Here is a 238,947-nt window from a genome sequence, read left to right as displayed (position 1 = left end):
TTTTATCCTCCCCATTCCATCAGCTTATGTATTTACATCATTCATTAGTCACTTGCTCTCTGATCTGTTGCTTGTAAGTTCTAGCTATTACTTGTTTAACATGTCCCTGAAATTATGTAATCTGATTCTTAGCTGAGATGTCTTATATGCTACTGTAATTGAATAATAATTATGATAACGGTGGTTAAGTGTCAAGTCTCTTGATAAGTCTGGGAGCTTAGAAAAAGCATTTGTTTCCTGCATTGTTCATGTAACTGTCAAGTAAATAGGATTATTTGAAGGGGTATTGTGCCATGATCTGTGGCTAGATACACCACATTATGCATATACGTGTGTTTGAGTGTATATACATTATACTATACCTTGACACCAATACCTTGAACGCTGGCTGTAGAGAGGTCCAGAAGGGTTCTCTGGTAATAATTTGAAGGGAAGACCCTTTCAAAGACCTTTTGTGGTGAGGAAAGTTAAGTTAGCTGGTAAGCATCAGAGCTTCTTTGGGACCTCTTTTGTGGGAATGACAGGAGCATCGACATCACTTCTTAGTTGTTGCTATTATGTTTTCTCTATTTCCGCAGTGATAGCAGGTTTGTGCTACAAAAACTGTGAATGCTACGGAAGGGGATAGTAAGCAAATTTAAAAGTTGTGCACTTTCTGGATCCTCATACTCACAATTCTTCACATAGAAAACTTTCCTTGGTATTTTCCCTTCTGAGTCTTGTGTTGATAATAATTGCACCTCAGTCAAAATAGGCTTTATTACAAAATGGTTTCTCTGGGATGAAGGCTCAAACTGTAGCACTCATGGAGCCGGGGATGCTTTTTTGCCTGCCTTACAAAGCACGATATGAAGACTCTTCATCAACAGAGTACAGCGAGTAGGGCGACAGCGCCAGTGACTAGAGCACTGTATGAAGTTCTGGTTGCCCAACTCATCTTGTGAATGATTAGAGAAAGTATTTCCTTTGAAGGTTTACTCTGTTCATAATCTTGCAAAGCAAATAAGGATAGTACTGAGCTGCAATGCCAACAAGGTAATCACAATTCTGAGTGCTGTTGAAGACAAAAGCCATCGATGACAGGGTCTGTATTATTATATTTTTTTTAGCCGTGAAACAACTAACTTCAACAAAGCACCTCTATGCTGTATCAGTCATCTCTGATTATTTAGTCACTGCAGTTTTATATTCTGCTTCTAGTCATGTGTTTTTTAAAGCTTAAAGACCCAAATGAATCTTCACTGAAGTTGTAGTTTACGTGTTTGAAGACTTCTTGCCACTGTTAAGTATTGAGAGACACAAGGAATAAGATGAAATTTTGACCGTAGATATCTGACAGGGAGAAGATGCACCTACTGGCTGGAGCAAAGGATCTGGGAGACTGGAATAGCTCTTTACCTATCTGACAGAAAATTTATTACTTTTAATTTATTCATGTGGATGCCTTCAGGGTAGGTAGCCTACCTTGATAAACTTAGGGTTCAACTTGGAGAAGAGCACTGAACATAAGGAGCCACTGTCAGAAGTTATCGAGTGAAAAAGTTATTGTAAAAGTCATAAAAGAGGACTTCAGAAAGTTATCTTCTACACATGATGGGCAGCTCTTGTGCTGAAGACAGGAAGCGCAGCATCCAGCAGTGACGAGACCACTGTCTTTGCGTGCTTGTGTCCTTCCAGAGCCGTCCCAGGACGGGTTCAGTTCTGGGCAGGGTTTGGAGGAGCCTCAAGGGTAGCCTCTCCTGGCTCCCAGTGTCTCCCTTCCACACTACTGTCGCAGAGCAGAGCACATACTGCTCTGCTGGCTCAGGCAGATGGGGGCTTCTGTGCTCTTGGGTTTCTGGGCCTGCCATTCACCCTTAAAATGAAAGGACGCAGTACGCTTTAAGGGTGGCATGGGGCTTAATCCATAGCTACAAAGCGTCAGAGATTCTTGGCTGAAAAATCTGCATAAATGGGAGCTGTTCTGGACAGGTGGAAACGCCAAAGGTATTTAGGCAGTTGGGACTTGCTGATTCATTTCCTCGTGCCTGGCAGGTGTTTGCCAGACCTGTGATCCCTAGGCAAAATGGTGTTACTGCAAAAGGAGGCTTGGGTCAAAAGCATGCCAGGGTCCTCAGGTACAACACACAGTCAGAGGCCTGTCTGATGGGCTTGTATACTAGAGAGTCATAGAAACTTCTGCAGTTTAATGATGCTTTCCAAGAATAAGCTACCTCCAAGTTTTAGGTTTGATGCATTAGAATTTCTTCCACAGAGTTTTCCAAATATGCAGTGCAGCTTTGCGAAACCCAGAGGATTTGCTTTGTGAATATGAAAAATGAGACTTCTCAAGATATCTTTCAAGGGAAACGATGACCGTTTCCTCAGGGTTCTGCTGGCTTTTTTCCAAGAACAAACTGAGGGAGGGTTGACCAAATCAGTCTGTTTCTGGTCCTGCACTTCTTCAGAGTCCACACAGTCTGTGACTGGTGCCGTTCACGTGCTCTTGAGCTCTTGTTGTTTTGGGATCTGTCCTGTTTGACCAGCCACAGGCATAATTAGCTTAAAATAGGGAGCTGAAACTAATGTTATTACTTCTCTCTAACTGGAACTGAAGTGCTGGGGAGGAACCTGCCCTGGCTTTCTTAGCCCAGTGGAAATGAGTTGGAAGTGAGAATTTGAATTAAAGTGAACTTTCACCTTTTCTGCATGGCTTCTAGAGTTATGCATGAAATAAAGCGTCAGAGTTCTCTGAATGTTGTTGGGTTTTTGGTTTTTGTTTTATTGTATTTTAAAAGCTTTCTCATGAGGCACTTCTTTACAGGCAGTTTGCAGACTAACCTACTTCGTAGTATCAGCCTTTGTTTCTGGTAGGGACAAGGGCTGAAATAATCAACATAGGACATGTAAGAACGGTTTGTGTTTCTATGATTTGTGTTTCATCTCTGTTAAACTTCACATGCCTAGTCGTATTTAAAGGTAGGTGATTGCTTTCGTACGCTTTGAGCCATTTTTGTTACTTCTACCCTTCCTTTTATTTTGGATGACCTTTTGTTACAGTTAATTCCCTGCAAACCTTTAAGAAAGAACTGCCTTAGAAGCAGTTATTCTCAGTGATCTGTTTTAGTGCTTTTTCCATTGGCTCATGAGGAAAACCAAGTAAGCCTTGAAAAACAAACAAAAGCTGAATGTTCAGGGTGAAAATAGTTCTTTGAATTAGTTGTAAAAGTCAGGATTAAATTCTGGCTCCCTATAAGTCCAGGGAACTTCACTGTTGACCTTGTACTGAATTTCTAATAATGTTCCAGCAGCATATTATGCAAAAACAGGGGTTAATTATAGTGTTTTGATCAAAATCCTTGCCCATTTTGCCATAGCCATTCAGTTTGTAAGGGCTGAAATACTTGTTTTTAATTTCTTCCTGAGCAGATGTGCTGTATTTCATTGGTGTCAGATTCCAAATGAGAAATGACTTTTTTCAAAGCTCATAGGAAGTGATTTCCATAAATCCCCACCTCAGGGGAAGTATATACCTTCATTAGTTAATTAAAGGCAGTGATATGATTAGAGATCACCAGATAAGAAAGCACTAAACATGGTAAAGGCAATTGCTGAAACATGGTAAATGCAAATGCTGTCTAACATTTGAAAACCACCAGTTGTACTGGTACTGATACTGTATTGGTATTAAAGGGGCTGATAAGAAGCCGGGGATGCAATGCAAGCAATCCTCTCATGATATGCAAAAGTTCAGATTGGATATTCTAGTTTTGATCTATGTGATTAAAATCTGCCACAACCTCTTTTCTGTGTAGTATTGAAATCTGAGGAGAAGTAGAGAGAAAATGAGCAGAAAGATGAATACACTCAAAGCTTGGCTCATTCCCCTAAGTCTTTTGATTTCAGTTTATTTGGAGGGTGCTCAGCTTAACGTCAAAGAATGACTGCAGAAATTATACCCTCAAGAAAATATTGCTTTAATTATTGTTCTATAGATAGGTTTGTGGTCACCAGAAAATCTGCCAGCTTCAAATACTTACTTTTAAATTATTTGTTCTGTACAGAGGAGATTATTTAGTTTATTTTCCTTTCTCCATACAATACAGGTTGAAAGAACAAACTAAATTAATGAACGCATAAGCCAGACTGACTTTTCATGACTATTAGTGTTGCTCTGCTGTGTATAAATCAGGATGCATGTGCTTTCTATACCAAAGTTAATTTTCTTTGCACCATTGCACCGTCTCTTATTAAACCATAAGTCTGAAAACACTTTCTTTTGCTGGAGTCACACTCTTTAAAATAAGCCTTCATTTAAAAAGTGGCTGTTCATAGATTTTTTTCCTCTGTGAGAACTTAAATTTTATTTGCATCTTCTTTGAAATGTTACAAAAAATGCATTTAGTTCCGTGTTAAGATTGCTTTAGGACATATGCTGTTAGCAGTGCAGCCCATAAAAAGAAAGTGAGGAAAGAATCCATCCCAGATCTCTACCTTTCTTCCTTGCGTGGCACCCTCAGCCCATGTATTTTTGTTTTAACTCTGAAACTCATTAGCAGAGTTAAATATATGATGTACCCCCATCTGCAGATTTTTACTGCCATTGTTCCAATTTTAGACAACAAAAATTGCATAAATAACAATTCACATTTCTGTAATTTTTGAGAGAATTTATCTCATTTTACTTGTATCACCACCTGGCTCCAGGAGAGAAGCTGAGATGCCTTGTGAGGCTCTTTGTGCTTGAGAATATTCTGCACTTGCAGAAACATTTAGTAATTTCTTTAGTTATTGTAAACTGATTATTATAATTACACTGATAATTGGACAACTAATTGTCAGTTAACAGCATGTCCTCAATCTATTTCCGTCCAACTAAGCAAGCTCAGTTCATTGGATCTTTCCCAAGGGCCATATTTTATAGATTTCTATCACTCTCATTGTTTTCTGGATTCTCTAGTAGCGTATAGCTTACCAACGGAGACCTTGCCAGTTCTGAGTGTGGCAAAAGGACTGCTTCTGGTATTGTGCAGATTTTAGACCATTTATACCTTCCCAAATGCTTTCTGACTCATATTCAGCTTGTTGGGGTTTTTTCTGCAGAGCTGAACTTATGTTTCCTGTAATTGTGTAACTGATTATTCCTACCTATGTTCAAAATTTTACATTTATCCTTTTGTATTCTGTCTCAAACTTTAAGACCGTTTCCCCAGTTGTCCAAGGTCATTTTGATTTTCAGTCTTGTCTTCCAGCAGATTCCAGCTTGGATGACTGATGCAGTCAGTCTTGATACAGTCTTTTGAGTACAGTTTTTCAATTGGTTTTGCATCTTTCCTACTGTTCTTTTCTCTAGACCTTGTTTTCTAAGCTCACTTATGAGAAAGTCATTTATAATAGTATCAAAAGCCTTAGTAAAGTCAATATATATGATATTAAGTTAATATATACTGTTTTTCTTCTGCCCACAAGGTCTGTTTTTCTGTATTGGAAAAAAAATATGGCTCTTTGAATGTGATTTTTTTTCTTGACAAATCCATGCAGAGTAACTCTTTTTACTGTCTAGATGGTTTCAGATATCTCAATTATTTCCTGTGGGGATTTTTTTGGAAATTGAAGCGAAGCTGACTGGTTTGTAAGTCTTTGGCTCATCTTCCGTCTCTTTTTTTTAAGCTAGCTTTGCTGGCGCAATCTTGAAATGTGGACTTAAATGTTTTCCTTAAGGTACTTTCCTAGACTATTACAAAAACTCACTGAGTTGTTTGTAAATGCTCACTGGGGCAGAGTAGATAATGTGCGCTGTTTGGTACTCTTGATATATAGTAGCCCCGCGGTTTTGTCTTTCCTTCTTCTGCCCCTTTTTCTTAAGTGTTTGGAGCCCTATGGAGTTCCCTACACCCATGTATACCCAGGCCTTCCCTCCCCTATGTCATTTGGTTTTACAGGCTGAGTAATTTCCGTGACAGCGTTTTTACAAGCTAAATGAGCGTGCTGTGGGCATAGGCTACGGAGCGGTGTGGATTTTAAAGCTCTGTGCGTCATCCATAAGTAGCAGATGTGGGTGTGTGGGAGAATGTAAAAGCACTGGTGTACTGATGGACAAGCAGCTGAAGGAAGTTGAAAGCTACCTGCTTCCAATTTTGGCAACAGAACATTTACCCATTTCTTGTATACACTAAGCAGGTTAAGTTGCCCCTTTTTCTGTATACCGTTAGCCATCTGTATAAAAGACTTTGCTGTGTAGGTGAAGCATGGAGAATGACTCTCTGCTTGAGCCGAGAGGGGCTTCCTAGGAAGAGAAGGGAGTTGAAACGTATGATTCTATGATGGTGGCTTTGTTCATGGGATTATTTCAGTTAGCAGCATTTTTTAATATGAGGATTTGCAGAACCCATCACTAGCTTTAAAACTTCTCTCAAAACGTAGTACGAAGTTATCGTAAAGTTTGAGATTGTGCCCCTTCTTTGGGTGTGCACCAGGAGAGTGTGCCGCTCCGCCTTTGCCAGCCTTATGAGGCACAGGCTGAAACGGGAAACATGGAAATGGTCGAGTAGCGCCTGGCAGAGCAACTTCCTTCGCAGCGCTCTGCAGGGGGATGTTCTAATTACTACCTTCTCTCGCTCGTTTATATGCTTTCCTATACTGATGGCATGTGCAAGTTCTCAGTTAATGTCTCTTTCCACAGGATAACAGTGTTCTGGAATTTGATTTTGATGATTAAACTGTAAATTGACCAGCCAGGGAATTAATATTTAGCTTGTCAGAGTGATGTTATTAAATGTTACCTATGTTTTTCAGAAGTTGAATGTTGTAATAAGAGTCTTTCTGTGCATATGTTTTATGAAATTGTCGATTAAAGTGATTTCCTGATAAACAAGAATAATGGAGCATGGAAACAATATCATTTTATTTTAGAATAAAACAATACAATGCATAAACTTCTCCTAATATTGTTGACTGTTTCATACTTATCCTATATAAATACTACCATGAGCAAGTGTTCATTCAGGGGAATGTGCGTGGCAAGAGGAAGTACAATGAATATTTATGTAAGTGTATTAGGTGCAACGGAAGCAGAGTGTTCGAGGTGTTACCTTTCTGTGCTTTGGTGTTCTGGGCAGACTCTAGGGAAGGAGAAGCAGGCAGCTGGGGAGGGCAGCAGGTTGGATGGTAGCAGCAAAATTCTCATGATTCAATGCTTTCTTTGCCTTGAAAAGCTGGTCTGTTAGCTACCAGATGGTGATGGACGGAAGTATGTGTAGTTGCGTGGCAGAAGCAACAGCCGCTGGCAGCATTTCTCCTCCCATTTTTCCAAGACATTGCAGCAGTAAGCCTGGCCCATCAGCACTATCTTCCCAGTTGTCCTGGCTCTAGCTCTTCTTCTGCTCTCTGTACCTCCGCTGTAACATCCTCCCTTCCTGAGGGTCTGGCTGTCTGTGCCCCAGGCATCCACGGACCAACTCTGCTACGGCCCAGTGGGCGTAGAGTTTGTAGAATGGAGCCACACAAGAGAGGAAATGAAAAATTACAGATGGGGTAGGACCGTTGAAAGAGGGACCATTAGTAGCTCAGAGGTTCAAGAGGAAACCAAAAAACTTGAAAGGCGTAAAATCCTCAAGGGAAAAGCAGGGGGGGCTGCTGGTTTGTTGGAAGAGGTGTGCTGAGGCTCTGCCCTGGAGAGCAGCGCAGGCTGACCTGTCTGCCCTGGCTGATGCTACCTTCCCAGCCAGCTCGCCGGCTGCCTTCTCGGGGTGCTGAGCATACACGTGCCTACCCTCCTACCTCATAAAATCCTATCATTTGTGTGTTTCAGCCCATAAATAATTACTTTATCCTTTCAAGCTGTTTTATATCCTGCTTACAGAGCCTTTTTGCACGTGGCTAAAGATGCCTGAACAAAATGACTTGAAAAGACAGTGGTAACCCTGAGGAAGGGGCGACAAGGCCCCAGCCACTCATCTCATACTACTTGGAAGCCTTGAGCTGGCTTTTTTGGTTGTGGCATGAGTGGGAAGCGAGTGACGAAAATTTATCAACATCAGTGCTTTAGGAGTTCAACCTCTGGATATAAATAAAAATTTCTGAATATCATAATCATAAACATGAGCAAAACTGTTATTTGGCCCAATTTTTGTCTGCCTTGATGAAATTGTTGCAAACTTTTAGTTGTTTTTTATGATTGTATATAATTTAATTATAACCATTCTAAACTACATTTGGCAATTAAAAATGGGAGCAGCTGGGAGAATGGCTGTCATTTGTCGTTCACTGAGCTCACATTGAACATTTTGATTTTCAGAGGCAAGAACTAGGTAAGATCAAGAAACAAACCTCAGGCCGTATTCTTCAGCCCTTGATCACCTGAAACACCTGTTGGCTGAAGTGCGATTCCTGAGGAAACCACAGAGTTTTGGGTGAATAAGGTGACAGAGGATTGTCAGAGATGCTTTAGATTACGTTCTCTTTTTACTCGAGTGTAAACCAGAAGTCAGTTTTTTGACTGCCAGTGGAACTGCACAGCTCTATGGAGTAGGCAGGGATAATGAAGGAGGATGAGTTCATTTTTCAAGTTACTTAATTTTGCTAAAATTGTCATGCTAGGACTATGCAAAGTTGTACAGAAGAAATGCCTATTGGTATATCGTGCTGCGTTATCTGTGTAGATGCCGCTGGCTAATATTTACATGGCAGTGTAGGTAATATTCTGTATGAATTAATACAAGCTCCTCAGTGTGTTTTTCAGTGCTCATCAATCATCATTAGTTTTGCAGGATAAATAGTTGACACTTGTTTCTATACTTTGCATAGATTCATTTCTTCTTTCTAGTTTTATGATACGAAAAAAGATATTTCTTCTGCTTCTTCTGGAAAAAAACTTGCTGTTTTTGGTTTTAGTTTTTTATCTTGACCTTGCACATAAATATAATATTGTTCAAATATTATTGAAATGCAATCATAGAATAATTTAGGATAGAAGGTGTTCACATAGTCTGACCCGCTGTTCAGAGCAGAGCTAACTTTAAAGCTATATTGGGTTGTACAAGATGTCGTTTGGTCAAGTTTTGAAAATCTCAAGGAAGACCATCGCCCTACTTCTCTGGGCAAACTTTTCCAGTGGTTAACCATGACTGATGTACTGCAGACAGTATGGTAGGTTTGTATTTGTTGCCTCAAGTTATATTAATTAGTATGTAATTATTTTTACAAATTAAGTGATATGCTTCCAGTTCCTAGTTGCGTATTAGCAGTATGGAATGCCTTCAATCTCAATAGATTTCTTAAAATCCCAAGCTTCCAGACAAATAATTGTCTGTCTTTCCTAATAGTCGGTGGACAGAACACTTATGTTCCCCGTTCCTCTGGGTGGATAGGGAAGGAAACATTTGAATATAGCGACAATAGCAAGAGAATGTATCCAAATGCATTTTAAAATGGAGCTAGGAGTGAGGATATTTGCAATGGCAAAATTGAGTGAGTAAGGTGCCACTGAGCTGTTATCTGCTGAAGACATTAGCCCATTTCCTCATGCTATTATGTGGAACACTGCAGGGCTGTAAATTGTTTTTCCTGAGACAGCATCAGCCTGAAGGCTTTCTCTAACAATGCATTAAAATTATTTCCCTTCAAATATGGAAACTCTCAAGGGAGGAGATGCAGTATTTCCTTTGCATTTTCGCTCTTTTTCCATTTTCTTGGTGCTCCTCACTCCTTGCTGTGCCCCTGCCAGAACACAGCATTTCATCCTGCCTTCCAGGTCTGCCGCTGCTCCTTCTTGCACTGCGCCTCCTGAGCTCCTCTGGCAAGGCGCAGCAGTTTCCATCTCGGATACCCTGTGCTAGCGGTGTTTGCCTAGAAGTAGAAAGCCCACCTAGAGCCTTCGAGTAGTCACACTTTCCCTCTGACCTTCCTCGGTCTGTCTACCTGTAGTTAGTACCAAAGCAAGCACCTCGATCAGGAATGAACGCCCTCAGCTGCAGTGGTTGTAGATCTGGAGCAGCTCACTTGAGGCTAAGGCTGACTTTTCCGTGGACTGCGATACTGGCTCACACAGTTGTCAGGGGTCTCCAAGTTATCTCCTGCAGGCTTTGTCTCAGCCTCAACACAGGTAATCTGGCGATGGCAGCCAGAGAAGCCTGTTTCGCACTTAGGATAGAAGATGGTCCGTGCAATGGGCGCTATGGACAAACTGTGAATTTGGGTTCATAGCCAAGATAATGGACGATGTTATCAGAAAAAACTAAAGGCTCAGGGACATACTGGAAGTGTATCAGGGTAAGGACTTGGTCTCTCAAGTCTTTTGCTCTTGCTCTAATCATAGTACTGTGCTTCCTCTCAGGTCACGGGGACAATGGTTGACAGCATGCCATGACTCTTTGTGAAGCCAAATCCAAACTTCAGCATGGAGTGACAAGGAGAAGGATAACACTAGTGAACATGTAAGTGGATGTGTTTTTGCTGCTGGAGCTCCTGGTTAAATCCCATAAATTAGCGCTTATGCCTTGGCTTTCTCTTTCAAATTCAATTAAAACAAATGGAGTGCATGAAATTGAAAACTGCTCTGCCATTTATTGAATGTTTATGGACATAAAAGCCTCCGCTTGTGAAAAATCATGAATTAATCATAACACAGTGCTGGGATGTGATGACTTCATCACCTGTTGGTTTTGTACTCTGTATTTTTTGTGTCCTCTGTACGTAGATGTGTATTCTGTAGTTGTTCTGATACACCTAGCCAATGGCTTGGTCTACCCTGTCTCCAGGTAAACCATAATGATGTGATATCAAATAAAAAGGCTAAATCTTCCATTGAGTGCTGGCAGTTAAAAAGAATAGTTAGGTTTCATTTGCCTATAAAGAGTTCATAGAAGACACTGGATTACATGGTAACGACTCTTCATAGTAGACCATGGTGCCACTTGTGACTTCACTGCTGTTCCTTCTTTGGGAAATATTAGCTGCTTCATGGCTGAAATAGTTTTAAGACAGTTATTCCTATCCTTTTAGTATAGAAAGGGAAAAATAAGCAGTGGTAACGCTTATCATTTTTAGATCTTATAAAAATCTCACAGGATTTTTAGATGTATTATTTCTAAATAGGAGCCTTGTTTTATTTTTATGTAGTGAGCTTCATTCTACCCTCCAGTGCTTGTGTGTGAGAAGAGTCTGGCTCTGTCTTCTTTACACTCTCTCATCAGAGCCTTCTCTTCATGAAACTGAACAATTCCGGCTCTTTCAGCCTCTCCTCGTATGACAGATGCTCTAGTCCTTTAAATCATCTTAGTGGCCCCTTTGCTGGACGTACTCCAGTACGTCCACGTCCTCCTTGCACTGGGAAGCCCAGAACCGGACACAGTACTCCAGATATGTCTCACTAGGGCTGAGTAGAGGGGAATAACCCTTGAGCTTCTGGCAACGCTGCTCTTAATGCAGCCCAAAATGCCCTCAGCCTTCTTTGCCACAAGGGTGCATTGCTAGCTCATGTTTAACCTGGTGTCCGCTAGGACCCCCAGGTCCTTTTCTGACAAGCTGCTCTGCAGCTTGTACTGGTGCGTGGGGTTATTTCTTCCCAGGTGCAGGACTTGGCATTTCCCTTTGTTGAACTTAAGGAGGTCCCTATTTGGTCATTTCTCCAGCCTGTTGAGGTCCCTCCTAATGGCAGCACAGCCGTCTGGTCTGTCAGTCACTCCCAGTTTTGGATCATCTGCAGATTTGCTGAGGGTGCATATTGTCCCATCAGCAAGGTCATTAATGAAGATGTTAAACAGTCTTGGCCCCTGGGGAATACCACTAGCAACTGATGTCCAGCTGGACTTTGGGCCGCTGATCACAACCCTTTGAGGCAAGCATTTATGCCAGTTTTCAGTCCACCTCAGTGTCCACTTATCTAGTCCATACTTCATCAGCTTGTCAGTGAGGTTGTTATGGGAGATGGTGTCAAAGGCTTACTAAAGTCAAGTCATCCAGTAACATCCATGGCTCATCCCTCATCCACCAAGCCAGTGATCTCATAGCAGCAGGCTATCAGGTTGGTCAGGCTTGATTTTTCTCTTCATAAATCTATGCTGACTACTCCCAATCACCTTTTTGTCAGCTGAATATTTGGAAATGATTTCCGTGATTATTTGCTCTTGACCTTCCCAGAGATAAAGGTGAGGCTGGCGGGCTTTGGATCCTCCAGGGAATGCAGTCAGCAAAGGGACTAATAATTAAAACCCAAAGTGCTCACTACTGTGATGCAAATTTCGGTCTGCCAGGTGTTAGACCACAGATCAGGTGTTTTGATGCTGGCCAACATGTGGAGATACATCATGTGCAACTTGCAGCTTGGGGGAATCCAAACTGTAGCTTGTGGGGGCAGCTGTGTGCTAAGGTACATGGAATTTCAACAGAGAAAAGTATCTTCAGTCCGTGATGCTCTGTGTATTGGAATGAAGAGCTGAACTTGTCCCCTCACTAACAGGTGGAGATAGTGTGGAAGTGAGAGAATTCTCGCTACTACTTCCTCTGGTGCCTTTGGCAAGTTTTATCGTCAGCAGGGGGTTTCTCTCACTTCCCTGAGTCCACTTTACCTTGGGCTGTGCCTGCCCCACGGCCTTAGACTGGCACCCTGCAACCGCTGCTGCTGTCATCCACAAGAGCGGCCTGCGGGTCTAGTGCCCACACCTGGAGAAAAGGCAGAATAATGTGCATCCCACAAGAAGTGAGATAATTTGTAGGGACCCTCCGTCTGCCATTTGGAGGTATAATTTTGCGTTTTATTCACCACACTTAGGACCAATGGAGTCTCTTTTCTGCTACCTCTGTGAATGCAATTACCCAGCACTTAGTAGCCAGCCTCATTTGCTCTCTTCTTCTGTGATGCAGCATGTGGTGGGCAGAAAAGCCTGTGGAGGAGCAGAAGCAGCAAAGGGAATCGTGTTGCCACAGGAGGTGACACAAGGTGGAATCCAGAGCTCTGCATGGGAGTGGTTTCCACAGACCTGCCGGTGGGCTATTCTGCAGGCCCAGATCTCCATTTTTACAGGGACACTATGGAGGCATTCCCCTTGATCTTTTTAATAGCTGGCGTTTACCTCCCCTATGCTGGGTTTTGTGTGTTCTATTTATGGCTGCCTGAGCTGTGGCTCCTCTGAGTGAAGTCACCCTTGGCCTCTGGCTGTCTAGTTCAGTGCCCTCTGTGCTGCTGGAGTAATACAGGAACAGGGAGGAAAAAGAGGCAAATGAGAACTGAGTTTTTTCATTGTTAGTAGCACATTGTGTCTGGCGTTTACTGCAGTAGCATCAAATGAGCACCTGCATCCTAGAAATGATCTTACCATTTGTAACACAGATGAATCTACTTATCTTTCTCTGTATGGTGATGTTATGCCCCTATTCAAAGGGTGATGATATCATATCAAATGAGTCATCTCTTTTCTTGAATAAATTTAATATCTCATTCCTTAACCTGTGCCTGCCATGTTTCAGAGTAGTAGCAATAGTCCTGCAAGGCTGTAATAGGTAGTGCAATGAAAAAAAATGCATTAAAAAAACCTTCCACGGAAACAAGCAACTTTGCCTCCTGTGTACTTATATTATGAAATTAGTGAGGGTATTGTTTTAACTTAGAAAATGGCAATAGGAAAGGATTTTGTTTGCTAAATAGAAAGGCAGATGGAACGTTAGCAGCAACCCTGGTGCCATTCATAGAATTTATGAAAATGCTGCCTCCCCAGGAGGCTAGCTAGGCATAAAACGCTGAACAGCAAACAGTGAGTTCCCCACTGCAGTTGAAAGCAAATCTATAAATAGCGCAGCGAAGGAATAACCCTCTAGCTAGTGAACAAGAGAACAAGAAATTCCCTCCTTTGACTTGCTTTGCATACCAATGAAGACATAGGGTGGGGGTGAGAGAGGAGGAGGGAAGGAAGAAAAAAAGAAACATGGCTGCAGATTGCTCGTTTACCAGATTGTAGAGATGCCATGTGCTTGCTAGTTCATTTAAGTGTATTTTTCTCAGCACTGAAGGAGAGGGAAATAGTAGAATCTGTTTTTCAGAAGATGACTTATTTGTGGAACTGTGTGACAAAGAGAATGACTTGTGGCATTTTCCTCCCAAAGTATGCCTTTTATTGTGACTAATGCAAGCAGCCTGTAGGATATATAAAGCAGAAAAGGGTCTGTGAAAGAAGAATTTCATTATAGAGAAGCATGTTTGGTCTTTTGTGGTGAAATCAGATGCTTCCTGTCATTCTAGCACTGGAGGTTGTGAATAGCTCATTGTTCCTACTGTCTGTGCTACTGCAGTGATCCTTTGTCATCTTTTGTTCCCGTTCTGTCTGCTAACAATTATTTACCCAGCTGTCAAAGTAAAAACCTTTTCATTTGCTATCTAGCATGAATTATATCACAGCTACCAATACTTGTAGAGGATTGACAATAGATAGATGAAAGGACGCATGGTGTAGTTTATCATTTTGGTAGCTCAGTGTAAGGGAGGAATCAGTATGCAGAAAGGAGCCATGCGGTATTCTTCGCTATGAAATACACTTTTCTGTCTTTTTACCTAGCTATAAAAGCTTGTTATGTTACATGTTAAAGCATGTTCTTATGTAGACAGCAAAATTCAACTCTGTATCTAAGAGAAGACAGCAGAATTGAGGCAATAGTGTGTGTTTGTGTAAAAGAAATGAGCACCAGTAGCATTGCTCGCAGTATTCCACTGATCAAAATCTTACTCTTCAGTTTTTATTGTTTATTGTTTGTTCTTTATATATTGTGGCCCTATTTCTATAGCACGTATACTTTCTTGTTTGCATGCTTAGGTCATCTGCCTTCTGATAAACCGAAGTAAAGGGGTTAAATTAGGGTGAACAACGTTCCTCTTTTACAAATCCAGTACCGAAATCTCCGTGTGACTGAGAGTCTGTCTTAAAACAATAACTCTATACCTGTGAAAGCAAGGGAAAGCTGCAGGAATATAAGGATGAGTGATGACAGTATCTTCTCAAAGGTCCCACAGCTTGATCTTGAGGCGGGGTTAGCTGAGGCCTGCTGTTAGATTTTGAGGTATCTTTGCTGTATGAGCTTTAGCAGCTTTGGGAATTCAGATCACCCAGCTACCAGCAAAGCCTTGCCCTTAGCCATATGATATAATCTCAGCACAGAGTCTCAGTTTAATGAGTAACTAATGAGCTAGAGGTTTTCATCTATAGCTTAAATGCAAAAATTGATGAAGAAAAGCCTGTAGGACAGACTTTACCTCTTCATTGCAGCCAAAACCTGCTGCACTGGGATCGCGGCGGACTGTAATCCCAACGCCGGGGAGAGCTTGGGGCTCCCTCAGATGAAGCAAGTACTCGTGGATGCACTGAGCAGCTCTTCCTCAGCCTGTTTCCTGGCAGATAATCCTTATTATCTGGAGAATATGTAATCTTTTTCCACGCACGTTCGTTCAGTATCCACTACCCACAGCTTCACAGTGCCTGTTGGGATTTTTGCTGCAGCAGGGGTTCTGGTCCCAGCTGGAAAATTTACCCTATCCAAACTTAGGATCCGACTTTGTGCAGTTGCAGTAACTGAGGATCTGTTATTGTTTTCTTGCAATGAGATGATTTAGTCTTGAAGATGTTCACTGATGTACACCGAGAGACCTATCCTAAGTTTGTGGTCAAATGCTAGAGGAAATGTCAGAGCATCCATATTTTCCAAGATGATTCCTTATTTCTATACCACTGGTCAGGAAGGGGGTTAATTCATCAGTATTGCTGATCCTAGAGAAAAAAAATCTGGTTTAGTTAAGTTAAATGAAAAACTATTTTGAAAGAATGAAGCTTCCAATCTCCTGTGCCTGTGAGAATGTCTAATACAGTAAATAGAAATATTATTTTGCTTAATTTTGTGCATCACGATTTTTGTTGTGAAACAGATAAAACATTAAAGAAAGAACAAAGCAGGTATGAGTAGTAGTAAAAAACTTAAAGGCTTGGAGCTATAGCTTACTTTTGCTGCATACCTTGCCTACCTTGTACATTTGAGACATCCATTAGTATTCAGGGAAAGCAGGACTGAGCAGTTATACATGCTGAAGTCAAGCTATTTCTCAGATGGTCAGGTACTAATATTTTTAAGGTGAGTGTTTTTTAGTGTTGGAAAAACAAATAGAACTACAGGCTACTTCATGTGATTTTTAGCTCTTTCTTTGGACCTTATCCTATAACCCATGTAAACTGAATAGACCTAAGAAATAAAGGAGATTTGCTTTTTGCCTGCCTGAGGTTTTGGGTATAGCTTTTGAGTACAGTGAAAATGAATACGAGGAGTACGAAATTTCACCACTTTAAAATAGAAACCTGCAGAAGACTACCAGTTAGGAGGTGGCTGTAACGTTAACAAGTGGTCTTTCCTCATTTAGTGGCTGAATTATTTCCTTTGTGCTCCTGAAGCCTGTGCTCTGATTCTTATTGACAGCTGTGACATCTTCTGAGGGACGCTGCGTCTGCCAACTGCACGCTGCTGTGCTCAGCAAGCAGATCACTCCCTAGTGCAGCTCATCTTTTTCCTGTTTTCCCCCAGGTTTTGAATACAGTTCCAGTATACACAATCAGCAGAACCTCTGGGCAAAATGTTTATTTGAAGTGGCTGGCTATACATGATCACAGCGCTCTTTGGTTATTAAACTGATTGAATTTTTACATTATAAATTATTCAGTCATCAAAAAGAAGTACTGTAGTGACGGAGGTGTATGCTACTGGATTAAAAAGTGAAAATAATAATATTAAGTGTATAAACAAGGAAAAGCTGTAGTAACTGGGCTTTTCTGATATTTATGTTCACCTTGTTTCAGTGGTGGTGGCAACTGGAAAATAGAGACAGCACTGGTCTGCAGGATCAGTGATGGTTCTGCTTTTCAAATGCCGGCTTCCGTCATTGCATATGTGTGCACGTGAATAGACACTTACTTAGGAGCGTCCCCAAAAGTGGCCAAAAAAGAAGCTATTTGTGAAGTCTGCAAGTGCTCAGGCATGAACTTGCATTTTATTCAGCTGCCCGCTCTGAAAAATACCTATCACCAGAATGTAGTTTAGACCCATCTCTTTTTCAGAGATTAAAAAAAAAAAAAATCTACATTGTGTTGTTAAATTGTGATCCATGTTATTTTTCAGACTGCCATATCTGCTAAAACCTGATTATTCTGAACTCTTAAGAAATAGCTATAATTAGCACTCATAAAATCAAGATTTGTGTCATTGAATTCTTTTGGTCATTGTATATGGCATTAAAATAGAAGCAAAACTTCATCACTTTAATATACAGTGAAATTACTAATTGCTTACATTTTGCCCACTGAAGGTTAAGATAGGTATCAAAGATCAAGAAGGCTGCTATTTCTGTATAGAAATTAATAAAGATCTCCCTCGTTAACTGAGACAATAGCTGACTCTATACTGATAAGAGTGGAGAGAGTGTGTTGTAATGTGTTACAACAATACACTGTCAAATTCTCCATTGGAAAAATCAAAGTGGTACATTGACGAGGGACCCTGAGGCTGGGAATTCCTCATGCAGTCAAGTATTGCTGGAATATATTTTTTGAGTGAATGCATTCATCCTTATGGTGAAAGATTTTTACAAAGCTGGCTATAGTTATAGCCATAGTTGTGTTCCTCCAGTCTTTTTCTGTGCGTTGCCAGGGCACTACTTATCCTTCACTACGTACGAATACCTCGTCTGTGTGGGAGCACGGTCTAGAGAGAGAATCGAAAGCAAGCGAGCATGATTCAGAACGTAAGGTAGAAATAAGAAAGGTAGAAATAAGAAGTGGCTCAGCTGTCGTCTTCTGTTCTTCTTTTTTGATTCGTTGATTGATGTTTATTTCACTTGTCTTCTAATTTGTTGTTAAGTACACAAGACCAGTCTTAATTATTGGGAAGTGAAGGAAAGGGGGTAATGTATTGGGTGGGAAGACTGATGATTTCTACAGAAAATTTCCTGTGTGACTTAAGGATTTCCATGGCCTTTTCTGCCTCGTCACTTGGGAGTCTTTTAAAATCCCACCACGCTTTTTCTCTCTGCTTTAGTATCCACAGTAGCGGAATAGTCCGTCTAAAGGAGGAGTTTGAGAGACTTAATGGATTGGCATTTGAGATCTTTGGGTAGGAGTTGCTAGATAATGGAAAACCGGCCTTTGTTTGTGCCATTAGGAGTGGAGAGAAGTAAGAGGGTTGAAGATTGCTGTTCTAGGTGGTGTCCTGCCCAGGAATATGATTTACTGCTCTTGCAGGTAGGAGGCTGGCGGTGGACCTTCCTGATGAGGGAGGGAGCTGATATTTGGGGACAAAGGGGAAGGGAGGAGAGAAGGTGCCAGTCTTTCATATTTGTTCAGTGATTGTAGAAAGACTTAATGACCTTGAACAAGAAAACGAGAGTTGAAACAAGCTGCTCCAGTGCTTCTATATTCCTGGCTGGCAAGCGTGCGAAATATTTTTGCCCTGTTCCCCATCTGTGCAATACTTAGGAAGCAATAAAGATGACTGCCAGCTTTCTCTGGGGCAGGCCCCTGTGGTAGTGCCTTAATTCCCCACTGCGGGAAAGTGGTAGCAGTGTGTCTGTGTTGATTTCTTCCTAAAATCTAAGGCCAGGGAATACAAGAGTATGCAGTGTATAAGTGAGCGTATGTGAGGGCTGCTGGGGTTATTGCCTGGAGAGGTCATGCCGAGGAATGAGGCACTGTGGTGACAGCAGGCCTAGTCCTCTCTTCATAAAGGCTCCTTGTCTGTCTTGGCTTGTCAGCTGGGTCCCTTTCAGTTTTGAAGACAGCAGAGAGGACCTGGCCCTTCTTCTCAGCTCCCCTGCTCAGACACAGTCACAGGGGAAGTGCTAATGGAGATTTTTGTTTAATTCAAACTGTAGGCAGCAGTATTTGGGAACAGCAAGCCCTGGGTTTTATTCCCAGTAATGATCCTGAAGTCGGTGCAGAACAGATGGTGGCTGTAAAGTCTTGCACAGTCACAGCATAATTAACTACTCTTTTAAGTTAATTATTTCTATATACTCAACAGGACAATACAGCATCCTTGTGTATATATCTAATCAAAGCTTTTCTTCCGTGTAGCAAAGTCTGTTTGTGTCTACTTGAAAGCTTTGAGTCCAAATGCATGCAATAGGTCTGATTCTTAAGTTTTGTTCTAGAGAACAGAATATTCAAGGGGGCTGAAACGGTCAAAGACTTGTTAGGTCCGCTGCATAACTTTGGAGGACAGTTTTATCAGCAGTGTAGTACAAAATGGCCTTAGCTTTGGCTGGAGAGTGGTCCCCCGTATCCTGTGTGCCTCATTCATTACTTTAAAGTCCTTCCCAAGCGTGATTTAGAAGAAAAACTCTTTAGTTTTTTCCTACCCTCAGCAGTGATCAGTGTTTTGTACCTCTTCTCCCAGGACAGACAAATCAGAGAACGATCGGAGGAATATCTGAGATTTTGGCAGAAGCAGTCTGACCGTCTCAGACTTGATTTAATTACCTGCTGAATGAATATGATGGTTGGGCAATTTGGGCATATTGTTTCAATTCTGAATGCCTCATACATTTTCAGAGTGCACAGTTGAACCTGTTAAAGGTTCCCTTTAGTTTTTTCCCTTCCCTCTTCATATTGATAATCTGCAATATAGCTTCTTCACAAGTCTCTTTTCCCTAAGATGAGATGTCTACAGTTCATTCTAAAAATAGCAATGCTTCCAGAAGTCAGTAAACCTGTGCAAATATAAAATAAAGGCCAGGGAAAACCTAATAGACAAACATGATCCATAGAGGGGCTTGTCAGGTTTTTTTTAGTTCTATCAGCTTAGTCTGACACAGATAAGACCTCTTTCTGCAAACCTTGACTTGTTTATATCCTTGTTTATATCCTTATCATAACTGCAACAGCATTACTACCATATTGATAAGTTTCCCTTAACAACTGATTTTCCTTGCCTTACCTATGGTAAGGAAGAATTGAGTGTGTGGGTTTTTTTTTTTTTTCCCGCTTAAGACTACTAAAGTGTTTTCCCTCATTCAACTTGAATTATATGAGGAAAGCTGCCTTCCTTGTCAAAATAAGAATTAATTGGAGTATTTATAATGTATATCTTGACAATATCATAAAGGCAATGTAATTCTTTGTCTGTCCAAAAGTAATAATCATTGCAAAAATCAGACAAACAAAAACAATTAATAGGTATCTTAAAGTATTGCAGCTAGTAATAGGTATCTGAAAAGAAGACCCAAAATATATAATGTGTGCTGTTTAATTTGCATTTATGAAGACCTGGCTATGAATTAGGGTAAAAATTTTATCTATATTTCACCCTGATCATGTTACAGGACTATCTTTAGGTTAATTCTGAGCATCTTTTCTAGACAAAAATAGTGGAGCCTTTCTGCAGCATACTTAATATCTGCATCAATAATTGACATCAGTCAGCAACTGTTTCATTTATTGGATAAGGTATCTGTCAAATTTGAGCAGCTGGCAAAATGCTTAATGCCTGTGGTTATATGCTGTTTATTCTGACTCTATCTGGAAAACGGAAGGCAGAAAATGTAGTTTCCTGTTTTTCATTAAATTCATAGGACATGCTGTCTTCTGTGTTAATTTTTCTGAGTTAAGGGTTCACCCTAGTTACTCAATCTTTGCACTGTTTCTCAGGATATGAAAAATAAGGCATGTGGATATTGTTCCTAATATTGCTTTAAATTTACTAATGATCAATCTGTAATTTAGCTAGGTATTGATCTCCTGTATGTATACGTGAAAATATTTTGCTGTGTAGGACTCTGTGATGCTCAAATCATACTTCGTGACTTAGATTTTTTTGGTGAAAAAAATCTCATGAAAATTCATTTGCTGTAAAATTTCAAGAAGTAGAAATGATCTTGCAGTTGGGGCCTAACTTCTGTGGGAAGCTGTGGTTGTGCGTGAGAGAGAGTGGGAAAGAGAGTAAGAAAATGTGTTTCTATTTACACATTGCGTCTTGTTACAAGAAGGATGCAGGAGCGGTTTGCCATCCATCTGAGAGGAAGAGAGAATATCCCCATTTGGAGGTAATTTGCTTTAGGTTAGAGACACTGTGCCAAGTGTGCAGAGTGCAGGGAGGATCTTGCTTTTAGCTCTCAGCCTGCCAAAGGCAGTACTGGAAACTTTACAGGATTTTCAGATCCAGTGTTTTTCATCAGTAGTGATAGGTACACGCACGTACCTTTTCAGTGGCCCAAATGACCTGAGCTAGCGTTGGGAGTGCTGTCCTGTGAAGGGCTGGCCCAAAGGTTCTTGTAGATGAGAGCAAGAAGGCCCTGCCCTGCCGTGTCTCTGGTCCCAGACACAGCTGCACCAAGGAGTCTTTAAGGAGTTTCTTCCCTAATGGAAGCAGCTGCCTGCAACACCACAAATACGGGTGATGTTGTCCGTGTTCCTGTGTGGGAATTACATTCAGCATGGGAACAAAAGTACAGATTTCCTCTTGGTCAAAGCAAGTCAGCTGGACATCAGGAATTGATTTATTCTGCACTTCACTGGGTTGTAGTTTGTCATTCACACGGAAGTCAAGTAACGGTTTCTCCACTGATGAATCGCTGTACTGATTTTAGCAACCTGGAGTAATCTACTTAGAAATGAGTTGTATGTATGACCGGTAATGGGAAGGTCCTCCAGTTCTTTAGTCATTTCTGAGAAAACAATCTCTTTTAATAGCCTTTTTCATGCATCTAGAAACATCAAAGTGGAATTCAATTTAATGCTGAAGGCCTACGGCCTGCCCTTATGGTGTATTTGCTCTTCAGTTTGTTTGCCTTCCTCTTTGCTTTGAGCTGTATGTGCTGCTATTTCGTTAATAATTTCTAGTGATGACAAAGCAAATGGATGAGGTGGGAGCTCCTGAAAACAGTGTAGAAACCCCTGCACTGATGTTAATGGAAAGACTTGAGGCTGTGAAAATGCCTGCAATTAGGCTTAGACCAGCACTGGGGGTGAGTGGGATACTTGGATTTGCTGAGGACCCACAGCGATTCCTCTGTTATTCTTCCTCCCCGTAGGCACACTGTGGTAAGTGGCTGATGTAACTGTTAAATGCGGAGTGGCTTCAGATCTCAGACGGGTGCTAATTTATGCACCTTGTGTTTTTCTTCAGCAGAACGTGTTTGAGCCTTTGGATCTGGACCAAAACTGCTAGTTTTTAAGGAAGTCATCAGTAAAGTCAGCCTGGTGTGCTTGGTACTAACCCACTGTAGCCAGACAGGAGGGCAGAGAAATGCCTTTGCCTGGTTCTGGAGTTCGTATGTGTTTTGAGGGCAAAACACCCATTAGATGCTCTGCAGAAGCAGAGTTGTTAAAGCAAACAGCAGTGGAGCATGAGTAATCTTGGGATACACTGCTCCTTGGCTTTGTGCTGCTTCTCCTTAGGTGAACAGGGTAAATCTGGTGGGATACCTTCCCCTCTCTTCCTGCAGCTGTAAGGACAGCCAGAATAGTAAATACCTGAGTGAAGCTGGACTTCTTGTACCTAAGAAGTCTGGGAATTTCACGAGCAAACTTTGATGAAAGAATCTTTTGTGACAAAAAAAAACAGGATAAATTTGGGTATGGCAGTAGGTCCAGTTTTATTGTGAATTCCACTGTTCTCTGGAGGATTAAAGGAATAGGTGAGGCTCGTGCTGTGTCACAGTTGCAAAGTGCCTGTAGAGGCTGATGAACGATACATTTCAGCCTCTGAGAAAGTGTTGTCAGCTCAAGTGGATATCTGTTGAAGATACCAGAATTTTTTTTCTAAATAATTGTAAACTCTGCACATCCAGACTAGCTTTGCGCCAGGCAAACATAAACAAAAAGCTCCATGCAACAAAGTTAGAACTGAAAAAATTATTTTGCCTTTTTCTGTTTTTTTTTTGTTTTTTTTCAATCAATGCAGGATACGTAAAGGAGAGTGAAGGAAGCCCAATCATTATGGTGTCTGTGAAGACCAATGGTTACATCAGTAGCTTGTCATTCAGTTAGAGCTCAACTTGCATGAGAGAGAATGACTTTTAAAAACACTACTGTCTCAAAATAGAAGAGTGCACTGATACCTGATACATTTTGAAATCTCATTAAATTTCATTGAAAGTTCATTTTTTATCATAGTAAATGAGCTGGAAGTTTCACTTTGATAAATAGGCTCCTTCCATTTGGCAGAAACAGGGAGATTAATTTAACAGCAGAGGTAGTTTGGATTGTGTCCTGTGTTTTATTTTTAGCTTTTTGTGTTGATCCAATATAATTAATCATGCTGTCTTGTAACTTACAGTCAGGCCTACAGCAAGTTGGGGTGGACACTACTATCCTTGTTTTATTCCTTATCAGCCCTATCAAGGAAGTCCTATTCTTCAGCTATTGTGAACAAGCTGTGAGTGAAATATAAGCCATTAATTCATATACCAAAGACAGTAGAGAAAATAATGTCTCATTGATTTCTTTGTCATGTATTGAACACCCACTCTACCTTTTGCTCTGTACAAGGGAACCCAGCAATATGGCTACTAGCTGAAGCCATATTTTTGGCACTCCAAGTGAATAATCGTTTCCTGTTCCTGTGAATATACCCCAGGTTTCTCCTAATTCAGGCTGAATCTTTGCAGCCTGCCACATTTTTCTTGCTCCTTTTTCAGAGATACAGCGTAAACACCTTCTTTAACCCTCTTGATTCATGTGCTTCAATGAGTATTCATGTCCATATCTGCCGTCTGTTTGGCTTTGGAGGTGTGAAGGTGGACCAAAGTCTAGGCTGGGGCAAAAGTGTGAACGCCTCAGGGTTCCTAGCTGAAGTGGAGGGGAAATACAACTTGTGAAGGAGGCCAAAGAGGTGATGTGACCCATTAGAAAGCTGAAAAATGCAGAAATGCTTTCCCTTAATGGAACTGTTTTGGTTTTGCAGGCAGTTCCTGCAGCCTGAATTACATAGATTGATTTGTTTTCTAGCTGAGTGTTGATGTATATACTAGATGCATGGTGATGTTATATACATTAAAAACAACCGTGCCTTCCCATCTACTTTTTCCTAATCTAGATTTCTTGGGTTCATTCCAGTGCCAAAACACTTAAAAGTAGCCACCATCTTGGTTTAAAAAAGAAAAAAAAAAACTCCGCCACAGAAAGATTTCCTCCTTACCCTCTGAGTGAAACTTTAAAACCACCTGGGACAGGCAGGAGAGGAGGCAGGAAGTAGTAAAAGAGACCTTCAATTTTCCAATTCAATTTCTTTCACTAAAAAGAGTATGAATTTAACTACAGTTGCCTGAAGTTCTAAAATTAGTGTAAAATTTAGCAATTATTTCAGTTGATCTGTGCCTTTCAGAAAGAAACTTTTTAAAGTTATAATTTGATTTTTTCATTTCAAAATATTCTTCAATTTTATTAGAGAATAAAATCTAAAGAAAAGGATTAATTTGGAGAAAATGTGTTTTTAAAAATCATTCTAACATTTTTCCTTATAGAAATCCATAAAAAATCCATCATCATAAAAGCTGAATGCTTTTAAACAGGTTGTGTGAACAAAACAATAATTTTTTAAAAGGTCAGGTCCTGGGCCAGCATTACTTTTCTGTACCTCAGACTAAATTCTTTAAGAGATTTCACAGTAGGGCATAGTCTTCTGCATCACTACTGGCTTTCTTTCAGGTCAGCTGCTGATCTACAAAATTAAAAAATGGTCTATTTATAAAAATGATTTAAAAAATCTGCTTATGGGCACTTTCTCAAGCATGAGAGCTGTGATCCAAAAAAGTATTTTGACTTTCAGTTCCTAGTTAGGGTTCTAATTACTCTATTTTTAACGAAGCTGGGCTTTGAGCCATGAGGGAACTTCAGAGTCTTTCACAAAACCGGGGAGGAAGAGAAAGTGGTGCCAGCATCATTATAAGCTGGCAAGCAGAATATTTGCCTGGGTGCTGGAAAATTAAAGAGTCTGGTTTTGAATGAAACAGAGGAGTCTTGAACTGAGATTCATTATGCTGGAGACATATCAACCCATGGGCTAAAAGGATAACATTTGTTTTGTGTCTCCTTCTTCCATTTAATGAACGATATCTAAATCCCTTCTTCATTTAGCCTGAATTAGTTTACATTTCAAAAATGTTAAAACAAGGTGCTTTTATACTTTTCATTTTAACATCAGTTCTAAACTATTTTCTGACTTTGACTCGAAGCTAAATGTCCAACCTCTTTTCCTTTGGACAGAACATAGCCCCTATGGGTGGTTTTATGTGTTCTGAGAACAGTCATCTTGCAAACAGATTTTATACTCCCTTTTGCGTTACGTGTCCCAGGTAATGGCACTAGGACCACAGGAACAACGCCCAGTGCCGTCAGTAGTTAGCCATAAAAGATGGAGTTACGGCTTTGGCCACGTTCTGGGGTAGACAAATTCCAGACTACAATATCCCGAAAGAGGTAAGTTCCTCGGGGTCTTCCAGCACATTGCTTGCAGTACCATGACTAGAAGTGAAGTCTGTTGAGCCTCCGTCCAGTGCTTTGTCTGGCTAGTCACACTGCCTTTTCTGGATAAAGAAAGGAAAAAGAGCAGTCTCTGTCCAGTACTTCCCACTCTATCATAGAGTAGTATCTTACTACAGCTTCTTACTTTCTTCTCTTCCATTTTCCTAATTTAAATCTCTTTGCATGTGCCGCTGTTTCATCTAGACATAAGGAATTTTTTATATGGCTCCATTGTACTTTTCATTAATGGCATATAGTTTTTGACAGTTGAACTCAACTCTAGCAGTAACAGAGGTGGAGCAGAACATAGCTGCAACAATTCTTGATTTTTATAAAAGGGCTTATTTTTCAAATTAGTAAGTGATTTTGGAGGTCTCAGTTCCTAGAGCTCAGTTTGAAATATTTAAGTGTCCTATTTTTTATAGAAATGTTGGTCATCTTTTTTAAGGAGTCTCTAACTTGGGGCATGTAATTTTGAGGAATACCATATTAGTTTCTTCTGAAAAAAAGGAAACAAATATCTAATCTCATTTTTTCAATCTAATTTTTTGTTTCTTTAATGTCTTGTGGCACTGAGTTCCAGATGTGAATTATGTACTGTAAACAGAAAATTACAGCTCCAGTTGTTCATCATGTTACAGTTTTGAGCTCATAACTCACATCTATTCATACCGTTGCACAGAAAGCAGGTCTTCTGTAGCCGCCCATGGCAAAGAAAAATGAAAATGTGACTCATCCTATTTCTGTTAAAATAATAATGCCACTTAGCATTTTTATGACTCCATGCTTAAAGCCTTTTACAGACATTAACCAATTAATCCTCAAAACAGCACTCTGCTATGTTTAGCCTACAATTAGGGGTTGTATTGAAAACTGTCTACTGTCCTCATTAATTACCTTCTGAAAGTGGAGCTATCAAGTGTCAGCTCTGGATTTTCTCATTTGCAGCGATGCACTGCAGCATTCCCCGGCCTCCCATCCTCTGCTAGGAAGCTTTCATAAACATTGCTGCTGCCTGTGTCTTGACCTGATAATTAGAAACACTACATCTTTGCGGTCACTTTGGAGAATAAGACACAAGTAAACAAATGCATAAGTCACACTGATACTCTGTTGTCCTTGCGTCTTTTAAGCTGGTTAAATTACTCATAAATAAGAAATGGTAAAGGCATTTGTCAAGCAAGCAGACTGGTAGCAAGTTTTTTTTGAACATGGAATTTCTGATTAGGTGCTTGTAAAATCTGAATATCTTCTTAATTTTTGCAATAAGGAGCATCAGGAAAAAAAAAAAAGGGACAAATAATCCTTGTCTACAAACTCATCTGAGATTGCTAAAAGTTCTCAAATCATGAATGATTTTTTATTAGCAGTAGTATCAGTAAATAAATGAATCTTCATTACACATCTGAAAGATAAACCAGTGCTGTAAACTAGGTAAACTGAGGCATGAAAATGAAATGGTAATATCTCAAAATAGTTGTTAAAAGACTCTACAGCTTGTACCTCCCAGCTCTCTGCTTTAACCTTGTTTCATATTTGACATTCTGTGCTTAAGCCTTCTTAACCTTCTTCTCATGTCAAATGCCAAGAGCAGCCATAACATGCTGTCCTTAGAATTATAAATATCCCAGCCTTGATCTGTAAACTTCTAGATAGGCATTCCAATTACTTTGGCTTCTGCATCATTTATTTCAGTTCACATCACTGTCGGTGAAAAAGTCACCTGAAACTCGCACGTTAGCTTTTGGGATTCTTTGAGGTGTTTCATTAGAAAGTGAAGAAAATCAAGGCTGAAATTTAAACCACAATAACTAGTGTGAAAATGTTTTATTTAACCCCACTTTTTCTATTTTAAGTGATATCTTTCCAACAAGATGAAGCTTTTTGACGTTACAAACGATCACATTTAGTAGTGAATCTGCTCCTTATTTGAAAGGAACAGCATTGGTGCACCTTAACGTCATCTAAAATAGATATAATCTCAAACTGCGTAAAAGTCAGGATACAGGTTTAGGTTAAATTCTCTATGTTGGAGCACACTTTGACATTTGTCACACGCAACAAGGACTCTTTCAAACCCAGGGGAGAGCTTAATCTTTAATCATTCTAATGCAGAGAGAGTTAATTTTGCTCAGGACTCAGATACATTGTCATGACATAATCAGGAGCCACTGCTATATTGCAGGAGTTGCTGGAAAAGATTATTATTCCTTTAGGTAAAATTAGTTTATAATTGGTTACACTTTATTCTGTTGCAAAAAACAGGCCTGCAGACTGCTTTAAATGACTTGCGTTTACAGCAGCAAACAGTTTCTGTTTTTACATCTCAAAACTGATCTGGTACAAGAACAAGAAGAGTAGGAAGCACAATTATATAGAAACCACTGAGACCGTAGAAACCGTATTTTGAACAGCAAATTCTTGCCTTAGTTTACCCACATGCAGAGAGCTTGCCAAGAGTGAGTGTGGAGTCCCTGCTGTAGCGCGCTGGGCGCTGTTGTGCAGCACGGTCTGCGCTGCTCTGGCTCTGCGTCCTGCACAACCAGCTACCGCAGCAGTGCTTGGGCCTCGGTTCCTCTCTGTGACAAAGAGGAAGAAATACAGTAACAGCTTTTCTTCTCTCGTATTTGCTGTAGGCAGTTCTGCCAGAATTTCTGCTGATCTTGAAGTCCTACGCTTCCAGGGATGCGGTACAGCAAATGGAAACTTACTGTTCTGAAATGTCAACAGAAAGCCTGATGTTACCCTATTTCCATTCTATATAATGGCAGCAGGTGTTGGAAAATAGGTAGATGTCTCTGCTACCCTTTATGGAACCGTAAGCAAACATGTGAGAAAAGGGGCCAGTATTTAAGAGGGAGATGCGTGGTAAATGACAGACTTGGAGAAAATAACCATACTTTAATTGAAGCAACAACTGGTGTAATTCCAGTTTTCTGCTTGGATGCAGAGGGCACTGTGCCTTTGATCGAGGGTTATTAAATAGTGCAAATGAAGAAATTAATATGAGGGGTATCTTACTCAACGAGGGTAGCCTTTTTTAATTAGCAGGGGATGCTCATTCCTATGCAACAGTGAGCAGCTTGAAAGTTTGTCTCCAGATTTGTGGGAATGAAACAGTAGATTGCTCATATGAATAGAGGCATAAAGTGAAGTGCAAATTAAGGTAGCCTGTGTTCCTTAATTGCAGGTGCATTTGGCATTGCACAACATCATTTTCTTTGGCAGGCTGTTGATCTGTGTACTGTCTTCACAGTGTGTCCTTTCTGGTGCTGCAATCAGAAAAGGAGTCATGTGAAGTGTTGCAGTATCACCTGATTACCAAGCTGATGTGGGAAATATTCACGAGGTTCCATGTCAGAGATGAAGTGGTCATTAAAATCTCCTACAAGTTAACGTTTATTCATCACCGTCCTCCTCTTTATGAACAGACTGTGTAAGGCAAAAGGATATCCAACAGCAAAATAAAAGTCTATCACTTTAAGGCAGACCTTACTGAAAATTTTGCTACTGCAATTGCAAAGGCCTGACAATAAATTTCATAGATGCACTGTGGTTCCTTCTGCATGGACTGGGGCCATTCTTTGGAAGGACATTTGCCTTCCAGGCTTCTCTTGTGAAGGGAGAACTACAAAGCGATAATGTTGGAGCAGATTCTTGTTTTTCATTTATATTTGAGAAGTTTAGATTAGTTTAGGCTCCAGCCTAGCTGCCTGCGTGCGGGAATGAATGCTGGAGTAGAAAGCTTTCTCCTGGTGTTGCAGGAACAAAATATTGATAAGACCACGAAAACATCCTGCAAACTGTGATATGGAAGTATAAGCACTTTAATGTTGCTCTGCTTGCTTTTTGATACTGGCCATTTTAATCCAGTTTCTTATCTGATTGCCATGGTGGGAGAAAGCTCGTGGTGTTGAGACAGATCTTCCGCTGAGGTTAAGAGGCTTAGCCTTGGGATCCCATGGGATGACAAACTGCATGATACGTTAACCTCACCATTGCAGAGATTCAACAGTACCCGGCTAAAAAAATAGCTGTCTTGCTATTACTCTGGTGCATTGAAATGGAATAGATATTCCAAGATGAACAGAAATAGAAAATGAAGGAACTTGTAAGATGAGATCTTTGCTAGTGCTCATTTGCAGGGATCAGCCTTCCATGCCTGAATGCAGGTGGCTCACTGCTGAGGGCCTCTGCCTTTAGAGCTTGGTGTCTTTATATAGGATCAGACTTTTGTTTTCTTCTCAGTCTCTTTGTAGATTTTTTAAATTTAACTGTTGTTTCAAGCAATTGATAATCATCTACCATCAGCAGGACTGGGAAGATTGAAAATGGGCTTTTTTTTTTTTTTTCCTAAATCATGTTTGAATAATGGAATGCTTGTTCTAACAGCATTATACTAGCAACAAGCACAAGGAGCTACATAATATTGTGCACAAATACATAAAATAAGAGTAGTGTTTGGTAGTTACCTGTAGTAAGGAAACAAAGGACTGTGGAAGAAAGGGGAAGGAAGGCGCATCACTCTAATTCACAAAACTATGTAGAGATTCAAGGTCACAGAGAGATTTTATTGGAGATTAGCTTTGCTACAGAAGAGGAAGGGACTATCTGGTTAAACTGTTAGGACAATGTCATGGTTTATGCTTCATTTCACTGTAACATTTGATTTTTTTTTTTTCTTTTCAACAACAAGTTTTGACAGTAAGAATAATTTTTAAAGTACCAAGGAGGATGAGATGCTGTCCAGTCATGATACAAGCAAGAAGGTCGCAGCTGTACAGAAGCAGCTGGTATGCCTGTCTTTGGGAGGGGACAGACCTGAAATCACTGAACACTTGAAATCCTATGATACTTCTGAAACAATTAAGGAGTTAGATTTGTAAATGGAAAACCATTGGAGCCTAATTGAGCAGTGACCTGCAAATGTGCAGTGACATTTAGAAGAATATGCAGTGAGTTCTAGGAGTCGAGACACTTAAATATCCGCTGACCAAGGGAAAATTATAAAAACATACAAAGACTGCCAGGAATTTAATTACAGAGGCCTGCCAGCTGCCTCTCTGCTTGAGATCAACACTTTCTGTTGCCTCTTTTGACTCTCTGTATATTCAACTACAGTGAAGCAGCTGCTGTTGCTGGAGCTGATTTGGCCCTGACAGATACGTAAAAGCCTCGGAGAGAGTGAGAAGTTTAAATGTCTTTTGACCTGCTACCTGGATCAGAGAAACAAAGTTTTTCTGTTATGGGAGAATTTAAAGAGTCATCAGCCTAACTCAGGAGTTATACTAGCAAAGCAAAGAGGAAAATTTGATTGAAATACTTCCAATGGACCTGGGAAGAAGACTATCAAGTTACTCTGTGTATTGTATGCAATAACGTTATCTTAAAAACCCAGGAAGAAGTAGAGAGCGCTAAATTCCACTGTCAAGTAGATCTGCAATCTTCTGCAAATCTGGAGTAATGGTTTGGATTTCATGGGTGTCACTGCTTGTATATGCCTGGTGTAAATAGCGGTTGGGCTGTATGAGTGAACGCTCTGTGGGCTGTGGCTGTTCTGCAGTCAGAAAATGGGCACATGGTATTTCATTTGCCTTAGGAGTCATTCCAAGAGATCTCTGAGGGCAGCATAAACACGGACATTACTGATTTACTTATCTCTTGGCTGCCACTGAGTGGCAGCATGAACACAGCTGTGTAGTGAAATAATTCCTGACAAATGGAGCCCTGGAAAAATCTGATGGAAGTAGTACTCTATAATAGAATAAATAAATCCTTTCAACGTCTATACTCAGAATTTGAAAGAAATGAAGTCTACAGCATTAGCAATGAAGGAGGAATTAGCTATTTTTTTCAAACAAAGAAAGGAAGCATTCAACAGTAAAGTTAAAATTACTCCTTAATTGTATAGCACAAAGAGACAGTGGAATACGAACGCTCACGAGCTAATGCCTGGATACCTCTGAAATGAGTAAGCTCGAAATGCCTCTGTACTTAGGAAAAGAGCATCATGGAGGCAGAAAGTGGTACATGTGGAAGGATCACTTGCAATCTTTTAATCAGTCAATTGATTTTCTGTTTGATCCTGTAAAATAACGCTCTCTCCTCCTACTTCACCCCCAAATATATGCGGTTTACATTTGTTACGTTTGATGAGCTGAGAGGAATTGAAATCATCTCAGTTCTGTGTGAATGAGGAGTGGGAAAATCTGCGTTGGACCTTCTGCACAGGAGTCCCTCATCTCCTGTCCCAGGCCACTTGTACAACACCAAAAAGGAAGGTAAAGCAGAAAATATCCATTGTGCTCACCATTCAAGTTCCTACTCTCCCAGTCTGACACAAGACGTGAATAGGCTGAGTCGGACTTCAGCAGAATAGACAGTATTTGCTTTAAAGACCACTAAAAAAATAGAAGGTTAATATGCTTGTTTTTCCCCCTGCCATGGCTATCCTAAAACAGGGAACAACGTAGTCATAGTGGAGGTGACTGTCTCTACTTGTTATTAACTGAAAATTAGGAAAGTAAACAAGATTTGAAAAAGTCAGGGAGGAATTATAGATAGTAGGGGATTGTGGGAGGAGTGGGGAAAGGCTCTTACTGAGCTCCCAAGGAAGTGCAGGACAGATTCCACGTGCCCAAAATGGAAAAATGACCCTAAGAACATGTGCTGCTGGACCTTGTCCAGTGACTGCGGGATATGCAGGGCAGTAGCTGGCATTACCTAAATTCTTCGAACCCTTGAGGATTATTTCAATTTGAGGATTAGGATTCAGTCCTGCGACTCTTGGGGAATTTCCTGAGAGGACAGTCCTTCTGGCAATACCTTGCATTGTACACACTGCATTTTTTCTGGGTATGTTTCCTTTCTAGATATTGAAGTGCTGATACCTTCTGAAAGGGCACTGTACGATTCAATGATTTTATCCTAAATTAGTGGTATAGCACTTGCTGAATTTATAATAAGAAAAAATGCTTTCTTTTCCCTTACCCTTAATGATTGGCTTTTCAGTCCCAGCCTGAACACTGAGCTCCTGCTGAGTTCCGTCTGGTTTCTGAACCTTCCTCACCATTGCAAATTTTCCCTGTGGCAAGTTCTGTTCGCACCTATATTTGTGCAGCCTAACTGTTGCTCCACAGGACAGAATAGGATCTAGCTCACTCTGCCCCGAACTATGCAGATGGTAGGGGAACAGCAAAGCTATGTGTATTTCTGCTACCTGTATGCATTTTCCAGCCCTGCAAATAAATGCAAGGTAGTTTGAATGATCTTAGCTATGCTGACGTTTTTGTAGGGGGAAGGCTTGCAGTAGGGCAGGCGTTTCAAACTTGGATCAGATTATGAAAAAGTGGTATGTGGTGTGATTGCTTCTGGATAGCTGGAGGCTGACTCAGCCACCCAGAAGGTCTCTTCTGGAACTATGTTCAAGTCAAACCCTTTAAAATACTTAAATGAGAATGGCGATGTTGTGTAGTTGTACAAGAAGCATAGGAGCATACATACTGAAAAGTTACTAGCCTGTGTAAAATGATATAATGTGCCTTTTCTATATTACTTTAAAATCATGCCATTATATACCCTCTTGAATAACTGTAAAATCTCTGCAGATATTGTGGTTTATTTTCAGTGCTACATTCTTTTAAATAGCTTTCTGCACATCGCTTTTTCAACTCTAGTCTGTCACAAGAATCATGAGTTAGCACTCTCATTTCCTATCTTGTGTATACGCTTTAAGGGAATTCTCTTTGCGTCAGATAGTTATTTCTGTAATTTCAAGGTTTTACTGCCTAGTAAATATGTTTAGAACCAGAGTTTTCAGCTGTGTGTGCTGAGAACAATGTACCTGTATCCGTGCATAGATATCTAAACAATACAAATTTTTACAAAGAAATTGTTTTAGGCAGTTTTCTTAGTGGCCAGTTTAGGTGCCTGTTGGTGTCCATTTATTATTCCTTCTATATGCCAATACGTAGGGAATTTAAGTATTTGTGGCTGAATTTCTCACCTCCTATCTCTGAGGAAGGCTTCAATGGAGACTTCCATATTCTGATCCTCTCTGCTGTGGTTCCCCACGTAGAAGGAGGAATCTCTAGCTGCCAAGAGCTAATCTGACCCCTTTTGCGGGAATGATCAGGGAATCTGGTTCACTCTTTTGGGGAACTTCTTCTGGTGAGTATCTTATTATTAGAGTTCGTTGTGCAGGGAGTTTCAGTTGTGCAGTACTGATGGTAACAGTATGGCAGTTAAAATTTTTTTTTTTTTTAGCTAAAGTACTTATTCTTAAAACATTTTTTTGTGTATGTAAGTAGATGGTCTGCAGGATAATGCAAGAGAGAGAAAAGGTTTTGTACTGAAGTTGAGTCAGTATAAGTCGTTTAGTAGTTGTCATATCATCCTATAGTACGTGGATGTTTGTTTTGAGAGCTGTTATTTAGGCGACAAGAGCTAGGAGAAGACTTTCCAGCACTTAGGTCTCAAGGCAGACGTTTACATACAGAAGTATCTTTGTAACCGGGTGAGTGTTGCTACTGAAGCAGTGATGGTACATTTACATCATTTGAAATAAATATGGAAGACCTCCTGAAATCCCCGTGTCACTTTAAAAATAAGCCAAAGAGCGTCTTAAAAATGTATCTCCCAGCACTTGGTTTACAGATTTACAGCTGACTAGAAGACAGTTCTTTTACTTTGAGCAGAATGGTTACTGATGGAACGGGAATATAGTAGGATTTTACTGTTGTTCTTCCTGCACAGCATGTGTGCTATCCAATATAGCACTATCCCTGCTGTTTTTAGGACTGTCTTGGCCGAAAAGAGCTAATGCGCAAATCTAACTGGCTTGGTCTTGCTCCTGTGAGGCTCCAGGGCTGAACGTGTGCTTGAGAGCATTCAGTATTTTACAAGGTGGAGTACAGAGAATGTTATTTTATGGGAAAGAGTTATTTGTCAGCACACTAACAGGTGTTGTTTCAAACAGTGATAACGTCAGGCTAAATACGTTTTAGTCTTCATCTACATTAGTCTCTATGATTAGAACTTTGTTCTTCATGCTTCTAGGGTCTTTTTTATTGAAGAAGTGTAACTTGATGATAAGGCCATAGTGGAACAGTGAGAATCATCTAGCCTGACCTCTTAGATAACATAAGACATTGGACTTTCTTAAATTATCTGAGTTTTGATATCTTGTGTAGAAAAGAAAGCATCCAGTCTTAATTCAAAAACTTCCAACTCATCAAAATACTTGGTAAGATCTTGCACTTAATTTTTTTTATCCAAGTGTGTCTCACTTCAGTTTCCATCATTGGCTCTTGTTATATTTTTGTTCCTAAAGCTTGCCTAGTACCAGACTATCTGAGAATTTGACTGGGGAATTATATTGTGCTGGTGGCAACACTTCCTGGCGGCCTGTGCTTTTTGTGCTTGTGGGAACAATGTGAACTGAGTTACAGCTGACAGTAGTTATGCTTCACAAGTTTATGCATGGAGAGGGCAGAAGACGGCACACTCTTGAAACTTCCCTGGGGCGCAGACTTCAGGAGAGGGCCTGGCAAAGTGGTGTAGTAGGCAGGAGAGAGGCTGAGAATGGGAAACCTCGGGAAGGGGTGAGCTTGACTGCCGTAGACACTGCTGATAAGCACAAGGAACCAGCACAGACTCTTTAGGGAACCAGGGGGGTAGGACGGTGTCTGCAACAACCTTAAAAATCACTGCACTAGGCTGAAAGTAAATCTGAAAGAAAGGACCTTCTCTGTAAGACACTGGTGTGTGTGTGTGTACAGCATGAGGAAAGGGGAGAGCAGTTTTTTTTTGCAAATCCTTTTCGTTTTTGTTCTGCCTCATTTGAGTTGTTCCGTTAAAAAAAAAAGTTATATGTTCAAGCTTCTGTCTATATAAAACTTGGCTTTTCAGTTTAAAAAGCCGTTCTGGTCTCTTTGGGGTGTTCCTTATAAGCAAAGGTTTATGCAAATACATCCTGAAAGTCTCATATGGGATCTTGTTACGGTGAGTGTGATGGCGTTGAATGGTGCTGTCAGATAATGAAGGACAAGGCAGAGCGCTGCACAGAGGGCACCAAATTCTCCATAATTTCCTCTGCACTACAAAGAGCAAGTCTTTGGCTGCCAGGCAGAAGACAGGTCAGGCAGCAATGGCCAGCAGAAGACCAGAATAAATGTGCTTTTTAGGCCATCTTTAATGGCATGGTGAGGAAACCAAAGCTGGGCATGGCTTCATTCTGGATGTGCCTCTTGGTTATATGAGTTGTGAGGGAGCTGGTGCATGGCGTGCTGGGCGCTCTTCCCTCTTTCTGCACAGCCAGCCAGTGTGTTCAGGACTGGTATGAATTCAGTTTTCAGGATGTGTGTGCCACCACGTTTTTGTTTTAAATTCTAGGCAGTTGGATTCTTTTTTCAAGCACGTCATTTGCAATAAAAACATGTCAGTTTTAATGTATAGCTCTTAAGCTTTTCAGACAATTTGAAGACAATTTGCTAGAGCAGTAATGGCAGAAGAGAAATGGCATTCAATAAAACCAAAGCAACTAGGGGATATTATTCTGTAATATAACTTATTAGAAGCAATGATGGCTTCGCACAGAACATGGTATATATCTTGCGCATCCTTGGTTGTCCCTCAAATGAGTTTAGAAAATAATATTTCCTCAATATCTTCATACACCCTAAGTCTGTTTCTTACCCGTGCCTCATCACAGATATGTTCACAGCACCTAAACACTAGCTCTTTATTATTAGTGACAGAGGAGTTCTATTAACTTACCAGCAAAAGCATCACGGTTATTATTTTAGTTTATTTTTTTGTAGAGCTAAAAGCTACGATTCTTTAAGAGAGAGCAAAAGTGAATCCGACTTGTATGGAAAACCATCATATTGGACCTGCAAAAAAAGTTGCCTTTCTTAGAAAAAAATGAGAGTATCACAAAATGTGTCCTCTGAGAATGCAGCAGGGTTAAACACTAATACATCGGCATACCGGTTGGATTTAATAACTTTTTTCCTTGAAAGGGCTTACCCTCCTCTGCCTCCCTGACTATCTGTTCCCTGAGGCCTCAAGCACTGGTAGCTTCCTGATCTTGCCTGTTCTCTGCTTTTGTTATAAGAGCAAAGATTTTGCTGTGAGGGCTTGATAGAAGATGTTATGGTGAAACATATGTTCTCTCTGGTGACTTTACGCTCCAGAATGCTGCAAAGGACCATCAGAGGTTATGAACTCAGTTCCTTGGTCTGGCCCCAGTTGTAACTGGTTAGGAGTCTGGATGGGAAGGACAGGGAAGAGAGAGAGTTTTGTTGCCACTAAGTTGGCTGTGTGGTTTACAGTATAAATTAAAGTAGCCTAAAGACTATGTTGCCCAGAGATATCTGTCCATTCACCCCACTGGCCTCTTCTTCCTGAAGTGAGGAGCTGGGTATTTTAATTGCCAATAGCAACTTTGTAGCTGTGGATATTTCATTTCTCTGGCAGGTGAAAATCCCAGTTGCCCATTGACAACGCTCTCCCTTCCAGTACAGCTAAGAAGGTCTGGGGGCCAGTATTTTCATTCTCTTTAAATTAGTAGATAATCTATTTCATTTTTTGAAAGGTGAGACAAATGGCTTGTAAGCTGGATGTTCAAGGGCCATAATACAAAGAAAATAAAAAGGAGTGATACAAATAGAAACAATGTATGGCACTACATCTCTCTTCATGGAATTAGATATTCCTAATACAGTTTACTGAGAACATGCTAAAATGAATGCCACCTGCTTGTCAGTCTCGAAAGATGTACAATACTGTTAGAGTATCCGTGTTAATGCAATTCTGCAAGCATAACAGTTATCAAAAAGCTGTTCTCCATCACCTTGTTTCTTTGTTGTGGGTGCTTTCATCACTTTCTCCTAACCCTTACTGCTGCTGCTTTTTTGTTTTAAGTTTCTTCCTACTCCCTTTAGGCTAAGGTGTTCCCAGATTTTTGAGGAAAATAATTTATAGATAAAAACCTGCCTCCATTTAACTCTGAGCATGCTGTTAACTGTGATCCCAAATAGATGCTATTGTTTACTTTGATGCAGTTTTTTATTTTGTTCTTTTAAGTTTTATAAAGCAACATACCTAAGCAGCATTATTTTAATGCCCTTTAAATTTAGTAGAGGATCTGTTAAGCTTTTTTCTTTTATTTGTTTGAAGTGATTTTGTTATGTCTGTTACTCAGTGGTGGAATCGTTATGTCAATTCCTGAGAAATAGGAAAGGAAATAGTCATTTTCATTGTTGTACCAAAGACCACATTTTACCAAGGTCATCAAAGTGATTGGAGCAAGGACCACTGAACACGTTTATCAACACTAAACTTTTACAGAGCCCTGTTGGACCAGCCAAGAGCAGATGCTCAGTAGCAGATCTCAGCATCTGGTCTTCAGAGACCAAGAGAATGGTAAGAAATAGAGGACATCTTGTAAGGATGTGAGAGGTGTGACGTTTGGTAATTTCTGTGCAAAATCTATCTGTGATCTGCGTCTAGACCAAACACTGTCATTTAAGTAACTCGCATCTAGAGACTGCAAATATAAACAAACAGCAAAATGCTATTTCAGCACTCCAGCTTTTATTAATAATGTAACACAACACATAATACGTATGAAAATATAATAGGCTGGGTCACCCTTTCCTATGGTCGAATCCATAATGTGACAAGAGAAGCAATGAACCCGCAGGTCTCCTCTTAGACTTATTTTGAAACTTGTCCCCGGAAGGCGGTAGGCTTGAGAGTTGTAAGGCAGCAGATAACACCTGAGAGCTCATAGGCAGGAAAACTCAGCTCCACAGACAGGCAGCGCGTCCTTCAGGGAATGTTTCCTCCGGGTTGTTTTGTGCCCCTTCCTTGCACTTCTGAGGCACAGAAGTCTGAGTAGGTATCACAGTGTGTGTCCACCTATCTATTAAAAATCAGAGTTGAGCCTCTTTTACTCCTGTGGCTTTTAGTCTTCTTCAACATTATCTTTTTCCCACAGTTAGCTGGTGTATTACAGTGTTTATTTTCCAGCTTAGTGATCAGCTGAGAGACTGCTGAATAACAGCAGCACTATTTCTTTTCAGACTGCTATCTACTAGTTCTGCCTGGAGCACTAGGCAGCTGGGTAGCCCTTCATTTTCCCAGGAAGGGCTAAATTCTAGCTTCAAGTCACTGTTTTGATAAAGACAAACTCAGAAAGTAAGGACATTTGTCTCTCTTTTCCCTTAAGAAATTGCATTTAGTCTCTAGGTAATTGTTAGATTATTTCCCCTTCCCTTTCTTATTAAGTAAGACCGTGCTAAAAGTGGGAGCTGTGCCAGCTGAAATTTATAGAAGGCTTCCAAGCTTCAGAGATTTGAGACTGGTGTTTTAAATCTTCACTCACTACCTCTTAATGGCAAACTGTATGATGAACGTAACCTCCGTTCTTTGTTCGCGTGTTATCATTGAGCTTACTCTGAGTTTACTAATGTGTTTGCTCCTTGAAGTGTTAGTGTGAAAACATGTCTCCGCTTACGGATTGTTTGCTCTTTGCTGTTTGAGATCCCCCTTTGCCAAGGGCCAAAAAAAGATGTAAGTGGTATTCAACTCGCTCTTACAACAGCAATGACGACGTTTTTATTTATTATTTATAATGAGATTAACATCAAAGGGACCTGTTCGACTGGGTACTTCAGATTCACAGAAAACACATTCTCAGGTTTGTGTTTGAAGGGCTCAAGCAGATAAATGTAAATAATTTTGTGGAATTTTTTTACTTTTGGCATTTGGACAGAAATAGGAAGAAGGGGGGGAAGAGAAGGGGGAATGTCTTATATAATCAGGTATTTAGACCTTTCTTTATTCCTCTAAACAAGAGTAATATTGGCCCTGAACTATAATTTTGAATGTGTCTGGTCAGGAAACAATGCTTGCTCTTCATGTGAAATTTCAACCGGAATTTTAAAATCGGATCTATTGACTTAGTTGCTATTCTACACTCTGGTAAGTCATCTAGGGCGCATATGGCTATGTATTTAGAAGTGTTTAGGTGCCTGGCACAAACTAGCTTTTAGGAAACTTCTAAGAATCCCAGCCTTAGCATTTCTGTTTTTCTTGAGGGGGCAGAATACTACTGCTAGAGGAGTGTTCAAGTGGAGTCGAAAGATATTCCTGCCACAACTAACAATGTAAATATCTTTTATGGGACTTTTGCTTCCTGCTGACAAACTTTCCATGTTCAAACATTTTTCAGAGTACGGAATAAGGAATCTGAGAAAGCTAGCGATACCAAAATATTGTGAATACTTTGCCTAATTCCTTATTTCCAGTGTTATGCCTTGTTCACTGCGTTTGTTCTGAGCACTAAGGACACCTATCACTTTTGTGTAAATACTCAGGTATGTGTTGGAGAGCTTCCTCCTCCTCCTATTTATCCTGTCCTCCTGTGGAAAGAGGTTGGGAGGTCTATCAGCATAACTGCCATTATGCTTTCTGAATCGGTTTCTTAAGGTTAAAATTCTTCAGGGCATTAACTGAAAATCTGCTTCCCATTGGCCTTACTCAGTGATTTGATAAGGAGGGAAATAACTATTGAGGGACAATGTTGGATATTTTCAATGGCTTACAATTTTTACATAGTTCTATATAATGTACTCTTCCTGTTAGAAACTTCAAAACAAATTATTTTCTGCTGATTTTGACGTTAATGCTGACATGGTTTGTCAGGCAGAGTTTATCCTGTATAAAAGAAAGGTAAAATTAATGATTGATGAGTAATGGGATGAAAATGATCAGGCATTTATTTGATGTGTACAGTATTTTATTAGGTCAGAACATTTTTATTTATTTGTTAGTATAATTAATGATGACAGCACACAACTTGGAAAGTGTTAATTGAGAGGCAGAGATCACAAAGTATATTGTAGTGCATATTTCAGTCTGTTAATATCAGATACAAGTATTGCAACTCAGCTCTCAGATTCATTAATTGGGCGTCAAAATGAAACTCGCCCCTGTTGCTGTGAAAATACTAAATATAAACAAGATGTAGAAAAAAACAGTAATCCAGTTCAGCGTGTAAAATTACAGTTCTGAAGGTTATCTTCAGAGTAGACATGGTTGACAAATTACTCTCTCTGAGTAATTAGGGTACAACATATATGAGTCTTTGGGGCTCACTGACTCTTTCACTGTCTTCTGATAATAGCTTTTATGTTCCTACTGCCTCCCCACGCTCCTCATTGCACCCAAAGAATGGCTTGTTTTTCCCTAAAATCAGTGGTAAAAGACGGTCCAAAGAATAGGGAGGGAAAAAAAAATGGCACCAAGCTGTGAAAAAGTCAAGTGCAAAACAGAATAAATCATTGCGACACCGTAAAAACAGAGTGATGTATATTTTAACTTATTATTAGAGGGATGATAATAACTATTGTAGCTATTAAAGATTCTAACCATTAGCTTAAAATATCTAGGAGAATTTCTAAGGTAATATCTAGATAGATTTCTAAGATTCTAAAAAGATACAGCATGTGAAGGGTCCCTTAATTGGAATGATGGGAAAATAAGTTTAAAAGAAGGCCATAGTCAAGGTTTTGAGTTGCTTAATTTTGACAGCTTTTACAAAATTATGTAAAACTGATGCTTTTTCACGTTGTGCGTTCTTATTTTGAGTTTGAGAATGAATACAACCTCCGCTATACTCCTCCTTTCCCCTATACCGTGGCAATATTTCCTGCCTAATCTAAAACTTTAAATCCAGAGATGTAAGGAAGCATGACAGTGTTTCTGGCGGTAATGTCAAAGCAGGTACACAGGCTTCTGAAAGGAAATGTGTGTACTGTTGTCTAAGCGACACAGAGTACATGACTCAGACATTTGCATGTGTCTGATAATCCTTTGTGGAAAGCTCTTATAATAGTCCCTACTGCAAAGACCCGTGTTTCTGAAAAGGCGCTCCTGTTGAGCGAGAATCACTTACAGTCCACTTTGCAACGGCCGCGTATGCTTCGTTCGGCTCCAGCTTGAATCTTCTTCTCTAAAGCAAATGACACTGTGCAATGGTATCTGATTCCTGTTTTCCATGTGAAGTAAACACCGGGAAAAATTAACCTGCTCTCTAAACAGATGCGTGAGATGAATACAACATTTGATACATGTCAGAGCATAACTATTTCAGGTAATAGAGTCCTATAAACAATCCTCTGTGGGAGACAGAGACATTCTAAATGAATGCATTTGTCTGACTAACAAGGTTATACATTTAGCAGGATTCTACTATAGCACCAATGTAAATCTTCAGGTAATGAATACAAGCCTGGGCTGTGCAAGGAGGAGGTAAATTGTCACAGCAATTCATCACAGGCTGGTTTTGATTAGGTTCCAAGAGGCTCAAGAAGTTTTGAATGTCTATAGAAATAAATTGGCTTCTCCTAAACAGTTTTTTTTAAACACATATAGCCTCTGCTAAAATGGTATAATGATTTTGCTGTGCTCTACATGAGTTCATTTTTCTTCAGTGAACATGCCCCGGGAAGAGGCAAATGGATCAGAAATGGAAATTGGCTGTCAGAATGCGAATTGTTTCTGAAGCTGTCTGTTTCTGCTTAGCATGTTATGAGATTTTTCTGATTCACAGACAAACAAGAGCCTGTTGAGCAAAAATCAGCACAACAGCATTGGGGAAAGCCTTTGTCGTATCTTGTGTTTCATAGTGTGCTGAATACCTTTCTCCTTAAAGACAGCCTTTAGAAGCGTCCTGCTGCCTCCCTTTCTGCGTGCAGGTCTTGAGCGTGCCCTTGGTTGGAAATGGAGCCAGTCCCCTCCTCATACCCTTCTCCCACAAAGAGGAAGCTCTGGGGAGCATACACTGAATTCAGCCTTCACAATGTGAGGAAGACAAGGCCAACAGTCTCTCAGTTCCAGCAGGTTATAATAGGGAAACTCTGAGACCCTTAAACACAGGATATCGTTGTAAGTGCAAACAGTATTTAATTTATAACGACAGACGATTCTCAGATAGTCCTGGAAATGATTCTGCCGTTCTTGGTAAGAATTTGTTCGTATTGTCCCAGGCTATAAGAAGTATCTCATTTCTAATAAGTGACCTGCTAGGTGCTGGTTTAAGAGTGGCGCTGATAGACCCTTGATAGAAAGAAATATTTCTGTCTTGTTCAGTTTGCTGCAGCTGCAGTTTCATGAGCATCTGTCGTGTGTTAATATGAAGATTACTTTATTGAGGTAATGTTTTTAATATTAGAGAAGCATGATATTGGTAAATACATACAAAGAATCAAACTCATGTTAGCCTCAACCTGTCTGTTGAGGTTAATAAAGACAATGACCAGCAGTGACCCAAGTAAGTTAATTAAGAGGAATCGCTGGCATATCTTTAGCGTGCAATTATGCTAGTATAACTTTGACAGTGTAACTACTAATGTAGACATTTTTAATTTGGGGTGAGAGTTCACATGAATAGATAGCTGTGCCAGTATTCCTCTAGCAATATAGTTTTTCAGTTACAATTTTTCCAGTACATTTTCTTGTATAAGCAACTTCTTGATGTTTCTCCGGTAATGAATTGTAGTGCCACTGTAGATGGGAAAATGAGAATTATACAAAGAGTCTTACATTTGCTAGAGGTTGCTGGAGATGATAATAGGAGAAAGTAAATCGATAATTACTAAGCCAAATGTGTTCTTTTGATGGCAAAATAGTGGTCCTAGGAATGGAGGTCATGTGATTTTGGAAATTTCACAAAATTTAAAGGGAGATAGTATTTAGAGTAAGTAGTGGACAGAGGTCAAGAAGCTTAAATAGCAGAACTAAAACCTGACCACTAGAGAAGATACTTCAGAGCATTTTATAATGATTTGTACCAAAAATAAGCATTCTCGACAGAAATACCTTATCAAAATAAAAGAAATATACTGGTGAGTGTAGTCCCAGAATAAGTAATATCTGTCTGTTATTAGCGGAGAGGAGCCGCATCCTGAATCTTTGGCAATTGGATTTTGCATAGCCCTCAGGGATAGGCATTGTCCAATTCGACACTTAAGTGTGTGAGGAATCCTTCCAAGTCAAGGTGTTTCCTGACACTTTGTGAAAACTGTTAATCATTATCCTGTGGAAAATGCCCAGAGCTCCAATAATTATCCCCCTTTCATTTATTAAGGCAAAAAATGAAGCATTGGCTAGAATCCCAGCAAAAAACTTGAATCTTTTTACCACAAGCATAAAATTATCCCAAAAAAGGGAATAGGGGTCCTAAATACTGCAGTTTCTCTTTTTGTAAGATAATGCTGTCTGTTGAATTACAAATTAATACAAATTAACTCAATCTGCTGTGCAAAACGCGATCACTTTTACAACAACCATTACTTAGAAGGAGATAAAAGCTTTTGATGGAAGTTTCTGCTTCAAACGTGAACGAATTCAGATTCCAAGAGAATTTTTCCCCGGCAGTTACCCTAAGTGCAGCATGCAACTGTTCATGTAGTAGAGTAAAATGTTTGCTTCTTGGTGTTCTCAGAAGGATTGGCTAGTATGCACAACTGAAACAGGTAGTCGATCCTGTTAGGGTAAAGCTGAAAAGGGAGCAGCAGTATTTCTAGTTTCCTGATGGCTTTTATGCCAATAGCATAAAATTGCTTGCAAAATGTATCACGGAGAATTTCCATCTGAAATTGCTGTGTGCCGCATTTGAAGCTGCAAGAAAGGTTTGAGTCTGGGGAGCTGAGTTTTGTCATGTGAGTCAACAGCATGTGCACAGAAAAGCTTAGCTGGGTTAGCTTATCATTCCTTCCTTCCTTTATCCTTTCTCAAGGAACTGAAAGACTTCAGTCTTTTGAGACTGAAAAGAGTTGGCTTTGAACCGTCCTTCCCCACACCAGTTTTCAAGTCTTTTGTGTTCTCACTGTGCGACTCCTTTTCCTCTTTATGTGTCACAACCAGTGGAAGACATTGCAGGAGATTCTTCTCTTGACTCTTCTCTTTCAGCAGTGTACATCAGCAGTAATATGCTTGAAATAGATGAAACTGACCACTGACGTAAAACTGGTGCAAGCCAGAAGTCAGTGGAGACAGAAGAATAACGTCAACTTATGTCCTTATCTTCCAGAGGACAAGTGATGAGGTTGAAGTTGTGCTGCAGAGCGACCTGGTACCACCCCTATGCTCTATCAGTTTGTTACCAGCTTCATTTCTCTTGCTGATTTATGTAATCTGCGTTTGAATACTTCCAGCAGTGGAGGCAAGCCACAGTTCTAACTCAAACGCTTGTCTTTCCTGAATTCACATTGCTCCGGATATATTATTTTATGTGGAGAGAAAATAGAGACAGTACTAAATGATGTTACAGCCTGTCTAGCAAAAGATTTGAAAAACAGAATATTTGTTTAACCTAAGATTACTTTATCAGATGCAAGGTGTTAACCTGCCTGAGAGAGATTGCAGGTTTTTGATTTGCAAAATCTGAGCACATTTAGCATCCACGTTATCTCCAATTTTTTCCTGTTATTCTTCATTCTGTCTCAATTTTTGCTAAGAGTCATTCACAAGTAATGAGTCTGGGATGCCTCAGAGCAAACAGATGGCTTTGTATGGCGTAATGCATGTAGAAAGAAATGTTCAGTTCTGTTGAGTCAAAATGGGGGGAGGCTATGAAACGGAGTTCAGGTCATCAGCATAAGGAGTGAAACCTGGAAGCACAACGTGCTTATATTTTGAGTAGAGATTGGGGATTTTGAGAATTCAGAGCATGATGAGAAAGTTTTGCAGAATGATGCCATATAACCTTTTACAACCATTTGAAAGAAAAATCAGGCAAATGACTTCCTTGGAAGGGTTAGGAAGAAGAGTCAGAGCTTAACACCAAGCAAACTAGATAATCATAGCTCTTCAAGGGTATGCTTTTGAAGTCCTGCATAAAAGCAAGGCTTCGCTGAGATACTCTAATTAGGGTGAGGAGCAAGTGCGTTTGTCCTGTGTACACTTTGGTACTGAGAACCTGACATGCATTCTCGAGTGTCATATAATGCACGTTCAGTGGTTTCCTGGCTTTGTGGCTCTGTAGATACATACAGGCAAGCTACTGAATTGGGAACTCTGATGTGATGAGCTTGTCATGCATTCAGGACATGTCCTTCCCCACTATTTCATTCCCTTGGTTTGTGAACAGCTTGAAGTGACTGTTTCATTGTGTTCCCTCCCTTTTCTTTTCCTCTGCCGCCTGCTGCCCTACTCCATGAGGAGACCTCAGGATTAGCAAAATGAACGGTCGTTGAAAGTCCTGATCTTGAATGCTCATAAAGCTCTGGAATTCACAGGCTGAACTTTATTTCACTGGAGGCAGACAAAATAACCAGATGTGTCATATCATATGCAGACAGGGGGATTGAGAAGGAAACAAGTGGATGCTGCTTGCTCTTCTTCTGGGAGAAGTGAGCAGCACACTTCTGTTTGAGGTGTATCACAAATAATAAGGCTAAACCACCTCATTCATTTCAGTCAGTACTACTTCTGTTTCCTGCTAAAGAAAAATATGCCAAACTGCAGAGAGCTCTAAGCTTTATAGTGCCACTCTCTTAGAGGGTATTACTTGCTCTACAGGTTGAAAAACATGGCATGGTTTAAGGATGCGTCAGTAGGATGCTGCCTTCAAGTAGAAGAGGGCTGTTGAAACCTGTGATGAGGGAGAAAGAAAGGAATCCTCAGGCAGATTCACAAACAAAAACCTGTGCTGTGATTGATTCATGGATGGAGCAGATACAATTTCTGGTTTTCTTTCGTCACTTGGCAGGGTAGGGGCTTGCAGAGTGGAGACTGCAGAGGCCAAATTTACTTAGATCTCTCCCTGCCCCCAGCTCTGTGTGTTTGCCAATCTGCTCTAGCTTCTATCTTTAAGTTTATATTCATTTACATTTACAGTACTGATAGAGAGAACCTCAAGTAGTTCCTGAAGATGTTTGAAGATCAGGTGGAAAATGAAGTCTTGATTGTCCTGTATCTGTTGGGTACTCATAGGCGAGACATTCAGAAACATATCTTGTCCATAAGCACTTAGAGATAGTAATGCCAAAATGTTCTGCTTTACAGTGACGCTTGTAGTTTGTGGCACTTTTGATTCACCCTAATAATAAAGGAACGGTCAGCTCTATTTGTTTACTCAATTCGTAATTCCAGAGCTTCTTTGCAGTTTCTGAGTTCCACCCTCTGGCCTTTGAGAGGATCTTTTGTCATAGTGTGTGGGTTCAGCATCTCACTCTTCATGTTGTTCTCCTAAACATGTGCATAGAAAGTGTCCTTAAGTAAAAACAGTACTGCCCTGAATAAACGCAGATTTCTGTGAATCAGTCAGACTGCTGCTGGATCTGCTAGGACTTGGGAGACAACGGAAGTAGTAGAATTACTCACTGCTTTGCCTTTTTATCTGATTTACAGAAAGAAGATTAACTTTAGGGTGTTACTATTTGAACACAAATGTTTAGAACTCGCACAAGAGAGATCTATTTCAAATGCAGAACAAGAGTAATCCTGAAATTGTACCTGGCTGTAGTATTTTGCAAAGTATATCCCCCACATAGTCCTCAGGCCTCTTGCTATCTGTCCTGGGACACCTTTGTTCTACAGTATACATCTTTCCGCGACGGCCAGTGTAGGCAAAGCAGCTCCTTTCCTTCTTCTCCTGCTCACAGGCGGCCAGATTCTCATTTGGCATCTTTGGAAACCTGTTTCAAGTTGTCTCCCTTATGGTTCTCCATTTGACACTAATTGCGCTGACGTATAAGGCATCCAGCCCTTCCAGTTCAAGAAGTTTTTTATAGTTTATGGAAGTAAAGGTTATTCTACAGCGTCCAGATGACCAGCATCTGAATTTACATGTGCAGTGGGAAGCAGAGGACATGGATTACTCTCTCTCTGTGAATAAGTAAAAATTTGAATATTACCTCAGCAAATCTGGCATATATGCAGCATTGAGCGTCGTGCAACTGAACTGTGGAGTATGCAGTGCTTTTCTTGGGGGGCACAGAGGTTGTACAAGGATGGTTTGGTAGCAGTAAATGTGGATGCTGGTGACCCAGCTTTGCCTTGTTTCTGATGGTGGTCAGAGCAGGATAGTTGAGAGAGCTGCATCCTCATAGCACTGCTAATGGGTTTGGGTTCGAAATGCTAGCTTGGTGTGCGCACACAAGGTCTCAGGCTCACAGCTCTCCTTGCGTAATTATTCCACAGTAAGCAGGGCTGATTCCAGCTCTAGGCAAAGTAGGCAGCTGCCAATTTCAACAAACTGTTGAGGACGATGAGAGATGAGTGGCCCCAAAGCCCAACTCCTGGAAGGCCTGGCCTGCGGCTCCTGCAGGATCAGATCAGGCTGTGCAGTGATGGTAACTGCTGGGGAGATCCCTCCAGCAGCAACGGTGCCTGCCCCAGCTCCTCCTTTCCTTTGGCAAGCTTTGCACTTGGAGCCCTTCTTTTAGCATCTTGAGCCTGGCCCTACAGGAGGAGAAGTTCAGTTCTGTTTCCGCTGTTAAGGAGACTGGAACTGGCTGTGAAAATAGGCTTTGTTATGTGGCACAATTTAAGATTCAGTACTCATTAATATCAACTTAAATCAGACAAACTAGAGTAGAGGGGGTCCGATAATTATTGTTGCCGTTAAAAATAGAAGTGTGTTTAACAAGAGGAAAAGATAACTTTGTAGTGTCCTAAATTTTTATATAGTATACATCTTTGTATAAAACATTCTAAATCAAATTAAGAAGATTAATTAAGTTTTCTTATTTAACTGCCCTAATAAATTTAATTATAGCATTAGAAAGAGAAGATCTTCAATCTTATCTACAGTCTACAGATTATCAGAAAAAAAAAAGATCAGGTGCCTTTTTCTGTATCCTGTGTATGTTGTCTGTGTATTAATATGGACAAAAAGTTCTTCTGTTTACCGCTCTTCTGCCCCATAAAAATGATCATGTTGACCCCAGACTGCTTTCAGACAGTTTCAGGCAAATTATGCATGAAACATTGTATTAGAGGAAAGTACACACATCAGACATGCTTAGAAATCCAGATATGCCCGTACCAAATTATTATCAGGAAAATATGTTTGGTAGCCAAAACCAAAGTGCCGTAATGCTCTTTCCTCAATCTTTTGTTCTTATTCCTTCATAGGCATTGCTGGTAAATCCTTTTAAAAGTGAATTCTCCTGCTCAGAATTTTCTTGTGATCAAAAGGAAGTTTTGAAGCAGCAGTGCTCTGATGGAGTGAAACCTTTCCATGTCTTCCCTTCTTTAGAGTAAACGGTTTTATGAAGCTTGTATTTTTTCTTGATGATACTGCAGGAGCCAGCCGTTTATATATCTGACCCTTATTTCCCTACATAAGCTTTAGGTGAATGAACATGTAAGGTATTTGTATTAAAAAATGATGTATTAGCAATTTCAGTCTGTATTATTCACTAAACGAAGAAGTTCGTAATACAGATTTTTTTCCTAACCAGTATGAATGTTAAATATACATTTAGATATTTGTCATACACAATTTTTTTTGATGATTTGATTACCTTATGACAACGTAACTTTCCCTCATTTGCTCATCATTTTCTCCACGATGTTTCCTACCTTGTTAATAAATGAATCTTCCTGGGTGTCTTCTAACCATTGAAAGTACTTGCCTATCTCTGGAGTATCTGCAAATCTTTTCTTGTAAATAGCGTTTATGTTTCACTTGTCAGCAAAGTAACATTCAAAGTGTGACAGGGGTTCCCAGAGATGAGCTTATTAGATGTCAAATATTTGAGAATGTGACAAAAATATTAGTAGTTCTAAAAGGAAATGTAAGACATCCTTTAGCATAACTTAGTTTAGTTGCTTTACAAAGGGATTTTGCTAATTTCCCTTCATCTAACTTATTTTTAGAATGATGCACAGAATTTAATCACAAAGATAAGGGCGAGAGCAGGTTTGCTAAATGCCAACTTTCTGCTGCATTTGTCAGAAACTTCCTGAATTTTGAAACCACTCTTTTTTGTTGATGGGGAGTCATGTATCGGTCATGTCCTGCCTCGAGTCCTCTCGAGTTTCCAGAGTTCTGTTAGGACTCGTATGACGTTTCCAAATGAACTTGCCATTCCTTGGGAGTCCTACTGTCAGGTATAGCAGCAGCCTTGAAGGAAGGCGATGGATGTTACGTTAGACAATCGAAGGAAGTTCAAGGTCGCTATAAAAAATGATAACCACTCAATAATAACCTAAAACACTTGGGTTACATGCTCATTCTACAGTCTTTACATGAGTAAATAATTCTACTGGGAGTGCACAAATTCTATTTAGGATAAATAAATGTATTTTTGTAATGAGGAAAGGATTTTTCCATGCCAAGATCAGTGCTTTTAATACTGCATGCCTTCTTGGCAAGTTGGTGCTGATACAGTCGCCTGCCTTCAGGAAGAGAGTTGCATTTATTATACTGATTCAAATCCTCAGGGATATGGGAGGAATAAATATTTTTGAATTCAGGTCTTAGCAGGTGAGTTAGACTTAACAGAACTTTCAGATTTTTTTTTTTTAACACACTACTTTGTAACATTTTAATTCTATCTGTTTATTCAGTCAATGAGTTCCAATTCTAGATTCAAACTGTGCAAGTGCTTACACATCCGCTGTACTTGTCTACTGTGAAATCAAGGAGGCCACTCACAGTTGATAAGTTAAATATGTGCATAAGCATTTGCAGTGTCTGTTTCTCCTTTGGTTTTTATTTCAAAATCACTTTAGTTCACAGTTAACTAAAACTGGTTTGATATCCCTATGATTACTTTGTGATTATAGCCCAAATCTTATAATCACTGTTTTGATGTGCTTGTGTTAAGGCATACAAGTAAGCTAAAGGAAGAAAATTGGGGCTGTTCCTGTGCTTACAGTTCAACAAGTGAGTTTCTCTGTGACGCATCTAACCTCCAAATTCGCTTATTTTACCCTGAAGTTTATCAGCAGTGGAGAACGAAACAATGCTTAGCGTAGGAAGACAGATAAATGTTTTTCTCCAAGCCCTCTTCTGATGTGAAGTTTTCAGGACCTCTACAGATACTTCTAGAGCAATGAGGAATTTGAAAAATGAAAATTACTGCTGCAATATTTTAGTCAATTTTGTATGAGGAATCAAAGGTTAAAGGTAGAACGGATGGTATGTCAAAAACTTTTCTCCAGCAAAATTGGTTAGGGAAGGAAATAATAGAAGGGAATGAAAATAATTCATATTTGGACTCACAGAATTTTTATGGCCTTGACCTTGTAGTTTATCTAATAGGAGAAGATTAAATATCTGCAGTGATTAGTGGTGCATACAGATACTTTGGCTTTCTTGCCAACACAGGCCATGATCTTCTTAAAGTGATGCGTTTTTTAACAGAATCTTTCTTTGGTAAGGTCATTAATTTGTTTCCCCAAAAGCCAACAGTCTGGTTGCTGGATCAAATTGTACTGACATTCCCTTTTGAGTCTTCAGTTTGTATATTATGCAAACTTAATTAGATATCGACAGTAATAGACTTCTTGGGGATTATTTCTGCTGTATTTACTGGAGGGATTTTGCATCTGTTTGGAGTAATTAATCTCTTTTATTACTGTGGCTTGCTTGTGTATATCTGTGCAGGCAAGCTGTATATGCAGTCACATTTGATTGACTGATCATATTATGCAGTAGGTGGGACTTAACAAGTCTCTGCTAAAGCACTAGACAGTCTGATGAATTACTCTGCTCATTCCTATGTTCCTATATTTTTCGGAGCTCTGTGGAAAATCTTTTGCGACTGCTAGGATTGGAGGGAAAGATAGCCTGTCTTTCTCTTTCCCATCTGTGCTTGCATCTTGCTGTGTCTTCTGAATTTCTTTAATTGTTGCTGGATGTGTCACTGCTGTTTGGTGTTGAAAATAATGCTGCTGGCTCGTTGCCCTAGCTTGGCGTATCCTGCCTGTTTTAGAGGTTTCTGGATGGTATGTGTGTATGGATTTAACAGCTTCACTATTGCATAAACCTGTTAAGGCGTCATTATTTGTATACGTGCAAACACCACTGAGGGTTAGATTCTGCAAAGTTCTGGATGCTCTGGCCTCGATTCAGGAAAGAAGCTGATTTAATATTCTGGATTAGTTGGATTCAGATCTCAACATAACCTGTAAATATGTGGATCTATATAATGCTCAGACAGGGATTTACGCAGAAAGCAGAGCAAAGAGTTCCTCTGCTGCCCTGAAGTGGCTCGTACTTGCTAGGAGCTAGGGCCGGTATAGGGTGAGGCAGCAGCGCTCCCTTGGAGTCAGTAGCACTTCCTTGGCTTTCAGTACTGTAACTCAGCAGGTGCTGAGTGTGGTCTCAGGTTAGTGAAAGCTGGAGCATGTCCAAACTAATCCTACGATACTCTTACATTTGTCCTGCTCCTGTATTTGTCCATTTATCTTGGCAGATTACCCTCTGGTCCTCTGAAGGAAGGGGCAAGAGTATTCTTTTCCAGGCAATTGGTTGAGCTTTCTCTGTCCGTTGATTTGAACTGTGGGAAGTGTGTTGGAAGAATGTCAGCAGTGGAGTGAGCTCGCCAGTGTCCTTGCTTGCACAATGGCTGAGTTCTTTGCTAAGATAAAGCTCGGCTCAGGCTTTAACCCACAGTTGCAGTCTGCCAGCAAACAAGATGCTAGGGTGTACCAGAGTCTTGATTTTCTCTCGAAATGCACATATCTAGTCTAGGCATACTGATGTCAGTCTGACACTCTTGTTCAGTGAGAGGATTTTTCATTTTTCAGAAACAAATGAAAAGCTGATGTGCCTATAATATGCAAATGAAAAGGGTGAATCTCAGAAAATAAGTAATACTGCATTTTATTTTAGGTATAAAATATAAGAAATGATGCTATGAATGAAATGCTTATTTTGTTTTTGTGATGCCAATTTGTACTCTGTCTAGTGTATGATGGGATAGGGAATATGGACACAAGGTTGTCCAGTAGTGGTCAGGATGTAAAATAGTACGGTTGTTAAATTTAGCCAGTGAAACAGCTGAGCCCCACTGCAGCACCCCTGGGGTTCACGTTCCTACAGCATGTTGCTTTGATGAGTGTGTGCTGCTCACTGAAAGGACTGAATGACAAATGACCTTAAGGAAGTAGTCCTATTTATTTATTTATTCATTTAGCTATCTATCTATCTAGTCAGTTAGTTATTGTGGTCTTAAATTTGCATCTTTGCCTTAGACAAGTATTGGCTTTTCTGTAGATATTTTAAATGAGTGCATTTTAAATGAGTGCAGTGATGCTCTTAAATAGGGAGCTATGCAGAAAAATGAGTGGATGTTTAGATTTTTGTTTGATTTTTGGTTCTAGATTGCATTTGTCTGGAATTTATTATATTTTATTTTTAAGAGGTGGAATACTCTTGTAAGAGCAGAAGATAAGTCTAGGAGATAAGATAGCGTTGTAGTAGATTTTGCTATTCTATTCTCTTGACAGTACTTAAGACCTGTATTTTCTGTTTTCTGGCCCTCATACTTTCATTCAGTGAAAGATACACCTTAAACTTCTAAACAGAAGTCAGAAAATTCTGGATAAGAACAGCTGATTACGCTGTTTGCTGAGACAAAACTGGAAGTGCTACCAGGAGGTACACAAATGTATGTGCAATTACATGCCTAATTTTAATTGTACAAGAGTTTATTAGTTTGACTAGTGCCTGTCCAGGACTAGCTTGTTACCCTCATATTTTTCAAATGAATGTGATTCCAGACGTCTGTCATAGCGCTCTCAGCTCGCCTTCTGCCGCTTTTCTAATATTTCTGCCTAGCTATCCTGAGGGCGGGGCTCCTAACAGAAAAATTAGTGTATTCCTAGAATTTATGAGAACCGTCATTGCTACACGTAAGAGGCCAATCTCTTGCTAAAATCATCTTTGCACCCTCCACTTTCTAATTATAATACCAGTCAGATATCTTGTAAGAGCTGAGATATATTTATTTGAAAGCATTATGTCAGCAGGAGGCTTTAGCTATAGCAACTTTAACCATGTTTAGGTGGGATAGGACCCTGTATTTCCCGAGCTGTTAACATGTTTGCTTAGGTTCCTGTTACGAACAAATGTCTCCAGTGATTGTGGTGACAGGTGAATAAGTTTGGTTTCAATATTGTGAGTCCTTCAGAATTCTTAAATCATAACTTTCTACACATGTATTTTAAACTAAAATATCTTTTAGCCATCCTGTGGTTTCTTTCTGAATCTATTGCAGATTCAGGTCTAGGATAGAGAAAGCTGAGTAGCTCGACATAGAAGAGGCTTCCAAGGTGCTGACATAGACATTGTCAGTTAAGTACTGGTGACTGGAGCTTGCTGTCCTGGGAATGCTGGGGAGCTGGAGCCCAGGGAAGAAGGAGCAGAATAAGCAGTGCTATCCCTAGTAACCGTAGAAGTAATGTAGGCATATAACCCAGTGCTTCACAGTTACTGAATGTGAAGCTGATGATTAACAATGAATAATATATTAAAATAATACTGCTCTCTTCTTCTGTTTCCGTGTTCTTCTAAGGAATAGGTTTATAATGGTTATGTTCAGGTAAGGTTTTGTATTAAGAGTATCACCAATGCATAAGAACATTTAACCTGAATGACTCAGATTTCTTCTGCAGTGTTTGGACTTTTGACTGTTTGTGATAGGTTTATTGCAAATATTTGCCAGTCACACTGTAACATTGAATTATCTCAATATCTCTTGAAATACTTTTTAAAATATACAGTTGCATATTTGAAGAAATACACTTTAAGTTTAATATTATGTTAACTCTTCCTATTAAAATAGCTCAAGTGTTCTAAACCGTGGGAAACAAATACAAAATTATCATGAGAAAGGCAGCTAAAATTTGCTTCTGCGTTAGAAGGAATAGGAGCAGAAAATATTCTCTTCTTCTGCACTGTAATCAAAGGTAAGAGGGACAGCAACAACCATTCTTGGACCTGTGGAGATACAGATTCAGCTACTTTGTTTATAAATCAATTAGAAGCTTAAAGCTTTTTTTTTTATTATTTTTTTAACTGAATTTTCATTTTCTTCTAGGCTTTGATTTAAGCCGTTTACTTATTGAATAGGTAAACTTAAGTTTTATTCATTATATTTTTTTAGTTTTATTTACAAGTTTCTCAGTAAGAAATTCAGAATGAATGAAAGTCCTAACGATTTCAAAAGGGATGAATTTAAGTTTTGATAGAAAAGTTCATTTTCGTATAGTGATTAATAAGAGTATGTAGCCCCTGTTTGACCTTTCCTTGTTTTTTCATTGGAAACGTGATGGAGAGAAAGGGAGAGGGCATGTAAGGATCTTGAGATTTCTTATTTCCCACAGCATGGACCAGAGTCCTGATCTGTGAGATACTTAAGCCTTTACTTTAGCTATGCAAAAGATGTGGATGGGATGACTCATGTGCTTCAAGTAAAGCCTGAGTTCAAGCATGGGCGTAGATTTAATTAGCTGCTTAAATGATTGTTTAAGTGCCGTAACTTCTCCCCTTGTCCATTGTCTCTCTCCAATCATATGTTTGCGTCAATCGTTTTTTGCCTTATACCTAGATTGAAAGCATTTTGAAGAAAAGGCTGTGCAAACACAGGAGTAAAAGGCTGTGGGGTTAGTAAAGTGGGGTCAAGGTCCCTCTAAGCATTGTAGTAATTTGAATAATGAGGCCTGACTTATTGCTGTGTAAAGAGATCCTCGAGGAAGACTCTCAAGCTCTCTCTTTACTGGTATTGTCCTTTAGTCTTATTCTTTTTAATTTTCCATGTCTTCAATAGGTGAACCCTGCCCTGAAGTTGTAATCCCATCTTTGTGTCAAAGGGCTGGAATTGTTCTTCTGTGTGTCAGTGGAGAGATGAAGGTCTATTCAAATATCATGTGTGATTTCTTTTTCTGGAACTGTTCCTGGGAGGTGTGTAGGAACAAACTTAATGTTCCTTGAAAGTCATACCGATACGATTGCACAGAAGCTGGAACATTTATCTCCCTCCCCCATCCTCTGTCCCTTCATGGACAAGAGGAGTCTCCTGAGGTGAATCAGCTAAGACTAATGTTTATACTAGCAATTGTTTGGCAAGATTTTGTATGTGATTAAAGATAGTAATAACGAAACAGATGAAACAGGTCCCTTTTGGCAAGGGACCCTGCAAAACAATCAATAAATTAACAAATTCACTTACAAGCAAAGTAATTTTTTTTTTGTTTGTTTTTAACCTAAACTGGCTGATGTTTTATAGTGCTGATTCCATACTAAAGCTTCTGTCAAGGTCTCTATTTCTCATGCCACTTTCTACCTAAGGCTATAATTATTTTTCCTTCAAAAAGTTTCAGAAAATAATAATCCAGTCAGTTTCCAGAGTTAAAATGGGCAGAAAATGTTCTATACTGCCTGTAGCAACCTTTTGTGCTTAGACCTCATTCCATTAAAATGTTCTTGCTTCTCAAGGTTTGAGCAGACCTTTCAAATGTGTGACTGGAGGGGTCCCAGTATCAGGACTTTAGAAAGTGCATCCTACCTATTCCCTTTAGTGTCTTTTATGGCACTGTTGTCCGTGAATTTGTCCAGTCCCTCTTTGAACCTGCTGATACTGTCTGCTTCTGCAGTCTCCCGTGGCAGCGTGCTTTCTGGAGAGTTTTGTTTAGTTTTTACATATGTGTGCAGCCGACACTCTGCTCTCTGGCAGCCTCCAGCCCTTCTCTATGGGGAGCTTTGGTGCTGGCTCAGCTGTCCCGTAAGCTTTACCCTTCTCCTCTTTGTTTGACCTGCAGCTCCAATTCAGTTCTCCTGTTAACCTGACGGGCTTTTCATTTAAGTCAATCTTCATGAAGCAGCGTTCTATTTCTGAACTATTACGCTGAGTCCTCCCGCTTTAACCAGAACTAGCTCTCTACTGGCATTGTGAGTTGAGGACCGTCACTGTGCCTGTCACATGGTCTTTCCAAGACTTCTAGACCAGCAGTCTTGGTACTTTCTCATCTCCTCTCAGCTCTCTGTATGCTGTCTTTTCTTCCATGAATATTCTTGCTGATACTCTCTATTTCTTGCTCTGATTTATGTTTCGCGGTCTTTGTCCTCATCCCAAAAGTTCCACTCTGCCGAATTGCAGCCGTGGCTTCCCTCATGTATTTTGTTTCTGTGCAGCTATACCTGCTGTATTGTCAGCCTTGCAGTGTCGTTGGTTTGCTGCACCAGGCGTTTATTCTGCCATCTCCCAGTCTTCTGTCTTCCTTGCTAACTAGCTGTGTTTTTCCCTTTCTGCTTTGCCACTTTTGACTCACTCATCAAATTGTCACCTGCTTCTGCCCTCTTTACAGTGCATTGCTGAGATATCATGCTGATGAAGTACAACATAACTGCCCTCTTTTCAGCTCATCTTTTCTTCCTCTCTTTAGAGTTATCTTTCTTTTACCCTTCCTGAGGTTCTGACACCCAAGATCCAAGTCATGAAGATTTTTTCTGCAGAATATATTCTCCTGTCCAGCCACACAATCGAAATCCTTATCCAGGACATTGTTTCCTTGCCACTTGAGTACAGCAGTAGCCTTTTCTCTGGCCTTCAGAAATACTCTTCATAGCTGTGCCAAATGCACAAAGATCATTTTTGACCATATCAGCGTTCCCTCTTCATCAGCGTGGGGTACTTCTCTCTAATGTCAGTCATAAATAAGTTATCTTCACTTCCAGAAGCAGGGCTCAGTTTCTTCTCATATTCTTCTTGCTTACCTTTTGTTTATGATGCAGCGTTGAGAAACTGAGCCCTGCTTCTGAGTAGACCATGATATGAGTTCTCCTAATTTATGAGCTTGATTTCTAGGCAAGAACTGCACTTTCTCTCATGTTTTCTTACATTTGGGAGGCATTCTCTGCAAGTATCTGTGACTCTGTTTCATTGTCATCCTTCAGACATTCCTTTTCATTCAGGTGTTTCTGAATGTTGTGGCAACAGGCAGGTTGCTACTGTGTTCAAGCCACAGCCCATCTGCTGACTATGTGTTCTCATTTCTTAGTATTTTCTTGCCTGTTTCTCTGATTCTCTCTGTTGTCCTTTGCTTTAGATTGTGGAGTTTTTGAGGCAGGAACGGTCTTGACTGTGTTTTTGCATGGTGCTGAGAAGGTCTCTTCTTTGCACCTGATGTGGAGGCACTTAAATAATTTCAAACATTTCAAATAGCAAAGTGGTAAGTGCCATAGAAATCTCGAAGAGGAACTTACTCAGTGTAGAGTTTGGATGCTCGATGGATTAAATATCAGTTTTTCATCTCTGGGGCCATGAATGCCAGTTCACCCATGAACATCAACTTTGCAAATGCACCCAAAGGAATCTTACAAATAGAAGTTGCTTATTTTTCACAGCAGTGTTATATCGTGAAGTCATTCAGTTATAACCGAAACCTTGTTAAATGACTTGCTCTTTCTGGTGCAAACAGGAGTTTAGAAGATCAGGCGTAAGTATGCCTACTTCTGTTTGACAGAAGTATTTAGCTTAACTGAAAGCACAGTTTCAACATACTTAAAAGGACATTCTCATTTTCAGAAATCACCTGTTCACAAATCTGGCTTTTCACTGAGAGACAGCAAACATGACAGCAGTAATTTGATATGAGAGCAGTTATATTCCTATTAGAATGCAGAACTGTTGGACATAAATGTGGGTGCCGTTCGCTGGACAGAAATTGTAGCTGCGTCTGTCTGCTTCAGTGAAAACAAAAGCTCCAAGGAGCCATTTTTGGAAGGGAGTGAAGGTGGGTAGGAATTTTTTTGATTATTTCTTTTCTCTTCATTACGTGCATAAGATGGAATGGGAGTCATAGTGAGAAAAAGCTGAGCTGGATTTCCTGTGCTTTCTTCCATACGCAAAAGCATTATGTGTCTTTCCATTGTGAATGCCTGTAGAGAAGAGAAATGACAAAACAAATAAATGAAAACAACAACCATACTGATCTATTATGTGGTGAGCAAGATCTTGGGCAATTTTCTGTATTTTCTTAAAAGAGATACACATCCTAGTTCAGGTCTAGCTTTTATTTTAATTCTGATTTACCGAAGACTCCCCAAAATGATGACTTGTTGAGCAAAACAAAGATAGGGAGGATAAAAAGGAAGAGTAGGGTTCTTACCATCCATGGCATGTAAAAGGCATGTAAAAGCATGGGTTCAAAACTCCTTTTGTGGTCAGTGGAGTACAATATGTACTTACTGAGGAGGAGTCAGGTTGTGGAATAGGATAAGACGATGAATCTTATCCGTAGCCTCTAACCAGCCAGTCATTTGCTCTAACGCACATTTTATGGTCACAGTTGTCCCGGCTGCATATGCAAGTGCTGAAGTGAAAAGAGAGACTATTTTAAAGAAGGCTTACAGCTGTTCTTCTGAGATGCATCATTAGGCTAGAAGCAGTTTCGTTTGCAGTTTTTCTGAGAAAAGGGAAGCAGTGGAATCATCACTGGATTGCGGTTCTGCTGTGTGTTTGACACGTAGGTGGCTTCGGATGGAAGGAGCTGGCTGCTTCAAATCTTTTTTTTTTTTTTTTTTTTTTTTGTGGTGATAGCAGGACTTGGTTTCAAAGTGTTCCATGGTAAAGAGCAGTTTGCATGCTATTTAAAAAAAAAAAAACAGAAGCAGGTGAGGAATCCAGACAAGCTAATTTTTAGAAGTGCTTCACAAAAACTGATATAAAAACAGAGAGAAGTACAGAGGCCTTGTAATTAGTAGAAATTAACTTTTAACAAGATTATTCATGTAGAAGTAGTTCTGGATAGGAAATGCTTTCCAGTCTAAAAAAATATTTTAAGAGTGATGCAGTGTTCTTGTTCTGCAGTGAATGAGAGAGGTGCAGGGTAGAGAAGGGCCCAGTCTGCTGTTTTCACTCAGCCCAGACAAACGAGTTATTTGGGAAGAAACATACTGAACTCTTCCTCTGCCTGAGGAACCTGCCTACTTATTTGGGTCTGACACCTCCAAGGTAATCCTCTTCACTGCCTGGTTGTGGCGGCTCCGGGATTCATCTTGTGCACCATCATTTTAATCAGAAATTCTGTCACACAGTTGTTACATGTTTCTCAACAAATAATTTAATTGAAAGAAAACGGTCGTCTTCTGAGAAGTGTCAGGTTTAATGAGGAATTCCTCCCCGCTTCTTCATATCAAACTGATTTGCTAGGAATTCTTAAAAAGGTTGACGGCATATTTTCAAGTGTCTTAATTATTAACGGTCTCTTCTAAAATGTAGCAACCTGCTGGGCAGTCTGTGCCATAGGCCCAAGTTTTTTTTATGTAATTTGATGATTAATGTATTTTCCCTTTTAAGCTACTTCTCCTTCCTGTGACTTGCTATCTTCTTTCAAGTTTTGACTTCAAAGCAATGGTAAAGACGTCGTTCTTCAACTTATCACATCTTCCTGTGTTGGACAGAGATTAGTTGAGTCAACCAGATGCTATTGTTGAAAAGTGACTTTGAGAAAACCTGTCCAGATTTGCCCTACCAAGAGTCCTCATTTTCACAGTAACACCGTTTGTTAAAAAATGAAATCCCTTTTGGGGACTGATTGCTGACCCATATGGGTGCTGGAAACTGGCAAATATACTTCAATAGAAAGACCACCTGAGTCAGGTTCTTTTGATTGTGGTTGATAATGCTGACTACAATTTCTAGTGAGTGATTTGTGTTTTTATTGGGAGTATTTTTTGACTTCTAGCAGATTTTGTGTATATATACGAACATATACGTATATATGTACACATAAGGGTATGTATTCCACACACATATATTTTATATGTAAGCTCAGGAAGCTATAAGCCGTTTGTGAGAGAAAGCAATTTAAACAATCACTTGCCTAATGCTATTATATGAAATACAAGAAAAATTAACAATATCTAACATGAAAATATGGTGAAGTGCAGCTCTTTAAATTTAGTCAGGCACTGTTACATGGGTGTTTTTCAAAAACAAAGCATCTAATGCTTGCTGTAATAAGTGAGAATAATGTCCTGTATTGTCTGAATACCTTTTCACTTCTGCCAGGAAGAAATATTTTTCCTAACCAGATTACTGAATAATGTTGAGCTTTAGCTTGTATATTTTTTAAAGAGGTTCCAAATGCTGATGAATTTTCCATTATTCAAGAGAAGATACTCTAATGATTAATCAACAAGATTATTAATGTTGAATATTATGTCTAATTTGAGTTATCCCTGTTTTAACCATAAATTCAGCCCAAATAATACAAGATTGCTCAAACTAGGAGTCATTTCTAGCAGTAGTCCCAATTACAACTTTCTCTTCCAGTAAAAAAACAAAATAAAAAGGAAGACAAACAATCCCTCACAGATTAAATTCACAGGTTAGTCTGGGTTGAGACAAAAATTGAAATATTAAATTTTTCCCTGCTTCTTGCATAAACTTCTGCAGGTGCACTGAATGAAGTGCCACTGCTTAGGCGTAAGAATATGCATGCTCAATATAATTTTTGCCCTTCTGAAATAAATCAACATCTTTTCCCAACACTCGACTAATCTCATCTTCTGCCTTTTTCTTGGTCTTGAGGAACGGACGTCCATAGATCTCCATAATGACTGTAAAATTTCAGAAGTAATGGCAGTAGCTGTATTAAAATTGCTTGCATAGTCTGTTATAGTGCTCCTATTTCCTCTCAAAGCTTTATTATGTCATTTTCAATTATGCTTTAAAGTGCACTTTGATACACCTGGATGCAGGATTGTGACACTGCATATTTAAAAATGGGCTGGCATAATAAGTCATATTTCTTCCCCTTGCACCAAGCATTAAATAAGAACAGAAATATAACTTGCTCACTTAACATTTCCGCTCTCAAACAATCTTAGAATCTTTCACTGGAAAGCAATTCTTGTCCACCCCTGCCATAACAAAAGGAAAAATCTTCCACTTCAAATAGGCAGATGATTATTAGTCTAGTCGCAAGGGAGTACTCGAATGGCTCCACTATCCAATCACAGTCTTTTTTTTTTTTTTTACTTTTTGGTGCTACCTTTTATAAATGGGACAAATAAGTTGAAAAATGTAGCACTTTTTTTAGAAATACATCTTGACCATCTTAAGATTCCCTTCTTCTTTAATGCCTCTAAATAACAAAAAATCACGTCTTTCCAGACAGCCATGGAAAGTCAAGTGAAAAGCCAAGAAGTTTGCATCAATTATGTCTTATGAGAATGTTACAGTGTAAAACATTTGCTGTAGAAATTGCCTTCTGTTGTCATTTTCACACCCTGCCTGGCAGGATAGTGGCTCCAAAGAGTTTTTTTAGCTGCTACAATAACCTCATTTTACAATAACCTAATATTGTAAAAATAGGCATGTGCTCTACCACCTTCACGCACAGATCTTTAGTCTCTTAATTACGAACTTAAACTGCAGTCAACTTGGCATGGACTAGAAAGGACAGGTATGGAACATGGACATTCCTGTACTGAACTGCCAGTCCTCTGCCAAGAACAGGATAGACTAGCTAGGAATCAACTCTGATTGAAAGTGGGGAGGATACATTTGAGGCCAATTGTGCCAGCCTATAGGTTGCCTAATATGATGGATTTCTGTTTAGACTAGAGAGCTATCAATCATTTTTACTTAAAAAAAAAAAATCAAATTCAAGGTCATTAAAAATGGTGGCTTACATGGGCTCAATTATTTGAGAGCTTTTAAAGTTATTAAATGCTTTAGGTGAGTGCATTTTTGTGTGTATTCAAATAGACACTATGCATGGCAATTGGCTATATAACCCTGGCTGCTGCTGCAGCGACAACGGAGGGTTTTTTGAGCATTCGTAACCGTAATTGTACCAGAGTGTATTTAGAGACATAAAACAGATACTTTTAGGAGGAAGCACTTAGAGTATGTACTGTGAAGAAGGATTCTTTTCATTTCTCTCAGGGCCCATTATGTGTGGCAGTATGTTCCTACTACTGCTGATTTGGAATATTTCATCAGCATTCTTACGAGTGGTTTTGTGATTCTCACGCTGGGTATCACGCAATGCGCAGATATAAGCATTATGCATGGAGACTAGCTTGTACAGCAGGTGACACTGAATTTCTTTCTGCATAGGGATGCTATGCCTAATTTTTCTGAAAGTCCCGTAGGCTGTTATTGGACTTTGCTATGGTCATTTTCTTCCTCTGCTTTTCCCTAACTTTGACAGAATAGATGTATCCAAAGTGATTCCCTGGAAATAAGCTTGCGTTTCTGAGAAGTCCACTGGTGGTGTTGTATGGCTGCAGATTTATCTAGGTGTGCGTTTTGGATGGAAGACAGATGATATGGGCTCTAGTTCTATCTAGAGGCTCATCAAGGAAAAGAATGGATGGCCACCAGCAGAAACATACTGGGGTAAATCTGGGTCTCAAGATGCTTCAGACTAATATAATCCAAATTCTCAGTACAGCACCTACCTCTGCAGTAAAATTCCTCCTAGAGGTTAAAACAAGAAGACAGAAGATCTAAATCTAGTTTTCCTTTCTATTTTCTACAAAAGGCTGTTCTTTCAAGTTTTCATTCATGTGTGTTTTGTAAAAGCCTGCTGATTTTCTTTTCATTCCATACACTGGAAGGCTGGAAGTGTCTTGCCATGTCCACTTAGGGGTCTGTGCAGTGTTTTAGGGGCAAATGGGACTTTCCTGCTTCCTCAGAGCGCACGACACTTGCCATAAGCTCAAGTGCCAGAGTCCTTCCAGTTCTGAGAAGGTTGCTAATTCCCGTGGGGCAGTGCCTGGGACTGTAACTAGGGAGAACTGGCTTTGTCTGCCCAGGGCGGAAGGATGGGATTGGGGCGTCTTTCTGCTGATCTTCGTGAACGCTGACTACGCGCAAGGTATGGACCTTCCTCTCCTTGTGCCACTCAGCATGTGTGCTCCTTGTCATGTAGTGCCCTCATGGCATGGGAGTGCCAAACCCCCAGTCCGCATGATGGGACCCAGCAGCCTTGGTGCAGGACTAGGACAGGGGAGTCTAGGGGTGCTGATGAAGGTATTTGACTAGACAGGAGGTCTGACTTCATTAGTTCTGCGTTACAATTTGTGTGTGCAAGGTCTTCTCAGGTTATGTATGTTGTGTGTGAAGGACACAACAGCTTGTGTCTTGAGCAGTGTGAATAACTGCCTTATATTTTTGATATCCTGAAAGTTCCAAAACATTGGGAGAAAGAAGAGAAAAAAAGATCTGCCTTTTGTAATATTGCATTTTTAAAATAATATTGAAGTGAATTTCACAATGAAGTTTAATAAATTTCTACTTTGAAATTTTTTCCAGGCTTATTTCCAAAGCTGACTAATTTGGTGCAACTGGCATAAATCCACTAATTATCTTATTGGACCTGACTCTGTTTTTTTTCCACAGGGGTTGGCTGAAAACCCAGCCCTATTTCTATCCTACCTGAGCTGGTCCTTTGCTATTGAAAATTAGTGGGCCTTTACATGGCATGGTAGGACAGAGTGTTTTAGGTCTGTTTAAAGAAGCCAATTAGTATACTAAAAAGTTATATATGGTAGCAGGAGCGTATATTGAATTTGAGAGTTTATCAATGCTGGTAATAAAAGCCATGATTTTATAAATTATTGTATGTATCCACATTACCGAAAGAGAGAATTCAGATACTTGGAGGCTCTTTATTATTCATGACTATGTTCCAGCAGTCGTGTATTGTTCAGCCATTGCTATTACTAGGGTGACTTTTTGATAATATTAGTTAGATATAGTGGAAAACTGCTGACATAAAAACTTAGGCAGATAATTTATTGCCCAGAGCTCTACTTTTGAAAGGACTTACCACGTCATGATGTCTATGGGACACGCAAGAAATTTCCAAATGGCAAGCATCCTATTCAGAAAAATGTCTGCTCTCAGTGAATGTCTCTCCATCAAAGTCTTTTTATTTGCTCCTCTGGGAAGCTGCAACATTTTCTTGACAGGGCCTACAAATAAAATGTTTGGACAATTATGAGGCTTCTCTTTTTAATGGCATTCTGCACAAAAGGGATTTGTGGGCCAGAGAAAATCCCAGTAGAAGATTTTATTGGAGGTTATTAGGAAGACAGCTGCGCTATGTTGGCATTTCTCCCTTTTAAACCTCGCCTATTTGCCTGTGGATCTGTTCTAAGCTACAAAATACAACCTGTGTAATACAAAGAAAAACCCAACTTTTTTTTCAGCCTGTAAGCAACTGTGAAACAGTAAGAGGTTCAAAAGCTGCTGATTGTAGGAGCACAAGGATGAGGGTTATGTATTTATACTGGAGAGTCCCAAGGAGAGGCAGTGGAAGCCAGAGGGGGGTGCTCAGGCTGGGTCTCCTCTGACCATCTATCTCCTGAGGACAGATGTTGTGAGGGTTTTGTCTGTGCATCGCAAATCAGGAATAGCAAAAGCAATACAAAGATTGTCATGTTTTAGTTCCACATGAGGAACTAATGGTTCCACGTGGGGTGAACCTCTGTTTAACTTCCTCTTTTATCTCAAGAGCTTTTAGGGATGTCTTTTCTTGGGGAAAAGGGTGGTATTTCTGTTGTCGTGGGAACCACTGCTAGAGCTCTTCATCATGCTCCAGCAAATATCTCAAAGATTTAAGTAGCTGGACTGAAAGGTCTATGGGACAGGGGCTGTCGTCTTCTTTCAGTGGCTGCCTGGTCAGTGACTAGGACTTCGTCACGCTACTGCTAGTATGTGGAGCCAAATGTTCAGAAACTTCTGAATTTCCTATGTTGGTTATGTGGTAGCAAGCCATGGGAGGTTACTAACTGTTACACTGACGTGTAACTGGTTTGTTTAGATTTCTGTTTTTGTTGTTATGGTGGCCAGAGCTAAATAACTCTTAACAGTTATCAAAAAAAATTTTAGTTGCTTTGAAATATAACAGTACTCTTTGAAGAAATCATTTCCTTGATAATAATATTCCTTGATAGTGTTATGCATTTGCTTGTAACCAATTCTTCCTAGACCTATAGGTTATTTTAGAGTTTACTACGTAAAACTATCCCTTTACTTTTCTTTTATATGGGTGATGGCTGAGGTTGAAGAAATTTGCGAAGAGTTAATTCTTTTTATTATAGCATATTTGTGCCGTAATGGTTGGCATACTGTAGTAGTTATTAAATTTATGTAATGGTTGCCATCCTATAGTAGTATAGTACGGCAAATTTATGTAATGGATTCCCAAAGTCTAAATGAGAACCTAATGTTTTTATTAAAATAAATGCATGCATGAAAAATATTCTACTTGAGAACCGGATTTTACTACTTCTAGGCATGCTGAATAATATTTTACTTAATAAAAGGTGCACTTGCAACATGCAGATAGCTTGTTGAGTAGGAAATCATTCAACTGAGAAGGTTATACGAGTTTGGTTCATTAAACTGTGTGTTCATTATGAGCGTGTTTGTCTTGCTTCATGGTACATTTGGCTATGCATTAAACATAACTTTGATGAATTGATAAATTGTCCTTGTTTTGCCGCTATTTAAAAACACAGTTAGCTGACTGGAGCACTGAATAAATATTATTTATATTACTACCATGATAAAGTTCAGAGGCTTCAGTTTGATATTAGTCCTAGGTGCTACACAGATTGCCGTGGTTGTCTTTGTTGAATCTTGTATTTATGACAAATGAAAAGGAGCTGCGAAAGGCAAGGATAACATGGCAGCTGATAGTGAAAATTGTGCCGTAGCTTAGCCGTGGTCTTGAAGCCTGTTGATGTGCCTGGGCCCTTCCACAGCCATTGTCAGGGCAGTGTGATAAATATTCATGTGATAAGTACATTGACCACAACCTGCCACTTGCTTTGTGCATGTAAAATGGCAATTTTCTCTATGTATTCTGGACTGTGAGGAAAGTGTGAGAGGCGATCTAGTACAGAGTGAGGTAGCGGCTCAGCAATATCTATGTTCTCGTTTATCAAGTTTATTCACTGGGAGCAATACAGAAGAAAATGCAGAGGTGCTCTCCTGCATCTCCCCAGAATTAGAAGTGCAGTTGAGTACTGTTGTGAGCCGATATAGGTTGTTTGGATGGGGCTTCCTGTGGGCACATCTAAATATCGCGAATTCTGAACTGCAGCACTGATGGGTGATGTTTTTAACAAAGACTGTATCTGCTTTGTTTTGAAGTAAAACTGAAATAGCTGTGCCATATGCAGATTTTTTTTCCAATTGTGTTAATGTACCCCCTCTTCTCATCTCCCAGATGACATTGCTTTCGCGGGCGCTCCCTAGCCCTGCTGTTGTACTGCCGTTGCAGATGTGCTGCTCTTGCTGTAAGAGGCCTGCTTGACTTGTGTAAGAGCATTTCTGTTGGCCCCTGTGCTATTTGAACTCTGCTCATATGTCTTGGGGACTTAGCCACCTGATATACCACCTCTCTGGAGAAAGTCCTCCCTCCTACTCCTGGGAGACTATGCTGAGTTTGGGAGATAGAATATAGAATAGGCCATAAATTAAGATAATTGCAGATATAAATTATTCAGCTTTTTGAATATGCATTTCTAACTATTTAAGCTTAAGTCATGTTTTTAAACTAATACTTCTGTAGCTGTCAAAAGAAAAACTTGATAATTTAGCAGGCTCCACTGGAAACAGAGAAGTTCCCTTTCTTCCATTAGGTTAAGTCATACATCAGACCTAATACGAACTAAAGCAACCCCACAATGTTTATTAGGCTCTGGCTTCCTCTTTATATCCAGTCACTAGAGGGAAGCAGGTTATCTGCAAGCATTTCATCTCAATGCAGCACGCCTTATAGCAGCCATAGAATTCAAAGCTTTGTATTGTCAGCTCCCAAAGGTTTTGCATGCATCCTGGGCCCATAGGGAAACACTGTTAGCCCAAGTAGGTATAGATGTCAAGCAGCTGATCACAAGTAACTAAACCTAATGGCGTCCGAGAAAACTGTTCAGGTGCAGGAGCAAGGTCTATGTTCCAAGAGATTGACATTTGAATGGCAGATTAAAAAACTCCAGGCTTTAAAAGAAGTTGCCTATCGTCTCTTCATGTCCTGTTACTTTGACATTGATAAGAAATCAATGCATCTTTGAACACTGCAGAATAAGAGTGTGCTTCATTTAGTTTTCCACAAATTAGTTTGTATCGAGTAGACTATACTTTTGTTTCTTGCCAGGGCTTGTGATGGTTCTCTGGTGATGAAGATACTACTTACAGCAAAATATGGTTTCTTGCTTCAGTAAGACTTATTCTGTATTCGTATTTGTAATGAATGTCCTGGCTGCTGAAATATTTTATGGAAGCTTACATATTTCATATAAATAGTTGTACGCCATAATAAGGAAATTACTCTTCAAGCTTGTTGGATTTATAAGGATAGGCCACAAGCATCAGTCTACGTGAGCATAATAATATGTGTTAGAGTCAGCTGTATCTGCATTTGGAAAGGAATCCTTTTGTAAGGAAAAGAAAATCATATCCCGCTGGCCTCTTGTTGATAGGATATTCTTGGAATATTTTGAAATACAGAATAAAATCAGGTTGGCAAAAATACATTTCTAAATTATAATATTTTAATTTCCAGTCTGTGAAAGCCATCAGTTCTCCTGTCTTTATCATTGATCTCTGAAATTTGTAAAGTTAAAGGATATTGCAAAATCTGCTCAGACCAATCAATTTACTTCCCTACAAAGGCAATTCAGGTCCTTCTTGGGCTTAGTTAAGAGCAATTGTAGATGGAAGGGGATGATTTTACTTTGAAGGCTGATATTTGAAGAACATAAGTGAAAGAGCATCTTTTGCTTTTAGTACACAATCAATAATCAGGCTGCAGTCAACATTCTTAATGCTTTACTTTGGGATGAATTAGTGTGACTGTCACCTGAAGAAGTTTCAGTTTTATATGGATGGAAAGGATATGGTGGAAGGTCCTGCTTGCTGGCATGGGCCATGGTGCTTCTGCAAGGCTGGGGAAGAAATCACAACAGCCTTTGCTTGCACCTGTTATAACGTGAGTGACTCTTACGCTGCTGCTAGCAGTCGTCCTGGCCCACATCATATCTCTATCCATCTTCTATAGAGGCAATATATAAGGAACAAGTGGTGTTAAGAGTAGGCTTTCTGAATGTACATGACTTTTGCCCTTTCAGAAATGCTTGGCTTACGAAGGGGTTGCCTGGCAAAACAGAAGTGGTAGTGAAAATCTTAGGAGACAGCTGGTGTTATGCAGTTGTCATATGCATACGTAAACCAAAGATATTTGGCTAAGGTGAAGATAAACATTGGAAAAATTCAAAGATTTGTCAAAACAGCTGTCAAACCTTCTGATTTTCCCTGATGATTCCTTCTGATTTTGCCCTGTGAGGCAGTGGATCTCTTGCGATCTGATACTTTTTGGCTTACAACGGAGATACTGTTTTGCATGACTGAAACTTTTAGGCTAAACTGGAAAAGAATCAGGATCTAGCCAAATTCAGGAGAAAGGAGAGGAGGAATCAGAGATGTCCAAACAAAATAAAGTCTTGAAGGAAGAGTTATGAATGAGTATAACTTATTTGTAAGTGGAAAAATGCTTCGTTGCTGCTATAGTGTAAAACTGAAGATAAAATGAGATGAAGGATTGGTGTACGGCCAGCAATCAAGTGTTCTTCATTCAGCGGCAGAGCAAGAAAAATACACCTTCTGCATGCAGGAGTTAGTTGTACGGTTGCTTTGTTTTTCACTAATTTTGTGTATTGCTACAGAAACAACACTTTACAGTCGGAGGTAGTAGAGAAAGCTGATGTTTTTTTTTTTTTACTTCAATCTACACTTTCAGAAAAAAATAAAAATGATAGGCATCAAAGAGGACTAATAACAAGAAACTATGGCCCTCTTTCAGCTGAATTTTGGAAACATAAGAAGGTCTTTCCTCAGCTAGTCCAGACAGTCTTTAAATGATATTGGATTTCATACTTAATTGTAATGTTACACACATCCTTCCTGCTTTCTCCTGGGGAGGTATGCAATGAATGTTCTGCTAATTTCAGTGCCCAAATTCTGAGGAGGGCAATGAACAAAAAGTATAAAGCCTGAAATAAAAATGAAGGTAATTTTCTTTGGGAGGAATGTTCAACTAGTAACAGAGTCATCAGCTTCTCCAGGCACCTGAATTCTCTCCCTTGAAGTAATGTGTATACATGAGAAGAATAATTTACAACAGTGTAGCTTTTATTACTGGTATTGATAAATTCTCAAATTCAATATATGTTCCTGCTGCGTTATAGCTTTCTGATAACCTAACTGCCTTCTTTAAACAGACTTAGAACACTCTTCCATCATTCCATGCAAAGGCCCAGTAATTTTTAAGAAGCAAGGACCAGCTCATCTGCAGATGGTGGGGAAAAAACATCACACTGCTGGGTTGAAGCTTCCTGTGAAGCAGATTTGATAGTATGTATTGACTGTATGTGTTCCCATCAAATGATGGTTTCTTCATGATTTTTCTTTGACTGTATAAGAAAATCTTGACCTAATTAGGGATCGCATATAACAAATTTCTTGAAAAATAGGAGTTCCACAAATTGCAGGTTTGATTCTCTTGCTTATCTACTAATACGTAATAAAGTTATGCAAAAGAATAAGGACCTCTGAAAGTAGTGAAGTTGAGCAAGTCCGTGTCATAGCAGAATTGAGCTTGGCTGTTGTTTATAGTGTGTTGACAAATGCTCATGAATGTTGTATTCTATTCTTCTGACTCTGCTTATGAGGAGACTACCAGGGGTCAGAGTATAAGTCCTTTACCTGTGTTTAATAGTAGTTCTTCACATAAGTAGTCCCACTGAAATCCTAATAAAGATTGAGCTGATAAACCAAGACTCGTTTTATGCATGGGCCTTAGTTTGAAACGATCTATATGTGCACGAACAAATGACTGGGAGTCTCGTCTTAAGACAACGTAGTTATGTGATGTTGATGCAGATTGGTTTGCACTGGGCATTTTGCAAACTGCCCTCTGTTGTCCCTCTCTGCTGCACCATGGGATGGTGACAGGGGTGCGCTGTGGGGCTTGAAAAAGGCTGTTACCACAAAGGATGCTACTTACCTTCTTGCTACTTCCCTTCCTCACCCAGGGTTTACAAAAGTTTTGTGGCTGTTGTCATTTCTGACATCCTCCATCTCCTTGATTACAGTTCTGAGTAATAGCACTCTCATATTTTCTGTCCATTAATTTATACTGTTCTGAGGATAGCATTCTCTGTAATGTGTAAATGAAAAAAATGAAGGCCTTTGGGATCTCTCTTAATATTTATTATTATTTCATGCACACCCTGCTAAGAATTTGCTCTGTTGCATGAATGCAAAATATTGGCTAAAATTCCTATGTGGATAATGCCTAACTTCACCAAATCTTTCATGATGTCAGCACAAATACTGCTGCAATTACACATTCTCGTATACAAATCAGTCACTTTTATTTTCTTGGACTATTTTTCTGAAAAAAGACATTGTGTTCGGCATTGAAGTGAACTAGAAATGTTATTTCTCTTATCAAAATGGACCTGTGCTCACAGCATGGGCAGCCAGGCAAAAGTATTGTCTGAAGATATTTGCCTTGTTTGCTGCAGGGATAGAACCCCCGGCATGTGAATAGTTACTTTGCAAAGCGTGTTTGCGTTTCAAAGATGACCTGTATGCCTCCTGCTAGCCAGAGGCAGCAGTTAGATCTTACCTCGCAACAGAAGCTCTAGTAAAAGGGTCAGTGCTCATGGGTGCTTCCTGTGGGATAACTAAGAGAAGGTAAACACAAGATCCAACAATAGTTGAAATCTTTCTGTGGTAAATGTGTAGTTTATCTGTAGTATCTAAAAGACAAAAGCACAGCTATCAAAATTGCAGACTTTTCTTATGGCGATGCCAACAAGAAACTGAACTGATAAACTGAAATTAAAGTAACATCATTTGATGCAATGCTAAGAAGTGATGCGTTAGGAGAAAATAGCTCAGTAAGCACGTTATAAAGCTAACTGATAAAACAACACTATTATTCTCTTTCTCTGCATGTTTATAAAAACAATGTAAATGAGTGGTTTATAAATAATGCTCTTTATTCTTGTCATTTCATAAAATATCACACAGCACAAAAAAGGCATACTTGATTATATTGTGAAAGTTAAAAAATTATTTCATTTTAGAATTTATTTTTAATGGCAGCAAAACATGAGAACAAAAGTGTAAAAAAAAAAAATCCATAATTGCCATAACAGAGGGCTGAACAGAGGAGAGCTATTGCTGCAAACTAGATATATTTACAAACGGGGAATATATTTTTTTATTTTTACGAAGCACAGTACAAAGAGCAGTTGGGTCAGAGTTGTTTTTTTTTTTTGCTCACCAAGACCTCCCACAGCTTTGTTAACACGGTCACTTGGACAGGAAGTAGTGGAGGAAGCAGATTTGCTAACTTGCGGATGTTTTCTTTGTAATTAGTTAAATCTTCTATACTTGGTCTGTTTGCTAACAATTTGTGTGTGTTCATATGTGCTTCTCTAATGTAGCAAATTTTCACGTCAAATTTCCATTTAATATATACTAATATTTCCCGTATGGGCATAGTGCTCAGAATTTGCGCAAATGAAAGCTGGATGCACAAACAGTTTTGTACTAACCTGATACTGGCTTACAGTGAGCCATGCACTGGGCCACAGAATGAATTAAATTCATGAAATTTCATAAAAAATGAATTTAATTCATGAAAATCTAATTTTAGATTTCTCTACACAGTCTAAGATGATGTCAGGTTTGTCATAGGTTTCCTAGGAACTTGTACAAATGCACCGCAGTTCTTTTTTGTGCTGTGTCAGACTGATTTGTGGTCTTGCACCAAAACCCAAGAAATTAATAATTTGAACTTCTGTAGTTTAAGGGAGGGAGAGATCTGAGATTTGATTATTTTAACTTTTCTGTGCTACTTCAACAGTAGCTCAAATTGAGTGCAAAATTCAGCAGTGAAAACACTGGATGAAACCCAGGGGAAAGCTATTACTATTATTCCTACTTATTTGCAAGAAAGTATGTGCCCCAGTATCACAAAATCAGAGTGTTCTCATAATGTTGTGTTTTAATTCTCTTATATTCCTCAGACAGAGATGAAAACTTAGTGAAGTGCATATGAAATCCTAAATCTTGTTAATCGTTCATATTGGAAACTTTCCAGAAATATTGCAATTTCTCTTTCTGTTATCCCATAATTCTCACCGATTTTTACCGTTTCATTAAACAGAGCAGCAGAAGTAATGTCATTTACACAACTGAGTTACAATAGAGATACACATAAGCGTGCATGTAAAGGACAAGGCAACTCAGACATTATTCCGAGAGATCCAAAGTGCTTATACGCTCTTAAATACCCTTAAATATTTGATCTCAGAGCCTCAATTGAGTGAAAGATGCAAATGTGTTCTGTAGGTGCCTGATTATCTATCTCATTTAAAACTTATATGCTTAAAATTACAAGGCCCCAAGGCATGCTGTTGCATTATGTATAGGCTTTTGCGTATAAAAGTGTCCCAGAGTTTCAAAACAAGCAGTTGTCCAGAGGGTTTCTTTTCAATACAAAGCTAAGGAGTAGGAAACCCTAAAATGGTGGGAATTGGAGAAGAAAGCACAATTGCTTTTTAGCAGTCTAGGTTTCATGATACCTTTGTACAAGGAGAGTTTTTCAATCAACATACTTAAAAGAGTTAAGGAGAGGATGCAAAGTATTTCTTGAGTTGACTTCACAGATGTTCTTTAAGTACGGGGTTAAACTCTGTAGAAATTTTATGCAGTGGATAGGATAGGATGGAACTGAAGATATTTGTGGTTTTGTTGTAGGAAATGATCATTTCCTTTAGTAGCAACCCTTATTTTTCATTAAAGTTTAAACTCTTCAAAAAGCATCCCCAGGAGTTCATGCACAGCAATGTGTATGCAAGTATCTTCTACAATACATAATTCATGAGAAGTTGCAAAAGTTATTCTTCCGCAAGTTTTCTAAAAATGGATGCCCTTTCAGTGTTGCTTTTCGTTCCTCCCCAATCAAGACTGGATAGCAGCAGTGAATGAATGATTTTCTGAATTTACAATCTAAGACAGAATTTGGACCTTGTAGGGTTGATAGGCACTACAAATGTAAATGATTGTTTTTAATGATTAAGAATGTTTTGTTATGAAAATATAACATGGTAACTAACTTGCAACTTATGAGATTCTTAGAAGCTACTAATCTGTCAGTAAGATACTTAAGAAACATTGCAATCTATCAGATGGTACATTAATTTACAGCATCTTCAGCCTTTGCTATTTCTTTTTACAGGTCAAGATTCAAAGGACTTACAAGTGAAAAAAGACAGGGAAGAAGAGAGGGTTTTTTGATACTCTGGAACAAGGCAATGAAAACAGAAGGTATAAACAACCTCTTTTAAAGGGTTGTTTGATGTCTTACTAATTAGGTCAGGATTTTCTGATCAGAGTTCTTCGGTACCCACTGAATTCATTATTACTTAAATTTGAATAGCACAGGACAAATACTGATGAGGTGGCTTGGGTTCAGGGTGTCCGGGACCCTTTATGCAGGCAAAATATTGCTGACATTGGGGATGTAAGATTTGGCTCATTGTTTTTATTATGAATTAGAAGTTCATTTATTTAGCAGTGAAAGTAGTAAGCTCAAATGTTCAACTGTGCAGATTGTGCATACAGTAAAGAAAGAGCTACAGTTTCTTCTGTTCTATTTTTGTTCTAAGCAGTTCAGTATATTCCTATTTATTTCTATTTTAGAAATCACTGGTTAATTTGAATACCTTTCTTGGAGAACGACCCATTTGGTTGCCTTGCTTGTGAAGCAGGAATGGAAAATTGCAATTACTTTTATCTGCCAGTTCAGTTCTTTGTCCTTGATTTGCAGCAATAGATGTGAATCAGTCATGCAGCAGCTTCTGTAAGGTTATTGATATGCTGCAGCTGCAAAACTCCTTGAGGCAAATGTACAGAGAAGGGGCATAAAAGAGCAAAGAATAATACTGTCATGAGGGAGGAGAGGTGGGAAATAAATACTGGTCAGAGTGAAAGCCTATATTAAGAAATAGTGCTGCAGCAGCAGGACAAAATACATTTAAGATCCTATCCCCAGATACTATTTGTGGATTAAATAGTGAGGATAATACATGAAAAACATAAGTGAGGCTTTGGGTGGTAGTGGGGCACTTGTGTCAATGCCTAATTCTTCATTCCTTGGCCATGGCCAAGAGCCCGGACTTGTCTGTCCTAAAGCTATCTGAGGATATGCAGCACGCACAAAAATCCCTCTGGTGTGCAGCTCTGGCATCGCTTCCCTACTGTGCTCAAGGTACAGGAGACATCTCCTGTCACCTTTTATAGGAGACAGCGTTTGCCTGGCTCCTCTGGATTGGCTGCTAATTGTGGCAGCTGTTCTTAGGGAGCTGTAGGAAAGAGGTAGTTCTCTGAACATACTGTGGGGCTGTAGGTTGTGGTGCCGTTTGTGGCAATATGATAGGTGCTGTGGTCCCCCCTCTGCTGCTTTCCTGCTCGCTGAACAGTGAGGCTAGGCAGCTGGAGGAGGGCACTGCTTTTCCCTGCCAGGGGACTGTGCTGGGGTAGTGTTACTCAGCCACAGAAAGGGCAGTGAGTGAAACCTCATGCCCGGCGCTGCTGTTGCGATTGGTGGTGTAAAGTGAAAAGCCCATTTACAGCCTGCTCTTTCATTTCATGCATATGATAGATTTTTTAAAATGTAAACCTATTAACATAAAATGTCATGTCAATACATTGTTATATGTGTTTAAGTGTTTGCAATATTGGATGCTTAGCTTATAACCATGCCAGAGGATGGATGAATAAATATGATTGATTGTGCAGATAATGTAGTATAATACATCTCTGGATGGAATACCACAGCCAAATGGCCCTTAATAATTGCCTTCAGTCATACTAAAGGTACCACACTTCACTGCTATTCTAATTCTGCTCCCTGAAGCTCTGCTCTCTTGGTCATATTTCAAAGCTTTTAAAACTGGGCAGCCGCTAAAATAATTTAGCAGAAGAAGTTATTAAAATCTTCTGAACAAGGAAAATTTATGGTAGTAGAAAACAAATACAAATTCTAATCAACAAAATACTGTTATTTCAAATATCTGCATTTAAACTGAAGGTAGGTACTCTATACTCTCAAGAAAACACACACAATGGAATAATGTCTATTCCATATTATCAATCTTCTTGAAGAGTCCCCAGCAAATTGCTTAAAAAAGAATGGATGCTGGTCATTAACGGTCCATTCCATATAAATCTCAGAGCCTTAAATAGCACATGTGTAATGCTTGATGAGTATGAATATATATTTTAGGGGCTTTCTGAGCTCTCATTGTAACAATGATGTGATTCTTTATTAAATTTTGTAACGTGATTCAGATTCTGCTATCCTCTACTCAATTGTATGCATATGTAACACAATATTTCATGAAGGTTCTGGAGAAATTACTGAGAAGCTTACTGTTTCATTTCTATTTCCAGAATGCCAAAAGCCTAGAAGGCCAGAACTTTTGAACTTCTGTGTTTCAAATTTGGATAGTCATTACAGACCGTCTTCCAGCTTGCTAGTAAAAGGCTAGTAGGACTGGTTCTGGGTCCCACTGAGAAAGACGGAACCTAAATATCGCTGCTACTGTTGTCTGTTATTGAGATGTCAAATCAAGGTCACAAATGCTAACGAAATATATGGAGCAGTAATATTGGCTGCGTTTTCAAATTAAATTGAGAAGCGATGTCTGTGTTACGCTCGGTCAAATTCTATGGGGATTTTGTTTACACCAGGAAACTGATTGATGGAGGTGTTTAAAATAACTTTGGTGTCTTGGGTTGTCAAAGTGTTTTTTCAGTTTCAGAGCACAAGGCTCACAGAAAGGCATTACACGTGGATATCAGCATCTCGCTAGTTACTCCAGAATGGCTTTGCCATTCATTTTTCCTGTGCAGACAAATTCTTTAGGGCTGCTGACTCTCAGAGCTGCTTTAGCTTGTCGCTGTGCAAACTGTACCAGTCTAGAAGTCTAAGGCATTGCCGGGAGAAGAATATTAATGTTTGAGGCCCTCTTTCTCACCGTATTCTCCTTTTTATCCATTCTAACCACTGTTACTTATTTTTCCTTAAATTGTAACTCTTTGAGTCAGCCATTGTGTTTTCCCACAAATAAAGTATTGGTAACACTGAGACTCTCAAGAGGTGAAGAGAAGCTATGGAGAATGAGCGTCTCACTTGGCTGAATCTCAAGGACATTTCTTTTAAGGGCATTTAAATTGTTGTAGATATAACCTATCCAGCACTTCTAGCATTTGTTTTGTGAAGTCAGAGAAACCTTGAAGGAGTCATGCGGTGTAGCATGTGCACTGAGAAGACCAAAAGGAAGAGCAGAGGACTCGGTCCAAAATTCTGCCCAGACTGGTGCTTTTCAGTGTTCTTCAACGTGCGGATCACCAGATTGTTTTCACTGAAGGTGCAGACTCTACGTATGAATTCAAGCTTGCGAATAATCAGCTTATTTTCAAAATTTTCCTGCACAGACCTTTCAAAAGTAGTTCTAGCACCTTCTTCACCCTGTGTTTCCATGACCATGGTGTCAGGGGCCTGAGGGCCTCAGTAACTTCTGTCCTGCTCTCGGGCGTTTGGCTGGGCAGAGGGCTGGCTTTGACCGGGCGACCATGCAGCCAGGTGTCAGGGAGCCTGAGAAGCCCTAGCTGGGGAGCTCGTCCCGCTTTCCTCAGCAGCGGCTTTTGAGCTGGGCTCTTGCCCTCAGCCTCTGCCTGAGCTGCGTTGCAGGGACGCCTCTGCCTGGTCCTGCACTGCCCTGACCCAGACTCGCAGGCTTGGCCCCTCGGCACGACCTCGGCGCACTTCAGCGCCAGGGCTGGCGTGGCGGCCGCAGCCCCCTCGGCCAACGCTGGTCACCATCAGTGTGCTGTCCTTGTCCGGGGATGGTGGGCCTGCGCCCTCATCGGTGGGGCCGCTGCCTCCGCCTGCGTGCGCCCGGCTCCCAGCTCACCTGCCCTCGCCGCTTCCCGACGCACGGGTAGGACGCTGCCAGTGAGGGCGGTCCAAAGCGGTGAGCAAGGTCTGAGAGAAGCAGAAGTGCTAGTTCATACATTCAGCCCCAGCGTGCAGTTGGAGACAACCAAGGGGCGGAAGAAGGGTATATATTCTGTTGTTTTTCTGACAGTTCTCAGAAGCACCTGGCAAGCGAAACATGCCGGTTTTGAAAGATTTTAGTTTTATTTCTAATATTTTTGTCGTGTAGTTTGTTTTGCCTCTAGGAAGATGATTTGGAGACTTTAGTTCCTGTATAACAAACTGCAGTGCGCTTTTTTTGTGTGTTTGGACTTTTTCTTTAAATATTGTGTTTCTCTGCCACTGAAGAGTCTGGAAGGTAGAGAAGAACCATTATTCAGGGAATAGGCAGACTGAAATGTCATCCTTCATTTGAATTTAATCTTTGACATTTCCCTTTGAAAGAGACTGTGATTGGGTATTAACACGTGTTGGCAGAGGTCTGCAGTAATTAATATGTACGAGAGAAAATGCTAACAAAACAAAAAAGGGAATGGCTTGCAAATATTAAACTCAAAAGGGTCTTTGATGTAACTCTGGATGACAACACCTGCTTACAGGCAGGAAAACTGCATAACCACTGCAGAAGGAAAGAGGAGAACTAGATTTATCTTAACATGTTAATTCAGATGCTCTTAAAATGTAAGGAGCCTTGAGTTCCACCCGTGCTAAATTCTGATTTTACTAACCAAAATTGATGCCTAGAGATACTAAGCCAGAGGGTAAAGGACGCTAACTGCTATCCAATGTTCTAACGGTCCCTTGGCTTTCAGCGTTACTGCTGTTTTGGTGAGATGGCACAGAGGGGTTATTACATGTCCTTGCCTCAACATGTGCCTGCAGCATCAGCTTACCAGGCTGCTGGGATGCCAGCAGAAGGGCAGCCTGCTGCACCCATCAGTACTGCACGGTGTACGCTTTTGGTAGGGGAAATCTGCTGGCAAGGTGGGGGGGGGGGGTGAAACAGTGCTGCATGTTCATACATACATGCATGGTATTAGAAACGCTCTTTTTCTGGTCGTTATTAAAATGCATGCCAGAGTGTTCTCCAAATCTGCTTTGCACAGATACTAAGGCTCACAGGGCCCTTTCGTAAAGTCTTTTCATGCCCACCTCTCTATTTTTCCAACTCATATTGTATGCACACGCACACATACTGCTTTGAAAATCTGATGGAAGGAAGATATTCCTGTATCTGAGTTTGTCGGCAGATCACATGGCTAAAGTTTCACTTAGCCTCAATGCAATGTTGGCTTTTCTGCATCCTTCTAAACTTCGGAATGCTAATGTTAGGTGAGAATCACAGGAACAAATTAGCACAGACTATATAGACACAAAGTCCAGTAAACTTTTGAGTTTTTTCTTGATTTTCAGTGGCTCTGGATTTGAAAAATTATTTTCCACTTTACATCTAAGGAACAAACTGAAAAACCCAGCCAAAATGCAGAACCATTGTGACAGGGTCTTTGCTGCAGAACTATGTATGGCAGCTGAGGTTGCTGTGGCTGAAGAGCTGAAGAGGTCTGCAGTCCCTGTGAGTCCTTGGCAAAGCAATGGCGCGGGGCAAAGGCTGATCCTCCTCTCAACCCACCTTTGCTCCTTCCCCTTCCACGTAGCCTCCTTGTGGTTAGCTTTGCTTTACGTACGTAGCCCCTCCGTAACCCTTATGTCTGACTCTGACCTTCCTCAGAGTTACCTAAGACGAGGTGAAATTCACATATACAGATAGCCGCAGTGGAATGAGTGGAAATAAGACAATATTTTTTTGCCTGTTCATTGGATAACATTAGCCATTAGAACTATCTGGGAATAAAATGAATGTCTGATTTTAGGCTGGGACTGCAACGGTGCACAGTGACAGCAAATGTTTAATTGTCTGAATATATCTTTAGTTTAGATAGAGAGTAACTTTTTGGCAGCCCCAAAGTGATCTCAAAAGCACATTGTTTTCTGACCTTCAAGCAAATTATACGATACTAATAAAACTATGTATAATCTATAATAAGTGCTCTTGTTATCAAAAGTAATTTAAAGTTCATTTCTAAGCTCTTTATCCATTTTGGAATTTGTAATTATTATGCATGCTCTAAGTTGATAAGGGATCTATATTTCTCTGTTTTAAAACTGTTTTGTACTTGGTAAATTTCTGTAATGTACAACCCCATCCCTGTGGAAATAGAAATATAGCAAGCAAATACTGTGTATAGATTAAAGTTCTACTGATCAGCTTATCCAGTCTGGTGAGAATAAGGGGAATCACATATGTAAACTGAGCAACAAAACACAGAGGTGTCCTGACCTGTTCTGAAATGACTGATGCTATGTTGATGAGGCTATTTGAAATATTTAGATCTGCAGTCTTCACTAGGGAATATGAGTAATGATGACTTGCTTTAAGAGGAGTCCAGGTACTTACGATTTTAAAACTCATCACAGCTCAATATAAAATGTGCACGTTCTGTACTGAGCACTGAAGCACACCTTTTGCTTCAGATATGTTTCATTAATTTAGGTCTGTAATCTTTTGACTTAAGGTTGAATTTTATTAGTTACAATATATGTTGCTATTGACCTAAAGGAAGAGGGTTTTCAGATTATACTAGCTATTTTATAGGATGATCTTGTTATATTGAAAATCTGTTTATTATTATTCTATCCTTTGCCACTTCTTTTCTGTTGAAATCTGTGAAGAATCACAGGCAGATTAGAGATAACCATTGCATCAAGTGATTTAGACTCCCTCTGTGTCTTTACAGGCTTTGTAATAGTACTCCACAAGGTCAGAGTGTAGGCATGGGAATGTGCTCTTGTGTGTCATTCCTCCAGGGAAATAACTGCTCAGTGGGACAAGAACTATATCTGCTAAGTAACGATGTTGTAAGGAACAGAGCAAAACAAGTGCACGTTTTGCAAATAGACTGCAGTGGAATTACCTCCTTTTTTCATTTTTTGTTGCCTGTTCAAAGACTGTTTCCTTTTCCTTTTCTCAGAGTATGAGCCTCACCTTTATTTTACTTTCCACTTCTGACTCAGCTAAAGTAGGATTATGTGGAGTAAGTAAAACAATGAACAATGCAGACTGGATCAGTGCAGGAATAATTTTCTTTTTTAAATACAAAGCAAATTTTTAATTATTATTTTTAGGTCAGATATTTGGCAATACGAACACTTGCAGAACGCAATCTGCTAGGCTGAGGCGCTGCTAGGGAGGGGTAGGTGAAGAAGAGATCTCTGTGTGCCTATACTATACAGCTTGTAGTTTTTTAATTCTTCCTTTCTTTTCATGAGTGCAAATTTACCCCTTCCCAGGCAGTTAGAAGAGGTTAAAAGTTAGAGACATCAATCCAGAACAGAAGCCTCATACTTAGAATTTTAGAAGAAGAAAAAAATCCTCACGAAGCTAAAGGACTAAATTAAACTGTTAGGAGAAGTGAAAAATTCATAGTGGAGTGAAGACTGAGCTGTCCCTGCTTAGTCTTAGCCTCCAACATAAATTATAACCCTTTAATATAGATTATAAGGAAACCTGTTACATTCCTGGCTGACATTTGGTTGGTCCCAAGTAGTATCTGGTTATCCCAAATTTGTGGTGGAGTCTTAATGGGCATGTCCTTAACTTTCTGAATGGTGCAGAAAACTCAGAGCTCAGTCCATCTAAGTGCTTAAGTAAGCAATTGGCTTAAATAATAGCTTAGATTGAGTGCATGCATAGATCCTTTGCTGGACTGGCGGTAACAGTGTTATGCAAACCACAAAAAGTGCTATTTGAAGGTGCTAACGATTCAGTGAAACCTAAGTTGTAACGCTGGCAGCCAGCAAAGGGCTGGAACTGGGAAGTGGTGATGGAGGGAGGACAGCTGCTGCTGAGTGAAGCAGCTGGTGCAATCTGGGTGTTTTTCCCTGGTTGTTGCTATTGCAGTTTCAAGTGCCTTATTGATGATCACTTCCGTGGCATGTAACTAAAGCCATATGGGAGTGTTTCATCATTTAAAAAAGTTCATTGACGTAATGTCTTAGAGCCTCATTGAAAATTCATTCGTTGTTTTTCTTATCCTCCTACTGAGAAGAAAGCAGAGAGAAGGTATAAATAAGACGTGTTTATTTTCGGATTCCTTTCTTGGCTTCAGGGTTTGAGCAGAGGCTCATACCAGGTGCAAAGCATTGGCTGATATCACAGGCACTTTTCTTGTACCGCTTTTTGTCTTGAAGATAGGCGTTTGTTCAACAGCTGGCGGATATAGTGGGGATTTCCATCTGATGCCACAGGTCACTTCCACTTGATATGCTGGGATTTGTGCTCCTGTCTGCCCACCCTTCATTTCTCAATTAGCCCCTGGGCAGCAGACAGTACAGGTGGCCCAGAATATAGTTGTTAAATGAACGTGAAAAAATCCTGTCAGGTTGATGGCTTTCTTGGCACTGTGCCTCATGGTAGCAGCACCTCAGGAGGGCAGGGCCAGAGCACGGCTGCGTCCTGCTGGGCCACGTTCTGGGTCAGTGCAGTACTTGCAGGAGTGCCCTGGGGGTCTGTACGGCCGTCAAGACGTTTCAGACTCTTTCTCGCTTCCATCTCTTCACGCTCTGCTAGTTGGCCCTGATGGTTGCTTTCAGACAAATTACCTCGGTCACTGCTTTGTTCTCATACTTTTTATTTCCTACCAGTAAAGTTCAGAGATCAGGATCTGACCACAAGTTTTCCCTCTTCGCTTTTGCCGCCTTAGCTGCAGTGCAGGGGGGTTAGTCTAGGAAAAAATGATTAATGGGACACAAATCCTGTAGGACCCTTCTGCCGCATAGGTCCCTTAAGGTGATGGAGAAACTGCACTAGGATGCGCAATAAGTCCTGGTACCATGGAACCCTGGAAAGGCATCCCTGTCACTGCTATGTCCTGTTTTAGGTACTGTACTTCAAAAAAGGTGTTGACGGTTTGGAACGGACATAGGAAGATGAGATCCAGACTGGAAGAGGGCAGTAAGAATGACCTCCTGTCCAGTGAACATGAGCTCCAGGGAGCAGCTAGATGAACTGCAGGAGCTGAGAGGATACACACAGTCTTTCAGTATGTACAGACTGCTGCAAAAGCAGGGGGGCTAATCTGTTCTCCGTGCTAGAGTAAGATATAACGGGCTAAAATTTGTGGCAAGGAGGATTCAGATTATGTGGTAAGAAAAGTTGTCTAGTAGCAAAATAGGGGAGCACCAGACTAGGTTGGCTAGGTTGGCCAGGGAGCCTCTTTTCAGGAACCTCTCAGAAGAGATGAGTAGGTGTCTATAAAGACTGATGTAGTGATAATCTTGGAGGAGAGCAACAGAGGGGACCTCAGGAGGTCACCCTATTCCAGCCTATGGTTCCCTGATAAGGCACAAGAGAAAGTGCTTTGGTAGGTAAATTGTGACAGTAGCTCCTTTTCACAAGGTACTGGCTGGAAGCCAGTTGAATAAATAATTAGTCATGGGATATGAAGGCATACATTCATGTTTTATGCTCACAGTTGGAGACTACCTGATTCTTCTATGTATTTTTGAATTTGAAAGAGAGTGTCTGAGACCAGCTTTTTCTTTAACCCTGGTTCAGGCATACCTCAGGGATACTGAAGACTTCCCGTCTTGAGCTACTGTGCAAATGGAATATTTACTTACAGAGAGGAACTGCCTCAATAAGCAATGTCAAGAGTGACCTAACCCCCAACAGCTCTAGCAGAGAAAGTGTTTCTGTGGGAGCTGTGTGGATGACAGCGCCCTGAGCTGAATGCACACGAAGCAACGTCATGGGTAAGTGTTGTAACTAACCAGCAATTAGCTATGCTGATCTCGTTTACTCTCTGTTGTTATTGTTGTTCTTGTTTGCATGTTTGCTTTGGCTATTCGTCTTTTTTTTTTCCCAAAAAACATTGACATCTTGCTAATGCAGAATAGAGAATGTTTTAGGTTTTCTGGGACCAAAAAGCATCTTTCCCACTCATCTGCTGTCACAGTCTATGACTTGTATATAGAGTATTTTTTCAATTGTGTCTATGCTGTCCTTTCTTTTTTTTCCTTTTTTTTTTTAATTGCTGACTTTAGTACATTTCAACTTTGAAGACATTCAATGGACAGAGATGCTGCAACACCTTTGGCTTTGTTACGTCACTGCGTGTTTGTGGATACTGCTTTTTTGAACTTAGAACACCATTTACCAGCTGTTGTCTCTTTTCAAAGTACCTCGAGACACCAAAACTAATAAAAATAAGGTGGCAATAGAAGAAACAGCTGTGACTTGTGAGTTCCAGAAACACGCCAGAGTAGCATGCAGGGAACGGTAGGTCATAAGTAAGATTATAGTCACAACAGAATACGTGAACAGCAATTGCCATTCTAGATTATATGAATAATTCATCCAATCTGGTACTGTCGTTGATACCAGCTACTGTGACTGTTTCAGGGAATAGTGCCAGAAATTAGCCAGTGGGCAGTTACTGGAATAACCAACCTGTTGTCCTGAAACATAGGGCTTCAAATCTGCTCCATTTTGTTTTTAAATAGCCCATACAGATGTTCTCATTAGCTACATTTTAATGGTTTATTGAATCTTACTAACTTTGGCTTTTGCTATCTTTTGGCTTGTAGTTCCAAAGATTGGCTAAGTTATAGGAAAAAGTTCCTTTTTTATCTGTTTTGAAATTGTCTTTCAGATTCACTATGTATACTTTTATCTTTTCCCAGCCATTCACTGTTTTTCCACCCTTTCTTTTCCCTTCTTTAATTAAACAATTCCAACTTATTCCAGTCTGTTCAGTTATACGTCTGCCCATGCCTCCAAGTGGAAGAAGCCTAGTAGTGCCTCCTGGCGTCTGTGGCTTATCTGTATTTTCCTGTCTCTTTGTTTGTCCTTTTGAAAGATGTTTTGCTAATTTTGGACAGTCACATTAAATTGCTTTTTATCAGACTATCCCTAGTAATATTTTCAGTATTTTACCTCTCTTTGTTTAGTCGAATGTTTTGTCTGCTTTTTTTCATTTCTGTTTATCACTGAACAGAGATGTTTTCACTCATTGGTCCACAGTCCTTTACTGTATTCCTTGATAGGCTAATTTAGGACACAGCAATATGTATAGGTCTTACCTCTTCCTATATTACTTTTCTCTGAAATAAATTTCTTTCTGCATTCTGACAGCTACTTGCCTGGATTTATAACATTCATCAGTATTTTCTCAAAGCCTTCTCTAATCCTGAACAATACTTTAAATTGAGAGTGTTATCCTCTCACTGGCTGTGTCATACTCTCTCGTTATGCCACTGCCAGCAGTTGCCCTGCTAAGGCTACCCAGCCTGGAGTACCATTTTGTGTCGATAACCATGGGACCACCTCCAGCCCGGATGCTCCTCAGCAAGGGGCTGCTGCTCTCAGGTCTGTTGTAGCTGCTGCTGGTCCTTTTCCAGGACCTGACCTCTGCATGCTGTGATGACACCATGCTCTCTGCTGTGTGGTCTCATGCCGGAGGGGCTGTGGGAGTTGTTGAGGTTTTCTAGTTGAATATAATCTGACTCTTGCTCTTCACGTGAGCGTTTTTTGATCATACTAAATTCCAGCCTCCAGTGGGTGACCGAGAAAAGTTTGCCAATGTGCAGCCTAAGGAGACTCCCGCAATAGGAATTGCTGTGGAGGCAGGATGCTGTTGAGAGCCAGGTCCTTCCCCCTCTGCACTGGAACAGAGATTGGTGGCTAGAGGCAGATGTTTATCAAAACACCCATTACCAAAAGAAAACTGGCTCTTAGTCTGCATGTGTTTCTAGCTAATGAGGAACTACGTGCTTGTATCTTTTCCCCAGGTATTGCCAGGTTGATTTATTTTCCCCAATTAACACACATTTTTTGGATTAAAAGCAGGCTACTCTGTATACTACCTCTGCCAAGTACTTAAAATCCTAATTAACTAGGCCTCTTAGGATTTGATTCCTTTCTATCTACAGTGTTGTTCTGCTAAAATGTGTAGTGTGGTGGAGAATAGCCCATGCTCTTGGCTCCAGACTTCCAGGAACACTTTGTTCATGGAACAAGATTCATTTTTGCCAGCTTTATCTTGAGCATTTATTCGCATAATTTGACTAGCTGATGGCCCTTTCAACTTATCCACTTTGGTCCATCAGTAGTCTGTTATCTGCATATTCCCCAGCTGGCCCATCCCAACACTGATGCATTTCAGGTGTTGTCAGAATTGCAGCTCTGTGCGTACTCTAACCACATGCAGACGAGGGAATGATGCTTCACTCTGCACAGCTGACATGAATTACTGCAATAGCAAGTTGTCTGTTATCAAAGAGAAGCTGTGCTAGGGCAGGGGGTGGGGAGAGGAGGGGATGGTTAGAATAAAACCCTAAAGAAATCAAGTACAGCATGAGAGGGTGGTGATTTGGGCTATGCAGGATGATGTTTTGGCCTGTGTTCCAAGGTAGCGTTGGAGGGGCTCTGGGAATGCAGGTTAGCCAGCTTGCTGCTTTGAGGTGGTTGTGTGGGGGGAATAACTGGGGGTACTGCAGGGATGGGATGCCTTCCTGAGTTTCGTTCCTCAGGGATTGACAGGGCTTCCTGGAAGGCACTCCAGCAGCTTGACAGTGTGGGCCAGCAGGGTCTTTGGCAAGGAACAGGACAAATTAATTGCCTGTCAGTTGAGTGGTGTGATGAACCAACCTTTTCCATAAAGCAAGGTTTCATAAAGAAGGCTTTCAATTTCTATCGCTAAGTTTCATTAAAACACAAATGAGAACAAAGTGGCTTTTGAAATAAAAGAAATTCAGGTGTGCTGGATGAGACGTAAGAGTTTTGAGACAAATCTCCCCTCTCTCTCCCAGCAGTGTCTTTGCAGGGTAGGTGCTTTCCACTTCCTGCTCAGCAAGTTTCAGCGGACAAACTGTGCGTAAGCCCCAGCGAGTCCCTAGGGACCATGGCCCTGCCCTGATGCTGATTGCCCAACTGCAGGGCAGCTGCGGCTCGTCCCCGGGGCCCCAGGGGAGCTGCTGGTGGTGCTTGCCCTCCGCACCTGCCTGCCTGGTGCCCCGTTGCTGCCGGGGTGCTCCCCGCTCCCCATCCTCCTGGTGCCCAAGAGGGCTGGTCTTGCCTGCCGTGCCACCGCTGCCGGGACAGGGTGAACACTGCAGCAGCGAGCGTATTAAATGCTGCAGATTTGGGTAAGGAGCTTTCCTGACACAGGGAGCTAGCAGCAACGTAGCTCAAAACCTGACCCGTTCCCCTTCTTTTGGCTTGTTGTCTTAAATATTTGCTGATACTTTGCAGTTTTAAAAGCTTAGTTTTTCAAACAGCTGCTTGTGGAAGGCTTTGTCAGCAGATTTTGGGAACTGCTTTCTCAGGGCAAGGGCTGTCTTTTCACTTGTATTGTTGTGCGTACTGAAGCCCTGAGTTCTGCTGCTGTTAACTGCCATTAACCTAAGCTCAGCCAATCTGTTTTTGTCTCATTCTGTATTGCTATGTTTTGTTGGTTTTTCATGATGCTTAGCCTTCATGGAGTGTGGCTTTCTCTGTTGCGTTGAATTTTCTTGGTGAAGTGCTTCCTTTTCACCCTTTGCTGCTTTGCATTTGGCTTTCCGTTTATTTGCATTTATTTGTTTTGCTTCTAAAAAGGCTGCTCTGTTGTTCAGTTGTTTGCATTTTGGTTGACAGCCAGAAATGGCTTTTTTTTTTTTTTTTTTTTACTTAATTCAGGGATATCTTTGTGTTACTAAAAATTTACCAAGGAACTGTTTGACTTGTCATTTCTATGAAACCATGTGCAGCTGGAAACTGTAAATTAATTAATAATGCATTTGACCAATATTTTGCAGATATATTAGCTAAGTAAAGCTATATAAAAGTTGCCAAATACATGAAGGAAAAAGGAAGCTTATGAAAATATGCTTTGTACTGAAACTCATTGATTAACAGTGGAAATAATATCTGTAGTTAATGAATGAAACTGGCTGTTCTTAGGCACAGCATTTCCTAATAGAGCTAGGAGAACTTCTCATGAACTGGCTAAATAACCTGAAATGAAAAAATTGCTCTTCTTGCACCTGTTGAAGAGATTATACTTAAAAAGGTGGCATAGTGCTCTAACAAACTGTTCTTTGCACTTAACCTTTGAGGTTGATCAGTTCTTTCCTTTAATGTTCAGCAAACGTGTTGTGCTTGAATAATATTGAAATCAAATGAAGGTAGTTGTAAATCTTGCCAAAAAGCTGTACTTTAAACTTCTACATCTTTAAAAGTTTTCTCAAGAAGTAAATAAAAATAAATCACCTTGCTTTTCAGCTAACCTGCCAGTGCAAAGCTATCTCTTCATTCTGGCCTATTGATTAGGCTTATCAAGGAAAGAAACAGAAAAGGTTGCACAAATAGTACATGTTTAGTAAGCTCCATGGTAGGAGTACATGATTGACTGCATTGAAAATCAAAGTAATGTGCTCCTCAGTCCTCTTATTAATACAGTTTGGGGTTTTTTTCCTGACAAAATAATTATGGTATAGTGCATCCCCCCCCCCCCCCCCCCCCTTCATGCTCCCTAGGGAATTGCCAGGAGCCCATACGGAAGCTGCTTTTAGTGTCTAAGAGAATATTGACTTGGGTTTGTGAAGGAGTTCCCGTTTATTCATTCACCTGTCTGTGGCAGGAGTAGGGTTATGGGCAAGGGTGAATGAACTAACCTGGGCCTCAGTGTAGCTTTGTTTCCGCTCTAGCCAAAAGTCTGCCTTACGATTTAAGGGGGAGAGCGTTTTCCTGTTGGCGTACGTGGTGTTAATCGTCACCAAAGTGAGTGCTGGCGTCCTACAGGTTGGCATAAAAAATTCTTTGCGATGAAAGGCACAATGAATAGAGGAAAAAGAATTAGAGTGAAATGGATTTTTTTGATGCAAGGGTGTGAGGCAGGACCGATTGCCCTGTCTGGTACGAAGTGTTCTTTATCTGATGGAAAACCGTAGTTCATCAGCTTGGTATCTTCTGTTTAGCTATCCTCTGTGTGTGTATATTTATATAGAGATGATGATGAGCTTATTTCTTGTTTTAGGAGTTTGTATACTTTCTTAAAGTATAATAGCTTGTGATAGGCCAGGTGCACGAGTGGTCCACTATATTAACTATCTAGTGCCAAGAACCAGGCACCCATAAGAGTTGTGAACCTGCAGCTTGCTTTTCTTTTTGCCCCCGCTGCTCACTGAAGGTAATGTAAACTCACTGACCTGCCTATTGTATTGTTTTCTTTCACTGGTTAGGTAACTGGATGCATTAGGTACTCAGGTTACCTAATAATTTCTAGGACAATGATGGTGAAATATATATATATATATATATTTATTTATTTATTTATTTTTAAAGGAAGGGCACTTGGAGAAGTATTGATTGGTCAGCCTGATCCTTGGAAAGTTTCTAGGCAGAAAGTGGACGTGGCTGTTCAGGGGCGCCCCAGCCGTGGGTGGAGCGGGATGTCCAGCGCAGGGCAGCGCCCCTGTCTGCAGAGCCGGGTGGAGGGGGAGGAACATAAAGCAACTAACATAATCTAGAAGAAAAGAGACTTATTTTGTAAAGGGAGCTGCTTTCTAGCTCTGGCCGTTGTTGACTTTGTAGCAACGGGCAGGTCGGACAAACCGCTCTCCGCAGCAGTCAGCCTGCGAGCGTGCGGTTTGGGTAGAAGCCCAGACAGTCCTTGGAGCCTTCGGTTCCTTTCTCTGACCGTTTCTTTCCCTTATCTTGATCAAATTCTCTGTTGTGCAGTGGCTGTTCCTGTGGGCCTGCCGCTTGAGTTTCCATTCTTTTGCTTTATCTTCTGTGCACCGCTCATCAGGTAAAATGGAAAAAGCAGAATGTACTTGAGAATCTTTTTAAAATTAAGCTATTTGCCTAGAAAGAATTGTGAAGTCAAAAGCATTTGAAATAAATAGCAAGCTATGGAAAATAAGCATGCGTTATTTGGCAGTGTGGTTCTGAGGGAGTTAACACATGTACCGTATTATCTCTAAAATAATTTGGCCACCTTCTTTAGGTATGAAGTTCATGAGCTTGCTTTGGTCTTGCATGTTTCTGTGAGTAACCAGCGCGTCTGTTAAGTCGCAGGTAATAAGTGATTTTTGGAACTTACAAAGAGTATCCTCTCATTAACGTTTTCTCTTGTAATCCTCTCAGTCCTGTTGTAGTAGAGGTTTTGGACTACAGTGCCAAGCTGTTCTTTGCCGATGTTTGTACCTGGAGAATTACATATGCCTAATGTCTGCCCCAAACTATACTTGCATTACAAAATTTAACTCTTTAAATTGCGTCATGAGATACAAAAACAATTATTTGTTCCTTGTTATTTGCACTTTCAACTTCTATTCCCCACCTATGGTGTCCACTCCCCTCCTCCAAAATTATGTAAAGCTATTAATTCTTTAACAGCAGCAGGCCGTTATCCCACTAGATATTAAAAGCTGTGTGCAGAGACATGAAATTGAGCATGTTTTGGATGTCCAGTACTCTTTCGGAAAGCAGTAATTGGATGCAATTAAGAAAAAAGCAATGAAATATGTTATGTTATATGAACCGAATATGAAATGTTAAGGCAATGCTGATCTTACAACATCCGTGATTGATTCTTATACTGGAAAGGCTGTACCCATAGAGGTTAAACACAATTTGTTGCTCTCAAAAAGGTAGAGAAAGTTGAGTGGGTCAAGGAGAAATGACTCTATCAATTAGTCTGCAAAATAAAACCTATGATCATTAAAAATAAAAAAGCCTATGCAACCTATTGAAATAGTCTGGTAAGAGTTGTTTCCACCGGGAAACGGGTCAGCGTCCCATCTGAGAGGTAAAGGCAGCCTTGGTATCATGTCTACCTCACGCCATACTGTCAGGATTTGGCAGAAAGGACTTCATCCAAAGCACTTGAGAGGGAATGGAGGCATTGTCTAGGGTTTCAGTGATTTTTGTCATCTGTCTTGTTAACTTGATGAGGAAGTCAAGAACTAACTGATTCTTTTTTTTTTTAAGAGAAAAAACTAATTTGTTTTTCATGTCCGTTCTGCCTAGTTCTTATAGCTGATGAACGCTGCTTGTTCTGCCGAATTTTAGGTAGATGACAGACTGGTCTCCCGAACTGTCAAGCTGACGTTTCCTCTTTAGCTTTACATCAGGACTTAGGGCCAGATGCTGCTACCACACTGCTCACTCACTGACAATTTCCATTGAGTAAGCATCCCTACTAAAATCAGTGAGGAGAAGAGGGACAAAGAATGGTAAAATCTGGCCCTTAATAAACAGTACTGACATTCAGGGTCACTGGGCCTTTCTAGGTGACTTTCCTTCAATTAAAGGGACAGAAATGCAGGGCTACCCAAGTTTTGAGTATTTAAATGATCCGTTCTTTTGGAGAAGTGAAACCATTTAAAAACTCAGGGTATTTTACGGCACGTGCTATAAAAGAGCAATCCTTAAATACAAAAGCAGGGAGCATAGCAAAACTATACATAGTAATGCGTATTTGTTGGAGATGGGTTAAAAAACAAACAGCCCTCGTTTTGTGAGGGTAGGAGAACAACTAGCGCTGTGTTGTTTTTGTATCCACGTGTGCCTCTGTGCAGGAGAAAGAAAAGCAAACAAAAGGAAGATGGTGCTCTAGGCTGTCAGTCATGCAAATATTTCTATAGCTTGTCCCCTCCTCTTCAGTAAGCTGCTTTCCTGTCAGAGAGCTCTCCGGTAAGCATTTTTCCCCCCCTTTTCCTCCCAGCAAGAGAAGTTGACTGACCCTGAAACAGGTTGTTTTTGGGCTTGGAAGGTTTTATTAGTACTTCTTTTTGAACTTTAAGCCTTGTTTACAAATGGTCACTTTCTTCTTCACCTGCAGTGGTCTAGCTGTTTTATCTGCCGTACGGGTGTGCAATTCAAAATGGTAAGATAATGCTTCAGGTGGAAATGGGGAGTGACTGAAATAAACCTATCGGTTTTGCCCCTCTTTTACTCACTCCTCAAGGAGCCCTTGAATTGACACATACGCAGAGGCAAGCAAGAAGACTGTGCGTGGTAGAAGAGATTGCAGCCCACGGTTAGGCGCCACATCCTAGGAAAAACAGCCTGTAGGGGGACAGTCTGGCTGATCCCAAAAGCTGAAAGGCAAAGCTGTCAGAGCAGGACACCTCTGAGCTGATAGTGAGACGCAGCAGGTAAGCTGAGAGATGGTTTCGTGCGTGGGTGATCACAGCGCTTGCCACTCAGGTATCTTTTAACAGCTGGGAAGTCTTTTGAGGTGAACACTTTAAACAAGGGAGAACTGCATTGTATAATTCTTACTCATCTCTTTCTTTACCCTTTTTTACTGTTTTGTCATCTGTTTTTCTTTAAACTTCTCCAGCGCCTCAGTTGACTGATAGCTGTTTGATTTGAATGTGCTTTACTTGAGAATACGAGTTTTTCCTTTTCCAGATTTGTATTTCTGCTGCGCATTAAGGTTAGCACCCCATAATCTAGGTAGCCCCGCTCAGCAATATAAGTAAAACAGCTGGTTTAGAGCCTTACTGGATCAACAGCACCTCTCAAGTGTCAGAGATTCATTGCTTACGTTTCAAATAATGAACAGAGTACATTTATACTGTAACACTCTACTTGGGAACAATGTCACCTTTGAATGCATGGTATAATTTGGTCATAAGGAAATACAAGGGGAAGATGGGCAATGTTTCCTTTAGCTTCTATTCCTCTATGTAGTTTGTTTTACTCAAATGAGCAAAGATAGGGTTTTTGGAACTGGAACTGTTAGGCGTAAAAAACAGTAACTTGCAGTCTCTTCCCAGAGATATTCAGGCAATTAATAATTTTATTTTAAACTCGGAAGCACATATGATTGTCATCACTGGATTACTTACAAAATGCAGTGTCAATGTACCTTTTATTAAATTTTTACAGTGCTCATCATTCATCCATAAAACCTTTATCACTGTTGATCTTAGATCTTTTCCAAGTCCTTAGCATATACTCCAGTTTTATTCTCTTCTCTAATCCTTGGCTATGCACTCTATCTTGTAGACTCAGCACAAACTTATCATGACCAAATTCATATTTTCATTGTTATCACTTTTCTATGACCTCTTCTAGTTCACGGCTATTGTACACTTCAGTATAAAATCAAAGACATTTTGTTGCCTGAGGAGTCAAACAAGATCAAAACTTTCACGTTATATTTATGTTTATCAGTCTGCTGAAAATACATCTTAGACTATTTAATTTAAAAGAGATCATCTCTCTGATTACATGTCCCAGGGTGCATATCCATAGAAATACATTAATGTAATCTAATTTTCACTGGTGTAGTACAGTGTGGTAAAAAGCTCGGCATACTTCTAGGATACTAACATGATCAAGAGTATTGTTAATAACCCTGCTTTATGGGTGATTCTATTATGTAAGTACCTCTGTGGAAAGTTAATTATCCGGGGGGGGAAGGAAAGTTTTGCGAAATTCGTTTTATATATTACAAACGTTGTAACACTTTGTATTATTTCATTTGGCACACTAGAAAACACTGAAATACATCCACAGATGCACGAGATGAAAGTACTGACATAATAAATTGTTTCAGTTTTGTCTCATGAATGAGCAATTTTGTTCCAAGAAAATGTTTTTTTTAACCTCTTCTTATGCTGTGGGGTAAGTTGCTGCCACTTGTGCAACTTGAGAAAATGTTCAAGCATTTGTGCCCTACTAATAGGACACAACACAAGTACTAAACCAAGCAGAACCTGAGATTTTGGGACATTCGGAATAAGCACCTGGCAAGGTGCTTAGCAGAAACCTGGCTTTGTCCCTATTTGCAGGAAAATGTAAAAACAATGAAACAATATTGTAATAACATCCTATACAAATATGAGGGCTTCTACCACAAAAGCATGTAGCTAATGCAAATATATTAGTGAACTTCCACCCTGGTGAACATTCCTTTAAATTGCATTACTTTAAATATGCTTATTATTTTGTAAGATTTATATTCTTATTCTGGTCCAGGTAGATACTGTTCTTCAGTTGCACATCATAAAAGTTAAAAATTATAGTATCTTACCTTAGATATAGTTGCATGTTGGTGATTTAGAAGGTATGTAGAATTTTATTAGAACATAATTTTGTCCCTCCCACTCTCCTTACTGTCTTGTGTAAGGTTTGCACCTTGACTTCTACAACAATTAGGTCTTTAGTGTGGACTGCAGCTAAATCTGAGTGTAAAAATAATGTAATGATATTCTGAAATGCCTTCTCAAGACTGTGCTCATGCTGTTTGTATGAGATGTTCCTGAAGTCCTAGCACGCCAAAAACGCATCCTGACGTCAACTGTAAGGACTCTTGAGCCCTAGCCCTGAGGTGCTGATGCAGGGCTTCCTGTGATGCTTTCTGGGCTGTCCAGGGTCCTTGGTTAGATGCAACGACCGGACTCTTTTGGCTGCTTTTCCCACTTTGTACCTCGTTGCTGATTACTGGGCAAGTCTGTATGAATTGTTGGTCTTCCTCCTGCAGCTATATCTAGCAGGAGTTTAGAGAGTTGGACAGTGGTGAGATCCGTTGGACCAGGAAGCAGGGGAGCTGTTTTCTTCTCTTGACTTTGCTACAGGGAATTGTTACGTGACCTTCAGTAAGTCACATACTTTCTTTTGCTTTGCCTCATCCAGTTATTCTTCCATTGCTTAGTGAAGTGTTTGGAAAGCAGGTGATGGGAAGCCCTGTGTCAATGGTTAGTGTTGTTTTATTCTGACTGTAAATACAATCGAAAGCTTTTTTTTTTTTTTTTTTTTTTTGGAGAGCCAAGGGTACTTGATCTAAAGCAGAAATCTTCTAATTTTAGACAGAAGCTGTTGAAAGTTACAAACTCCCCCTTCAGTCAGAATGGAAAGTCAGGAAGACAGGTAGATGATTTTTAAAAACAATGTTGGATGTGCTATGCAATAGAGTTTGTCAGACAATACTTGAAGCTACAGCTTCATGTTGAGCAGAGCCAACAAGAATGTAGTATCTTCAGTTGCTTTTTTTCCAGTTTTAATAAATACCTAAATTGCTGTGAATTATAAAGTAACGTCCAAAGGAGATTTGGCTTCAACACCCAGTTCTGGCTAAGTGTCCTAGAACAAATTGCTTGAAGTCATAGGAAAATTCTTTGGACTTTGATGGTGTAGGATGATGACCTTGAGGAGTGTGGCCGCTTACTTCAGTGGAGCTAGGATTTTGCCATCTCTGGTTCAGCTTTGTGTCTGTAAAACAGAGCAATGTTTTCTTTTCCCCCCATGCGCTGTCCCTTTTTGTTGCCTCCCAGAGCACGGGCAATCTCTGAGCATGTGCGACTCTACTGAGGTGCAGTTGATCGGGTCTTTAGGCCCAAATGAGGCTTCTGGATACCCCCGGTATGTGCAAAATGTGCATGTGTGTGTGCATGTGTGAGCATAGGCCTATTTACTCTCCTGCATCCCTGCTTGTTGGCTGGAAACAGTGTTGGTCTTTGGGCTCCTAACCCATGTTACCCCTATAGGAAGGTATTGAACGTGAGCAGTTGAAACCTGACTGCCTCAAGCTGAAAAACTAGTTTAGCATGGGAAACACTATTATGTATAACGTTATGGCCAAGTGTGTGGCTCTGCTGAGTCTTTCTCTTCTGGTTCACAGTACAGCCAGTGGGTTCAAATTGTACTTGTGTCTTGCTCTGTTCAAACCTTATGCCCTGTGATAATGCCCTGATAGTAAAGCTGTAGCAGATCTGCCATGCTGCAGTTGCCCACGTCATTTACAGGTTGTCTTGTGGCAAATGTTGAAGAACTCTATCACTGCAGATAGATAGGAAAGTTTCTGTATTGACTACACAGAGAAATGAGGAATAAGAAAATATTTCGAAAGATTTTTTTGCTCTTCTTAAAGCAAATGCCTGAGAGCGCTCTCTGCGTAATTAGATGTGTCTGCAATCAGTTTGTTGGCATCCTGTGTAATAGGCATCTCATCAAAATACAACTTGTTTTAAAATCTTGCAGCTTTTAGTATGTGTTTGGGACTTTTACACTGAAATTGTGCTGCTGCTTGAGTTTGAGTCAGTGAGAGTCTAACTTCTTATCTTGACAGAGATCCTTAAAACTGGAAAGAGCTGAGACAGTAAAAGCCTTTAGGTACTATAGATTTGCTTGGCATTGTTAAAAATCATCTAGAATTTGAAAACTATTATTCATTACAGCAACAGCTTGATGGGTGTTTCTCCCAGTGGAGAGATGAGGACTTCTCCCAGGCCTGCTGAGTAAAGGTGGGCTGGAAACTAATGTTCTTCCTCCTATTCCAATCCTTGGCAATTTTTTAAAACCTTTAAAATGTGCTTTAGAATGATGTGTTGGCTCACTGAGGGACATAAATGACCATTAAGTGTTAGAGCTGATGTAAACTAAAGTTAGAGTGGAATTTTAAGAATAAACACCTGCCGCCTCAAAATACTTCCAACATATTTTTTATTTCTGATACACTAATGTAGTATTTCGCTTTCTCCAGAGACATGCTTGCTGCTGCTGGCGCAGATAAATGCAAGAGTCCAATCTTTGCTCTGACAAGGAGATACCCACACTGTAAAAATAGCCGCTTTTGAAAGGAATACTGAGCCTCTAGGCATGAAACTTCAGATCACACTGATCTCAGTGGCCAAACTGTCACTGACCGGGAATCCCGAGTGTCCTTGTTGGAAGCCATTGAGTTTACTACAGTTCTCTTTTCGGAGGAATTATTCCCTGTGCTTCTTGTCCACTGAGTGACCCTCGTGTTCTCTTTATATATAGTTTCCTAGCTTTCATGTCTGTCCTCTGAATTTTGAATCCCTCACTCCTTGTACCTCTTTTTTCTAACTCACTCAGTTACTTACTCAGTTTCCAGATCTCCTTCTGTCAGAACATCCTGCTTCTGTAGTAAGCATGATTCCTCTGTTTCTTATGCTTAGCAATGCCTAAAGCTTTCACATAGGCTCAGAATGCTGTTTTAGGAGCATATTGGCTGAATGGAGCATCAGATTTGGCAGAACTGTTGAAAAGATGCCTATGGTATTTAATGTTGAGGTAAGAAACAGGCGCGGTTGGAAGGGAAACAATCTGAAGGACTCGATGAGAAGCACGACGTTGGGGGAAGGAATAACTTGAAACTTCTCTGAGACACCTGGCCAGTCTTTTGACTTGAGGGCTTAGGATGTAGAGGGCACTAATGTCACAGAGTAAAAACCTCAGATCTGATGACTTTAACATTTCTTTACTGTATCAGCTCTAAAAAACAAAACAAACAGAAAACCAAAAAACCCTTACCCAAACAAACAAAAAACCCCCCAATATTTCTTGTCATGCTGGTGAGCATTGCATAAAACAATCATCATCAGGGTTGACAGATGCTTTACAGAATGCAGTATCACCACTAATTTTTCTGACCTGTCTCTGTACTTGCAGAATGTTTTTAATCTCAGTTTTTAAAAATTCATTAGGGCGCTAGGCTGTTGATTTCAATTAATCTTCTGCAGCAGCTTGCAGAATTCCAATGCCGCATGTGCGGTGTAAAGTATCCAACTGCAGAAAAGGAGGAAGGTTGACAGCTCTGTCCCTGTCCTCAAGCACGCAAAGCTTTATTTGAGGGAACGCTATCAGAGAGCCAGGTTTCTAATAACTGATTTCTGAAAGGTTAAGTAAAAGGTAAATCTGGAACTATATTTGATAGAGTCGTCTTGATAATGAGAGACTTGAATAAAAATGGGAAGTTTTATTCACTCTTTAGAGCTATGTTCCTAAAACACTTCACATCTAAAAGAAATAAGGTGATTATTTGCATCCTTTTTAGTATTCACTTGCTTTCCCTGGAAAGAGAGAGGACTGGTTCTGTGGCAGTCCTAGACCGTGTGAACATGGCATAGTAGAATCCAAGGCCATCCTGAAACCAAAATGACTTGTTATTCTTCTGGAGTTATACTGACAGATAAAAAAGATGAAATTTTGTTTTGAGTTTTATTTTTGCAGCTTATCTTCGCTGCTTACTTCCAGGTATAAATGATGAATATGGTGCCAGGGTATCCAGTCTGTAAACTAGCTTCAACTAAATGAATGGTGTCAATAGCAGAAGCTAGCGTTGGTTAGAATCGCTCTTATTTATTTAAGTTAGAAGAGAAGATGTTGTCTGGTGGTGGTGGTTGTTTTGTGTGTGTGTGTGCGTGCATGTGCATGATGGCCAGGTATGTTTGTCAGTAAGAGGTTCTTTTCCAAAGTGCCTGCAGTCTGAATACGAAATGTGGTCAGCATTTATACAATTGAGTTGGCTTCTTGTCACCTTCATGGAGTGTTAATATAAACTTATTCTTTTACTTTAAGAACACCCTCCTCCATGAAAAAGGAGAGATGTCCTTGAGGAAATTAAAAGTAAGAGAAACTGATACTTCAGGATGAACCTAAGTTGGTTTCATATCACTAGAGCCTGCAGAACAAAGATGATAGCAGGGTACAAGTTGATCTTAAATGCATCTCGTTCAGGAGTCTCTGTGCTGCTGCATCCAACTTTTCTCTCCTAGTGATCATAAGCCTGAAGCCTTTTGGTTTTTGTTACGCTTAGCAATGGTGCAGCTGTGCTACATGTCCTCCTTAATAGCACAGGGAGCTATTTTCTGTGGAGTGCTAGCTGAACTGAGTGTCAGACATTGCTAAAGGAAAACCTGTGATAAAGACTTGATGGCAAGTAATAAGAGATGTACTAAAAAGGAAGCAAATACAGGGAAGCAGAAAGCGTGTGGAAAGCTGTCCTGCTTGAGGATAGCAATGAGAGGTTCCTGACTTCACCAGTTTGTTTGGTGACTTTGGGCAGGTCAGAGTTGGGGCCCTCTGTACCCCAGTAGAATAATACTGCTGTGTGCAGAGTAAGATTCCACTAGTTCTTAGTAACTAGAATAAATAACTTAAGAATTAATTAAGGGTGGGTGAGCACGCTCCTCATATTTGTTTCTACGTTTGTAACATGGAAATAGTGTAGGCTTTCCTTTCTGTGAAGCATTTTCAGCTCTCTCAATAAAATGGAAGTAATGAATTGCAAAACAACTTTGTCCGTCTTTGTAATCCTGCAGACGCGCACATCTGTACCTGTGTGTACAGCAGCATTGCTTTGCTCCTTGCCATGTTTACTAGCCATTGCTATTAGCTAAAAGATAGAATCTCTTATCGGGTCAATATCTGTACAATCTTCTTTATATACGTGATTTTAGAATAACATGATTTGGGTTGAAATTCTTTCATAAAAACTAGAGGAGCTTTGAAGATGAAGGTGTTAATATTTCTTGGGGAAAGGATGACCATGGCATGCTGTCATTTTGCTTAGGCTGTCTTGTCCTACCTCGCTTCCAGACTTTAAACTCGTGTTTGAAGAAAAGGAATGACCGTGCTGGTCCTCATCTGTTAAGACAAGGCAGAGGTAGCATAGGATCTATGCGCTAATAAGTACTTATCGCTGCTCATGCTCTCGCTTACTCTTGCCCACAGTATATCTCTGTCTGGGGATCTTAGGAGAAAATAAGGGTGAAAGAGATTTACTGGGTCACAGAGACTAATTTACTGCATGCACAGCCAGATATGTCATATAATACTTTTCAAAATGTGATCAGGCTGCATCTTTAAAGTAGCTAGGCGTAATGATAACAGAAAGCTCAGGGATGCTTTCAGCTTCTGGCTCCTTTATTGGTTTCAAGCTTTTTTCTAATCTCTAGTCTTAACTGCAGCTGTGGTTACCTCCTCCTGCCTCACCTTGTGGTTCAGGCAAAACAGTGGTCTGAAATGTTTTAGAGATTAACGTTAGCTTCTTGTGACCTCTCCGTCCTTCAGTGCTATTGCTAACTGGCTAGCTGCAAAGCCTACTTTTCACTCTGTTAGGAAACTCTGCTAATGAGGCAGTTCTAAAATTTTCTGAGTACTTTTGAGAGGAATGGATGATTGTCTGAGGTCAAGGAACGGGTTCATGATGTGATGTGGTTACAGCCTCAGAGTTGCAGTTGTGTTGTGTCACGTTGCACCAGCCGCGTCTGTGCAGGTAAGCGGTGTGGCCTACAAGGAGCCGCTCTGTAGAGCGGCAAGGTCGGTGCCACGGGCCTACTGTCAGCACCCTGCCATTTTTCGGAGGTGAGGTGGGGTTGTTTTGAACAAGTGCTAATCTGGTCCTGTGGCTTAAATGCCCGTTATCGGTTGGAGCGCGTTAGGGAAGTTTTTGAGAGTACTTGCCTGTTCAGTTTCATCCAAAAGAAATCCAGCTGTTATGGTCTGAGATTGCTCCATGACATGATGCGATGGCATGTGGAGGTGACTGGGAAATTCTCTTCAAAAGCACATTCCCAGTCTGGCTAAAAATACTGATGTGTCTACGTCCTTGTTCCTCCTTACTGTGGAAAATTGGCAGGGATGTTCCTAACATTGGCACTTCTCCACAGCAGACTTGCAGTGCTGCCCCGGACTACTTGAGATAGATGGCCAGTATTACTGCAGGTGAAACCCCCAGACTTAAGAGGTTTAAATTTGATCAGTTTGGGGATGTGTAATTATTTCTTCCAGTATAAAAAGACACAGTACAACCATGTTCACTGATTGCCCTCTCTGCCCAAAGTTTGTACTTGATATTTTTAATGGGACTATTGATAGGTTTGGTTTTCTGTGGGTTTTTGCTTTCTTTTTTTCTTTTCCCTTCCCCCCACCTCCCCAGGCTGTGCTGTGACCTACTGAGTTTATAATTGGAGACAAACTGAAATAGCACCACTGGAGACTGCAGCAATGATCTCATTACAAAGTCAACATTTGCTAATAGAGAAAAACTGGTGTTGTAAATGCCTTTAGGCAGAAATTCCTAACAAATCAGGACTTCTCTGTAATGATCATTTATATACCTGTTAGGACTGCATTTCCTTTTAGAATTCATTGGTTTATTGTAGAAATAATGAATGAAAATGTCATTTCTTTTTTGACATGTCACTTAGAAGTGGACTAAGATGCCATTATTTGCCATGGAAAGAGAAGAATTAAAGACTCCTGGAGTCTTGCACTTTTTACATACCTCAGTTGTTGTTGCTGCAATTTAACTGCCCAATATCTACTTTATGTTGTTTAATTTGAAGTCTACTTTGGTTTAATGAAAAAAAAATTATTGAAAGCAAGGAAATATAAACACCTGGCAAGCTGGAGGGCTTAATGAAGACTGATTATATTTCAGATATTGGCAAAAACAGGAGGAAAGAAGTCTTTTTTAGCTTCATTTAGAACTGCAGATTTGAAAGCACTTGTAAGTGTCTAGGTGATGGTTATTAACTCTAGTGACTAGCTTACTCAGGCAGTTGGTTGGAAGGGTTGTTCTTAGCTGCTAGTCCGTAATGCCCTAAATGGTTGATGAACTAACTTTAAAACCAGCTCGGAGTTTCTTGTTAGATTAATGCAGAGTGGAAAAACTCCACCAAGCCGTTTGTGGTTTCAGTGAAAGAGGGGCATAAGTCTCGCTGGAACTGGTTGTGCTTGTCAGACCCGGCAAGGCATTGCACTTTGGGCATGTGAGCAATGTATAAGTCCATATAAACTGAACTGCATTGGATTTTTCGTGCCCCAAGCCAGACATGTTAGTTCAGAGCTTTGTGGGACTGAGATTTAATGGAACATGGAGGAGGTATCGCAAGTGGCCAGGCTTACCGGGGGAAAAGCTGTGAAGTCAGGCCTGGAATGAAAGACCAGTAGAAGGTTGGGGTTGCAGAGAATAAATGACATTTGGCAGAGCCTTGGAAGAGAACGTCTTTGGAGACAGCGGAGAAGGAATGGAAATAGGGGAGAGGAGGTTTGGGATCAGGGAGCAAAAGAATCTGGAATGAGATGCGCAAAGCTGGCTGTTACTGCTTTGCCTCTTCATGCAGTGTTGTCTGTGTAGGAAAACAATATCCATTTGTATAAATTAAATCTGTTAGTGAGAAGTCATAATGAAAGATAATGCATTGGAATCGTCTTTCTTGGTTCGAACATGCACTTTCCTGTTATTGGCTTCCGTATCGGAATATGACTAAACAAATAGATTGCGTGAGATGTTAGGGGGAAGAGGGGCCATCACTGACAAAGGCAAACTGCTTGAGATAAGTAGTGTTTCTTGCAGGTAGGTAAATGAATCTCCGAAAATACATTTCCAAAATAGATTAAAAGAAAAATATTGACTGTGAGCAAAAAAGCAGCAATGAAACAGCATTCAAGTGGGGTAGTATTTAGCTTTTGGAATTATTTTGCAAAGGTGGAATTTGATTTTGGTAACAGCAAAAACATTTAAGACCTTGTAGCAGTAGTTTGGCTGGGTATTCAAATGTGAATTGCTGAATGATGGTGTATGAAAACCTCTCTGCACTGTTGTACCTGCCAAAATCCTCACTTGCTTCAGTAGGTCCTGGATATGTCTCCTGGTTAGTTTGCTTCTGTGCTCCCTTTTGGGCATTCAGCTGGAAATAAACAAGGGAATAACTTCAGCCTTTCTTCCTGTGTGTGAAAGTGAAAGTCTCAAGTGCTTTCTCACATGCGAATGGATTTTTCTGTTCTGTGTGGCGCCCGTGGCAGTTTCAGAAGAAGCTAAATATAGTCATTAATAGTCCATTTTAAATCTGCTAAACTGATGTTCCCAAGAGATCAAGGGTGAGGCCAGACTTCCCATGTGGGAAAGAGAAGACGAAAACCTTCAGTTACTCTTCCGTTGCTCCTGAGTGAATGGAACAAAGCAAGGTGAAGTTATGGGCGTTTAAAAACAAACGGAAAACTTTCTGTAACAGAAATGCTATGAAGGTGTCTGTCATAAGGTAGTAGAAGAAAGCAAGTGAAAAGCTCAGGTAAAGCTGTTGTGTATGCAAACGGGATCATTCATTGCATATGTTGAAGAATAGCCTCTATAATTCATTTAATGCAAATAAAAGGAATTTTAGGCTTTTCTTTTTAATTAACGAAATGCTCATGGCACAGTGGATAAATGACTCAAACAGCTGGGAAGATGATCTTGAAAATACAGAGGGAGAGAATGAGATGAGAGAAAAAGTGACAGTGACGTTGAATCAAATATCTTCTGGTAGCTTATCCAAAGCCCACTGGTTTCTATAGGTTTTTATATTTAGCCTTTTAGAGGATTAAATATTTTGACTTTTGGAAAAATGATGATCAGGATTATAAAAGCCAGCTCTCTCCTGTTGTAGATAGCCCCAGTTTCATAAAATGTAATAGCTGCCTCTCGAAATCAGTTAAATTTCTTGTCATCACAATTGCTATTGTAGGGCTTCTCTAAAAATTATTCCTGAAGTACTTTGAAAATATACCCCCCCACACCCTCTCTTCTACCTGTTTCCTAACTGAGAATACTATTTGTATTAAATACAAAAGAAACTAATGTGCCGAAATGTGTGACTCCTCCATTGAATTATTCTAACTAAAATCTTCAGGTGAAACTTTCGCAAATTCTGAAGTCCAATTTGAATGCAAGCTGATCACCTCTCTGTTAGTCAAATATATAACGAACACAGAGTTGTAATTGGGTTTAGAAAAACTAAATGTTTGTTTAAGCTGTCGTTACACTTTACGCAGACATAGGAGTTATTTGAAGTGTCAAGTATACGTGGTACCTATCCAAAAAAGTCATTGTTTTTTTCTTTTCTTTTTTCTGTTTTGTTTTCTTTTGTGTGTAACATGAGGAGTTGGGGTTTTCTGGGCTACCTGCATAAACTGCTGATAAGATTTGAAATAACAGTGGGTAATTGGTGGCCCTAGAAGCTAGCATTTTCTCTGGGTTAGCCACAGATGGGACCCCTCTAGCGGGCTAACCAGGAGGTTACACATTTCTTTGGGTTAAGGATTCCCTGACCCGAGCGTGTGATGTGCACCGTAGCTCTTTCAGCTTCACGTTAAAAAGGAGCTCTTTCAGTTGCCTCCTCAGAAGCTGCATTGTGGGGTTCGGTACAAACTGCTGCAGCTAGCACTAAGGAGCTAAGGCTTTCATAGGAGGGGACTGGTGTAAATGCGGATTGCTGTGTATCAACTGCATATTTCCGTTCGAGCTGAAAAAGTGAGGCAGCTGGGGTTCATATATCATATGGGGATCCTGTTCTCCCTTCTTCTGCAGGTGGGTAACGGCGATAACTGGTGTCGACTTTAACGTCTCTGTCAAGGCCACGCTTGCTGAGTCTCGGTACCGCAAACCCTTGCGGTTGATGTGTGCTCTCGAGGCGCAGAAGGGTTGCAAGCCTGGAATCTGCAGTCGAGGGCAGCTCTATTTCCACTTGCTTCATAGTCCCCTCTTTCTCTTGTGCCTGGCCCATCCCTGCAGCGGTACCAGGGGCCAGGGCTGCCCTGCCGGCAGTCCCTGACGCTGGGAGCCAATGGCCACGTAGTGCCCTGGCACTTCTAATTGGTCTCATCCAGACTTCATTTTGCTCTGTCGCAATTAGAGAGGCAGCACACTGGTGTAATTGGAAGCACAAATTAAACTAGTCTAGGCAAACATGGAAAGGAGCGTAATCCCGAAGACGTAACTAATGTGCATGACTGGGCAATACAGGTGGGTAAGATAAATTCCAAACGCATAAAACGTTTAATAAACTAGAAACCTAAACTGCCTTTCTGTTGCTAAGATTTCTTCTCCTGTACTTTTCCTTGACAGGCACTTTCTTAATAAAAATGTTACATTGGTAACATTCAAATAGGAATAAGACTGTAGTGGTCTGACAAACAAAGTCTGACAGTGATCAGAAATGAAAACAATTACTTCCAACCCCCCTCTCTGTTTTTTTTTTCCCCACTTAATCCTTTTTTCTACAGTTTGTGATTGATCTGTAGGCATCTGAAACCTTAAAGTCCCAGAATAACTGGATACCTGCAAAATTTTATAGGCATTTTAGAGATCTTGTTTTGCTGCTTAAAATTTTTCCTCATCAAAGTCCAGAGACTGATAGCAGCAGCTTCTTCTGTTTTCTGCAGAAGTCATGCCTGCTGCATCACTGTGTTCTTTCAAAAACATGAGTTTTTCTTGAATACACCAAGCAGTTGCCAACTTTAGCGTGCGTACACATACTTGAAAAGTACAGCAAGTGAACACAAGATTTTTCTGACATGCCATAGAAAATCTACTTTAGAGGTTTGTGTGCATCAGCATTTCAAAAGCCATTTCCTTGATGTATTATCGCTTTCTACAAATCCTCTCTTATCACTGATAGTCTTTTGTTAGGTGATTTCCATTTCAAAGAGTTGGTGTTAATTTTACAGCTTCTCCTTATCCCACCCTTGTATTCTTCTTAGAAAAAAGTTTAAGGATATTTATTTTGATACAAAAGATCAAGTGATCTAGTGCTGCCTTTAATAATGCACTTTTGTATATGAGAATCAAGTAGAGTGAAAATTTATTCAGCGTAATTGTTAAAAATCACAACTTCATCTCTTTTAAAAGTAATCTTATTTTCATTTCTGTTTAAAACTCTTCAAGCAAGTGAATATTTTACTGCAAAATGTTGCATAACACCTCAAAGAACACCCAATCTTTACAGGCATCGCTGGTCGTGGGGCAAGTTTTTATCTCGTTTAACAATTTGTACCCCAGTACATTCCACTTTTCTCAGTGGCATTACTTCAGACTTAAATTTTGTATCACAGATCAGAAGGAAACGCTCAAAGAATCCTCATGGCATCCTATAGAGGCACCTTTCCTCAAAAAGTGGGCTACATTTACAAAACGATTTATGTATTTAGCTTTCTTTGCAAGTGTCTAAATCCAAAATTTAGATCTTCAAAGCCCTCCGCTCAGTTACCTCCTAGCCTGCAGGTAAAAAAAAAAAAAAAAAAAAAGCCTGAAGCTTTTAACATGCTTCAGCAACCAAAACCTCCATGTGGATACCGTTCAGCAGTGTGGGTCCTACCTTTGCTTTAAGCTATTGTGGTCATTTCTTGCATCAGCCTCTGCAAAAAAAAAAAAAAAAAAAAAAAAAAAAACCACCAGAGAGACGCCAGTGGGCTGCTCTCCTTTATCAAGTAGCTCAGTGTGGACAGTCTTGTCTTTTCCTGCAGAAGTGATACAACCCCACATTTCCTGCTATATTGTTTTAACTGCTGAGTTATAATATACTCTCTGATGGAAATACTCTTGTTCAGTCCTATTGAAACTGTTCCTTGCAGTCCTCACCCTGTACCAGTAATTCCCTTCACTCTGGAATCTCTCTTGAATAGCTCTTGGGTCAGCAATGTAATATATGTGAATGCACAAGCGCAGATTCATAGGTCTTGGAGTTCTCTGAGGTTCTTATTTAAAGGGTATGTTCAAATATCCTGTAATCATTCAGAAACCTGCTTTTCCTTTAGCTGATATTCCTTCTGGTTAGAGGACTGTAATTTCTGCCCCTCATACTAAGGTAGCATCAGTGACTCATTCTGTACAACCTATGCTAGCTTTCACCTAGATGAGATATTTGGCAATGAAGTTCTTTGTTTTTCCTGTTGCTGTTAGTCATGTCTGTGGGCACCTGAGAATGAGGCTTTGTTATGCTGAGCAATAAGCAATCTAAATATCCAAATCCCACGAAAGGTGGGGGAAGAGAGAGAGCTCACAAGCAGAGCCTGTCTGTGGTGTGGTCACAGCATGGGTAGCTTTTGCAGTGGTTTCTCTTGGCTGGATTTGCCATCTGGCATCTCTCTCCATGTTTTTTTTTTCCCTGAGGCACTGTGGGTGTTTGTGCATTCGCGCAAGAAGGTACCATCTCATCTTGGCTCTGACTGGATGGGAGACCCATGCAGACAAGCACTCTGGCTTACCGTAATGACCCTTATCTGTGATGCTTCCAGGGCAGCAGTTGCTGCTGTGGCTGCTTCTGTCATTTTCTTACCTGCTGGACTGCATGGTGCCACCTGGCAATGGGATGCGTGTTTCTCCTTGAACAATACTGGCGTGTTGTGAAGAGGCTGGGTAACAACCTGCTGCCAGGGCAGCAGTGCTGGAGAACCGAATTATTTCCTAGTCTATTCATAGAATAGTGATGCAACAGAAAGTACCTAGACAGATACAGGACAAAAAACACTTATTTATTCAGCAATTTAAGGAGAGTTTACATTTGAAATGACAGCCCAGAAATAGAACTTTTCTTTAAGGAGAAGGTCCAAATGGAACAATTGATCCCTAGAACTGCCATTCACCATGATGGTGTTGTGTAGGTGCATTCACTGGACAGAAGGAAACAAGGATCTACAGATTGAGGGGTCCATTTGACTATGATCAGCATAGTGCAAATGCTGATCAAAGTCAATTTTTTTTCTTAGCAAATGGATTGAATTAAGCCTAATCAAAAGGGAGTAGTTGTTGTTCCTCCATATACTAATTCTAAAAGGGTGTTGAAAAATAGCAGTAAAACAGGGACATTCTTAAAAGTCTTAGCTTGTTTTTTCAGGAATAATTTGCTTAGAAGAAAAGTGTTTAAAAAAATAGATGTTCTTGTTTATGCTGGCTAGAAATTAAACTGCAGTGTTATTATCTTGTCTCTTGTGGGTGGGTCACTTTAAATCAAAATATTCCTTGCAGCCAAAGATTTGTGTTGCCTCCAGTTAGCTGACTGAAGTGAGTTTCTCAGTTCATTTGAGTCGACTTTTAGAGTAAGTCAGAGTATTATCATTAGAACAAGAGACATGAGGATTAACGGGTATCTGTGGATATGTATGGATATATATGGATTTGTAGAGACTCGAATGCTGAAAAGCGCATGCATGGTTCCTCAGTATCGCTTACTGCTGCTTGTAGCACTGATAGGACTGTGAGCAATTTTCCTCACTTTGCCCCTGTCTTTTCACATTTTTTTCCCCTGAGGAAAGCTGAGTGGACCATCTTTCAGACTATTCCTGCTGCTTCTTAGACACCTTCTCTTCCCTGCAATCCACCAAGTGAAGTGTGCTTTTTTGTCTACCGCATCTCTTAATTAGGCAAAAATTACAATGGTGAAAATATTGAAGTGTAATGCCTTAAGTGACTCGAGGTAGCACAGGGCACCAGAAGATTGTTTAGTGCCTAACTTTTGCCCTCAGAGGCCTGCATTAGGGGCAAGGCCATCCTGCATTAGGCACTGTCCACTCAAACATCACAGAAACGGCCCTTGCTCCAGGAGAATTACTCAAGCCTGAAGATGTGAGCAGGTGCAATAAATGGAGGAAGGATAAGCAACAACAGTGGAATAAAAATTGCTTGGTAAAATAAGCAGTGGTCAAAGCACACCATCTGCTTTTCTGCAGAGCCTACAAATCACTGAACAATGGCTGAAGTGAGTTTGAAAGCACTGGAGGAAAAGTAATTACTGTTGCTGTGGTTTCTGAGCATTTAGGAAAGAATGGCTTCCAATTGTGTCCACATCCTTTTCAATAACTCACAGGCTATTATAGTCCAAGGCTATTTTGTTCAAAAGTGTTTATATTTTTGAGCTGGATTTCTGACGGCCCAAGCAGCAGCTATGTTTATAGTTCAGCGGCGCACAGCTCTGCTGTCAGAACTCCAGAAAAAGCAGCTGTGTTGGAAAACTTTCTATGAGCCAATGGTAATTTCTTTCTCTTCTGAAGAAGCATTACTCAAAACTGCAGTGACTTGTGGTTTTGCTTTTCTTCCTCAAAGCACATGGAAAAATTACTGCCTTCAAGCAGGTGGTCATGTGTCAAGTGAAAATAATTTTCAATGAGATGCCCCTCAGTGGAGATTTACCTCCATGAGAATAACGTGCTTGTGCTTCTTCTGGCGGTTTCAGTGCGAGTTGGATTTAGATCAGATAAAGAACAGTGTTGCCCTTCACTTGTGGAAAATAGTTGCTTCGATAGCTAGAGGTACGATAACATGACAGGCACTGTGAAGTGCTCCTTCCTTCCCAAATTTGTTAGTGGCCCAGAACCTGGATGAAAAATAATTCTTGAATTCTGTCAGATACTTCTATGAAATTGTCACCATGGTTATCGAGATCTGCCACAACATTAATAGGATGATGCCACAATCTGCTGTATAATGTACCTATTTGTTGTAATCCGTTCTCTGTCAGCTGTGCAGCTAGTGCCAGATACATTTTTTTTTCCCCACTAGATTTTATACTATGCACATTAGAGGAATTTGCAATTCTGCCAATCTATTGTTGTCATGGAGGGCAGGCTACTTCTGCTGGTCTCAGATTCTTAAAATAGTATTGCTTTTAACTAGTAAACTGCCTTAGCTGCGGTATGATTTTAAAGTCATAAACAGTAGAAATCAGAACTAGAAGTAAAATTATGATTTCCTGCTGTTTCCCTCCTGACACTGCATGTTCAGGTATTGCCACGCTTTAATGGTCCTATGCTTTATCTGCCTCCCTTCCCTCTAGCCCTCTTGTAGGTACAGTTCTTCAGTTAACTGGAAATAAAAGCTTACTTATTTTCTTTTTTTTAATGGAAGATTCTTAAAATATTAGAAAGCTGAATTTTTTTTTTTTCTCAGAAAGCATTACTCAAAACTGCTGCAACTTGTGATTTTGCTTTTCTTCCTCAAAGCACGTGGAAAAATTGCTACCTTCAAGCAGGTGGTCATATGTCAAGTGAAAACAATCTTCACTGAGAGGCATCTCATCGAAAATTGCATATATATTATACAAAAATCTGTGTGTGTATATATATCCCACAGAGAGAACTGCAGTGGAGGAAAGTGAGAGCGTGAGAAGCACCCAGGATTTAGGGCTCTCAGCCCTGGAAACTTTTTTCTGTAACCCCTGTCAAGCTGTACATCTTCAAGCCAGATTATGGTAGGTATTGCAGTTAATCATCAGGAGACCAGTTTAAATTCTGCCCACCTGCTTTCGCAGTGTACAAACAAATATTTTGAGGCTTCAGCAGTCTTCTCTGGGTTTCCTTGTTGTTAGTTTGGTCGTTGAATTAGATCCCAAGGGATCGTTTGCTTATTAGCTCCTAGTAGCTAGCAGGTATGGTATGTGGATGATCTGCTGTTATGCCATTAGCTCTGTAAGAACCTCATATTTTGTCTCCCACAATGTAGCCTAATGAGATACAAGACTCTTGCTTTTCTGTTACAAGAATTTATCACTGTCTTCAAAGAGTGTGCTGTTGAAACAAAAACTTTGGTTTTTTACTCACACGTGCACACCTCACAAGAGCCACATTCCCACCCTTTACTTGCATCTTTTATTGCAGTACATTCAGATGATATTTCAACATTTGTAGAGCTCGCTACAAAAGATAATTTGTATGGAGGGTGTTATCGCTATTATATTTCATAACAATTTAAAAGCAGTAAGAATTGAATAGAATTTCCAGAGTGTTTTTTTTCTAGGTTGCCTAAAATCTTTAGCATATGTGAAGTTTAAACATAGTAAGTATTGTTCATAGTTCTCATATAGGCAGTCTGAATCACTGATTTATGTGTATTTATTCTAATTTTTAGAGTTAGACAAAAGTGTTTGAGGAGGGGGGAGGGGTAGCTTCTGCAAAAATATTGGACTTTGGCAATCTCTTACTGAATTGGAAAAGTACACAAATGTTGCCTAGTCCTGGCTCATTTTTTGCCTTGGATCCACAAACGTTTAACCTAGTTAGTTATAAAAGAAGAATACAGCAGTGTCCTAAGTGAGCACTTTCTTGGTTTATACTTCTACCCCAGCTGTGTGGCCTAACTGAGGAGGGTGCCTAAGGTGAGAGGAGAAACAGGCAGAGAGAAAGAGAAACCCCAACTGCTTGGAGCGCTCCCTGGGAGTATAAGCAGCTCTTGTTCAAGTGCACAGCCCCCACCAAGTACAACAGTGACCTGCACGCACCTCAGTTTCCCATGTTGCAGGCAAAAGCCGTAACTTCTTGAGATGAACAGATATGTTTTTTGTTGTGAAATTCATCCTGGACCTAAGGGACTTTTCATTATTATTGTTTAAAATCATTTTAATGTGAAATGATATCGATATACCCTAGCTATGCAGTTTATTCCCAGCAGATATTGGCATGGATTTGATTTAATGTAACTCTGGGGCCAAAGTTGTTTATTGCTCAGTTATAGAAAGGAAACTGAAAATGCAATTGAATGGGAATTCCTGGTAAGCAGAGAAAAAATTGGTCCTTTCTATAGGAAATGATGTCCCGTGTGGAATTTTGCAGAAAGGTTGGTTAGTTGGGCATGAGTCCAGCCACTACAGTTGCTGCAGCCTTGCAAGGGCTGCCCCAATTTGGAAGCTTAATTGCTCTATCCTTCCTTAAAGCTGTTGGAATCACGAGCGCATCCGACTTTCATCAGAAAATATTGCAGCCTCATTGAATTTAATGTGTTACTATAGGAAAAGCATTTTATTTACTGCAGTGGATTTATTTCTAACAAACCGAACGCTTCCTTCCATGCAGCTCTCAGGTAGCCCTAGAACAAAATCACGAACAGTTTTTGTGTGAAGTGTAGAGATAAGTACATTGAATGTGTGACTAACCAAGAAGCCAGTTCCCATAGTAACACGAATGGCTTGCCAGTCCTTAAACTTAGCATCCTGCAGGATCTGTACAAAATATCAGAATTACTGAGGTTTTGGTGGTGGTGTTGCGCTGAACTGTCCTAGCTCGAGATAGGAGCTCTACTGTGCTAACAATGTAGAAACACATGTGAAAATATATGTGGTTCTTTGGGGCCTGTTAGCTGAAGAGAGGAAAAGGCAGTAGCGAGTATGATAAGCAACAGGAGGGCAGTTACAGTGTGGGGGTGTTTTCACAGCTAAGAACATGCACAATGTGATGAGCATTAATCATAGCTCAGGTTTCTTTCTCCTCTCTGTCAAATCATAACACCCTGGCCGCTCTTAGCATTTCTTTCAACTCCCACTGTGGCTGCAAGGGAGCCAGGTACCCCACCTATAAATTGTGAGTCTCTCTCTTCTCACTTCTTCTCCTACTTAAGTTCGAGGATCCTTTAAAGCAGACAAAAATCCAAGAACTTGTCCTGACAATTCCCTTGGAAAAGGACTTTTTTTTCAAAAGGGTTTTCTCAGGCACCCTTGTGTTCATGGCAGCTGAGAAATCAGTGTGGCAAAACATGTCAGGCTTTGGGCTTCGCCATATCCTTACTGCTCTAGAAATAAAACTCTAACTAATGAAAGCACTCTGTATTTAAAAAAAGAAAAAAAAAGCCTTTTTACATAAGCTAGACTTAAATTTGTATGTCTCCTGTATATTAATATCCCTGGTTTGGAGTTGTGCAGGTCTGTCTTTGGACCTACTTCTTCTGCTCTTACCCATGGATTGCTTCCCAAAAGATCTGTAAACGAATTCAGAGCCAACTTTAAACAACCCTAGGTCCGGTCTTCAATCAAACCAAGACAGATGTCAAATCAGCTTGAACGCTTCTTCTGTTTGCAGGTGAAAATCAGATTAAATTCAACAGCTTCACAGCTTTTACTGGTTAGTGGGATGTACACATTTACTTATTATTTTTAATTGACTAATCATTACTGGAAGGATCTTTTTGAATCACTTAAACCTCACAGGTAAATAAGTCTATGTTTTAAGACCCTACTGTATTTAAAACCATAATGCAAATAAGCACAGAAGGTGGCTAAATGGCTTATTAACTAAGCTGGCAAAGACTGCTGTTGCTTGATTAGTTTTCAAGTCCTGATCTTTGGCTAGTTTAAATTCCCTGTTTCATGTTTAGTAAATAATGGACTTTGCGTGCTAGAAAATTTGGTCCATTAAGTCATATTAATGCAACTCCTTTCAGTGTTAGTGAGCCCATAAGTTAAGTTTCAGCTGGGTTCCCAAAACTAAAGGGAGCCCACAACCTGTGTGCAAATGTATGGTTTTGCAACAGTCTGTGGAGAGCAGGAGACGGCTCATGAAATAAAAAGCGTTTGTATCAGTCCACAGCACGTTTCAATGGCGTGCTGCTGAGCCTTCCTTTAACTGGTTGCGTTTTCATCATTTGGCAAGTAGAGTTAAAACACTGTTGAAAATGTATCAAGCCACAGCTAGAGGTCCCCTCTATAAAAGGGGTGGGTTGAAAAGCTATTTTCCTGGGATTGTTTGCTGCTATCTCTTTGCCAGAACTTAAAGGAAATGAGTGGAAAGGATCTTTTGAGTATTCATCCTCAGTTTTGGGATAAAGAAAGCAGCATTAGTCTAACCAAGTTGCTAACTTCACACTAAAAGGAAGAGCATGATTTGTCCCACTGGCTCTGGCGTAGAAAGTGAGCTCTGACATGAGGCAGTAACATCTTAAACCGCTGCAGCCATTTCTTCAGTGAACAACTGTCTCTAGCTCCCAGCCTGTCTTGGTGGAAGTATATGAGGAAAAGCTGAAAGAGGTTGTTTTCACGCTGTTGTTCTGATACTGGCTTTGAAAACTGGGAAATGATTTTTGAAGTCTACATGCTTAATTTTGACTACAGTTGCAATAACAGCAGAAAAAATTTCTGTGCATTTTGTTTGCACTACAAAGATGTGAGCAGTCATTAATATTTGAAATATTTTGGGTATTTCCCCTCTGAAATTTTTATGGGAGCTTTCCACTCTGTGGGAAACATCACCGTTTTATCATCCAATTTGGAACAAAAATTAATTTTGAAATGTCATTTTCCTGTGAAGTAGGTTGGGTTCCAGCTAGCTCTGCTGAAAGTGTGGGTTTCATGAAAGGCAGCATATATTAATAACTAAAGCTTTGAACTCTAGGCTCAAAATGCTATACATTTTCCCACTCATCGTAGCGGAGGTATAGCTAGGTTATTTCTCACGAGTCGTGTTCAAATTGAACAAAATTTACATTTATCTTGTGATTTTAATGTCCCTATACATACTAAAATTAACGCTTTCATTGTCCTGTTAGTAGAGAGAGGTCTTTTGGGTTTGTCTTTTGGTCACACTATCATTTTTCCCTTTCTTCCAACTTTTTTGAATTAGGTGCAGTTATTTGTCAGTGCAGATTTTGAACACAAATACCTATGATACATAAGTAGATCTTTGCTCATAAGATTCAGATTTTGTTCTTTGTTTTTGATGCACGAAGAGAACTTTCCTATTTTAAAAAGCCATAAAAGGGGGGAAAAAACCAAAACACAAAATCTCTAAATACATTCTTTCTCCCTAGCCTCTAAAAATACTAACCTACTCTTTTGACTTTTTTTCCTGCTCCCATTTCTTTTTCATCATGCCTCATTTAGTCACTACTGTGACTCTCTCCATTTTGCAGGAGGCATTTACCTTATTTTAGATGCTTACAGTGCACTGTGCTTTGATCGCCTGGTGACCATGATACTATATAATGTTCACATTTTACATTAAAATGTAAAGTGATGGAAAAGTACCATCTGACTATTTCCAACAAGCAAGATGCACTGTTTTATAGGCTTTGGGATCAAAGGCTACCTGGCCCAAACTTTGAGTTGGATCTGCTTAGATCTTTGTCTGTAGTGAACTCCCCCCTGAAGACCAAAAGACTTTTAAATGTGGAAAAATCCTATTTTTTATTGAGCAAAACACTAGAAGCTTACCTCTTTTGAAGTAAAGAAAACACAAAACAACATGTTAAGACAGAACAGAAATAAAAAGGAGGTTGAGTAAGGCTCCTTGTTCTGCCATTCTCTTGCTAACCCCTGTTGTTACTGTGACCTAAGGTGGCTTGTCTGCTTTGAGAGATGGGTGCGCTGAGGAGGCTGTGAAGGGAGATGATTCTTCACCACGCAGTAAAAGGTGAAGCAAGTAGCTCTCGTGCAGCAAAGCTACAACTTTTAATTGTTTTATATTTTCATTCCATAAGATATGAAGATATATTAGCATTTTAATTTTTACTTTGGTTGCTGGCTGACTGCGTACAAATAATTAATTAAAATATCTTACTGACTGAAATGAAAATATGGTCAAAAAACGGGAAGAGAAGCGTTTTGATCCCAAAGCAACAGTGCCTCCTGCTCGTCACAAAGAGGACATGTTTTCAAGGCAGCGGAAACATCAGTTGGGGGTGTAGGAAATAAATGAAGAAGACAACTTTGTGCAGAGTGATTTCAATTCTTGCTTTTAACTGTTCAGATGAGACATCAGTATACAGAAACCCCAACTGCGAGCAAAATTAATGCTTTGCAGCTATACAAATTTTAAACATGCATAGAAGAATAATAACACGATAACTTAAAGTAGTTACCGTGCATTGAAATGTTGCCAGAGACTGCTGGATCAAAGAAAATGTAAAAATTTGATGGTGTGCATCCTGTAGTGATAATGAATCTATTAACTAGTGCACACTTCTGTGTGCCAACGTATTTGTAGATTATGCAGCTTGCAGTAGAGTTGCAAGAGGCCTCGAACGCTGATGCCTGCTCAGGGTTTGGTTCAGAATTACTGAATAAATGTTTGCCCAGAGCATCAATTTGTGTTAGGAAATGTCTAAAGCAACTGTCACCTAGGCAATACCTTAACAAGCTGGATTTTCAAGGCAAGAATGAGTGGTGGTTTGCAAGGAGCTTTGTTCTTCCATTCTTGTACAGAACAATGTACATGAGGGAGATCTGCACAGAGCATGTCTCTCTTTCTTGTCCCCTTCCCTCGTTATAGTGAGGAAAACTTCTACAGAGAAAATTTTGCAATGTGGCAAGAACAAACCGAGCTCTTCTAGGAATTCAATCCATAAGGACCTCAGAAAGAAATGTATTTCTCTCTGATTGTCACTTGCTTTTGCCTTTTCTCAAAAGAATGAAGTGGTCTCGGAAGACTTAAGGAGAGGACGTTTCTCTGGAGTAACAGTGTCTTTGAAAATTTGCAGTGAAAATAAACTATGAATCTTTGAGCTTCACATTGACAAACTTAGCTGAATTTTAGCAGGTTACAAAATAACCAAACTGTTTCTCCATTTCTATTAACTTCTACCTGTATGTATTTTTCATAAACAAGGCTTACGCCTCCCCAGGATGGGGGTGATGCATAGTAAGATCACTGCAGCATGCTCTCCTCTTTGAGGATTAGTACTTTCTGTTTAGTTGGAGATATAAAATGGCAGCTGTACCATTAGTATCACCCCATCATCTAGATTTAGTGATCCATAAAGTTTCATGCCTCTTTGGCAAGCAGAGACAATTTGGGATGCATAGGAAGGATAATGTTACAGTTAAGGTTTTGAGGTAATCTGTCCTCTGACATGGATTACTCTGGGCCCGCCTGGCATCTCCATGCTGAAGGTTAATTTCAAATGTTTGAATTTAGCTTTCATTACTTTTCTCAGTGTTTTTTCTGAAGAAGTGAGGGTGAGGATGGTGTGACGATGGGACAGTAACTGGAGAATTTTCTGTAGTCACTATTGCTATGAAAATTGGAGAGGATGGCAAGCTTGAGACTTGAAAGAAGTTTATTGGAGTGGGCACCATTCATCCCCGACTTCCAGCCAAGGTAGGGATCATTCTTGTAAATTAGGAATAGGACCTGTTCTCAGCAGTGTTGCCCAATTTCCGGTGAAAAAAGGTTTAGTGGAGATAATTCTGTGGTGATTTGAAAGAGAGAGCGGGGAGAGATTATCCGCACCCTAGTTAAAGTAGCCGTGTCTTATAGCTGTTTTTTCTGCAGCAATATCAGGGAGGAAAGGGTGAACACACACTTTGTTTTCTATGGATATCAGTCCAACTTTATTACCGGAGCTATAGTTGAAAGAAAACAAAAACCATTTGTCACTCTAAATTAGCAATAGAAAAAAAAATCTGTTGCTGTTCTGATACCTTTGACTCGAGGGGTTATTGCCATCAGCCTGCAGTAGACAAAAGCTGACACATGGCATTGCACAGCATAGCATATTGTACTCCAAGAGACTTGCTAATTCAGTGTTGCTCACATTTGCATCACATGGCATCGGCACAGCAGCAGTGACCCAAAATGATGAATAAGGAGAGTTCTTCGTATGCTGATAAGATGGAACTTTATATAGTGCCACTATATAGTAGTGGAACTGCTGATGAAAAAATCACGGCTGGAGCATAACCAGAAGTTTTTAAAAGAAAACTTAGTGAATAGCAAAACAATGACAGGTTTGGAACGGGAATCTGCCCTCCAGCAATGTGTCATGGAGACAAACGCAAGATAGGTCAGGAAACATAGGCTTTCAGTGGTGGTGCTGGAGAGGTCAGTAAAAGACTGCGGTACTGACTATGGTAAGAGTGGCATGCACTGTGCGGGTGAAGTCTGCTGCCAGAAATTAATGATCCGAGCTGGTGAGCTGTTACATATGTTGTGCCAAGAATGTGTCATGAGCTTTTATAAAGCTAGGTGAGAGAACAGGAGCTAGATGCTCAGCTCTTACAGACAGAACAACAGAGAATACTGCTAGAAGATACCTTTTTAGATTATCTAGTTCATCCCCAACCACAGGAACTCTACCTGAAAGTTTCCTAACAACAGATTTTCCAGCTTGTTTTTAAAAATTGTATGCTAGGAAGGAGATGTTGTAATCTTTCGTACATAATCAACTCTTGTCCTTCACCATCCACGTAATCAAAAAGATCTGATCTATATGTGATTTAGACCTGTTGCTTCTCATCCTACATCCAGGGGGGCACAAGGAAATATTTATTAATTTTTCTCATTGTAATGTAGTCCCTAGACTAAATAAATTTCATTGTGAACTTCTTTTTTCTTTGGGTTTCCATTTGTTGTTGATGTTCTCTTCTGGAAGCTTTGCACTAAAACGATATTTTCTAAACTATGGTGCTTAGAACAGAGTACTCCATTAGCAAGGCTGTTTAGTCATGTGGATTCCTTAGTGTGTCTTGAGTTTTGACGTTCCTATTAGCACCTTATAGAGTACCTTTTTGCAAAAGAATGAATTCTGAAGCTTCTTTGGTTTGTGGTTAATTCCATCCCCAGCTCCTTTCCTGCAAAGCTGCTGCATAGATGTTCTTCATGTTGAATTCCTATAATTGATTATCCCCACAGAAACATAATATTGTGCAATTTGTCAAGATCATTTTAAATGCTATCTGTCTGCCAAAGTGAGTGCAATCTTTTCTACTTCATGCACATACACAAACTTAATAAGTGCACTGTCTACTCAAAGATCTGAATCATTACTGTGGAACCCCATTTGAAATATTTTTACGGTTTGATGGTGTACCATCGTGAGCTACTCTGAGTATGGTTTTCCTTAAGCACTTTTATATCTGCTTCATTGTAGCTCCCTCCTAGGCTATATTTCTCCAGCATACTTACAGAAAGGTCATCAGAGACAGTCACAGCCTTCATTTAAAAAAAAAAAAAAAAAAAAAAAGACATGTTGCGTATCCTGTCTTTTCTCCATCTATAATGCTTGTTACCCCGTCATAGAAGCAAATTAGCTTGATGTGATATTATTTGTCTCAACGAATCCTTGCTGACTGTTGTTTATTTCATGGCATATCTGCACTGGCTTTAACAGAGCTAAGTTATACCAGCGGAGACCTGTAGCATGCGTTTTATGGGAATTTTGAGTCAATTTTATCCCTGCCTACTTTTCTTTCTTTGAAATCCATATTCAAGACTCTTTTTGAGTAGGTGATAAATAGAAGTTAGAAGTTCTAAAAATGGCTTCTGGGCACCTACTTGCGTTTCCCAGACTGCATCTTAGCATCCAAAACATGTTTGTCTCCCTATTATGTACACGTTTGTTGCTCCTTAACCACATATGTCTTGGTGCATATGGGAAAGGGATTCAAAAGCTAAGAAGCATATGTCATGTTTATACAGAGCCAGAAGTTTATGGGAGAAGGATATCTGTAAGATGCACAAAGCATCAGATTTCATTACTGATACGGTCTCAAGTGGAAAACTGCATGTCTGGTTTGGGTCACTGCACTTGAAGAAATACATGGACCAATGAATGAAAGTCCGGAAGAAAACGGCGAAAGCAGTCACAAGTTTAAAAAATTTTATCTATGAGGAAATGATGAGAGGATTGGGTTGTTTAGAGTAGACTGAAGGGAATTCTTCAAATACATAAGAAGTAGCTACAAAGAAATAGCTACAGAAATTGCTTTCCAAGCACACTGAAGCAGTACAAGAAGCAATGGGCTAAAACTGCAGCAGGAAACGTCTGTGTTGTGTAAGGAAACACTTTCTAATAGTACAAATTCTTTGGCCTTGGAGAAGATTGTCTTGGAGGGCAATGGATTTTCTCACTTGTGATTTTTAGGTTAGACAAACTTGTGTTAGGAATGCCAGAAGGGAATTGGTGAAGGGAATTGGCTGGATGACATCTTGAGGCCTATTGCATCCCTGCCTTCTGTGATACAAAGCCAATGCTGGCTAGATTGCTTTTTGGCACTCTGCTAATTTTATGTGAGCCCGATGAATCCAGCCTACAGAGATTTGTTCCGTAAAACTCAGTTATAAGCGCTCCAGGAAAGAGCTGGAACAAGGAGACATACTGGGGTATTAGTGAAAAGAATCTTTTGGAAATGGAAAGAGGTTATTTCAGGAACATCTCTCATGCTTAAGCAAAGATTGATCCTGTAGTGAAATCTTCGTGGAGTCTCTGCTTTCACATGTTCTTAGTTGGAGATTTTATGCTCCAGAAAGGGGTGTAACTTGTCAGTTTTTACTGGATGCTCTGAGTTCCCTTCTACTCTTCTGTCCTTTTATATCTGCAAATTCACCAACAAGTTTCAGGTGATTTGACGCTGGAGTTCTGAACCCCATGTGCATTAAACTGGAGTCCGTGGAGTTGCAGGAGTTCACTTGCACGTCCTTGATTCAGCCTGGGGCTTGATTCAAGGGTTTATGTCCAGCTCTGTGTTTGCAGAGTTGAGGTGTGACACAATTCTGCGTATAATTTCAGAACATATGGTGGGCTGAAAGGGTGGTCTGTGAACCATGTTTTAAACAGATGCCTTGAGATGTGTTGAATAGAGATGTAATAGCTGTTCCTGCTCCCTGCTGTCAGAGTAGGGAGCTGGGGGGAAAGGAGCACAGGGGGGATGTACAGCTTTTAGCTTCTGTTGCACCTGCATATGATAACTTTCTGCTGATGTCAGAGTTGCCTGCAGCCTAAGCCAGTGTTTGTGCCCATCTAGCCCCGTGGTGATTACTGTTCCGGCAATAGAAGAGCTTAGTATTGTTTAGTAAATGCAGTTTAGAAGTTGGACTTAGGTCTCTACCAAAATTCAGCTTTTCATTAAGCAGTAGTTACATAACAATGCATTTTTCAATCTGGCCTTTTCTTAATGTCTTTTTTTATAGTTGGTATTTAAAATATAATAGTAGAGGCAGTAATGCCTAACACTTTGTTTCTATGTTTCCTATTGCATGAACACATTAAACAGTTGCATATAAAAACCATATGATGGTTATTTTAATATTTCTGTAAGACCTGAGCTAGCAAGACTGAATTGCAGAGGGTGAGCAGAGACAGAAGCCTGGATATGCCAGTTCTGGAAGCTGACTGTTCTCTTAAGCGTGTATGCGTCAGCCCTGTTTTCTTCTCTTTCAGTGAGAAACGTAAGTTACCTCTCTCTTTTATGGGGAGAATGTCAATTCTTATGTTTCAGTAATTGTGAACTGTAGAATTTGCTATGCTATTTCTTGTTGTAATCATCAGCCAAATAACCTGTTCTGTTTTGACTGCATGAATATTCTAGAATAATCTTAAGAAGTTGCCTTTTTGTGATTCTCTTGTTTCTTTGTTGTCCACGTGGTCTGCTAAGTTTGTCTAACTGCCTCAAAAACTTTGATCTTGCCTAGGTAAAGCTATTCTGGTTTCTGTCCAGAATATTAAAATAGACTGACATTTGTTGTGTAAAACAATTTGTTTTGTAAGCTCTCATCCTTTATTCTGTAGAGGTGAATGCATGTATGGAAGTTGTTCCTTAGCCTGAATCTTTTCCATCTTTGACCTCAGTCAAATCACAGTACATTAAGAAGTGGTTAAGTCCAGAGCTCCTGCTCACTGAAATATTTCTGCTATGTTCCATACCTGAGCTTACATATTAAGAGGCACAGTCTATTTTCTAGTCTTTTGCTCGTTTTAACTAGGATGACATATCTCTTAGAGGAATGCTACAGCTTTCTATGTGCCTTTTGTTCACTGAGTTACAGGTGTTACAGGTACACAACTCCTTGTGTACGTAAAGCATAGCTGTGCTCTGAGTTGCCATCTGTGGAACGATTGCATTGTCTGAATGCAACAACACTGCTTTAACAAAGACCAGAACCTGCCCCAGGCTTTTATTTGCTTTCTAAAATATTTCTTAGCCATTGCAAAATTTTCAAAACTGAGTAACTGTGTTTTGGAATCTTTTTCTCTTCTTCAGTTTGTATTAAATGTTTCTGCATCTTCTATGAAATTAGCTCACATGTGAATCAATGCATTGTGGTAGGCTCTTTAGCTTGTAGTTGCATGAATGCAAGACTACTCAAGGAATATTTCAGATCTCCTGTAGAACATAAGGCAAAACTAATAGCGTCAGAAGCAAGCTTCAAGTGTCAAGTGCAGCACAAACTGGGACTAGCTTCTTTAAAAGAGGTGGAGGAGAAAGAGCGGTAAGTGTGTGTGGGCAGACACGAAGATCCAGCCTGGCCCAATATTCAATGCAAATCCCAATCTGCTTTCATAGTCACGTGGCGGGGCAGGTGGTTGCTTCTCAGAACATGACAGTGGCAAGTGTGCAGTATGCTCTTCTGTCCAGATCAGGGCATCCAGTATTGACATGTCAAGTTTGACTTTGATGTATGACAGTTGTTGTGAGATTTTTTTTTTTTTTTAATGAAAGGGATCAAGTTCAATACCTGTATGTTGTACTAGACTTTGTTTTAGTCTTCAGCTGCTGGAGAAATTTCTCGGAATAGCATTGAAGGGCAGTGAATATATAATAAATTACAGCTTCCTGCTAGCATCGCTACCATGCTGTTGTATAGCGAGGCTGTGGATTATGTTAATACTTCCATCATATGTTAATACTTGCATCACTTATTTATCAACGCATATGAAGATTTCCCTAGGTTCAACTATGCCAGCATTCACTGCTTTGTGTGGCTGCATATGAGGTTACAAGGTGAATGACAACAGGAGTAATAAATAAGGAAAGACAGGGACCCTGTGCTATGTAAGTTCAGGATCATTGCCACAGAAGTCTTGAATGTTCCTGAGAAAATGGAAAGCTGCCTCTTAAAAATAAACTTTTTAATAGTAAAAAAAAACAAACAAAAAAAACCCACGCATCATGAACGTTCTGGACCCTTGGTAAACTACTTGCAGAATAGACTTTTTTATGTGAAAGGATTGCTGGGTTTTTTGCTTCTCAGTGGATACAGATCGATTATGTTGAATAGAAAACGAATGGCAGTCGTTGAGCACCGTGTTGTTTATTCGGAAATATTTATTCTTTTCACTTTGTTATCCAATGAATTCCAAACCACTTTAATTTCCCTTGTAGAGAAGGACGCCAAAAAGCCACTGAGGGGCAAGAGTGTTCTGTTCTCATCACTTCAAAATGGTTTAGGGGGATGATAGACCGCAATTACAGATCACATCTTTAAACGTTTAACTGTCTTGGGGAACTATAGCTTGGATGATGCTGAGCTTAATCTGTTTACAATTGATTTTATTTTTAGAGGCAAACATTTAGGGTCAAATCCCGCCTTAGTCGTGAAATGTTCAGAATTCAATAGCTTAAATCAATGAGAACTATGAATACTTATTATATCAAGATGTTATGAATGATGCTTGCAGGTGTTTAGCCCTTCTAAAAGTGTATCTCATAATGTGATTAATCACATAGGTATGACAGGAAGGATTTCAACCATAGCATTCTGGCTGGCATGTCTAAGTATCTGCAGGTGGTGATGAGAGGAGTAACAGGATCTTTTCAGGCTGCTCAGTGGCTTCATGCCCTGCAATAACTTTGTTATTCCAGTGTCTGTACTGCGGATGGAGAAGAAGGAGCGGACTTTCTGCATACCAGCGCAGCCAAGCTCTGCTTTCCAATATGCTAAGACTCACTATTGTGCTAGAAACAAGTCTCTCAAATCTTGAGACCTGAGCAACATGACTGCACTGCTTTCACCGCTTACAGACTTACCATGTCACTGGAATGTGAGTTAGGAGCTGGCCCACGTGTGGAAAGATCCCTGGCTATGCTAAGGTAGCAAAGAGAAAATGGAAATTAGAGTACACTTAAAGCGTGATGTAAAAACACTTCAGTTTTCATAAAGGTAGGGGAAACATAGCTGAGAATAAAGGAGCATTTCAGTGTGAATACCAAGTGAAGATCCCCGGTCAAGGCACGCACGACGCGCATCTCGGTTGTTCTGGCTGTGTGCTGGGACAAGAGTTTGACTAAGAGGCTCTGGGAGCAGAGGGTAGCTCTGACTAATCATAGGGTAAGGAAGCACAGCAGCGCATAAAGGAAGAATGACAGTTAATGTTCTGAATAAATGCAGTTCTTCCCTTTGAGCTTTAATATGCTTTTTTGAAAATATTTTTAAAAAAAACCTCATAAAACGGTTACTTTGTAGCTTCCTTATTACACAGTCAACACTCAAGTCTCAAATGCTAGCCAATTAACCTTTGAAGATAGGAATATTTGGTATGGCTTTTATGCCTTCCTCTAGGGCATGCCAGCAAATGCAAAAGGTATAAACAGAAAGATATGAAATGTCCCTTACTCAGTCAAAGATATATACAGGAAAGAGAAATTTCACCTCATCGATGCCTGTTCTAATGTCCAGCAAAATTTCTTTTGCTGAATCATTCCACAGCCTTGCAGAAGTTTCTGTTGTAACAGCTGTCACACAAACATCTTGCATGCGTTGTAAATGCCTGCATTTCTAGCCCTTGGTATGCAGCTGTATTTGCCTGCATCATCCTTGTTTCTTGCAAAGAACTGCACAAACAAAAGACTCAGCTGATGCTCTAACTTTTTACATACTTCTGTCTGTTTGTTAAACTTTATCCAAGTAAATAGTTTCTGTGCCTTCCATGCAGTTCTATTTACAAATACCTGCTTGTGGTAGTGGCACCCCTGTGACTACACAGTAGAAGTCATGAAAACTGTACAGAAAAGAAAACTGGAAATGTACTTTCTTTCTAATGAGTTTGGTAGTAATGATTGGGTTAAATTTTTGTATCAAAGGAAAGTCATCAGTGATTTCTACAGCTGATAACATATGGTATGTGTACAGTCAGCTAGTTTTAGTAACTGCTAGTATGTGTATCAGAGCTGATACCCTTCAGTTATTGAAAACTTCAAATGCATTTGTTGTAATTACTTGTAAAAGAAACAGATACAGATTTAAAAAAGCAAAGCTCATTCTTGTCCAGTGAATCTTGCTTTCTTTGTACATAGCCTAGCTTCAGCAGGAAAGCCTGCGGGTGCCATCTGTCCCCAAGCTAAGCATAAGTGCAGGGTGACAGGCTCTCCCTGATGTGTGTTTGAATTGCCTCAAGCAGCAGAGGCATTGAGTCCAAGCCCTGGAAAAATGTTCTTAACTGCATTTTAAAGACTGTTCTAGTCAGCCTTTTTTTTAAAAAAAAATAAAAAAAAAAAAAAAAAAAAGGAGAGAGAGGCTCCTACCTCAGAAAGGCAGTTCCAGACCATGAATCGTAAGTGAATGGAAGAGGCTGCTTGATTAAAGCCGCTTGGGAGAGAAAGGAGTCTTTAGGACGTTTCTACGCTAATGTGGTCAGACTTGAGCTTGCTTTCTTATATTGCTCACCTTGAGATGGTGAGTGCAGGGAACAAGGATGTGGGACTTACCTAAGCTGGCTGGGTAAGCAATTTGTGCTTCCTAGCTCAAGGTAATGTGCTTTGAACAATTTGGTTTATTCGGTTTCTGTCTGTTGCCTTAGCAGGTCTAGAACTCATGTAGAGGGGGGAAAAAATAGTTACTGAATGCAGTCTGAAGGATGAATATAGTCAAACATACATAATTCTTTAACATTTAGCTCTGTGGAGATATTACATCATCAAAGACAGAATCATTGTTGCTGTTTGCCATCTCAGCTGAGTTCAGAAAATGTTTTTACAAAACCCTGAAGCTTTTGCTGATGAATCATAAATAAGAGAACTCAAATGAACCACTGGTATTTTATCTTTTCTTTCTTATTAAGGACCAGTCATGTGGGAGATGTGGGCACTCTGAATTACTGGAGCAATCTAGGCACTCCAAGAAACTGTAACACAAGGGAGCACAAGACTGCAGCTGTTCTTTGCTGCTGTGTAGATAGATATGCAAGATGGGATGGCTTTTTGTACCCACCCTTCTCCTTGGCCGCCTGGAAGCAACTAGCAAAATAGAGACGTATTCACAAAGGCTAACTTTCACCTGGGAGCTTTTCTGGGGGACGGTTCAGAGCAGAAGCTTCGGTTTCTCTTTCTGCATTGATGGCACACGGAATTTAGTCCTGCTGCTGCCCCATCCTTCCTAAGGCTAATCATAATGTTGTGTCCATCAAAAGAGGACTGAAGTGTATAAAATGGGGGAGGCAGGCACGTAAAGACTCTCTAGTAAGTGAGGTTGTGCAGCCTCTGTCTAATCTTTGTGGGATGTACTCCACAGTCACCTGAGCTTTTGTCTCCAAAGGTCTCATAAACCTGGGAACGTTGTCTTGTCGTTGCTGAAGAATTAACACAAAATCTCACTTGGATAGAGAAACTAGATGTTACTCCATCAGTCTCTCTGAGGCAGCGGTCTGGTAGGCTTTTGTACAGCACACGTTATGCAAAATCTAGAGGGACTGGGCTTTTCATCAAATGTAGGTGCAGCCGTTGCTTTCTTCGAAACACAGCTGGGAAAGGAGATGGAGGAGATGCTTCTGGACTTGTACAGGATAAATATCAGAGCCTTAAACATCAGGAAGCTCTGTCTCACTGAATGTTATATAGAGCCATTTGGCTGAACAGTCACGCTCCCTCCCTCCTCCTCTCCTTCCTCAGAAACTTTTTTGAACGCTGTGGCAGAGGAGAGACAGACAGTAAAATTTGGGAGGTTTTCCAAAAAGTAGATGAACTTCTAATCCCAAGACTATGATGTAGAAGGGAAGACGCCATTCCTGTTTCTGGCTCTCTTTTACACATACGTGTGTCTGTGTTCAAGAGAGGTTTCAGGCTTTGAATCCAAAGTGGAGAGAGATGCAGCCTCTGATGCTTACTAATATTGGGGATAAGCCGCATATAAGGTACCTTCGTATGCTTGTGTTTCCCTATCAGCTAGTTCTTGTGGATCCTCTTTGGAAATATCTTTCTTTCTCCTGCACAGGGAGCCTAGATGCCTAGGGCTGGATTCTACTACGTGCAAGCTAGATTTTTGCAACGCTCACCACTGTGGCACCAAGTTGTTTTATGATGTAGTGTGCTATATGTAGCAGTTACAGAGAAGGTAGAGCAGCTAATATTACTGTAAATAGAGGTTTGATTCGACATCCATTGAAATTAATATCTTTTCATTTACTCCAGTAGGCACTTGATCCTACTGAATATTTGATGTTGAGGTGAGGAATTTGACTTGTATTCTTCAGAAAACAGAAGGCTAAAAGGTAGGCTCAAACACAATTCTGATAGGGATTGTTGATAACAGAAAGGCACTAGAACTGCTATTTCAGCTTGCAACAACTGCAGTTTTATGGGACAGGAAGTAAGACAAGGTTTTCATAAGCCTGCAAAGATTTTGGAAGCCCTGCTTTTAGAGTGTTCAACCTCAGTATTTAAAGGGCCTAATATTTGGGTCTGAATTCTCAGCACTTTCTGAAGTTCAGGCCTTCCTAAGAGGCGAGTATATCTATCAGAAAATAAGGCAGCCAAATTTAAAGCCATTTCTGAAAAACCTTGCTTAAAAGATTTAGAAAGATTAGGTTCTTGAAGCAAATTTTCTTCATATATGAGATCTGCACATGTCAAGATGCAGACTGATGAATTAAGAATGAACGTAAGGTATGGTTAGACATATAATTGAATAGAAAACATACTGTCATGCAGCTCTTGACTCAACATATGAAGAAGAGATCTAGAAGAATTATGTAGTTCTCTCATGCCTCAGTAATTTCCAATTCCTCTCCCTCAAATTAAAATCAAAGCTTTTGTACAGAATTCATCTGCAAAGCACAAATATTATGCGAAGTAGTACTAAAGTTGAAAGCTGTCTTTTCAGCAATACTGAGTGCTGCAAAAGCTGTAACTAAAACTAAAATAGCTCCTTTTTTGTCTTTGGCTTAGCCATGTGAGGGAGTACAATAAAACAAAGGGAGTATGAACCAATGTCCTATATATTTATAGACTGGATATAAATAGTCCAGCTGCAAATGTTGGTGAAGTTCAGCTTCTTCATTTCTTCCTTATTTTCCTTAGACTCGCATGGTTACAAGGTAAGCACAATTATTTTTGTGTAGATTGCTACTGCCACTCCTGTTAGATGAAAGAGAGAGAATTCAAAGGAGAAATGAATATATAAAGTGGATTTGGCTTATCTTTCATTAATGGAATATCTCCACTACAGAGGTGCTTCTCTTTTGGTATGATCAGCATTTCTCAACGCTGTTCCTTTTTTTTTTTTTTTGTTCTTTCTCTTTCAATAATCCTTCATATCTTCCCTGTTCATATGATTGAAATCAATACTATGGCCTAAAACTACCTCCCAAATCCACTTTACTGAGGGAGTAAAGGAGTACAGTGGAAAAGGAAAAAAATCCTAAAATCTGAAACTTCTTTTTTTTTCCTCAGCAGAAGAAAATGATAGGGTAAGAGTCCTTTTTGAAAGGTGAAGGAAGATGTTGCATGACAAATACTGACCAGCTGTCAATTGAAAAGTGACTCAAGGACCATATTTCCTTTTTTTTTTTAATTCAGTCAGCTCACAATTGCATATAGTTAAATAAGCATAAAATTCAAGCTATTGCTGCCATATGCACATAGGATGACAGGGAAACTATTCCTTTTGAAAAGAGCCTATTTATTTTTCACCTTCACATCTGGTTGCTCTGGTTATTCAGCCAGCTTAGTCATGTGAATAGTCTTTCTCTAAAATCAGAGCAAAGAAAGCTCTTTCAGGATTGATTGAAGTCTCCTGAGTAGTTTACTGGAGGAGTCTCTCTGTTTGTCCCCTGACTGTAGTCACTGAACTGAGTTGCTGTGACTGTGCAGCTGCTTAGCCACCTTCAAACCAGCACTCCTGCTACGGGAGTATCTGCATTTGGCAGAATAAAGGTACACTACTTTTTATTGCAAAGTTTGTTCATATTCAGCTACCATTGTCCTTTATTTCATTTACTGACAGTAAGGCCTTGCTAGAAGAGCAGATAACATTACCCGGGCTGCTGTGCGTTATCTTAGGACTTACAAATATAATCTTAAAGCCCATATGGAAAGAGAAGAAAATTAAATATTCTATTAAAAAATAAGGAGTTTGAAATGTTTTGATAAAGTAACTCTCTCATTCTGTATCAGTGAACAAAATGTTGTAGTATATTTTAGTGCCTTGGCCCTGCCACATAATAATCTATTTTTGTCCTTAAGAAAAATTATACAGGAGAAAAAGAAAAGTAATGATTCCTTACTGCAAAGAGAAGTTGATTTCAGGGTCCTAGTTAAATGTCTTTTTAAAATCCAAGTAAAGTGTATCAAATGATTCTCCCTTGTTAACATGCTTGTGTTGATTCCTTCAAGGAGATCCATCAGATTTTTAAAGATGGCCCCTCTGTAAGGGGAAGAAAAAAGATGTTGATTCTTCCCCAAAATCATGTTCATTCATGTGTGTATTCTTTTTTTATTACAGTTTTTACTCATTTTCACAGTCCAGAGATCAGGTTTACTGGTCTGTAGTATCACATATCTTCCCAGGAACCTCAGCCACTTTCCAGTTGTCTGGTGTTGATGCAGTTTTAAGCAAGAGGTTATATATTCTGCAATTAGTAATTCAGCTATTTCATCTTGAATCACCAAATGCCTGGGTAAATCCTGACCTATTTTCCCCCCCTTTAGCTGTTTGTCCCATATCCCCTTTTACTGAGAAATCGATATGAGATAAGTATTCAAAATGTCAGTCTGGATCCCTTCTTTATAGTGGACTTGTTAGAAAATATAAGGTCGGGATTTGAGGCTTCAAGGCCTCCATCACATCTGCTACTTGATCATGCAGATGCTCTCTCTCCTATCAGTTCAGTCCTTGAGGCACTTCATTTTGGGGGTGCCTAGGACTGAAATCTTGCATGTGGTGAGCAGTTAGGCACCGCGTTTGTGTCTGCTCAGAACGAAGCGATGGATCCTGACTGTTTCTTTTACATCTCTCACCATCCGGGGCCCGCTCCTGTACGCATCTCTGTAGCTCACTAACTATAGAGTTGCTCTTCTGCCCTCACTCCCTCTTCAAAAAGAGAGATGCTGCTACCTGTTCCCCCAGGTTCACTTATTTAATAACTTAAGTTTTTGGCCTGTCCCTTAGGTTTGGCTGTGAGACCATGCTGCAGGTCTCGCCTATGTGATAACGTCTTAAATCTGTCTCTCCTCCCTCTGAGCTGAATTCTCTAATTGCCAGAATATAGGATAAGGTTTTCTGAATTACTCTTACGGTGAACAGAATAATTAAATAGCCGTTGCAAAGCTCTGCAGACTAATGGCTGAGGGAGTGATTTGGGACTTGGAAACCTGGTTTCCAGCCCCTGTCCCAGTGAGTATTTAAAGTATGGTCTGTTAAGAGTCCGCTAGGTGAGTGGCTTGAGCATTGCGCTAAAAGTCGTGCATTAAAGCTCCTCAAGCAGAGGAAGATATTCAGCCTGTTTGTTCTGCATCTTGGATGTGTGCGTTGACCTGGCAAAGCTTGCCACAGGCCTCTCTGCATCCTTGTCCTCCTTTTCCCATCCCGACCGTGTTTGGTGAGGAGTGAGGGTGCCTGCTGTGCCTCAAGCAGAGGTGTGGAGCTGGGTGTCCGCCTTGTGTACTGGCTGGTGGCATTTTCTTTCATGAATGCCTCAGTCCCTCCGATGGCAGTTGTCTATTGGCTAGGTCAGGTCCCCATGCAGTGGCGTTGCTTCTGCAATTTCATGGTTAGATAACTAACTCTTCCCATGTATTGTATGAAGTCTCTAGTTGTAACCCCTAACTGAAGGTTACGGATCACATTAGGTGGCTAGATAGCCGAAAACTGTTACAGTGCTGAGCAATAGAGCATTTAATTCTATTGCTGATGTGGTGCAGAGTTGTTAACCTCTGTGGAAAGAACTAGAGATTTAAGTGATGCTCTGTGGAGCCAAGCGGGTACTTAACAGGGAGAAATTTCACTGGATAAACATTTTAGATTTAAAACATTTATGTTCTAGTGTAATAGACTTTATCGTTTTACACAATTACTGTATAGATGTACTCAGCTGAAAGATAATTAATGTAAATCATGATTAAGAAATCGTTCTACTAGTAGGAAATAGTCTGAGACCTTTAATTTATTCTGTACAAGCTACTGAGCAGCTATTCAAAACAGACGAATCTTGAAATGAGAGAGGGTATTCTGGGATACATAGCATGTATTTTCCTACCCTAAGTGAGCATCTTTTCAAATTCATTTCTAAACCTGGGTAAATACAGATCCAAAGATAAGATTGTGAGGTATTGTCGAGGCCCTAATCTGGACTGTCTTCTAGCAGTTTCTTTTGCCAGTGGTGCTCAGCGCTTCACTTGTCATTGCACAAGTACCAGGACTCTGACACCTCTTCAGCCTAGCTCAGACATGTACCTTGTGTTAAACTGGCTCACTGGAAGAAGCTGGCTGGAGACTGGCAATTTGGTGGCCAAAAATGACCCCTAACGGGTTCACTCTTGAGAGAGGCAGAGAGACAGCCTTCAGAGGAAATGAGAACAGTGAAGAGGGATGTTGTGACAGAAGTTATACTGATATACTCCTTGCCAATGGAGAATAGCTTTACCTAGTTGATTGTAAAAAGCAGAAGTTTAGAACCATGATGGACTGGAAATGGTGTTGCCGTCAATATAATGTCGGTATGCAGGAGCCGTGGAAAAGAGAAGTAAGCAGTCGATTTGTGATTTGAGTTTACTTATACTTATGCAGAGTTAAATGATGAATCTTAAAATCCATCCGTGACCTTATTCTTTCATTGTGCTTCAGTTAAGTAAAATGAGAGGGGTTCTCTCTAGTGAAATAGATGCACGGGGATAACTGCTTAGCATGGATAATTTTTGGAATTGCACAAAATTTGTTATCAAATAATTCTTCTGTTTCTGGAGAGCCTAAGATGCTACGCTGTGCCAATCAGCTATATAAACCTAAATTAAGGAGGTGCTTTCTGTGAGGAGTATAGGAGTCTTTTTCTGCTTTGAATCGCCTTGCCTGTTTCATTCCTGAAAAGAACATGCATTCATGTATAATTAAGAGCACGCTCAGGAACGTGCTCATGCAATAAGCACATGTTCATGCAATCCCTTTATGCAGCAATTCAAGTGGGGTGTCACAGTTGGACAAAACTAATACCATTGGGCATGGTTCTTTCACTTTTAGATGCAAATCTCTTGGGCTTCTCCTTAAAAGTTCTTCTCGTTCTCATGTCTTATTTGTGTCCACCCTCGTAATGTGATTGAGAAAGTACTTTCCAGTTCTCTAATAGCTCTGCCTTCAGGCACTTACAAAGTCTTTTCATATATTCATCGCTCTTCCCTGAATTAGCATAATTCCAGTAATCTATTTTTAATATGATGCTTATATTCATTTAATACTCTTACGTACTTTAATGCTACAAGAGAACAAATACCAGCATGAGAAACAGCAGTTCTAAACCAAAACTACTGATCAAAGCTACTAAGACTTCTCAGATTTTTCACTGAACACGTGTTCAGTATCCGTTTTCTCCATAATCGTATGAAAGATACTGTCATATCTATACTGTTTTTAGGAAAAGGCTTTACATCCAGGGAAGTAACCTGTGTTAGCCTGCGCTGTCACTGTTCCACTACTTCCTTCAGATCTGGAATACTTGCACCCTTCTGCCTAGTACCGAAAGATAAAACCTTGGTCTTGAACTAAGGAACAGTTCTAAATCTTTGTGTTGCTATCATAGCAATTCTCTTAATTTTCAGAGCTGCTGAGCACCTGCACATCTGTCTGTCCGTTTGACAGAATGGATCAACTAAGCAGTTCCAAAAGATTTGGCTCACAGCCTTTACGGGTTTGATGTAACTTGCTGAGTGCTTGAGCCATGTTCTTCAGAGATGAGAGAAATAAATCCCTCCCCTTGACTGCACCGCTCTGTTACGCATACATTAAGAAAAACCTGAACATTCAAAAGCCTCCTGAAAAGTACACTGGGTTAATCTTCCGCACGTGCCTTAACAGGATAAACTATGTTACCCTGAGCTGTTACCTACTTATTAGGAGTTCTTTGCTTGGACATTCTAGATAAGCTTGGCTTAAACAAATGATTATGGAGAAGAGTTAGGAATCATGGGGAAACTACTGCTGTAATATAGCAGGAAATGAATAATTTTTAACCTGAGACAGAAATATTACCTGCCACTGCAGGTAGCTCAGTGAAAAACCTCAGGATGTGGTTAAAGCCAAAGATGCGTAAATAATAGGATAAATACTAAAAAGGGGGATATTTTTATACGTTTTAATTAAAGACAATGCTGTACCTTCTTTGAAGTGTTGCACTGGACATTTCATTTCAAGAAGGGTATTTCAGTGCTAAAGGAGGCTGAGAAAGGAATAATTTGCATCGGCAAGACATAGAAAAAACTTGCGGAAAACATACTGCATGACCTCCTAACTTCTTAGCTTTTTTGAGTAAACTTCTATATATTTGCACCTCCTAACGTTATAAGAATAGTGGTTTAAATAAAAGGGACTGAAAAATAAAAGACATGATATAGAAAAAACAGAACAGAACCTGTGTCCTTTCTCTTGCCAGAAAAGTTAGTGGCAAATAAATGAAACTTTAGAAATGGGAACATTCAAAATTTATAACGGGATTCTTTTCCATAAAGTTGAGAACCTTTGCAAATTATTGTCTTTATAAGCCTGAGCTTTTAGCTCGAAGAGATTAAAAGGCAGCTCAGGTATCAACTTAGTTTTATAGCTGGCGTTTCAAATAAGAAACTTTAGAAGGGAGATCAAACCTCATATCCTCTGCTCTCAAAGCTGTGAGGAGCTGAGCTGAGCTGGGTGCATCCTTGCTGATGGGCTGTTGCACAGTGGAGAAGTGCTTTCGAGGGGCCTCCCACCAGCAGCAGAGCTCTGCTCCTCGCAGCTCCACATCAACTCGTCTTTCTTAACTGATTACCGGGCTACTGTTATCCTAGTCACTTAAAGCCAAGCTTGAATGTGTCCGCGTTATCCTGCTGTCACCATGTAAACACCAAAGGGGACAGGCTGTCCCCGCATCTGTCACCAAGCCCTTGCACAATCCCTGCTTAGCCCCTGTAGAAGGCAGGGGACCAGGGTTAAAAGTGAGCCTGGGCGCTGTCTCGCCCCAGAGGTTTCGAAGAGGGGCAGGACCGGTGCTCAGCGGGCCGTATCTGATTTTCTAGCACAGAGCACCAGAGTAGGCACTTTGCAGACACGGATCAAGTTTGTAACAATAAAAAAAAAAAAAAAAAAAAAAGACAAGCTTGCTGGTAGGATTGTTCTTGAAAAGAGCAAGCGCCTTGCATCAGCAGGTCAACTTTTGCTGTTCAGGACTTATGCCAGAAATGATATTTGTATTCTGCATGGATAACAGCTGTTCCCCGAGTTTCTCATTGGCATTTAATAAGTGACATTCTTGCTTTTTAAGAAATTCAGTGCTGGTGGCACATCGAATTCAGACAAATCCTTTTGTATGCATATTATATTTCTGGCCAAAACATCACCTCTCATTCTTGTAATTACACTTTTCAATTCCCCTGTCTCCAATTTTTTTAAACATCTGCTGTCACATCTATTTTGGAATTGTGGCTTTTTTTATCCCTCATTATCATTCTTTCCACCTCACATAGTTCATCTCTGTAGTTCCAGTATTCTTTCATAGTGACTGCAGTCTTATTTTCCTTTCTAGCTCTACTGTCATATATTACTTTCATATCGCAAGTCAGAGACCAGCGAGCATACCGATCCACTTGAGTGGCTTTTATCCGGTTAAAGAGATTGTTTATGAGTATACGAGGGGGCATTTTCATATAAAGTCAGGCTTTGCCTCGTAGTAGGCGTGAGTCCCCTCCACACCCCTCTGCCAGTGTAAGACATGCGTATTCATTTTTAGTGCTTTGGTACCTCTAACTTCCCAGGCCGCTTGCAGTCCTGAAGCTTCAGGTGCAAAGGCAGTCAGAAATATATTGGCAGAGCTCGTGCCTACCATACAGCAGCCACCTTTCTGCAAATATAAGCCGCTATGTTTCATCAGAAAATGACCCTGAGAATTGTTAAGCCTTTTTACTATTGCTTCACATATTTCACTTGCTGTAGATTTATGAACCTGAGCTAGATTCTGCATTTACATCTGCCACTGTCTTTCAGGTCAGTTTTCGAAAGCAAACATTCAAACTGCGTCTACCAAATAGACGTTCACATCTGCAAAGAGATGCTTGCGTAGAAAGACATGAATGGTTGTCCCCCGAGACGTGCATTTGGTCTGTGTAAATAGCTGCCTGTAGAAATGAAAGCTTTGCACTTGAAATAGAGTCAAGCAAAGTTGGAAGGAGTAAAACTGTGTGAATAATTTATTTTTCAGCAGGAGAATTCGGAAGTTTAGGTTCAGATCAAACCAGATTTAAGCGCCCTTTTTCATGTATGATTAAACTAGAAGCTCTCAACATGTAATGTTATTCAATTAAAAAAAAAAAAGCTTTTAGGTGTTGTAAGAAAAGGAAAAGATATGAGCAAATAATTTGAAGGTAGGTGGCATTATTCTCGCCCTTATGCAGTAGTCCTGTTGTTAAACTAGTCACCGAGGGCGCTGCAAAGCCCGAATCCCTGTGCTGCTCTGCCTGGGGGATCCTGCCCAACAGCGCATCACAAAACGGTCCGAGCAGCGGCATTCTTGCGCCACCCTTCCGGTACCGTTCTGTAGAGGCTCGACAGTTATTCACTGGTGCAGGAGTGGAAATTATAGTGTTCACCTTCAAATCCGAGCTGCCAGATTGCAGAGGCATGACCACTCTTGGAGCCTTTTTTTTTGTTTAACGCTAAACGTTACAGCCTCAGAAGGAGAAACTGAAAAACTTCTGTTCTAATCTGCTCGTGCCCGGAAGGGAACCTGTGTCTCCTATAGCCTGAAAACTGTTGGAACGGGGATTACTGAATGAATAAGCTAGTTATTTGAAAAAACGGTGCTGGGCTTTATTTATTTAGTTTTACCAACGTGATTTGAGAAAAATTATCTCAGTCATGAAACGGCTTGGGAGCAGTCACTGATTCTTTGAAAAATGTAGTATCTGTCAGGGAAAAAATGTCCTACGTGGTTGTCCCGCTTTGGAGGAATTGCAGTTTTAACCAGGTATTTGAAAAAGTGACTTTCCTCTAACTTGCATTGCGAACATATTTGGCAATGTTACTTTTACTCCTCCTCATAGCTATTTGCAAGCTTTATGAAATTGCCGCAACACATACCTTTCCAGTCTTGCCTATTTTGGTTGATAGGGCTTTTGTTTATGCAATAGCACTGATTAATCTAATAGGCAATGAAGTGTAGTTTCTGCAAAGTCATACTGTTTAATAGTAAATTAGCTGTCCTGTTTGTGGCTATCAAAAAATAAAGTAGAACCAAATAGCTAACTTCTGTAGAACAGCCTCTGGGTAGAGAAAATAAGAAAATTTAACCCGGACAATTGTGATATTTCCTTCTTGTCACTATGGAATACTGCTTTGGGAATTTTGTGCAGGAGTTTAAGTAGTAAATTTCTGGTAAATCAGAGAAAAAATAGTCTAGGCATTGAGTCTAGGCACTTTTCATGAAAAAACATAGCCAAACCTCTTATAATATGGCATTTACTTTTTTCTGAATCACTGCCACACTTTATACATTATAAATAAAATTATGTACATATTTTATTTCAAATAGCATTTTTGTTTTGTCTGTTATGCAAAAACATTGTCATAAAGCACAAATCATAAAAAAAAAAAAAAAAAAAAGCTTGATGAAGTTGAAAAAGAACTTGCTGAGTGGTACTGAGCATCATTCTCGCAGAGGGTCTGTGACTGGGTCTCTTCATTTCCTAAGAGAGGATTCCAGTTCCTATTCCGAAGAGAGCGGCAGGTTCTTGGCTAGGTTTGTGTTGTGTCTGGCGTACTTTTGTTCTGTCTGACTCAGCAAATCATCACATATTTCACGGCTAAACAACAGTAAGGGGAGGGATTGGCTGTCCCTTCCCCCAGCTAGATTGCAGCTTGATTTTTTTAGGTCCTGCTCTCCGCGATGGAGTGAGTGTCTAAGCCTGTGCAAGCTGGCGGAAAGGAAAAATCACATTTTCTTACCTGCTGTGTTTAGGTGGAGCAGAAATACTGATACCTTTATACCCAAACACGTTACGTTTTAAGAGGAGAACACAACTGTTGATAATGCTTAAAAGAAAATGCTTACGCACCTACCCTATCAGGAGGTAGTTCAAGGCTCTGAAAGCTGAATAGGAGAATCATCAGTTAAATGTTGGTCTTGAGGAAGCATCCCTATCCTCAGTTCATACTCTTGAATAGCTCAAGCTTTGCATACTAGCTTTTGTAACCCCGCTAATTCATGGTCTTGAATTCTGCAGTAGAGGTCAGGTGCCCAGAAGCGAGGTGTGCAGAGGTACGTGTAGATGTTACAACATCTTCATCCTTCTGAGAGTACCGAGTGTAATTATTTGTGAATACCGGTGTGGACAACTGTGTGCATCACTGAGTGGTATGTGACATTTTGACAACTTGTCACTCTCAACATTGCTGACATCCATATAATTTCCCCAGATGGTACAGGGAGGTATCTTACCTATTTACCGTATTTCTTCTGTGATAACAATCATGAAAGAGAAAATGGTTTCCTACCATGCCTATGGGTGGCTTTCTTAACCAGAGGATATCTAATTCAGTTTCTGTGAGACAGACAAACTAGTTTTATTCAGACCAGCCTGATCACTGTTACATTTTTAATACTAGGAAAATTAGTCTGAGAAGGAACTTCTAGGACATATTTTATAATAGTTACAGCAGAGACTTCATAATTAAAGCTAGAAGACCTTTTCCATTTTAAACTTGATTTTGACCTTCCAAAAAGATACAGAAGCCAAAATGCTTGTCAGAAGTGAAGAAACCACACTTTCCTTATATTTCCTGTTTCTGCATCAGGCTTCTCTAATGTAGTCCCTCTAGCAGAGTATGTATTTTGAATGTGTAAAGTTGTAGACAGAATGAAAAAAGCGGTAGTTTTTCCTTTGAGGAATGGTCTGGTCGTCCTACCTTTTTAAAAGCAGCCTACAGCGTTACGTGTATTTTAAAATGTCACTCTGTTAATACAAGAGCTACTTAGTCTAACGTATTGTGTTTCAGAGATGATTTTTGCCCAGCTGGAATGCAGGAGATTTAGCTCTATGGCAGTGTTTTTTGAATGGGTTAAGATTTTATAGGCTATGTGAAGAATGTTAATCCCCTTCTCCTTAAACTTAGTTTTTGTTAAAACCATCTAGTCTTTTTCTCAATAGCACAGTTAATTTTTGCTTGGGTAATATGGAAGTATAGGCTATACAGGAGAGAAGCAAGAAGAATTATACTTCAGGGAACACAAATTTCCATAAAGCCTTCTGGCACGTACAGTTCCTCCTGCTGGATCTCTCAAGTGCAATTAAAACCTACAGGAGTCAGTAGGTACTTCAGAAGGGACTGGATGAGATCCTTTGCCCTGATCTGGTAGATGATCTAGCAGGGAAGACGGGCAGCTTGGTCCCATTTCCTCAGTAGTCTTTCTTACACAGAGGCTAGGCAAGAGATTATCTATAGCCTTCTGAGACTTTCCTCTCTTCCATATATAAGTGGAAGTCTAGCCAAATCACTTGTGGGGAAATACCTCATTTTTTCCCCCTTACTTGCCCACCTTTTGTATCCATTAGTTACATAAGAAAGGACTATCCCCCTGAAGAGTTGTTAGGTTGCTGGGCTTTTCAAACCAGAGCCAGCTTGTAGCACAGATTGCTTTTATAATAGCCTACAACAGCTGAAGAGCAGCATAAGTCTTCCCTGTCTTCCATCATTTGAACTGGAGGTGCTGTCAGTCACCATAAAAATAAATGCCCTATCACCTCTGCAGTAGGGAGGATGGTAAAGAAGACCCTGTTATGTGCAGGACAACAAGTCGAAAGAGATAAGGTGGAGGGCAGTGGAAAGAACGAGGTGATGCAGACCTGCCTAACTAGGAAGGCAGAAGTGAGATGCTCTTCTGTCAGTCGTAGCCCCATTCCGCTGCCCCAAACTCATTCCCCGAGTCAGCCATATCAGAAATTAAAAATCCAACCACACAAATACAATTAAGTCTGTATCAAATAGAATGTGGTACCACAGATGACACAAAACTGGACACTGGCTTTCATCTCTTCCTCTGCTTCCATTTATTCTGCAAGCGTATATTAACTTTGCAAACTTGTTGAAGGTAAAATTTCTACAAATGGGGCCACAACATATAATGACATTTGTGTATAATATGAATATATTCAAAAGGCTGTAGGTATGATTTAGCCATGAGGGTAATAATAACAAGCTGATGGACTCTTGTGACCTGGATTTTAATATTCTGTAGAAGTTGTAGAGTCTTTCAGGGCATCAGAACTGTAGGAACAAATAAAACAGCCCCCAGTAAATACAACCAAGGAAGCAACTTACTCTTCATACATATTTTGATTTGTGATGGCTACTGACTGTAGAGATAAGAACCTTTTATATAGTGCATTTAAGATTTGCAATCAACCATACACACCATATACTTATCATCTGATAAAAGCAAAGTCTGTTATTCATGTTTTACAGCTTAATAAGGTATCATATTATTAAGTATACTAGGATGAATTTTCCAACTACAATGCTGGTACAAATCCATGATAACTATGTTTTGATGGTAAAATGAAAGCACTGATGATAAAGTATCAACGGAAAAAATATTTATTTTCCAAATACGGGCAAATGACACTTAATTACTTGGAATCAATTGCTACGTGATTCAGAAGTATGACATATTTTATGGGGATGAGTGCTGCTAAGAGCTTCAACTTGTGCACTGCCAACTTTACAAGGTATGGTATTATATTTAGATGTAAACCCTGTCTCACTGGACCTAACGGGTCAAAATTCTTCAAATGCTGCATTCTGTAATGCCAAGAGTAGGGTCACGCACTTGATAACCCTCTCCCTCACCCCAAGTCTCTCTTTGCTTTTGCACAGGCTGAAATAGAAATATTACGTGATATTATTATACCAGTGATTGCACCGTGTTAAAGTTCTGTTACAAAACTGCACCAAACTGTGAGATAATAATAGTCAAAGGGTAGTTAAATTAAAAATAACGTAGTAATCACCTGCTGAGCACCTGCAATGGCTGTGCACAATAGTATTGAAGCTGATGCAATTAACTAGATAAGAAATTCCTCCTGGGTGACAGGATAATACCCCCCTGATAATAAGACAAAAAAACCAAAAGCAAAATTTTGTCTGCCTGATCTCCAAATGCTGTAAAGACCTCTAGAAAGGGTGGATAAGTGAATTAAGGGAAGAAATGCTTTTCCTAGCTGTTTTGCAGATCCCATCCAATATTTTAACTTTGCTTAATTAGTAATAAAAAGTTTTATCAGCAAAAAAACTAAACCCCCCTGCCCCATCCCTTTCAGAGGGCCTGTTTACCGCAAGAAAGGTGTGCGGCATTTCTGATTTTTGTTCTTATTTTTTAAGCTGCACCCCCTTTAAAAAAAAAAAAAAAAGCACCCTCACATTTGAAAATCTGGATCAGAATTTTAAAACTGCCAATGCGGTGCCCTTATTTTTTGCTTGTCCTAAATGCCCCTTTTTAACACGTGCTGGGTTTGTTCTAAAAGGAATTTGCTTTTTCACTGGTGATACGCTGGAGGAGCAGAGGAACGTGCAGATTGGTGGAAGAGCATGAAATCTAAAGCAGAAACTGTAAAGCATGCCTCCTCCTAATACCTTGTTGTATTATCTGCATGGAGTCAGGGTTATCTGGTGTTTCCTCTCCTTCCCCCCCCCCCCCAACTGTGGAACCGTATGAAAAGTCCTGGAAGTCAGCAGAGGGCCAGCAGGGATGGGATTCCAGCTAGAGCGCATAAATAAGTGGCAGAAGTTGCCGGGGTGAATGTCAGAGCCATCTGGTGGGTGAAGCCCTGCCAGATGGTATGCAAAAAGGTAACTTGCGCGTGTGGCTCACATGGTTAGTTTTCATCTCATCGTCTTGGCAGCCGTACTGCAATCGTTTTGGCGTTGTCTCACAAAGCATTTTTATTGCTGCCTGGATACCCCTGAATGGTCTTGTGATACCCTATTGCAGTCTGTGTTAGCTCTGTTTTTCTTAACGTGACTCTGCTTTCACTGAGTGGCATCTTTCTGGGTACATGCTCAGCTACATGCTTGCTTGCTTGCTTTTTTTGAAGTGGACAAGACTGCTTTTCTTTCAGTGCTTTCCAGAAACTCCTAGGTCTTGTGCAGGATATGCTTCTGAGGCCAAAATGCTGTTATAGAATAGAATTTCCTATTCTATTCTGTTTTATTTTTTTGTATTTCCTTATTTCTGTTTTCTATCTATCTTTTCCTATATCTGTGGACATTTTTACAAGTGCAAAACTCTCAGTGACTGTAACGGGAGTCTGGCATGAGTAAGGGCAATAGGATAAGAGCCAAATAGCTTTCTAATAGCTTTTATCGTAGCCTGTAGGTGTTGTATCTTCTTTGGATGTTGTTATGTGAGACTTTAAAATGACTAGCCATTAGCTGTCACTTCAGATATAGTGGATTTTTTTGTTCTCAGAAATCTAATTTTTCCTATGTCTGTTGAGCTTTCTGTCCCACTACTGGTATAGCTTTGTTCAACGCAATCTATCTTGTTCTTGCAATTAGTGGGTTTGGAGAAAAAGAAAATCTTTTCCAACCATCTCCCCTAATAATCATTATCAAATGAAATCTGCAGTAATTGTCTCTGTCCTTCTCTCACAGACTTCTTCTACAAATGAACGCAAGTATATATGTGTAAAGTTTCTTTGGCAAAGCAGCAGCAGGAACTAAGATAATCAGTAAGAGTAGTTCCACCCAGTGTATAATGAAAAGGTACTAAAAATAAAAAGCCCCCAAACCCAAAGAGATAATATTTGTTCCATAGGGGTTTCCTCTTATTCCCATCTTAGTAAGTGTTAGCAGTTCTAAGCTGCCCATGCTAATTTCTTGGTGATATGAAAGAATATAACAATTCAGTTCACATCGATACTTTATTTCTGAAATTAAATACACTCATTTGTAAAAGTGAACTTTAAAAATACAGGAAGGATGTTTGTTAGATTAAATAGCATCTTTGTATTCCAGCTCACTTATTACTGTCGTAGAGAGGGAGGTTTGCCTCTTTAGCTATGAAGAAGCAAACTGTCACCAGTTCTTACTTTAGACCTTGAAGCTGTGATAAGATACCCCAAATTGTACAACGGAACTGAAATAAAACCTCTAACTGATTGGTTTTATAACATGCTGTGTGATTAGTATGACCTCTTGTGTTAAACACAGGAACATTCATTTGTTTATTGGCATAATGAAACTATCAAGCAGGTAGATGAAATATCCAAAAGCTAGTAACAGCAATGTCCTTGCCCAGTTCTGCAAATCAATAGGCTATCAGCAGTAGATACATTAAAGCTGGAATTTGTAGCTGTTACATATGCATTAGAAGTAGACATGCAGTCATTTCCCCATATAAAACAACAGCAATCTTGTATTCATATTGTAGTCTACTAGGATTTTTAAAAGATGAATTTTTTTTCACAATTCTAATGAAAACCTTGCATGGTCAGAGTAGATGAAATTCCAGGACGAATCCTTGTTGACTTCCAAATAATACATGCAGATTTACAGATTTCTTAGTCCTTCATGCTGAACTAGATCCTGAGGACTTTATCTTGTGTTAAAAAGAACACTTAAAAGAAAGTATATTTAAGTAAACATTAAGGACGTGACATGTACAGAGAAGGAAGGATGAAAGCTAAGCATATCTGAATCTTTAATTAACTTTGTAAAGCATATATTCTGACAGGACATTTGTGCAGAACTTTTATATACACCGTGATCGAAACATATTTTCTGTAAGATTTTCTGATTCGTATGTGTTTGAAAACACAGGCAAAAGAGGACCACTGAGACAGAATTATAGCACCGTGTTTTTTACAAACAGATAATGGAAGGTCTGAAACTGTGTTAAACGGCATGTTCATTCTTAAAACTAAAAGCTTCCTTTTGTTTTTGGTCCTGGATGCTTGGGAGAACTGACTGCAAAGGAGAGCATCCAGATGCACTTTAGTATAATTTAAAAGTGCAGACTGATGTATTTAGAAAGTGCTTTATCATTCAGGAAAGAATGTGTAAGTGAATTTTTATTCAGAACTTTATTGTTAATACAGTTGTGGCATATCAGAAGGCATTATGATGCTATATATTATATACACCCCTATGTATGCGTGTTTTTTCCGAATAGCCTACGTTGTGTAAGCGTACTCAGAGATTCTAATTGCTGGTCACTTTGAGAATAATCTACCTATATTTCTGAATCATAACGTTTACTGCGTTAGTGAGGGTTGATTGTGCATACGCAATACTTGCTTGCTTTAAAAGGTATGTTTTGGCTAAGAATTAAGTAACTGAAATCTTATAGCAGAGCATTTTTAAAAACTTAGTCAGTCATAGTACCTCACCCAAATAACTGAAAATGCGAGCCCCTCAAGCCTGCAGAGTGTCAAGGAAACTGAATGCTGTGTGAGATACAGAACTTACACAGGTGTAGGCTTTTATCCTAGAAAGGCTCGGTGAATTTTGTCTTTAATATCAGAGAGAACCTGAAGATGTAAAGAGACCTATGCTATTAGAGTGCAATTTTACAGCTGATTTTTCAGTCTGCAGAGACAGTGATGCCTGACTGGAGGGGAAAAAAAAGGCCATGTCTTATAATCTCAGCTAGGCAACAGGAATGGCATAGCTATAATAAAGTCAATCACTTACCTTTTTCATGATTCTTTTCTTAAATAAATGCAGTATAAGAGCCTCTCCCGTTCAGACACTGCTCTGTCTGAAGGAGCTGCCAGAACGAATTATTCAGTGAGAGTTTGGGGAGGAAGAGGAAGGGGAAGGGGGGCCCCAAGGCAGCAGGTGAGCAGTTCAAAGACTGCTGTGGACCGGAGTTTCAGGAAGCCGGATCCAGGCAGAAGCTCAGTGACTTAGAGCAAGCGCTCCCGTCTCTCTGGCAAGCATCTGGTAACCCACTAGACTAAGTCTCTAACCTCCAGGCCGCCCTGTAGAGCCAGCCGCGGGTCTGAGCCCCCGTGGAGCTGCCCGGGACTAGTTTCTGTCCGTCGGGGAAAAGCGCGGCCGACAGAAACCCTCCCCTGTGTTACAGGTCTGAGAAACATCGGCACCAACTGCGTGTGAGCGGACGGCGCAGGGCGGCCCCGCGCTGACGCACCTCGGCAGCCTCCCGCCGCGGCCGGGCCCTTACGGCGCCGCGGTGTCTTGCAGGTCGGCGGGGCGGCGCTGGACAGCTCCGGAGCGCGGCGCGGCGCCCATGTTCCGGCGGCGGCGGCGGCAGCGCAGATGTGAGCGGCGGCCGGGCCGGGCCGGGCCGGGGAGGGGAGCGGAGCGGAGCGGCCACGCGGGGCGCCTCGCCGCGGCAGCCCCTGCCCGGGGAGGGCGATGCCGGGAGCGGGCGGGCGCGGCCTCCCCGCCCCCGGGGAGCCCCCGGCAGCCCCCGGGTTTCCGCGGGGCGGCGGGCGGGAAAGCCGCGGCGGCGGCGGGATCCCCGGCGGGCGGGCGGGCGGGCGGACCCCTCGGCCGAGCTCCGCCCCGCCCCGCCCCCGCCGCCTCACGCTGCGGCTTGTCCCCCCCCCTCCAGGTGACGTGATGCCCGTTGTTTTGGTCCGCCCGACCAATCGGACGCGGCGGTTGGATTCTACGGGAGCCGGGATGGGCCCTCGGTGGCGGCAGCAGGACGCTCCCCTGCCGACCATAACGCATTGCGCAGGGCGCAGCACCGCCTGGTCCTCCTGCGGCTTTAACGGCGCGGGCATGGAAACCCCGCTGCAGTTCCCGCCGGGCTTCTGCGCCGAGCAGCAGCAGCAGCAGCAGCAGCGCCCGCCGCCGCCGCCGCAGTGCCAGCCGCCGCCGCCGCTCGGCCAGGACAAGCAGAGTCTCCTCCAGCAGCAGCAGCAGCAGCAGCACAGCCCATGCCTCCAGTGCAACAACTGCGCCTACTACGGGGCTGCTGCGGCAGCAGCGGGGGATAACCTGCCCCTGCTGCTCCGCACCTCTTCGCCCCTCTCGGGCGCCTTCCGGACGCACTCGTCGCCGCTCTCCTCCGCCGCCTCCTCCCGGCAGGGCAGCCAGCTGAACGTCAGCGAGCTGACCCCTTCCAGCCATGCCGGCTCGGCCAGGCAGCCCCACCAGTATCCCCAGTACCACCAGTGCCATAGCCTGCAGCAGCAGCAGCAGGCAGCCAGCCCCAGCAGCAGTGTCAGCAGCGGCAGCGCTCACCACCACCATCACCACCACCATCACCACCAGCAGCAGCAGCGCCGGGAGAGCAACCCCTTCACCGAAATAGCCATGAGCAGCTGCAGGTACAACGGCGGCGTCATGCGGCCGCTCAGCAACCTGAGCTCGTCCCGCAGGAACCTCCACGAGCTGGACTCCGAGGCGCAGCCCCTCCAGCCACCGCTCGCCAGCCCCAGCCCCGCCGCTGCCGCCCCAGAAATCGTGGTGTCCAAGCCCGAGCACAACAACTCCAACAACCTGGCGCTCTACGGCCCCGCCGGCCCCGGCCCGGGCCCCGGCGCCCCCAACAACGGCGGCAGCAAGTCCAGCAAGAAGAAGAACCAGAACATCGGCTACAAGCTGGGGCACCGCCGGGCGCTCTTCGAGAAGCGCAAGCGCCTCAGCGACTACGCGCTCATCTTCGGCATGTTCGGCATCGTGGTCATGGTCATCGAGACTGAGCTGTCCTGGGGCGCCTACACCAAGGTACCACCCGCCTCCCGCTGCTGCTTAGGGCCTTTCGGCACCGGGCGAGGCGACTCCCCTTCCCCTTCCCCTTCCCCAGCTAGCCATAGCCGGGGCGACCCCCCTCTCCCGGCTGCTGTTAGGCAAGGCGACCCCCTGTCCCTGGCCTGGGCTGCTACCGTGAGGTGTCCCCAGCATGGGGCAGCCCGGTACTCGCGGGTCTCTGAGGGACACCCGTGTCTTCCCTTTGCAGGAGTCGCTGTATTCCCTCGCTCTGAAATGCCTTATTAGCCTCTCCACGATTATCCTGCTCGGCCTCATTATCGTGTACCACGCAAGGGAAATCCAGGTAATGCTTTGCTTTGTGAATTACTGGGGGTTGCCGTAGCAGCAATTGCAGAGTCAGTTTTTCTGAAGCTGTTGCTGTCATAAGTACTTTGTGCTTCCCGCGGGTTCAGAAAACGAAAACAAAAACAGTCACTTAGTGTTTCCCAAAGTTCAGTGAACGTATTTCAGCCCTGGGGAGAAATATGATAGGCTACATGACATATGCGTGCCAGGAAGCTTTGCCTGCCAGGAGCTGTTACCTGCAATTATGCTGTAGGATCAGTTTGTCCCGAGGTTATAACACGCTTTGTCTCTAACATACCTTTTGTTTTCTGTAGCAGTTATAGAGCAACGGTCTTTTATTTCCCAATAGCTAAATCTTATGTTGTGTGTTTCCTGTGGATGACAGGCTTAATTGTCAGGGAAAAGACTTCGCTAACTTCTGGGTATGTAATCTTCGTTATGCTTTCTCAGAAACTAGCATGCTCTAGGAAAATATTTGAAGAGATGGGGAACACTTATGTTGACCTTGTTTTATTTAGTGCAACAGAAACTGCAACCACAGTGGAAACCTCCAGAGGAGGTGACAGAGGAAAACTGTCAAGATGGGTAGGGCTAAAGGTAGGGGGCACGTAATGATCAAAGCCATAGAACAAGTCTAACAGATATTATCTATCCTGCATTCAGCTTTCCTGACTTCTGATTGTCTTTGATCAAGAGATGGAAATTTGTGATTTTAGCTAAATTGAACCGTGTAACAGTTTTCAAAGTTTTGGAGTGAAAAATATCTTATCCATAGATATGTTGGTGCTTTTGCTATTTCTCTTTGGAGAGACCTTGGGATGCTGGCTGGAATGACAGTTTTCAAGGGCAAAGACGACTTTTTCAGTTGTACCGATTAAGAAAAAAGAGAAATTAAGAATTGTACACTTCCCTCCTTCTATGCAAATCAGTACCATAGCAGTTCTTATGTGAAAAGGTACCCTAGTATTCTACCTAGACTAATGTTAAAGTATTATGTTACTGAACTGTTTGCCAAATTGGATCTTGCCCTGCGGTCTTTACACATGCAAAACTTCTATTTCTGGCACAGAACCCAGTTTCTTTGCATTAGTATCAAAGATGGACAACTGCTTGACCTTATTGTACTCAATAAATAAGTATTACTGTAAAAGAATATCACTAGAAACTAGTGGAATACTGATGAAGAGGTTTCTGTATTTGTGGAAAAATAAATAAAGGTAGCTGCTGCAGTGTGGGAGCTGCCTTCTCCAGTGTAGCTTACTGTAAGTGGTGCTTGAGGAGCTAAGAACAAAGCTGAAAAAACAAGCTCTGTAAGAATTTGGATTATTTTATGCATTTTCCAGAGACTTTAAATATGAAATCATATACAAGGTAACTAAGCAGTTATGGGTCTCTGTACACATCAGCTTACAGTAAGTTACTCCAGCATTTATATTCAGAGTATATTATAGTCTTTCAGAGATTTGTTATGGATCAGAAAAGACAATCTTTTTAAAAAAACTCAGTTGCATTTCTTTGATTTTTTTTTTTTGTATTGATCATATTAAAGAACTTCCTCATGCATGAGACTTCATGGAGAAGTTATTCAATTGCATGACTTAATCAAGGTTAATGTAGTTTTCAAAACTGCAGGTTATAGCAACATACAACAAGCATACCTGTTTGTAAAACAGTCATACCCTATGTTTTTGTCTGAAAGACACTGTGGACTGCAATGATCGTGGCAGGGGCCAGAGTAAGCTGGAACTCCAAGGGGCTCTTATTCATTTTGAAAATGAAAGGGAAGTTCTCTTTTCAAGGAGACTATTGGAAGGAAAGAGCATTGTACCACCTCTAGCTATTAGGTATCTGATAACTTTTTAATTTAGGCACAATATGTTTGTACACATCCACTTCTTAAAAAATAAGATGAAAAACATGCAGAGCAACATTTACATCTGTCTTTGGTGATGAACTTATGCTACAGCTGAAATCTGCAGAAAAGAGGTACCTCCAAAATGCTTTAGCTTAGAAATGTGCAGAACTTCCTCCAGGTTTAAAAGAAAAAAAAAAGTGTATAAGCCCCATAATGTTTTTTTAAATAATCTTAAAAGCTGCCTTTTTTCTGAAGGGATTCTTCTAGGGTCAATTTCTCTAGTCTTTAATTCAGACAAATTGCCCTCTAAGTGCAGTGGAGTCTTCCGTGAAGGAAGTCTGTAGAATCATGCCCGCAGATGGTTGGTTGTGTCCTGGAGGACTGTGTACCAGCTATTTGTTAATCCTGTTCAAATCTGGTCATTCCTTTTGATTTTTCTCTGGAAGGTACTTAGACTTAACCAGTAAGTATAGTGTAAATTAGCAGGAATTCACTGAGAGAGCACATTGTGTTGTATGGAACAGGAGAGCATCAGCACGCTCTGCTTGCAGTGTCGTATGTTTTACAGTCTGATAGAAGCAAACTTGCCAAAAGAAAAAAACAATTTCTTCTATGAAACATGAACCAAAATATGTTGGGGAGTAAGACGAAAGTGTAGCAATTACTACCACTTGCAGATTTAATATTTAGAAGCACCTGGCAACCTAAAATACCCGCTAACCGAAATCAGCTTCTTCATTTTTTTCAGTAGTCTGTTCCATTGATTTCTTGGTAGGAAGGCTGAAGAGCCATGCTGCAAGCGAGCCTATGGCAGTGCCTAATGGCATAGAAGGTGACTGTAATCTTTCTGTTTAAATGACCTTGCCTGTGCGTTCTGCTTTGACAGCAAATGGTCAGTTAAACCGGACTAGGAGTTAGCCTGTCCCAGAGGTGCCCAACGTCCTGTTTTGGAAAGGAGGTTTCGTCAGACTTACAGAGCTTCTTCGCAAGAGCGTTACATGGATGCGAGACAAATGGGCTTGCGGTGTTTTTATTTTTATCTTTATTTATTTATTTATTTACTGGTTAGACTGTAGTTGCTAAGCAGTGGAGGAGCGGCGGCCCCTTGCGCCTGCCGGGTGCGCGGGGTCTTGCCCGCCGCCTCCCCGTTCAGCACCGCAGACAGCTCCGCGTGCCGTGCGGCGGCGGGGCCCGGCCCCGGGGGCTCCCCCAGCTCCCCGCCAGCTCCCCCGCCACGCAGCCGGGCAGTGCTCCCGCCGCCGCCTCCTCGCGCCTGCAGCCTTTCCGGCATGGTCTTCTATGCGTTCTTAACCGGTTAGCAAAACAGATTTCATTTATTTATTTAATTAGTTATTTTAAATCTTCCGAAGAAACCTGCCCAGCGTTTGACAGGTCAAAGTCTCCAGAATGGTGTGGCTACAGTATTTAGACCAGAATCACTGTTTGGATGCTGCCTGGTCCTGTGAAATATCTGAAATGTGAAAATGTGTGGGTGGTTTTTTTTTTTTTCAAATTGTTTTTCAGTGATTGCAGTGGATTCGTTGTTCTGTTTAACTCTCAGAGTTAAGCAGGAATTGCTATTATATTTATTAATGTGAGTTATGTTAAGACCACAATAAAATCAGATGGAAACCAGGTAGTTTTAAATGATGACTCTTAGCTTACATTATCATTTACAGAAAAGAGGAAAAAATCTACAAGCCATACTGCCTTCACCTCCCTCCCCCCGAACAAAATCAAGTAAGCAACAATAATGATGTTGGACTTAAGTATGGTGACAACTCCAAATCTGTGTAATCTCCTTTTGGTTTATTGTTGTCATGCTTGTAATATTGTTAAAAACGTCACATTTGAGGGATTACGAAGTACTCATTACTCTTTCTCTAGGCTTGTGTGGTTGTTGATTCAGTTCTTCAAATAGTGTCCTTTGTTTGGAAGGCCAGTAGGAAAAATATAACTCGTCATTATCCCAGCCTAGATCAGGTATTTCTCTGACTATTGCTCCAGTTGAGGAATACACGTTTGAAGAGGTGGAAGAGGAAAGAGCTAAGAAGACAACATCATCCAATTATCATTATAATGTATAAATTACCCACTTCATGCATAAACAGTTTGTTACTTCATGGTATTTTACATAATTAAAACAGCACAATACAACATTATTAGAACTGTTGTTTCTAGATAACTGATTATTCCATTCCACCCTTCTCTAATGGAATTCATTGTTAAATTAATAATCAGGTGGAAGTTAAGAAACTTTTGGATAACAGTTTGCATGGTAAAGCTTAAGTTGTATTACCTTTACTGGGAAGTAGACATTGCTGTCTCTCTCTCTCGTACTGCTGGGGATGGAAATGCTTTCTAAATGTGCATTCCGAAGTTTTACTGGCACTTTCTTATATCACTCAGAACAAAGAATTAAAGCCCAAATTCTCTAAGGTTTCTCGTAAAATGCCCTTAATCCCTTCTCTTGGGTATTCTGTCACAGCCTGGTATTTCTTCAGAGATGATTCTTACTGGGTAGGAGGAATGTGTCCACTGGGAAGTTTGTGCTTTGGTGCTGGAAAACTTAAGAGTATCCCTTCTGTAAATAAACGTTGCCCTTCTATTGCCCTTTCTGAATAATGGTAACCTGTGTTTTCCTGGACTGAATCTGAACCTCTTCTCCTCCTTTTTCACTGATACAGATGTTCTTACTCATAGAAAAAAATGAAAATTGTTGATATTTAGCAGAAATGAGTAGAAACTTTCAATTTCTTGTATGTGTATTGAGGTAGAACTTAGGTAGAACTCCTATGGACAGTCATGCAGACTTCAAAGTTAAGGTTAAGCCACTGCTGTCACAGCAGAGTTCATTTTTAGAATTCAATCCATCACTTTCCAGGCCTCCAGGGAGAAAGTACCTTTAGTCCCTCGAGCGTTCTGAAGTGGTGGGAAAATCACGTGGTACTGATTTGCAGTGAAACACTTTGAGTCTTCCTTAACTTTATGGAAAATTGCCACTGATGTGAGCCCAGACATCTTGCTGAAGAGTCAAGAATCTTTTCACCTTTTCTCTCTCTCCCCTGAAAATGAAGAGGAGGAACAGGCCGTACTAGGAAACAGCAGTGAATATTAATAAATACATTTCCTGACTTATTAGTTAAATAAAGTCCATAATGCATGATTATAATCAACACTGTTTATGGAACTTTAATTATCTTACTGGCATCAACGGAAAGTTCTTCAGTGAAAATCCTGCACTCAATAACAAATATGAAGCTAAACTCTCTTACGGTTTCCTATCACAAGTAATAATGAATATTCCACAGGCCAGATTATTTATTTGTTTATATCTGCATAATCCTTTTGCATTCACCATGGTGATACATGTTTACCTCATGGTGTGTCGTGTTGGAAGTCTGTTGACTCTGTGCCGAAAGACACAGAATCTAGCTTGTCTTTGCTTGAATCATCAGGACTAACAAATACAGACAGTAAAACCTGTTGCTGCTGTGAACACAAATGAGGTAGATTAAGAGTTAGCACAGAAAGCACATCTGTTGAATAACACCTGACAATCAAGAAATAAACTTTGAGTGGTGATTTTATTCTGATCTAAATGCTGTTGAGAATTACTGAAATTTTTCTGTATATTTTAATAGGCCTCAGATCAGATGATAGCAGAACTTACTATGTGGCAGTTTTGGTCCAAGGTACAGGAGCTTCTTGCGTAAGGAATCTAGAGAGACCATATCCTGTCAAATTAACACTTCAGAGTAGTTGCATGGTAAGTCTTTACTTTTAGTTCCGTTCAGGACATTTTTGAATAGACCTAGGAGAAGTTACAGATGCCCAGCATCTCTGAAAATCAGCACTCTAACGCGTAAGGCAGAGAAGGCAGCGTGGAGAATCCTTTTGCATTGGTCAGGCATCTAATGAAAAGCAACTGAAAGCATTTGAGGCCTTTTGCGTTTAGGATAAATGTAGAAGATGCTCATTTCCAACAGCCTCCGTTAGGATACAGGACGAGGTTGTCTCCCCTGGTCAGGCTGTTGAATGGTTGGCCTGACAATAACTAGCATTGGTCGTTCAAATGCACCGTTGTTCTGAACGTTTTTTAATGAGGCCATTCAAAGTTCGTCCAGACATAGTAGTACATAATCAAGTGTGTGTAAACGTATTCTGGCTTTGAGTTTGTTTTGAGATATGTTTTTTTGAGCAGAGGTCAGCACAGCAATAGCTGCTGTGTAGGACTTGGGAGTATTTATGAAGCTGTGTGGAAGTTTTTGTACAACTTAAATCAGCTTTTTTTCACCCTTGATTTTGATGATAAAAATCTTTGTCACGCTCCCTCACTGTAGGATGAATTGCTGCTTTGAGCCTCTGTAGCTCCTTTTAAGACATAAATTACCCTGAAGAGAGGAGGCTATAATTGATCTTTTAATAAGCTTTCAGGTAAGCTAGATATATTGGTCATTGTGTGTTTCTTTTATTAACGGGGAATAAACTCTAAAGCAAGCAGGAAAACAAGTAATTTTGTGAGGAAGTAAATTACAGCTCTGCTCTGTTGAAAAGGGAGAAGTTGCACAACGTGAGAACATAAAGAAAAACAGTATTTAATATCACCTTTTTGCTTTTTTTCCTAATAGTATTAGCTACATTACACTGAAAAGGTGGATGGAAAAGCTTCCATTCAAAAGATGTGACACATGAAATATTCAGCAATTTTACTTCTAGTGGGCAGTGTATTTTTAATGAGGCAAAACAAAAAAAAAACGGTTTTGTTCAATTATTTTAACTTTGAAAGGTGCATTAAGCAATTTCTTATGGCTGTCACGAGCTAAGAAGAGATTGTCATGGCAGCATGTTCTACAGCCTTGTCTAAACCCTTGTCTAAGCTCAGTAATAAAACATAAACATTTTCACTTTAAACCAATGTACCTAAACCTAGACTTTTGCAACCAAAAATGTTCACTTTATATAATACATCTATGCTTTATAGAATACTGTGTAAATATAGTTACTGGAAATCACATATTTGTAGCTTATTGGTTCATTGAATCTCTTCCCTTGAGCAGTCCCTGCAATTGCTCTCATTCATCTTTCATCTGTGTGAAAATAGCTCTTAATAAAAATAGTTCTATACCAACATTTTAAAAGCAAAAAAAAGGTGTGGAAGTTCCGTATTCCTTTAAGGTTGGATTCTGAAGAGGGATATGTGCATCTTTTAAGAGGCCTCCTTATCTCATTGATTTGGTGGGGAGTGTAGGACCTTTCAGAATTAAATCCTCTTTGGAGAAGTAGTAAACCTTTTCATGATAAGAAATACACCTGTGAGTTCTGTATAAACTTAAACTGGTGGCTAGGCCTTAAATACCTTGCATTTGTATTTTAATGTTGCTACACTTAGTCTTTTTAAGATTAATTCACTCTGGTTTTTTTCTCTAAATTGGCATATTTACTTAAAGAAAACCCTCTCTGCCACAGTAGTAGCAGTAGTACCTTCAAAGCTTTTGTTCCTGTTAATGCTGTAGAGCCATCCTGATGAAAAGGGGAGAGTTAGGTTCTGTGTTACGTGCTTGACCAACAGAATTGTTTGTTGAATTCTAACTGAACACGTATGACAAAATTATTTAAGGCAATAGGTGCTGTGAGGGTCATAATCAGGGAATTAAAAGGCTGTACACATGTAACTCAAAATATAGTTTGTCCTGTAAAATCTCTAGTACTGGTAAAGACCTACTGATAAGGACCAAGATGCCCAAGGACCTAGCTTGATACTGAATCTGGGTATTTAGAAGGGGGTATCAGAGGCAAAGGAAGACTTTTTACTTGTAAGAGAGCATATTTGAAATAAAAATGATTGAGAAATAAATGTACATGGCCTCATATTCATAGATTGTATTGTCACCTGTGGGAATAGAACTTCCTGAGCTTTCTCACCTGTAATCTGCAATAAGTATAGTTCCTTTCCTTGTAGTATTTTAAGTGTAGTGGTGTATCTTTCAAGAACAGTTATACATCAGTTATGTGCTTTGATGGGTAGATGCAAGTTAGCCTGTAGAAAAAGAAAGGCATATATAACAAGCATTTATATTGCATTTATCGTTGTCAAAGGGAATTACTTGAAAGAATCCTCACATTTTTTCTGCCATGAAGCTAAAATGATAGCTTTACAAAGGGAAGGCTGAGGCTAGGAGTTCAAGTGCTTTGGAAGTAATCTTGGAATGGCTTCAGCTCTACATTTGAAGCTCAGGCTTGCCTAGCTCGTAGTCTTATCCTGAGACCAGTCTTTTTTCACATAAATAAGATGCTGCCGTTGTCAACCAGCTATGGCTATAATTTCCAAGAACAGCCGGCTGTAGATGATGTTCCCAGGCGATGCAATGTAAAATGAATGCTGTGCTCCACAACATATCCTAATCAGATACTGTTGGGGATCTTTATGAGGTATTTTGCTCCTATTACCATTGTTTGTTCCAGCTTTCGTAGCACTGCAACTTCTGTCATGTAATATTATTGCAGGTATATGCAGTCATTCACATCTGCCCATACCCCTGACTGTAAGGCCTTTCATGAGAATAAGGCATCGTGAACCAGTACTTCAACTTCAGTCTCTTCACAGACGTGAAGATTCATCCCAGGCTGTGAATGTTATTTTTTGTTTTGAGACAAATCATTATGCTTTTAAGACTAAGATCTGCTGCAGCCAGGGAATGAGGCATGTCTTAGTTTAAAAACAACAACAATTGCATAGTAGCTTTGATTCAGCGTGTAGCATGACACCCATAAAACCTGCATGCACAGAACTCTGCTTTCAGTCTGGGAAACTAGAGGCAGACTGAGATGTTCATAGGTGCCTAGACACCCCATGGTAAGTTGTTTCCCAGCTGAAACAAATAATGTGATTAAGAATAGCCATCACTGAGCATTTACTGATAGTACCTGAAGTTCGTGTCAAAAGTATTGTCAGTGAATTTCTACACACCATTAGTTTTTGGGTTTTTTTACACCAGCCATGCTCATCTAGGTGTGTTTCAACAAAATACGACTTCAGAGAAGAATTCGTATTTGTGAAAGTGTCTAAGTTAGTGGGATTTTGGGAGCATTTTAATTTAGAGCATCTTCATGATATGCTAGGGGTTTGATCCTTCGAGCCCTCTCACATCAAAACTATATTAGTAACAAAAACTCTTTTCAAAGAGACTTGGGAATTCTTGGCCCGACATGGATTCATGGAAAAGCTAAGGAGGTTCTCTTCCTATTCTTTCTTTCCCCAGGGAGCTTCTTGCTGGGGTAGCTCTAAATTGTGTTTTGGCTGTGCAACAGCCAGATTGTGGCCGCATCTATTCCTTTGATTGTAGGATACTGCTCAAGTGTTGTTCTTGGGCTGTGCCTAAGGAATGGGCTGGTACAGGAGAAGTTCTCATCCATCCAAATTTCAGTCTGTCTGAAAATGTACTCCATGACTACTGCTACAAAATATGATCCTCATCTGAATGGTATCATGGGGTAAAGTGGCTTTACAATAAGTGCTTTTGTTCTCATTCAGTTTGGGGCTGTATGGCACAAGACAATAATTTCCATTCTCTTATGACTTCTGCAGTGCGACGGCTTAAAGTGGTAACACCCTTACACAGCAGCACAGATCTGTGCTTGGCCTGAGGTATTTCCAGTTCAGTTTTCAAATATTTATAAGATAATCTAATGGCAAGATGTGGAAAAAAAAATAATATGAAAGATACGGCCAGGCTGCATTCCAGATTTGGTTGTCAGATAGGAGTATGTTTGATTATCCATCTTTATTTGCAGCCATGTATGAATAGACATTTATCTGCCTCCCAGCAACAGAATAGGGTGCAGCGGAGCCAGATGAGAAATTCAGCAGTGTGCTCAGGAGCTGGCAGACCATTCTTTTCTCCTGCCATTTGGCACTTAGAAGGAAAATAAAAAAGGATGAACAGTTGTTACATCCGGCCCCTGATCAGAGGTGTCAGTAAGCTCATCCAAAATTAATAATTCTTATGTTTCACCTGTGACTTTCGTATATGTGCTGTGGCTTGCGTTGTCCTATGTTCACTGCTGGACATCAGGCTTTTGCTGACCTACATAGTTGTTAAAATAAAGCTTTCTAAAACATTTTTGAAAAGCATTTTTATCTTTAAGTCACGGAAGAGGACGGGATTGTCAGCGTTCAGTGCAAATTTGTTTCATTTATTTGGTTTGTGGACTTAAAAAAACCAAGAAAACCAAAAGAATAACTTTGACGGTGGACAGAGCATCTTGTACTTGAGAGAGTTCCTGTAAACCAGACAGATTTCATGAAGCTGTAACGCTCAGATAGTAACAGGGCAGCCTCAAGAAGGATGTATGCCATGGGAGGTGTTTGATAGCATATGCTGGGATTTTTCTTTGTTATGCATGAGAATTCCTCGGTGAACCCAGGTAGCTCAGTTAAGCTACTTGTGCTGATGGAGCAGCTTCAGTCGTAATTGGTAGTCATCAAGTGAAGCTCTGTTACCTGTAAAGAAATAAATCACTTGTGTCCGTGTTTATTCAACGTGATGTTGAAAATTAGCGCTCCTAAAGATACTTTAACTTAATCTTTGAGGAAGTATGAGGACTCTCTTATCTGCTGTGTGATTTAGCCAGAAGCCCACTTTAGGCCTTTAGGAGATAACAGGTAATAAAATGGTTGCTTTGCTGCTGTTCCCTCTGCAGTGTTGCCTGCCAGCATGAACTGTAGAGGCAGTACTTGCAGGACTGTCGCTATACAGTCAGGATCAATGCATGATGGTGTTTATGTAGATACTCAAATATACAAGTGGGTCTAACTCCACTCTACTTCTCTTGCTGCCCAAGACATTTACCTTGTTTAAATGGTGCTGCTTTAGGACAACACTTAAGTGCTTAGGTTTTGCGTTTCTGTATGTGGAGTAATTTTAAGTATAACCTTAAACTAAGTTTCCAGTTTAAGTGTGTTTATGAGATGGTAAAACATTGCAGGGACCTAATAATTCCTATGGTACTGATCTGTATTCACCTGTTACCAGTTAAATAAAATCCAGCTTAAAAGCAAACACACAGAAATCCCCAAGTAAGTCATACATAGACACTGAAGGAGGAACTTAGAAGGAAGATTCTTATGTATATGATGTGTTGGAATCAATCTTTTTTTTTTTTTTTTAAATAAGTTCCTAGATTTAGAGTCGCGGGGTGTTATACTTTGGCAAAATGAATGAATGAACTCATTTTATCTAGCTTCAGATTCAGAAGATTGTTTCTTCCTGTAACTTCTGTTTCATCTATTCCCTAGCAAAAATATTGCCAATTTCTTCAGTAAATACAACCTTTTTTTTTTTAATTGGTTCCGGTTTTCCCAGTAGTAATGAAGCTGATCTTCCCCGAAGAGTGTGAGGCTTCTTTCACATTAGGAACAGTGGCAGATGGCAGCCGTTTTGGGAGATGGCAGTTTTTCGTGCAGTGATCTGTAGAACAAATTATTTTTAGTACTGAATGAAGAAAATCAAATCCAAATGAAAAACTGTGCAATGATCATTTAAAATTAACACATAAAAATACTGAAGTGTAGATTGTTCTCAGTGACTTTTGCTTCTACGAGAAGGTTGTAGAATCAGAGTTATTTTATGTCTGAGATACTTGAAACAGAGAAGAAATATGAGAGAAGGCACTAGGTTTCTTACAGGATCCATTCTAAAAATCAGTTCTGTAAAATAGTACTGTTATTTTGTGGGAAGATGTGCTTCATCCTCCATACACAACGTTTTGGAATTGCTGCCTCAGTGCAAAACTAAATTCATCCCTAATCTGACCAGTGTTTCCATGCCAGTACTGCCAAGATTAGTGTCGTAGGTATAGAAGACCACCTAAAAGACCAGCAAATGTTTTTAAAGAAATATTTTGTTTTGGAATTATTTTATTGGATTAGTAATTTGTTCAGTGCAGTCATTTGTTGCTTATATTTGTGAAAGTGCAAATTCAGTTTTTATTTGCAACTTTTGCTTTAAAGTGTAATAAAGCTAGCATAGCTAATGTTCTTCTACGCTCGCTTCCCTTGGTGATGGCAGTGAGCCAGAACAGGCCAGGTAGAAGTAGGGGGAAGCGGAGTGGCAGCAGATGGGAACTGGATTCTGAACAAGTTGTATTTAAGCAGCTTGGTTGGTGAAATGTTTCCTAAAGGTTTGCTATAGGCAAATAACCTGCTCTGTCCTTAAATTCCTTGGAACAGAAGTATGGTTTTTAAAGCCATGTATGTTTTTCACTCCACCTCTCTCAGGTGTATGGAGCAGCTACTCTGGATTGCTCTGGGTCACCCAGTGTATTTGCTAGTAAACATATCTGTTTTGCAATGATATACGCTTCTTCTTTTTTCTATTTCTTCCTTACATTTTGAATAACAGAACAATACCTAGTATAAAACTAGTAACACACTTTTTTTAGTTCACTAGTCCCCTTTCCCTGTTTTGCGTCTTTGTGCAAAGGAAAAGGAGCCCTACCTAAACTGCTCTTTCTGTATTATTCTTCCTGCGCTTACGCTAGATAGCCTGCAGAGCTTTAAGTCATGCTCCTTCTGCATCAGCTTGCAGGTCATTATTGACTGTCAACCCCAGTCACAGGAGCTTTTAGGCACTGTTTGTCCTAAATGGAAACTTTCCAAATGTTGTGACTTCAGGAACTCATTCTCATTGTGTTTTATCCAGCTGGAGAGAGTGGAGTGTGAATCTACTGAAGAATAGTGTAACTGTTACGTGAAGAACATTATTAAAATGAAAAAATACCTATAGCAGATGCTGACTTTGAAAGAACGCATTATTCGGTATTTTTACTTTAATCACTTACTGATGAGTCTACTAAATATCTCAAATGAATATGGTAACCCAGAGTAGTGAACTTTTATTTCTGGAACTCTGATTTGGTTCAGAGGTTCATAGAAGTTCATATAGCTAAATATCGTCCATGGTTACAGCAATGAAGAGACTCAAGTGTGATTGTTCCAGCAAGAGTCTGAACTAAATTAAATTATGAAATACCTTTTTAATAATGAGAATGTAAAGATCTTTTGTTTTGGGCTTAATCATTATCTTTTGGGTCAAAACCAGTCCTTTCTATTAATAATAATAAGCTCATTATCTCATTCTTTTGATCATGTTATAAATTTATAAGCTTATGAGGATTTCTTAGTCCATTACATAATTATGCTTTCCTCAGGGGGTTGTTCTTCTCCATTGTACTGGGGAAGAAATGTGAGTATCTAAGAAGATCCTTTTTTCCCTTGGAGTCATTGAATTTCAGTTCTTGATGCTATCTCTTTGCACAGAGGGTTACTGAGTAGAAAGCATGACAGTTTTAGGAACCTCTTACGCTCTTTGGTCCCTGAAGCACGTATGTATTAGGAGAACTACACGCATGGAAAATCTATGTCCCAGCAATTGCCGAGTGCAATTCCTTCTCATTGTAGGCTGTCAGGGTTAAGACACTTCATAGTTGTCTGAGACAAATGATAAAGCTCAAAGTCTGGCCTGTAGCATTGAAAAATACTGAGCAATGCCCTAGAATATCTTTAGAGAGAGAAAGCAAAAAAGAATACTATCCGTATCTTAAAACAGAAGGAAAATATGTGTAGGCAGAATTTAACTGTATGGTTGCATGATCATGAATGTCTTTTCTTTGTTTAAAAACAAAACAAAACTCATTCTCATAGAAAATTTGAGCTAGTTATTCCGTAATGACCTGAGGGACAAGGATTAAAAGAGACGTGGACAAACCTGATACGTGTGTTGAATAACATACATTTTTATTAAAATGATTGTTGTTATGTTCCTCTGTGTACGTGTACACAAAGACCCTAAGTGGTCAGAGCCTCAATTGCATATGCCTTCCCCGTGGTAATGGTCAGGTTTAATGCTGTCCCCATATATTGTGAGTTTACTTAGTTAATAGCACACATTGTGAAGTTTTCTTTATGTGTAGTGACATGTGCAGCCATAGCACACGTAGCAAGATATCAGTAACCACGAAAAACTTGTTTTGCATAGAAATAGCAAATTTATGTAAAAAGTATTATACAAAAAATCATTTTTACGCTGAAACTAAATATCAGACTTCTACAATTATCCTTTAAGTTGGCTTTTTATAGTTAGGGATGTGAGCAAGTGGGTGCCTTATCTATACGTATGTGCATATAGCTTCCCCATGTAAGCAAACTAAGAGTGTTCCATTCACGTAGACAGGTATATCCATAAGATTCTGCGGATCAATTTCTAATGACTGACTGGAAGGTTGGATCTTAACTCCAGATGTGAGAAACAGTCCAGAAAATACAAGCTTACATGTAGTTTTGTGAAATACAGTATTCTTTGCCTTCTGTGCTTGCATGCAAAAGGTGTTTGATGCCTCAGGACTTAAAGTCACTAACTTCTCTGCTCTTTGGGATTGTATTCACGATTCGGAGTCCAGCAACCTTCACAAATTCCTGCAGGCACTCCAAGGTCCGGGACAGGCCTTTGAATAACTTGCAGGCCATGTGATAACAATGGAAAAAGGTCTTTTTCATCTCTTGTTTTGGGGAAATGGTGTTAAGATGAGATGTCTGTTTCCAACTACCATATAGTTTTCAATCATTTGTACTTAACGGAAAGACGTGGGGAGATGACTTGACTGTAGTAGTGAGATAAGAGCAATACCTTCTTCCTCTCTGAGTAGTATAATGCTTTTTTTGATTGAATAAGCGACATTTTGGGGACTACAAACTATAGAAAAAAGTTTGGTCAAAAAGTCCTGTAGATCAACAGCCACAGATGCTGTTTTTTGCTTGTTTCTCTAATAGTTCTGTCGGCTCTTTTAGAAGGTTAAAGTAACTCCAATACTTAACCACTTGAAAACTGGAAATTTAAATTAACCGATTGCCACACTACCTTTGCGAGTGCAGTTGATTGTCCTTCTGCAAGGAATGACTCTAGTGGTGCAGCCGATGCTACTTTATCATTGTTTATTGCTTCCTTTATATCTCTGTGTTAACATGCCCTCGCAGTCTTAGAGCAGAGTAGTGATATTGTTTTCACTTTTTTTTTTTTTTAAGGATTGTAAAGGCCTTCTTAGAAACTGGCCAGTTTCTTTGTACTCTGCATTCACCAACATCCTCTGATAGCCTGGTATGAATTTGTTTTGATCCACCAATGATTTACAAAATTAACCTCTCTGCTTCTATTTTAAATAACTTCAGGGAGTCTGTGATCTAAGTTGTCACTGTGTGCAATCTGTCTATTCTGAATTCATTTTTCTTTTTTAATCTGGTGTTATGTGAATTTAGCACAAAGTGTTGTTATGTAAATATATACACACCTATACAAATATCTATGGTATGCTATTTATTTTTACATTTATACTGGGTGGCAATAGAAACATCAGGTTCATTTGTTGCTTAAGATTGATGCACGTCTCACTTCTACCTGTTTTTCCACATATTGGGAATGCATTATATAATTTCAGATGAAAATAACTTCTTAATTTGTCTTGTAGAGTGCAGATTTAGTAAAGGTCTACGATAGTTCTATAGGAGAAGAAGCTTTGAAGAACGCTGACACAAAACGCTAAATTTTTAGTCTAACATTGAACTTTAACGTGAGAAATTGGAAAGCTGTGAACAGGCGTAACGTCTTTGACCTTGAACGGCGTTTGGCCTTCTGTGTAGACCGTGGAATTCAGTTCTATAGGAAAAGTGTCTTCTCTCTTTATTGCTACCATCCTTCACCACTGAAACAGGGGATAGCATCTTAAAATTAATACATGGTTATTATAACAGAGGGTATATATGTGTATATACAGCAGCAAAGGGTATGTATGTGTAGCCTTAATATTTTGCTCTTCAGCTTTATTTGTCTCCTCCTCTCATTCTCCTTCCTTGCTTTCTCAATAGTAAATATACATAGTCAAGCAAGCAGGCACGCACAAATGTCATCGCGTTTTCAAAACTAAAAATGAACAATTACGTTTTTTTAGGTTACAAAATTGCAAGTATATAAAATATACATGCAATCCTGTACTAATTCCTATGTGTTTTCCGTACATTCCAGGTTAATTGTTATTCGCAGCCTAATTTACAGGCCCAAATTTGTTCCAGAATGTTTGATATTCACATAATACATTGTTTGATTCTAGAGACACAGCTTTGTATGGAAATTCACCTCATAAATATGATTTTGAAATGTTTAAAAGTTTTAGGAAACACAAATGTTTGTACTGGATCTGTGATCCTCTGTGGCTTCTGATGCGTTCTACCTTCCATGTTTTCACCTCCTAAATCTCATTATGGGATAGCTGAAGGTATTATCGCTTTCAAATATTATTTTTCTTGGACGCACTTGGCATTGCTGAGGTCCAGGGAAGTTGACAGGGATTTTCTGCGTCAGCAAACATAACACATTCCACTTAACACTACCGAGAAACTTCTTTCTTTGCAGCGTATTAGGATTTCTTCTGCTGACAAGTGAATGCGTTCTCAAGTATATCTTCCATAATGACATCTTGAAGTTTAAAAGAAACCAAAGTGATTAAATAACATTTTCTTCTATGAAAATTGTAAGATCAAATTTTAATGTCTAAGTTTAACTCAACATTCTTCCATTCTCACTTTTTAAATTGATTCAGTACTTAAAGCATCGTTTTTCTTCAGTTGCCTTTCTGCATGCAGTATTCTTATTGAAACCTGTGAAGATGGTAGGTAAAAAGAGGGGACAAAAGACTATTGCTTTTTCAGCAGTTGCACAACTTGAAAAGAAATTTTAAAACACTGCTGGCTTAACGTGCGTCTGGAACGTGCCTGAAGACCGAAGTGCTTAGCTGTGTTGTTCACTTAGTCTTTTCTTCAGAAAAACACACAGCAATTGAGGGATTTGATATTACGTGTCTCTTCCTTTGTATCAAGTAGTACATTTACTAAGTGCAAACCCAACTCTTTTTTTGGTAATAAACAACTGACTGAAGAGATAAATTGGCCTTTCTACCGCTATCAGTTTCATTTTTGTATCTAGCATACAAAGTCTTCAGAAAGCCCACGGGTAAAAGAGAGTGGATGTGCTCACGTTGCATACGTTGAATCCACTGAGTGTGTTTCTTTTTCTTAATTCAACTCTCTTTGTGTTTCTTTGACTTTAATAGCATTGAAGTGGAGGTAAGAGCTATACCCGAAGTAGAGAAAAAACAGGAAGGAGTGAAAAACAGGTCCGCAAACACAAGAATTTATTTTGATTTCCTTTTGTTTCGTACTGTGGTTAACTTCTTTCCTTCTTTTAGGTTATAGCGCCAGTTAGTTTATGGTCATCGCTCTCTTAAACAAAAGACTGGAGCATTTTTCTGAGAAACAGTGAATTGGCAGGAAGATGCAGAGTGTGATTTCTGTTTCTGAAGGGCATATACAGAGAGTTCGGGCTTTTATTTGAAAACTCTCAAAAGATGGAAAGGGGCAAAGAGCAATGCAGAAGAGGAATTGTTTGGCCCTTTATATGGTGTGCAGCATGCTGGAAATACTTTTCTTAAGTTGAGGAGGGCATTCTTTGGGTATTTCTCCTTTTCAGCCCTGGAATTGCTCTTGAATTGTGAACAATCTACTGCTGTCTGTTGAACAGCCTCACCTAGATTCAGACTGCAGCTGAAGTAGGGGGTTGGTCTGCCCCGGCTCCCGAGTTTGTGTTCTTTGTATTATGGATTATTTTCCTTTTCTTTTCTTTTCTTTTTTTCCCCCAAAGTAGCTTATTTGCAGCTTTATGCGTACCCCTGCTCTCTACTAGTGACAAATATTATTTGATTATTTATTTTGTAAACCTTCAGGAACATCATTTTCTAAACAGCGTGAAATGTTTGGTTACTTTTGTTCCTGGGTGGTAAACTGAAGCCCTTGATCGTGCAAAGACTTACAAGTGCATTTAATTTTCAGCAAGTAGTAGACATCAGCAGGCTGCCTGGGACTACTCTGGTGTTGAAGGTGTGACTACCATTCCTTTAAACATGCTCAGGCTAGCTTTGTAACAGCTAGTTCAAGTACTGCCAGCAGTAGAGCTACAGTTGAACTACTATTTCATGAGTTTCCCTTTTAGGTAATTTCTTGAATGGTTTTGTAGCCTGCATTGATCTGTATCGGTACCTGAAGTTTCAGGTTGGAAGAAAGCTTGGAGATGTCTACGGAAACTATAGTCTTGTCCTGGCTGGAGCATGGGTATGCTCTAAATAAATCTAAACATTGTACCTTAAAAAGTAGTTTCAATTTGTAATTTAAATCTCCATCCTAAAAACACTTTCTTAATTTTTCCTCAACTTCATGAACTTTGAAGAACTAATCGATCTTGGAGGGAAAAGGCTTAATTGGTGGAGAGTTCTCTCTTTTTTTTTTTTTAATAATAAATCACAATTACAGAAGAATATGAGAAATTCTTGGCAAATAACATGTGGAAAATCAGTTTCATGTGCAGTAAAAAAAAAAAAAAAAGTGAAAAAATTCTTTCTGGCTTTGCCAAAATTAGGTTTCACTTTGTGGTGGCTCGGTAATGTCCTTTGCTGAAATTTCTTTTATTTTTAGTGGTCATTAGCAGCTCTGAAAGCTATGTTTTTTTTGAAAATGGAATTATAACAAGGTTTGTTAATGACGTACTAAAGTTAACTTTATATTTTATTATTTCAGTTGTTCATGGTGGACAATGGAGCAGATGACTGGAGAATAGCCATGACTTATGAGCGTATTTTCTTTATCTGCTTGGAAATACTGGTGTGTGCTATACATCCCATACCTGGGAACTATACATTCACATGGACAGCCCGGCTCGCCTTTTCTTACGCTCCATCCACAACAACAGCTGATGTGGATATTATTTTATCTATACCAATGTTCTTAAGACTATATCTTATTGCCAGAGTTATGCTGTTGCATAGCAAACTTTTCACTGATGCCTCATCTAGAAGCATTGGAGCATTAAATAAGATAAACTTCAATACCCGTTTTGTTATGAAGACTTTAATGACAATATGTCCAGGAACTGTACTGTTGGTTTTTAGTATCTCATTATGGATAATTGCTGCATGGACTGTCCGAGCTTGTGAAAGGTAAGGTTGTTTTGTTTGTTTGTTTGTTTGTTTGTTGGTTCGATCTTTCTTTCTGTTTTTATCTCTTGTTTTGATTCTTTGGTTTTATATTCAGGGGACCTAAATATTTAATGCAATGGAGCTTGCGGGTCCTTGATGTGTTGGGTGCTGGGTGGCTTGCACTGTGTTGTGGTGATGGTCAGGAGTGCTTCGCCTTTTAATCTGAAGAATTTTTGTAGGAAAGTTTGTGCCACAGCGTTTGCTGTGGCATTGCAATTTCATTTTGATGTTTTGATCAGACTTCACACATGTTTGCTGAAACAGGGGCCAAATGCCATAAAAGGTCTTTACCGACAGCTGTTGATGTTCTGCAATGATATCGGCTTTCATTTATTTTGTTTGTGAGCTAAATTAATGGAGAGTAATGCAGATGAAATAGCCATGGAAAATTTCAATGGAAAATGCGGTTTTATTGTCCCTTATAAAAATTGGAAGCGCAAAAATGTTGTTGGGGGGTAGGCAAGATCAAGAAAGGGGAAGAAGCAGAAGTTACAGTGAGGTTAACTATTTTATTTTCTTTCCCTAAAGATCAGAAAAGGTGCATTTGAGAGAGAGATTTTCATTCACTTTGCCTAGTTTTCAAACTTTCCCCTCCCCCAAACTTCGGCATAGGTACAGAACAAATGGCTACCGGGGCTGACACCTTGAGATTTGAGTTTCTCGAACGTAACTTTAACAAAAAAGAAGGTAACTTTGGGTTGGACAGGACTGCTGGGGAACGTTCCCTGGGTGAAACAGGCTAAACCTGAAGGAAATAATTAGGCTGATTCTTTGTGAAAGATTTAATGCCTGGGGCAGCTCTCAGATCCTCTGATGAATTTCTACTTACTTAAGCTAGAAGACCTTCTTCAGCATACCTAAGGGATTTCCCCTGTTGGTTGTTACCATTTTGGTTTTCCTCTTCCTTTCTTTGTCTTGCTCATTTTCAAAACAGTTTAGAGGAGTTACTTGTGACAGCTGATTTAGGTCAGCAGTTAAAATGCAAGCCAACTGTTATGGTCGGGTTACTTTGGGAAATCTTTCATGGCCTTACTTCTCCATTTGCTACAAAGAAAAATAGCTGATCTTATACACTGAATATAGAGATCTTCTTGACATTGCTTCTTTTATGTTAATATCCCCTGAATTGTGGAATACAGTGTGTTACAGTAGATGCCTGGTGTCAATGTAGTTCCATCACGTTAGGGCAAGACTGATCATTTGAGTATGTTCTGAAAATGCCAAGTTAACAGTAACATCTTTTAGTTTCAAAATATTCCCCGTTGTTGGGCCAGTTGGGACATTCCAGATATCCAATCAGTCTATAATAGTTGTATTTTAATAACATGTTCTTGTAATAGAGATTTGAACAGGCTTCAGCTGAGCAAGCTTCTGCTAAACCCCTTCTCTTTGTCTTTTCACTTCTGTTCCCACCAGTTTTCTTTCAACAAAACGTGCCCACTCAGGAGTTTCCCAAATCTTTTGTTAAGTAGTTCTGAGCAGCTTCAGCATCCATTGCCGTCACTATTTTATGTATCACTAGTTAATAATTTGTAGTATTTTATTCTTATGAAATAATCTCTTCATTACAGAGCCATTGCATTGCTAACTTTTTATTAGATGCGTGTTCAAAACAAACATATAAAGCTTTGTCTCTCACAGTGAAAATTACTGAACAAGAACTGAAGCACTTCTGCATCAGTGCGATGCTGGGAGGAAGCTTATTTGTGCAGTCAGGTGCGCTCAGCTAAGGGTTGTGATCAGGACTGACTTTTTCAACTCTGTGCTGCGCTAGTGGCAGGCGTTGCGCATTTGAAATCGCGGTTGCTGTTCCTGACGTGACTGTAGTGCTTGGGATGGTAAGCTGCATAACCGCTGACACTTTAAAAACAAAACAAAGCATATCTAAAAGCAAGTTAAATATAGACCTGAGTGTTGGATTAATATGTCCCTAGTGTAATTGCATTCTGTCAGTGGAGACCAGTCAAAGGTCAGGTGCCTTAACATTTAACCATACTAATTTTGCATTTCAAAAACACTAAAAGGGCTAGGTTTTGCCTTTGAGAGTTAGATACTCCTATCATTCCTGCTAGCTGCACACCCAATTTTATGCATATTTTGCTTCAGCTTTTCCCTAGAGGGAACGTATAAGTATTCTGGTGAGTGAATGATACTGGTTCTAGCTCCCAGTTACTAATTAGGCCACTGGAAACGTGCAGGCCCTTGCCCCGTAGAGAAGTACATTTAACACCCGCACGCACCCCCAGAAATCCCCAAGCCCCTCACAATGGAAGGCTTTTGGCACTTTGCCCTCTGAAGCGCTCTAAATAAATATCCTGTCTATTATAGCTGTAGATAGATAAAATAGCCGTTTTTCACGGAAAAGGCCACTAAATCCATTCTGTGCTGTGTAGGTTATAGTCCTCAGAGGACGTCTCCTGGAATCTCAACGGGTTTGATTTGCTCCGTAGTTAAAGTTTAGTTTACAGAGACTAAATGCATTTTTTTCTTCTGTGCTTAAGTCTATTTTCTTTTTAGTTGTAACTAGAGAGAGTCTTTATTTGATGGAACCGACTATTTTATATATCCAAACGATCCAAAAAATAAATGTTGCCTTTAGAAAGAGTTCCACGTAGCAGTACATATACATGGAACCCTGATGTATTGTGTTACATTTAGCAGAAATTAGGACTTAGTCAGCGGTTTGGTGGCTTTTTTTTTTTTTTTGAGGAGGGGGAATTTACATGAATGAAACTCAATGGTCGTAACTATAAAACAGTTCTCAGAATCACTCTAGCTCCAAGCTCATTAAGCCGAATTACATAGGGGTTTTACATAAAGCTTTGCATTAGTGGCTGTAGTATTGCTGCCTCTTATTAAAGCAGTTTGTTGGCCATCCAAATTAGAACGAAATGATGGAGATAAGATTTAATAGTCAAATTAAAATGTTAAAAATATGGAGCGCAATTAACAGTCTCATCCTATTCCAGCTGTTTTTGAAGACTGGGATTAGTCGTGGTAGGTAGCGTCCTTACTGGGGGGGGTTGTGGGTTTTCGGCAGAAGCCATCGCTGCTGAATTTGTCATTTGAAACTGTTTTGAAACTGTTGGGCTATTTGCCATCAGGAGATTTTCCACCCCCCAAAAAACGGCTCTGCTGTGAATGGGGGGAGAGTCGGAAGCCGTGCCTCTCCTAGTGAGGAAGGTGATGGCGAAGGAGCGTCCTTGTCCGCCTCTCCCCAGAGAGCTGTGCAGAGACGGGCTGTGGGTCCTCAGCAGACCAGGTCGCCCTCCTGCGCTGCGCTCACCGCAGGCTTCCCTGCTGCACTGGTCTGTCGCTTGACGTACGCTCAACTAAGGCAGGGCACGTGTCTTTCCCAGTGCCTTAATGGCTTTGTTGTTAGCTCCCAGAAAGCTAATTATAGCGCGTGATGCTTTGTGTCGGCGAGCAGGGTGTTTTCCGGGACGGCAGCGTAAGGTCGTCGGTGAGGGCAGCCTGTGGCGCGGGTGACGACGGTGGGCAGGCAGCGTACGCTGAGCGCTGAGGCTCCCGGGTCGCCTGGCCAAGGCAGTGCGCGAGGCAAAGGTGGGGAAAGCACTGAAGGGTGGCTTCAGTGCCAGAAAGTCTGGCTTTTTTATTATTCAGGTTATTCTTGTCTATTCTGAGGGGAAGATTACATTACATAGGTTTGAATAGCAGCCTTTTAACTGCCAGCACCGGTATATTGCTGTCAATCATATGCGGGCTTCATAATGAAACTCTAAATTTTTTATTAGGTCTAACTCAGTAGATGTTTGCGTTCATAACCTCTCTGAGGCACATGGTCTAGTACGCTTGTGAATGCGTTACTTGGGTCCGTGAATCACGAGCCCTGTAAGCACGTTACTTACCGCGGTCTCGTGATGATCTTGTTACTGAGATAGCTCTGTGCACGGCAATTAGTTGGTTTTAGCAGACGAAAGAGAAACGTGTCTCCAAACAAGTTAAAAGTTTATGCAGCCTGCGTAGTTGTTGTGCCGCTGCAAAGCCTGACCGATTTGCTTTGCTCTTTTGAAGAAGACGTGCCGCTGCTGTGAGGAGTAGCCGCGTGCCTTTCCAGATTGCGTAGCGGGGAGCTGCCGCTGCTGTTCTCTTACTTTCTCTAAGCAAAGAGAAGAAGAGCGTGGCGCCATGTTCTGGGTGCAAACGTGGCTCTAACGCACGCTGTGTGTCGGGGCAACGTGGGCCGTGTTTGCCTGCGGTGCGTCCGGAGCGGCGCGTATCACGTGCCTGGAGTTACTGTGGGTTTACAGTAGCACAGCTGAGAGCAGAACTGGATTTTCCGCTTCCCCAGAGAGCATGTTTTTGGCACCGTTTTTGGTTCTGTTTGTACCTCTGTCTAACATTTGGCGATGAAGTCGGTTCAGATTAAGCAGTTTGTTTAGTTAGCGTTTTTCCTCCTTTCAGTTTTTGCTCTGTACTCTTTCCTTGATTTAGCAAACGAACAGAAGACGTCCCTCTGCGTGTGAAGGTGAAATCCTTTTCTGCTCAGCGTTCACTTGTGTTTTATACAAATAAAATTGTCTTAACGGTTAGTAGTACGATGCCATCTCTAAGCTTTCAATAAGCAGCTCACAGATGACAACGGCTGGGCAAACGCTAAGGATTCATTTGATACAAGCAGATGGATGCAGCTAGAGTCTCAGTTGTAATTTGTGCCGAAAAGCTTTCCCTGGCTATCTGATTTCCTCATGTTGTGTGTTTGGCTTCTTTGGTTGGGTCGAGGGCCTTTTCTGAGATTTTTACACGGCATGTATGATCGCACACTGAAAACTGTCTTCAACGGTCTCCGCAACGCCAGTGCGGAGATTCACAGTAGCGTTTTTTAAGAGGCCAAATTTAGGTATTTAGTTTTAAATCTCTTTTTAGCTCAAAAAGCTCAGAAGCAATGAGCTATCATTTTTTCCTTTTTCTAGCTAATATTTCTGATCCTTGTCAACAGATAAAATGATGTTTGTGTGTTGACAATGCTGTCCATTTATTTATCATAGTTGTTTAACTTTGCTTAGTTTGACTGAAACCAAAACCTGCTGCTTGTAGTCAGGTTTCTGCAGTGGTTGTAAAGGTAACTGTTAAATGTTCTACGCAACAGTGATCAAATATGCCTTAACATCACCTTGACTTGGCTGAACCTGGGCTACGAATGATCAAACGACTCTTTGCTCTCCAGTTTCCTGATAGTTCCTGTTTTTGCAGAGGCAGCGTAGAATGACTGTAAATGTTACTTCATTCTTTTATAATAGTTACACCTCAAAGCAATTCAAAAATAAAACCAGATCTAACTGTTTTATCCTTCTGACTGAAAATTTACCAACAGACATCAGATATTTTATCAAATAATAAAGGCAGCAAGGGAGTCCATCACCGAAGTACGTCAGTATATGTCTGATACACATAACCCAGATTCAGAAGAGGGTAGTGGATCCAAATAAAAATTTGGCGTCCTTGGTAGACCTAGAAGGAAAACATCATCATTCTAAAGCAGAAGTCAGTTTTTTTATCAACTCAAAATGTAATTTGTTGCTCCAGTTGCTTAATGTATTTGAAAAATACAAACTGGAAGGAGGATTTAGACTTTACCATTTGTTTTAATGTGCTTCCTATCTAGATGTTGGGCCACAGTGAGTAGTTTGTATCGTGATAGTCAGTTCACTGCTAACAAACTGAAGATATGCCAACCAAACTGACCTACAGCATTTCTGTTATTGGGAATGTACAATTCAGCCATAAAAAAATCAGGTCTATAAGGTCAGTTGCAGCAGATAACTTGTATGGGAGGAACTGTATAATTTAAAGAAACTGATGGTTATATGGAGGGAAGCATCAGAAGGGGCTGTTCAAATAGTTGACGTGTTCTTTGGTTTCCTTGTCTGCGTTCTTCTGCCCTTTTATTTGTTCTTTCAGTACATTCAGTGTTTTTGTTTGTTTGGGTTGTGATTTTCACCTTGAAAAGTTCAAAATCAGCTATAGGCTTTGTTAAACTTTTTATACCTGTTCTTAAGCTTAATTTGAGATTAACTGAGATTAATTTGTAGCCAATTTGTAATTTGCAGTGCAAAGACATCACTCTAAGGTTGCACTTCATAGCTGTGAGAGGGCGCTATATGAAAAAGCCCTATACTCTTCATGTGGGTGGGTAGAATAGCTCTCCAGACAAATCTATACCTCAGAGAAGGCCTACAGCGTTATATTTTCACAAGTTACTTCGCTTTACCAGGTAGTATGGTTCTGGTACTGTCTTGCTTACATGCAGCAGTATTAAGACTGCTTGTTCAAAGGATCCCCAACCCCATTTACTTCACTACGACTCTGGTATCAACTCTTTAGCAGGCTCTAAATCCCTATGGAGACGTTTGATATTTAACCGTAACTTTGCCGTAGCAAAGTTTAACGGCAATTACAGAGAGCAGCTTTTGCGTCCAGGCTAATGCAGCAGACCGTTGCGCTGCGAGCGGGGAGGTCCCACCCCTAGCCCCAGTGGAAGGTTAGTGAGAAGTCCACGCTCCTGTCAGAAGATAGCTTAAAAAGGGTAGTTTTCTTCTCTTAGTGGCAGCGGTAAAGGGCACAGCTTTGCCTGCGTGGCTTGATCTGCATTACTGAATATAGGGAATTAATGTTGCGGGAAGTAGGCTCTGTCAAATGGGAACGATGGGTGCAGCAGCTACTGGTCCCTCGACATGACACCCACTGGTCAGCCTGCGAGACTGGGGCGGCCGCTGCAGGCAGGTCTCCCTGCGAGACAGCCAGAAATGTCATCAGTTCCCTTGCCGTCTGCTTCTGAGGAACTTACCTTAGTGAACAGAGCAGTGGAAGGAAGAACGTTTTGCCTTATAAATCCCGTTACAGGTGACCAAGCTCTTTATCATTTTGGCCCGAAACACAGGAATTGCCATATCCTAATACTAGTATTTCCGGAAAGCTTCAATTGTATTTCTGCACTGAAATCCAGACATCTTTTTGAACTTGATTTATACTGAGTTATTTTTCTTTTTACAAAATGCCCTATAATCTGACAAGTGTAGCATGTTTTACACGTTTGCGTTTGGGTAATGGAGTAAGAAGGAATGCGTTATGTTTTGTTTTAAAAAGTGGGTTTTTTTTCCGTTGCACCTCCATTATTACCATTGGGGCTTGTGTACATCCCCAGAATCTCAGTATTCTCAGGTGCCCGGTGCTCGCTAATGCTGAATGAGGAGGTCGGGCTATGGTACAAGATTTTCTTTTTTCTTGTCCTTTTTTCCTTTTTTTTTTTTTAATCTTTTCTCTGTGCAAGTGTCGGTGTGCATTATCACCTACGCTTACATTTTAGATTCCAAAAACAGTGATGTTAAACCAGTTGTAGGCTGATCAGTCAAAACCATTCCCAAGTTAGAAAATAGAACGTGAATCTACTCACAGTTACTTCTCTGCAAAACGCGGCGTTTATCTCGGGATACACAGCGTATGTTTTTAAGCCTTGTTGCGTGTTAAATGAAATCCACTGGCAAAATTTTGATGGGTTTCCACAAGAGCAGTTCACTGAATCGAAGTACGTTAAAGGAAATCTGAAGCTATTTGTGCAACATACACTGGACAAGTATCTTGGATTATTTAAGTTGCGAGCTTTTGGGTCAGGGGCTGCCTTCGTTGTATATGTTTGTGCGCTGCTCAGCACAGTGGTGCCCGAGAAAAACACTTCCGTATATGCTACTGCAGTACTAATAAACGTAGTAAATTTTAGTGAGGAAGAAAGAGCCAGATGCTTCTGAAAGCTGCTGATGTTCAGGTGCAGGTGGATGCCTGCATTTGTTGATACAGCGGTTTGAGACAAACTGTTGAGTTTCGACTGCTGCCAACTGTGCTGCCAGCTTGTGCCGCGCGCGCTGCCCCGGCAGGAGTGATGCTGGGCTAGTCGGCTCCGTTTCCTCTCAGAGCCGTGCTGCCCGAAGTGCCGAAAGCTGAGGCGAGGGTCTCGGTAGCCTTAATTCCCTCGCAGAGGGGAAGTTGTGTTCGTGTCAGCCTGGGAGGGGGCAGGAGAGGCGCCGTTCAGTCAGTTGGGGGTGCTCCTTGTGGACCGTGCCCAGCGCTGTGCCGCAGACGTGTATCATCAGGTAGAGCTGGAACGGGCCGGCGCTAGGCAGGTGTCTCGGCGCTGTGCTCCTGGCGATGGATTGCGTGCGCGATGCAGTGCGTAATCCAGTCTTCTGAGGGCGAGCTAAAGAGACCAGCCCGCGACCACCCGAGAGGTGGAATGAGGCTATGAAGATTTCTTAAGCCCCAGAGTGTCAGCTTCCTGAGGGGAGGGTAAGGGCAGAAACAGGAGCAGGTCGTAGCCCAGCTGCAGCACGGCTCGGGACCCGAGGCAAAACCTGTGGAAGCCCGTGGGCTCTCGCTGGCTTCAGGCCTTTGGGGATGGGTGCAAAAACGAACGTATTCAGTGTGTAATCACGCAAAGTGATCGGGCTGAACCTTGGATACAAGCTTAGGTGTCAGTTGTAGGGAGTTTTGTGTGCGTCTGAAAATATGCTTTGTGGCGCTAGGAAGTTGGCTCTGGCGTGAATGAAAAGACATGTTATAATCACCTGGTATATGTGCGTGTGTGTCTGAGAGAGAGAAGGAAAAAGAAGGCTGTCTGGCAATTACTATGAAATAACTTTTTTTTTTTTTTTTGAAGAGGCTAAATATTTACAAGTAACTTTGACTTGCAAAAGACTATTTACAAAGTGAATATACCCGGAAAATATATAGTTTATGTTGTCTTTGAAGCAATACAACATACTGTAGTGCACAAAGAAGACATGATGGAATGATTAAAGGTAAAACAGTAAGACAGAAGATAATGAGCTAATGCTGATGTAGTCTCCCCTGATGATCACCCAAGAGTGTAAAGCAATGATTTTTTAGTATAAATTAAATAAAATGTGTATTAGTAAGTATTGTGGGTGTGCCAGGACTGCAAGATTATGCCCCAGTTTGTGGAGTGCAATAGATGTATTGTTCACCAGTTCCTTCGAGTTTTGTTAGGATAAGGTAGTAAAGCAGCTGGTGATCATGTTACAAAGTATTCTTAATAATCCTAAACTTGAGAATAAATGTTTAGATATGAGCGTAGTCATAGTCACATAACGTTTTGTCTCATCTGACAAACTCCGTTAAAAATATTTTGAGTTGTATGTAAGTTTGGAGTACAAAGCAAGAAGGTTTTGAAAACCTAGGAACTGAGAGTTGTGTGGGCCAAACACACAAACATATTCTTTCAAAGATCAGGATTTTGTATAAGAAGATTAGGATTTAGATTACTGTAAGCCAGATTTGCCAAAGTCGTCTTTGCAATCCAGGGATTAACTAATGATGTTAACTACACCTGTGCTTTAATTTCCTTACCTGTGATGCCCTGCTCCGACCCTCTTTTGGGTCAGAGTGTTTGGTACCCTTCAGCCGGGTAAAAGGGGCTCTGCGAGCAGAGCATGCATGACTTAGAAGTGCAAAGCAATTTGCTTGCTGACACACCCAGGAGCTATAGCTAGGATCTCCTGCGCTATTCAGCTAAGTGTTGGTATGCTCAGCACCCCGGTAAGGCCCCCGCGAGGCTTGGGTGAGCCCGCGGGGAAGGGCGGCCTCGGTGGCTCCCAAGGACGGGTCCTCAGTGCTGCTGCAGTGCCATCCAGCACCTCGACGCTGACGGCCGGCTGATGCCTCAACGGCTCCGGCGAGGCGAGCCATCCTGACTGGCCTCCCTGTTTGTTTCCTTTAAGATTTTACACCTTTCCATGCTGGTGCCTTTCCCTCTTGGATCCTTGAGCTAGTAACCATCCCGTCCCAACAGTCTTGTCTCTTATGTGTAATTTTGACCTTTTTTTTTTATCTCTGTACAGACATGCTCACAGCTTGCTGCAGGAGTTGGTGCCGAGGTGGCTGATGTGGGGCCGTATCGAGGAGAGAAGTCTACAGCAGGGGTTGCAGAGAGGGAGGGTTGCAATAAAAAGGGGATAGTAATCTTTTGTCTCTTCAAACTCCTTAATGTTTGTAAGGCACTACGAGGGTTTTCAGCTGAATAATCTTATGGCAGTGAAAGTGTTTTAAATTCTCTGTTGAGAGACTGCCTTGTTAAACTTGATGGGAAGAGTGAAAGACTCCTTTACAAAACACGATTAATTTAAGCAAGAAAAATTCCAAAATGGCAGCAGCCACCACTTGTGCCAACTGTTTAGTTTTAACAAAGTACGATGTTATAGGCGGTGTGTACTTTCTGGTGCTTATATGTTGGGATTTTGATGATCCTATGTTGCTAGGTCCTCTGAGAGACAAGAATCTGTGTGTAAATGAAACTCAGCCCTGTTTGATTTATCTTACTTAAATGATGTCGCAAATGTGTTTTTGTGGAAAGCGCTCTTTTGTTTACCCAGAATATGACTTGTGTTAACTCACGGAAGTGTCTTATGCTAACATCTGTAATCAAATAGGTGATAACATTTTTAATTGCTGTTAACATGAGTGGGCAGCAGAATTTGTAGTTCCTTCTACTTAGAGGAAAATTTAATGATTGTGACCCCAGGCAGTGCTAGCTTATGCATATTCATTTTCAAACGTGTTCTTAATTGTAGAATATTAAACATTTGCATCTTGCTGTTTGAGCGGAGTAGCTAGACGTCCCTTTTTGATTCATCCTTGTAACTGAGTGCTTCATTTCTGAACATAAATAGCAGACCAGCAAAGCGGTAAAGGATGCAATTTCAAGGTAATCTGCTTCAGATAGTCACACAACAGAGCAAACACCCGAGTAGAGATCTGACTGAAAATCTTCAGAAATTTCGGGGCCCAGCTGGCAAAACCTGTGCGAGTTCAAGCTGTGACCTCATGCTCTCATAAGCTAAGGCAGGCTGAGCCGTGAAACTCCAGGTTCAGGAAAGGGTCTGATTCAATAGCTGGTGCTCAGACACCTCGGAATTAAAAATTTTGCAGTATGGAAGTGCCGTTTGTGAATAAGACTTACACCGATGCCTGATTGTTGTCTTTAAAAGCTATAATCTTTTTCACAAACACAGATATTAATATTAAAAAATCCAATTCAAGCACCTTGTCTTTACTTGCAAGAAGCACTCCAAATCAGTAGTGCATTTCAGTCCTCAGTTTACTGCATATTAGCTGTTTCATGCTGTCAGGGTGTTTTTGAAACAAAACAAAAGAGAGTCAAACGAGATTATTTCCTTTGTGGACTATGCGAATGTTAAACAGAAGGATTTTATCTCAAAGAGAGATGAAAAATGCTAGTCCCATTGCAGCGGGATGCTGCAGGAGGGGAGAGGAGGATGTTGACTGAACACTCGTTTTCCTTTTTTTGGCTTGTTTTCTACTGCTCTGCTACCTCTCCAGTTGGATGGATATCAGACATGAGACCCGGAACAGAGAAGCTGCTCCCTCTGTCCAGCTCTGGAGAGAGCGTGGCAGAGCATGGAAAGTATCTCAGTTAATAATCAGTCATGTCAGAAAGTTTGATAGCTTCTTCCAGAATTTAATATTTGGCTGCGGTGCATCTTGCAGGGGCTAAACGTGTTTATAAAACATTACATGCTGGCTGCTGTGTTTGCAGTGGGGTCGCGGTAGGAGAACGTAGAGCCAACGCTGCTGGAGGCGCTGTTTGGCAAGCGCACCGTCTGCTTGCTGCTTCAGCCTTGCATCTTGTAGGTATTGAGGGACAACCTTAATCTCTGTGTCTTGTCTCCTTCAGTCAGACCTGTTCTCTGTTGTTACTGAATAGCGTAAATGTATCACTTATGTAGTCACTTAGTTTAATTGTGTTCCCCTGAGAATTATGCAGAATGTTTTCCTTTGGGACCTAAGTGTTGACCAGGGCCTGGATTTCATATTTCGGAGTCTTTGGTAGCGTATGTGAGAAATGACCTTGCAAATGATCTGCGTTAAGTACTGATCTTCAAAGGAAAACAATGCATCTCTTACCTCTGTTTCAGAAAAAAGATACCTGCTGTTCCAAAGGTGATCCCTTATGTTAAGCTCTATTTTGAAGAATGCAGTAGATACTAGCCTGAAATTTTTCCCATAATCCAAAATGGTAGAGATGCAACGTTATCTGAAATTGAACAGTGAGATTTCAGATCAAGTATTCATGCCCAAGTGTCTTTTTCTTTTGACTCTGTTTTTCAGAAAATCATCATCTTTTCAGAAGATCATCATACACCTTCAGACTAATGAGCTTCTAAAATTGTATCCCTGCCTGTTTAAACTTTGGTGTAAAAGTGGAATCTTTTGCAGTAGATTCTTTCCAAGGCATTCAAAAGCAAATTATATGTTACATTTAGTTAATTTAGTATTAAAGAGGCTTGTCAGCTCTCAGTAATACTTGCAGCATTAATTTTCCTCCTTTTCCAAGCATACCAACATTTGACGAAAGTTGTGCTTGATAATTCTTGATAACGCTGCATTTAGAGTGGTACTTGCTCTAACAGTTGCATCTCCTTGCAAGCAGATCACATTAGTTGCCTTCCCTGTTCATTGTGTGCTGGTAGGTAGAAGACCTGCTGACACAATCAGAGTACCACAGCAGGACACTGTTGTCCTTCAGTGATTGTATTTCTGACGGCAAGGAACATGATTTTTCTTGATTTTGGAAAATGAGGTCTGGTACAAACAATCAATCAGGAAGCAGATGCTGCAGCCTGGTGTTCAGTGTCCACTGGAGACACTGCGGTCTGCACCAGGAATTACACAGCGGATCAGTTCATTTTCATTTTCTTCAGAAGGAAAATAAAAATTCAGGCTCAAAGAATGTTAGTATGGTTCTAATAGGATCAATCCTAATACTTTGCTGTCAATCAAGTAGCAGGGTATAGTTCTGTAGACAGTAGAGAATATTGAAGTGAAGGTTTTAGTATGCCAACAAAAGTATGCTAAATGTATACAAATAAGTTATAAATTCTTAAGAATATAGGAAAATAAAAAGTGGAATGGTTTAGTGGAAAATGCGGTTATCTAATTATATAGACAATATTCTCTTTGTTAAAGCATGAGGTGGAGAATCCATCCTATAGATCTGTTGCAGCCTTGGGCAAAGTCACTTTATCTCTATGTGTTTGTTCCATGCAGGTAATAATATTTATCTTTACTGTTTGGCATGGTATCCTTATACTGAATAACAAAATGGTTTGAACTTACCCAGCAGAAAGTCCTATTAAAGTATAATTGTGGTGATGATGCTTTTGTGTCACTTAAAATCATTGTACAGGTAGAGAGATGCAATCTGGCGGTACATATTCTGAGTAGGAAGAGGGAAAGTGCAGGAAAAGTGGTTATTCTGTAAGGTTATGTTATGCTTTCTCGCTTTCTGGGGACAGGTTTTCAGGAAACATGGGCCATCCTCTGCAGAAGCCTTTGTGACTATCCTTCAGCTCGGTTTCTACTTCTATTTGATCACAGCTTCTGAACCTAAAGGAGAAATTATCTGGAGCTAGGTGGAGTGGCAAAAGTAAGACTGTGGATCTAATACGTTTTTCAGGGATTTTTGCTCAGTGTAGTTGGAGGTCTTTGTCCTCTTTCCCCTTGAGGAACTCATGACTCCATTCCTTGAACACAAAAGTTGCAGTCTAGAGAAGCCTAAGATTATTTTCTCAGTAATTTGACCGTTACTCATATCTTTTTTTTTTTGAGTTCTATAGAAAGTACCATTCAAATGTAGTTGAACAGTCGCAGGAAAAAATTTCACTCTATTAGATTTGGTGAACAAAGGAATGTTTGAAAGAATGTTTTGTAGCTCCAGAAATACTACTTATGTATAAAGTGGTTCCAGCTCTGGTAGAGTGACACACCTCTTCAGTTTTGCGTCTAGTCCTTTTCTTCCTCTCTCAAACCGAACTTATTCTGCAGTGTATCTCTGATTTGTTTTTTCTTTAATGTTACGGATTTTTGCTAATGAAATAAGGCATCTTTGACCTGTAAGCTAATGGTTGTTATTCATTTAAAATGAGAGGCAAAGAACAAAAATCAGGTTCTTTTTGCTATCCTTTGTGATGCTTTCAAATGGTAATCTCGGGGACTTTTATGAAGCAAGACCCCTGAAACAGTCAAGATACCAGAACAAGCTGTAGTTTCGCAGTCACGTTTGTATAAGGGAGCTCTACAAGTGCTTTTCCTTTTCTTTTCTTTTCTTTTCTTCTTAAAATTGAATTCAGTTTCTGTTAACATCTTGCAGAGGGCCAGTTCTGCCAAGTGAAAGGTGAAGGGTTAGTAGCTCTCTAAGGGCAGCGTTCTTCAGTCTAGAACTAGACCAGCTTGTGCATGCACGCTTCCCCATGTTTGCCCCATCAGTGAGATCGCCTCATTTCCAGGGCCAAGAGAGCACCGTAAATGAGATTTCAGGCTCATTCATTCATTTTCAAGCTCATTCATCTTCCCGCTCATGCTCTCTTCAATGCAATTTAATACTAATTATGTTGACAGCTTTTTGTGAACCGTTCCACACTCTGAAAAAACGAATAATTAGCAACAGTTGACATTCAGTCTGGTATTCGTATCAAATCAGTAAAGCTGTAGGTAGCATCCCAAAAGTCCAGGATTCCTCTCCTGTAAATACTGAGTTCACCATGACCCCAATTATGTGCTTGCCTGCCCGAATAATGGCCCAAGAATTGCGTTTAAATATGAAACAGCCACATAGATACCTCACGCGTGTACGGTATGATTTGCATAGAAATTACCAACAGAGCAATCAAGAGACTTTAGACAAAAATCTCTGTATTATTTTTAAAGGCTTTTTCCAACACGTTCAAGTTGTAGACTGCAAAACAGATGATACAGGTGTAGACAGCGCAAAAAGTAAGTTCATTTGCCGCTCAAGCTACTTCCCTCCGCTAGAACATGGAGTGGCTACATGTAACTGCTGTGTCTTGCTAAAAGAGTCGCCTCCCTGAGTTCCTTCAGAGTACAGAATTTCAGTGCTTTCCCCAGTTCTTCAATGAAATCACTAGAGGTGAACGATGAGAAAGTCTTGAACGAAGGCCAAGAGATCAGGCAACAAAATGTTCCTGGTTTAAAAAAAAAAAAAATTGGCAGTAGAAAGAGCTCTCGTGTGCATAGTGTTCAGAGAAAATACTGCAAGATGTTTACTTTTTTGATAAATTACTGCCATTAAAATGAGAACGATGCCTATATGGTTAATGATCCTTAGTGTTATGCTGTCCTTGAAAGCAAGTAAGCAAATAAACTGGAAAGTGCAAAATTAGCAAAACCGAAAAGTTCTATTTTAGCTTTATTTTTTTTAATGAGAAAGTGTAGGAAGAGAGTAGAAGATTCAGGCTTCATATAATCTCATACTTGCAGTACTACTGAGTTCACTGATGACATTCCATCTCTTAGGCATTTTCTTTCAGATGTATTTGGTTAAGCAATACTTCTGTCTTCAAATCTGACACTGCAGAGGTCCGTTATAAACAAATGAGGATGGTATTCTTTAATTACCAACACCTTCGTTAAGTATTATTTTGTTTCTGATAGCCTGATGGAAACTATGATACTTCTTTTAACATGTACTAGCCGTAAGAGACTTGGGACGGAAATGCTGTCCCATCGTTTATCTGTATATCCATTCACTCCGACGTAAGGCATACGGCAATATGTTGGTTGTACCAGAGAGAAAGAAAAATTTATCTTCTACACGGATAACTGTTTTTGATTTCTAGCAAATGAATGTCTCTTTATTTAGTTAAGGATGTCTGTGAAGGGTTAAATCCCTGAAATCTGGGCGCTTGCAATGCCAAAATCTCCCATATGAACTCATGAAATACGATTGTCACCTGCTGTCCTTCATGCGTAGCTCCCAAATGTATTGGCAGGCACGTTGGTGCTACGAGGAAAGCAAAACCAGCCATTTTTGCTTTGTTTCTCGCTATCGACCAGCAGAAGAGATGAGTAGTTTGCCTATTTCAGCCATTTACTGAACTAAAGTCTTCTCTGGTATAAGTCAGGTAATTGTACCACATACTGTACTTTGAGAAGATTCTGTATTATTTGAATGTGGCTGTAAAATGACTAATACTACTACTGATTTTTTTAGAGTCATATCATCACAGGAATTCACCTTGAAGTATTTTTCTAGCTGCCTTATTTATCAGTGTGATGAAAAGAATAACATTGAAAAAGGGAGAACCCTTTTTTTTTTTAACGATTGACAGCCTCATGCTGAAGTTTCGTACATAAAAATAGTGGAAAGGTGTTTGTCTTACGAGTGCGTTCTTTGCTTCATTTGCTGTATAACAATATATAAATATGTCTTTATACTTCCTTGTATTTCATGAAGTTAAATGTACTAATTGTCCCCAGTACATCAGTGACAGACTGTTAGTGAAATCTGGCACAACTTTCAGACGACTCTCAAGTACACAGACTTCATGTTTGGAGTTGTCTTTATAAATATTCAGTAAAATCTGTCTAGTTCTAAGCAGTGTGACATGTGGAAGCGTTAAACTAAATGCAACCTTTCCTTTTCATAAAAGACATTAAAATATATTCAAGGAACAAATATACTTTGTATTCACTGAAGTTAAATACATGATGCTAGCGTTGCCAATGATATGAGTGTGAGCCTAGCCCAAAATGTGAGGCAGTCAATGGAATTGTTTCCACTGGCCACAGGCTTTGTCTCAGACCCAGAGTTAGCTACAGCAATTCTGCCTTGTTTTTATAAAATAGTTATTTCCACGATTCTGTCCTACATAGCAGAGTTTTATTCTCCAGTCTATCCAGAACATACATTTGGATGAATCTGTTGATTATATGTAGCTTTTTAATTCTAGGGGAGAGGAAATTGGCTTGGAGTTTTTTTTGCCATCTCTTTCCAATGTGCATTTCATTAGAAAACATGCTTGTGTTGGGAAAATAGTTTGTATTTTCAAGAAATTTTGACATTAAATTGAAATTGTATGACTGTGAGCTTGTACTCCACTGCTTTTTATGAAAGGCATCAGGTTCTGCTGTAGGAAAGCAAGGAATTAAAAGACAATAATTTGCATGATGAGAAATGAAACTAGTTCCATGAGTGAAAAATACCTGTGGACTGCTCAGATTGCCACTCAGTCTTCTCTGAGAATTCAGCACTATCTTTGCTGGCTAATTTTGCCCTCCTCCTCTTTTCCCCCATCCTTTTCCCCACGTACACATACAGGAGAAAACAAACGGTAACCTTTACCTCATTCGGGTACTGGGCTTAGTTTTAAGTGCGTAACGATTAGTTCTGTCTCTAGACTCTAATTTCTAAAACTTCTGTGTCTGAAGTTTTCCCTCGGCAAATTCCTTCCGATTCTTTAGCTGTCAATTGATTCTGTTTGATGATCTCAACTTAAAAAACAAAGCAAAAAACAACAGAACAAAACACAAGCCAAACTCTTTCTGAGAGGTACAAAATAATAGCACAGTATCTCCAGAGAAAACGTAAAATGCAAGATAAAGGAAAACTTTAGGAGTGAATTAGTTGCTAGTGAACATACCAAATGATTCACAGTGGAGCTTATTAAGGAACTTTCTTTGATTTTTGAATGATTGATATTCCAATAATAATACAGCTGTAACTACTGCTCTTATACTGTGAAGAATTAAAGATGATCTTGTGAAAAGAAGATTCATTCTTACTGTATCAACAAATTGCAAACATTATACCGTGTGACAAAAGTGTGGCCACAGAAAGAAACTGTGCGTGCATATATATATTTTTAAAATAAGTATACAAACGAAAACACTCCAAAATAAAAATATTGCTTTAAAGTTGCTTTTGTCACTTCCGTTTGGTCCATGCATTAGAATATTTCTTTTACGTGAGTGTGTGTTTACAGGAGCTTCTTTTAATGAACCTCGTTTGGTAATGGTGAGGTGCAGAGCTACAAATAGAGCAGCTCTGGACTGTTTTGTTTTTTACTTCTGTTAGTCAATGTGTGTGGTCTCTATACTTTTCGCAAAAATTTGCTGAACGTTGCTTTGAAAGCAGAACTACTGTTTACTCGATGATTTGTCAGGGATAGGAATCGACGTGTCCCTTTCGCTGAGTCCTGCGCTGGTCTTTTCAGGCAGTATTTCTCTCCGTTAGATCACAGAGGCAGGCTCTCTCCGTTTTGAACTCAATCTAAGGTTGAAATAGCTTCAAGAAAGTCTGAGATGATTTCACAACCTGTCTCGTAGGACAGGGAGACGATGATGTTGATTTGAATCAGCTTGGGCTTGAGAAGAAACTTAAAAGCGCTTTTTTCCTGTGCCTTGTGGAAAGCCCATGGGAAGTCGTACTCCAAGAATTTTTCCATCCATTTTGCTTGGCTTATAGGTACTGAGGCATTTGAAGGGTTATTTTGGTGCTTTGGGACATTTTTGGGGCCCAGTAAAAAAGTTCTGCTGTTACACGACGTTTGGATGTCTAATTTAAGAAACATAGATTCTTGATTTTAGACATACTTGTCATTATAGAGCACTTCGAGTTCATTGTTTAGTTGCAGCTTTGAGCATCCGTGACTTCGGCAAACCAAACTTTGAGGTATGGAGCTGAAAGCTCAGAATGTGAAGACCACCAGAATAAGGGTGAGCTGTGACAAACATGGTTAACCTCATGCACAAAGCCTGTCACAAAGCTATGAAAAGTTAAAACCTGAATTTTCATTTCAGAAAAATGAGGCAGAAAGACATATGAAAATAAAATATTCTGTGCTACTGTTGTTCATCCCTGGTGCAGAGCTGTGCTCTAGGACCGGACTAGGTAGCAGCGCATTTTTGTGAAGGCTAAAAAGTAGTATGTGGAAATGGAGTTGGAGTGCGCTGTAATACATGAGCCCAAAGAGCATGAATTATGATTGCTCATTTCAGCCTATTTGCTACTCTTGCTCAGTCAGCTAAAAATGCCTATTGGAGTCTCAGGTTGCCTCTGAGAGCCAGAGCTGTACAGAGCACGTTCAGTTCCTCTGTGCAATGTGGACATGTGCCTAGAAGCTGCGGAAGAGAGTTGAGTCTCTAAACTCTAGGGCAATTCTGAACATATGAGATCTGTTTTTGTTTTTCTCAGAGACCCAGAATGACACCAAATGTAAGTGAATTTTAACAACGCTGGCAAAAGCTGAATCCCTGAGCCCGCTCCGTGGCATAAGGAAGTTCGATCTATCTGGGAGAAAAAAAAAATCTGAATGGAATGAAGTGTATTAGTACAAATAATTAACATTTGGCAAAATTCTGCACAATGGAGAATAAATACAAATTTTCTGAAATGGAAAGAATCAGTCACGTAACCTTAACGATAGCGATCGCTCTGAGTCCCAGCTGTAGTCTCGGAGAGAAAAAGGGGTGTTCTTACTCGCTTTGCTTTGTTTGCTTTCTCCTGTGTGTTTCTAATTAAAATGAGTCATGTTTAGAAAGAGGGAAACAGATTCTTTTCCTCTGTTGCTGATTTCCATCCCTGTAATGAAGGAACAATTTTAACATTTGGGTTCAGTCTGATGCCTCCTGTGAGACCAATGGCGCACAGACACGCGAGTGACCCACCGCGGGTGGGAGCGGGTTCCTGTGGCGATTTGAACAATGGCTGCAAAGATTATATTGAGATTTTTTTTCTGAGTTTGGGGTTTTTTCTGGGTTTCATTATTTTTTTCCTCTTTGAGACAGTTCATATAAAATTCCCAGATGTTACTTTAAGGAAAAAGAAATCTAGGGTAAATAAGCTGCATGAGGAACGTAATTATTCTGAAGCTCTGTGTGATAGGCAGCCCTCGGGTCTTACAACAGGGGCCAGAAAAGCTTTTTGAACTTGCTTCTCCCTTCTTCCTCACTCGGCCATCCCACTAGGAAAGAGATCTTTGGGGCCTGGCAAGTTCTGAAAATGGAAATTTCTCCTCTTAAACCAAGTTCCCTGATTTCCAAAGCTATTTCCGTGCAGGGCTGTGCCGGAGCCCGTGTGAGGCCCTGCAGGTCCCTGACCGCCCGCCAGGGTTTCCCTTCGCCCATGGCGTCGGCAGCGCCGGCCAGGCTCGTGCTCTCCCGTGGGGTGGGGATGTGTCGTACGGGCTTAAACCGATGGGCCCACGCTCGTTATTCCTGCTTGCTTATTGCACCCTCCTGTGTCGCGGCTTTGAGGGGTTCATGCCTTTCAGGCTCTCGGAGTGCAGCGCTGGATTTTAACGATGAGGCTTGGCGTGCTGCTGCCCTGCCGCGAGGTATCACTTCGAAACTAACTCCTCCTGCTTCTGAAGATACAGGTTCATATCGTTCATTTTTCTGCTTTCAATCAGACACGAATCACAAAGAGATTAACAGATCTGTCATAGCTGCCTATAGGCAAAACTTCTTCCTAATCCCTGACATTTAATATTTGCCTTATGCTATGAAACGTCAAGATTAATATCTTTATATATTTTTATCTTGCTTCTGTATCCTTGGTTGTTCTTGTTATAACACAGCTCAGTTTTGAATCCTCCTAAAATCCAGTTCTCCCGTGATACCTAGTGTCAAGAAATACGGCATGTTTAATAATGGTACCTCCTTTTATGTAATTACCTCCTTTATATTTAACTTGTTTCTTTTTCATTGGATCAGTCATATCAAATGCAACGTGTATGAATTCTGTACAAAGTTTTTTTTGTGAAAAAGGTCTTTTTAATAGCTTGGATGAAAGACAAAAATGTTTGACAGCTTTGAAATCTCAAAGTTGATTTTAGTCCTATGTAATAGTTTTATTGTTACCAAAGTAGTTTATCTTTAAACAATGCTTTCTTCTGCTTTCCCCCAGGATTGCTAATTGTGAGATAAATTGGGTAGCAGAGCATGCAGTAATATATGGCCTGTATATACTGTTACAGAGCTGTGCTCTAAGTGTTCTCCTTTGTGACTTGCAGCAGAAGAGCTGAAGAAATACAAATTTGGGGTTTTTTGACTTGTTCTTCTGTTTTAGTGAACTAGATGCGCTGTGGTATCTTCCTTCATTGCAGGACGAGCCATTTAGGCTATAGAAAATGTATTTTGCAATGATACCATTTGCAACCAGATTTTATTTTTCTTCCACTGTTTTCTAAAAATCCCTTTTATGAAATTGCCTCTGAAGAGATCAGCCAAGTCTTACTCTTAGGCAAATGTTTAACCAATAGGATATTGGTTGTTCTGGGACTACATTTCAGCAAGAACGTTGGAGAGAGACGCTGATCTGCTGCCTAGTGCACTTTTCTGAGGGACTGGAACCCCGATTTTTCCTTGGTTATAGGAAAAAAAGTACCAGCTTAGTCCATTTAGTTCAGGAGAGAGTTTAGGACTGGGCCTCCCAAGGGGAAGCTGTCAGACTATCTCACAGTTAGAGATTAACCCTCTCAGAGATGGTGTCATGTGAGGCAGGACCTCAGTGCCGGTATTTCCAGCTGCGTAATTTTGGCAGGTAGATGCTAACTCTTATTGAATCTAGACCTACATAATATTTATTTATTGTTTTACCAGCTCTTTTGGCAAGTTTCTATAATCCTATAGAATTTCTTTACAGTCTTATAATTTCTTACACTGACCAAAATCTCGCAGTTCTGACACAGGCAAGACTTCCCGTTAAAAAGGAACAGGAACAAGCATGGTATCACATTATGTGCTTTTTAATATCTTCAAGTCTAATATATTGTACTGGATCATATTATATTATTATACTGTAATCATGCTAGGCTGTGTGCCAAATTGAGTATGTTTATAACTATCATTAGCGGTTTTTTTTTTTTTTTTTTACTAGTAAGCAAAGTATGCTGTTCTTTCAAATACAAATGGAGTTATTGCTGCTGCATTAAAGTGGTAAGCAGAAATGGACAGGCAGACTGGGAGTATGAAAAATAAATTAATGACAGACGCTGGCTGGGTGGAGATCATAACTTTTATGTGGCCAACGATGGAGCCTAAGAAAAAGAGGCTGCGATTGTATTTTCCAAGACGAAGAATGCTAAAGCTTCAGAAAAATATTCAGTAACATGGACAAAAAAAAACTTTCTGAAGATGAGTTTTGCTTCTCGTTAACGTCCCTCAAAGAGTCAGCAGTATCCGACGCAGAAGAGCTAATGCGCGCGGTGGGGAAAGGGAAGGGGAAGCTCTTAATATGTTGCGGGCGGTATGGCGGGAGCAGACTCGACGGGGAGAAACGGCGCTGCTCTTACTGTCAGAAGGGGCACGGCTGCCTGACTCCAGACGGTGTTTCTCGGGTCCGTTTCCCCATGCTGTTGCCTCGTTCTTGTAGGACAGGTGATTAGGGGAATGCGGAAATTGCTATAACGGAGCAGGGACAAGGTCTACCAAAATCAGTCATGGCAGATATTTAAAAGAACGTGCTGTAGGCAGATGGAAGGTAGTGTAGCCCAGCAGAGCCTGGTGTGGTCTCCAAGAGGTAGCGGTTGGTTTAAGACTTAGGGTACAGCTTTCCAAGATCTTTAGTGTTATTCGTTATGATACTGGATCACAACAAACATACTGGAAATAAACACCAGTAGTAGTCAAATTTAAATCCCTAGATGAGTGTTTTGTTTCATTATTGCATCTCTAAATGTTGACAAGGAGAAGTATATTTTTATATTTTCTTTTCAATTTAATTAGCTCAGCTATTTTATTAGAAAGTTTCTTGACATACGGAATTGCATTCAACAATGAAACGTTACTGGCTTCTAAAGTGTAAGAAGGCGGCAAAGACAAAGTAAGAATACTGGAATATATGAAGGTGGAAGCACAGTGGGATAAGCGTATGATTATACCTGGGAATAAGCCCAAAAGGTGGGGTTTCGGAGGGGTGTGTGTGTGTCGGGGAGGGGGAGGTGTTAAGCAAGGCCAGAACAAATCTTCTTTGCACGGAACAATTTTAAAGCTTTAATAAGACCTTAGAATTTTCATATAACCTGAGGCTTTTTGAGACTACAGCATTGTTCGTATTCCTTGGGAAAATATGAGGAAAAGGATGTTTTTCCTTAGGGAAACTAGGACACACACGAGAGAATCGTGAGCGTTCATGGCAAAGGGTCACAGGAAAAGCATCTCCTGTTCATGCCTCTCTGTGCGTGGAGACTGTTTCCCAAGAAGTCTGGCCATGCTTCTTGCCCGTCCTAGAGAAAAGTCCTTAGAGAGGAGTGAACATAGTAGAGAGAAATTAAAGACATCTTCAGTTTGGCGATACATAAAGAATACTGAGGAATGGTTTTACTAGGTGGAGCCTTTTGATGTGATTTATGTCAGGGTAACTTGTTAGAATAAATGTTATCTGTTTATTCAAAATCAATGCACAGGTCAGCAGTGGCAAGTAACCTAGTATTTACTTCACTAAAAAACAAATACGAAATAATTCCTAGATTATTTTCCTTGAGGAATGAGTTCCTCTAACGTATGGGCTCTTTGGATAAGTTAAACACATTGTAATAAAACAATGAAGAGCAGTTCATGCATATCTGAAATATGTTCCAGCTATTACGCTGCTGTGAAAAAACAATGCGTTCATGTGCTGTTTGTTGTTCAGGTCCAAGTCCTCTGAGTTTAGAACTTCTTTGTTGCTTCTGCAAATACAAGGGTTTTACATTTCAGAAAATTGGAAATATTGGGAGTAAGAAGTGGCTATTTTAAAAGGTCTGAAAAAAAAAGATGACTTTTAAAAATATTGTTTGTTGTGTCATGTATTGAACATCTAGGCATCGCTTTCTGGGAGAAGCCTGTGTAAGACCTTAACTTTTGACTTTGACTTTAATATAACGCAGCTACATTTGGTTACTGATGTCCATGGTCCAGCTTTTTAATGACTCTGCTCTTCAAAGAGAGCTTTGAAGTAGAGGGTAAACTTCTTCAGACAAAATGTTTATTACGTGGAAAATTTTGTTTGGGTTGCCCCCAAATGCAGTGTTTGTTTCAATATTTTATTTTAATCTCCTCTGTACTTTTTGCTTAGAAATTCAATTTTATTTCGTTTTTAAGCCAGTAAAATATATATAATTGGAACATAGTATTCTAAACTAATTTAAAAGAAGAGAAGTATTTCAAACTTTATCCAGTTATAACGGTTTATTCAAATCCACAGTAGGAGGAAATCCCTGCCATCACATCTGTGAAGATTTAGTATTAGCCATTTTAACAATAGTTAAAGTGGAAATCAGAAATAGGAAAGATACCTAATTCAATCTCAGCCATTGCTGGTATAGTTAAGCCCTAAAAAAACATGTAAGGAAGATCTTAACTTGTTCTAAATTGTCACAGCTCTACTTCATCCTAGGAACTATGTCGTCCAGCCTCAGGTGTGCTCTATTCTGTGTTTGTATTTACTGGAAAAACATATTGGTTTCGGTGCATTAGAACTGATGTATTTGTTGAAATTACTTTGCGGGAGAAGTTGATAAATACGGTTAACTCGCCACTATATCATATCCTTTCAAGGGGCGACACCATACGATCACAGGCAATTTGTATTCCTCCAGAAAAGAAAGTTAAATGGAATCTGAGTGGATTGCTGCCTGTTACAATATTAAAAGTTTCCCAATTATTCTTCATGTAAAATTGATCCAAGAGAGTCCCCTTAAAACACTTTCAGATTTTTTCAGTGCAGGTAAAACTGTTTTCAGTCAATCGCAGAACTGAGAGTGTCCACATGATTTGGAAGGGGATGTGTGTGGCGTTCATTTCAGGCAACGCTAGGAACTTCCATCCCAGCACTGAGAATTACACCCAGCCTTCTGAGCACCTGCAGCATCTTTGGTATATCCAGCTTATGCTTGTGGCCAAACGTCGTCTTCTGGGGTGACAGGAACTCTTTCCATCTCCCAAGGCTGCACACAGGTATACCAATTTAGGTATACTAATTTAGTGGAGTATCAGCTCTCTACAGCTCCAAGAAAACAAGGCAAGACCTTGGCCAGTTGAGGCTGAATAGAAGTTTGGTGCCCTTTGGAAAAAAAAACAGTGATTAGTCTTTATTTCTCTACTAGCAGGTTACCCATTGCCCAGGCATTGTCAGATAGATCTCTGAAAGCAGCTAGAGGTTTAAACTGTCTGTCTGCTTGCTTATGTTTAAACTGCAACTTATATTCAAGTATAATGATGTTTCTTAAAACATGCCGTCTCACCCTTCTATTTCTGTGTTGAATTCTCTGTCTCCTCTGTCATTCTTTTTCTTTTAGACTGTTCTTTCTATCCATCTTAGTTAACATAACATAAATGCTAGTTATGTAATTGTATTTAACATTCCTCTTGTGGATTTGTTAGTTTTCCATTACCACACAAATAGTCTTAATTTAAGAGAAAAATAATTAACGTTTTAACCCCTGTAGAAGCGATCCGGACTGTTTGCTTACACCTGCTCTCTTGGGTTGGGTTTAGAATTGTTAACTGTTGTGAATCTCTCTATAATCCAGGCGTTTGCCTTAGCATCTTGCACTTCCATGAAGCCTTTTTTGTGATAAGAACATTTTTGCTGCTGTTGGTAAATATTTGGGGGATGTCAGGAGGTGTGTTAGAAAAAAAGAGGAGTGACATCCACTTCTCAGACCACTAAGGTAGGCAGAACTTCTTCCATTGACTTCATTAGTCTCAGAGTCGGGGCCTTTTTTTCCTTCTTTCTTTCTTCCTTTCTTTTAAACAGGAGGAAATGAGAAGGAATAAAAGGACTCGTCTGTGATTGTCACTGTATTAAAAGAAAAAATATGCCAATATCTACTATCTAACTAAAAAGGCACTTAGTGACAGAAAGGCTTAATGCTGTGGGAGAGCTCTAATAGCTAGTTAGATCAATCAGTGTCTCAACTGAGTCTTGACGAGAATCTGATTTAATGGGCTGAGTCTGTTTTCAGCCGTTATTAGGCTAAAAGTTTTTAAGGTCTAACAAGACCAAACTCAGCCTAGGCTGGCATTGCATTGCTAGCTGGGAATTGCTGTATGATTACTATGCAAGCAATCCATTTTCTTCCCTTACAGAAAGGGTGATCTTTTCAACTTATCTTTTAGGTCTTTCCTTGAGTTGTCCAGGAAAGCAAAACCGAAGAGTGCAGAGTTACCAGAGGCTGTCCAGGCAGGCAAAAATAAACTGCACTGAAACTGCTAAGTCTGAATAAATGCATCTGTGGTTAAGTTAATGCTATATTTTATTTCTTCTTACTCATCGCTTTTTAAGATGAATGTGAATTAGATGTCATGATTAAATCAATGGGCGATTGCTGTGTGCAACTAAACAGTAGGTGTCTCATCAGTTAACTGAAACATCATCAAATTATGAGCATAATTCTGAAGGAAAACAATACTGAAAATCATGATACTGAGAGCGAATGCAGAAGAAAAGGACTGCTGTTTGGTGAGGAATCTGGAATATCGCTTTGACAACCCAAGCCACTGCAGTACTGTCAGTTGAAGAATATATTTATGGCTTCTTGAGATGAATGGTAAAACTCCCACGCAGTTTGGCTTGGGGAGGAATCAAGTCATTCTATTTTTGCACAGATCTAATCATTCAGCTGTTTTTTGGCTTAAATTAGAGTAGTCTCAGGACGGATATGTGCTGGTTTCTGAGAACTGAATAATGGCTTTTCACAGGATGAGGATGAGGATTGTCTGGAGAGTAGCATGTTCTAGCTCTAGTGCCACCTGCCTGCTAGCACGTTCCTTATTAGAGCAGGAGAGAAAAGGTGATAAATAGGACTTGGGCCTGTGTGGCTTCAGCCAAGGATTTTCCTACCTCAGGGGAATACACTGCTCTTCTGAATGGCCCTTTATTCTGTTGCTGTGTGAGGCTGGATGTGATCCAGAAAACCAGCCTGTTTGTAGCTGCAGTTTTAACACAATAAATATTAGCTCTTATCTTCTATTTTAAGTGACTCGCTGTGTTTCTAGCGCTGGTTTTTATTGACTGAGAATAGTAGGCTTTAAGTAGTTAAATAAATACTTTTTTCCCAGTGAATCTAATTTAAAAAACCAACATCTTTATCAAAAATAAAAATCTTAAACTAAAAATTAATGCCGGGAAGCTTTAATTTTACAGTCTGGTTGGTAATGACTGGATTTTATTTTGTGCTGAACTTGTTTTCTGGGGAGGGAAAAAATTATTTCTTTTTCTTTTTGTTCCCCTAAAGCTTTCGGTTTGTTTTTCCAAGCTTTTCATAGTGTCTATGTCAATTGCCTGTATTTTCTTATCAAGGTTGAGAGCTCTCAACTACAGAGTGAATGGATAATTTAGGAACATTGCAGTTGTGTTCTGGTGTTAGTTACATTGAAGTTGACTTCCAAAATCCAGCCAGAGGGAGGAAATGTCTGTAGCAGTTGATGGCTGCTTAATGGCAGTGAACAAGATAGCTTTGTTCTGGCTAGTAGTGCGGATGGGCTTTGTGCTTACTGCAACCTCCATTACAGTTGGCTCTGTTGAAGACGGTGTCAATACTGAACTGAAAAATACAGTGGTGGGAAAGACTTTTTTTCTCAAGCCTTCTGGTGACTTGAGTGCAACACGTTTAGAGCTGGATTGGTGGAGAAACTCGGGGAAGTTTAATTGCCGCTTTGTGTGTTTTACCGTTGCCGGGAAAAATGGAAGAGTTCAGTCGTAGGGTTGTGACGTAAAAACAAGTCAGAGAGGTAATGAGGGAAAGCCTCCCTTTCAGGTTGTCTTTTTTTTTCTGATGGATTTTTAACATGAGAAGGTACTCTTTCAACTTTCCCCATGCAGTTGTGATGGAAAGGATTTTTTGATGTTGTTGAAAGATGAAATTATGTTTTAATTGCCGTGCCTGAGGAGTTGAGCCCACAGAGAGGATATACAGTATTCTTTGCACTTTGGTCACAATAAAATCATAAGTATTGATGATGATTTAAAAATTAAGTGTGCATATCATTTACCTGCTGAACAATAATCTTAAAATCATAACCAGATGAAATACGCAGAGTAGGAAATCCAAAAGAGCTGAGCTAACAAGATAAAACCATTTGAATAGGTCCTTGAAGTGCACTACTAAATATGGATGCAGATGGATTTAATGAATATTTCATCTAAGGGACCTTACTAATTAAGATCCGCATCTCCAATGAAACCTGAAAAACTACTGTTGATAGTTGCACTTTTTTAATGTAACCCCATGTCACCTTTGCTAAATAATCTATATATAGATTCAGTTCTGTACGTTCCGGAATGGATAAAAGGGGATCCGTAGAGACTGTATCACACTGTATTGCTCAAGGTGTAAGAGAGAGATTTTGACGGTCTTTATCTGAAACAGGTATTTATTTCAGGAGCACAGTAATTTGTGTTCGAAGGTTCTATTTTCAGTCCTATCAACATTTCTAAAGCTTTCTTCCCATAGGGCTGAAATTTTGTCAGGATGTAACAATTTGGACATTAACGTAAGAAAAAAACCAAAAGCATCGCTTCCTATTTTCATCTTTGTAGGTAAATTGTTTTCTGTCTGAAGTTCAGAAATGGCCAGGTTCAAAACTGAAACATGGGCATTATAGAAATCTCTCTTAAGTATTTGTGTAAGCATTTATTTGTATTCAATTGAGTTGTCAGCTTCAGAGTATCTGTTGTGATTTTAGCTCATTTCTGTGAAGCTTATCCAAAGCCTATGGGTTATGGCACTTACGTGATATTTTTAAGGGACCTGCATGATACATGCGCTTTCTTCTGGCCTCGCAAATGAGATGAATATATCTCTCTGTGTGCTTCTATGTATTTCATACTCCTTATTAGCCGAATTCATTAAATGAAGACTAAAACCCATAACATTTAGTGCAGACTGAAAAAAAAAGCAATGCCAGATCTCTTTGTGATTGTGCAATGAGTTAAATTGAGCTTGCATCAGTTACTCTTGTCGCTGATGTGGTTATCGTTATTCGTGCCACCGTCATCCTTAGGAGCTCCAACTGTGGACTGTTATGGCATTGTTCTAGATGCTGCAATAACAGAACAAAAAAACATTCAAAAGTTTGTATAAAGTATGTGAGAGAGACAGCATTATCACCAACAGAGAAAGGGTAGAGGCGAACAGTGGAACAGCTTAGATCGCCATGATTACTGTAGACTCTGGCAGTTGAAGAGTTTGTAGGTCCTTGTAACCATCAGGGCATCGGTGAGACTTGGAAGAACAGAATGAAGCTATTTGGCAGATGCACGCAAGGAATATCTTGCAAATGAGAGAACAGGGAATTTCCTGAGGCTGTTTTTGTGTTCACTCTGCATTCCTGCTCCATCTTTGAGACCGAGGTCCAGAAAAGAAGAAAACTGAAGCAATTATTTCAGCGGTGGAAAGTGGGTTGCTTATGGATTTGTGAGCTAATCCCCCGTGGCACCCTGTGACCCACTGTGAGACGCTGATTTGGGGATTAGCTAAAATAATACCCTTGAGGATCCAACAGCATAGATAACTAACCGGAGGCTTCACAGCAGCTGCAGGGGTTATTACAACCTTGAGATTGTCTCTGTTGCAGAGCTACTCTGTGTCTGGGAAGCAAAACTGCATCTACATTAATCCGTTAGGCCTTTCTTCCTGCAGAGAGAGTGGTAACAGCAGGTTTTATCCCTAAAACATGTCCTAATGGCTTCTCAGTTGATTAGGTCTATATGTAATGTAAAGACTCGATTATTCATTTGAGCTTGTTTTCTTTAAAGGAGAAAATGAACATATTCCATTAGAATATGAAAACTAAGACACCAAATGGCACATCAGAAAATTACATTTAATAGCTGACATTAACACAAAAGGGAGGCTTTCTTATTTTTAAGGTGAAGATCTTGTGGTGACGAGGAATACAATAGCATACAGTTCTATTTATCTTGAACATGCTGAAGGAGAGTGAGGATCCTAGGTTGTTTAATTCAGCATTCACATGACAGTCCATTATTAGATTTCTGATTACAGAGTTACATTTAGGCTGAGGAGATGGAAATCTGCTCTGCTCTCTACTTACCCACACATCCATCTCTGACTTCCATGTATGCCTGAGACAGCAGCATCTATAATACACGGATGTCTTATGCAACTGCAGAGGGTCAACAGGACTTGTATCCCCCCATGAAGAGACTCTATCAAAACCCAGGATTTCTGCTATTTTAATAACAAGAGAATACTGAAGTATAAAATGTTGTCTGGATGTGATCCTGGGCAATATGCTCTAGGTGACCCTGCTTGAGCAGGGAGGTTGGACTAGATGATCTCTAGAGGTCCCTTCCAACCTAAATGATTCTGTGATTCTGTGATTCTGTGATATGAGTATCCCTGCTACTTGTGCTTTTGTTGTGTCTTCTGTTTCTTTACTGGTAATGTCATTGTATTTGAGTTTTATATTATCCCTTATAATTGCTTTTAAAGAAGAAATAATTGCAGAATACAAGAACAGCTGGATCACCAGTTAGTGAGATCCCTTTCTGACAGCACAAAAATTTACTAGAGGTTTTTGTGATAAAGAAGTTGTTTTCTTTTTCTTTTCAGGTACCATGATCAACAGGATGTTACTAGCAACTTTCTTGGGGCAATGTGGCTGATCTCAATAACTTTTCTATCCATTGGATATGGTGACATGGTACCTAATACGTACTGTGGGAAAGGTGTCTGTTTACTCACTGGAATCATGGTGAGTGTTTCTGAATTTATTCGCCGGATATGAGATTAAGTTTGCTGGAATTAGTCCCAGAACTCTTGGCTGTCGTAACAAAAAGCTTGTAGAGTGTATAGGCTTACTTTCGCCACCCCCTTGGTCTCTCGTTCCACCTTACAGAACAGAGGGCTTTCATCCTCCAGAGGTAAAATGAAGAGCTCTGTAATGAAAACAGAGAAACAAATTCTCTACCCTGATGTAATTTGCAGCTTCAAAATCTCAATAGAGTCTTTCATTAAGTGTTACGAAGTCGTATTTTCTTGATTATCTTTGGACATGTATGAACGGACCACTAATAATAACGAACCTACAGATCTGACATTTGCTACTTAAAATCGAGTTACTTACAGGTACAGAGCAGTGGTGGTGACTAGTGTCCTCGTTGCTTGTGCATATTTTTCGACATTATTTCTTGTAAGTCTAATACCATACAGTCCATAGGCTTCCATTGCTCTGAGGGGTTTTACCTAGTGCAGTTTTCATTATGAGTTTTTGCCTGCCATTGATAAAATGCAGCAATTATAAGTCCATGCATATTCAGTACATATTTGTTAGATGTACCTCTTGGGCAATTTCAGTTTTTGTGAATTGCACCATGTGGCCAAAGGTGCAATTTGGGAGGGAGCAGGACAATAAACTACAATGTCTGGGAAACTTCTGCATATCTACAGTAAATTAGAAGTAATAAAGCTCCTGAGCCTGCCACTTCTATTTGGGTAAAGCTCCTGTGTAAATTTCCCTGTGAATGAGAAAAACAGGATGGGCATCATAATATAATATATCTGACAGTAAAATATATATATATATATATATATATATATCTACACCCACACATATTTATCTTTCTTATCTATTGATCATGAAAGTAATGCAGCTCAAATATTTACCTGCTGTTGAACAGGTATATTAGGATTACGGCTGAAAAAAATGGTGGCAAAAAGTTTCTTCCTTCTAATAGGTGTTTTGGTAATCTGTTATTTATAAAAATTTGTATTTTATGTCCAAAGAGTAAAGTAAGATCAATGCATTCTGTTATTGTTGAAAATTTATTTCCAAATGCTTCCTTTTTTTTTTTTTTAAAAAAAAACATCTGACAGATTTCAGGTCCTTGACCTTTACTGAGAAGGACTTTTAGGACATTTTGGTGGTGACAGCACATGCATGTCTCTTTAAATACAGAGTTCCTAATTTAGTTGGAAAATACAGGCTGAAGAGGAATGACTCAGAAGGCTTTTCTAAAGGCTGTTGACTAAGCTCAAATCTGCCATCTTCTGGGGTATTTGCCTTTGTTCCTCATTCTCAGAAGGATTTTGATGCCAAAGAGGGTAAAAAGTGCCCTAAGTTCCTTAGGAAAAGAGGAGAACAAGTAGCGCATGTTGCCACAGGCGTGTGCAGAACGGGACAATGCTGTTACAGTGCTTTTCTTCTTCCCAGAAACTGCTTGGAAATAAGAAGCAAATGCTTCAGGATGCAGGTATCAGATCATTATCCCTTCCCATTACTATCTCTGGCTAGGTTTTTCTGAACAAAAAACAACCAAATTTGGGTTAACTCGCCTTGAGTATACACTCGCAACAAATTGTTCAGCACTCTTGCCGTTTTCAATATGAAAAAACTTACAGTGACAGAAGTCTTAGGAGCTTCAAATCCCTGCAGAAGTGCAGTAAGAATATTAGTATTGCTACAGAACAAAAAAGGGGTCAGGTAGGTAGTGATGTTAGTTAAAACAATATGGGAAGTCTGACCCTTAACTGAATTTTAAAGGGCGTCAGCAATTTGGCCTTGGTAAACTGTCATCTTTGAGAGGAAAATTGTGGAGCAATGGGACAAATTCAGGTGTTGAATTAATGATTTCTTTTGGTAACACATCTGAAAGTTGTGCAGTGTGAAACAGTGAATATATTAATGGAGTTTAGGCTGGAAGATCTGATGCAAGACTGACCGTTTTAGATATAATTCTTTAAAAAAAGCTACTCTTTTGAAACCTGTACAGTGACTAAATCAAGTTTATTGTGGAAAAGATAAGATCCTAAAAGACCAGACTTAAAAATTTCCATTTCCAGAGGAATGATTGATAGTCTAATTAAAAGATACACTGGAATAACTGTGGAATGAATGTTAACAAGCAAAATCAAACCATTTGTGTGATTTTTAGAGAAAAATGTAGTTCCCTTGCACCTGAAGTAGCAAGTGCATTGCTAGACTAGTGTGATCTTTAGTGTGAGACTAGCCCCCACAGGGCTCCTTTTGTGTCCTGACCCCGTTCCCGGGAGAGCCCAGGTGTGCGCTGGCTCTCCTCCCTCTTCTGCCTCAGGAATTGCTTTCCATGGGCTGGAAATTGGGCAGGCTGAACCCTGCCTTGGGCTCCAGCCAAGGGAAGTCAACTTTATGCGATCTGCTGACGGCACCAAGTTGTGCCAGTTGTTAAAACTGACAGCTATTGCTCTCTTGAGGCCTTGGTTCAAGTGACGTGTTTTAAATTCTACAAATATGTAGCACTGGAAAACAGGATAAACTGTAAACATATTCTGATGACACTAAAAGAGAAGAAAGCACTTGAGGATCATTAAGGTAGGCCAGAAAAGAAAGAACTCTAACTAATATATCAAAACGATTAAACAAGCAAAAGGAAAGCCATGAACCATTTGGCTTTTGAAAAAGGAGGGGGAAATACAGAAAGAGTGTGTTCTGCCATACTGAACAATTTAATTGTCGATCTTGCAGAGCACGTAAGCATGTGAATCTTTAATGAAAGTATTGAAACAGGGCAATACCGAGTGAATACGGATGCTGTTTATATACTGGCAAGAGAAACTAAACTGGGTAACCCCTTCTAAATTACCGATCACCGTTTTTTCTGATGTAACTTCACTTGGCAGCAATCGCAGACTATGGACCAGGTAGGCCATAAATCTAACAGTGAACGTGCCTGCTGCCCTCTCTACGCGTCAGGTAGGCGCACAGACAGTGATGGATGGATGGAAATATGAGTGCCATCTTCTGAAGCAGAACAGGATACGGAAGAGATGGGGAGAGCCACGAAGTCTTCACCATGCCATGCAACGGCGTCTGAATTTTGCCTGTCCACCAAACATGCAGTGGTTGTCAGTGCACGCCCCAGCACCCCTCACGGGCCCTGGGCAGCAGGCTGAGCTCTGCTGCAGGTGCAGCACTTTGTTCATGCCACTACTAATGTCAGTGGCACTGCTTATACGTGGACAGTGTTTTCACCTGCTGAACTGTTTTATAGCGTCAGAATGTCAGAGAGGTTTGCCAAATTTTCCTTGCTGTATGAGGAGTATATTGAAGGGAGCAAAAATGTAAATTAAGGAAGGTAGAAACTGGTAGAAGTAAAAGGAAAAGCAAGCATGAGAAGCTACGGGAAGGTGCATCACTATTGACTGTGGGATGGGAAGAATCAGAATGGATGAATGAAATACTCAATATATGAAGAATATGAGGGATATCGAATAGTTCCTTGCCCAATAAGAGAACAGGGGATCTGTTTGTCTCCATTATCAGCCATTACATTTGGAACAAATAAGTAGAAGTGTGTCTTCCTGCAACATATAGTCCTTCCATGCAATTCATGTTGCAATTACTGAGCAAATCTGTATTTCTGGATATTTCTTACAGCTCTTTATGAGCTTTTTGTAGTTATGCAAGATAAAATAATAGTAATACGTTCTTATGGCTTCAAACACAAGATCTTCTGTAAGGTTTGAGAAGGACTCTTTTGCTCTTACGTGCAGCATTATAGGGGGAGCTAGTGCATGATTGTGTGCTGCAGAGTTAAGGATTGCCTTCCAGAAGAGCACTGCCAACAACAAGAAGCTGACTTGACAGAACTAGTAGGTCAAACCTATGTTCCTAGGATGAAATGGGTGAGTTGCAACTGTTACAACCGTTCTATCAGAGGCTGCACAGAGTGGCTGGCTGAAGTCTGAATGAAGATTGTTTCAGATCAAATAAATATCCTGTAGGATTTTCATGTTGGCATCGTTGCTGAAACTGCAGCTCAGATGCTCTTCTTATTAAAACGAACACCAGAGAGATTATTAAGCTTATGAATGAAGCAAACAAATGTTGAAGGTACTCCTAAAGTTGCATCATCGAGGTGGGTAAGGAGGGGATTAGGTGTTTCTTCTGGAAGATTTTTAAGTAAAACTCCTGGATCTGAACTCCTCTCATGTGGGTGAGTAATTCTGTAACTGCAGAGTTAACATTGGCTGCAGATCTCCTGGGAAGATTTCTGAATAAAAGAAAAAGGAGGTAAACATCAGGTTTGAGTGGTGATGTTTGAAAACTCTTTTATTTTATAGAACTTTCAGTGGCTAATGCACCAAAAGGTCATAAATTATTTTGCGTTGTAATGCCTAAAACATTGTGGGATTCTTAAGAAAACTTTTCTTGACATTGTTTAATTCTGTAATTAGGTGCAGAAACAGAGAATTGTTTATGAAATGCAGAAATGTATTTTGAGTTATGCTCAAAATGCTGAAAAGGTATTATTAAGACTAATATGCTGCCTCGTGAGTATGGTTGAACTGTAGAAGTGACTCAATTTTCTGTAATAGCAGTAAGAGGATAATAGATTGTATTGCCATTTAAAGCTTTACCTAGAACATTCTGCACATTTTTCAAGAATCTATAATATTTTTATCATTTTTCATGTCTGATGGTAAAAGGTTAGAGCAACGAGGTGAACAGTTTTGTCGGTGAGAAGCCTACTGGAGGAATTTCAAAAATCTAGAACACAGCTTGGTTTTTACTTCCGTGACAGTACAGGAAAATGTGAAAAGCCTCCCATGCAGATTGGTAGCATTTCAGGTCCACTTCTCAGCTACATGCTGGAATATAATTCATTTGATTGTGAGAATTCAGTAATAAATAGAAGTGACCTCAGGGTTCAGAACAGTTTGTGTTTGTTCCTTCTAACATAATTCAATGTAAATGGATGATGTGTCAAGCACAAACATACAATGGAGAAGACGGTTAATGATGCTTGAATTTTAGGGTTGAAACTAGCAGTAGTTGGGCTGGTCAGAATTTTTTCAGCTCCCTTATCATTGTTGTTGCAGCACACCAATCTGCCAGAATGGAAACTTTTCTCAGGAATGCAGTTACTTCTTCTGGGTTGTTTTATGACTATGGCTTTTTGGGATGAAATATCTAGCTGAAGTAAAGAAAAATAAAGAAAAGAAGGAACAAAAAATTACAGAAGTGAAGCTGAACAGTTCCTGAGACAGAGGGGGAGAGAGTGTGTGCGTGAGTGATCCTTGGGGCAGTAGTGGCTCGGGCAGCAAGTTGGACTGTGAAAGAAGAGCAGAGGCGGTCTTGTATCTCCATTTGAATAAAGAAAATCTTCTGGAAGGTGTAACCATCTTTTAGAATTGGGGGGAAAAAAGAAAAAAAAACACCTCTCGGAAGGTCTTCATTTCCTCCCAGAAGAATAGGGAAGTTTTTGAAGTGTCAGAGGACAGAGAAACTTAGATCTAATTAGGAACTGTGGTTGCGTTTCAGCAAGTTCAAAGGCAGTCAGTTACTGCCTGCAATGAACAGCACTTCTCCCAAGATATCTTTGTTTACATAAATACGACTGGAGCTGAATGTTGTTGTAGGAGAACTTTTGCTTTGTTTTGAAAAAATGTCATGTGATTTGATTTCATCTGCAATACCTTTGGATTTTAATACAGCAATTGCTTTGTACCTTTACAAGTATTCTCATGAAAGTTTTGTGTTTACGCTCTTGGGGTTGCCTGATTTCCTGTGACAGATGTTGGACAAGCACATCATTAGTAGCCTCCTCCTGAATTATTAAACTAATGCTTCCTATCAGCTCTATAGGCTGTTCAGCCTGCCAGTTAAGGGAAATCAGGTTTCACCTCCTTGCTCAGCAAAGAGGTTTTGCTTGCCAGGCAGAACAATTTCACCATGACTGTCAGGATCTCCGGTGGGCCGTTCAGCTGTTATGATGATTGAAGGTTCCCCAGGAAGCCCAGCCACTGGGGGTGTTCACTTCTTGGACTTGTCCGAGTTAGCACTGCCATCATTTACACTTTTGCCTAGTGGAAGAGAGATTGGCTTTGTTTTACAAACGGTTACTTCGCGTGCTGTCCCAGGAGCCTTTCCCGGTAGTCCGCCTGCATTACTAAGGAAAAAGAGTTTACTTCATAGCTATCACTCACCTGCTGGTACCCTTACTGCTCACCTGCTGTATTCCAGAATAGAAGTTGAAAGGTTGCAACCAAATTCTAGCTGTGGTGCAGACTGACACAAACTCCACTGAAGACATTAGTAGCCAGGCAAAGTACTGAATATATGAAAGTATAAATAATGCAAAACTATTTTAGGTCACATTTTTGGCTGAGACAATATAGTTGCTGTCCTTTTACTCATCCTCCTTTGTTTCAGTGTTGCGAGATTGCATCTCTCTCCCAGTAGACAACAATGACAAATGCAAAACCGCATTATATGACGCCATTTCCATAGCCTCTGTCTGTCTTGTGGATGGATTCCTCCCTCAACTTTTTCATTGCTTGTTTTGGAGAGGTTTTTTTGGTTTTGGTTTTTGTTTTTACTTCAAGCAAGACTTTTTTTTTCTCCCCGAGTGGTCCAATAAGTCCACCTTCTAGAGAGCCAAATGAGCAGAGTATCTGTTTAAATTCTTACAGGCTTTTCATTTTATGCAGAGCAGCAGGAGGAATGTTGTGCCTTTTCTGGTGCAGAGCTAAATTTCCCACCAGAGCCATTTGTCTGCAAAGCGGACCTTCTCTCTCCCTCAGTGGATCCCAAGGGATATGAGCAAGAAATGTGGCAGCTGCCTTCTTTCAGCTACAGGCAAGTATAGCAGGACATTTTTGTGACAACTACAGCACTAAAGACTGCACTTCACTTCCAGTCCAGCTAAACCAAAGCTGCCAGGAGACTTTCAGCAGAGCCACTGATACACTGCATTGCTTCCTTTCTCACCAATAGCACCCTCCAGGCGTATATATATGACCCCAGGCAATCAAAGTAGTTACAGAAATTGCCCAATTCATTGCTGTCATGTAAATGCATTTTGGAACCTTACCAAAGAAAGAACCAAGTGGAAATGCCAGAGGCATTTACTTAAAGGAGTGTAGGATGTTTTTAAGTCCCAGGTTTTTAAGCTGCTGACCAAATCCTGTTTTCAGTGCAGCTTCTCAGACAGTACTAGCCATTCTTTTTCTCAGCTTTTAAGCAAGACAACAAAAAGAATTCCAAAACATAACCTTTAAGTGAAGACTTGCAAGCACCTCTCTTTGGTTATCACTACAATTTGACCCTTACTGGAACGCTACACCCAAACACTAAACATTGCTGACATCCGAGTCTGAACAGCACAGGCTTGCACTCGCAGTGTACAGCATCAGTATGACCCCCTCATTGCGAACTGTAGGAAAGGCATGATCCTGATCCACACTTCATAGCCTCATCCTCGTCAGATATGATTTCTGTAATTTTAGGCACTCTGGGCAACAGGAGCTTTTCCCCCTGTAGAGCAGCTGTTGCATTTGAGCAGGGCTATGTCTCCTGCAGTGTACCATAATCTAAATTCTCTGTGATTGATAGCTTTAAATTAGTTAGCTCAAGACTGGCAGCCCTGATGATGACAGCAGAAAGCTCAGGGTGGGCTACATCAGCAAAGAGCAGGATAGAGGGCTGTGATAAGACTGCTACAGGTACCTCAGCTGATACATAATATGCATCTTGATAGGTGTCTCAGCAGAGCACAGTGGGAGCTGAAGAAGAAATAAAGACAAAACGAAGTCTAGCGTGGTGATGTGTACAGTACAGACCTACCATCTTCATTCATTGTTATTTATATTATTGTAGAACTTCTGGACTCTTATCGGATGCCATTGAGTCAGGTATTGTATAAAGACAGGAGAAATATGTAGTCCTAGTTCCCAAATGGCTTACCATATAGGAAAGCGAGAGGGGACCAAGGAGGCCTTATGCTACAGTATTACAGCAAGTGATCGTGGCACACCAGGAATCTAAGTATCATTACTGGTTGTGGTAAGTTTTGTAATAAGTAAATAATATACTAAAAAAGGGGGATTTTGAAAGAAAACAATATATTAGATTTGTGTGTGTTTTCTAAGTCAAGAGATGTAGCGCAGGGCTTTGTATGAAAGCCTTTAGTAGTGGGGAATGAATGCTTATTAGAGCCAGGATCCAATGTGTCCCTTTTGATGGGATGGAGGAACCTAAGGGCATAAAATAAGCAACATGAGGGCAAATGTTCTTTATCTGATGCCACAGAGAAGGGAGTAGGGGGACACAGAGCAGAGTAACAGTAAACAAATGACTGGCAAAGAAAATAACCATTGCAGCAACTCCTTGATTATGGATATGAAGGAGATTAATTGCTTTGTCTAAGCAGATGAAAGGGTATTTGCAACAATTCAGAAGACAATGCCAAGATGTGAGTTTTAGCTGTGTGGACAGATAGGAAAAGCTGCCGTTCATGGGGCCTAAGGGCAAAGTGAATGGTAACGCGAAGTAATAGTTCTTTCATTTGGGGAATGGGGAGGTGCAGTTTAGCATTTTCTTTTTCAGTTGCTAAATTCAAAGTACAACCTGAACTACAATTAATTTCACCTTTCCTGTCTTGCTGGTTTTGAAACAGTGTAGGCTTGCTCTCAGAAAGCCTGCACCTGTTGATAGATTGTGGTGGTTTTTCCCCCTCATCCTACCTATTCTTCCATGTTCATTTTTCTGAGGAACATCCGTCATCATTTAGGCTTGTGTAACTGAAAAAAATGTTTAACAATTACTTAAAAGTACATATGAGAATCAAATACCCACACAGATTTGTTTTCTATTTGTGCTATTTACTTTGGACTGTAGGCATCAAAGAGCTCACCTAGGGATAGCTTTCGTGGGTTATCGCTTACCTGGCCAAGCATTTGAACCTAAGTCTCATCCTTCCTTCTTATGAGCAGGAGCGGCATCTTTAGAACTGGAGCTGTGAAGAATGTTCTTAAGTTGTTTGCAGACATATCAGAATGTTTTCATACAGGCTAGCAGCTAAGTGGAGCGATGATCAAGGAACGCTCTGTGCAGTGTAAATGGCTGTAGACCTTCTGCTTCAGGGACGTATTGCTCACAAATGCAAGTTTTGCATCACCGTCATCAAAGATTTGATGCCACTTTGCAGGAAAATCCAGTCCAGTGTTTGTTGCTCTGCCTGACTGAAAGGCCAAGGATGATGTGTCGTCTGTCATATGTTTGTTTTCAGGCTTTTTACCAAGGACTGATACACATCATTCCATATGAAGCAACAAATACTGTGCGTTCAGGATGAGGTTCAGCTGCTTCAGTTTCAGCTCACTGCAAACAGAATCCAGGCACTGCTCAGCTCGTGGGTGGTGTGCTCGTCTGAACCGTTTCTGAGAAGCCCATTTTCAACTCTCTCTTCTTTTGGGGCTTCTGCTGGCTGAGTAGGAAGTTTTGTTTGGTCAGTGCATGCTTTCTGGAGAACAGAAGAATCCGGAGAGATCGGCTTTTAAACCTGGTGGTTCCTGGCAAACTCTTGATCATGTAGTACTTGAAGGAGAGCAGGTGCTGGACAGTTAGTTCTGTTACTAGCTTCCTACATTAAATGGAGCAGTTGAGCAATACAGGCAAACTTCAACTTTGGTGTGCCTAGGATACTTACGGCTGTATGCATTATGATAGTTTGTGTCCAGGTTTTTTAACAGATGTGTCTGAATTTGTCAACACAGTTTGTAAATGTTTAATGCTTCACGCAAAAGCTTTTCTGCACAGAAAAAGGAGAAATTTGCAGTTTTGAAAAACTGCGAAAGCTGAAACATCTGTCTTTCAAATTTGCCTCCAGTCATTGAAAATCTGAAGAGTGACAAGGACTGGATTTTTCTCTGTCATTTTGGCTCTTCTTTTCTGAAATAGTCTCAGGACAGAAAGTTTAGGTCTGATATACACAGCTGTGAACAGCATTTACTAATTAGGACAAACCACTGCTTTTTACTTCTCTGAAATCTGCCACCTGCCTTTGCATCTTTTATTTTAGCTGCCCCTTGAATAGGCAGTTCAGTGGGGTGGAGGGCTTGGGCGGCTTTCAGCTGTATAGCTGTAGCTAAAGTTTCAGAGGGCTGATGATGAACGTTATGAATATTCTTTCAGTCTTTTTTCTCTCCTGTTTTGACGTACTGGAAGCCCCAACTGCCCTTAAGGTCATGCTGTTTACCAACACAAAATACACAATTTAAACTATCGCTGTAATGGAAGAGGCTGACAGGGGACTGACTGAAGAGGGCAGATTCCAAACAGAATGAATTACTGCCTTGATACCTGAAAATTTGTACAGTATTCCTTTTTTCCTTTGCTTTTAATGATACATGATTCCCTTCAAAGTTAAGCAGGCGCTTGAAGCAGTCGTTTAGTTTATTATTTACTTGAAAACAGGACAAAAAGAATGATGCTGGAAATGATAAAATACAGTAATTCAAAAGATCACCTTTTTTGAAATTTTTTTTTTTTAAATTATTCTCAAAAGAGACTTTCTTGCAGTTGAAGCGCGGGCTTTTACTTAGCCCAAGTCATTTTAATAAGAAGCCAAGAGCTTCTGCTTTGTTTAGTATTGATAAATGAAAAAGACTTGGGTATATGAGCATGAACTCATTGAATTCACGTTACTAATTTTAACGTGATCAGGGATGTTCCAAAATACAGCAAGTGTGATGCTGCCATTTTAAAATAACAGTATTGCTTGTGTTTCGTTGCTGCAGTTCGGGATAATTCTCACTTTATTATTATTTTTAAGGATGCTGAGCTCTTTGGGGGAAACTGTATAAAAGTGCAGAGCAGTAACATAAAATATTAATTAGAATCACATACTTTAAGTAGGATTTCAGTGTGTTGTTCTGTAAGCTGTTAGTTGTTTAAAGAATATTTTTTCCTCTTCAAAGTATTGCAAAAAAAAAAAAAAAAGAACAAGAAGCCAGTGTTTTACTGCTCTCATTTGCAGAAATGTTAAAAGAGCCTGTTTTCATATCCTGAGATCATGTCATAGCCCATGAAGCCAAGGGCGGTGCTCTGAATGGAGAATACCTTGCAACTGCAGTTTGGTGGTGAGGAAGCTAGCAGGCCATGCAAACCACGGCGGTGGTTTCTGAAGCATGCTGGTGACTATATGCTTGCTATTGCTGCACGCACCATCTTTCATGTGAGAGGTAAAGCTACCATCCTTTAAGAGCTTTGGCTATTGTGACCGCTGTGACACTTTAAACAAGTATAAGAGTTAATCATCTCAAACGCCTGGAATGATTGTAGGACTCAAACTGAATTCCTTTTGTCTGTCACTATTCCTCTTCATCCTCCCCCCCCCTTTTTTAATATATAATATTTCTCTTCCATAGGAGCGCGGCCAAAACAGCTGTTTTGCACCACTTTTTGCCAGCGGCGAGCAAGCTGCTCCATATTAATAATCTCCTACCAGCTTGGCCGTCAGTGAGTGCAAGCGCGTTCTTGTTGTAAGCAGGCCTAGTGCTGAGTTATGTCACGGAAGCAACGTTTGCCCCACTGAGCGCTGGCCTCACTTATGGGCCGAAAGACTTCTGTTCTTCTCTTCGTGTTCTTGCTATTGTGCGGGGTAGTTTATTTTGCCCGCAGAGAAGGATATTAGCTATTCCCTCCAGCCCTCCTTCACAGGAAGGGCCACCGGAGAAGCGTTGGCTGTTTCCTGGGGAATTTCTTTCAGTCGCGTCTCACAGGGTTGCCTTGTCCTCACCTCAGAAGGCTGGGTGCATTGCAGGAGTGCTCAGCCTTAAGCTGCATTAGCTCTCTTCTGCCTCATTATGTGCGATGTAGGGAAGCAAAGAACCTATTATATTCCCATTTTGCCTTCATCTCATGATTAGAGAGTGAGCCTCCAACTACCTTTACTGCATGGGCAACTACAGCAAAATGATAAGGGACTTCCTTATTTGAGGGCTCCCTGAGGGTTACTGGGGGATGGAAACGCTGATAGATCAGAACTAATTGAAGATGATGGGCCCTTGTGAGGGAGCAGATGAATTTACTGAAATGCTCTACCAGCGGAGTGAAATTGCGGACTGGAGGCTTTCACACAATTCAGTGGATACCTCAGTAAGTGCGTGCAGAGGGCAAACGATGCAGTTTTTGAGGACAGTGCGGGAGTGAGGGTTTCCAGTGATTTGGGGTTTTTTTGGCATCTCTGCGTGTTTAGTAGTGGAATTTGTGCCCGGGAAGCTGGATTCATCAATGTTCTTCTGTATTTTCTGGAGAGAGTAAAGCAGCTGTAGAGGAGGAACGCAGCAAGAGTACATTAATGGGGGAAATATGGAAAGAGTGGAAGAAAGCTGTGTGTCTGAAAACGTAGTAAGCTCCAACCAGAGACTGTTTTTCACTAGAAGAGTAACTGATACAGATGCACTAAACAGCTAGAGTCGAGTGGACCTGCAAGTTAAACACAGCTTATTTAATGTGATTTTATATATTTTTTAAAAACAATCTGTGAAGCATGTTTTAAAAAAAAAACCCACGAAAGCCCACAGAATTCAGGAATGGTAAATGATACCTGGAGCTGCGTGTAATACCTGCTGTTTCTGGTTACCTTACTCATTCTAGCTTCCTTTCCCTTCCCTTAAAAAATTTAAACTCGCAGTGCTGATAAAGGTACTGTTTTTCCAAAGGAAACTGGCACCTGCTGGCTTTGGCCTGTTACCAACATGCATGTCCATGCATATATACAGATACACATACATATAGACAGCACAAATTAGAAACTTGCCACTTTCTCCATTCAAGTTTTGAGGTAATGGTGTTGTGGTTGTGTGCTATTTTAAATGGGAATAAGAGCTGCAGAAATACTATGGGGAAAAGATCATTGTAGGCCTCAGAAAACAGCAGGGAAGTATACTGAAGTGGTTAAATACTAGATTTATGACAACTTCACCTTTAGGCCTTAAAGAAAATCCTAAGAAAGCTTTCTTTTTTGTGTGCTAAGTACTAATCTAATCTAATTTCTTCTTTAGCAATTGCCATACACTCTAGACAATTGTAAAGTAATCTAATTTCTTCTTTAGCAATTACCGTACACCCTAGACAATTGTTAAGGCCAGGGTATTCTGCATTTATTTTTCTAATATTCTGAGTTTTACAATTTGTTCTGATAACCCCCTTTGTTTACGCACTACAAAGGGGATGTGTTTGAAGTTTTCAACCCCTGCAGGAAAAAAAGCAGAACTTTCAAATGATGCTGCTCACTAATTATTTTGATGCCTTGACAGTTTACTAGCCTGCAATTGCTGACGCTTCCTATCGCTCTGAACTGAAATAGCTGTAGCGTGTTCACTATATTTACCAGGGATGGTGAATCACTTGATGCCTGGCCATATCTCTACAGCAAAGGAGAAAAATCCATTTAAAACTCTGAAAAAATGCAGTAATAACCTCTTGGGGGTCTGTTTTATTGTTTTCAGGGTGCTGGGTGCACTGCACTGGTGGTAGCTGTGGTCGCAAGGAAGTTAGAACTTACCAAAGCTGAAAAACATGTGCATAATTTCATGATGGACACCCAGCTAACTAAAAGAGTAAGTCACACTTTATATTCACAACTGAAAAGGAAATGTGTGTTAAATCTGTTTCTGCATTTGTTTTAAATGATCTCATGCTCCATTCTCGTATTGAACTTTGTCATGAGTGTGATTTTGCAAGATGCATGAGGGAAGTAAATGCCCTGAGCTCTCTGCAGTCAAGGGCAACAGCAGGTTACCGGCAGATTTTGAGGATTTGTCTATCCTTTTATAGAGGGTCCTTGCTGCTGGAAGACAACTCATGTAGCCAACGGTTAAAAGCTATGAAACTAGAGACTAATACATTAAACTGACAAACTGTCATACAGCCTATGAGAAGAATACATAGAATTCTTGTGGCTAAAATAGATGAAATGACTGATTATATTTCAGAATTTCAAGCTATGAAGGACTGTCCCTTAGAAAAAGATATGCCTTCTTATACTTAAGAATAAATTTCAAGTATTCATAGTTTGTGAGTGAGGTAGTCTTTGCAATTGCTTTGTGTGAACTGAACACATGGCTCACACAGCTGCACACAGTAATGCAGCAGCCTGAAAGATGTTTTGTAGATAATTAAAATATTTGAAAGAGGTATCAAGAAAAAAAAAAACTTTAGAAATCACTGACGTTCACACCAAATATTTTAAAATTTTCCTTAAGAGATATAGCTTGAATTTGTGTTGACAAATAACATGTTGGAAAATGAAAGAACACAGCAAAGGAGGCAGTAGAAATCCTGTGTCCAGGAAAAACAGGTCAGTACTGAGGAAACGAGAAAATGAGTGAGAGCTACAAAATCCTCTCCACTTGGTTTATCTTAGTTATTGAAGCGAACCAATGCTGAGAGGAAAGCCTTCGTGCTCAGAATGGGAACTCACCGGAGCTTGTCCTTACTGATGGATGGAGAGCCCTGAGGCAGAAAGTGGGCCCCGCTCCGGATCGGGAAGGTCGGCTGTGTCAGCAGAGCTCTCGCAGCAGTGCTCGCGGCGCTGCCTCAGCTCCTCTGCTGAGGAGACCCAGGAAATGTCTCTGGCTGGGGCAGGCGCTCCTCTCAGGCATGTCAACGCGTTCCTCTAGTTGTCTTAGCTTCCACGTCTCTGTGGCAGTCTCCAGGGAAAAGCGCACATCTCCCCTAAGCAGTTAGAGTGGGGAAAACCAAAGACGAGTAGGAAGGCAGTTCTTATATAGGCGTAAAGGGTGGGATTCGTGTAACCTACCTTAAAGAGTCCAGTTGAGCTTGCTGCTTTACGTCCCCATTATAGTCAGTTAAGGTCCCGTTGATACCAGGCCCCAGAGAACAGTTTGTCCCTTCCTAGCAGAGACATATGCTTTTGGAAATCTACACTGGTGATACCAAAAATGAGGTGACTCTTACCTGAGTCGGTTCATTTGATTAGAGTAGGAATCTACTGTAAATTTAGGTATTTGGCCAAGTGAATCCCACCACAGGAAACTAAAATCTGAAGAGTATGGAGAAGCAGGTAGCTAAAATAGTCTCTCTCACAGATGGTGATTTAGTGGCAGATTTCAAATGCAGCACACTGCTTTGATGCTTGTCCATGATGAGGTAAGAAGTTGCCATTCAGGGAGCTGACAAGAAAACTCTTCAAGTGTAATCTGACAGCTGAGCTGAAAATTTCTTTCAGGGGTAAAAAAGGTTTTGTGAAGATTGGCCAGATTTTGAGAGTCTGGTGCTCATCTGTGCCTTTTAAAGTTTATTCTATTCATCTATCCTTCATATAAATCTAAATATCAGTTCAGTAGGGCATCCACGTGGTGCTTTGGTAGCTTCAGTACTCCCAAAACTCAAAGCGAATGAAAAGCAAACCAATCCTTTAATTCTGAGATGCACGTCAGATCACAAATCAGCTCCACAGATACTGGAGAGGTTTCCTCGGAGCCTGAAGACAGCCAGACCTTACAGAAATGCAAGGACTGGCGATCTGGAGGAGGGCTCTAAAACCTGATCCCGCTTCTACTGAAGTTGGGGCCAAAGTTCTCCAGAGCTTTGACAGGTGCAAGGTGGGCGCTCCTGCCCGGGGGGAGCGACTGCACGGCATTCCCACAGGGTCTAAACTGATACATCGGCTTAGCTCTGACGCTGCAGTGACTGGCATGATAGAAAGCTGGAGGGAGAGAAAATAGAGATGAATAATAAGGACTGTTTGCCTTTATAAGTAACCTAGTAATTGTGGCATTAATCAACATTGCATTTAAATTGTCTATTGTTTTCAAGTATTCCTCAGAATATTGGAGGGCCAGGAAGGAACTGCGGGTACTCTAACATTTTATAGACCCATTAAAAAAATAATGAAAGAATTCATGAAATAGAACACTAGCTACATTCATTAACAAGTTATTTTTCTTCTCCTGTGAAAACGGTAAGAAAAAGAACAGAATAAGGAAACAAATGCAGAAAAATAACATCTGTGTGAACAGCTCTGGAAATTTAAGACTGTTAAATTGCTAAGAAAAATAGGAGGTAATAATCATACAACAAGAAGAGAGGAACTTTACAGTCCTATAAAATACATCTAGTTAATTACCACACAGATAATGCGTGAATATTCCCTCACTGTAATTTATGTTGTCATAAACACCAAATGGTCCTAACTCCTTTCAAGAGGGACAAGTAATTCCCACATGTAAAGAAAGCTGGTCCCGATATCACTCTTACAAGCAACCCAGAAATTGCTCAGCTGTCTCTCTGGTCAGACCATTTCTTTCTGGCCTCCCTGCTGCAGCTTCCTGATATACCCACTTCCCACAGGCAGTGTCTTAAGGTGCTTTAGAAAGGGTTTACACTGGAATGGATTAAAAAAAAAAGACATACAATACTATTTTCATCAGCCTAGTATTTTTCTTTTATTTAACAGGTGAAAAATGCAGCGGCCAATGTACTCAGGGAAACATGGTTAATTTATAAAAACACAAAGCTGGTTAAAAAGATAGACCATGCGAAAGTAAGGAAACATCAACGCAAATTCTTGCAAGCTATTCATCAGTAAGTATTATTTTGCTTTGGTTTTCCATTTTTGTTCTTTCTTTCTCTCTCCCTACTGAGACCTTTGCTCTTGAGTTTCCATTTTCTCTTTCTTTCAGAGTAAGACAGAAAGGAGGTTTTTATTGCAGTGTCTGTTTAAAAAAAGAAAGTATGCTGGCTGTGTATGCCCGACAGAAGATAAATCAAAATTGTTCACAGTTTTTTCCTGGGTGTTCATAATGGTTCATGAATTAGCTGAGACTTGGCATGCATGTGTTTTGCCACTGAGACTATCCTTTGTTGCATCTATTTGCCCTACAGGTAAAAACGCTACAAAATACAGTAGATGATAAGAGAGGAAAAAAAAAAAGGTTTCATTTGTAGCAAATGGTTTAAAAATTTCACATCAGAACGATGCCATAGAACAGGTGCTAGGCTGTGTTTAATGAAAAGCAAATGCAATCAAGTTTTCGGCTTACTTTGTGCAGCTCGACAGCAAGTAGCTGCCTCTCTCTCCATATTTCCTTGGTGGTTACAATCGCTTAGTGGTTCCAGTCAGCTATTACCCGACATCAGGTGTAGAGAATGGGAGTATATGCCAGCAACTGTTGCGTGGCTGTTGGATGCCCCTGGCGAAGTTCAGCTCAGCTCTTCCCCTCTGCTTAACATCTAAAAGGACTGAAAAGACGCCTGAGAGTTGTGACCAACCGAAGGATTAAGCTGAATTATGGTATGCCAGTCTATAAATATTTAGCTAAAATTTATCATATGTCTTTTTCATAAAGCTATCTCACTGCTAGAACTGTACAATGGTTCAGTTACTATTCCTTAAATTACATGGAAAAAAAAAAAAAAAAGGCCTTTTGTTCTCAGGAACCGCAGATTCATTGTAACGAACGGCCAGGACCCATGCCACTATTTGTGTGCACTATTTGACATAGCCATCCAGCCTGGGGCAGCCGTTTGTACAGCCTACTGAATATGTTTTCATGACATACATATAGTGGAAATGTGGCTAAATTAATTAAGGGTCAGTTTTAACCGCTTCTTCTTTTGGGATAATGCCTAAGAGCGGTCTGTGTGTGTGTGAGCGAAGCTGCGAGGAGGGATGCATACCACTGACCCTCCTACAGTCATGCAGCCGCTCCTGTTTGTTTGGCATCGTTTTGTGTGGAAGCGAGGCCAGGGAAGGCCAGCTTATCATAATTGAGGCTAACAGTCACTGCTTCTCTGGCTCATAGCGTCGTTTTAAGGACTAGCGAGCTAAGCTTTAAAGTACGAAATAGTCTACAAACCTTAATTACTGGCTCATATTTAGCAAACTTTCAAGGTTAACTGTGACTGTGCTCTTGTAGATCTAGTTGAGGCACTAGCAAACAAGGCCACAAAAGTGGAGGCATATATATATATATATATATATATATATATTTTTTTTTTTAGGTAGGGAAAAAAAACTATATTGGCTTAATTCTGACATGCTGCTCAGCTTAAATGACCCGGGGGGGGGTGAGGGGGGCAGGGGGCAGGGGCTCTGGGATAGAGGATGGCACATTCTGTACATCGTTTGCAAGACTTATTTGAATCCCTGACTGCAAAAGTTATACCTTAACATTTTAACCTTATTATTTTGTGAGAGTGAGTGAGTGAGCGTGCGTGCATGTGCGCAAGGAGGGCTCTAAAATAAGCACAGCAGGCTTGAGCTGCAGCTTTGCATCTTTGCATCACCATTCAAGCCCAGAAGAGCTCCACAGGTTATAACGTGGTGCTGTGCAGCTGCCTTAAAAAAATTCATTAATCAATCAGGGTTTTTTTTTGGGGGGAGGGAAGGGGGGGGGTTGGAGAAGGTGGCAGCGTTCATTTTTTTTCCTGGCTGTACCAACCAAACTCTGAACAGCTGTATTAATAACACATTTCCCTCTGTCCTTTAGCACTTTGCTTCCCATTCTAGAACCTGTTTTATTTAAGCAAAAAAAAAAAAAAAAAAAAAAAAAAAAGGGATAACTTTCTCAGTATGCTGAGGACTCTGCCATGGAGGGAACCATTGCTCTAGTGGTCTGCTTTCTTCCAGCGGTAGCAGGGTAGCTGGGTGCAGTTTGTTTGCTCTCCCCTTGTGTCTCTGAACTTTTCTCAAGGGACTCACAGCAGCATCTGCCGCTCATCCATCTTTCTGGAATCTCACTTTTTCTTTTTGGTCCTTCTTCCTCAACCACTGGGCTGGAGCCAGGGATGAAAGGCGTGAGGTTTTTGGGCCAGTTGTTTTATACAAGAAATCAGAGTAGGTTACAGTAACAAACTCAAACTCACACTCACAGCCCTAAAAGGGCTGAAGATATGGCCTGTGACTGTTCTACCTTCAGCTGGTCTGGGTCTTTTTTTTTTTTTTCCCTCCTCATACACGCTAAGTAAGGTGAAGATGAAATCGGCACTCTAAACAAGAATATTGCATTTTTTAATGTATCATATGAGTAAGAAAAGCTACAAATGATAGCTGATGGGAAGGTTTCAGTGTACTGCAAGCTCCCTTGTCATAAATGCAAGCAAATTAGACTGAGTGAGGCAGTCACGGAGTAGAAGCAATAGCAACTCTCTAGGACGTCGCACCTGCTGAATCGAGCCCACTGTGCTCATTTGGTTGTTTTAGTATATTTTACAGTTTGTTTTCTTTTGTTTTGTCTTTTTATTTCAACAAAATGAAAATAGAGCTCGGAAGTAAGTTGTATGAGCTGTTCCTTTCTAAATTTGCAGAATTTACCACTGTCTGCATGCAAAAAATAGAGTCTTTATTTGTGAACTTCGATGGTCTGATTGCTGCCATGGAAACGCGATCCAGAATCATGATCTTTTGCTGTGATAAGTGAAGTTCATAATATCAGGATGTTTCATATTTCCTCTTAATGAACTTACTTAAGAACAAAAGTCTCTCACTTTTCTTGTAATCTGACTGCTGCAGCTAAAGACTTGCCATTACCTAGAGATGCATTTTTTACAATCTGTGCGGATTCGGGGCTGGTTTCCATTAGGCACTATCACACTGATGTCAGCTAGTACTTCTTTTGATAATAGATTGCTCAAAAATTTTAGAAGGCAACATGCAAACTAGCAAATAGGTGATTGAAAGAATCTTAAGAAAGACAAGCAGAAAGTATATATATCCTGCAAATTGTTTGAGAGAGAGCGCTCACCAAAACACTAGGAGTATCATTCTGTAGTCAAATCAGTACATACTTCTTTCCAAGTAAATACTCTGTTCTGGGGCTGTAATGATATAACTCATAACACTGGAGGGGCCTCCTTACTTTTTCCTTTAAAATAGCTCCAGCTTGTAGCCTCTGAAAGCACCATGCCTACAAACCACATCATAGACATCGTGCGCTGAAGGAAGCCTGAGGAGGAAAAAGGTGTGTATGACATTCAGCAACAAGCTGCTGGAACGTCACCTTTATGTGAACAACTGATTTCTACCTTAACAAACAGAGTTATGTCTACATATTAAGAAAGATAGCTAGTCACTGTTCACAACTTAGTTTCCTCGTGGAGGTTAGCCTAGATGTGAAAGGCAAATGTTTGGTAACACAAGATCTGAACACAAGCTTCCTGATTTTGGAGCATCTCCCAGAAGGCTTTTATTTAGCTAGATGGACAGGCAGACGCACAGGCAGCTAGAGGTACAGATATGTGTATCTACATGTGTATGTATACAAACAAAAACAAAACAGCAACAAACAGTAACACTGTGGAAGCTCTCAGCCTTCGCCTGCTTCTCAGAATTTAAGCGGTAATTTGTATCCATTTTCTCCAATTTAGTTTAGAAAAATAAACATCACTGAAGAGGACTCTCCCAATTCTGCCTCCAGTTTTTAAACACATTTATAGCCATCTTGGAAATGTCAAGCTATTGGAGATGAACAGATTGGTTGGCTTTCAGGAGTCTAAGGCTATAATTCTGATCCCTCTGAAAGCCTTGGCAGTTTTCTCATCAATTTGAACCGGGGGGGGGAGGGGGTGTCAGAATTTCATCCCCTGTTTGTTCAAAACGCAGAGACGGCAAAAGGAGTCTCCACATCTGGGTTGAGGTTGGAGCACTTTGAGGCCTACAAAGCCTTGCAACTGCCATGAGCGTGCCACACAAGTTGGGAGTGCCATGGCGCTCTTTCGTGCCACTGCCAGAGTTTCAGTTTTTGTTTTAGAGGAACACTTGTATATGCTTTTATGAAGTAATGTTTGCTTTGTAAGATATACATAACTTTCTAAGAAGTAACACAATCACTGAGAAACAGGCAGAGCGTGTTAGCAACCCACAGGCCATAAAAGGCTGCCAACCTTATTTTCATTTGAGAGCTAACCACTTGGTTGCCCCTTGAGATAGTAGTTGACTACATGGCATTTGTCAATCACCCATGTGTTATAAAGTGATGTGTTGGTTTTTGGGGGGAAAAAAAAAAGCTATTTATTGCTCAGACCGTCTACTAGAAAAGTCATTTAAAGCCCAAGTAAGTCTCTGCTGGGAAACGTCTAACAAGCCACTCACTCATAAGCTCGTCATTGCTTAAGTGTATTTTTGAAAATTTCATATCTATAAATATATATAAACCACTCCTGTAGAAGTTAATCTGAAGAACAGAGTTTAATTCAGAAAACATGTAGGGAAGGTCATGCATATATCTTTCAGTATGTGCATACCGTAATACAGTTAGGTAAGCATCAAAGATAAAATTACACTCAACTTTTTTTTTTTTTGACTAGTGCATTGAAAAGGTATGTCTGTGTAATCATATTTAGCTTTGCAAGCTGCATACAGAAAGGTAAGGATATAAATGTATTGGCAAATATATTGGTTATTTAGCTGCTGGTCAGATGAAAGTTCTGTTTAAAATATAGTGGGAAACTCACTTATCACTGTATTTCCATCAGGTTCAAACAAACACCTGCTAACCCAATCCATTTCCGACTGAACAGGGCTAATACCTGTATCTAGTCATGTAGGCATGGGAAGATTCTCGACTGCTACAACATTAATGACAAAAATCACTTGTTTCATGTTTCTTCCTATATCTACTTGTCACGATACTGAGGCTTTGAGGAATGTTTTGGCTTTCTTTCATGTAGCCTGGATAAACTGTTATCTCCCTTTTTGAATTCAACTTTAACCATGGCAAACAGTAGTCTCAAGGACATCACATTTCCTTGCTCTTTCTTTTTTGCGGTGTTGAAGAAGCATGCTTCTCATTGTACCAGACACATGACCAATTCTGACTTTACACAAAGTACTCGAGGCATTGTCCATGCAGTTATTTGTTCTTGTAAGTTTTATGCATGCTTGCTAGAAAACTTAAGATGACTACACACCCAATCATCTGACTTAAAATTCCACTTTTTAGATTAAGAAGTGTAAAAATGGAACAAAGGAAACTGAACGATCAAGCCAACACTTTGGTGGACCTGGCAAAGGTTAGTAGGCACTTACTGTTGTTTTGCAGTAACATTCAGCCTTTCAAAATGAAGAGCTTGTAAGTGAAAACGTTAGGCATTACCCATGCAAATACTGTTAACAACTTTGTTATTTGTAGAAAAACAAAATGGTATCTATTATGGGTTAACATTTTAGTAAATGAAACATTGCATTTACAGCACCGGTCAAGGTTTGAATGCACCAGGTTTGTGGGGAGGGGGAAGATATTTGAAAAAAAGATTTCACAACTGAGGGCTGATCCTAAGAGCTGCTGAACTGACTGCAATAATCATGCTTAGCCTGAACTGCGATAGGGCAGCATTTGCTTAGAGCTGTATTGGAAAGGATTCTGCTTTCCAGTTAGGGGCGACTGTGCCATGAGGGACCACAGTTTCCAGGCTCTCACACGGACTGAGATGAGGGGTGCTGGGTTTCCAACTCCAGCTCTTTTGGGACTTTAGACTTTAAATGCCTACGTCTCTATTCGTTCCAAGAATAACAAGTGACCGCTTTGCTGATGTATTATAAGGCTTGCTTAGGCTATTCAAGCACAAACTACTTGCCTGTTGTTTTTTAAATATAAAACAATAACTAGACAGAGGCAGCTGAGCGCATTTTGGGTTTCACATTAGACTAATATGTATGCATATACATAAAGTGCATCATCAAGGCAAGGATTAGACAGACAGTGCAGTGTTTGTTCCCCTTTTGCTGTAGGGAACCACCTGCCTTAGCATCAGTTGCTGAAAATACATCTCACTCTGGGGGGCTCACTCTGGCAACTGATAAGGACTTTTCAGCTACTATTTCATGTAGACTAATTTACTTTCAAGGATTATGCTAGCATCTTGGGGGGGGGGGGCAGGGAAAATGGATTATAGACACTCATCTGATACCTCAGTGCTTTGCACTTCAGGTAGTCAGTTATTCAATTAATTTTTCATTCCTGTGTAATGGATTATAAACTCCAGCCAGCGTGTCTACCAAATTACATCCAATTATTTCAGCTTCAGTGTAAGTCTAATCTGAAGTCTTAGTCTACAAGAGGGAGAAAAATCAGTCATTATTTTTAACCACTTCTGTGCATCAATTGCCAGAAAAACAAATGGAAATGAAAGAATAAAAAGTGACAGACTGAAATAACACACTTCTTTAGTTTACATTTGTACTGACCATTATGACATTTTAAAGTTTACCTGCATACTTTCCATTAGGAAACACTGTCTTGTAGAGGACAGATAGATGGGGGAAGGGTAGAAGCAGAGAAGTGTACGCGTGAGGCTTTACTCCTTGCTCTACATTTCAAAAAGCAGTCTCCCTTACTACTCTTATTTACAACCAGTTCAAAAAAACCTGCTCAGCTTAAGGAGAAAACAAGCAAAACTGTTCTGCTTAGAAGTATCTAGGTGTTTAAAAATCAGAGGAGAGTCGAGAGTGTATCACTGCGCTTTGCAACTTTTGGTCTCCTCAAGGCTTACACAATTAATTCTGGTCACAAACCTTAGGATGTTGCTTTTCTAAGCACCAAACTTCTAAAAAGGTCTGGCGTTTTATCTAATTCATTAAGAGCTAGACGTTTAAAACGCTACGGAAAATATCAGTGGTGTTTCATTTACGTTCAACAGATTTAGCATCAGTAGAAAGTTTGATGAGAATCTAGAGGTAAAATGATTTCGTAAGACTAGATCTTGCTCTGATATTCTTCTCCTCTTTCGTGAGGCGCAGAACCACTTAGGAACCCTTGTTAAGCTGTGCTGCGTGTTGCCATGATTGTGAGATCGCTCTAAACTTACTTTGCTTACATCCTTCTACTTTCAGACTCAAAACATCATGTACGACATGATCTCTGACTTAAATGAAAGAAGCGAAGATTTTGAGAAGAGAATTGTTACTCTGGAAACTAAACTGGAAACTTTAATTGGTAGCATTCAAGCTCTCCCGGGACTGATTAGCCAGACAATCAGCCAGCAACAGAGGGATTTCCTCGAGGCTCAGATACAAAACTATGATAAGCATGTTGCCTACAGTGCTGAGCGATCACGGTCTTTGTCAAGAAGAAGGAGATCCTCCTCCACAGCACCACCAACTTCATCAGAGAGTAGCTAGAAGAGAATAAGTTAACCACAAAATAAAGACTTTTTTGCCATCATATGGTCAATATTTTAGCTTTTATTGTAAAGCCCTACGGTTCTAATCAGCGTTATCTGGGTTCTGATGTCAGAATCCTGGAAACCTGAACACAAATGTTTTAGGCCAAAATGAGTGAAAACTCTTTTTTTTTTTTTTTTTCTTCGCCCCCCCCCCCCCCTTCCTCCTCTCAGATGCACAGTGAATGCACCTATTATTGCTATATTAGATTGTTCCTCCTGTACTTTCACTAACTTTTTATTCATGCACTTCAAACAAACTTTACTACTACAGTATATAATATAATAAAAAGGTTAATTTCTGCACTTACTTGCTTGGTTGCTTGGACTTTTAACAGTTTAAAAAAAAAAAACATTATGATCAAAAGGCCTAATTCTAAACCTTTAAGAAACAAGATTCAGGCTTAATTATCCCTCAGTATGAAAACTCATTCTTTAAACTTTGCTGGCAGTGGAAGGGAAAAAAACAAAAACCCCAGTGTTCCTCTAACAGTGTGCTGTGCATGTATAGTCTTTTAAAAAGGTCACTGATGGCTTCAGTTACTCAAGTGATTAGTTAAAAATATAAGTCATCCTAGAAAATCAGTTAGGAGGTATGCCATGAGTTTTTAGAAATTTCTTAGGGCTTTTGTTTAGCATTTTTCTCCAATAATGCATTTGTACACTCACACAGCCACACACACACACACATATACATATATATAAAAATTATTTATGCAATGCCCATGGCAAAGACTTTTTAAACTGACTACTTGTGCAAAAAAAAAAAAAGCACAGCTGAATTCCCATTAGTTTATTCAGGTATTGGCGTTTCATAACTGTACCCAATAAGTATATCCAGACAGAAGTATCACTTTGAAGCTGGTAGCCTCCCGTTAAAACTCTTTGGCTTGGAAAGTCTTAGGTTGGTCCTTTCTCCACTCCCAGCTGTGGGCTTCAGGTTTCTGGAGCGACTGAAGACACAGCGGTACAGCACACACGACTGTGTTATGGCCACACAAGAGTCTGTGTCCATCACATGTCGGCAGTCCCCAGGGCCTCTGCTATGCAGCCAAGCTTAGTAAGACACTTTTAACAATAATTTTTAAAAATGTTGGAAACAAACCTGGCATAGACTGAGTTACACCAGTGGGGTATCTGTGGTACTTGCCTTTCATGCATTAAATAAAAAGGTCTCCTACTTTCCTTAGGAAGCATATGGTACATGTTTGTGAAACAGCTTCAGCTCACTTTTCTTTTGGTTTCTAGTCCAGAGCAGCAACCCTGGGTAATCTTAAATGCACAGCACATACAATTTGCACTCACAATTTCTATTTATAAATAGGAAATTAGTTTACATTACAAAATATTTTATATAATTTGCTCTTTTATAAATAGCAAATTACATTAGCTGCCATTAATTTACAGACAAAGGGGCCAACTATAGGTAAGTGTAGCCACTAAGTATAGGCAACCGTTTCCTAGGAATACTCAGCCTGTCTCGATGTAACTAACATGCATGGTGAAGGAAACGAGGACTGCCTTATGGAAAGATTACGAGTTCTCGTCAGTCATGACAGCCAGGGAGGCTGGTAACACAGAAAGTCAGGCACGCCAGAAGAGCTATTCTCAACACCCCACATTCCCCAAACCAAACACAAGGCCTTTCATCATCTGAAAACCGGCACACGTTTTAGGCCTATTTATAAAAGAGGGCTTGCCTTTTTAGTTCAAAGACGTGTGTAATTGATGAGTGTGAGTTCTGTCCAGAGGCCTTGTTTGGTTATAAAAAGCTCAAGAGATTCTCCAGTACCTTCTGATCCTTTGAAAAGGTGATGGCTTTTTGCGTTACCAGAGGAAAAAGATGGATAAGAGTATATAACGCTACTACTGAGCCAGCTCAGTCACAGTAAATCCTAAACTAGATGCTATTTGGAAGGCAATGAAGCCAGCTGCTTTACATGGTTGGCAAGGTTAGAAGCATTGATTAGTAAAACTGGGATTGAACAGTTAGGCATCAGGCTCTTTTTCTGAAAGATTTTCATTTTGCCATTCTCCCATTTTTTCGTGTATGTTTCAGAATATTTTTGCTGTCACTGAACGCAAAATACCCTTTCTGTAGCTTAAACCATTGCTTTTTCCTCTTGTCAGCGTGAACTAGCTCTTTTCTTGCTTACAACATCTTTTTGTATTTGTAAGATCTTTTTTATTAGTATTTTTTCCCCCTCTAGATTGTACAACTGGGTTTTTAAAGATCTGTACTTCCACATTAAAAATTCTCGCTGCTCTCTCAGAGTTGAGGTTGAGTCAAGATCTGGCTACACGTGTTGAGCTGGCTTCTCCTGCTGTGAAAGAGTAACTGTCACCTTAACCTCTCCAACCTCTGTTACACGGTAGGACTCAAGAGCCTGAGCCTACTAACTTCTTGCAAGCAGTCCTGTTAGGTGTAATGGGACTAATCATATCAACAGGACTTTGTAATAGTCTGCCAAATTATCTTGCACTCCTACAAGTGACAACCCCATGGAATACTCCAGAATAAACTAAGAAATCGAACCAAAGCTCACTGCAGATTTTATCTGAATTTTTGACACTGATAATTCTTTCCTTCTAATATCTGGCTTAGAAAAGCACTACATGTGAATCTAGTCCAAGAAAATACAGATACAGACTTACATTCAGGAGAGCACAAAGTACTAGAGCTTTAGCTTTCTTATTCCTAATACAAAATTCCTTTTCATTTTTCCTTGTTTGACCCTTGTACCACAAATTCCATTACTAATTTTTTTTTTTTAATTTCTGAAACATAAGCTCCTTCACAATGTTCACCATACCAGCTCACCAAAAGAAGAAAGCATTATGGCAGATCTCTGAAACTGCTTCTATAGTTACATTTAGATTTTTCTTTGAATGTTTACAAATAACAAGGAATCTCTCACAAAAAGCACATGGCCTATTTACTGTATTACAAGTTGAAGAGCCTCACGCATGCTTTAGTTTAGTCTCATGGATTGGAAAATTCAGCTTTCATTTGCTGCTGAATCTCTCCATTTCATTGCATTCCACTTACCGGTTATTTTGGAGCCTTATTGCTAATCCCTGCATTTTTAGTGATTCTTATCAAAGATATCTTGCCAGTAAAGACGAGCGCAAACAGGCATCTTCACCATGTTTAGGTGCATTCATTTAAATGGTGCATGTTATATTTCAGTCTCTGCAGGATCAGAATAATTTGCTCACAGCACAATATACTTGCAAAACACTCTGCAGAGCTTAATTCTGCAAATCAGTATCCATCGTAAGCCTGGAGATGTTCCCAGATGGACCTGCACAATTGAGATTTCCTTTACCTTCCGCATCTCCATAGCATTGGCTCTGATGCGGAAGGAGCTTCACTACCTCAAAGTTAAAGCATCCATCTTAGGAGCTCTGAACACCTTCTGGAACCCCAAACCTTTCCTCATGATTTAAAAACTTTGGGTCCCTAGACTCGGGGCTCTCAATCACTGTCGTCATCAGACGTCAAAGAGAGGCAACAGGCATATTGTTTTACTGCGCTTCCGTTTGTAAGACTCTTCCCATGTCAGCTCATACATGGGCCTTCAAAGCGATGCAAAGGACAATAAAAGCATTTTTCAATATAAAAGAAGAATAAACGGGTTAAATATGAGTGCCTAACTATCCAGAATAGAACCTATTACCCATGTCAGTTCTCCAGATGGAAATTGTCCCAAAGCTCTTTTCCCCTAATTAAGGGTTACAAAAAAAAAAATTCAGTAAGTTCTGTCTTCAGAGGAAAGATTTTCTAATTAGCAAGTCTGTTCCTTCCATTTATCAAAAATTTTGTTGCTCATATCATTTTTTCCTTTCTCAAAAGGGAGAAAAGGAAAAGCTAGCACCTCCTTTGCCTTTCTTCCCACCCATCTCAGAATAATTAAGCAGTATGAAACAGCCAAACAAAGAGGAAAAGGGAGGAAAGAGCTAACGCTGTCTAACTTTTCGGAACCTAGTCCCTACCAGTAAGTATATCTGCCTGCGCAGGTAGAAACAGTCACAGACTTCCTCCACCAATGCTCCTGGCTACTTAGATACAAGCCAGCTGAGGCCCAGGTAAAGCACTGGCATATTGGTACAGTCCAGAGGTGGAGCTTATCCACATTTAGAGCCAAGCATTTATGTATGTTGTACTTTATGCATGCTTATTAATAAAATTATTCTACATCTGTCAGTCAAGGCTTAGGAATCTGATTCTATACCTGGGCAATTAAATAGAGATGTTTAGGAAATGTCTTTGCAGTCGGCTGTGCACCAGTATACCTCCAACCTGCCTGAGCTCCACATCATCTGCGCATCAGTGCTGGTCCAGAGACATGATAGTGAGTTAACAGCGCTGAGCAAATAACCGCCCATCTCGCAGCAATAGGCGAATGCACAGGATTATCGGGAGAGTTCTGTTAATTTTTGCAACTGTCCTCAAGACATGAGGCTTAGCACTGCACCAAGCCTAGTGCAGACACTTGACTTTTAGCCAAGAATTTGCTTGCAGCCAGGCAGTTCAGCACATGGATGGAGCAGGTGCAGTATCGTCTGGCCAGGGTGTGTAGACATGCTCTAAGAAAGCTAAAATGGAGTCCGTTGCCAGAATTAGCGTGATCATGTTGCCCTGTATTAGACTTTATCACAGTGATATAGTTCAAGTTCCATTAAGTCCATAATTTTCAGGCTTATATTTAAAGAAGTTTCTCCTGTGGAAAACTGCAAGCCTTTCCACATAAAGGAGGAGATGCAATATAGGCGCAGTGCAAATAAAACCGTAAGCCAAATATGAACCTGTTGCAGTGTAACATGGCAAGTGACCAAACTGGCTGTAGAGGTGAAGCATTTATGTTGACTTCCCTTGCATTCAGATTCACTTAACCCCATTAACATCCTTAACTATTTAAGGAAATCTAGATTGTTTTCAATTATACATGAAGAAAGCAACATTTTTTTAGTTAGAGGTTCCACTTTAAAATGATGCTTATTCTAACCTCTCATTGTCTTCCAAACCTGCCTTTCCAAATATCCTAAGACGAGTCTAAAAAGAGACTGCATGTTCTGTTACACTGCAATGAAGCCAGTCCCTAAGCAGAAAAGCATCTCCAGTCCAGATGGACCAGTCAGTCAGTCACACGGTACAAAGGAACAATAAAGAAGATGGAGAAAATGCTGGCATAGGCGAATCGGCCAGTCACAAGCTTCAGAGCTTAGAAGAGATTTAAGTGAAGCTTCTGAAAGTCACGGGCAGCAACGAAGAGACAATCGTGTTGCCTGACAAGGAGCCATAGAGATGCACTGTCTGTGTTTAATAGCATCCATCACTTTATGCAGATAAAGTTGTCAAGCGATTACAGAAATACGAAGGCTGTTCCTCACACAAAATGAAACAAGATTTAAAAAACAAACAAACCAACCAACCACTCCAAAACTCTATAATAGAAAGCAGAAGAAAACATGAAAGAGTTTGTGATAAATTAGTGTCTGAAGAGCCAATCTTGCCAGGCAGCTAACATCCGGGGGGGGGGGGGGAAAGGAAGAAGTGAGGTTACAAGTAATCTCTAAACAAAAACAAAAAACTACCTAAGGAGCAGTTTTGGACATTCAGATTTACCCTTTAAGAAAAAACAACAACAACTTTACAATGTGCTGAGCAGCAAAAGCCTGCCTATCCAAAATGAAGTGTGGCAGAGCTCTGCCGTACCAAAGAGACCGGGAATCCACATTTCTACAGGAGAAGTTACAAAGGTCCACGGAGATAAACCTGGCCAGTACATGAGCTTCGCACACATGTATGACAACAAGAAATCTGTCTTAAGAACCACCCTTAAATTTACCCTGCATTTTCAAACACTTGTGGCATAAAGGGTAATGTTACAGCAATGATCAAAGCCCCAACACCTGAATTTCATAAACATCACTCAGCCAAAGAAACCATTTTAAAGACCAGTCACTGAAAGAGTCATTGCCTTACACGTGCACACAAACACGTAGGCTTTAGTTACAAGGTCTTTCAATACGCCTGGCAGCTCCGCTCCCTCCATTGCTCTCACCCACCCTCAACCTTCTGCAGTGTTTTCCTTCAACTTCTGAGCCACGGGATCCACAATTACTGTGTCCTCGTCCCTGGGACAGCCTGATCTGAAAGGCCAGATGGCCCCAGACACCCATGGCTCACCACCCGGCTCACACGCCTAGCGGGAGGCGGCAGATAACAAGGTCCCTCCTGAGAGCAGGCATGGACCCAGAACATCACCTCGACAAGGCAGCCATGCTGGTAACCAGGGAATTATAATTCCATCCATTCTCCCACCCAAAGGTATCACTATGCTTCTCAAATGATATCATGGACCGAAAAGAAACTGTTTTTCCTATCATCTCTCAAGCACAATAAGACAACACTCATTTTGACAGGTCTGTGCCGCTGCTGCAAGGAGCGGACAGTGTCTGCTGCTCCACTGCACACACAGGGCAAAGCTGTGCTGCTCTGCAGCATCTTCTCAAGACAAGCACCCTGCTCTGTCAGCAGCAGTTACCTGACTCAAGGGAAACAAAACAAACAAACAAAATGGAAAAAAAAAGAAAAAGTTTTAAGCCTAGTGTCAAGATAGACATCGATTTTTGTCTGATGCTTTTTAGCACTTATTGATATCTTTGCTCGCTGGAGCTCAGACTCCGACTCGCGCTACACGGCGGTGAGACAAGAAGCTGAGGGATTCGCTCCCCAGCACACGAGTTCAGAGTACGGTCCCCAGACGGAAACGTGCCAGTAAGCCATCCAGCTTCATTAGCTTCCTTTGAGACAGAGCTTTCAATACATCTGACTAATAACTGTGACTCAAACTTACTGTATTATCAGTGGTTTCAACAGGTTTCTAAAGCACTTCCTGCTGCTGGGCTCAGGATCCCTCGAGCAGGGCATCGACTTTAGGTAGCTCAGCCCGCACTACTGCAGGTTCACTTCCACAGAAGGGCCGAGAAACGTCTATGCCCACCGAAATCACTTGCTCAGCAGGTACTTAACACCTTCTGGGTGCTCAGTTACATCCCAAATCAGCTCCTTAGAGAAGCAGCTTTCCCATGAATTCCCAAGCTACTTCGGAAGACAATGCATGAGTAGCTGGAAGGGTTTCTTTGCTCTTTTAGCTGCTGTAGTTACAATCTACACACAGAGAAAGCCGCTCAGGTATCAAAAGTGCAGTGGTAGGAAATCAGGCCATACTTTACTTATTTCAGTTATCAAGTGTATGAAAAGAAATTTAAAAATTGTACTTAAGAAACAGACCGCTTTTCCAGTGCTACAAGATTCAGGGTCATATTTCCTGCCATGCTACCCTGTTTTCCCCAGCCTATAAAATATATGTAGTGATTCTGCTATATTTATTTTCAGTTTGAAGCAATTACTGTAATACAGCAGCATGAAATAAGTGCACTTTCAGAACTGCAGATATTCTTCTCAGCAGAATGGAAACAGAAGATGAGCAACTAGCGAGTAGGATTTCCAAATGAGTTTTGCAACAAATTTCAGAGAGGTCGAAATAGGACAGAGTTAGATCCTCAACTGTCACAGCTGGGAGCCTGCCTATTAACGGTCAATGGATAGGTCTAAATTGTCTTTTGAAGGCCAGGCCCAGCTCTGCCATGCAGAAGAAATGGACCACCTCTACAGGCAATGCTGACATGGTCTGGTATCTGATGGCAGTGCAAGAGTCTGTTCTCAGCCCAGGTTTCATCAGTCTGAACGTCCACTTCACCTGCCAGGGTAGTCAGCTTCCTGCTCGAGGATCTCCAGCTGTAGCATATAATATTCAAAGATGACTAGACAGTAAACTGCAGACAGCTAGACTGCTACCATAGAAAATATTTGCTTTTAACTGTTTAACATTTGCCTTCTTTTTCCCTTGCATTAAAAAGATTAAGAAGGAAGAAGTATGAAGCACAGTATTGGTTTTATTCGAAGGAACAGCTTGTTTCCATGACATTTATACATTAAGCTTTCTCTAAATGACAAGCAGATTGGTAAAGTCTCTCTCCCCCCACAAGCTGTCTTCACGCTCCCTCCCTGTGATCTTTGCTCAGCCGCTCTAAGAAAGACATTGTCAGATAAAGAAGCCTTTTGCAACCTTCTAGGTTGGTGAAGAAAACGCCAGTTATTGGCGTACAAAGCAGCCAGGTACTAGCTGGTGGCATGTGAATGCACGGTTCAGTTTATGAAGTTCCCTCTGCCTCAGCTCTCACTATTGGCACTGCAAGAAGCTAAAGAGCAGCACACCTTGCACCGCTGCTCAAGCTGCCTGATAGTTATTTGAACAGCTCTGGCTCAGCCTAAGCGCATGATGCAGAAGCTGAGCGAGGCCAACCTTTACTTCTAAGAGTTCTGACCATTGCAGATGCTTATTTCTCTCTCCGTTGCCGTCCCAGAGCAGGGAGGGAACAGCAAGGAGGAGAACCCCAAAATCATCTCCAAGTCAAAATGCTACCCAGGGCTATCTCAGTTTATACCTGCTCCACAGCCTGGCTCTGTGGAACAAATAATAAAACTCAGCTCAAAGATTAAGGAAAGCCATCTGATGCCTGACCTTCATTCTTTTTCCTGCCAAAAGCGGACGCATTGCTTGTGCAAGATATCTCAAGTATTTCATGCAATCATAGAAGTAAATATCAACATTTTCTGGTCATAAAAGTGATATAGTGACAGCCATGTCAGAAGCACGTGGGGAAGGGAAAAGTGGACTGATGATATATTTAGGTACAAGGCAACTGCACAAATCACCACGTCCCTTTCTGGGCTCCTATCTGCCTCGTGAAGAGTCAAGAAGCAACCCCCCACTGCTCACCAATTCATTTAAACATAGATAGAAGTTCCCCCGAAGCTACACATGCATTACTGCTCCAAGTAGCTTGCAGACTGTCAGAATATGTTGATGGCAAGTAAATTCATATTTTAATTGCACATCCTGGTAGCCTGTACCACTTCTGGTACATAAGTCTCCCGTGAAATAGGAGTCACAGAAGACGATTTATTCATCCACAATTAATCTACAGGAAACACCACTCTTTTCACTGAGATTTGATTTCTATCCCATCGGGGTAGTTGTACATAACCCACGCCTGTTAACATACTTGGAGATCAGTGCATCTGCCAAAAGAGATATTGCCTTCGTTTTTTGAGGAAAAGCAGCTGAAATAACCCAAAAGCTCGCTAGCAAGGACACTCATAGGAGAGGAAATTTTTTCACTTCTGGAAGAAGATTTGGTTCAGCCATCTCGTTTTCTATATATGCTCAGATGACCAGAATATAAAGATACATATAAGAGCATGAAACAGCACGCACCTTTTTTTCTCCTGCTCCTTTCCAGGTGCATGCCATAATGACTGCGTAGTCAGCCAGCATCCTTCTCCCTGTTACAGGATGCTCTCCCTTAGACAGCAGGAAGGCTGTACTCAAATCCCCATAGGTAATAAGACGTGTCATATCCACATTTCCTTATAGCCTCTCTTTCTTGCCATATTGGATAGGAGGAAGCACCAGTGGCTTGGTACTTTGCTGCTTCTGCTTTTATGGAGTCAGAGACAGCCTGAACATTCGCATCAGGCAAAGCCTGGCAAGTGTTATATCCAGAAGAATAAAGCAGTTCCTGGTGGAAAATACACATCGATCGGTAGATTCTGCAGATCTCGGATTGTTTTGGCCACTGTGCCATTATGGTCTTAGGTAACAAGTGAAGATTATTTTACAGAATTATGGAACACCAACCAATGCCTAAACCCTAGATTTCAATACTATAATCAGAAACTTGTATACTTAACAGAAATCCATGAGACACTCTCACAGTAAATAAATACAGGTAGTTACGTGAACCAAAGGGAACGTGCCTCACTGTACATTTTTAATACTTTAGGAAAACAGAATTATTAGCGTAAAAGGTCACAGAGACGTCTGCTTAGAGTTCTGCTAAGAAGTGCTGACCTTACTATTAAAAGATGTGTTTATATTTTTACTGGATGTTGTGTTTAATATATTGCAAAAAGGAAACAAGACAACAATGTTACATACAGTTGTTTTTTACTTCACTGTTGCTGTCGCACAGGCAACACTAGCGAGCAGTGAGACTGAAGGCAATTTGGGCGATGGTTATAGGAAAGCTTAGTCTGATCAAGGTTAAAATTGCTTCAACATGAAAACATACAGAATAGTTATAACAACTAAATGGTCAGAGTTTCAGAGTATTAACTACCATTTTAACGCTCATTTCTCATGAAAGGTTTTGAGCATCTCTTGTCCTGTTAAGTGACGAATTAAAAGACAAGGGTTATTTTTCTTCAGCTGTGATTAAAGAGACATCACACGCAACTGGAAAGAGCCTAACTCCAAGAGATGGAGTGGGGTGATGAACCCAGACAGATAGAAGCACTCCTCGCTAAGCGCCTTAGCCCTTTCCCCCCCACCTTTTTACTCAACTTTGTGCATTTAGTCATTTTTCTTCTAAGCCCTCTTCCTACCGCCCCCCAAAACAAGCTGACCCACTACAAAGAAATCTTTACTTGACGAGTTAATTCTTTATTCAAGGACAGGCCTAAACCAGGGACCTAAGCCAGGTCTGAGTATTGCACTAGATAGATTGATCTTTGGAAGAGATATGAAAAAAAAAAAAAAATTCAAGTAGAGTAACACCTAAACTCTTTTGGGATGCTGGCTCTAAAATATCACAAAAGTTATTTTAAAAACCTCAGTTCCCCCTCGATTCGAACGTGGTTAATATTTCTCTAAACTCCCAGTGCGCTGTGGACATAACATAGGAACGTCAGTAGTAGACACTCATGTAAACTCAAGTACCACAAAAGTACTTGGCTATACAGTAAATGAATGGGAAAAGCTAAAACATCAGTTATTGCAGTTGACTTTTCACTTAAAACATTGCAAGAAGTTAATGATATGTGAAATGCTGTTAAGTGCTTTATTTTACAAGAGGTGCAACCATTTCAGAGGTAATTTGTAATATACAACCATTTGGGCATTAGCCAGTCACTTAAAAAAAGCACATGAGAATTTGCTGTTAAAATATTTATGCAACCTCACTGTTTGTGACTCTGTACTAGACTCTACATGAAGTACGTGGGATGAGTTGATGTGTTATATTTCTCCCTTGCTTCTTCCAGGCTTGCACTATTTGAACATTCCTTGAATTACTGGAAAGAGGTTAGTGCTGTGGTTCAAAGCAGGAATTTCCATGCAGAGGGGTTTTTAATTTTATATATATATTTTCTTTTTTAAAGCAAGGATGCTCCTTTCAAGCCTCACACCAAAAAGTGCTCCTGCTTCTCTGTTCACAACCCACACACTTTCAGACTTCCATACTTCCAACTTGGTACTAATATTTTCTTTAAGCGGTGTCAAACACAAAAGTGCAGCATGGATACCACTTGCCCATCATGGTTTCATTATTCAACACCTCACTCCTCCTGCCAGCCAAGAACGTTCCGGGGAAAAAAAAAAAAAAAAACACACTGGATTACGGAAAATTTGCAGTCATGGCCAATGAACCTAACTTAGGCCGGTCCCTGGTAGTTCTGTAACCCATGAAAACAGAAGCATACACAATCAGAAGAAAAATCTCAAAAAAGCCAATAACAGGGAATGAGGTGGGGGACAGGATTACAGAAAGAGTAATAAAGGTATTGGTTTAAAAAAAAAAAAGAAATCCCCCCATGGAAGCATTTTGGAAACAAAGGATGTGAAGCAAAGTCAGCCTAGATTAATAGTAGCTTTTTAAATAGATTCCAATAGGCTTCAGATAAAGCCCTTAATGGTTTAATGGGATCAGAAAGGGTACATACTATGCCTCACCCCTGTCAAATGCTGAAATCCTGTGCAGCTTTAGTTGTGGCAGCTAAAGCCTTTCAGCACTGAATATATTTACTGGTTTCTGCAAAATAGTCTGTTCACTTCTTAATGAGCGGCATCATCCACTCTCAGCTGCGCTGGAGTTTAATTAACACAACTGTTGACAGTGCTCTAAAACCGAGCTCCTCCTTTACTCCTCTCTCAAAGGGATCTGCTTGTTTCCAGAAATTAAAAAGGGTTAATTTTCAGGTACGGTAAATTGTATCACATGAGAGCAGGACATGAGGTGGGCTGGTGGGTAACCCCACCAAGGCAGCAGTCGCCTCTGCCCATTTGCTGGCCAGGAGGCCTCCCCAGTGGTATTTTACCCAGAGGTAACTAACTTTTAAGACAGCTTTTGTTCTGAGCCCATCATTTCTTGGGCAACCCCAAAATGCTTTCAGGTAAGTCCCAGGTGTAACGCGCAGGGCATGCTGAGTAATGCCAGCATATAGAATAGCTGCCATCCCATGCAAGTATTTCGGATTTGGGGTCTTAGCATTTACAAGCAAAGAGCATGTAGCCATTTCCTCACACTTGTGGAGAGAAAATAAGTTAAAAAGCAACAGAAAACCCCCAAGAATCAGAATATCCCACAATAATGGAGAATATTGCACCCAAACTTAGAAACACAATTTTTTTTCTCCATATAAGTCAGTCAAGAATCAATACTTTAAAACAAACAAACAAAAAAAGCCTAAAACTTTAACCTAAGATTCAATTTTCTAAAGTACCTGTCTCATCATTGCAAGAGGAACACGTCTCCATTACTATACATATTCATCTCCCGAGCGGCCATTAACAGCACAAGTAGCTTTTGCCTCATAAACATGCAAAATTTTTACAGAACTTAAGCGCAACTTTCTGTAATTTGTAGCATAAGTAAGATATTTTTACATGACAAAGCATTTTGTGTCTGATGCTAGTCTCTAAGAGGTATAAATAAGACCTAACAGCAGCGAGGTCATGCCAGTGCTCTGCTGTAGGAGCACCCAGGTCAGACCTCCGTCTTCACTGCTGCAAGACTTCTAAAGTCTGAGCCCCTGGAAATCTGAACAACGCGCCCTCTTCCAGCTGCGCTTCTGGATTCCTCAAAATTGCTGCTAAATACCACCCCCAACCTTGGGGTGTCAATACTAAACTCCAATGAAAAGTGCCCACTGCAGCTCTTAGCAGAGCAATGTTATGGAATTGTATGTTCTCTTATTACTTTTAAAGAAAGAATAATTAATTCTTGTGCGCTCTGTTGCTCAATAAACGCGATGCTTTTACACTACATTAGAGAGGCTGAACTAATACAGGCACAGATTCATTCAGACGCTTGGTCTTCATGACCTGTAACATCTTCCAAAGAAAAGCTTTTCCCACACATCCGTTCCTCAGGGGGCAAGAAGGGAAGCCCACTACTATTGCACCTTCCAGCAAATAACGGGCATGGAGGAAAAGCAAAAGTTGTGTGGCTCACCAGAGCCAGGCCGCAGTGCAGAGACGCTGCCACATTTCTGCTGCAGTCCCAGGGAGCTGCATTCAGCTGCAGAGCTCTTGGGGGTGGGGGGAAATAATGCAGCATCCTATTAGCTTTTAACATTTGGTTTTGTTCTTATTCTTCTTTTGTTCTCATTCTTTTGTTCTGGGAACAAAGACAAAAAAAAAAAAAAAGCAGTCTTGAGTACCTCAGAGGTACTCATGGTAAAGCACAAGTGGGTATATGCTGGTAAATGCAAAGGAGTGGAATATTCCTGGAGATCCCGGCTCAAGTCTTACTTTGCAGCACACACAAGACTAGCGTTCAAACAGTGGTAGTTCATACTCGCCTTGGACACATTTCAGCCTCATACTCTAACTCAGCTGAAGCCTCCCTCACTTTTTGCAAGTCACGAGGAGAACAACATGTCTTCATGAAACACCTAGACCTCTAAGGAAAAAAAAACATTTCCCTGAAAATCCACTTGGCCAACTACACCCTACAGAGCATACGCCTCCTCCTGCACCACAGTTTGGTTGACAGGCCCCAGGCAGAGCAGAATTTACTTCCGTTTCAAGCAGACTAAGTTAGAAAGGCAGGGCCCTACAAACTCCCAACATCTGCAAATCACATCAGAGAAAGACCCATCCTACAAGCCTGACATTATATTTTGTTTGCTCTTAGCTATAGGTCAGTCATGCCACTCAGCTGTCAAATGGGCAGTTGGGATTTTTCTCCTCTGAGAGGGGAACCAAACTGCAGTAAAACTAATACAGGTGAATTTTGTTAGCGAGGAGTTAGGAGCAAAGGTACAAAGATGCACAGCATTATTCTCCTCACCCCTAACAACGGTTAGCACCTTTCTCTGTCAGTTATGCTGTTGTTCAAAAGCCTTTCAATTGTATAACACGTCTTCTTACAGTAAATGCAGCTCACAGTATTTTCTTTTCACCCTCAAAGTACAATTTTCTTCACTTAATGGAGGGGTTTATACATTATTCATTTGTTTTCCTTTAGTTCAATAATAGCAGAGAATTTCCTTGGCTTTTCTTTGAGATTCACAAAATCACTACATCTGTTTACACAGATCTGTTCATCTTTGCAGTTACCTTATTCATTCTTCTTCAAGCTATTGGACATCTATTGCAGCACTAAATAAATAAGTAACACAGCAAAAGCAACAGACTCCAGAAAAGAATAGGTGCGCTTAACAGATACAACCCATCTTCACATCATTTCAAATATGAGCCACCTTCTCTATTGCGTTTCTTTTGCCTGCACAGATGGTTTGCAACCAGCTACGATATCTCCCTGCAGGTTTCCGAACAGTGAAAGACATTAAGTTTCAGATTTCATATTGTATGCACTGCTTGTGCTCAACTATTGTGCTTTTCTGCCCTTGAAAGTTTTCAGCACTTGCTAATCACCCTCTGGGCCAACACGTGACAGAAGCTGGAAGAGGAAGACCTTATTTCCTAACAAAGTACCTCCCTTCTACAGGCTGGGATGTTAAGGTATATATAGACAGTACATAACACAGCTAGAAAAAAAGTCATAGTCCAAAAACAGACAACTGCAAAGCGTTTGTATCAAAAGGCAAGAGTCCTCCTACTTCACAACTTGTTAAAGCCTCTTTCCTGCAGTCAAGTGATACTATCAGTATTCAGATGACCCTCATCAGCAATATGACAAAACAGGTTTTCTGCTAGGTATCAACGAGCAGGGGTCTCTTGTGTTTAAGCTGTCATTGCTCATAGCGGGATTGTCCCTACACTCTTCCTAAAGCATCTAAGTCATGTAAGATTGAAAGCAGGAGGAAACTCGTCCTCAAAGGTCAAACAAACAAACCCATGGCAAAGAGATCTCGCTCTAGACTTGAGCCCTAGCTACTAGGCCACCTGCCCCTCTGGAAAGCATTTCCACCAGCCAGCCATTGGCAGCTCTCTGCTAGGCATATAGAATTGGGGAGCATATTTCAAAAGGACTCAATGCTTCAGATGCATTGCCTGCAAATCCTAGACATCTAGCTTTGGCAGTCAGGGTCACCCAGGATAAGGAAACGCCCAACTTCCACTTGACCAAAGCCTTGGTCAAGGCTTTCCCTAGCTAAGGGAAAGGCTTTGACCTTAGCATTTTTGCACTGCTACTCACAGAGTTTCCCTTTTACTTTTCATCTTCTGTTGCTTCAGGACCTGAGGTCTGCCTACAAACCCAATGCAACTTGCTTGGGCTTTGTACCTGGCAATCAGCTTGGAAGGATATAACATACCACTAACATTTGAAGACTGCTGCCTATTTAAAATTACAAAATCTAAATAAAAGGCTGCAACCAGAGACAACTCATTTTCAAGAATTAAGATGAAAATGTATTTCTAAAATGGATTTAGCTGCTCATCCAGTTTTTAGCATTTTCTTTCTGTCCCTTGATTCCTGTCAATTTGTGCAATTTCTCTCTTTGCTTTGAAAACTCTTGCTGAAGAACTTCAGTCCTCGTAGTCTCGCACAGCTGCTGTTGCTTTCCACCGAGGGAAGGTAGCTGGAGACCAAACAAGCTGCAGCTCCCCTGGGGCATCCAACGGATTCCAAAACAAAACCTCTTCTAGCAACAAGTGAAGTTGGAAAGGGAAGGAGGGGGATTCATGCTAATTAAGGGCAGTGTTGCCAGGTTAACAAGATTAGTACTGAGAAACCCTTTCACGATCTCACAGTTTTCATTATCACATGCCACCATTCAGAGGCAGACAGAGGAGCAGGGGGAAAAGATGGCTGCAATGAGAACAGAAGGGAAGTTCTTCCATCTCAAAATCCAGCGGTTTCTAAGTCTGAGGGTGGGCATCAGACACCTGAAAATCTAATGTTCTTTGTAGAACCAGCACAAACAGCCTCTATTAAACAAATGAACAAAACATTTTAAGGTAGCCAAATCCTGGAATATTTTGCCCCTAACATATTCCTTACGCATGCGCATGACAGGACTAGTCAGAAGGCACCAGCAATTCCTTCAGATTTGGAGTTCACAGCATCAGAGAAGTCTCAGGCTCTCTCCAGCTTATAATACAACTTTTCAGACCAGAACAATCTGATTGTCTAAATATTAAAGTAAGCCTATGTTTGCTCAAGCATACACAAAGAAGTCTACATTCTGCTTTCCATGCACATTTACCGCCGAGGTTTTTATTTCTCCTTGTGATGCAATGTTAGCTATCAACCCTATTTTTCAAGTTCCTATGATCACTGTTATGGTAGAACACCTCAACCCATCCCCAAAGACTTTAAAACAGGAAGACTAAGTATTAAGGGGAAATAAGTCGTGCAGTTCTCTTCTGACAACTAACCAGAAAATTGCTCATACCCTCCTCCCTCATCTCCACTATCTCAGACACCCCAAACTTGTGCTCTCATTGAAGGAAAAAAGCCCACTACCACATTAGCGACCCCCTAAACACTTATAACTAATCAACTCATCTTCATCATTAGGATATATCCCACTGCATGTACGAAGCTGGCAACGACTTATAAGTATTCCTACTAATTCTCAACTTTTTGCATACATCCCCTTGGCAGGCATATCTGAGGTCGATTCCCTTGCAGTGTTAGTCTATAGTTCTGAAGGCTCCAATCATATGTATTACTCCTAAGCTTGCGGATGTTCATTGCATTCATAAGTGCAAAAAAAAAACCAACACAAGCAAACCAACCAGACCAAGATTATTCCTTTCTCAAAAAACAAGTAGTATTAGTTTTTAATTAAAGTAGTAGTGATGGGGAATAAAAATCTTGCACATATTACTCTGGCACATCAGCTATGAACTCTCCGTTCCTAGGACACTTTTGCCTCAGGAGTGTTTACTAAAGGGCCCAGTTTATTAAATCTGAACATCTGTCTAGCTTCTATTTGCCACATAAAGAGAAAGAAATCTTTGACAGGACGATATTATGTGAAAAATAACTGTAGAGAAAAGAGATGTCAATAAATAAACCAAATGTTTGGTAGCGTACAAGGTGCGCCTTAATTTCCTGAACATAGCAAATAAACATCAAAGTTTTAATGCTCTTAGAAGGGCTTATTATTAGCCTTCATACACAGTTACGTGGTCAAATACTTTTGTGTGACCAATTTTGTGGAGAAAAAATGATTTATTCATATTGGCCTCAGAAGTGTCCACATATAGTTTCTGAATTCACATGCCAGTACATAAATAACCAGCTTACTTTTGGAGCTTGGAGAACGCATTAGCTTCTATCAAATTTCCTGATGCTTCACATGTTATAATGCTTGGATACTAGTTTGCATCCCTAAACAATAGCATACCATCCTAAATTTTGAAAAGCCTGGCAGTTAAAACGAGTTATTTATGTCTTCTGTGAATAACTGAAACTGCAGCCTGTGATGTAAACAAAAGAGCATTGTCTAATTTGATCAGCCCCAACTATAACCTCTTCGTCTGTACCCTTCAGCACAAGTGCTTGTATTTGATTCATCTGCTTCCACTGTTGCACATACTAAATCGCTTAAAGAGATACGATAATGATAAGATACTCTCCTCTTAAATAGGTTGAATTTTAATTGAGATCTCATTATCCAACATAAGAAGGGGTTTTTTGCTGGGGGTGGGGGAGTTGAGGTTTTTTGTTTTGTTTTTTCATCTTTCAAACTTCCATGGAGATTTAGTAAACAAAGTGGGAAGGGGGAGGGAGGGTAGCGCATTTTTTTTTTCATTCTTCCCCAGAGCGCACCCAGGAAAACCAACAATGCAAGAGGATGCGTTGCTTAGCACTGTCGAACACAATGAAGACAAGCCTCCTCCCATAAGCTCCCTTTAAGTGGAAGGCCTCTGTGTCTAATAAAATTAGTAGCAAAAAGAACAAAGATCAGCTGTCCTTTCAATCAGTCCTATGATTCCTGGAGGTAAATGGTTGGCAGGACAGTAACAGAAAACAAAAAGGAAAAAAAATAAAGCCTTAGCAGTAAGATAAAATTGGACATGAAAATAAGTAGTGCTGCTTTAATTACAGTATGCTCTGACAGAGAAATGGAGTCTCTCTCAAACATGTGTTTGAAAGCCAAGAAGGTATAATCAAATCAACTGGGGTGGCTGCAGAAAGGTTTTTCTTGAAATAAGTGAATGCTAAAAAACAAATAGGAGGTTCATATTAAATACCATATTGCAAAATAAAACTTAACTGCATAGACAACGGCGCTCTACCTCTTCTCATGTGAAGCATTACCTTAGGAGCTGGAGAACAAGATGCAGCACCAACTGCAACTGAGAGTTAATGTGAAGACCCACTGGTGATACGCGCAACAGGGAAAAACCGCTCTTGTTTCTCTTGCGGCCCCTGGTCCCCTAATACATCAATGTCAAACGCAGCCTCAGCCAGTGTCACAGAAATCCAAGGATGCTTGGCCTGCGCTCTTTAGCATCTAAAACCAATACAGGTGACGGTATCCCAGGTAGTTTTCTTTCAAATTTTGCATATTCAGACATGAGCTTCCTTTACCTTCAGGGAAAACCCACTTACTGCAAAAAGCCAGCGTATTTTGTGTTCCTGAACAGCCTGCTTCAGAATAGATGTGGATCAAAGGCTTTATATGCAGGTCTGTCTTTTCCTATGGGCTACCCTTACGAGACAAGGAAGCAAATGGTAACCTACCGCTTTCAGGCAAATGACCTTTGTGGATTGGGGAGGGAGGGAAGATGAAGGCAAAAAACAGAGCAATTTCGTCTTGACACTGCACTTCAAAAGCTGCACTTTGAGAAGCGTAGGTCAGAGACGCTACCTTTCTTAAGAAGTTGCTAAAAGCACAGTTTTAAAAGAAATAATTTATACTGAAAGCTCTTCTGTGTCTAAACTTGTCTAGACAATGATATTTCTCGCCATGATTACACTGCGATAACAATTCATTTCCGGCTGCACCAGAAGTAAGTTCCTTCATGGAAAAGGCTCTAGAAGAAATCAGACTAATTTTTTCCAGGACTGCTAAATAGCGGAGGCCGCCTGTGCAAAGGCGAGCCTTCCATACAGTCAGAGTATCCTACCAGAGTAGGAAACACACACAGGGTCCACCTGTCCTTAGTACAAAGCAGTAACAAGGAAAGAGGGTGCCAGCCCTATGCAATCTTATCTTGCCCCTACACAGCCTGAGGCCCGAGCAGAGGCAGGTATGACTATGGGCTTTGGTCTAGGTGTACTGCACTCTCAAAACCTCTGATGACTCCATTCCGCTCCCTTTTGTGAATGTGGAGGTGCTCAAGAAAAGTGAATAATACAGCAAAATACTGTGTTCTAATAGAGCACAACAGCTGATTTAAGACACACAACACAAGTTGCAATGATTCCCCCCTCATCCCCCCCAAATAAAAACATGTCTGCTCTCTGCAAACACAATTGCTGAACAAACTGGAAGTATTTTGCTCTCCCACTTCCACAGTTCTCTAATAAGCCTGGAAGAGTGTCTGTGGAAATCTCCTGTTTATGACTGAGGGCATCAAAAGTCAACTGGACCTATTTTTCTGAAACTGCAGGGGCAGCTGGAATGCACCCAGTTGCTGAAAAGCCAGGGTGTGACAGAGGGAGTTGATGACACTCAGGAACAAAACGCAGATGATGGCACCGTGACCAGCTTCTGAACTGTCTGGAATCTGTGACGGAGAATCATACTAACCGAGTCTTACTTTAGCTTGCTTTTATTTTACCTACTGGCAAGCACTGGGTATAATTAAAAAAACCATGAGAAACATGTTGTGTTAAATAAGTGCCTATGTCAACTTAACTCACTGAAGAGACAATATTTAAAT

General features: G+C 40.4%; 1 protein-coding gene across 2 annotated transcripts; it reads left to right on the top strand.

Annotated features, from left to right (window-relative positions):
* Positions 1 to 10,319: 10,319 nt before the first annotated feature.
* LOC138060901 (small conductance calcium-activated potassium channel protein 2) lies at positions 10,320 to 219,088 on the top strand. Of its 2 annotated transcripts, XM_068928203.1 has the most exons (10): positions 10,320 to 10,412; positions 143,102 to 143,297; positions 143,594 to 144,717; positions 144,950 to 145,045; positions 163,578 to 163,996; positions 194,446 to 194,587; positions 208,108 to 208,218; positions 211,080 to 211,207; positions 216,565 to 216,634; positions 218,454 to 219,088. In XM_068928203.1, the coding sequence occupies exons 2-10, from the start codon at positions 143,267 to 143,269 to the stop codon at positions 218,739 to 218,741; spliced, it is 2,409 nt and encodes an 802-aa protein (XP_068784304.1). In that variant the 5' UTR covers positions 10,320 to 10,412; positions 143,102 to 143,266; the 3' UTR covers positions 218,742 to 219,088. The 2 variants fall into 2 exon arrangements, with proteins under 2 accessions (XP_068784304.1, XP_068784305.1); XM_068928204.1 differs by lacking the exon at positions 10,320 to 10,412 and having other exon boundaries at positions 140,992 to 143,297.
* The last annotated feature ends 19,859 nt before the right edge of the window (positions 219,089 to 238,947 follow it).

The sequence above is a fragment of the Struthio camelus genome, chromosome Z (assembly GCF_040807025.1).
Source record: "Struthio camelus isolate bStrCam1 chromosome Z, bStrCam1.hap1, whole genome shotgun sequence".
Lineage (NCBI taxonomy): Eukaryota > Metazoa > Chordata > Aves > Struthioniformes > Struthionidae > Struthio > Struthio camelus.
The sequence above is the reverse complement of the archived record's forward strand: the minus strand, read 5'-3'. Positions and strand labels throughout refer to the sequence as shown.

What these genes read in the sequence shown, in the direction of transcription:
- LOC138060901 (XM_068928203.1), top strand. Translation starts at nt 143,267, where the DNA reads ATGTTCCGGCGGCGGCGGCGGCAGCGCAGAT. An exon ending in ACTGTCCGAGCTTGTGAAAG is followed by an intron (nt 163,997 to 194,445) that starts GTAAGGTTGTTT and finishes TTTTCTTTTCAG; the next exon opens with GTACCATGATCAACAGGATG. An exon ending in ACACCCAGCTAACTAAAAGA is followed by an intron (nt 208,219 to 211,079) that starts GTAAGTCACACT and finishes TTTATTTAACAG; the next exon opens with GTGAAAAATGCAGCGGCCAA.